General features: G+C 37.9%; 4 protein-coding genes across 11 annotated transcripts; 2 read left to right on the top strand and 2 right to left on the bottom strand.

Annotated features, from left to right (window-relative positions):
- Positions 1-9541: 9541 nt before the first annotated feature.
- TMEM200A (transmembrane protein 200A) lies at positions 9542-69655 on the bottom strand. 3 transcript variants are annotated; one of them, XM_082758087.1, is made up of 3 exons: positions 68966-69655; positions 14601-14758; positions 9542-13202 (listed from the first exon to the last, which is right to left on the bottom strand). In XM_082758087.1, the coding sequence occupies exon 3, from the start codon at positions 13184-13186 to the stop codon at positions 11711-11713; it is 1476 nt and encodes a 491-aa protein (XP_082614213.1). In that variant the 5' UTR covers positions 13187-13202; positions 14601-14758; positions 68966-69655; the 3' UTR covers positions 9542-11710. The 3 variants fall into 3 exon arrangements, with proteins under 3 accessions (XP_082614213.1, XP_082614214.1, XP_082614212.1); XM_082758088.1 differs by having other exon boundaries at positions 14601-14743; XM_082758086.1 differs by lacking the exon at positions 14601-14758.
- A 34777-nt stretch (positions 69656-104432) lies between these two features.
- SAMD3 (sterile alpha motif domain containing 3) lies at positions 104433-140658 on the top strand (the record flags this gene model as incomplete). The annotated part of the gene is made up of 11 exons (XM_082756180.1): positions 104433-104511; positions 105232-105418; positions 109600-109710; positions 116215-116400; positions 116705-116793; positions 123650-123813; positions 136701-136904; positions 137293-137464; positions 138108-138190; positions 138456-138698; positions 140530-140658. 11 exons carry the CDS (start codon positions 104433-104435, stop codon positions 140656-140658), a joined length of 1647 nt encoding a protein of 548 aa, XP_082612306.1.
- A 78-nt stretch (positions 140659-140736) lies between these two features.
- On the bottom strand, positions 140737-228198 carry L3MBTL3 (L3MBTL histone methyl-lysine binding protein 3). 6 transcript variants are annotated; one of them, XM_082756444.1, is made up of 24 exons: positions 219738-220261; positions 219192-219579; positions 219038-219098; positions 217557-217668; positions 204134-204245; positions 202003-202162; positions 200860-200998; positions 198846-198930; positions 196484-196575; positions 192265-192369; positions 190470-190605; positions 185926-186017; positions 185167-185318; positions 176825-176901; positions 174476-174561; positions 172092-172202; positions 170470-170584; positions 165378-165480; positions 157438-157584; positions 155727-155897; positions 151171-151262; positions 145742-145905; positions 144713-144775; positions 140737-142627 (listed from the first exon to the last, which is right to left on the bottom strand). In XM_082756444.1, the coding sequence occupies exons 4-24, from the start codon at positions 217656-217658 to the stop codon at positions 142484-142486; spliced, it is 2448 nt and encodes an 815-aa protein (XP_082612570.1). In that variant the 5' UTR covers positions 217659-217668; positions 219038-219098; positions 219192-219579; positions 219738-220261; the 3' UTR covers positions 140737-142483. The 6 variants fall into 6 exon arrangements, with proteins under 6 accessions (XP_082612570.1, XP_082612571.1, XP_082612569.1 ...); XM_082756445.1 differs by lacking the exon at positions 219192-219579; XM_082756443.1 differs by having other exon boundaries at positions 219038-219579; positions 219738-220260.
- Positions 228199-254001: 25803 nt separating this feature from the next.
- TMEM244 (transmembrane protein 244) lies at positions 254002-265469 on the top strand (the record flags this gene model as incomplete). Its single annotated transcript, XM_082755703.1, has 6 exons — positions 254002-254034; positions 260328-260413; positions 260950-261023; positions 263413-263538; positions 264463-264507; positions 265375-265469. The coding sequence occupies 6 exons, from the start codon at positions 254002-254004 to the stop codon at positions 265467-265469; spliced, it is 459 nt and encodes a 152-aa protein (XP_082611829.1).
- Positions 265470-288358: the final 22889 nt, after the last annotated feature.

Below are 288358 nucleotides of genomic sequence, written 5' to 3'. Positions count from 1 at the left end.
CTCCAAAAAAAAATAATAATTTAAAAAAAAAAAAATAAATAAAAGAAATATATTTCAGGCATTTGATGGAACAAAGCATGGACCAAGACAAATTTCTTCAACAGCTTCTGTTCTACAAATAGGAAAAGAAAGAAAAAATCAAACATGTCTATATAATGTATCTACTCTCTAAAATGGCATACATCTAATTCCATCAGCTGGTGAGATTTACGTCTTTCCACTCTACCCAATATACATGTATTCAGAGATATATTCACTCAGGACTGTGGTTTTGACAAGAGGTGAGAGTCTTCCAAAACCATTTTTGTTCAGTTTCTACAGGTTTTGTGACAGAAGCTTGTCATAGAGCAGCTGGCTTTGAAATTTATTTGTTTTGTATTTCTACAGAACGTCATTTGCTTCTACATCCTTGAAAATATGAGAAAAAAGACTGCACTAGCATAACAAGGAAAGAAAGTGAAAACATTCACCATGTTTGTGCTCCAAGTCTGTATGGTTTCAAACTGGCTTGCAACTTATATTTTGATACTAGCAGATACTGTTTCCCATTTAGGAAGAAATCCATCTATAGACAATAAAAGTGAAGCACTTCACTAAAGTAGGCCCTGGGCTGTTTAGGACATTCAAGTATACATTTTTTCAGGTTATGTCTGAGCTGAGCTTTCTGGAAGCTGAGAAATGATGCATTATCCTTCTCATAGCACTCAACCTGGATGATTTTAAATAGCTGCAGAGAATCTATCAACATTGGCAGATTGAATTTCACCTTTTAAGAAACCCAGTATCCTCTTCACATCTTCCTCAGGTTTTAAATAATACAAATCCTTTTGTCTCCCATTGCAAATGCTTATGCTGAATCTGTACTTTATTAAATACAAAAGCTTTTCTTGGATAGATAACATGAAATTTAAACTGCCTAAAAGGTATATAGTCTTTTCTGCAGATACTTATTCACATTTGAAAATCAGTGTCAGCTGGACTGAGCTCATTATCTGTGTACATGTGTGCCGCATGTAATCATATATTGGCACCTTTGGTGAAAGTACATGTAATTTTAAGTGTCAATATTATCAAAAGCAAATATGAACAATATCTTTGAAAGTAAGGTCAATGCTGATGCATTAATTAATTGTTTGGTTTGGTGAAAAGCACAGTCTGTCTTTCCCTGAATCAATTTTTTAGCCATGGTAGTGACTACTGTATTTTCTGTCACAGAGTTCTGCAAGCCCGCCCCACTTCTTAGTGAAACTCATACATCATCCTTACCTGATGCTATTCAACTTCAGATCACATTTGAAAGCAAGGACTGTGTCAAAAGCAGCTATTCTTACATGAATTCCGATCTTTATGCTACAAATCTTTGTTCTGTCAAAAATAAGAGTGCATTTAAATGCCTTTGAAGCTGCCAAAGACTAAATAAGCTGACAAAGACTAGTATCAGCATACATGTATATGAAAATACACAGGTTTTCTTTATCTTGGTATGCTTACCCAATGTCAGAGAAGAAAGGAAAATAAACTAGGAAGAGTGTTCAATCACACAGAATTTACTGTGTTTGTTACAAGCATTAACTCTGCAAGGAGTTTCAGCCCCTGACCTTCTCAGAAACCTGCCTCAAAGAGGCAGAAAACAAATGTCACAGAGTCCAGTCACCCTGACTGGTTTCAATTCAGCACACAAATTTTAGTTCCAGGAGTTCAAAATGAGAGATGATTTCTACTCCCATGGAAAATATCTGATGGTTTATGCCACGTAATAATATGTTTTGAGGTGTTTTTGCTAGCAGTGTGATAACAGCAGAAGTATGTTTTTAATAGACAATCCCATTTGTTCCCAGCAACAGATCTCTTTCTGATTCAATATACTAACATTTTATTTTTTTCCTGGGTTTCTCCAGCAATGATAAAATCAGAGGCATCACCTTATTTTTCAAAACTTTGATAACATGATAAACTGAAACCTCCAAAACTCAATTTGGTGATATTTTAGACTGCATATTCCAGAACGTTAGCCTAGGATGCTATCCTCCTTTTTATGTCTCTTTAATCTCATTAACAATTTTCACATATTTCTGAGTCTTTCCATATGATGATTTATATTGCAGTTATTTCTATTGAGGCAGGAATGGATTAAGGCAAATCAGCTTTTTGAGCAGAGCCATCATTGACTCCCCACTCACTTTGCATCATGCTGTTTATTTAAAAGCAAAATGCTCTGAAGTACATCAGCTTCCAGATCCAATCAAACATGTTACGAATGTATATAAATAAACACGTGTGTGTGTAAAATTCATATGATCTGGTAAATGATACAAATGAAAGAATTTAATTAAAAAATAATCCTTTCAATCTGATCTGGAAATATGGGAGAGCTCACAGATATGTTTTGTTTTGTTTTGTTTTGTTTTTCCACTTGCCTTAGTTTAGTGGGATTACATGGCAAGGTGTCAGTAGCAGGGCGCCTTCTGTGAGAAGGATCTAGAAGCTGCCCCATGTTTGGTAAGGGCCCTACTGCTGACCAGAGACGAGCCAATAAGTTATGTTGTTTTGTGCCTCTGTGAGAATATATTTAAGACAGGAAAAAAAACACTGCGCAACACAGCAGCTGGGAGAGTGAGAGGAGTGAGGAACAGCCTTGCAGGTGCCAAGATCAGTGAAAAAGGAGGGGGAGAGGTGCTCCAGGCACCGGAGCAGAAGTCCCCTGAGGCTGAGGACAATGGTGAAGCAGGATGTCCCCCTGCAGCCCATGGAGTACCATGGTGGAGCAGGGTTCCACGCTGTAGCCTGTGGAGGAGACCACAGTGGAGCAGGTGGCCCTGCACCGACGGAGGCTGCAGCCTGTAAGAGACCCCTGCTGGAGCAGATTCCAGGCCAGATCTGTAGCCCATGGAGAGAAGACCATGCAGGAGCAGGTGACCTGGCAGGAGCTGCTGCCCGTAGGGGAGCCAGGTTGGAGCATTTTGCTCCTGAGGGATGGACCCCATGGTATGGACCCATATCTGGAGCAGTTCTTGAAGAGTTGCTGCCTGTGGGAAGTCCACACTGGATCAGTTCATCAAGGACTGCATCCCGTGGGAGGGACCCCACAGCACAGGGGACGACAGTGACCGAGAAGGAGCAGCGGAGAAGAAGCGCTATAGACTGACCATAATCCCCATTCCCCCATTCCTCTGCTCGGGGGGAGGAGGTGGAAGAGGGTGAATGGGGGGGAAGGTGCTTCTGGTTTCTTTTCTTCATTTCTCGCTTCTCTAATTTGTTAGTAATAGGCAATAAATCTTACTGTCTCCCTATGCTGAGTCTGTTTTGCCTGTCACAATAATTACGGCGCGATCTCCTTGTCCTTATCTCAACCCTTGAGCCCTTTTCATCATATTTTCTCCCTGTTCCTTGTTGAGGAGGGGGATTGAGAGAGCGGTTGTGGTGAAGCTCAGCCACCCACCCAAATAAAACCACCACACTTAGGTTTGGAAAGATACCTATATCATCAACTAATTAAGCTTTTCAGATCTTGGAGGAGAAAGTAACTGGCTATTGTAGACACAGTCATTAGGAAGTACCCATGCCTACCTTCAGAAGCAGTTCTGAAGCTGAATAAAATGACTTAACAATAATATGTGTCAAGCAAACTTATTTCCTATTTTCAGGAATGCATTTCAATTTCTGCAAATGTTGTGCTCATTCATAGATAATAACCAAGAAAGTGGATGTTTGACAAGAGTAAATAGAGACAGAAAATCAGATTAAAATGTAATTGACCACACAACTGTTTAAGGAGTTGGATCATGTAGAAAGGTGTGGAAAGGAAGAATAGGTCAGAATCTAATCTGTATGTTGGCAGACAGGGTTTAGTTATCTTAAAGCAATTATAAGACCAAAGAGTCTGTAATCACTGTAATGGGGTGTAGGTGTGGACATAAACATCAAAGAGTTCTTAGTGATTTCCAGAAATGCTCTCACCTGTTCTATTTTCAAAAGAAAAATGCAAAATAAAATGAAGTATTAAGAAAAGGCACAAGAACTTTGCAAACCTGCCAGTCCAGATGACAGTGACAAAGATCAGTGTTACAGGAATAAAATTATGCATTCAAAAAGTCAATGGATATGAAACGTGTACTTTCGTCTTTAGAAGAATGACCAGGATTATCTTCTGTGATAGTTAGCAAGAGTTCTCCATTTCAGTGCTAGTTATAAGGCATATAAATTTAGAAAATGTAGTTTAATGAGAATCTAATGTTCACTTTATTATTTCCTAACCCCTCTTAATCTATTGTATAAACCCAATTCCTCTGCAAAAGATTCAAAGAGTAGAGTTATTTAATTTAGTTATAAGTCTAATGCTCTTCCTAGTCTCCGTATAGAGATAATAAAGAACACGTTTGCTACAGATACTACTCAGATACATTGCTCATTGCTACAGACAATGCTCACATCATATATCAGTGCTTCCTGTCTGTAAAAATGATAATGAATTCTCTGCAAGTGCAAGTTGAGTTTAACGTCTGTGTAATACTAGCTGATCTTCCCCATATTCTTCTATTCACATGTTTTTATTTGAGACCATTGAGACCCTTGAAAAACTGGTGGCTACAAGAAGACACTAATAAAAATAAACTGGAGCAATATTCTTTCAGGGTAACATATTTAAATTTAAAATTATTTCTGAAAAAAACACAAACAAATGCACAGTGGAAAGTTTTCTGAAGTGCTTCTATACTATCATAATCTCAAAACAAACTGAACTTACACAGAAAAGTGAGCCACATCTCAGTGAAGGTAGCTCAATGGAAATACATGATGTTCATCAGTACAACTGGGAAAAAAAATACTGAAAACATAATTTTCTGTTATGTAACAAAGTTATACTCTCATCCTGGATACTTTGTTTTAGCTTTCCATTTACAAGAATATAATATTTAAGACCTCCAGAAAGTCCAGAAAAGTAGACAGAAAGCACAGGAATATTTTTCCCTGTGATGACTGAATTAAAAAGCAGACATATATTAATTATTGCTTTGTTATTAACTTGAGGTTTTACCTTTGTCTTGCAGAAAACTTAATTTCCCATTTAAAAAAAAAAAAAAAGAGAGAGAGAGAGAAAGAAAAAAAAAAAAAAAAGACTGAACAAATGCTGGTTGTTACAACTGAGTATAGAGATGCCTACAAGGAAGAGCCAACAGATGTCTACCACAATTATTGTAGCAAAAACTGAGTTAAGCACTAAGTGTGCCATAGACAAGACGCTTCTAAAAACTGAAGTAGTAATGAGCTGATCCAATTAACTTTAAACTACAAAGATAAACTACAGGGAGACTCCAAGTCAGGTGTTGATTTCAGATGAAGAAATTTTGATAATTTCAGAAGAAAGATAGTTGTTAAAATCAGTCAGACAAGAAGGCCTGGGATTTGAGTATTGGGTAAGACTTTTTGTTTGTTTGTTTGTTTGTTTGTTTGTTTTTAAACTAACAGAAACAAACATGCACCTCAACTACAGGAAGCTTCTGAAGAGAATTCCAAACCTAGCTGAATTAATGAGAACCTCACCAAAATTAAACCGAAAGGAACACCTACAAGTAAATATAACGGGAAAACATAACAGAGCAGACAGTAAATGTGGAAATGCACTGTAAGATGTAAAGCATCGCATTCAGATACTCTTTAACCCGGTTTAAAAAAAAAAAAAAAAAAAGTTCTTTACAGATACAACCCATATGCTAAGTGAATACCTCATTTGCCTCATTTTTCACCTGAGGTCACTATTACAGAAGTGGGATGAAATGGGATGACTAGTAGGAAAAAAAGTCTGGAAATGGGAGATGGGGAAGTGTGGCAAATGGAAGAAAGAAAGTGTGAAATGAAAGATATATAAATCCTCACCTGTAAGAAGGCTAAATTCAAGCCCTGAATGCTCTCACTGTGTAACAGCACATAATCTCTGTTACAATAGCCTGAAAAAACTGGCACATGAAAAACATTGTAGCAAGAAATTTCAATAAATCTACTGAGTTGACAGAGAGAGGAAAGCCAATATGCATTAAAAATAGTAATCTTTTTAACTGCATTTTTGAAATGGCAGAAAGAAGGAAAGGATGAGCTATCTGGTCTCTTGTAAGCCTGCTAGTGTGATCCAGGTAGGATGGAAAACTTCCGGAAAAAAAAATTAAAGAACTAAAAATGAGAATTAAGTTGGTGCCCCCGGCACTAGCTGCAGGTCTGCTCCTGTTGGTCCTCAGCACCAACTACAGATCTACTCCTATTGGGCTGCACTGTCTGCTATTGCAGCCTAAGTAGGGACATACTATCCATATGGGAGAGATCAGAAGGAAAACTGAATTGTCTTAATGGGATAATGAAATGAGTGGAAATTTAACAGTAAAAGTGAAAAAATGTGTACTAGAACAAGTATTTCCTACAAAGCAGGAACCTATTCTGAGAACAGAAAGATCTGAGTGTTAAATGTGTTGTGCAGTAAATCATAGGATAACTCTGAGCAACTAATCTCTTTAAAAATAGAAAAGCCACAGAAATATCAATAGATACCAGGTTATTTTGGGTACATTTTTTAATGGCCCAGCAACTGGCTGTTACAATGAAATTAAAGTGCTGATAAAATTTTCAAACTGACAAAGGAAGTATATTTATTGGCATAACTCTTAATTAATCTGCAGTAGTTTGCAAAATAAATATTAGTAAACTGAAAGGCTTGGTGGGATTCAGAAATGGATTGGCTATTCCTAGGAATGCTATCCTGAATAATTACACTGGCTAGAATAAAAACTGATAAAAGACAGCAATGGATTAATCATTCTTCCTATGGATAATTTATAGTGATTCTATACTCTCCTCTGAAGCTGTCTGCCAAGTAGACTTAGAACCAAGACAACAATTAGACACACTGCTTTTCATTTAATATAGTGCGTTCTTATATTTTAAATGCAATAAGCCATTGTAAACTAAAATAACAAAAATAAATAAATAAAAGTAACTTAACTATCAGATTTCCACTGTTTATGAGACTCAGGGTTGTAATTCTGCCAACTGTCATTCAGATAAACTATATTGTCTGGGCTTTACTGAAACTATAAAGTACTCTGGTGAGGTTAATTTGAAATACCAAGTCCTAAAACACAACTCAGCATTGCCATTCACGGAACATTGATGAAAGAGTTAATAAATGTTAACTGAATGTTAAACATGTGATAGCTGTAATAATGATAATTAATTTGATCCTGAGTTTAATTTGAAATGGTTTAAACAAAGGGCATGAACTTGCCCTTGAGTAGCTAAGTCATACTAATTGAAACACTCCTACGTTATAATAGACCACTTATACCATTTGCATTTTCATATATGCATGCACATAGTCTTGCTAAAAGATTTCTGCTTATTCACCACAACATCACACTTTGTAGGAAAATTAACAACAAAAAAAGATAGTGCTAGGAATATGAAGGCAGAACTTCCAGGAAAGGGCCAGAGATACACTCCTAGAAAGAACAACTTATCTGTAAAAGCACTATATTAAACCAATCATAGAATGGCTCAGGTTGGAAGAGACCTGGTTTCAACCTCCCCCTGCCATGAACAGGGATGCCACACTCTAGATCAGGTTGCCTAGGGCCTCATCCAGCCTGGTCTTGAACACCTCCAGGGATGGGGCATCCATAGCCTCTCTGGAAGGTTCCAATTCAGGAACTCCACAAACTAAAAAACCTTTTCAGAGAGAAAAGATGCTGCAGGTCAAAACTATTGACCACATTTCATATAGGAGAAACTAAAAGACTAGTAATGCTATATTTTAAGGATAAGTAAAATCAGTGCTAGATCTGAGAAAGGCTCTCTGAGGTGGTTGCACAAAATTTGTTTAGCTGTCTAATCCATGCTGAGGGACAGATGTGGATGCCTACCTCCAAAACTGGTAGCCTTAAAAATTCTGCTCATTTATAACATTACTTTTCATTTTTAAAACCAGGCTACTTTCCCATCCTTTATGAAGCTCAAGCATTAGGGTAGCCATCAGGATGGGGAGCACCATACTGAAGTCTTTTTGCTTCAGAGAACCCCATGCCAAGATCTTCCTGTCCACAGGTAACAGTATTTGCAGCTGGTGCAATTGCCACTCCCTCCTGCTGAACTCTGCACTGAACTGCATGGAAAAATCAGGTTAATTGGCTCACATGGAGAGTGAACCGGGTTTTCCAAAGGAGCAGCTAAAATATTGAACTGGCCAGACACAGACCCTGTTCTAAGGTTTTTACTCAGTCAGTATTTTATATCAAGTATAGAAACAACCTGGAAAAGACAATGCAGCCCAGACTTTCTCTTCTAACACTGCAGAACTGTGCTCTTTATTTACTGATGAATTTTGCCCAATAAACAAGCAGACTGAAACAGCTTTGCTAGAAAGGACAGACAGCTTCTAACACCAGTCTAAGCCACAGGCTGTGATTAAGATGCTTATCTGAGAGGTAGAACACATGTATTTTTCAATGGTCTTATGGAGAAGAAGCTGAACTCACTGATTGTACAATACAAATGACTTCCTTCTGATTATTACATACAAAGGATGTGGTACCATAATATCTTCCAAGGGCTAGATGTAAGTTTTAGCTTCGTATTGCATGAAAAGTCTTGTGGAGTGTCTATACAATTATTTTCCCATATGATAAAAATAGTTTAAAACTTCCTGTCTTTGGCTTCTTTTTCACCCTGAAGTTGTATTGGAACAATTCATTGTGGGGCTGCACAGAACATCAATAGTGTTGTTCAGAACATCAGAAATGATCTAAATAATAATAATAATAATAATAATAATAATAATAATAATAATAATAATAATAATAAATAATAAAAGTCTGTGAACTGAATCGGCAACAGAGTGAATACAGTAATGCCCTAAAGATAACAGTGAGGTTTCAGAAATGCTCCTTTCTTCACTAGTTCTTTACTTGCTATCTGAACATGTGTTACAAAGGGTTCAGACATCTGCACCCTACTGTAGTTTTCCACCTCATGAAGATTAGTGTTCAGGTCTTTTGAACATTTAAAACTTTTTCTGACTAGATACTGAGTTGGAAGTACTCAAGGAATATGGGAAGATGCAAGGTCCTTAATTTTCAGAGTGATTGTAGTTAGTATATCTGGGCAAAAATAGAGTCCTAGACAACTTTTTTAAAATATTAAACCTTTCATCAGACTTAGCACCTTAGACTTTATGCCTTATAAATCATTTGACACATGTCTTTAAATTTTGGGATATGAAAATCCCAGGAAAAAAGGTTACTATCACTTTTGAGTTATCATGTTACTTAATATGTACTGGATGAGCTTATTATTTCTGGAACTTAGAGTAGATGCTATTATCTAAATTAAATGTTCCATTTTAGGACAATTTGAGAATATTTTTGTAGTCAATCTGTCAATCACATAATTCCTTTGTACGGAGCTATTTTGATTTCTTGCAAATTCAAGTCAGTAACTTTATTTTGGTCTCTCAACCAGGTATATTTTTTTGAAATCAGTACATTTTTCAGTACCAGGTATCTATACTAAAAATTAAAACTTCATGCCTTGCTATACTTATAAATGGACCACTATTCCCATGTATGATGTTAAAACAAAACAAAACAAAACAAAACAAAACAAACAAAACAAAACAAAAAACAGTCTTTTAAGCTAAGATTTAATTTAGTTATTCAGGAAATAAAAGCTTATATCATTCATGTATTTTTAATAATGGTTTCCACTTTTTGAAACATACTGCCAAACTGAAAAGAACAAGGTGTTCTTTTTATACAAAATTTCCTTATATCAAAAGCATTTTGAATACATTTCACATTACATTAAAAAAATATTAGAAACACAGTAAATTCAACCTTTACATGTGCAGGGATGTCATTGAAATTAATTAGTCATAGCCATATATCTAGTGGCAGGCTAATATATTAAGCATAATGTTATGTACAATATTATGATCCTTAATTATACTTTGATATGGAAGATTTGAGATTATAGAGGAAAAACATGTCTTACAGCAGATATATGTAGAGATACATTTTATTTTCATTTCAAAAAATAGCAAATGTCTTAAGAACACAAACCGGAAAGTTATTAAAAGCTTCATAGCAAAATATTTAGCCAACTCTGTTACAATATATAGGCTTGAGGTTCTAACAGTTAACACTATGCCTCAATTCACTGAGCAAGTAATGCTCCTGATACATAAACATTAAGCAGTTGAAATCTGGAGCTGAGTATTTAAAAATAAAAAAGGATATAGAGAGTGTGTGTACATGTATTTTATCTTTGATCTTTCATAACTGAAGTACAACAGTTTAACAGGCTTGATTCTTTTTGGGAAAAGCCATTAAAAACAATTCCTGAGTGAATATATCTAAAATGACCACATACAACCAACTTCTTGTTAGGTGAGCCTTGCAACTAGAAGTGACATTCTTTAGCATGACTGTCATGGCAGGATCACGGCCTAAATACCTTAATGAAATACATGGAAACTTTCTGGTATGCACATTCAAATTCTCATTTTCTTTAACAATAGCCTACAATTGTCAACTGAGGAACTTACCCTGCTGAGAAAAATATTGTTTTAAATGTCACTTCTTTTTGCAAAATCTTCTAATGAAAATTACCCCAGCTAAGCCTCCAGTGAACCACCATCCCAATAATTATGTGAAATATATAAATTGAAATTTAGGCAAGGGGCTTTTGTAATATTTAGTATACATATTGAATTATATGCTTTGTATCAGTATCTTGACCATAGAAACCTAGTTATTTAGCTTCTTGCTATTGCAATGAGAGGCAATATATTCATTTTTCATTATTCTCTTCAGATTCATGTCATGATATCATTTTACTATATACCATGTTTCTAAAACCCTGTTAGCATTCATTATGTCCCTATGATTTTAATCAGTACACTTTGATTTCAAAACTGCTGCCAATCAAAATGCCTTAGAGAACTAACCCCAGAAGAATTTTCAGGTTTCTTACTTTATGTATGCTTTCCCGGAATTTTAGGATTAAATCATAATGGATGTAGAAATTTTATTGTACAAAGCATAGTTAATAATTCACAACACTAGTATTCAACTTGACCAATTACAATGAATTCACAAAAATGTTTTGATACCCACTCTTTTCTATCCACCCACCCCCATATCTAAACAAGATTCTCACAATGACAATGGCAAGATTGTAGTTACTGAGATGTATTATATGTGAAAGCCAACACCAAGGATAAATGCTTGAATTTGACAATTCCAGTATGTATTCTTCCTCACTTCCCATTCTAGACTGCAAAAACAATTTCTAGACTCTTGCAGTCATTAAATAAGTAGAACTTACAGGTAAATGGAGCTTTTAACTCTAATGCAGGGTTTTGGAGTCAAATTCATAGAAAGTAACATGCTCATATAGAACAGAAGGAATAATGACTTGGAAAAAAATGCAATAAGTCATACCAAAACTCTCTGAGCAATGATAATGTACTGTATTGCAGCTGTATGTTACTGTGACAACAAACTCTTGGACTTACAAAGACAAAGATCTCTGTTTACACAAGCCAATTTTAATATGCTGTTAATCATCTGGATAAAAATGGTCTTGTTCTAGTTTCACTGAGAAGGAAACACTTGTCAAAACGTTTTCTTAAAAAATACTGTTGAATATATTGTAAATTGCAATTTAAATATTAAAACCTTGTTTCTGAAGTTCCCCGCTTTAGGTTGTTACTCAAAAACTCATCATGTTCAAAACTCAAATTATTATGAGATCTCGATATCATAAGAAGCTTTTCTTTATTGGTAAAGTCTTTTTTGACTGCTGCTTGTGGCACAAGTAACCTGTCCATTGGGTCCTCTTTGTTTTCTAGTTTCATATATCCTTTACTGTTGCTCCGATCCAGTCTGGGCCAGCTTGGATGTTTCCTTTGTTCAGCTTGGACAGTGAGTGTAGATGGACCCCTGTCCAAATCCAGGGACTTTGAATGTGAAGACAGAAGATGCAAAGATGTGTTGGACCCAAACTGTTTCCTGGCAGCACCAGGGGATAAAAGCTTTCCTGTACTTGGTCCAAGGGTCATAGAAGATTTGAACTGATCATGTGGAGTGTCCACAAATGAATTATGCCGTGGTAGCATGGCCGCAGCTGGTTTGCAGGATTCCTTGGTGTCAGTTAATGGAATGGCCAGAGAGTCCATCGACAGATTTCTGGACCAACTCTTTGTGACCTCTGAGTCCTCAGTTATGTTGTCTATACTGGGCTCATCAATAACACAATTATTTAGTTTAATTACTGGCAGTGTGAAAGCACTAATAGAAGATGATACGATGGACTTTGTTTCACACTTTATAGAACTAGTGTTTTTGTCATCTGAAGCCTTGCTGGAATGAGGGTAAAGTCCAAAGACTGAACCAGATTGGTCAGTCATCAGAGGTGGTAGAAGGCTAGCAGTGGTCCTATCTTCATTTAGGGGAATCTCCTCTTCTTCAGCAGAACTATCCATTCTAAAATTACTCTTGAAGCCAGAGAAAGGTGCAACCGTGTTTGCAGCCAGCCGTGATGCACATGAACTCCCACTGTGCCCGAGTTCTCCTTCCCCCAACAAGCCAGCAAAGGCACCACTCAGCTGCTTTTGTTCCTTGATCCTCAGGGTGTGGATATCTATTACAGTGGAGTATATGTCTCTCATGTGTATGATTTTTGTTTCTTTGTCACGGTTTTCGTGTAGAATGGCATTTGCACAAATAAAAATGAAGATTCCAATGCCCATAGTAAAAGGGCCCAACATTTTCATCTTATCTGAGTGCACATGCTGTTCAAAGAAACGAAGTAAAATGCTTCCTTGGTTTCTTAGGACCTCAGTTTCATTTACTGGTAGTTTATCTTCAGATCCTAAAAGCTGTTCCTTTTGGGGCCAGTATCCAAGGATGGCCATTGCAATTCCCAAGAATGCGATAAGCACTCCCAAAACAAGGAAGAACCCCGATGGAGAATAGAGTCGGATTTTGCCCCTGACAATCACTACATCTGCCCTGGGCCGGCGTCTAACTGGCTTCTTCTCTTCAGAAGCTGGTGCTGTGGCAAGATTTACATGTTGCTGAGATCTGGCAGAGTCTTGCCTTTTCAAGGCAGCCAGTCCTGTTATGACTCCGCCGGTTGCTATCATAGTTCTATATTGTGCCCTGCGGGGGAAAAAAAGCAGAAATATTGATGCAAGTAAAGTTTGTGTGTGCAAATATAAATAGTGCTTTGTTAATATGTATATATTTCTTGATAATTAAAATATTCATCACTTTAAAAAAAGTTACTATATTTATTGCAGTTAGGGCATAATAAAGGTTTTAAGACTCAAATGGCTTTTAAAAAGCATTTCCAAAAGACTTTTACCACTGTAAATATAGGTAATAAATCTTTCAGTAATGATACAGACTAGAAAACTAGTGCTCTGTGGTGACACATCAGGATTAAAAATGAGAATACTGAGAAGTCTTTATAAATGGTTTATGTCAGGACAGTCAGTAACAAGTTACAAGTTAAGAACCTTGTATGTGTTCTTGATCATTTTGCCATTATAGCTAGCTCTTTTAAAAACTTCTGTGACATACAATTAGTATGAATACAGATAATTCTACATACCCTCTTTAAGACATTTTGCCTTTTAGGTTTCAGCATATATTAATATATACTTATTCCATCATTTAAAGAAGCTTAAATGTCAAGCTTATGAATTCAAAGCTTCCTCATTTTGTTTTGTTTTGTTTTGTTTTATTTTATTTTATTTTATTTTATTTTATTTTATTTTATTTTATTTTATTTTATTTTATTTTTTAGGCTTTTCACACCTGGTTGTCTACTACATCAGAAACATGAACCAGCATAGGTTTAAAAAGAGAAACTCACATTTGGTAGGGCACTTTTTTTGAATAAAAGTAACAAATGAAACAACAAAGTTCAGGATTATTAAATATCATTTTATAAGGCATCTTATAACCAGACTCAAAAATAGTTTCTCAGATTAACTAGTGAATATTTGGATGAATACTAGAAAGTATTATGGTATACAATTAAGATACTGTGAAGCCAGGTATGAAAAAACATATATGTTCTTTTTGATGGCCTTGCTAAGTTCAAAGATACAGAAAGGCTGACAGTCTGTTGCAGAAAAAAAAAAAAAAAAACACTGTGTCAATCTGTGTCAATGCTAGGGGTGGTTTAACAAGCAGACAAGGTAAAAGTTGGACTGTGTGTCAGAGGCAGAGAAGCAGAGGCAAAGCAAACCAGTGATTGCTTTCAATTTACAGGCAATAACTTTCATCAGATATCTTTAAATATTTGTTTTTTAAAAATCCCAACATCACCCATGCAAAAATCCCAATCACCCATGCAAAAAGATGAGAGCTCTTATAGTATGAGAATGACCATAAATTGAGGCACTATCATGAATTTCCAACAATGCAAGCAGGTGTCAAGTAAGCTCATTTCCAAGCAGAAATTGCTCCAACCCACCATTATTTCATGATTATGAAATTAATAGGGAGTTTGAGACAGGTAGAAGCACTAATCCAGAAAAAAAAATGTACCAGTGTTCATCATAATCTGTTCAGCAGTAATTCAGGTGACAGACAGAAGGAACAGCAAGCTGAATTCCTTCCATGTACCATTGTTAACAGAGAGAGTGCTTTCTCTCCTCCTGCAAGAAACCTTTTCTTTGTGAAGCGAAGACCTGAAAAAACAAGACCTAAGATGCAACATTTTCTTAATTTCTGAAAGCAAAGTTGATAGAATTCTTTAAAACAAAGAAACAAAACAAAACAAACAAACAAACAAACAAAAAATACAACTCAGAAAGTTCACTTCTAGTGATAGGTTTCATGTTGCTCAGCACTCTGGAAATTCTCACCCTTTGCAATTCACTTTCATTTTTATGCTATCTGGGCAATTTCAGCAGTTCGAGAACAATTAATTTCTTGAATGTTTCATGAAGAGCCAAATTTTTCTTTTAATGTAGCAATTTTAACACTATGCTCCCCTTCCCCCCAAGAAAGTTATTCGAGGTTGATTGTATATTAAAAACAAAACAAAACAAAACAAAATAACAGTGTCTCATATGCCTATATTTAAGGGTTTCTGCCAAAAGCAAAAGATCATTCTCTAAAACATTAAGACTCTCTAGGCAGAAATAAATTAAGAGAATTACAGCACATCTTTACTGAAATTAATAGGTCTTTTAGCTATTATCTAGTTTGCTCCCTTATTCTTTTCCACATCCTAGATCTTTGCAGGTTTAAGGAGTTTCCATATTTATGTGGCATTTTGCAGCACACATAAACCCACTCTCATCCATTATCAGGGCTGCCAAGGAACTGCATGGGTTTGTGCTAAACTGTGCATGTTGGTTGGGTTTGATATTTTGTGTTCTGTACTATGCTTATCACAGCTACCTGGATTGCACCAAAGGGTGAACCAAGTAAGCTCAGATCTGTTTGGTAAATATTTTAAGCATACCTCTAGCTTAAGGAACCTCTAGTTCCTCTATAACTCTGAAAAGCAGATCAAAAAAAAAAAAAAATATATATATATATATATATATATATATATATATATTTCATCCCGAGGTATTTTTCAAAAATTCTCATTTGCAAGTTTTACAAATATTGCAGGAAAACCACATCACAATTTCACTATTAAATGGTCTACAGTAACCTGAAGGACGGAGAAAAACTAAGATCTTCTATAATAAAAGGGAGAAAGAGATCTCCTAAGCCACCTGGCTGGCTTCCTCCCAGTACTTCAGGGGAACATTTTGTTCCTCTGTTCACTTTACCTGCATTAGAACTTGGATATAAGAGAGAGAAAGTCTGGCTGCAACAAGATGAAAAAGTATTTTATGTATAGAAGAAGTCTCTTTCCTATTTGTGAGTTCACATGGATATTACTAAATCTTTATTTAATTGAATAAAATCACAACTAGGTTCATAAATATAATTTGCAATCAGCCACGGTGTTCATAAGGCTTATATGCTACTTAATTTTAAGAGCTGAATCTCTTCTCCATTTAATAAAATTATTGGTATTAGCAGACCATTGGTATGAGATGATTTCATTTCATTCAGAACTTCTTTCAAAATCCTATTACAATGAAGTGTATTTTAAGATGGGAAACCTTTTTTTAAAAAAAAGTATTGTATTTAGAACACAGTCACATTGTAGATACAATGAATTATTTTACAAATCTGTTTACTTTCATTACAGAACAGCCACAATGAGTTCCAATGTCAAATGTTAATTCTTTTAGCTTAGTACAATGATTACATTTAGTTTTACTCAAAAGCTTGAATTCAAACTTCTGAACAAGCAAACTTTACAAGATTTTGACTAAGAAGTAAAGAATGGTTATGTTAGAAGTTTTGACAGAATTTTTCTGGTGGTGCTGTGAATGACACAGGCTTATTTTAAAATGTATCAAATAATGGTAAAATTGATTTAGAGTACAGAGAAAAAAAAAGAAAAAAAAAAAAAAGAAAGGGATAGGCCTGTAAACCATTTCATAAACACAACCATTTTGCTGTTAAAAAAGCACCACAGATATCAAGCTGCTTTTGAAAAACAAACGTTGAGTGTTTTTTCAAGCACCTGCCTTCCTAACCTTGTAGCTGCTCTGTTTGTTTCATCTTCAGCAGGAACATCAGTACCAAAGGCCTAGACAGTTTACAACTTTAGTCTTGAAAGGAACAGTGGCCCAGATTTACCCTTACAGCTAGCATCACTTTGTACTGTGCTGTTGTTACTAAGAGGTCCTCGCACAACCCTGTCAGCCACTCCAAGATCACCCAAATCCGTCTTGGTATAGGTCCTGTAAAGTAGCTCCTCCTAAGGTTTGCAAACGTGATACAAGTTGGGTAATGAGATGAGAAGCATCAGTCTCAGATGTGGAGGATGCCTGCTTCTTATTTACATTACACTTGCTGCCCAGATCAAGGCTCCTAGAGAGGCTGAAAGGGATTCTTCTTTATCACCTTTCCATACGGGGAAAGGTTTCTCAGATGCTCAAGGAAAGGCTGTCATAAAGAAAATTATGAAAGAGGTAAAAACAGCTTTCCCAGAATAGTTGTAGGGAACCACTAGACTTGCAGCTGCTGAGCAAAGATTGAAGTATTCCCCTAACCAAGTCAGGAGGTCAAATAACTCAAATCAACAAAGAAACAGAGGCAGTAGATTCACTCTGTGATACAAAGGTAAGGCAGGGATAAATTATCATGGAGAAACTGTAGCACGGTTGGACAAGCGTCCTTCATTTCTATTCTGATTTGCACCAGTACATTAGGATTTCACTGATGATCAGACAGAAAAATGGTTTATTTATGCTGCTAGCATTACCCATATCTGAATTTGCCAGCCTGGAGAAGGGAGGGGAGGCCAGAGGTGACCTGGGGACTCATTAGAGTAACTTGCATCTCCAGACAACTGCAGAGCAACTTGAACAACCTAGAAATGTCCACAGAGAGGTATGACAGATAAGAGGGAGTCACTCTGAGTCCTTTTGAAGCTAGGAATGGCCTCCACAAGTAATACTTGGTTATCTTTTGGAAGCCAACCAAATGACTAAATTGGTGGGATAGGATTTGGTGGGATTTGAGCCCAGTTGACTCACTGATTATTCCAGATGTAAGACATGTCTACTGCAAGAATGTATAATTTCTGTTTTAATTGCAACTGAGGCAATATTAGCTATTTACACAATGGCTCTGATACTCAGCAGTCTAGGAAAACCTAAAAGGTGTGTGTGGAAGAGCAAAAATACAATGGAAGGAACTGACTTTATTGCACATGCTAGTGGCTCCAACTAACTTTTCCTGGTTCCACAAACCACAAACTCCTTACTTTTCTCTTTAGCCTAAGAGGTCACCACCTTAATACCCTTCTTTACCCTCTGATGACTAGCATCACCATTAGTGTTACTGGTATCAACTAACTTTGTTTTTCAGAGATGGTCACATTATTAAACATGTAGTTAATCTCTCAGCAACCTTATTAACTCTCAGCCTGTAGTTAGCTTTGGAGCTTGGTATTTCTATTTTGGGTGCGTCGAGGTTTATCTATTTTTCAACAATTTTGGTACAATAACAGTTACTAATTCTACCTACAACAGAAGTCTTTTGAATAAATATATAGTCATTTGAATTATGCTGAGATTTTACATTTAATTTGAAAAGTATACCAGCACCAAAGATAAATAGTGCACTAAAGGATATTAGGATTATATTTCTTTCATATTATTTGTTTTATTCCAGATATATTTCAGTGTCCCTTATTATTTATGACCTTTGTAGTTTTCACAATTTTTTTTATTATTATTATAAAACTGGAACATTTACTGTTTGAAAGATTATTGAAACTTAATTTTTTTGAAATTATCAGAACTGTACATGCTATTTCCCTGTAGTTTAGGTTTATGTAAAACTTTCTGAAATGATGAGCTATTGTATTTCAGCAAAGAATTACACTTCATCACATTGAGAAGTGTGACAAAACATGACTTCAAATACTATAGCATTTCCTATCTTGCTATTTCAGCTGATTAGTAACTTTACTTCATGTTAGTACTTGATTTATTACCACTTAAGTGACTCAATCTCAAATTTTAACAAGAGCACAAAATTTAATATCAAGGAAAGTGTCCTTTACCTTTGATAAACCTGAAATCCTAGCAATGAAAGAGGTATATGAGAGACCGTTTACCCAGAAATTCTCATAATCAAGAAAGCAAATGATAAAGTAATAAGAGAACTGATAACACAACTAGGTAAACAAACCAGTATTAAGCTGAAATTAACAGAATACATCTAAACTTTGTTCTTGATGTATAATATATCAATGTGTTATCTATGCGTAGAGGTTGTCAATTGATACAATCAGTTCTATTCCAAAGGTAAAAATATAATGCTCTGTTAAAATAATCTTATAGGCCAAAAGGATTAATATTTCTGGTAGAGATAATACAGCAATGGCCAAAGAAAGATTAGTTCCATGAGAAACAGAAAAATCATCCAAAATTACATTTTTATTTCGTTGCTTAATGAGCAATCCCTTCCAACTGCATAACACACCAGCGGGACTACCCTATGATGCATCTCTCTCCTAATATCCAGTACTTAAAAAGTATTAAAAAAGAAAAGCAAGAAAGCAAAAGACCTCTTTTGTATTGATGATTATGGGGTATTTTAAATGTATTTTAATTGACAATAGGTGAGATGAAAGCATGTGAAATGTGGTATTAAAAATCTTCATAACCTCAGCTGGGATTTTAAAGTCATGCAAGCAAAAGCCAAGGATAGAAAATTGCATGCCTATTTAAAACATTAAAGCTTTGAAATTTCCAGCTGAAACAAACCCTTTGGGTTCAAATTCCCTTTAATGTTGCCTCTTTTAGTCTGTAAACGGATAAGCTTAGGGACTAATCATGTCCTTTTAACCTCCTGGTTGCCAGTCAGATTATGGAAACAGGCCAAATCATGCAAGCAGTTTCACAGCATAAAAAGGAAAAGGCAGGCTGCATGTGGGTCAGGCAATGCAAGAACTCCAGGCTGCCTACGATACAGCAGTAAAGAGAAGGTCCAAAGCAGAGATTAAAAGCTTAGGCTTCCTGGACATTGGTAGCCCTGTATCAAATGGTCTGTATTTGGTTTACAAGAGTACTATTTCAAACAGTAAAATCTTTTCACTTGTAAGTGGAAAACAAAAGCTTGATATTAAGGATATATCAAAATCTGTGGGGAAATTCAAGGTCTGACTGTGATCCATTCATTCAAAATATCTAGATCTGGCAGCAGTTTTCAAATCTGCATTGTACTAACGCAAGCAAGGCTAAAGGTCTCCATCAGTTACCTCTAAAGAATCTATGAAAGACAGGTAGGAATGGCAAATGTGAACATTATTAATACACATTTCTTTATGAAACTATAATATTTACTGCTTTAAGGAAGGAATCCAGGGGGCTCACAAACTGTGAAGGACAGAAAACCACTCATCTAGATGTGGTGATCTAGATCCACTAATGTGGATCTAGAGTATGGACACTTTGGGAAGAAAAGGAGGTCATTGTTCTACTATTAAAAGTTGGATACTCAAACATACGCTAAGAAGGGGAAAATATTTTTTTAAAAAACAAACCCAAGCTCTTAGGAGAGTTATGTAAGTCAACAGATCTCATTTTATATGTATTTCTATAACTATACTCAGTCACACTGAGCCCATGCAAAGTATCTTAACATTGTATAAAGGGGCACAGTTCCCTTTTATCAAAATGATTTTGATGCAGCTTTCAGAAGTGGCAAGTAGCTGTTGAAGCTCCCTTCTCTTACTATCAGTAGAAAAACCCAGATGGCAAAACCAGTATCTTGTGGTTATTTGCATATATTTGCCATATTGCTGAACCACACAGAATCACAGAATGACTGAGGCTGGAGACCTCTAGAGGTCATCCAGTCCTAACCCATGCTCATGCAGGGACACCCAGAGCAGGGTGCGCAGAACCATGTCCAGGCAGCTTTTGGAGATCTCCTAGGAGAAGACTCCACAGCCTCTCTGGGCAGCCTGTGCCAGTGCTCCATCAGGAATTGCTTCCTGATGTTCATACAGAACATCCTGTGTTCCACTTTGTGACCATGGCCTCTTGTCCTGCCACTGGGCACCACTGAAAAGACCTGGCTCTGTCTTCCTTGCACCTCCCTTCAGGTATTTATACACATTGATAAGATACCCCTGAGCCTCCTCTTCTCCAGGTTGAACAATCCCAGCTCTCTCGGCCTTCCTCACAGGAGTGGTGCTCATCACCTGTGTTCATCATCTGAGGTGTTCATCATCCTTGTGACCCTACATTGGACTCTTTCCAGTATGTTCATGTCTCATATCCACATTGAATAATACATCATAACTCCATTTAGACTCACATTTGCCCTATTTCATTAGAAAGCCTGAGCCATGTCATTCTCTATCATGACTTTTATAACTGTTCTTATGTTAAAGCAGGACTCTCACAGCTGGGAAAATTTCAAATACAGCTGTGAGTAGCTCCGCTTACTAACAGTCTGCATAATGATACTGTGGAGAGGTTATGAAATTACCCAATTTACAAAACTATAAGAAAAAATAATAATAATTAAAAAAAAAAAAAATCCTTTACTGTTATTTGTGGAAAAACTAAGGGAAAAAAAAATCAGTCTTATAAAGTTACACCTTGTTACTGTTAAGTGAACCTCTCAACAGGACAAGGAATAGAACTTGGTTACACAGATACAACTGTGAACAACAACCAGACTTTCACAGCTACTCGGTTTGTGTGCACGGTAATGCAAGCCTCTCCTTCCTTTAGAAAGCACATGGAAGGGAGCTTGCAGAATGCTTTTTTGTTTTTCAAAATAAATTTTGGAATATAATTGCCTAAGACTCAGCAGGTCAGAACCATGGTTCATATATATCAGTGTGGCAATAGTTTGATTAAATGATCAGACAATTCAGTCTGAGTGGAGCTCAGGAGGTCTCTCATACAACCTCCTGCCCACAGCAGGGCTACCTGCATGGTCAAACCTGGTTGCTTAGGTCTGTGCCTACTCAGGTGTGGAAAAGCCACAAACACAGGGATAGCACAGCCTCCCTGGGCAGCCTGCACCACTGCCGCTGTGTCACCATGTCAACCCGTCTTCTCCTCTCGATGCAACTTAAATCTACTGTCTCATCTGCTAACACCATGTAGCACTGTGGAAAAGCCTAGCTCTTTCTTCTTGTTTACCCCCCTGTAGGTACTAGAGGGCTCCTGTGAGATCCTCCCAAAGTCATCCCTTCTCCAGGGCTGAACCAGCCCTGATTCCTCAGTCTGTTCTCAGGGCAAGAGCTTCGGTACCTGACCAACTGTGGGCCCACCCAGTGAACTTGCTTCAGTCTGTGAATATCTTTTCAAATGTTATTGGTGTGAAATTCCTTTTTTTTTAAATCACTTGGGATTTTATTTGGCTTTAAACTTGACTTGAAATTGTCAACCAAAAGCTAAATGTGTAATTTGAACTAAAAATTACAAACTCAGAAGTATTGATAAACATAATCATAAGCTAAGTGAGAATGCCTGTTACCCAGATTTGGGGAATGCTGTGACTTTGTTCTGTAAATTACACAAAACAAAAATCCCTTTTGAATGCATCACCACTTACAGTATATGCCATATACACTAATTATTTCACCTAGTATGCCAAGGTCAAAAGCATGGTAAACAGGTAGCAATACTGCACAAAGATGAATGCCCAAACTGCTTGCCTTCTTTGCTCCAGGCTGAACTTTTCAGTAGGTCAGATATTATAATACTGTGCAAAATCAGCAACATCCAATACCAGCAGCATTGCACAGAGCTCGTTAGCCACTCACAAAAGCACAGAGCACACATCAAAGAGAGAAGGAAGCAACCTGAGTTCTATATTTTGCTTTCAAGACACTGCTTTATGATTGGCCTAGATTTGGTCTACAAGCTTTTGCCTGGCCCAGTTGCACTCTTTTAAACTTGCTCCTTCCTCAGTTACATCTATGGTGCAGTAAATCAGGTTGAGTCTACAGAAGTTCAGAAATTTTACCAATGTAGAACACATGACATGAGGTTGGCACCTGGTCTCCTATGTCTAGAACAGCTTCTCAGTCTTCGTACTTGAACCACATGTTCTCTTCATGGCCACAGAACACCTGTCTTATGCATTATCAGCCTGAACCATCATCACATGTGATGTCCAGAATGTCCAGCCATTCTGCTCTGTGTAGCTGTACCAGCTTAGCCCAGGTGATTGACTAGAGAAACACAGGAGCTCTGATCCTGGATGTGTTTGTTTGTGGAATGCCTACTGTAATCTCTGTATTTGCCACATTTAGTTATCAATAACTTGAGAAGAGTAACTTGTTTTCAGAAGGGTGCATTGGTTACTTCTTCACATAAACATGGAATTTTTCATTTCTTATGCACAAATATGTCATGTCCTGTGTGGTGGTTTTACCCTGCTGGGCAGCTGAACTCCACCACAACCATTCTCTCACTTCCCCTTCTCAAAGAAAAGGGGGAGAAAATACAATGGAAAGGGCTCAAGGGTTGAGATAAGGACAGGGAGATCACTCAGCAACCATTACTATGAGCAAAACAAACTCAGCATAGGGAGATTAATATAATTTATTGCCTATAACTAGTGGACTAAAACAGTGAGAAACTAAAAACACCTTACATCCACCTTCTTCTACCTCCTCCCCACTAGTGGCACAAGGGAAAGGGGGAATGGGGGCTGCGGTCAGTCCCTAACGCTTTGTCCCCACCGCCCCTTCATGGTCACTCCCTGCCCCTGCTCCACGTGGGGTCCCTCCCAGGGGATGCCGTTCTTCCCAGCAAAGCCTGAGGGGGCTGCCCACAGGCAGCAGTTCTTCAAGCACTGCTCCCACATGGCTCCATACCACGGGGTCCATCCGTTCCCCAGGAGCAAACTGCTCCAGCAGGGGTCCCCCACGGGTGGGCAGCAGCTCCCCCCAGACCCTCTGCTCCTGCGTGGGCTCCTCTCCCCAGGCTGCAGCTCCGGCCCGGGGCCTGCTCCTGCGGGGGCTCTCCACGGGCTGCAGCCTCCTCCAGGCCACATCCACCTGCTCCGCCGGGGGCTCCTCCACAGGCTGCAGTGTGGAGATCTGCTCCATGTGGGACCCATGGGCTGCAGGGGGACAGCCTGCTCCACCAGGGGCCTCTCCACAGGCCTCAGAGGAACTGCTGCTGCTTGCCTGGAGCACCTCCTAACCTCCTTCTGCACTGGCCTTGGGGTCTACAGGGCTGGTTCTCACTTATCTCTCCCGGCTGCTGCTGCACAAGAAGTTTTTTTGTTTTGTTTTGTTTTTTACCTTTTTAAAATCTACTCTCCCAAAGGCCCAACCAACATCACCCACTGGCTCAGCTCTGGCCAGCTATGGGTCCCTTGTGGAGCGAGCTGGAGCTGGCTCTTATCTACATGGGCAGCTGCTGGGCTCTGCTCAGATGCAGCCCTCCTGCTACCAAAATCTTGCCAAATAAACCCAATACATCCTATTCCAAAATACATCACAGAACTATAGCAAAAAGCAAGACGGAGCTAAAAAAATGTCTGGGGAAACAAAAATGCTTTGCAAGAGTAGTCAGACATTGGAACAGATTGTCCATGGAAGTGGTGGCATCACTGTCCCTGAAGGTGTTCAAGGAAAGGTTGGACCTGATGCTTAGGGACATGGTTTAGTGGGTGATATTGGTAGTAGGGTGGTGGTTGGACCAGAAGATCTTTGAAGGCCTTTTCAAACCTTAGTGATTCTATGATTCTAAGACTTGAGGAAAGGCTGCTTAAAAGGGGATTTAGTAAAAAAGTTCTTCTTTATTGACTAATAAAATTTTCTTCCTAAAAGAAATACATTGAATATGCAGACAGAAAAAGAAATCTGGATATCTTAGACTTTACTTTTGCTTATATTTGCTTGCCTTCTCCAGTTTGTTTACATTTTTCTACTAAAAAAAAGAGCAAGAATGTTTTGGTTGGTTTTAGCCTCAAATGAGTGAGTTAGTAATTGTCTTTTATAACTAAAGTGACAAAATATGTTTCTAAGCTATTTTAGAACTTTGAGTAAACCCATTTCCTAGGGAAAATCAGTACTACAACTGGAAGCAGACATTGGCTATTTAGTCAGATATTCATAATTATTTTTTACACATTTGTCCATTCACATTATTAGCTTTCCTATTCAGGAATCAGAAAAGATCCTACATTAGCTATTCCTATAGGTGAAATAATTACTTTATTAAAAAAAAAAAAAAAATGTTATGCATTTTCTTTCATAAAGAATTTTCTTATTATTAAAAAATAATAATTTTAGGAGCACAATCTAATTTAAAATGTATAAAACAAGCATGTGGGTCTGTATGCATTTATTACAGTTTGCCTTTTTTCATTTTATCTCTCAGATGTTTCAAAGAATATGAAGGAGCATCTTTTAGAAGAAAGTGAAAACTATGAGGTAATACTAGAACAACCCTTGTGCATTCCAAATGCACAGAACTAATGGGAATTTGGAACCAAGATCACACAATGCAGATTAAAGTATTGACCAGATATAAATCATGAGTCATTAAATAAATATTATAAAGGTCTCTAGTTGTTTCTGAGTGTGTAAAAGCAAAATAAAAGCTTTGTTTTCAGTCACCTATTGCAAAGGAAAGGTATGACTAAACACTCTGGGGCTCGGTGTGCCAAAAGATGGATAAACTCAGTTTCCTAATTTAAAAAAAAAAAAAAAAAAAAAAAAAAAAAAAAAAAAAAACAAGATCAAAGATGTTAAATACCTTGATGTACAATCACTAAGCCATTATGGTTCTTCAGTCCTTGAGCACAAAATTTCAAATTACTTATGAATAAAACAGTGGTAGACACTTAGTGTGGAGGTATATAAGCACAAACAATGTTGGAATCCTTTGGCAATCATTTACACTCGTATCATCTAGCTTAACCAGCAATCTGTTACTTGATTTAGTCAGAGGCAAAATCTCCAGCCTAGACACACACTTAATGTAGGCAGTGACCAGCTGTCATGAAACCAAACAAATGTCCTTATCTGCACTACATGCTCAGTTAATCATGTTAATTAGCATGTTCTAACAGCTGTAATTTCCCACTGTATACAAATCCAATGATTGTAGGATCAAATACTAACAGGAACAAGATGATGGAGGTATTTAAAAGAAGGTTTAAATCATATATGTATTAGATATGTGTTAAAATCTATTTGTTCCATAACTATGGTGTCTCAGCAAAACTTTCCCTCTCACCAAGAAAATACGTCTCGGCCTGTAAAACATACAGGCTCAAAACTGCAGGAGTTATCATTCTCTGTTTACCATCAAAGACCTAGAAGCAATTTTTCAAATGCATTTAAATAATGCAAGAGCCTAACTCTGAAAAGTTCTTAAATACCTACACTGTGTAGTCATATTTTGAAAATCTCAGTGCATACAAGAGATACAAAAAAAAAAAAAAAAAAGATGTAGTTCCTGACTTTGCAGAATTTAAGTACCTGGGGCAAAAGGTGACTGTGAAAGCCACAAACTAGCCACCAATAAATAAATAAATAAATAAAAAGCCTGCTACCTGACAATCACCGCGGCAGCATAATTTGAAATTAGTGGCTGAGGCACCAGCATGGGAAATGGGACCTGGGTTCCCAGCCCCTCCACCACCAGGACACTTTTTAGTCATGTCGTTACGTATTAGTCCACATTATTAGAAAAGTACACATAGGGGGTATTCAGAACAAGAACTGGAATTTGTTCTCCCTGAGTGTTGCAGCCACATGACAAGAGCATTTATGTGGCCAACAAGAACAGCTGCTTCAGCACAGCTGTGGCTCTATGCTCATCTTGTCTGTCACTTGCCTTTGGAAATCTCCTTTGACACCTATGTTCTAAGCAACACTGGAAAATAGAATGGGTCTCTGTTAGGATTTATTTTTTTCCAACAAAGACCTTTGTGCAAGGTTTCTTACCCTACCAAGAAGCAAGAGAAATTAGCAACAATACAAATATATAATATAAATAAAGCACTATTTCATTGAGAAAGCGAAGCAAAAATACTTTTGATGTACCATATAATGAAACTTTTTTTTTTTCCTATTAATGGATGCCTCAGAAATAATTACGTAATTCACAGTAAAACTTCACCATGTCTTCTGCTGAACATTCGAACACTGGTGCCCTAGTCAGACATCTGCCTGGAGACTTCATTAGAACCTGTAAGCACTCACACCACTCCACAATTTGCTGACCCATAATCTCAAGTTAGTAAGTACACATAAGAGCAGCAGTTTCAAGATGCGGGCACAAACAAATTAACCTACATGCTCATTTCTATCAAAAAACTTTCCTTCGTGACCCTTAAATGGTCCATCTCCACTTTATTCTGTTTGCCTAAGTTTCAAATATTACACAGCTTTTACATGGCATCAAGGTCACTCAAATACAGAAGAGTTGCCATGACTTCATTTTGCATCCATGAATCAGAATATGCCTATCCTGCTGTTTTGCAGAAAAACAGCTCCATCCAGTTATTCCAGTTAAGTCCATGACATATTGAGTCCAAAATAGAGACTCTGTGGAACAGTAGGCTGCTAGGCCTGAGAAAAATGAGAATATTCCTACTAAATGAGGAATGATAAATGGTGTTGCTAGCTACAACATAGTGCCCCACTTAAAGACTACTTAAAGACTACTTAAAGAATGGATATGTTGCCAATAGCATAATAGTGTGTTGTTCAGCTTTGATACCTTCCATTCTAAATGTATGTCTATACATTTGTGTTTTAACACACTTGAGCTACCCTATGTAATTTAAAACAAGATCTCAGTCGACCCATGCAATCGGGACAGATGTCAAAACCACCTGATGCTTGGTAACATTTTAATTTTATAAGGAGATGTCAACTATTATTAGCATGTATTATAGGCTGCAATTTATTCACAAATGACTTACACAAATTATTTTTTTAGCTCATTGATGTTCTCACGTTGCTATTGTTACATCACTTTATGCTTTTAATATTTTACTTACTTTTCCTTAGCCTGGGTCTGGTCACAGTCAATTACAAAGATAAAGGTGAGTTTGTTTTAATGGAAATCCTCCTGACTTAAACAAAGCCAGCATAAGTTTCAGAATCAAGCACTTTAAATATAAGTAAGGCAAGTTTAAACTAAACTGAATGCATGACTGAAATTGATGTACCTTGTTAAAAACTGTTGGTAGATATGTGATGCAAATACAAGTAGCATAAACAATCAAGAGAAGATTTTAATATGGAGTTCAAAGTCAAGAAAAGAGAAAATACAGAGCCATTTTTTTCCAGTTTCTGTAAAATTTATATTTATGTCTTATTGCTTTAGGGTCTTCTCAGCCCATCACAGATCATTTGTAGCTATCAGTCAGTCTGGCATGTCTAAAGCTTTAGCCTAATTTCTCCATGTATTGCTGAGGAGAAAAGAAAGTAAAGGTCACTAAATCTCTCTCAGCAGACTACCAAATACTAACAGATACAGTGTGGGTAACATTTTTTTTCTTGTAAGAAACTACTGCAAAATTATCAGCTATGCGTGAGAAAAGCAGGACGAAGAAACAGGGAGAGGAAGATAAATTTAAAATGCAATTACAGGTTGAGCAGCAGGAAGCTGCCAGTAGTCCACCATAAAATTTTCAGTTTAGAGTTTAGGGGAAAGAGTGAAATACAATACCATCAGTTAATTATTTTTTCAGCAAAAGGCTAGCAACATGTTACTAAATTACTTGAAATAGATTTTCTTAGATAGCTAAAGCAACAAGCAAAACCAAAAAACAAACAAACAAAAAAAACATTATCTGAGCATGACTGAAGGTATCCACTAAAATGTATAAAAATATATAGAAGAATTGCCTAGAGATACAGTACTATTTAAGAAATATTTATTTATGACTTCACTTGTCTCACAGTTGAGTTTAAAGGTCACTGTTCAATGCATGTCCCACCCAATGGAAAGACAGAACCTACACCAATGTAAGCATACAACAAAAGACAATAGATAAATACAGCAGACTTTACAAAACAGTTGAGACTATCAAGATTAGTGCAGTTAACAACCAGAGCATGCCAGGAGCATAACTATTCTATAGTTTTATGAGATACTGCCCTAACACAGGTCACTTCTGAATACAGAAAGTTAGATTTTACATTTCCTTGTGGAAGCCTTGAGGGGTTTGATTCTGCAGAAAAGATGCTTCATAGAAAACCCCAGGTAAAGTAAATGGGTTAGGTAGCTGGATTAGTATATAAATACATGCATTCAAGTTCATCATGGGACTAAAATGTGAAGATAGTAATTACTGCTTGTTCAAGGCAAAGAAAGTACTGCAGCAGAACCAATCAGCAATGCCACAGTAAGTCAGATATATGAGCAAGTAAAAGGACAAATGTTATTTTTTCTAAAAATGTGCCCAAGAATTAGCAGAGCAAATATTAGAAGGAAAAATTTCTGTGCAACATGAGCTGAGCTTGACATTTGAAATAGCGGCTGATAGAGCTGCAAACATTAAGGACCACCCAGAGTGAATAAAGAGGCAGAGGGGCATGCAAAGAGATGAACCAGATCGTGCAACTATGTGCAAATAGCCTGGAATGACAGAGATAGAATATGATTTAACCAACACAAATGCCAGAAAATGAAGATAACAAATGAGAACGTTCTAGGAGGCAAGGAAAAATCAAATCAACAAAATGACCTACACAAATGATGAAAAAACATGACAGATGAGAATGAGAGAAAAAAGGAGGGTAGAAGAAGCATCTCATGAGAACTGTCTGATTTTAAGAAATGTGTAAGGTCTGTGGGAGTTAACTAGTGAGATACACATGCAGCTGCTGGCAGATTTGGAAGTTGATCACATCCTCCTGTTTCAGCTGGAGGACAAGATTTTACAGAGCACAAAGCTTCTTTCCCTTTCACATCACATTGTTGTTGTTCCTCTACTGAAAGGATCAACCTTCATCTGCCCAGAGGCTGAAATAACCACTTCACAGGCACTTCTTTCAGGCTTCTCATTTATTCTTCAGTTTACATTATCCTAGAGCATCACTAAGACACCAACCAAGAAAAACAATATAGAGCTGGCTAAAGTCCTCACAGAAGTCATGGACTGCTCTGTGCTGATTCAATATCACCAACTAGTCTAGTCACCATAATTGAAAGAAGTCCTCTGAAGGGTTCCTAAGTATCTAACAGTTATGTAAGCTGGCTCCCTTGGGAGCCAGCCTGCCTGCATTACCCTGGTACAAGTGTGTGGATTCTTATGCTATCTTGACATCCTAGAGTGTAGGTATGTGAGGCACATCCAAACCGAGAGTGTTCCAAATTCCAGCCAACACTGATGCTTTTGCCTTTCAAATAGCTGTGAATTTGAGAAAATGTTTAACACAGGTCTTCTGCAATTTTTCACAGCTGAGTTGCTGAGTGGGTGAAATAATGGGTCAGAACAGAGGACACTCGCATCTTTCCTGTTGCCCTCAAAAGCTAAATTTGGAAGAGAAAGATGGAAAAATAAGATGCTTGCCAAATAATCAGAAATTTTATTTTTCTGTACTATCAGGAAAGAGGTTGGGCATTTTTGTTGTTGTTCTTGCTGGCAAATTTCTATTTGTTAGTGCTTTATTGGAACCTTTGAAGGACTTCTGGTCAGCTGCAGACTGCAAACATGAATATCCCTAGCACTGCAGATCAGCTGAAAGCTGTGGTTTAGACTTTTCACATGGACAGTCCCATTCCACACAGTTCCAAGTCACATTTTCTAGACCATAGACAGGTGTTTGTATATCAGACCTCTTGCTTACACATGGCAGTCTTTCTGTGACTCTTACACAGAAGAAGCCTCCCTTATACGTAGCAATAGTCAGTGTCAATACTGAACCTGATGGTTCCTCAAGGGCTGCCGTTAAATGTCTTTGCTGTGACAGGAGCACAAAAGTCTGCTCATCACTGCCAAACATGCTGAAAGCAGGGACACAGAATTAGGATCTTAGTGGTTGGTATTTGACTGCTTTTTTTAAGCTGACTTAAATCATCAAACAGGAACACAGCTGTGCTCTCTTTTCCCAACTTGTCAGATCATAATCCATATGTAGATCCACAAATTCAGCCACTAAATCCCACATCTGACAAGCCAAAAAATGATCAATTTTAGGTAAACTTTGCGCATACACTATATGGAACTAGGTCAGTATCTTAGTGGATTCTGAAATGAGAAAAATCTAGATGAGTCAGCCTGCTTTGGGACCAGTGGGACGGATTCCTAAATAATCCCTAAATTAGCCTGGAAGCAATTATCTCTTCTCCAGCTCATAGGTCATACCAAACAAGACTGCCTTGCATCTAGTCTACATGCAGAACCTTTATTGACCAAATATTCTCACTTATACTAAAATCATTACAAAAATGTCAGTAAAGACTACTAGCGTTAATGACGACATCATCATCCAGGGATACCATAAATACCCTTTGTGATCCTGCCCACAGAGGACCCATGTATGTATGGAGATTCCAATTTTCTTTCCATATGAGATATGACATAGATCATACCTAAACCATGCTGTCACCTCAACTGCTTTCAGAACTGCTGGGACATTCATGCCACTCTAAAAGCATCAAGTCCTGAGAGCTCTGAGAGATGGCCAGAAGGTGAGATATGAATGTGTCGCCTTATTCTAGATTGGAAACTCCCAAAGCCATGCATGCCATAGCACCTTACTCCTCCCCTATTCTATTCTACTATTGCTATACTCATGAATAAACATAATTACACCTGTCCTTGGTGAGTATCACACAAACCTAATTGAATTACACCACAGTGTGGTACTTGCTCTGAAAAAGCATTACTAAGGAATATTGATGAAGTGCAGCATAGCCAGCAGAATATTTCTATGAAACCTTCAATTTTCCAGTACTTCCTGATTATCTTCTGATCTGAGCTGTGTGACCCAGCTGAGCATTAACATTGATTTTTGAATTTAATTACAGACACTCTGGCTTGGAGAGCTGTGACATGCTGAAATTCAATTGAATTGGGCTTTCCCTGGCCTCTTCCTAATAAACAGTGTGCCAATTAATCCAATCCTGTTCTGATTTTCTGCAGTGCAGGCTACATTTATCCTTCCCCATTCCTTCACACTGAATGCTGTCCCCCATTTGCATGCTGTCCCCATGCATTCCTGCAGCTTAACCATATGCCCTACATTAGCTTATTGTGTTTCATTCAATCTGTTATCACATAAATATATTGCTTAAAAAACAAACAAACAAACAAAAAATGGGTAATAAAAGCAAGATGAAGGAAGGGCAGGTAGAACTCAGTATATGTTTTGGAGATGGATTTACAGATTTGCATTTGTATAGGCTGCAACAGGTATATATTATTCAGAACATCTTTATTCATCTACTTTTTTATTCCTGTCCTTTCCATTTGACAGTAATGTCGTTCCATGGTAGCTCAATTTATTTCACTGATAATGTAACTAGGTTACATCCATCCAGTGCCAACTCTTGAGGAGTGACGTTAGCCCTGTGGAATAATGACAAATGATTCATTTACTCCACTGGCTTATGAAAGGGGTAAGTAAGAGATGCTGTTTCAAGCTAAGAAGTCCTGATTCATATTTCTTACCCATAAAATCATAAACAGAGTCCAGCATACCGGAACCTACTCTTGGTCAATACCACAGTAAAGTAATGTTCCAGGATGTCTGGAACATAGCTATAAAAATGTCATCAGATTATCACCAACAGAATTTATTAAAAGTTTAATATGCATTTCCCCTCATGAACATGACCAACTACTGCACCTACTGCACCAAAAAGCTTAGCGCAAACTTTTGAAGAATGATCCAGGACCTCTGTCAGAAGTTAACTGTAAATCTTCATTCAAAATGGAAATTGAGTTCCCAAGTTACTTAGAAGTTTTTGACACTTTTACCCTTGGGGTCTGAACCTACAATTAAGGCAAGTTTTAGGCTTTAAGCAGTTGAGGATTACAGCTTTCCACATTCTACCTTTTAAAATGGGCAATGGCTCTTTTGCTCTGACCCTACAACACCCTTCTCAAATTTCTATTTACTAGTCACCAAGTAATTAAGTTATAACTGTTCCCCTAGACTGATATTGCTTCTACAGCCCTGCCTTGTTCTCCATGTACATCAGCTTTAAAAATAATTGTTTTTTTTTTAAGACTCTAGGCAAGCTTTAAGGTGATAAATTACTATCTTGCTATTTGTAGATCTGAACTCTAGGGCTTTATTCTCAATCTTTGTTAATGGTAAAAGGAGGAAAACCATTTTAAAGAAGAATGTGCAAGCCATATGGTCTGCCTCACTAACGTGTTTATAAGGTGATGCTCTCATTATTTTCAGACAAAATTTTTCACTATTTCAGCAGCTCAGTCTACTTGGGGTGGTGAACTGCAAACTAAAAACAGCTTTAAGATACATTGAATGATGCCTAAATTCAAAAATTCCTCCATTAAATTGCAGTAGGATTTATATATATATTGACAAAATACAGGATGTGTGTTTGTGTGTAAGGAAACTCCATTAATTCAGAAAGGATTAGCAAAGTTACTATCAAAGATTTGTTATTCCTTTCCTAAAAGGCCCTGTATAAGATCTCTCAATTTTGCTCTTCAACAACATTTCCTTGCAGTCCACACCCCAGGTATAAAATTCTAAAGAATTCTCCTGTAGAAAACCACAGGGGAGGAAAAAAAGACTACTAAATCATAAATTAACATAGAAAACATTATTTGTTATAAATTATTACTATGAAGTATGGGCAGAAACAATAGTTTCTTCACAAGATGTCAGTTGGATATTCAATCTGATGAGATGGCATCAATATTATTAACATGCATACTAAGAAGAATGCTGAAATATATGAAAATTCAAAACTGTGTATTTCTATTGTCATCCAAATGATTACACAAGAGGTACAGTAGGACATAACACACATTTAAATTTTATCTGTTTAAACAAAAGGAAAATAAACAAATAATGCTTTGTTTACTTTTCCCTATAGAGACTGCCTTGCTGAAACATTTAAGCTTGCCCTTAGACACAATCTTCTTCATAAGGATCACTTCACATTTTATATTTAATATTCAACTGCTCAGTAAACATTAATTGTGTTCTTTCTCCACAAAAAATTAAAATGAAACCCATTCTTTGTACCATGTCAACTAGAGAACTTTAACATTCAGAATAACTTCTACAAATATAAACTCTTTCATTTTAAGTAAATATATATATATATATTTTAATTCTCTCTCCAACACTGCTCTTAAAGTCAAACTAAAATCTAGAGAGACAATAAGACACTTAGTCCCTTTACCAATGGTAAAGATAGTGCCAGATATTGTTTTAAAATGGTCTAGACCAGAAAAGATCTCCAGTTCATTACTCCACAGTCAAAAGCATTTTATAATATCTTTCAATTAATCTACCGCCCCCATTTTAAAAGCAACACATTTTTTCCCACCTTTCCACTGGGATCACTCTGCCCCAATGTCTAGAAATATTCTTCTCACTTCCAGCTCCACTTTATTCCTGGGTAGATTATCCTCTTTTGTTTTGGTGCCACATTTTCTGAGATAGTTGAACCCAATTACATTTTTGAGACAAGCAGTGTCTGATGTTGAAACAAATCATAGTTGTTTCTCTCTCTAAAGTAATTTGTTATGGTACTTTCTGAATTCCCAGTGGTATTAAGTAGGAGAGATACATCACTTTCTATATTCTCTGAGCACTTGTTTGATCCACCAATATGTTTAGATGCACGCTGAACTTCAAGAATGTGAATATTGAAGTTGACCTTGTAAGCATTACAAGTGTGCTTAACATTTGTTTAGCTAAAGTGTTCCACACATTGTTGGGTGGAAGCAATATCCTCCACAACTTGCAGACTGATGCCAGTGGAGCAGGAAATCAGGATCTGAGGTAACCAATACAAATAACAGGCACAAGAATGAGGACAAACTTGTGCATCAAGAAAGAATAACTTAGGATAAAAAAAAAAAAAGGGGGGGGGGGGGGGCGTAGCTGCTCACTTTTAATGTGCACATTAATTTACATGCACATTAAGACAACTCTAACAATGTATACCACATTCACATATGATGCATTTGATGAATTAGCAATTAAAAAAGAAGTACTATAGCTGATATCAATGACTGTGCATTTTCCTCTTTGCTAAGTAGTTAAAATGTTTCAAACAAAGCTATTTCTAATCTTAAGTTTATCATAAGGAATGAATACAAAAATATTATTTGTGAAGCATCATCGAATATTACAGACTGAAAATGCCCTACTCTCCAGTGCAGACCTTAAGTATTAAACTCTATTTGTAGATTCATACGGTACATGGTAAATATTCAAGTGTCATGCAATCTCTTCCTTCTCCAGCCTTCCCAAATTCTCTCCTTTGGAAATAATCCTAGTAATGGGACCAAGTGGTGAGCTGTAGCCTTTGGTGCCACTAACCGTTGCAAGTAAACATGGAAACTGAGCTGAAGTTCTGACAAAAGAAGGATCAAACACTTATTTGCAAAGTGGTGGATGTTTCTCAGTTACACAAACTGGGATTAGTTCCTATTCCTTTTCCTGAGAAATTCTGAAGTTTTTATATAGAAGATCCACCTAGAAATGCTAAGAACCTCACATTAGCAAGCACTGGTAGATCAATGTGATTCTTTCAAATAGACTGGAGGCATTAGGATTTCTACATGTTCAGCTGTGGAGAGATTGTCTTTTGACATATTAGCTGTTTCTGCAATTTACCTTTTTTTTAGACAGGTGATTTTAATTCCTATGAGGGCATTTGCAGAAATCCATTTTCAATCTGGCAACTAACAGTTGAAACAGAGCTACATTTTTGATAATTTTTTTCATTTTTTTTTCCCTTTGCTTGCTTTTGGGTTGTTCAGGGCTATGATTTTTTTTTTTTTCTCTCCACAGGGTCCTATATTTTCCTCACTATGACCTTAGTTTACTTTCTGAAAGTCTTTAAAACTAATATTTTTAACAACTGTGAATATGTAAAACCAAAAACAAATCCTGAAGACACTGTTACCCAACTAATATAAGTTGGTAGTAGAATATACAGCTATCTTCAGCAAACACTGAAGGGCTTCAAGTCTTTTTCTAACCATAAAGGGATGATTCCTTAATAAAAGTAAATAAGCAACATCTTATCAACATCTTACAAGTTGATAATAACATAACAAAAGTATATTTATCCACTGTATAGAAACTTTGAAAATCCAGCTTCAGAGCAATTATCCACTTGTTAATAATCCACAGTTAACCTGGTGGTATCTACCCAACTTTACTATAATGTGGACAAGAATCTTAATAACTTCCCTAAACTTTATTTGTGAAAACCACCCTAGTGAATCATGGCAGTGGTACACTAAATCAGCTATCTTCCCTCTGTCTGGTAACACTTGCAAGAAGCCCTGCGTTGTCAGCTGCAAGGCACACCAGCTACAGAAAACAAATTCCTCCCAATTTCTCTCCCTTATTACATAAAGTGAATTTGTTTAAATTTTCACTATTATTGTTGGAAATATTCTCAGTAAGTACCTGATCTTTTGAACTTTATGAGGGTTTTGATTTCAAACATGAAACGTGGAGTTTTGTTTCCTTTGACCAGTTTTGTTATTTGTTTATAATGTAGTCTAGTTCTCATGTGGATGAAGAGGAAACACATCCAAAGCCATCTCATTATACTCATTGATTTGTATACCATCTTCTTGTCTTCCTTTACATGTCCATTATATCTGAGGTCCAATCCTTTCAGTTTAGTTTCTTCCAAGAATGTTGTGTTTTATAAGAACAGCTCTTATGAAAATTCCCATTGCCACTCTAAATTATGTTTCTTTATCTTCTTCCACTCCCAACATGCCATACACCAGCATGAATGAAGAGTAATTGAATAAATACATGTTAGACTGTAAACTCTATGGCGCAGATAAGCTGAACACAACACTCTACTGTCTTCCAAGATGTATAGATTTCATACCTATGCACAGCTGGTTATGTACATAAATACCACAGGGCACCCCTTCCCACTTCACATTCTCTCAAGTTGATAACAAAGAGTTAAGTCAATTAAATTTTGAATCACTTTGATTAACAGGTGATTTTTAAATGTTTTCTGTTGCTAGAAAATAATAATTTAAAAAAGAACAAAGTTTGCTTTGACACTAAATAGTGAAATCCTTTGAAAATACACAAAGCAAAACTAATGTTTCAGTTTGATTCACTTGACAAAACTGGCCTCACTAGAATCATCCTGATGGACACTCACAAAACTTTGAGATCAGATTATGTGCTATGCTCCTCAAGGGAACATTACTAAAACTAAGATAAACTTACAGCCAGAAAGGTTTAGATGGACTCTTTGCACTAAGCATAAACACAGATGTTTTCTAGAGTCATTGCCTGAATCCAGACACCCCAGATTAAAAAAAAAAAAAAAAAAAAAAATCTCTTTTAATCATAGACAAAATACAGATAAAGAACTTCCTGTATGCTTTCATAAATCAAATCCATATACTTAAGAGAATATCTGTTGCATAACAGCAATGAATTTAATTATTTTGTTTATCTGTGAGCATTTATGTGAAGATATATATCTTCACATTTGCATCTTGACATGACTAATGAAAGTACAGTGTTTTGTCTGCGACTAATTCATTTTCACTTAATACGGCAATGACTGATTAATTTCATTTTCTGGTGCGGAGGACATCCTGTAATACAGTCAATGTTGTTTCAGAACCTTTGAACTTAATTATCTCCAAGTAGAAGGCAGAGTAATAGATACAATCTTTCTCTCTCTTTTTCTCTTTCTTTTTCTCTGAAATCACCTGCTGTGAATCAGAAGATAAAATTTTCAAAGATTGATCGTTAAGCACATACTACTCTTACTTGGTGTGTGATTCTCAATATGAACTTTGCATTAGTAAGGCAAGTAAAGGTTGATTTTGGAAATGTCTCATAGGGTCCTGCTTACTATAATTTATTTTAACCAAACGTAGTGGGTTTACGTGGCAAGGTTTTGGTAGCAGGGAGCCATAGGGGTGGTTTCTGTGAGAAAGATCTAGAAGCTGCCCCATGTTTGGGAAGGGCCCCATTGTTTTCCAGATCTGAGCCAATAAGCGATGTTGTTTTGCGCCTCTGTGAGAGCATATTTAAGACAGGGAAAAAACGCTGCGCCACACAGCAGCCGGGAGAGTCAAGGGAGTGGGAGAACAGCCTTGCACCAAGGTCAGTGTAGAAGGAGGGGGAGAGGTGCTCCAGGCGCCGGAGCAGAAGTCCCCTGCGGCCTGTGGTGAGGACCATGGTGAAGCAGGATGTCCCCCTGCAGCCCATGGAGTACCACGGTGGAGCAGGGTTCCACGCTGCAGCCCGTGGAGGAGACCACGGTGGAGCAGGTGGCCCTGCACCGACGGAGGCTGCCGCCTGTGGAAGACCCCTGCCGGAGCAGATTCCGGGCCGGACCTGTAGCCCGTGGAGAGGAGACCACACAGGAGCAGGTGACCTGGCAGGAGCTGCTGCCCGTAGGGGAGCCAGGTTGGAGCAGTTTTCTCCTGAGGGATGGACCCCGTGGTACGGACCCATATCTGGAGCAGTTCTGGAAGAGCTGCTGCCTGTGGGAAGCCCACGCCGGATCAGTTCATCAAGGACTGCATCCCGTGGGTGGGACCCCACAGCACAGGGGACGAGAGTGACCGAGAAGGAGCGGCAGAGAAGAAGTGCTGTAGACTGACCATAGCCCCCATTCCCCCGTTCCCCTGTGCTGCTCGGGGGGAGGAGGTGGAAGAGGGTGGATGGGGGGGGAAGGTGCTTTTGGTTTGCTTTTTCCTTTGTTTTCTCACTTCTCTCGCTTGTTAGTAATAGGCAATAAATCTTACTATCTCCTTATGCCGAGTTTGTTTTGCCCGTTACAATACTTACTGCATGATTTTCTCGTCCTTATCTCAATCCTTGAGCCCTTTTCACATATTTTCTCCCCATTCCTCTTTGAGGAGGGGGAGTGAGAGAGCGGCTGTGGTGGAGCTCGGCTAAAAAAGTCATACAAGGAATACAAAATTATATTAAAGGATATCAAGTTGTTCATCTACCATAAAATAGTATTATGAGCACCACATAACTATATTGTGTTCAAAAGACACTGATGATGAGATCTCTCGAATATTGTGAAAATAAATTTACTAATGTGTTCTCTCAATAGAGAACAAAGGTTTCTTATTGTTTTAAATAGCATTCTGAGACATTTCACATTGTTGTCTAAGTGTTTTTCATATTTGTGGAACGGAATCTTGAATTCTGAGGTACTGAAAATAAATAATCACATATGATGGCTTAGTCACAAGAACCACGATGGCTGTGGACACCACTGGGTAAAATCCTACCTATAAACATCAGCTGAAGAATTTGCGTTGACCTTAACAAGGCTAGACCTTCACTTGTGGGTTGAAAGTTTATTCTGTAGATATTTTGAAACATTCCTTTCACACACACACTATCATACTTTGGAAACTACAAAAATGTGGACACCAACACACAAGCCATGAAAAAACATAACATGCAAGAATGCTTTTTCATTAATAGTGCTACTGTTTTTCAGTTTTCTATAATACAGTTATTTTCTACAGGATATTCACCAACATATGCACAAACTCAGCATTCTGAATTTTTAGGTGCCCATATGCTGGGAAATCTTAGGCCCAGTACTCCTGCAGTGATATTAGATTTTAGTACTCCTAAAAATGGAATTATAGGGAAAAATGTTGACTTGTACCTAAATCACTTTTAGCTTTTTCACCAGAATCATACCAACCTAAACTATTTCTGTGTCAAACAAAAGTTTTTTGTTGTTATTTTGTTGTTGTTGTTTGTTTGTTTGTTTTTGGCGTGTATGTGTATTATCACCAGTTTTAAAATAGTTATTTTTAGGGTGAATTTGGACAACAGCATCCTTTTGAAAGGAAAAAAGAGGTTTTATTTTTAAAACATCCCAAAAATATTTTGGCTGTTTCAACTTTTGTTGTTGTTTTTTTTTTTTTTCAGTTGTTATTAACTTAAGCCAAAACCACTTGCTGAATTTAGTATGGACACCCATACAGTTGTGTTGATTAAAAAAAAAAAAATCTAAACTGCATTTTTGGCTAACAAATTAATTAGCAAAAGTTCTGTTCTAATATACATGCAGTGTCCCCTCAATTTTAGTTCTATCCCACAACAAATTTCTGACAATAAAAAGATGATAAAAAGAAACTATACAGCAGCTCTTCTTTCATATTATTGTCAACACTGAGTCTGAGTGAAATGCTTTGTACATAAAAGTGATTTTTTTTAATGAAAATATTGCATGTACAGAATGACTCATGTTATAAATCACAGTTTCTGTCAAAAGAAAGAAAAACTGCACAGGACAGACATTCATCTGGTTAAGAAAAATTAACTGTTTTTTGAAATGTGATTTTGATCTCCCCACATCATGCTCCTCATAAGAATCTTTTATACAATACATAAACCATTTTCAGATGCATATATTACCAGCTGTCACAGACTGCAGCCAAGACTGCCCCCTGAGGTTTTCCAAATTCTTGTCTTTGCTATGGAAGATGCTACAAGCTTGCCAAGAGCTGGAAAATTGCTGCCCAAATACAGTAGATTTATTAGAAGAGTTGAAGATATTTATGGCAATGACCACTTATTTTCCCTTAATGTATCCCATTGTTCTCTAACTGCAAGCTACTCCTGATTGCCAACATTTTTACATATTCCTGTTCACTGTTTTTTATGAAGACTGGAGTTTTAAACAGTAGCTATAGTGCTACTTTAAATCAAGAAGCTCCACCAAATGGATATTCTCTAAGAATGATTGACTTTCTAAACTTTACTTTCACTACAGCTTTATGTCAGAAAACAAACTTATCCTGGATAGAAGTTTGCTCAGTAAAGCTTCCTCACAAGATATTAAAGTCTGTGGCAGTCCCAGTGCATCTTCCTCCCTGACAGAGAGAAGACTGTATGAATCCACCAAAGCTCTGCTTGCTTCATGGGGATTTCAGCAGCATTCATCAAACTTCCATTAAAGTATCCTCTTTGTCCCCTGTTTTGGGCTCCCTGCCTGGGATCATATGTAGGAAGATCATATGTAAGCAGAGAACTAGAAAAGATGGATGCAACAGATGCCATCTCCAGACAAAGGTGAATGTGAATTCCTGATCCCACAACTCCCATCTTTCTACCCCTCCCCATATATTGTCACAAATACCCTTTTGCACTGGCGGTAGTTCTCTGTACCTACTCCAGCTGTTAGCTGCTAACTTTTATGCAGTCCTATTTCCCAACATTGACTTTGGCAACAATATCCATCTTTCTGATAAACTTCCATATTAAAGTGACTTTTATTCAATTTGCATAGAATACCATGTGCATAACTGCATATACTTGACATTGGATAAATGTTAACACATAAAACATCACTTAAAATCAAGGTCAGTATCATTCAGTGGTAAAGACCTCAGATGACCTCCATCTGAAAGCACTAGCAAAATTACTATAATCATTGGCACATGATCAGCCTATAAATTTCCAGGAATCAACACTGAAAGGTGTTGCACATTTTAGCTCTATGTGCTCTGAAATTAATTTTTAGCCTGAAACATATCTCTGGGAGGGAAATTTGGTTACACTGAGTCCTCAAACACACACAAGAATCTTTTAACTCAGTGCAAGGCCAATGTCCTGATGAGGCCTCTTAAGACTTCAACATAGATAATTTAAAAAGAGAAAAGGAAAAAAAAAAAAAAAAAAAAAAAAAGGAAAAAATAGAAAAAAATATATATATAAAAAAAAAGAAAAAAAAAGAAAAAAGGAAAAAAACTTTAAATATTTTCTATTACTTGTTTTATTTGTTACATTAACAACTGACAGCAACTCAAAAAGGGACATATTTTTCTTAATTTTATGGATTTTGTGTATTTGCCAATATTTTTTGTACAGCAAGTTTTTCTGTTTCCTATGTGACCATTTAGACTGTTATCTGTAGTTTTTTACACAGCAATACAAAAAAAAAAAAAAACAACAGAAAATAAAAATTGTAAATGTTTTCAGGAGCACTCAAAAGTACATCATTTGAAACTTACATTAGACACTATTGCTTGTTGTCTCCTTTAATATTCTATAATACACAGACAGTACATATTTGAGCTAGAAGCAGTTTAGAATTATTTGTGCTGGTCTGAACAACCAGACAAAAAAAATAAATAAAAATAAAAATAAAAATAAAAATAAAAATAAAAATAAAAATAAAAATAAAAATAAAAATAAAAATAAAAATAAAAATAAAAATAAAATGTGTACTTCTTTCAGGAAAAGACTTCAGGATAACTGCATGAATTAGTATTAGTCTATTGAACTGCCAGCCAAAAGGCAAATCACAAATTCCAGTTTCAAGAGCTGGAATGGCTAGAAAAGACTAAAGAAAAGACTAAAATTTAGCTTCCAAAATACTCATGTTCTTGATCAGTGATTTTCAAACTTCTAATATTTTTAGATGCCTAAACATTTTCCAGTGCAATTTCCTATAGAATTAATGTAAGAACTTTTTTTCCCTAGTTATCTTCCATAAATGTCTTAGAAGTTGTTCAAAGCCTCTACTTCTTTCCACTCCCCTTGGAATCTGAAAATCACATGCATAAAACCCCAATTAGAAATTGAGGAGCCAAATTGACTGTCTTTTAAAAATAAAAATAATTCATTTTAGAAGACAGGTAACTTCTCAAGGCCAAATCCTGTTGTCCTCAACCCATAGTAAGTTCAGATTTCCAGAATCACAGAATCACAGAATCACAGAATTTCTAGGTTGGAAGAGACCTCAAGATCATCGAGTCCAACCTCTGACCTAACGCTAGCAGTCCCCACTAAACCATGTCCCTAAGCTCTACATCTAAACGTCTTTTGAAGACTTCCAGGGATGGTGACTCCACCACTTCCCTGGGCAGCCTGTTCCAATGCCTCACAACCCTTTCAGTGAAGAAGTTCTTCCTAACATCTAACCTAAAACTCCCCTGGCTCAACTTTAGCCCATTCCCCCTCGTCCTGTCACCAGGCACGTGGGAGAACAGACCAACCCCCACCTCGCTACAGCCTCCCTTGAGGTACCTATAGAGAGCGATAAGGTCGCCCCTGAGCCTCCTCTTCTCCAGGCTGAACAAGCCCAGCTCCCTCAGCCGCTCCTCATAGGACTTGTTCTCCAGGCCCCTCACCAGCTTCGTCGCCCTTCTCTGCACCCGCTCAAGCACCTCAATGTCCTTCTTGTAGCGAGGGGCCCAAAACTGAACACAGTACTCGAGGTGCGGCCTCACCAGAGCTGAGTACAGGGGGACGATCACCTCCCTAGCCCTGCTGGTCACACTGTTCCTGATACAAGCCAGGATGCCGTTGGCCTTCTTGGCCACCTGAGCACACTGCTGGCTAATATTCAGCCGACTATCCACCATCACTCCCAGGTCCTTCTCTGCCTGGCAGCTCTCCAACCACTCATCTCCCAGCCTGTAGCTCTGCTTGGGGTTATTGCGCCCCAGGTGCAGGACCCGGCACTTGGCCTTGTTGAACTTCATGCAGTTGACCTCAGCCCATCGGTGCAGCAGAAGTCTCAGGGCCTTGATGAACTCCTACTGAAAGTCACTGACCAATTCTCACAGATTGACTTTTAGATGGCAGACCAGTAGGCAGTTTTAGTAGGCAGTTGATCAAATCTCTCTCCATGTCTTTTATGTCTCTACCAAGTAACTCTTTAAATCTTCATGGCAAACTGCTACTTCAACAGCCAGATGTCTTAAACAGTCATGCTTGTGCTATGAAGCAGATTGTCCACATAGATGGGTCCAAGTCCTCTATGCTCCCTATGAATTATGTGCTCCCTACATTCACTGCTAGGAAACACTTGGCTGTTTCTGAGACAGCTGATTTCCTCCAGCCAAGACAGTGTTCATATGCATGAAAATGTAAGTAGTATGACAAATTAAGATAAGATCTCTGCAATATCAGAATAAGCATACCTAATCAGAAGAAATGAAAAGAAGAAATTAGAAGAAATCAGAAATAATGAAAAGCCTAGTATGCAACCTTTACTAGCTAGAATAAAGCATCCATACATCAGCCTTAGATTAGCCCTAAAAACAAGGGGGAAAAAAGAGATAAAGTCAATCTCCAAAAAGATTGTTTTTCCTAGTGTTCATGGAATTTTTGAGATATATAAATGCAGTTTCTTTTGCACAAATGTTCACATTGGTTGCTTATTATTCAATTCATCTGTGTTAGCAATTAAACCATCATACCTGATTTATTATTTTCAACATCTTAGAATTCAAGATTCCATTCCACACATGTGGAATGGAAAAACACTTAGGCAACAATGTAAAGTCTCTGAATGCTGTTTATCAAAGTAGTCACATCTGAAGACACATTCAAATACAGAACAGCTGCAGCCCTGTTGTCATAAAAATCCACAGCTGTATTACAGGCCATATACATTCTCTCAGGATATCTGCTGAGATGGGGGATGGATAAATAAATAAATAACCCAACAAAGGAAGAGATTCTAAACAAACTTCCCCTGTAATAACACAATTAATACAGGCATGGCATCAATACAGAGCTGAAAAATCAGCCACATTCCCTAACAAGGGACAGAGATTTTCCACCTATAGTTGCAACCACTCCTCAACATAATCAGTACTTTGCTGGCTGGGGCTAGATTCTGTTGCTGTGACTCACAGGGGATATAACTACACTGCAAGAGAAATCCTGCTGTGATTTACATTCTGTTCAATGTAGGAGTATTACAGTAGCTCACATAAAATCATTCTGGGGCCCTTACAGATGTCAGGTAATACCTTACTATTTCTATTACAAACAGTTCAACTAGAACTGAGTGGGGCCACAGACTTAGTATTTGCTATTAGTTTGGATGAAATAGCTGGACCTTTACATTTCTTAAGAAAAATATATTTTCTAACAGGTAGTATAATAGAGATTATACTCACAGATTATAAAACCCTTGAGGAGGCTCAAAAGCCAAGTCATATAACCAGTAAATTTCAGATATTTCCCTTGAATGCCTTTCGGTGCTTTTGTAGAAGAAGGTGTCTCCTTACCGCACTCCCAGTCCTTAACTTCCCCCATGTGCCATCTTCCCTTTAGGACCTGCCAACATCTCCCTCCTTCCTCATGAAGGATCTGACTGTCTCTCATTTGGTCACCAGCAATCGCTGAAATCACATTGCCAGGTATCTTTGTTCTCCCCTCTGGAGAGACCTGGATCTCTACACACTTTTCCTTTCCCCATAACTCTTTGTACTTGGCTCTGCATGCCTCTAATCCTCTCAGTCTGTAATGAGTCTGGATGGAATGGATTTAGCCTTCCCTCCGGCAGCCCATACAGTGCTGTGCTCTGCACTTGTGGCTAGAATAGCATTGGTATCACACCAGTGTTTTGTCTACTGCTGAGCAGTGCTGACACTGCATCAGGACTCCCTCCAACCTCACCCCCACCCCGGAGCCAGTGGGTGGCCAAGAGGTGGTGAGGGGGTATCACCAGGGCAGCTGACCTAAACCAACCAAGGGGATATCAAAGGGATATTCTATGCCATGTGGTATAACACAGCAATAAAAGAGGGTAAAAGGGTGGGGGGGGCTCTCATTATGAAGACGTCTGTCCTCCCAGACAACCACTACTTGTATTGAGGCTCTGCTTCCTGGGAGGTGACTGAACATCGCTTGTTGATGGGAATTAGAGAATAACTTTTTTTTTCCCTCTCTGTTCTTCTGTGCTTCTGTGTGGCCTTTGCTTTATCCCCTCCTCCCCCCCTCCTTTTCCCTTTAATCAAATTATCCTTATCTCAACCTGTGAGCCCTTTTATTTTCTTTCCTGCATACTTTCTTCTCTCCTCTTCTTCTGAGGAGGGGGAGTGAGACAGGGGTTGTGGTGGAATTTAGCCGCCCAGCAAGGTAAAAAACACTACACCATCCTATCTGCACTACATGCTTTCTCTATTCACTTTAGTCAACCTTGCTCATTTTTTTCCTATTTAGGAGATGAACCAATCTAGATATCAATTTTAGTGGAAGGACTGTAAGATCTGAGATAGAGATCTGCTATGCCAAATATGCTAGGAGTTGGCATCGACCAACATTTTGATCTACTATAATGTTTCTCACACTCTGATCTGTGCTTAACAGTCCAGCAGAGGAGGAGAAATCTCCAGGCTCTGGAGCTACTGGAGGCAATGGCCATTCTTACCTTTCCTTAACAGTTTGTTTAAAGCTGATGTATAGGTGCCTTCAATCCTGCAGTCATATCAACATTGCTTAAATAACACCAAGGTCTTCTTACATGTCCCATACTACACCTCCCATTAAATAAATAAATAAATAAATAATAACAATAATAATAATAACAATAACAATAATAACAACAACAATCCATTCTGAGAGGTCTTAGCTCACTGCTCCTGGCAACACTGCCTAGGATTGTAGAAGAGAATACTATAGCAGCCCATCTTATCCATCCCAGACAAAACACAGAGATAAGTAAAGGTATGCCATAAAGCTGGAGACTTTTCTCAACCAGCTAGTTATTGAACTGTTACATACATTAATCTTTAGTTGGGAAAAAAGTTTAGTGACAAAGAGGTATGGAAGCCAGCAAGTTCTATTGTAAACTTTATTCTCCAAATTTTTTATCTATCCTTCAACTATATTCCCCAAGCTCTGCATAATTTTCATAGTCATCTGCCTTAGCAATTAGATATCTGAATGCCCACATATGTGCTTTGATAGTGTAGAACAAGACAAAAGGTTAAATCTTAAGTTCAAGCAACAGGAGGTTGCCATCAGCTTAAATGGGATCAGAATGTTATATGTGATTCTGGCTTGATTTTTTTTTCTTTTTCATGTCAGTAATGCTTGATGTGTGCCTTGCTGCCTTTTCAAAATAATTGCTACTATGGTTTATTATTTATATGCTTAGGAGTCTTTGGGGGCTGTCCATTTCAAACCTTAAGAGATCCGTTCTTGTTATTCATTCTTAAACATTTATGCTTCAGCATTAAATTGGCTTATTAAACAATATGATGATAATTACTGTGGAACTTAAAAATGCTGATCTTTTCATAACCTTAAAAGTACAAGGCTCATTGTAATGTACCCATGGGAATTATAGAACTTAAATTATTATTTCTATAGTGACAAAAGAATGTTTTATGCTTACAAATTTAGCATAAACTTCTACAGAGAGCCTGATTTGTAAACATCTACTTACCTGTACTTTCTTCATCATTTTCAGGTCATACAGTAAATTCTTCAGAGTTATTGCAACTTGCATGTGAAACAAATTTATAATCTTAAAACCTGAATGCAGAATTTGTTCATTACTAACAGAAAGAGAATGCTTTTAGTGAACCTAAATTCCTGGAATTCCCTCCTTTAAAATCAGTGTGATTTTTCATTGCCACTAAAGGCTGCTAGAACTGGCAAGACTTTGCAAGCTGAGCCCAGAATACTACAGCTTTCCACTCTGCTGTTTGGCATGTGAGGAAAAATTCTGTCATTCCACAAAAACTGGCAGATCTAATCATATGTGTAATTTAATATAGTTTTGCTTATCAAGGAAGCAGATGAGCTGTGTAATGTTTCTAAGCTTGTATTTTATTTTATTTGCAGGACTGATGGTTTGACCAGACAGAATGAATCAATAGGAGACACCTGGTCAAAAAGTTAAAAAAATATGTTTAGAAGTAGTTGTTTGTAAAGTTTCTACCAGTTTTAACTTAAGAAAATGGTTCAGCTAGCAAATTATAGCACATATGAGCTCATTCATCAGTCAGGACCTTTCAGCACTACATGCTATAAAAATAAAACCCAGTAGTCCATGTCACAAAGAATTGTATTTGAGTCTCATACCTTAAATACATTAATTATCCTCACCTCTTTATACTTTTTATTTTCCTACTGAATGGAATTTTTCACTGAATTCTCACTTTCTACTACAGCACAGCGATTAGCCAGAGAAGCTCTTTCTCATATTAAAAATTAGTGAAAAGATGCATTCAGTAGTGTATTTTCATGCTCAGCAAGCTGACTGTAGTTAAGTATGATATGATCACAGAGAAAAATATTTTCTCTGAATATCTTTTTAACCTAGGCTTGTCATATGCTCCTGTAAGCTAAAAGCCTTATTTTGGCTTGCTCCCAGCCTTCTCTTGAAACAAAGCCTGGTTTGTCTTTGGAAGATTATTTATTTCTGTGTTAGCATACATATTCAAATTCTCTAAGTAGGGCTGGTTAGCTCCTCGCTTCCACAAAGCAATCATAAAACTCATGTGCTAGCTTTTAGCAAAGTCACTGTAAAATGCTAACTATTTGAATGGTATTCTGAGGTTTCTTGTGAAAGCCTCATACTGTCTGAAGTCCCCAAAGAAACACTGTCTGTTTAAGATTGACAATAAAGCCTCCATACAAAGCAACCTTAAGGAAAAGCAAACATTAAAGTCCACTACATGTGTGCAGTATAAAGTTTCAAACAGCATAGTGCTAACAGATTGGTTGGCTAAAGATAATTCATAGCCGTTAGTATCTTTAAAAGCTAAAGAAACTATACTGAATTAGTGTGCTATTGGTGAGCAGTGATATACATGTAACTTTTACAGAAGTGGAAATAAGCAAAATGCACTTAATGCAAATATTCAGTGAATGTGGAGATTTCAATTAAAAAAAAAATGACTAAACTATAACATTCAGAAACTAGAAGCTTTACAGATAAAGCTAATATGTATTATAAAATATTTGAGTTTATAACATAATTAGCACATTTTTACAACAGTCATCAGATGGTTTTTGTTGTCAGGCCTTTGGACAGGGAAACAATATCTTTTGAACAGACCATAATGAGTCTTTTCCCCTTTCATTACAAGCCAAAACTGTAGCCACTGGTCACAATTACACCATGCAATTAAGTGTTATAAACCGAACTCAAACCACAAACAAAAAGTGGGTCATACTGCCTTGGATAAATCATCATTTTTCTATTTTGTTTTGCACAGGTACTATTTTCTCCAGATGGCATAATGCTGGTTAAGCAGGTAATAAAATGTCTGACTCTGCAATGTGCAGACACAACATGACATGTTTTGAACAGCCAGCTATTAGCTGAAGGTTTCTCATGAAAACTAACAGCCCTGTATTCCATGCACTGGTATCAAGGTTTGCCATTTGTCTGAGGAAGCTGCATCCTAAAGAAAGTGCTAGATAAATCACTCCTTATGTCTGTAGCTACATTTTGACACTCAGTGCTCCTCCACATTCATCCAATGGGAGTTATCTTTTCATGTGGCTCTACATGACTGACAAAGTCCTTACAAACATGTGATTAAGTTGGAAATGAAACTAACAGTTCTAGGGAAGATCTTAACACTCCACCATTGGTCACTTGCTATTTCCTAATTATTTTACATTAACTTAGATTTTTGGCAAATATATTAAGTCCAAGTATTTCTCACTGCAAAGCCTAGCAATTCACTAACAGACAAATGAAGGGCCAGAATAGACAATTATCAAAATATTTAAATTTCATGAATTAAATGTAATTTTTTAGATTTTCAGGAAAACTACATTAGCCTTGAATATCAATTTTTAAATTACTATAAAAAAATTGTGAGTCTCCACATTCAGGCTGCTTGATGTCCTCTCTGTGAATCATTTTGCTTTCTCTGCTCTCAGCACGTCAATTTAAAATGTAGCCATTGTTAGCGATCATTATAGTTAGATATACTCCAGATGAAGAGCTTTTGCAGTTAAAGTCAAACAGAGCATAATGAAATCTCCCGTAGTTCAATGAAAAAAAAATGCACATAGAGTATGACTTGGTTTTCTTCCCATGAGCATTATAATGAAGAAACAGCTATGAAAATCTGCCATTCTTTGGTGATTCTTGTCTTCTCCCTCCTAATATTTTTCCAGATTATTTACCAAAGATGTTATCCTTCAGTATTCTTCTTGTTCCTTCACCTTGCATAGATGCCTTTGGTTCACAGGAAAGAATAAATTTTAGTTAGGTATATCTAAATTATTTTCCAATATTTTGCTTCAAAAGGCCATTTCAAATACTTCCAGGTACAGTTGCCTGGTTATTTACTTTGCAAATTCTTGTTTGTAATTTTAACCAGAATTGAATAGCTATGGGCTCATATGGAACACGTCGGTCCTGCATCTGATAGCTGTGTGAAAACTTCATTAAAAACTGGTTGGCTGGGAGAAATGCAGAGCAAATATTTCTAACTACTTATTTGGAAATCTGCAAGTCCTTTATATATACAAATTCTATGGAGACTTGCTGGGACATCAGTTCTGCAGTGATAAATTTTGTCCAGACTCTGTGATAACATGAAAGCACAGGATACACACACACAGAGCAGTAATAAGAAGCATCTGTTCTATGCAAAATTGTAAATTATCATTTAAAGTAAAAAATAGATCTGAAAACTTTTCTTTATAAAATATAGATTTTGCAGACTAACATACACCATTATTAACCAACCCACATAAATAAGAATGGGAATAATTCCCAATGTTTCACACAATATTCTAACAACCTTTCTCATACCAATGATTTATCTTCTAAAAAAAAAAAAGTATGTCAGAAAAAGAACTGCTCAATCATATTGAGTTATGAATCTGAACAATAACAATGTCTGCTCATGTTAAATCATGAAAATCACACTTCAGGCTGCCCAGCTCTAGACTCTTTGCAAATGCTGAGGGTTTAGTGAAATCCCTGAGAGTTTGGGGTAGCAAAGGGGATTTATATTGAACAATTCATTTATGCTACTTAAGTATGAAAAAGAAACTCTGAACACTGTAATTAACAGGCAAACTCTCCTTGAGTTTGCCTCTTCCTTGAGACCACCACATAATGTGATGCTTTGTGACATAAACGAATACGAAGTAAGACATCCTGCACTTTGATCTAACCTAGCAAACATACAAGCAACAGAGTAATTCTCCTTCTTAGTACTATCAGCAGGTACCAGCTGCAAACTTTTCCAACTGGTTAACTAACCCATAAACATGCCAAATCAATCTCTTCACAAACACTGACTTGTGCTTCTTATGTTCTTTGTTATAAACAGCCAAAGGATTATTTTGCTTATGGAAGTATATATTTATCCTTAAACTAAATATTTATTTAAGACAGTATTTGCATGAAACAGTAGAGGGAATACATATGTTTAAAAATAATACTTCATTCATAGCTATCCAGAGCATGCTGTCATCTGATTTGGTTATCTTGAGAAAAACTAGCATGTCAAACCTTCCTTCTCCCAGATCTTCCATCTGGAGTAGCCCAGTACCTCACCAAGAAGTAAATACTAATGTCATAGATGCCCTTCTTTCAAAAATATGATCCATTTCACCAGTGCCTAGAATAAAATGTCCAAAATCCTCACCTGAGGCTCACCAGGAGGCAAAGCAAACCACATCTACTCAGCCAACAGAGTCTGTCTGTAAGACACACAGGCAGGGGGAGAGGCACTCTCTTAGTGACACTTCTTCATTTCGGGTGCCCATCTGGGCACAGAGCTATCAAGGGTGCTAGCCAGCTTCCAACTTGTAATGCAGCCAGCTCAGAGGGCGGGGAAGGAAGGAGCCTCCCCGCTGAATGACCTCTTAGTGCCATCCTCCTCTTTAGGGCAAACTGCCCACCTAGCCTCACCACAGACAGGGTGCTGCCCAGTTTAACTCATCCCCGAAATTTCATTAAAGTACAGAACCTTGTCACACACAATCTCTGATATTTGATAGCATGATGATAAGATATGCTTTTAAATATTTCATCACAGATTTATATCATGAAAGGCTATTATGGCAGTTAGTTATGTAATGGCTCCAGTACTAGTAACCAACTGTTCTTCTAATCCATACTATTTTCTAACCAAAGTGAGCGATTAACTGTTGCCTCTTACTGGCAGATGCCTCCTGGCAGTAAGAGATCAAGCCAGGACATGGAATTAATACAAAGACTGTACATGATGCTCCATTAATCAAAAACAGTAAGATATCACTGATGAACTTGCAAGATTAGGTAACGCTAGGCATGAAACACTCATTCTACTTACAGGAGGTTTTAAGACACCAAAGGAGTGCCCACCTTTGGGCTATTATTCCTTCGATTCCAAAGAGAAGCAAGGTTCAGTCTTTTCTGATAAATCATAGAATTATTAAGGTTGGAAAAGACCTCCAAGATCATCTGGTCCAACCATTCCCCTACTACCAATGTCACCCACTAAACCATGTTCCTAAGCACCACATCCACTCTTTCTTTAAACACCCCCAGGGACAGTGACTCCACCACCTCCCTGGGCAACATGTTCCAGTGCCTGACTGCTCTTTCTGAGAAGAAATCTCTCATAATTTCCAACCTGAAAACCTGATGAACTGTTGAGTCAACATATAACTAGGAATGCAAGCAGCAGCTCTATTATTTCATGAGGCAGAAGTCATAACCTTCACAGACAGTGGACCTCATCTCCACAGGCAGTACGGGTGTTCACACACTCCTTCTGGAATGGCTCCAACTATACATAACTATGTGGCTCTGAAGTGCAGACTCATTCCTACATACATACAAGGCAAAACCACTTATTCTTAAATCACTGAATTATAGAATAATTTAGGCTGGACAAGACCTCCAGCAGTCATCTAGTCCAAACTCCTGCTCAGTGCAGGGCTAGCTACAACATTAGATCAGGAATTCATGCTAATTTTCCTACATGCTACAAAGAACGACAAAAGAACAAAGGTGGCTATTTCAACTTAGAAACAGTTCAGAGAGTGCTGAAATGATCCAGTAATGTGCCATACAAGATGCATGATTCAAATCTTTGTTTCAGTCATCAAAAATATTAGCAAATTGCTTGTATGAAGTATTGCACATGAAATGTAAACTTGTAGCGTGACAGCTGCTCCTGACCTCACTGGGTTTGTGTAAACTATCCAGTCTTATATTTGGAACAGCTCATCTGGAGTACACTTGTAACAGCCAACCCATGTCTGGTGCTCGTATTATCTCAGGCATCACTACAGAGAGCTGATCTTTGTCAGGCAGGCTTACCAATATTAACCCGTTTATTTCCATGCATAAATAATACATTAAAGGCACAGTGTGTCTATGGAGCCTTATATCTACTCAGCCACATTTGTTCCATACATTACACCACCCTTGTGCAATCTACATTTGAGCTGTGTTGGAGAGCAGTATTCTCCCTTCAGCCTAAATCTCTTCAACATTTATTTAGCAATACAGCTGGAGATACTTGCCTAAAATAAGTATGTAAGCCAGTGAGTTTGTCTAAATAACAAGCTTACATTATACATTTCAAAGTAATAGCTTTAATGGAATTTAAATCTCTCTAGAGAAAAGTACTATTTAGCTGTAAACATATGACTGTTCCAACCTATATATATATAGTATATATAAAATACAGATTCATGACTAGAAAATATCATTGTTGCCTGCATGCTTCATACATAACCAAAGACCTTCACCACTATTTTCTGCATCAAGTCTATAACTTCTTGAGTTAGATCTTCCAGAAAGACGGTATTGATTTTAAGTAAAAGAGAGGCAACTCAGCTCCTAAAAGGTACTTTAAGTTTTCTTCTCACTACTAAAAATGCATCCAATTTCATTTGTTAATTTATTTTCAGTTTAAATGTTTTGATTTCCAATATATTTTGGTGCATTAAGATGGCTTCTGCCATTAGATTCTGTTCAGGCACCAACATTCACAGAGCTCTTTTCATTCAGCATGAATAATACTGATTTGATTTTGTGTAGCACTTTTCATTCAAAGGTCTCAAAAAACCCTCATGAGTATTTATGAGTGGTAAGCCTCATATAGAAATACCTCCCTTTTGTAGAAAGGCAAACTGAGGGAAAAGATGCTGGAGACCATATTCTCCACAAGGATAAAAATAACACAGGAATGAGGTGCCTATGCACTTTTGGGAAGGCAGAATCAGTCAAGCTCTCCAAAGACACAGAATACCACAGGCAAAGCCAGGAACAAAACCTGCATTACCCTATTCTTAAGCCTGTGCTTCTACAGCAAGACCACTATGATTTGAACGGTTTCTAGATACTGTTGTATAAGGTTTAGGTATACAACTCCATATTTAGAACAGCTCAGAAATGCACTACAAATTTCATACTAGTGTTTCAATTGCATTAATGATATAAACTGTCCTGCACAGGTGTGCAACAGTTTTTATACTACTTAAACAACTGCCTGTTCTTACCGCATTTCATGCACAACCACACTTTAAGCCTAATGAATCCCAACTACTAATATTCATAGTAAACCCAAATTCACCTTGGTAGCTGCAGAAATTCTCACCTATGGCAGAGATGATAAAGACCGCAACCAGGCAGTTCAGTGTCTAGTGACACTGTGGCAATAGACACATGAACACTCAGTCACTTCCTTTCACATCTGAAACCGTGAGGTTGTTTTATTCTGGATCACTGAACATTACTGAGCAGATAAAAGGACTTAACAGGTTTCCTCCAAAATGCAGTTAATAATTATCACAGTGTATTCTAAGAGAAGCCTTGCTATGCATAGACCTCTTACCCTCATGGCCTTATGTCATATGAAGCAGGTCAGGTGACAGAAACAGAAAGAATAAGTGCTTCCCTCCCAGCAGGTGGGATTGCAGAACCAAAGAAGGAAAGAAAACTCTCAGCACATTTCTACAATCTTTCCTACAACTCTAAGTTTATTTCTCAAGCACACTGGGATCTGAAAGTTACTGAGGATTTACTACTATTTTTGAAGTGAGGGATACGGGCTTTCATGAATGGTCAGCTTTTTGCAGAATGAACATTTGACCTTTTGAGATTTAGTGGCCTCAGACAGTCTTTCATATGTGTACTAAGGCACTTCTAAAAGTTCTCCAAAAATTCTTTATCCAGGACTGGAAGAGACATCTCCACTACATTTCCATTAAGAGCTTGAATATCTCATAAGAAAACTGATCATCTATTTCAGATCTTGATTAACTTAATTAACATATCATACACTTTCATAATATTCTATTATAATCAAAGAAGTGAGACGAAAAAACTTCTACTCCCAAAGTTCATTCTAGTCAGGCATGTTAGATACGTCATTTAGAAAGTTAAAAGACATTTTAAAGTTCAGATGATAAAAGCATATACAAACATGGAGAAAGATATGGTACTCAACAGATTCTTTGCCTCAGACTTCACTGGCAGTCAGGCTTCACACACCTCTCAAGTCCCTGAACCTGTAGGCAGGGGCTAGAGGTGCAAAGTCCCTCCCACTGTAAGTGAAAAGCATGTTTGAGACTACCTGATGGAACTGAACATGTACAAGGCTACGGGGCCTGATGCATCCCAGGGTCCTGAAGGAACTGGCAGAGGTACTTACCAAGCCACTCTCCATCACACTTGAAAAGTCAAGGCAGACAGGCATAGTCCTTGGTGACTGGAAAAATGGAATTGGGGGTTCTGCTGGACAAAAAGCTTGACATGAGCCATCAGTGTGCTTGCAGCCCAGCGGACCAACTGCATCCTGGGCTGCATCAATAGATGAGTGGCCAGCAGGTTGAGGGAGGTGATTGTCTCCCTCTGCTCAGCCCTTGTGAGGCCTCACCTGAGATTCTGCATCCAGGTCTGGGGTCCCCAACACAAGAAGGATGTTAAGAGTGGGTCCAAAGGAGGGCCACAAAGATAAGGGCTGGAGCACCTCTCCTATGAAGAAAGGCTGAAAGAACTGGGGTTGTTCAGCCTTGAGGAGAGAAGGCTCAAGGAACCTTAATTGCAGCCTTCCAGTACTTAAAGGTGGTTTATAAAAAGTTGGAGAGCAACTTTTCACATGGGACAAGGGGGAATGGTTTTTAACTAGAAGAGGAGAGATTTACATTAGATCTTAGGAGGAAATTCTTTATTCAGAGAGTGATGAGGCACTGGAACAAATTACCCAGAAAAGCTGTGGATGACCCATCCCTGGAAGTGTTCCAGGCCAGGTTGGATGGGGCTTTGGGCAACCTGATCTGGTGGGCGGTGTCCCTGCCCATGGGAAGGGGTGGGAACTAGATGGTCTTTAAGATCCCTTCCAACCTAAAATGTTCTGTGATACTATGATTCTATGCTTATGGACATGAAAACAACGATGAAAATATGGCTTAGATAAACTAGAAAGTCTCTGCAGAAAATACATTCCCGAAGGCTTTGGGGGTTTCAGGATGGCAGCTTATTAGTGGAAACTGATTGTCATGGCTTTGAACTAAAACCCTTCTAGCTCCTGAGAGCTGTTTTGGCTTGCTTGTGTAATAAAGGCATGATTCACAGAAAACATCTTTGACATTTTTGGGCCATGTAAGAACCAGCACACTGTATTTACTAGGTCCATGAGTAGCTAACATATTGAATGAAATCCTAACCTTGCTGAAATAGATGAGAATTCTTCCTTGATTTCACAGTCAGGATCTCACCATACCACCACAGCAACAGTAAATAAACAAGTATAATTCAATCACTCTGTAGTGTTCTTGAGATCACATCAGGAACAGACAATTTTTGACTTGCATCATCCAATTCTCAATGTGTAATATCTAACCCTCCAACATTTTTGTGACATAAACTGCATTAAAATTGAGGATTTATATTGATCTGGAATGTGAGCAATGATAGCAGACACTCCCAGTTCTTATGTCTTTTCTGACCTGTTTAAGTTATACAGCTTTAGAAATTAACTTTGCAGGAGTCATCCAGCAAAATTAAAGGGGGCCAGTATTTAATTCCCTGAGCACTTCCTTCTCTGATGTAGGGGAAAAAAAAAAAAAAAAAGAAAAAAAAAAAAGAGGAAGAAGAAGTGAAGCAAATGATGAGAGGCTGGATCTCCTATGATATAAAGAAGGAGAGGACAGAGCATTGTAGGGACACAGAAAACCTAAAGAGTTTAAAGGACCATTCCAGAGAGGAAATAAGTCACCTGCTATCAAATGTTTCATGTAACATCATGCTGACAAGATTCTTACATGTTGTAATACATACATGTCTTGTCTGTATGTATAAAATACTGAGGTGGCTTGGATTCACATCATAAAACAGGGCCACAGCATGAAGACCGGCACTGTTTACTATCTTTACCAGTGACATGGACAGACTGAGTGCACCCTCAGTGAGTTTGCCAATGATGCCAACTTGTGTGGTGCAGTCCACATGCTGGAGGGAAGGGATGCCATCTGAGAGATCTGCACAGGCTTGAGAGGTGGGCCTGCATAAACCTCATGGAATTCAACAAGGCCAAGTGCAAGGTTCTGCATCTGGGCTGGGGCAATCCCAAGCACAAATACAGGCTGAGCAGAAAATGGATTGAAAGCAGCTCTGAGGAGAAGCTCAACATGAGCCAGCCAGGTGTGCTTGAAGCCCACAAAGCCAAATGTATCCTGGGCTGCATCAAAAGTAGTATGGCCAGCAGGTCAAGGGAGGTGATTCTCCCCCTCTGCTCTGCTTTCATGAGACCCTGCCTGGAGCACTGCATTCAGCTCTGGGGCCCCCAGCACAAGAAGGACATGGACATATTCGAATGAGTCCAGAGGAGGGGCCATGAGGATGATCAAGGGACTGGTGCACCTCTCCTGTGAAGACAGACTGAAGGAGTTGGGGCTATTCAGCCTGAAGAAGAGAAGGTTCCAGGGAGACCTTATAGCGGCCTTCCAGTGCCTAAAGGGGGCCTACAGGAAAGCTGGGGTGGGACTCTTTTTCAGGTTGTGTAGTGATAGGACAAGGAGTAATGTCTTTAAACTAAAAGAGGGTAGGTTTATATAAGATATTTTGAAGAAATCCTTCACTCAGTGGGTATTGAGGCACTGGCACAGATTGCCCCGAGAAGCTGTGGATGTCCCATCCCTGGAAGTGTTCAAGGCCAGGTTGGATAGGGCTTTGAGCAGCCGGGTCTAGTGAAAGGTTTCACTGCCAATGGTGGGGTTGGAACTAGAGGTTAGCCTTTAAGGTCCCTTCCAACCCAAACCGTTCCATGATTCTATGATTCTATGATTCTATGATTCTATGATTCTGTGAGGGTGCTTCTACTGGTATTTCACAGAATCACAGAATCACAGAATTTCTAGGTTGGAAGAGACCTCAAGATCATTGAGTCCAACCTCTGACCTAACACTAACAGTCCTCCACTAAACCATATCACTAAGCTCTACATCTAAACGTCTTTTAAAGACCTCCAGGGATGGTGACTCCACCACTTCCCTGGGCAGCCCATTCCAATGCCTAACAACCCTCTCAGTAAAGAAGCTCTTCCTAACATCCAACCTAAAACTCCCCTGGCACAACTTAAGCCCATTCCCCCTCGACCTGTCACCAGACCGACCCCCACCTTGCTACAGCCTCCTTTAAGGTACCTGTAGAGAGCAATAAGGTCGCCCCTGAGCCTCCTCTTCTCCAGGCTGAACAAGCCCAGCTCCCTCAGCCGCTCCTCATAGGACTTGTTCTCCAGACCCCTCACCAGCTTTGTTGCCCTTCTCTGGACTCGCTCAAGCACCTTGATGTCCTTCTGGTAGTGAGGGGCCCAAAATTAAACACAGTACTCGAAGTGCAGCCTCACCAGAGCCAAGTACAGGGGGACAATTTGGAGCACACTACGAAGCAGGGCTTGGAAAATCTCCTATATGACACAAATTCACTACCTGATTTTTATTTTTATTTTTTAACAAAAAGAGGAGAAACAGTTTCCTAAACCCCCTACTCTCCTCATAAGACAATATACATATGGTAAAGCCATGTTTGCTTGAGAAAAACAGAAATTACTGTAAGATCCACCAGAAAAGCCATAGTAGATTCATTCAAATTATGCAATACTGGCTTGACTACAGGCATGCTTTTTTTCATGCTCCCTGTTCTTGAACTATTCAGACAGAATAGAGATTTGCTGCACTATAACTACATTGGTGAGTCTTAGTTAAAACAAACAAAACCCACACTGAGAAGGAGCAATAAAAAAAAGTTTGACAATAAAGTACCATGAAAGCTAAAACACACGCCAAATGCAAAATGATTAACACAAGCTATTCATCAGCTCCAATTTTATCATTCTCCCAAAGTCATGACATGAAGTCATATAACCTTTTGGGGTTTGATGAAATCCAGGATAGGTTCTTTGGCTGTTTTTCAGACCTCTGCTATGGCTCATATTTTCTGTTTTTACAGTTTGATCATAAAGACTGATAGTTCTTCTGAAAAATCTGTGTAAAAAAAGTCATACTCAGCAATGTTCATCCTCTAACTTTTGCATACAAAGAGCTTATTTAATTGTGGCCATGTCTTTATATGTGAGGTATGTGAAAGTGATTTTACATGTTTTTTAAACAATTTCTGTTGTTTTGACCAAATCTCTATTTTATTTTTTTTTTCCCCAGGAAAAACTTACTGCATCCAAAACAGTAGGAAATGTATAAAGTAGGATCAGTAGGCATTTTCTGTCTCATTCATCTCATTTGTGTTCCTCTCTGAGAATATAATTTCCTATCACAATGGGATTTTAAGCAAAGGAATCATAGAAACCTGCCCAGCACCTCAATTTCAAGTTCCAGGTGATGACATGCTCAAAAATCTCAACTTTTGGAAACAAATTCCCTCAAGACCTTGAATAAAAATCTAAAAAAACTCAACTTACTGTTCTTGTTAACAATCCCTGCAAATACCCCTTCCTCCTCTATGTTCCACATCACAAAACAACATACACGGGCTGAAGTTTGACTGGAAAATAACCCCAGAACACACTGTCCATTGAGTATCATGAAGAACATCACAGTCTAAAAGGCGGAAGTATGACTGAAAGGAGGACAAGAAGCTGTATACACATGCATATAACCACAGTAAGAGCAGTCTTTCACAATGCAGTGTGCTTGTTGCTAGAGGTTTTAAGTTGAGAGTTTGCAGAGTTCAGAAGCCACAAACAATTGGAGAATAGTAGGCACAAAAGCAGACCAGACACCTTTTCTGGGGCTATATTACTGCTTTATGTCAAAACCTTTGTCACTCAATGTTACCACGTCTGTCTTCTAAATTGCTAACCATGGCAAATACCAACACCTGACCTCATCAGTGGATTTAATGAAAGATGGGAAAGAAGGGTTAAATGATGTTAATGCCAAATGTATTTCTAGTCACACAACATGGGAAGACCCTCTTCTTTTACTTCCAGTTATTCAGGTAAGAGAGGTCTCCCTGCTGTTTATCTAAGAAATTATTGGCAAAAATGTGGGCTTGCCCCCAGAAAATAATTAACATCCATAGTTGCTGCTATAGTACTGAACTATCTCCTTTTCTATCTACATTCTGTCCCCATAACATCATTATATTCACAGTCCTGCAGTAGTCAAAGAATGAACTGTGTTTTAATACATCTTTTTTTTTTTTTTTTTAAAGTAAGGCAAAGGAAGTGTAACAAACTGTGTCAGAGTTTTGTGAGCTTTCTGGCTAGCATACAGCTAACGAATGAGGGCAACTGAATCAAATCCATGCAGTCAGCAACCAAATTATTAATATTAAACAATGGATGAATTTGCACAATAATCATTAACCAGACCTCCAAGCACTATATCTAAACTAAAAAAAAAAAATTATAAAAAAATGCCCATAAGTACCAGAAGGGTTTCAAAAGTCACATGTTCTTGGAACACGGGTATTCCCAAACAAAGTCTCACTGTTGAAGGGCAACAAGGGCAACATCCTCAAATAATTCCAGAGCAAATGACTCATCAGAAAAATCTTCCAAACCAAACTCTCCATAACATCAGCACCCTCTCTCTGAGGGTCATCTCTACTTCAGGCTGTTTTAACTGATCCTTCTCTCTCAATCTCTCTCTGTCCATCTATTTCATAGTTTGCTGTACTGGAGCTCCCTTTTGTTTTCCTTTTCTTCCTTTTCTCCGGAAGATGCTTCTTTAACTGGAAAGGAACAAATACTGGATTAAGAAAGAAAGCTTGGAACTAAACTCCTCTGAAGTCTGCCTCTTCAACCACAAGGTTTAATAAAAATATGCTTAATCTGAGGTTGATATTGATACTGACATCTCATAGAATATCAGGCAATGTGTTAGGCCTACTTCCAAAGCACTTGACATTCAGGGATTAAAATAACCTCCTCAACTCAAACCTGAAAACCATGCAAGACAAGCGTTATTCAAATCTAAGCTTTGTCTAGTAACAATTAGAATATTCTATGCAAGAGTGAAAGAGATTTCTCTGGGACTAGGTCTAAAACCTGTAAGAAAGGACTGCAGAAATCATCTCCAGGTGCTTCCTTTGGACTTTGCCTTCCTGAATACAGGTTAAATACCTTATGTCATGTACACTGATGAAAATGGCCATAAAAGTAAAGGTTAAGTATTCTCAAAATTCTTTGGAGAAGGCAAGAAAAACAATGAACTTCATGTGTCACAGAGTCATGTCACAGTGCACAATAATAAATCATTTGTATGCTATGAAGGCAGCGTAATACACTGGTAAAAATATCTATAAAATGTTAACAGAAAGTTACACTACTCCACCTGGTTGTGGCCTCTCATAGGCTAATTCTGACTGATAATCGTACTTCTTTTACAAGAATTATATAATCTATACAATGGCATCTAATCACAATCTCCACATTTCACAAGAAAAAAAAATCTGAATAAAAAATCATAGTATTAAGAACTAAGATGAAAAAGAACCAGTCTTAAGTATAACTTATTTTCCATTACCATTTCAACTCTACAGCCAAGAGGACAATGAAAAAATACAAACTGGAGTGCTGCAAAACACAGCATTGCCTGATCTTGACCTCTAAATGTTTCTGTGTATTTCATTGGTATGTGTGTTGTTTGTAAACCTGGATTGGAAAACAGTGACTTGCATCTTTCTAATATCACACAGCCTATTGAACTATTTTCTAGCAGCATACATAGGACCTTGCAGATATTCCACCATGGTTGCCAGTTAATGAGGCCATGTCTTAGGAGAATAAAATTGAGTTAGAAAAAGAATTGAAATAAATTCAGCATAGGAGTCTGTGAAGTAATTTGGAAATAAATTCCTTCCTGGCAAAGAGCAAAGCAAACACTTTGTAGCGACCATAACAAGGGTTTGAGGAAAGCATTCTGGCATTGAATTATCATGAATTTACTCTACAGCTCTAAAAGTTTGTGAATTGTATTAACAACCAAGCCATTGGCTTGGCTATTATACCCAAAGAGAGTCTGTTAGGCCTCTGGAAGCTATTATTATTAATACTTTGCCAGTCATTTTTTTTACCAGGCTACTATTACAATGCTGATAATCATGACATTAAGGAACTGTCAGCTGGAGATTTATTTTGTGTGCAAATCTGAACTTGTTCAGTAAACTTCTTGTAATACATTTGGAAGTCTGGTGCCCCAGTATGTCCCACCAATTCCACGTATTTTGTATATCTAAGCATAATGCAAATAACCAGACACTCTGGTTGGTATCGTGGCTAGAGAACAGGCTTTTGCCTCAGTAGTTTACTATTATAGACATAGTGAACACATATTGGAATGGAAAATCTGTGCAAGTATGGCAGCTAAGTACTCACTTGAATAAATGCCATTCAATTATCCAACATTTTGAAGGCAGTCCCCATTGTGCTTATAATGCTCGCTAGTCTTCTATAAGACAGTGACATTACATAGATCTGCATGGTAGCAACTTTTGTGTTCAAGGCATTAGTCTGATTATAAAAACAACAGCTCACCTGTACTTCAAAACTTGCAGGTACTTCAAAATACAGTAAACTGCCCCACTTAGTAGTTTCTACCTTGGTAAACATGCTATACTCCACAGCTCCCTTTCTTTTTATATCTATGTTTGAACAGATTTGCTTATAGTATAGCTTCTCTAAGAACTGTTTAATGTCATTTTTGCAGACTGGTGTATTTTGATACACAATGAAGACAAAATAAATCATCTAAAATGCAACTTAGGGAGACAAGAATTATTCTCTTCATTTTCCAGTTCATTTTACAAAGTCAAAAGATGGGAATGCATCATAAAGGAAGCATCACCATGTTTTAAACATTCTGTTTATAATGTGAGCCTATTTCAGTCTACATTACTGAATGTAGCATCATTCACCTTTAAATATGCAGCTTATTATATTTCATATTTTTTTCTGCCTTCATTTTTTTTTCAATTTATATTTGTCATTCATTTTCTTTTTTTTATTATTATTATTATTATTTTATATTCCCTTCTTTTTTCCCTCCTTCCCACACCACATGCTTTCTTCTTTATTCTTTTCTTCTCTCTTAACATGTCATATAACTTCTCCTTCCTACAGAAATATAGTCAGACCTCAGGTGAAACAAGTCAACTGTTAAATACACAGTCACTTATAGCAAGAAGTACACACCTGCTGAATCTCACACACCACATCAGGTTTATTCAGTTGACTTTGAACAACCCTACTGTGACATCCATGTCTCCAGGACAACATGGTTCCTTGGTGCATCTCTTATTCTGAGGTCAGCAGGTTGCCTGACACATACACTACATATGTCTAGCACAAGATGCTGCAAAAGTGAGAAGCTACAGCAGACAAGTTGTGTACACCTTGACTGCTCCAAGGAACAATTCCTTGGGAAAGTACATTTACTGCAGCAGAATGCTGACTCAACACACGGCACTCATCTCATCCATCTTCATGAAGTAATACATTAAACGTACATCTCACTACAGTGTCAACACATGTCGAATTTCAGATTTGAGTAAGAGAAAAAGATCAATTGTGTTTGTGCATGTATCCACGCAGTTACATGAGGAATGTACTGAAAAATTTCAGTAACAGGATCAAGTCAATGACTAGGCTACTATACAATTCCTTGACAATCCTGCCAACTCATACGAAAAGGAAGAACCAATATGAATTCTTCATCAGGAGTTTTCCAATACACAGAAAAATGATATAACATCCGAATAACTCTCGGAGCTATTCATTTACCTGTAGTTTCTCACACCAAACCACAACAAATTATAAATAGATGCTTTTCAGTAATAGTGTATAAAAATTGGAAAACTGGACCTTTTTTTTTTTTTTACTATATGGCGACATATTTTTGTGTATGTTTTGTATTTTAGTATGTGATATGCCTTTGTTGCTTTGAATTACACAAATTAGAGAAAAAATGCCAGTGCTTTAAGCTGCAACTTACACATACAACTAGATTGATGGGCAAGTTATGGTACAAGTAATGTCATTTTTTTATTCAATGCATAGAAAAATGTAAGTGATAAAATTAATTAGATACAAATTTGTTCTTCAACAATAGGCAGCTGATTACAGATAAGTGGAGCCATTTATTCAGACACACTCAGATGGAAAATGTGGGGGAAAAAAATCAAATTCTATTACTGTTATCACTATCACACCAAATTCAGTAGAACAAGTGAAGTTTTTTTAATTGCCTCCTAATTAACCTGCTTTGATGGTGGTTTAAGTTCACAAAAATCAAAATGGCTTCTGAAATTCCCCCATTTATTGGAAGAAAGTAGTCATTTTAAAACTCTAAAAAGCTTGTTTTGATTTCATATACACTCCCTGAGTTAGTGCTACAGATCCCAGCACGTCACAGGCATCAAAGTGGATACTTCTTTAACTATAAGTTAAAGAATTAATTGCCACCAAAGAATGGCTAGGACTCATAGGATATTAGTGCCCAACAGTATCAACCCTTCATTGAAAATGTTCTTCCCATGTTACAGCTAGAGTGTATTATAGAAATATGCAGTTTCATCACCTCACATTGTAACACTTTTTAGTGATGGCTTTTAAAATAGTAGCACGGGGATGCTCAGTTTTTGTGAAATAGATAAAGAAAAAAAAAAAAAGAAAAAGTCATCAGAAGAGATTTCTCTCTTCTCCTGTATTTCTTTATCTTTAAACTAGTTGCAGTAAGAAGTAACTTACAGTATATTTCACATCACTTGTCGTTTTTAAAATCTGTTTGGTTAGGACATGTATCTGAAAAGGATCAAATCTTAGTTTCTCTGATTCAGTAAGAGATTCATCATTTATTTAAGTGGGATAAACATAATCAATGTAGAAAAAGATATAGTTTGTTTCTACTTAAATTAATTGGAGGAAAATGGTCACACGTCCAACAAAAAGAACAACTGACAACAGTTCCAGTGGGATAGAAATAATAATGACGTGTTGATATAAATGGACACAAGAAAGGAAGTCTTACAGTCCTCATTACAATTCTTGGAGACTGCACAAATAGGTACTTCATGGCTTTATTTTCCACAAGTCCGTTCTGGTACTATCTTTCCTGAAATCTCTGCTGGATGATTACACCTCACTGATGAAGATCCTCAGGCATCCAATGATCCTCAGGTGGCTCTGCACCTCTCTAGCACACTTTAGGTACAATAACCTTTCCCAACATGAGACAGGGAAACACAGAGACAAAGACTTTGAGGAAATACATCCTTCCTTTTCATGTATTCTGCCCATTCAAAAATTTTCAAAAAGCCCTCAATGTTCTTTGTAATATTTCTGTCACCAAAAGATCAAAATAAGAATATTGAGGGATACAAACATTCTGTCACTGCTGCAGATAAAATGTTCCAAATAGCTCTTTGTTACAGTATCACCATCTCATTTATAGCTTGCTGTACAAATAAATAAATAAATAAATAGATGTTCTTTTAACTGCTTGATTTTTAAGGGAAAGCATGAAGTTTAAAAAAAAAAAAAAAAAGAAGTTTAAAATTACTGATCCTGTAATAAAGTTCTGGTAGGAGAATGTAATTGCATTAATACTATAAGAGATCAATATAATCTGAATTTTGCAGCACTACGTTCAGCCATCAGTTCCACCTGATCTACTCCCAACAAGATTCACTTACTTGGGTAGGGGCTACAGATACACTGCAGGTACTGAATTGTGTTACACAAAAATGGTTGGTGGGAGTAACGATCTCTTGCTGTACGGTCAGACTGCATTCCCAGCAGGGAAGTTTACAACAATGCTTATTCTCACAAACTCCACAAAACGCAGGCACTCAGGAGCTAGTAAAACTAGTGTGTAGGATAACAGCTGTGCAAAACATCTGTCCAGCAATTTCATTCACTGACATTGTCAGCATTTCACCTTTCCATGCAATCTACAGTCCACTTAATAAGATCCTAATTACCCCAAGATTGTGTGGATGATGTGTTAGTTAGTAAGGGAGAAAAGCAGAAACTTTTCCTTACTCTATTCTTACTTTAAAATGAAAGCACCACATCAAGTATCATCTGCAAATTCCTTTATTTTCTCTTGGACTTTGAAGGTATAGACACCTCTTTATTTTAAAACGTGTGTGAACCTTCTAAGAAGATTCCCAGTTCTTAAGCTATCGATCACAATCTTTGAGGAACATAAAGGCAGTCATCCAGCTGGCAGCACAGGAAGCAACACAAAGATCCTGCTGGTAAACAGGCACCAAGAAGAACCTCCCTAAATCCTCATAGCAATGTCATAGCTGGGATGTCTTCCCACATCCATCAGATCACAGCTTCAGAAATCTTAACTACGATGTTTTTTCAAGTCCTTCTAAAGGCTTCTTTGTAGAACTGTAATATAAACATTATCTAATGGGGTATTCCACCCAGCCTTCAGCTGTCTTTGTACAAGTGGTAAGGCTTTCTTTTAGATCCTGTTTGCCTGCCTCATTGCAAGCATCTGAAATGTCTTAGACTGGGACAAGATGCCCATGTTTTCACAAATGATTCCTAGTTTAGTTCTCTTTGCACATTGGAAAGTGATTTGCTCTTTTCCCTTTGTTCCAATACCAGGAGACCAAACACCCATAGACTAAAAGTAATTGATCTGTTTACAAAGCTTTATGGCACCAGGTCAAATGGAGACATCATCACTGTCTAGGAAATCAAGCTCTTATTTCCACTACATGCTATAGTCTCTACTACTATCATAGAGTATCAAGACTGCTAGCATTCTTCTGTAAAAAAAAAATAGGAAGTTCTTCATGATGGCAACACTTAGGTTTCATACTTTTTATATCACGCCTTTGTCTGGTTTCAATAATTCTGCTGGGAGTTTTCACTGATTTTCAGCATTTTGAATTTTTGGCTCCTAAAATATACCAAACAAGCTACAAGAAGCAGCAGTCTCCTCCTGTTGTTCCATACATGTATTCTACTTCTTAACTCATTTTCATTTCCCCTTTTCATTCACAGAGAGGTATGAGTCGGTCAGGAACATACAACCCACAAGATGTGGCTGATGTGAATACTTGTGTACGGCACAGGTATTTTGTGTTTTATGCCTAGCGTTCACGGAAATGGAAGGAGAACACAGTGAGAAACACAGCTTGGTCCAGCAAGGGTCCAGTAACACAGCTAAGCCAGCAAAGTGTTTCACTGAAGTTACTGCACCTATTGCTATATGCAATGAACTCACACCACAGATGGAGGTTGGCACTGCTTACCTGCTGGAGGGTCAGCATACATTTCAGTGCTTTGTCAGAGCAGGGCTTGCTTAGTCCATACTTTACAGGATTAAATTCGGACAGCCCACCTTTTATAATCTGATTACACAGCTTCCATAAAAATGAATTCTGGTCCAATTCCAGCAAGGTTGTGTTGGGCAAAAATGTTTCTATACATGGAATAAAATAATTGTAGTGTGCTGAACTCTCACATCATTATTCTTTTTCCAACTTTCATTTGGGTCATTGTTGCAATCCAACAAAGGAGCAACAAATAAAACATGTTTCTATGCCAACAAAATAAGAATTATATATGATTTTATTTTCCAAATTGCTATTTATCTACAATATATCTTTTTCCACAAGGGTGCTCTTTTTTTTTTCTCCTGTGTTCAGAACAAAAATCTAATTGTACCTCATGTCTCAAATTGCTAAAAATTGTCTTATAATTATCTTCTAACAAGTATTTTGCTAGAAGTATGTTTATTGGTATCACGAGAAGCACATTAAAATGTTCCAAACTCAAAAGACCCTTTGATTTCTTTATTAAAATAACTCAAGTTACATTCAACAGAAATCAAATTTTATGTTTAAAGTGCTTTTCTTTTCTACTTTTTACAAAGCAGTACAGAAACAACAAAAGGAAAAAATGCACTCTTCCTTTCTATCTGGGCACTTCTCTGGTTTCCATCACATAGATCGGAAGTATCATCTAGTTAAAGAAAAATAACAGGAGAGTTGCCAGTGTACTGATCCAGAAACGGGGTGAGCCAGAACACACAAAACCTTTGGTGCTGTAATTTCACTGAGCAATAAAGCCCTCCGTCCTAACAGCACCATAAACTGCAGGTCCGCTACGTGACTAGAGGTTATGTTTTGCAGGTCATCTTACACAAAACGATGCTTTAGAGGAATACTTTGGCCAGTTCTCTTTATCATAACCTGCGTAAAACAAGACTGGCGGTGGTTAATGACAATCGGGTACCCCTCCTGCTGTCCCTGCCCCGCCGGACAGGGCACGGACGCTGACCCAGGGACCCAGCAGGGAGGGCAGGGAGGCACCGGAGGGGAGGCTGCGGAGCACCGGGGGAGGCTGCTCTGTGCTTCTGCCCCCGGGGAGCCCGGGGAAGACCCGCTCAAGCAGCGAGCCGGGTCTGCGTGCGAGGGAGGAGGGCATCCCCCTCGCCGTCCCCATCTGGCTCCCATCCTCCCAGACAATCCGCACACCACCACCATCTTTCCTCAGACAAAGCCGACCGAGCCCCGAACTTGGGTGGCGATGAAGGCAACGGGGAAACTTCCCGGGGCACGGGGGGGCGAAACCGGGAGGCAGCTGCGGGGCCGGGGTCGGAGCCGGGCCGGGGGGCGATAGCAGCGCGGAAAGTCCTCGGGAGCCGAGACCAGACAAAAGAGGGTGTAGCAGCTGCACGGAGAGAGGCAGCTCCAACACGCCAACTGGCTCCGCTCGGGAGGCACAAAGTCTATTTCTGGGAGGGGGGAAAATAAAAAGAAAGAAAGAAAAGCCCCCCCTCCGTCCCTCTCCCCACCCTGCCAACCGCCCCAAAGCCGAGCGTGGCTGCCCGCGGCTCGTCCCCAGCCTGCTCCCCGCGGGGGTCCGCGGCTGTGGGGGCGAGAGAGAAAGGGTGTCAAGCTCCGGGGTGCCCGGCAGCCCCCCCAGCCCGGCGCCCCTCCGCTTACCTGCGGGGAGGAGCGGGGTCTCACGGCGGGGAGCGCTGCGGGGCTGCTCCGGGGAGGCGGCGGCGGGCTCAGGGGGCGACCGGGCTCCCCGAGCTCCCCGAGCCCGGCCCCGGCGCCGCCGCCATCCTCGGCGAGACTCGGGCGGGGGCCGGCAGGCGGCGGGGCCGGGGCGGTCACTGCCGGCCGGGGGAGGACGCCCGGCGCCCGGGGGCTGCGCGCCCCCCCGCCGCCGCCACCGCAGGGCCAGCCGGAGGCGGCCGCCCCCTGCCCGCCCCGCGGCGACGGGCGGGTGCCATAGCAGCGGGGCCGCGGCCACCCCGGGGGGTGGGAGGGGGGGGGTGGGCGGGCGGCGGCTCCCGGGCTGCAGAAAAGGGGGGGAAAAAAAAAAGGAAAAAAAATAAAAAAATAATAAAAAAAAACTTTGCCCGCTCCGCCGCGAGGTGCCCGGGCGCCGCCCCCGCCGCAAAGTTTCACTCGGCGAGCTGCCGGCTGCGGGCACGGCTCCCTGGGGACGGCGCCCCCAGCCCCATCGCCCGCTGCTCCCCGCGGGATGCGGCCGGAGGAGGAGGAGAAGGAGGAGGAAGCGGGCGGGCACCAGGGAGCCTGCGGCGGGACGGGGCAGGGAAGTTTCCCCTCTCCCCGGGGAAAAGCGCGGCTCCCCGGTGCCAGGTGCCCGGTGCCGGTGCCCGGTGCCGGTGCCGTCCCCGGAGCCTCCCCGCGCCGCTCTGCCTCCGGCCCCGCCGGGCGGGCGCTTTGTAGGGAGCCCGGTCCCGCCCCGGCGGGCTGCGGGGCTCCGAGGCCGGGAAGGAGGAGCCGGCGGGCGGGGAGCGGCGCCCGGCGGAGCTCCGGGGGCTGTGGAGGCTGTGGGGACACGGGGGGCTCGGCAGTGGGGCAGGACACCCTGCCGACCCCTTGTGAGAGCCAGGCGGGAGCGCGGAGTGATTCACCCGGGTGGGTTTTGCCTCAGAGACAATGACACTTTTATGATTCAGCCTTTTTTACTTTTTTTCTCTTATTCATTTTTTTTTTCGCTTATTTTGGGGTTTTGCGGCTGCCCGCCCACTCCTCGTGTCCAGCCTGGGCTGGCACTGTTTAGGTACCTGCTGCTCGCACCTTCCATTCAAGCCAAGTAAAGCCAGATGGGCTTGGGAGAGAGGGAAACTCCTGCCTGCATGGGAGCTCCCCTCATTTGTAAGTCGGGCTCATCTTTTGGGAAGAAAAAAATGTGCTTCTTTGGAGTTGGTAGCTGCTTTTATTTGATTTTCAAAAATTGACTGGACTTCGAAGTTACCGTCACCTTTTCTTACCATTATTTTACCTAGCACTTCTCCTGAAAAGACAGAAAGCTACTGAGTTTGGCATCGTCATACCTAAATTTACTTCAGGCAGCACTCTCCTGGAGATGGGTAGTGACCTAGGAGCTTCCATCCACCCTGCAATAGGCCCTCAACTCTTATGTGCATGTACTTTATTGTGCTGTACAGTGCAGAGCATTTGTCAGTTCTCAGTGTTCACTTTATGACTACACTCCTGCCTGAGGCTGCAGTGGCTTCCACACTGAATAGCCTCAGTTACCACCTTGCCCTAGCAAGCTCTGGACTAGCAAAGAGAAGAGAAACATAGAAACATGTTTAGAAGTTGGAAACATTGTGTTTCCAGCTTTCAGCATGTGTTGATTCAAGGGGGACGGAATTGCTTTCAAGTGTCAGATTTATACCTGTTCATTGGGGTGCTACCAGATTAGTAATTTGTTTTGTCCATCACATTGAGTGTATCTGATGCCAGCTAGTGAGAAGACAGTCTACAGACATATGTGTGCTCAGGCTCTCTGAGACCCTGCTGTGCATCACTGGGAGGGAAGAAAAGGAAGATGTTTGTGTACACCAAATCCCTTTGATAGTCCATGTCTCTGCATAGAAAATTTCAGAAATTTTTCTCTAAAATTTATGGAAAATATCACTGTGAAAGAGATGTGGAAACGTTACCCTCCTGTGCTGCCAGTAGCTCGTGAATGAAGGGCATGATGTGAACCAGCACTAGTTTCACCACAGTTCATGTACTTATCCTGAAAAGATGGGGGCTGGTGGTACTGCAAGGAAAGTGATCTGCTCGCATCTTGCTAATGATCTCCATTTGTTTCCCCTCCAACACCAGACAAGGTAGAGTATCACCACATCTTTATTTATATTTTCCTGCTGTAAGATACTTCTCAGATACCTCGTGTCCTTTTGGAAGTGCTGGCATTTAAAATAAATCCTCAGATGACTTATGCCCTCAACTGACCTCACCCCCATAAAAAAGAGTTCAGAGATAGTGTGGTTGTGAGGACAAAATGAAGGGGTGAGGGATTCATTTCAGTAGTGCTACTAAGTGGGAAGCATCTCTGGATTAGACAAACTTCCCCTTGCATTTGCGGTATGTGCATAAAAACTACTGTTACACTAAACTGCAGGGTTGTTGTTTTGTTACATGACCCACAAGTCATATGTATGAAAATAGGACAATCGTGATTTTTAAATGTAGGCAGCATGTTTTGTGTGAGCTTCCTGCTGATGTTAGTACAGCAAGAGCTGCCCATCCTCATGACAGACATCAGGGAGATGTGTCTTGCAGGCAAATGACACATGGCTTTGCTTCTTACCTGGGTTGTTTCAATTCTTTTAAAATTGTATTAATGTATTCTTAAAGAAAGCTGGTGCTTGCTCCTTTTTCTGCTTACAACAGTTTAATACTGATCTGACGACCATTGATTCAAGGGATTTACTCCTGATCCACAGTGGAAAAGACAGGAGAGAATAAGATACTGAGGCTCTTAAAATCTCAGTCATCTGCAAATCTCTGGATACTAAGCCACTGTCAAGACCAATATTCCAGGATTTAAAAGTCAACACTGATATTGCTCATGTCCAGTAAAACAAACATTCTAATGCATTAATTATGAAGGTGGTTGCTTCTGAGACTACAGCAAGAATCAGTAATTAGTGTCAATGAGTGAGATCCTCCCTTTCCATTTATTTAAAGGCATGGAAAATTTTTATTTGAAAATTGTATTGTTAGCAGCATTATTCTAGTTTCCCTTCCAACCTACATCTTTCAGTTCATAGTATGAAAAGTCATTCATTTCCTGTAATAAAAAAGTCAGTGGGTGGATTAAATGGTAAGCATGTCTTCTGTAAACTAAAGGCATTTAAAGAGAAGGCAGGCATTTTCAGTTCTTCCCTTTGGACAGGAACTTTTTCAAAGATTCAGACTCACTTCTTTGACTTTGTCTAGAACTTTGTTTGAATTTGGGACACTGAACTGTCCCATGCTGTAGGGCTACAAGCATGAAAATGTGAGTTTGGAACACAAATGTATTTGAAGGCTGAAGGGATCCCCACTAGTGTGAAGAACTGTAGTTGAATCTGGACCACTACAGGAAAAACAACCCTTATCACAAGTTTTTACCATAGTGTAAATAATTCTGTGAATTACATAGCTTGCTTTCCATATTATAGTAAGCTAAAATATTAGTCAAAAACTGTTATCTCTTAATTCTGAGGAAATCTTCAGTCTATCATTTGTGCGTACTCTTTTTTTTTTGTTTTTTTCAGTGTTATCGGTGTGAATTTTGTCTGCATAAGACATCAAGGGTTCCTTGGTGATAATGAATGTTAGTCAATAAATAATAACCATAGGACCACAAAATATGTATAGATCTCTGGCTAACAGCTGTTTTCTGCCCCTAAAAATGCAAAATACAGATTCCTAGTCTGTACGTGAGCAAGTACTTAAGCAATAAAAGGCCTAAATAGTGTCTTAATATTAAATCACATGTAATCAGATAACACAAGCTGGTAACTAAAATTCAGTCATAGAAAATCTGAATCCATCCCAATATTTTCCAACAGGAAAGAGAGTTAACAGTGTAGGTACTTCCATTACATACACACACAAAGTGACCTTGTATCTTTTACAATGTTTTCCTTGAACTGAGACAGTAAAGTTTTTATTAAAGAAGCATGATGCACCCCAGGCTGTTGTTTAAACTTATGACTCTGTCACAGCTTCCCACAACCTATCTCTTCAAACAGGAGTCACCTTTCCTCACCCTCCAAGGTCTAGAAGGTCTTTGCCTCCTTTTCTGATCCCTTGCTATACTGGAAGATCAGGTCCTAGTCCCTGAGGCCAGTATACATGTACATTACCAAGCTGCTAAGATGCTTGCTAAAATAAGCTGCTAAAATAATGAATGTGTATATATTTTTTTTTATTATTATTATTATTTTATTATTTTTTTCTGTGATGCTGTACTCTCTAAAGCTGTGTGGAGCATGAGATACTCCATGAGTATCAGTAAAGCTACTTCAGTGGTCTCCTTAGAGCAACAGTGTAAAACTCCTTTCTCTATCACCTGTAATCTGTACCACCTAAATCTTCTGTAATCTTAGAATCATCTGTTATAAACTGTCTTTATCCTGCTGGAAGCTCTTTGTGGCAGATACCATCTTTTTTTTTTTTTGCATCTGTACAACACTGAATACAACGAGGTCCTGTTTAGCAGAATTATGGTACAAATATTTGGTCATAGCAACATAAAGCACAGAAAAAAAAAGGGGGGGGGGCAAGAAAATGTCAGAATTGCATAAAAGGATTTTGGCATGAGTCACTATTTATGCTAACAATAATTAAATAGCACAGAATACAATGTGATTTAGCACTTATTGGCTTGAGCTTTGTCTTGAACAGTTTCTGAAGCTAGTGAGAATGCAGATAGAAATATCTGGTTCCAAATGATTTGCAATATGTAAAAAGACTGATTTAACTTCATGCTTTCATATGATCCAACTTTTTAAAAAAGAATAGACAGATAAGATTTAACACTCAGCTCTCCAGCTATGACAAAAATGTGTGTATGTTAAAAATAAACCTTTGAAAATCATGTCAGTAGCCTCTGTAAATAGAAAGTAGACTTCTCTCTGTTTAGCATCTAGTATGTATATGGCATTTCATATATAAAGAATTTGCTGGAATATCTACTGTTTACAGTTGTGAGAAACGAGTGTTTAAGTTTAATAGGTTTTATTTGAAATGTTTGTCTGTACAAAAGTGTTATTATGAATACCTGGACATGCTGGAATGTATAATATTGGTAACTAATAAAAAACACTGAAATTCTTTTATAGGAAGAGTATGATTGTTATGCATACATAAATGAAAAGACTCTGAAAAATACACCAAATAAAGAAAATTAAATACAAATGAACTGGAACTCTTGTTTAATGTACAGGATATTGAAGAAAAAAGTCTTCCAAATGGTGTTGTTTTGTATTATTATTATTATTATTATTATTATTATTATTATTATTATTATTGTTGTTGTTGTTGTTGTTGTTGTTGTTATTGTTGTTGTTATTATTATTATTATTATATTTTGTTTTGTTTTTGTTTTAATATTTTAATGTAATTTAATTCAATTTAATTTTCAACTTCTTATTCATCAGTGCAATGTAAGTGCTTTGGTCTGTGTCTGGGACACTCTCTTGTGTTAGCATCTTTAAATTGGAGTACCATCATGAAAGGAAGTTGGAAAGTAGTGTGTAAGCTTTCATGCCCATTACAGCAGAATCATAAATAATATGTTAGCGGAATAACTTTTTTTTAGAAGGAGCAAATACATAGAAAACTTAATATTTTCTCAGATTACAAAATTGTTTGCAGCAAATACTTTTTCCCCTCTGCATTTAAGGTTTCCTGATACTTCATTATGAGTCAAAAACACAGCTTTTCTGTTTGGGCTGTTTCAAGCAAAGTAGGCGGGATGTTGGTACTACAGGTAGCATATTTCCCTGTTTGCATAAGGTCTTGTCTCTGCATTTTAAATGCCAGCAGTAGTGCCAGAAAAAAAAAAAAAAAAAATGAGAAAAGTGCTTACAGAACTGCCATCTTTCCATCATATATTTCCAGGAAGATAACAAAAAGCAACACAGGGTGTGATTTAACTTTTAAGTTCCATAACAAGCTTCCCATGCATGTGCTGGTGCAAGGAGTAGTCACACTATCTCCATACAAAATTCCACTGTGGACCTATAGGAAATCAAGTTCAAGTGAAGCAAAACTATTTTGGGAAAAGTACAGTTGCTATTCTGAATGAAAATCTAAATAATGGAAACCATATAATTTCTTCACAATTTTGAACTTTGCCATTGACTTGTTTTTTATGTGACAGATAGTAATTATCTGTGATCATTTTAGTTGTGGTGACGGTAAGTTCAGCCTTCATGCCATTTTATGCCATCTTAAATTCTTTTTACTACTGTTGTGAGAAAAAGCCATGGTGCATTAAGAAAAGTTAATAGATGCCTCTCATCTGAATACTTGTATCACTATTGAATTGCATTATTAAGGAAATTATCAATTATTCCTTCTATCTCCTACTACACAGAAACAAAAGCCATGTCTACATAATACATTCTTATTATGTAAAATATGTAACTAATTACCTAGAAGTGCTACCAATTTACTTCCTAAATATTATTGTTTCTAGACAAAAAAAGAAACTAGAACTGAACAATAGGTTACTTTATTATGAAGTGTGAATGTGTTAAAAACCTTTTATGACATGTCTAGATATGCATGTTTTTCTAAAACATGAATTTTATAAAATGATAGATACCTCAAAGAAAGTGCACCTCTCCAATAGTCATTAGTACTTTATCCACAGTAATCACATGCCATTACTGCCCATCCTTGATCAAAGAGCTAGATCTTAATGCCAAAATTATAGGAAATACTTTAGAAAAATAATGATGTTCCAAAAAAAAAAAAATTATCTTCAGCATAGAAAACTGGAAGAAAATCACCTTTAGAGACTCCTACTATACTTCCTACTATATAGCGATTCTCAGGATAGGTTTTCAGGATGCCATGTAGTAGTGGAGCACTGGAACATATTCTAGAGATAATGTGTTTTCATTAAGTCTAATTTGGTGTTTGAAGATTCTTTCTGTGTAATGTGATTATGTGAGTCCTCTGAATAACTGAGTTCCACAGAGAGTCTAGAAAGAAGTTAGCTTTTATTCAAATGGTTAAAGAAGGTGCACTAAGTCTTAAACATTAGGTCAAAATGTATTGTAAATCACCAGTCATAATTTCCAAGCTCTATGAAGCCTATATTGTGAGTTATTGTTCTGCTCGTTTTCATGCTTGCTTCTGAAAGGCAAATGATGAATAAATCCATAACAAAGATTACCAAGTGTGATAATTAATGCAGAATAACTGATAAAATCAGAAAATTATCATTTATTATGTGAATAATGATGGAAATAATATTAAAGCCTAATCCAGCATTTTAGATCCAACACAACAAAAATATATAGGCTATAGGATATTTTACCTGATATTACAAGGATTTAACCCTGTATAAAAGAAACCCATAGATTTTATCTCAGCATTGAAATTTTATCTCACTGTCCAGTGTTAGCCACAGTTCTTTCTCTTTTTCCCTTTCCCTTTCCCTTTCCCTTTCCCTTTCCCTTTCCCTTTCCCTTTCCCTTTCCCTTTCCCTTTCCCTTTCCCTTTCCCTTTCCCTTTCCCTTTCCCTTTCCCTTTCCCTTTCCCTTTCTCTTTCCCTTATTTCTGAACCAGTAACCCAGAAAAAAGCAGATTCTCAGGATAGTTTATATTGGGAGATTGTCTTAAAAGAAACCACATGGATAGGGGAAACAGGGAAACATCTATACAAAGATGTCCCTGAAAGCGTTTTTTTTTTTTTTTTTTTTTTAATTATGGTCTCTGTTTTCTCAAGTAATTGTACATACTTGTTAAGGATAATTGAGATATGTAAAATGAATGGCATGAAATGCTTAAAAGACCACTACGGAACAATAAAAGTTGAGCCATCCATTAATGTTTAAAAGTTCAATTATCAATAATTATATAATAATCATATAAGTCTACCATAAACCATAGTTTATTATAGTATTGCCTCAAATCTCATTTATGAATGGTTTATAACTGAGTAGTTACTTATGAATATTAGATTTGCTTAAATGGCAATTAAGATAGAAGCTTGATAAAGAAGATCCTGTTATCCATTATTTTCATACATCTCCCGGGATGAATTTTATCAAAAGCCTAAGTATAGGGGAGTGGTTTTCAGAGAAGTATTGATATCTTCACTGAACTGCTAATGATGGAAAGAGATCATGTGAAAACATGTTAACCTGATGCTAGGGGAAAAATAAAATAAAATAAAATAAAATAAAATAAAATAAAATAAAATAAAATAAAATAAAATAAAATAAAATAAAATAAAATAAAATAAAATAAAATAAAATAAAATAAAATAAAATTATTTTAAGGGTATTTTTAAGCAAATTTCCTAACAGACTTAAGTTAAAGGAAATAATCTGGAACAAAATGCTGTGCAGAATGAGCTTGACTACCTTACCGTATTGTTAATTGCTTCAGCACATCTGCAGAAAAGCACACAGCAGGATAGCTGGAGCCTCTGTTGATGTAGTTTGCCAAAATATCAATTCATTCTTTGTGTTGAAATGAAACATGAGGAACTTCATTAGAATCTGTTTGTTTATTTAACCATCTCTTCTGAAAATATATTTTTTTTCTTCACAGCTTGACCAAAGCTGGATAATATCTTCCTCAGGAGAGCTGTTTTGTTACCGTTATTTATACATAATCAGACAGTTTATTATGTACCCATCTGCATGCAAATTCTCATTGACTTTATTGTGAATTTAGTACACAGGATGGCAGAGGGAAGAAGTGACTAGTGCATGTTTTTACTTTATCTGTCAATGAAAGCCTTCACATAAATAAATGGGGTAATGACATGCACTTTCTGGTATTTTTTCCATCCCAAGAAATCAACTGGTGTTAACATTGGTCTCCCACTTACTTACATTCCAGCTTGAAGGATGACATTTTATTCTACTTAAATTTCCTCTGCAGTTTCCAATTGTCTCAGCACTCCTCTTCTCACCAGTATCTGTCACATAGCATGATTGTACACTGTTGAATGAAACATAAGAGGCCCCATGTTTCATTCAATCATCAGCTGTATTTTAGCTCTACAATTTATTTACTTTGGGATCTGAAAACATCTCACTGTTCTTATAGTGTTTCTTCCATCAATTGAAGCTTAAATCCATATCTTCAGTTTAAAAAAACAAAAACAAAAACAACAACAAAAAACTGATTTATAATACATTTTATAGTCTATTCAGTTGTTAACTTTGCTGGTCAATGGTTAATTAAACTAAAGTCCTCTTAGTTGTGATGTGATGTCTTTAAAACCAATTGACAACTCTAAGATCAATGACAGGCATGCTGACCAGGCACATTTCCTATTGTTTCCTAATCTGTGTCTTTCAGTATAAAGCTAGATTATGATCCTCTGGAGTCAGGGCCGTCATGGATTGGAGGGTATGTTACTATGATCTCATGAGTAGACTGTCATGTTCCTTGCCACAGCCGCAGTCTCCCTCCCCTGTGGACATGTGGTCTCACAACAGAGGAAGGTTTTGAGCATGCTGGCTCAGCCTGAACAGGAAACACAAACACATGTTTTTAATAAAGAACCACTTTATTTTGTGTTACTTTTAGAAGATTGTGTACTAAAGCAAAACAAAGTGAAATATAAAAGCAGGAGAGAGAGTTGGAGAGGACAGCTGTAGAAGTCAGTGAAAGACCATGGGTCTGGAAGAATACACAGGGCTGACCCTCATCCTGAGAGGCTGAGACCAAATACGTAGGCTCTAACAAACAGTTCTTGTACCTTCAATGTCCAGATATATTCATATGATTCCTGTGGAGCCAGTGTCCTGTTTCTTTCCCCAATGAGCTAGGATTCCAGATGTGGATGGCCTCATTCATCCCAGCTTCAGGGGGGGTTCAGTGGGGATTACAGTGACAAAAAGCCCTGAGGTTGACCTGGCTGAAGGCTGAGCTAGCTGAGGGAGGACTCCAAACAGTCACACTACAGACAACACCTTTGGGATGCAAGAACCAATGACAAGGACGACCTTTTTTTCTGTGTTTGTGTAAAACTCAGCAGTAGCAGCACAGAAGATCCTTCTCCATTGGTGTATTGTTGCAGGTAGCAAGCACAAATTTTACCTGCTTGTAAGAGTGATAGGCACCTATGTCTGATGTATTTGCATGGGCTTTAATAGAGCCATTTATTTCCAGTTCAGAGTAAACTCCCATATCAGGATTCCTAAGAACCATGTGGAATACTGTACCCATGTTGTCAGAATATAGGAATTTGTTAGCCCAAGTGTGAATTCTTTGCACACAGTATTAAGTAGGGAGGTTGGGTTGCAAATAAGCATTTTGGTATAAAAGAAAAAAAAATGCAGACACTAAATATAAAAATATTACAAATAGCAATAGTATCAGGAGTAGCAGAATGATCTTTATCCTCAGTTGTCCAGACTAGCCATTTCTTGCATAATAGGGAACAACAAGGGTAGTTGGAGGTTTGCTGGCATGGGAAATATCCCAATTTTATGACATGTTCTGAAAGTACACGTGAGTACAAATTACTATATAAATGTAGGAACTAATTTATATGCAATGAGCCTCCTGTGACATTCTCAGTGCAAATTACAGATAAGAAATGGCTATGTAGTGCAGGGAAGGGATTTACTTAGAGCACAGGGCCCTCAAACAGTTGTTCAGCAGTCTGTACAATGTAACTCCATACACAACAGAGGCTTGACGTTCAATGACCCTCAGCCTTATGAAGTTTCCAACACTTGTGCAAAATAGTGCCTTTTTTATCTGAACCTGCTTTTGCAACCAATGTTTCTGATAAGAAATTTTAGAAAAATATTTAAAATATCCTTCACAGATTTCAACAGGTGTGTGAATGCCACAGATGAGAACGCCTTTTGGTAAAAACATCCTGGAAGACATTTAAAACACTAGACTCCTTTAAACAGCTATGGCTTTCTGACCTTTGGAGAGATCTGAAGTCTTATCTCCATAACATTAAAATAACTTTCCAAGAATACAGTCTCAGGGCACATTTGCACAGAAAAGACATTGTGAAACAAGATATGGCATGAATTTAAACTTCATTTGCTGTTTTACAGAAAGTATCTACAAAGGTAAAATTATTTGGATTTAGGATCTCTATATCATCAGCACTCTTACAAAGGAACAGTGCAAGGATATTCCTACTTCACTGTGGTAGGTCAACACAGCTTCTGCAAACCATGTATTCTGTGCAGTGTTCTTTTTCAGTGGTGCCCAGTGCCAGGACAAGAAGCCGCGGGCACAAACTGTTTAGTCTGAGCACCAGGCAGTGCTTTACTGTGCAGGTGACAGAGCACTGACACAGGGTGCCCAGAAGTCTCCTGTGAAGTCTCCTTCCTTTGAGATCTCCAAAAGCCAGTGTCCAGGGCACTCTGCTCTGGGTGTCCCTGTTTGGCAGTAAGGGGACCAGATGGCCTCCAGAGGGCCCTTCCAGCCCTTCCAGCCCATCTTTCTATGCTTCTATAGCTATGACATTTAGTAAATTTTGTTTTACTCATTGCAGAAGGATTTCTCATACAGGGGGAGGGTAGAACTACATTTTGTCCACATTACAGAACAAAGCTAATGTTTTTCTTAACTCAGCTATTAGCAAGTCAGAATTTATCCTTTACAAAAGCTAAAAAAAAAAAAAAAAAAAAAAAAGGAACGTAAATTAAAGTTAATCTTGATCTTTTTTCCTATAGGCCAGCCTACACACATTTTTATATCAATTTAAGTTAATTGCAAGTACTCAGAATGGACACACCAAGCACCCTAAGCAAACTTTATCAATATATAATGTGTTTATAACAGTAAAACTGCAGCCACTTTACTGATACACCCATTTGGCTTTCCATTGTTTTCTAAACTTTAATATGAATTCCTCTTCCATTTTCTCTATCCTTACAGTTTTCTCAGTTTTCTTCAAAAACTATGCACCACTTTCACTGTGTTAGCAGAGCTTATTGTGTATGTATAAGAATGGTTATGGAACATTATACAGCACTTTCCACCCCACTAGTGATTTTGCAGCAGCTTCATCAGGAAAACTCTACATCCCAGTGAATATACTTTACAAAGGTTTGAGTATAGCTTCCAATCCCAATGGCTTTCTATGTGACTTGACAGAACCTAACACACAGTCACATACCTTTATTTATACAAACTCCCTTGGAAGCAGAAATATTACTTAAACTGGAACATGCTGCCAGGAGCACAACCTTATGTTTGAAATACACATCAAATATTAACATGTGTTTATACTGTTAAATGCTGCATTTATTTCCTACCTTGTTCACTCTTTTCTGAAGAAACATGGTATTTTCCTGATATGAATGATTGAATTGCTCTGTTTTTTCCTATTTTTTTTGTACTTCTAAACATAAGATTAATTCAAATCAAGCTCATATACTTTATCTATAACTACATATCTCATAAAATCACATTTTACTTCAAATACTCTTGTCCAGTGGATTGTTTTTCATCAGAAGCTGAATCATATAACTAATTTAACACAAGGATTTGTTTTTCATTCACTTAGAATGTGACTGCTTTCTACTGAAAATGAGCATCTTTTGTATTTAACAAGGGTCTGTATTTAACAGTATATTGTTAAATAACTGTATTTATTGTTAATACTGTATTTAACAGTAAAGCAGAATAATATTTTTCCTAGTTCTTAAAATATGTTACCAGGTTCTTATTTGTCTTCAGATTGTTTCTATTTTAAAATTTAGCAATTGTATGTAGAATTATTTAAAACCTTCAGTTTGTAGGCTAAGGAGAAAAAGAATGGAATAACTTAATACTGTAATCTATTGATATTTTGCAATGTTAATCAACAGTATATTTCAACTAATAGGAGGATAAATGGGTAAATGGATGGGAAAGTTCATAGCAGAAAAATTAGTTTATCATTTCCAAACAGATGTTTACTGAAAGAAAAATAGCTGCTTTTATTCAGATAGATAACATTTTGCAGAGCTACAGATTCAAAGCTTGAAAGCAGGTGTGAATGTGTTTAATGTTTCTTAATCCAAATTGTTTATACAGTTTTAGAGCTATACCTTTTGGCAAGTCTTTTGCAAGGCGGATGGCATGCAATTTTTCTGCTTTTGCAACAGCTGATAGAGGAGTTATATTTCCTTGCCCTCCCTTTTCCTTGGCAAAAGACTTTCGCACAGTTCCTGTCTAGTTTTCAACATACTCTTGGCTCTGGTGACTTGATACACACTTTATTTTCAAGCCTGGCATTAAAGAGAGTGGGATAAATGCCCTGCTAACCCTGTCCTGAGTCCTATTTTCAGTTCCATGGATAAAATACTGACACCTCTGAATGTTGACCTGTGAGATGCAGAGGGGAAGGTGGTGTCCAAATCCCAGTTACTGAGAGGTGAGTCAAAGATGCTAGAGAAACTTCACTCCAGTGCAGTAGCAGTTGCAAGACTTTCATGCACTTTGTTGAGTGTATCATCGAGGTTTGACATTTTGGCAGTTGATCTTCTAGTCCACACTCAGGCAAAAAGGCTGAATTTCCATCAAGAGAATGAAATTGAACGATTGAATAGAGTTTTATATACCATACATATAGAGTTTGTAAAAATAAATACACATATTTAGGTGTTAAATTTTATATTTGTTCTACTGGATTTAAGAAATTATGATTCTAGTTATTAGTCTGTGTTATGTTTAATCTGTATTAAATTTACTAGTGTTATTTTGAATACAGCATTTCTGTTACTCCCAGCCCTTGATATATATACAAGCTCTATAAAGATACAAAATCTGTTCCATTTCATTATAAACAGCAACATTTACAACATATTACACATCATTTCTGAGCCATGGCTCTTCTGCTTGCCAAAAGCATAAAAGCATGCATCAATCCTGACAGAACACAACTGTAGTTTCATTGGGAGATGATGCTGAAATCATAAACAGCAAGTGCACAGCTCAAGCAGTGTGTGACTGGTTGCCAATTCCTGTGGTTAAATACCAGGACCAGATTTTAGTTCAGGACCATGCTTCTCCCTGTCATCCACCATTCCTCTTACTGTCCTAGGGCAAGGAAATTTATCCTGAACAGGAAGCACCCTGAAGTATACTGCAAAGTTACACCAGAAAAAAAAAATAAATAAATAACAAAAAACGATAAGAAAGAATGCTCATCTGAGCAGGGCAATGATTAGTCCCAAAGTTTGAAATATAAAGTAATGGATCTCACAGTTTCTAATGAGGGGAAATTAGGCAGACAAAGAAAATGTGGCCTGACTAAGTGCTCACGACTGGGTTCCAAGTGGGCTAGCAGCAGCAGTGTTGCAAATATGCTTGAAAAGCATTAAGAATAACTGGCTGAGAGAAACATTGGAGAACAGAGATTATTGGATAATTATGTTGATTTGTACCAGGAAATAGCTTGTTTGCAGAACATTTCAGTAAATCATCCATTATGAATCTACAATTGTTGATAGTAAGGCATATATGGAGATGAGAAGGGCCAATCTGTTCATCTGAAGCTTCAAATTTAAGAAGACTGAATTATTTCAGTCTATTTATTGCTGTTTTTTCATATGCATTTTCCCTGCTGAGAAGGTTTTAAACTAGTTTTTCCACCAAAGAGAAGGAAAAAAGTAAACTGTCATTTACAGTAAAAACATGAAATTAGAGAGAATCTTGCAACTAGGTAAGATCCATTTGCAGTCTCATACCCAACCAGGAAACTTCAGCTACAAGTTCACAGCATCAGTGCAGCTTTGAAAATGGTCGGCCGTGAAGGTAAGCTTCCTTCTCTGCTCCCTTTGTTCTTCCATTTGGCACTATGGTGTTTGCCCTATACCAGGTTCTGGAGAGCACTGGCAGTGATCTTCTGAGGTGCAATCTTGACTAAATTTCTCCCTTGGTTATGATCAACTCATATTACCTTTAGTAACTTATAATGGCTTATTAGTAGTAGTAGTAGTAGTAGTAGTAGTAGTAGTAGTAGTAGTAGTATTAACCATTCTGAAGCTGCAATTCAAATTTCATCCACTATAGACTTAACTAAAAGCTATATTGGGACATCTGTTTAGGAAATTAATTTTCTCTGTTCTGTTGTAGATTTTTACCATGCAGTAACGCATATCATTTATCTCAGATACGGAGCATATCCTTAAATTAATGTGTTCTGAAAGACTGTTATACTTACAATGATTTTATTTTCTTAATATTAGCTTTCTAAGAGACTATTTCTCTGTTTTCACGTTCAGCTTGGCCAAAATGTACCTAAAACATACATGGAGTATGAACTAGACCTTACATAAAATTACTAACTATGCTGCCACCTAGTGAATCTGTACTGTCTCTGGTATTTTTTTTTGCTCATAAACAGATTTAGCTCCTTTTTTTGAGGGTAGAAAAGGCTTTGTCTTACACACTCCTTCATTAAAACAGAAAAAGTATGAAATGCATTAAAATATATTTTTTTAAAATGGTTCAAGATAGACACATACAAGTATTATAGAATGCTAGTGTGTTGAGTTTGGGCACTGACTCAATCATTAAATATTTTTTCCTGGATGATCATCATACAGAATCCAAAAAATCATTATTCTGAGGTCTAAGGTCACTGTAATGTAAGCATCTGTTTACAGTCTTGGTGTTCTCACTAATGGTTAAAACGTCACTATTTTACCCACTGTTCTGTGTTTGCTCCTACACAACTAAAATCAATGCGCTTGCCATTTACTTTAATTGAACAGGGTTTCTTCTGTCACGGCAAGACTTAATCCATATGTTTGCCAAACTGTTTTTAATAGAAATCATCTGTCCAACAAGAATATCAGCCCCTGTTTGCAAACATATTTTTAAGAAAGAAAGGCTGCTTGCATTTCATCTTAGAAAATCACACATTCAGTAAGCATGTTTTTTTTTTTTTTTTTTTGCATGTTTTGCTGAGCAAAATGATTATTACTGAGAAATGACAGCAGCTAATCTACAGTGAAATCAATTCTTAGAAATAGCTATTAGCATTCAATAAGGAAACCCATGGTGTAACCCCTTGTCATCTAACATTTAGCGTCTTTCCCAGTTAAGTGAATAATTACATAGCACCTGTGCAATCTAAATGTCCTGCTGAAATACTATATGTCCTGAAATTCCTCGTCCTATACACTTATTCTCCCTATACCTTATCAAAATAAACCTAAGAAAATTCAGAGAATGGGTGGATCATAAGTTGTATAATGCACATTTGTTTCACAGCCAATTTTCTTGTTTCCAGCCTGCAGTTAGGGTTGCCTCTTTTTTTGTTCTTTGTCTCCATAAAATTGTGTTCTACTTTTGCAATGAGGAGTCAGCTCCAGCAGCTGAAGCTGGAGCTGACGTGTCCTGGAAGAGTCTCACACCAGGCTGCTCCACAATCTGGTAGTCCCACCACCCTCAGACTGCAGAGAGTCTACATCCAGTTGTCTAGATAAGTCATTGCACTCTGTAGATCTGTATCTTTCATTTAATTAAGCATGATCAGAATGAAAAAGTAATAGGCCAAGTAGGCCTAAAACATGTGAGGTTATCTTAGTGGAGAATTGCTCTGCTACCTCAGTAAGTCTAAAGAGCACTTGATTTTCCAGATTTGAAGTAAAAGGGAGATCTTGAGCACTTGTAGTCTTTAAAATACTTTGTGGTTAATTTTTGTAGAGCTGTTACTAATCATTATATCCTAGAATTCATACTATTAAAAGTTTCAGCTCAAAAAGCTATTTTTCATCTCACCTCTGTTAAAAACAATAGCTGCAGTATTAAGAAATGTTGAAGAAAGGCTTTTGTGACAAAGACTGCTCTTTTCTAATCAAGGAAGCTAAAAACAAGCATAGGAGAATGAATAATTCTTATGTAGTTTGTCAAATATTTGGGAACCTTCAGTACATAATGTAAACTCTTCTAGACCCGACACTTTCCAATAGGCAATTATCTGCTTTTATTTCTGTATGGTACGCAATCCTAAGTGTAGGATTGTATGACATCCCATGAAATAAGAAAGAAATAATATAAAGAAATGCTTTATAGTGATTCCATAAAGTATGGCATTCATATCCTACTTCAGAGAGTAGGACCTCAGAGAGTAGGATTTGTACTTCAAATATTGGTTAATTAGCAGCAATAGCCAAGCAGAAAGGCAAAGCTACTCCACATTCACTGATAGCTCACTATGGGTTACTTGAGAATGCATCCACAGTAATGTTATTTTATTAACAGTAATGTCTTATACAGATACCTTTCGTGAGATGCAGCACTGCAGATGCATAATTTCTAAGGACATTTGGCACTTGGCCATGTAATCACTGTTTCCTTGAAATATATCTAATGATAAATAATGGTCATGTTCTAACAGAATCAAGCCTCACAAGATGCATAAAGTTGGTTGTCTCTTTTAATCTTCCAAAAACTTTATCAAAATTGTATTTTAAAAATAAGAAAAGTGGTAGCTGTTCTAGAGGAGCATGATATGCAGGTCCTCCTCCAGAATCAACATTTGGGCAACACTAAATAGCCTAACAGTAGTAGCAGGTGATTACTGGAGGTACTGCAAGTATGAAGTCCTGAGGAAGATGAGCTTTGCCTGCATGAAATATTTGGATTGGCAGTGGTGAAGTTTCAGTGAGGATTTGATGGAGAGTCTAGTATAGAAGAGTGATATGCTTGCCACCTGAAGGTGCCAATCATAATTACCCAATCATGTAATGTAGGTGATATTTGCGCAGATCCAGATGCTCCTCTAAATGAACAAAAAGAGAAAACAGTTGATATGTGAGATTGCTTTCACCATCACACAAACCTTACAGAATAATTTCCACACTAAAAATGCACAGAGTTGGATAAAGTGCAGGAAAACTGAGGCAGAAATAATGCCAAAGCATATTACTGTTTCTGAACAGTCCTGCCAGGATCCTTAAAAGCAATTTTTGCCAGGAGTAGATCCAATGTTACCATTGTGAGATAATGAAAATGGAGGTCTTTTGGCCTTACACACACATCAGGGAGATATCATTGCAAATTTTCTCCCTGGTTGCACTTGAGAAAGAAAAAGCCATGGCAGAAATCATCTTTGGCATAGCAGCTCAGATGTGGTATTATCTAACTGAAATGTCTAGGTGGGAGGATCTGTGGTTAGCAAAACTTATATCTTACATGAGTAAGAGGTGCTCAGTGCCACATCAGATGGAGCCACATAAGGCAGAAGAACTGTTGCAAAGGAAAAAATGGGGGAGCATTACATGTTTTCCAGAAGGTTCTCAGACTATTCACAATTCGCACAAATTACATTTCTCCCATGCCTAATTGTGTACCTTTCTGTCCAATCTCCTTGAACATTGCACATAGCCAGCAACATGGCCATGTTGCCTTTCTGTTCTTCTCTTCCCTGTCCCATCAGCCACTTCTGTGCTATTTGCTCACCAAATATTCCTCTTTTTACATTCTTCTCCTATAATTTTGCTAGATGCTGGATACAAAAGGTCATTTTATCACAATGGATGGGCAGTAAGGTGTGAGAGAGTAGCATTTAGCAGCTATATTTTTATACCTCTGCAGGCAGTCCTTATGTCAGAAGAGACGTCACTGATCGAGAGAATCAGAACAGATGCCTATTTTAAAAGTCCTAAAAGGAGCACAGCAAGGTATGCTCTGACATAATTCACAAGAATGGTCCCACCTAACGTCCTTCAGGAATAAAAGGCCAGAGATACCTATTCTGAAATGAAAAACAGAGAGGCTTTCCTTCTGATGCCAGATCTACAACAGAGTACTTTTATGCAAAAAGTTCCATTTTGTACCCCCTGCAGGCATGCACAAGGTTTGCAGTGAGATGAATGGAGTTAAAACAACTTTTGAAAATCTTAGAGTGTGCAATGACCTGAACCTGTTATCTTACCAATGCCCTATTACTTTTGCTCACCTATGCTATGCATTCAACAAGCAGAACTGCAGAAATGTTTAGTTTTGTATGAGACACCACCACCCTCCACATTAACACAAAGCCATCCAGTTGTCCTTAAAGATAATATTATTACAGTATACTACAAAGACTATACACCATACTATTTCACAGAACTTTACAATGTATTCTGTAACTTTCTATGTAGTCTTAAAATAGCACTGACCGAGTTTTAAGGAAAATACTGTAACTACTATAACTCAAAATTTGGAGTGTACTTACTTGCAGACAGGAAGAAGAGGTCACTATTCTGAAGAGAGGACAACCATACACCAGCTCCCCGTAAGCATGAAAAGTGTAGAACAAGAAATAAATGTTTTCTGAATGGTGACCTGTTTAGGTAGAGAAAATCTTTAAATGCACAGACAACACTGATTCTTCCCCTGACATAAACATTATTTCAGATGCCAGTGAAAAAGACCTCCTGTCTATCATAGAAAATTAAACAAAGTATTTATAACAAAAACAAATCTGACCAGTGAAAAGAAAGATTCCCATACCAAAAAGAAGGAGTTCCATCCAGAAATTTGGCAGACCAAGGATTCCCATCAATAGCTTTCTCTTTCCATAATATGGAGGCTCAGGTTTTCAGCTGACCATTATCGGACTCCATGCTGATCCTGGAATTACCTCTGTTCTGCAGTATCTTATTACTCTTCTCCAAACCACAAGCAGGCAGAAGCATCTGACAAATACTGCCTAGTCCAGCCCCACATAATAACCAAAGAACAACTGATGTTGGAGGGCCACATTTTTCTTTTGATACTTGGAAGATTCTATTGGAATTTCTCTTGTGGTTTGACACTGCAGGACAGACATGACTTGCTTAAGTGAACACCGTAGGTGACAGCTTTGTAAAGGCCTTTGCTATGAAGTTTTTTCAAAAGAATAAATGATAACCTCTTCCCAGAAGACAAGGAGACCGGTGGTGTATTGCTCTATATAAGCTGTGCTACCTGTCCAATTGATATACCCTCAAATTCAGAGTGCTTTCAACTTCAGAAAGAGCTCTCCTGCAGGAGCTGATATCTAACCAGCCCTGACACAGCAGAGGTCACGTGGACAAACCAACCACCAAGTCATGTGAGGACACAAGGCTGGAATATTGCCAAAATGGTAAGCACTGCAAATGAATGTTAAGTGCATATGAACTAAATGTGCTGTGAAGTTGATATTCCTTCAGACAAAGGTCGCAGAATCTGTACTTCCTTGCCAGATGCTGAGAAATGGGTGATATGAGTAGTGAGCAGAATCAGAGCTTGGTGCAACCAAGCACACTGCTCCAAGCCTGTTTTAACTGATCTAATTCCAGATTACCATAGCCCTCCCATCCCAACATCAGCTCTACATCTCATAAAACTACATGTTAAACTCAATCAAAAGCGGCATTTAAAATGATAATAATAATAATAATAATAATCACTTTCTTGCTACATTTGTTTCAGCTGTATCAGGTGTCTGAAAAGATTCATGACATGCTTACAAGAGGATAAGTGCTCTCACAAGGGAGGGAGAAGTAAGACACAGCATGGACAGTGGGAAGAAAAATATCCACGCATTGATCAGTTTAGGCTACCACAGGTCCTGTTGCTTGAATACTTTCATTCTAATGTACCCTAGAAAGAAAGTTGTGTATATTTATCAATTTTATTTTTCTCCATAATATATTAATTTGAAAGCAAACAAACAAACAACAACAACAAAAAAGAATACCTTGCAAGTTGTGCAAGTTGTTTGCAGCTATTGACCAACGATTATACAGTTTACTTAAGAAAGGATTGTGATCACTGGTGTTATTCTTTGTAAATTTGTCAAGTTGAAATGGAAGCAACATCGTTTGACACCATCACCATACTTTAAAAACCATATAAACTTAACAGTGCCACAGAAGTAGAGGGTTTGTATTATCAAAAAGATCTTTAAGGGTATACTTAGCAGAAAGCTTATAAACACTGGCTCTTGTGGCTTGGGCTTTGTTTTTTAATAAAAAAATATTTTCTTCTTGATATGTGTTACAATTTTCTCTGTTCATCCTGCCCTATACAACTGTAAATTTAATTGTACCATATGAGATCAAAGGTCTTCAGTACTAACATCTGCTCTGCCCAGAAGAATAGAACTTCATAGTTTAAAGGGAAACCATGAAAATTGCTTAAAAATATCATAGCTGATATGTTAAAAAGCAGAATTTTCCAAGATGTGGCACCAAAGGATATATTTCAATGGTTAATATTTTGTAACAGTTTTTTAGTTTGGACAAGAGTCTAGTAAGAAATGCAGGCTGTGAAACTTGTTAATAAACTCAGAAGAATGATAAATTTTCTATGAATCCATGTGGTAAATTTAGAAACCTGCTTGTAGTAAAATGTGTATAAAAGTGGCATAGCTATGGTTGTTACCATCAAAATAAAGTTTTTTACAAAGGCAAAGAAAAGAATAAACTTTTGGTTTAATCACCTACCCTTCCAGTATCACCATACTGGTTACGTTTGACTTGAGAGAGTATACTATATGCAAGCTGAAACATCAAGGCTTAACCAGCTTTTTATGTGATGATTTTTGCTTTAAAATTAGTAATAAATTCTTTAATATGTATGTGTTCAGAGGACTACTACCAACATTAGCTACGCTACCAGCAGAAATAGTAAAGGAAAAAACAAACAAATAAAAAACCAAAACCACCACCACCAACATAAAAAACAAAACAAAACAAACAAACAAACAAAAACAAACACAGAGGTTCATAAGCAATTTACAACTTTTCCAACTTAGGCATTTAGTTACTGAAATGGAAAAAAACATCTTAAATACAAAGACTATCATCCTGCCAAATTTCAGATCAACTTTCAATGTCTACTTCTTCAGAAGTCCATTTTTATATGTTATCCCTCAACTGATTTTAACATCAAGACTGAGGATTGACACTGTATACATTCCTTTTTTTTTCCAGGTATAGAACTTTTGGTATAGGTTTGTGAAATGTTAATTAAATATGCTATCCTTGGGTTGAATGTGTGCCACAAATTTTGAGAAACTAGTAACTCAAAGCCATAAAAATCCAGGAGCATTGGGAAATTTGAGCAAGTAACAGCAAATTGTTTTGAGTGAAGTTGATGTCTTAGAATGCATATAAATAAATAAATGAATAATAGCAACCCATTGAGATTATAGCAGAACAGCTAATGCATAATTTTGCATGGAATTAGGAAAATGTCAGTCATAGAAAGGATTACTGGCAAGTATCCTGCATTCAAAGCTTTATCAAGTTGACAGATGGCTTAGTTAACATTTTCTTTTACCAGTCTACTGGACCAGTTCCCATGACCCACCAGTAGTATGTTATGAATAAATGTAACTAAAATTGTTGTTTCAGATATAGCTTTAGCTGTAACTACTGACTGTAGAGCTAATCTCCATTCTTTCAAGCAAAGGGTTATACTCCTTTTATTGTAGGAGTGTAACATAAAAGGAAGTTCTCATCTGTGAATATTTAATAAATCTGTATTTTAAAAGGTAGATCCTCCTACTTACCCGGTAAGATAACTATCAGGGCAATGAACCCCTTGGATACACTTTATTCTACTGAAAGACTAGTTTTGCTCTGATGCAGATTATATTAGTATGGGATGGAATTTTCAAACAAAAATAAGGGTGAAAGTCTATTCACACAGAAATGCCACTATCAATATCCATGCTTTCACACCAAGGTGAATTGCTTCACTATCACTACAATGTGTTACACATTTAACTCCTAGACAAAGTATTGTGGCATAAAATCTTTAGTTGAGATAAATATCCAGGTTTCCTATAGAGTGAATAAACCATGTTGGGTATCAAATAATGGGATCCCCATAGACTGTTATCCACAAGCTTAAAGCTAGCTTCGCAATGCTTGCTCCGGGATAGGTGATGAGAACATCACCTCTGGACCAATCTCTTTTATGGTAGAGCCTTCCCTTCCCTTCCCTTCCCTTCCCTTCCCTTCCCTTCCCTTCCCTTCCCTTCCCTTCCCTTCCCTTCCCTTCCCTTCCCTTCCCTTCCCTTCCCTTCCCTTCCCTTCCCTTCCCTTCCCTTCCCTTCCCTTCCCTTCCCTTCCCTTCCCTTCCCTTCCCTTCCCTTCCCTTCCCTTCCCTTCCCTTCCCTTCCCTTCCCTTCCCTTCCCTTCCCTTCCCTTCCCTTCCCTTCCCCTCCCCATGAGGCATGGCCATAGGGATTTCCTAAACAGAGAGATGTAGACATAGTCTTATCTGTGCCATGGAGACTGCATGGTATTACTTCAGTGTTGCCAAGCTAGAATCCAAATTCTCAGCTGTAATAAAATATACCACATAAATATAATATTGTATTGAGTAAGAAAGGTTTGTCTACACATAGTACATGAGTTAGCATAACACAGTTCTTTGCTTTCGTCTTTAACACAGGTTTGTCTGCAACCTGGAAACCACAACATTCAACAAGAGCTGAACATAAAGTATTTGTGCTAATTGACAATGACATTAACATAGGAAACTTCACTGCAGCAATTACACATTCTATTTTAAACAATATTTGTAAAGTAAAGGGTGATTTTCTGCCAGGAGAAAATCCAGCAGGTAGGTACAGGAAGCTAGTTTATTTTCTTGTGCAGAAATCTGTGGTGCCCAGCAGTTTATTATTGCTGTCACTTTCAAAAGATATAAGGATGGCCTTCAACCATATAATATTAGAACCAGAGAAAACAGCTAACAGGAATACACTATCTATAAAAACTGCAATAAAAAACCTGTTTTGTTACCACCTGCTTATGTTGAATATGGCTGTTAGCTCCAACACTGTTTTATGATACTTTTTATTGTGTTGAAATTCTATAAAATTTGATCATTGCTTGGTCAAAGCTAACAATACATTTAAGACATGCTTGGCACAAATGAACACATTAACATCCTTGGCTATACCACAATTATTTTTAAAAGTTCTGTTCTGCATTGTTTGTGTAGTTTTAAAATATTTGAAGCTGTTCTAGTTCCTATTGTCCCCAGCCAGCAGCATTTTGTTTGTGCTATTTCAGCCCATGTACCAAGCCAAATTTCACATTTCCAGTCATCCAAAACTCTCTTTGAATTCAGTTCTTTTACTCTATCCTTCCAAATAGTGTATGATAGCGAATCATTTCCAAAAACTCTTATTGTAAATATGATTGTGTAACAATATTACATATACAAGCATGGGCAGCTGGATGGGTTTTCAGGGGTCTCTTTTCTGAAATTTGTTGTCTGTACAGAAAAGAATAGTGAGTTTGTTGTGAAACCATTTCTTAAACTAAACCAGTTTATAGCTCAGTATTTTAAAGAATTAGCTGAAGCTAATAACAGTGGCTTGCATTCAGAATTTACCACCCTATCAGGGACATACATTACAGAAAACTGATGAAAAGCTGTTAATCTCTTTGGAGTAGTTTGGTGTAATTCTTTAATGTCAAGAGATCCTGAGAGTCAAAGTCTGGAATGCAGATAATTATTTCCTCTCAGTAAAACTGGATTTGCACAGCTTTGCAAAACATAATTGAAAATATACCTAATATCTGCTAGCATTTATAAAAATTATAGAATAAATGTGATAGAAATATTGCTGTACAGTAGCATTTGAAACTTCATTTAGCAATCAATCACTGTGCTATCCTTTGATTACCTTAATTACACTTCTTAATTACATAAGTAGTAAGTCAGCATTGATTATTTTAAGCACTTTAAGATATAGCTGAGTTTCGGTTATTTCATAAAATTTTAGATTGTAAGGATATGTTCAAACATCTAATCTCAACATATGGTAGTCAGTGGCAAGTAAGAATACACACATCCTTTAGTTGACATAGGAAAAGTCAATGCAAAAGACAAAGCAATCCTAATGTTGCTACATTTTCCATGTACAAACAAGAAGCCACAAATAATTTCTATAAGCTGTCTGGAGACGGCTTGTGGAGCTGTGCTTTCCCCACCACCTCCCTGCTCCATGCAAGCCAGAAGGATGATGGCGTTGCTGAACCATGGCATAAGTGGGCCACACTGAATGAAGAGCAGTCCACAAACATTTCCTGCAGAGAAGGAAATGTTCCCTTTGTACAGCCATAGAGAACCTGTTCCGTGCTGTGCCCTAGATACTGCCTTACACTGGCTGGACAGGCACAGGGCTACGATGGGGCATCTAAGCTCCAGCACCCCATGCTGTGGCAGGAGGACTCAAAATTTAGTGGATGTTGTTAAAAGATCCTAAACTTACAAGTACATTTAGGCAAGAAGACATGAAAAAAGAAACATCTGTCTGCACTTACAAGGAATACAAGATTTGCAAGTGTAATGTGAGAAATTCCAAATACCGGCAGACTTAAAGAGTTCAGGTTGCCTAGTAATGCTGATTTCCACCTCCTCCCCTCACCTATTGTTAAGGACTATCTCATCTACATCAAAATGGTAATGAAACTTCTGTGTACACCTTTAGCATATCAGTAGAGAGTCCAACAGTTTAGAGGATTTAAGCCCTGATTCCTGTTTAAATAGCCAAGGGACATGAACTCATTGTCTTCCATTGACTGTCCTAGACTGGAAAGCAATGAGCTTCCAAGCTGCGGTAAAATACAGCTGAAGCATTGAATCCCACTCATGCTGCAAATATGTAAATGTAGCCCCAACAACTCACTTCAGGCCTAAAGACCGAATTTGTTCTGATGAACACATGAATGGCCTAAAGACTGAATGTGTTCTGATGAATGTGAATCTGATGAACACTCTGTTTTCAGAAGACTAAGCCTGAGCAAACAGCAGCAGCCACCCTCAGAACAGTAGGGACACCCTGATACCAGCCCAGGACTGCTGGAGGAGCCAGACATCAATGTGACGAAACCAAATATCCAGAGGATTCCAGAAGAAGCAGGCTCTAGCCTTAAGGAAGGTCAGCTTTTCCTCATTCCACCCTTACCAATGTGATTTGTAACAATTGATGCAAATACAGAGATTTGGGTGACTGTATATAGGATCAAGATTTACCCACTTGGCATGCAAAGCTTTGGTCAGTCATTATAAAACAGCTGTGGTGATTTAGGGTATCATGCCCACTGTGCCAATGATTACCTACTGCATAACTAAACTGATATATGGGAGTACTGAAACAACTTGGGTTTAACATCTTTCCTGCCAAGAAACAATAAGCAGCTTCACATCACGGCAGCTCCTTCCCAAATGACTGTTTGTCTACACCCTTATTTAAATCCAGCAGTAGTTCAATAGATAGTTTAAGGCAACACTGCTATCAAAATGAAGAAATCCTCCCACGTGACCCCCTGCTAACTCACTGCCATCTTTGTGTCACCACCTCCCTTTGATCAGCACAGGTAATTTATGGGACTACAATGAACCTGACAGGGACCAGTCTTCTTCAGCCTTCCTCTCATTTTTCACATGTGTTTGTCTGCTGATGGGTCTCATAGGACCACAGAACACTTGTGCTGGCAGGAGGGATGGGGACAGTGAAAGGTCTCATGAGGCAGCAGGGGAGACAGTTGTGGCACCTTTCAGTGGCAGTGGCTTGGTTCTCAACAGCTCCCCAATGCTTACATGAGCTGAGCAGCTGAGCATCCAGATGGGAGCCACCTGGCAAAGGGTTAGAAGTGGATTTGTTCTTTAATATAACGAGAAAAAAGGAAGAAGGAATTTTTATTTTTTTTTTTTAATCATTACATGTATTAGCATAAAGTTTTGGACCAAAAAAAGTGCATCTTTGAAAGCTTTTAGATTCTACACATGCTTTCCACATCACAGTGTCTCTCATAAATGCAGTTTTCAGTATTCACCTGGGCTGTATTACACAGATAGTTTAATAACATCTTACACTATATCCCTGAATAGAAACATACCTAGTAGCAAATATGGTAAAACATAGCAGTAACAAATCCTAGGCAGTTTACTTACTTAAATAAAGTTAATACAGTATTTTTAATGAGATCTTCTGTGTTCTAGCAAATGTTTTTTTCTGCTCTTTTATTCAAATAGGAAAAAAGTAGCTTTTCTTAGCTACTTCTTTCGTAGCTTTTCTTGCATTCAGATCACAAATGCTATGTTTTTATGGTATTCTTAAATACGTATTTGAGCCTACATATCTACTTTTATACTACTGTATCTATATAAAGGCTTATTAATACGTCTTTCTGGAAATTTAATACACTGTTTCTGTGTGAGTTGTCTGTAGTCTTTTGGTATGATCTCAAGGATAATGCAAATGGAAAAATGACTGGGAATATCAATGCAACATTATTGGAAAGAAAAAAAGATTTCAAAATAGAATTGTTCTGGTTTCTGAAAGAGAAAGATGAAATACAGATGAACATGACAACATCTACCTTATGACAAAGATACCCTGTACTTTTTGCTGGATAGAAAAGTGCCTGGGAACGGGAGAAGAATGTTATGGTTTTTTTGTTTGTTTTGTTGTTTGTTTGTTTGTTTTTCTGATTCTGTCTTTTTATTTTATTATACATTTTTTTTAATTTCCTGGTTTTGTTAAAGCCAGACAATGTGTAAAAATACTTTGGATAGAAAATAAAAAATAAAACGGGAGATCTTGATATATATCTCTTCTCTCTGTCTGCTGAGTCATTTGAACATGGCTGTTTTAGAGATCAGAGTAAGCAGCCAATCAAATTTAGTACAAATTTAGTAAAAGGTTTTTCTCCATATTAACACCGTGGTTGGAAAAAAAAAAAAAAAAAAGAGAGAGAGAGAGAAGAAATAAGTGAATGTCAATCATTTTTAGAACTGGAAATGTGAAAGCTACTCATCTAAATATTGGTATGCCAGTATATCCGCTAACATTGCATTATTTCATATTTTATATTTTCGAGATCAAAGGTGTTTTTATTTTATTTTATTTTATTTTATTTTGGCCAGTGTTTATAACCAAATTCTTGTAATGTGTGCTGCTGTTTGGAATATTCATTTGCTTAAAATTAATAGCATTTTAACAGTAAAATGATGTTATGACATTAACACTCTACTTAAGACACATTCAGAAGAATTTCACACCTCTTTTGGTGTTTTATTGCTTCAGTCTGACTGTCTGCAATGCAAACAAGACCTACAAGTCCTCTTTTCTGAGTGAAAAGAATTATTTATAAAATGCGTAGGTTTAAGAGGCACAGAATGAGTGAAACAAAGCTAAATCACTGAGCCCTTACTTTTTTCCCACATATATTGTAAATGCCTGAGACTGAATCACAAAGCTGATTTCCTTTAGCTGTTTTGAAAAATGGGTTTAACTTCATTTATGCACCCTACAAGTATAACAAGAACGTTTGGGGCTGTTCTGAAGGCACTGCTTCTACCAAGCCCCAGCCTGGAGTGTGGCATTGACATTCCCACCTCAGGAACTTCTGCTGGAGAAGGCTTGTAAGGTGGGCTCAGGCCTTTCCTGGCACCCTCTCCCCCACCCATTCGTTAAGACCTAACAGCCTGAAGGTGTAAGGTGTATTCCCAAATCCCAGTTCTGCCTAGTCTGAAGCGGGAATTTGAAAATCCGTATTCTATGTGCTACCTAAGGGGCCTCCAGGCAAACCAAAGTGAATCTCTCAAACTCAGGAGCTCCACCTTACATAAATAATTCAGGGATCCTGAACAGTGTGGATTGCAGCTATTAACTGGAGTGTTGGCTAACTAATTGACAGTTAGTCCAACCACACAATTTCAGTATATCCGTAGAGCAGGAAAGTTAAACCACTGACACTGGAAAAAATTATTGTACATGTATAAATTCTTATGTGTGATATTTTGTTTGTTTTGTTTTTGTTTTTGAGGCATCATAAATTATCTGTAGCTGAAAAAGTGACAACAATCAGGATGAAACAGTCCTCTGAAGAAGCCTTGTGAATCCTTTTACTTATATTCTTGTTACACTGCCACAACCAAAGCAGAAATATGAAATTACAGATGTTCTAACTTCCCAGCTCCCTCTTTCCACCTTGCAGACAGAGATGATTGATTATCTTCCCATTGGTGGTTTCAGCTAAAGTTCTCGTAATAGATGCGGAGTGTTTACATGGCTTCATCTGGACGTGATGAAACAGTAACACACAGACAGTGGGCAGTAATGACTAGTTTGGTCAGGTAATACTGTTAACTGTAAGGGCTACTACACAAAGAAATGGGCTGCATATGCCCTAAACATCAATTAAACATGCAAATGTAATACGTTGCTTAGTGCTTTAGAACGCTCTGTACAAAAAGATTTTGTGCCAACGAGTGTCAAATTAGTTAAGCTGCTGTTTCTGCTGTGCAAAAGAGGCCTATGAGACAACCTGTTTTATTTTTACCATCTAGAGCAATCATACCCACCTCAAGTGTCTTAATATGCGAGCACTATTCCTTGACACAGTCTATGACTGAATGAATCAGTCAGAGGAATTAATAGTATAAAACAGCAACAACAAAAAAGTGCATCATGAAATGTGTTGAAACCCAGTTATTCATCATTGTCTCCATGTTCATATGATAGATAAACTGGAGGTGGAGTGCTGTCAGCAGTTAGTAATCATGCAATCCAGCAATCCTCAATTATACTAAAATAGCAAACCAGAGGTACCAGGAGGCGATGTGCATGGCTGAGTGCTGCAGCTCTGCTCTCAGACTCAGTGACTCCTAAAAGAACTCATTAAAACTGGTGTAGAAGGCAGCTTACGGGGGTTCTTAAAACCTTTTTGCCTACTCCTTGACACCCTCCTATGTGTGGTGAGGAGACACAGACAGCTGCCTCCCCTGCATCCAATTAAACCAGAGTGTGGCAATATGCATTTTTTTCATGTATGTAGTGGTCACCTGTAAGGGACCTCTGGACAGATTGTCACTGACCAGCCTATTCTGTGGTGTGTAGTCACCTGTTTTTACTGCTGTTTGTTCAGCTTCAGGGGTCTCTTGCATGTCTTAACCATGACTTTCACTTCTTCTCTACCTTCTGATTCATTCAACTGATCAAATGACAGGAGAACTCAAAAACTTTGTTAGGGTTCATTTTCTTTGCTGCCTGGTAAACATCTCTAGATGTATCTAGCAGTTATTTTTAAATTTAGTTGGCTATCTCAGAAATGTGGCCATTCCAGATGAATAGGAGAGACCCTTTGCAGTGAAACATCAAATCCTGAATTTGGACATGATGGACATACTGTGTGATAAAATCTTGCATTGATGTAAGACTTGTTCAAAAGAGATGTGCAACTGCTTTTTGCTGTGAATTGGGGAGCGCAGTGCAAGTAAGGAGTTTTGAGAGATGAATCCTATATATATATATTTTTTACTTAAAAAGTGCATGTCAGCTGTATTGGTGCATTGCGTCACTGTTTAAACATAGCTAAAAAATCTCACTGACTGGAGGGTGTAACAGAATAAGAACAAGTAAAACATGTGAACAAAGTTCAAGTGATATGCTTTATAACATCTCATCTGTATCAAATGCAAAAGTGTTGCGCAGATTGCTGAGAAACCACGTGTACCTCATCCCCATGGGAGTCCCAGCTCATGTCATGGTTCAACTACTCAGACTCCATAAGGATATACATCATTTTCTGGACGTGATTGTGACTGACCAAACCCCTGGGGGCAGAACATGCCTCTGAATAACCTCCTGGCCTTGGTTTTAGATAACAGCTAGCAAGAGTGGAATGGGTCAGCTAGCACTGGAGGTGTTTCTCTCTCAGTTTGTTACAGGAAAGTAAATTTGTCAGTGAGCTGGACCAGCACAGGTCATTGTGCGAGTGAATGGGCCATTTAACCCAACCCAGAGTATAACAGAAGAACGACTAGCAAGAGGATTTTCAGGAGAGTAAACAGCTTGAGCTGGCTTCAGCCCATGTCTTCCTTCCCAATGACTGGGAACAGAGACCAGCAGTGAGAATCACATTTGTACTCTGATCCTACTCTATGTGGCAATTGTTATATTGTGCTTGCAAAGTGATTTCAGTACACTGCTATATCACTTTTCTAAATCACAATCCTGCATAACATCAAATATATCCCAATAAATAAATCTGACCTTAAACATGATGCCCTCCTCTCCTGGAATATAGTATGGAGCCTGGTCAGAGAGCATTGCCCTTGGACAGCTACTACACTGCCTAAAGGGATTTCTCTATCTACCCTTTAGGAACAAAAGAGAACAGCTTTGTCAAATATTAGCACCTTTGAGGATTTGCCAGATGAAATACTGATAGCACTGCCAACCATTTTTCATCAGAATAGTCCTGGTAAACATTACTTTCAGCTAACTTTAACCATTTTGTGGTAAGGCCACTGCGACTGACTGCCAGTTCAATTCTCTCAACTGGTTTATGATTCTAAAACAAGAGAAAATAATGGGTCGGCCTCCTTATGAGTATTTTATGTCTACTATTCACAGTTTGGGATGCAGGCCTAATTTTACAGATCAGTGTTCCATTAAGATAGAAACCTTCATTGTTGTAATGCACTGTTTGCCTATTCAACTTCTAGATGAATTCAGGGATATGTTTCCAAGCATTTATTTTCACCCAGCTGCCTGAAGCAGTTTCCATGTCATACTTAAGACATTCAGCCTGATATTTTTTTTCTGTTATATATGAGATTTCATCTTTGTGGTTCATGAATTTTTAACCTTTACTTGATTTTACCCTGTTCTCCATATCTGGTAACCTTGTATTTCTAATTTGGTGCAGTTTTTTAAAAAGTTGAATAAAAGGGTTTTGATGTTGCAGTGGCTTAACTTCCAAAAGTTGTGCTCATAACAACAATAAAATATTTTTCTTTTATAACTAACAGGCTTATGCAGTGTTTCCAACAACATCAAGGACAGGGTCTCATCTGTAAGAATGTTAAATCACCTTAAAACAAGCCAAATTAACTTCCTTTTATTGCTTTCAATTTGCCAAATAACTTGTACATCTCTAAGAGAGAGAAGAACTTGGTAATTGGGTTGAATCTTGTTGCTGAAGTGTTACAACTCATTTTTCCAGTAGCACTGTAGATAGTACAGATTAAATTAAAGTTTATATAGTAAAAACTTGAATACTAGAAACTTAATATTTTATCGGAAGCAAATAGATGCTTTTTTTGATGGTATTCTTCAGAGCTAATTCCTGCAGGAAAGGGATTTGTCAGCTCAACGGGCAGACAAGGCCAATGGTCTTCATATTCCTCTTAACTCTGATCAAGGTTTCAAAGGGCTACGTGGCTTTTTCCCCTTTATCTAAATCTGAGTTATGGTTGTGCAAGTTTTCTACCTAGATTTCTCAAATAACTGCACTGTTAGTTGAAAAAAGTTTTCTCTTGTGTCTGCTCTACGTGTGTTTGTCTCCTGATCTTGCAGCTGCCTGTGCCTTACTCTACAGTAGCAATGAGACGAGAACTGAAACATGCAGTTCAAGATTTACCCCTCCCTCCCTTCACATTGCTTCATTCAGCCTTTTCTGTGAACATTCAATGTGATACTTTTGCTACCATCTACCAGATAAATGTCAGCAGGAAGTTGTTGCCATTTTCTTTTTTGAGAAGAGTGACAGAGGTGTTCTGCTAGAATATTTCTCTTCATATTATTGAAAGGGTTGGTGGATAACTGATGTTCTGCTGACAGTTTTTTTTATGATGACACAGCACTGTATCCAGGATGACACATGCTGTCTTCTACAAAGTAGCTTGGATATTTTTAATTATTTAGAAAATAGTTTGGGAGCAAGCTGAAGGAAATTATTCAGTCCCTGTAATGCATACAAAGATAAAAGTGAATTATGATACAATTCAAAAATGTACACAGGGAACGCCTTAGTTGTATCTGTGGTATGCATCAATTCCTAATCTTCACACCTGCAAGATTCACACATCGAGACCTGGGCCTGTACAAAATGTGCCACATAGCTATGATATAGATGTGTACTTACCACATTCCTCACCGTTGTACTAAAATGTACTAAAATCTGAATTCTGACCTCACTGACAGCCATGTAGAGGTCTGTTAAAGGCAGTCTGTGATGCCACAGACTCTTTCTTACAAGTGAATGTGTAAAGTAGATATAACTCTTCTAGCCTAAAATGTTTTGACATAAGTTCATTTGTTTAGAAGTGCCACTTCACAGTGTTGATAGCTCATTATACCTGCTATTGAAACAAGCTGCATGGTAAATGAGTGCACACACATTAAGGAACTGCTGCCAGCAGTGTGCTGGTCAGGAACCTCCTTTCTCTTTACCATTTAGACAATAAAATCCAAAACAGCAGACACCTATACCTGAAGTCTTCAGCTTTACTTTTAATTAACCAGGTCTGGTTAAGTGCTAATAGTAGACATTTGCTCTAGGTATTTTAAGTGGCTCACAGGAACTGGCTGTGTTTATTAACACGCAAGGATCGCTCACACATATTACTGTTCTGAATTTGACTTCAAGTCATGCTCATGCTGTAAATTGCTAAAATGTCTTTAAAATGTTTATGTTATTGTTTCTTGTTTTGTTCTGACTTGGACGAGTTGACTGAAGATAAACGTTCTTGTGTTTTACAGGGAGCCCTTCACCAGATTGCCTTTTGATGTTACTGTAATAAGTAGAATTATTAATTAACCACAAATATCAGCTTTCATGCTCAGTTTTTTTGGTTCCTTCCATAATGCTTCTAAAAGACTGGTGTGTTCTTTTCCTTGCTCCTTTATGTATTTGCAATTAAGTGAAAGCACTTTTAAAAAGCATTTCAAAATATTTGTGTAGTAACAGTTAATATATATCCTGTTTTATAAAAGAGCCCATGAACTGCCATCGTTTTCCTCCCCTAAAGTGCACTACCTCCATTTCCATGTGTAAATAGACATTTTACTGTAGAGTTAGCTTCACAGTGATATATAAATGCATATTGTTTTGCATGGCTGTAGTTTGTTTGACACTTTCTGAAATGTTACTTATATGCATGTCTGCTTTAGTATTACTGTTCCAGGATCCAAGTCTTCTACTAGGATGAAGCAGTGACCTTCCCAACATTTTAATGTATCTTCTTTGACACTGCTTGGTTGAAAAGGCAAGTATCTTTCTGCTTTGCATTGGGTTTTATCTTTCAAGTTTTTTTTTTTTTTTTTTTTTTTTTTTTCTTTCCCCTCTACTCTTTGCAAGGAAGTAAAAAGTGCGACAGGAAGGTGTGATTTTTAATTTACACCCGAGTTCTCAACAAATAATGACTTTTCACACCCTGTTATTGCTGCTTAGCCTGGAGGAGGAGTTGTATGGCTACTGTTGTCATATCAAATTAAATCTACTCATGTAATTCAGAAAGACATTCCTCTTAAACTTAACCCTTTTAAGTTGCTGAAGTGTACCAGCACAAACACATAATCTGAGTGCATCTATTTTGGGGGATCTCTGCTGTCGAATGATGAAAATGGAAAAGATGTTTCTCTTTTTTTTTTTTTTTTTTTTGGTAGTGCAGTGGAACAGGTCCTGATGAGGTTTGCGTGGGCAAACCCTCATGTTGTCTTAGGAGCTGACAGAAGGCTCAGGGTATGCGTGTGGACGTTATTTTAAACAAGGAAGTGCTCGGCCAACAATGCCAGACACTCATGTTCTCATCTAAAAAACTTGCTTGAATAATTTTCTTTAATGCTGCAGAATGCAAGACACAGAGCATCAAGTGCTCCTTTATGTAGCAGAGCTAAATTATGTCCATGAGAAAAGCAGTCTCAGAGAGTTTTCTGCTGCCAAGCAGCTGGCAGAATAGGATGAGCATAGTCCCCAGCAGTTGCCTGGGGAAGGAGCACTGGTAGGCGTTGGGTGCACACACTGAGCAACACCCCAGCCAAGTGGGGTCAATCACCCCCTTCTCCTGTGCCGCCCTGTGGTGTCCCAGGGAGGCTGGGGCCTGAGGGGTGCCACCAGCAAATGCCAGGGGAGTAGCCTCCTCCGTTCCCCTCCCCTTCCCTGTGTTCCCAGCTTCCCAGGAGTGTTGCCCCTAATTACCGGTAACCGGGGTTAAGTATTCGCTTTGCTAGCTATCGGTGGTGTTGAGGGGGTTAACGTGCCTGATGTGCTACCAACATATATGTGACAGACTCTTACCCGATGTATTTATTTTTTTCTCTCTGTAAAATGTCAACCATTTCCCGATGAGGGTGGTGGTGGTGGTGGTGAATTTCACACCGTTTTTCCTCTCTGTGTGGAAAGCTGGGTGTTAATGGTGCTGGAGCAGGTCGTGTTTTATAAGGGATGAGGCTGCCTCTGAGAGCAGAGGGAAGGCAGGAAGAGGAGAGGAGGTGAAGAAAGAGGGATCCGAGGAAGCTGCCACTTGCAACAGGCATTAGTTGGATTATTCTCACACTTTATTAAGAACATGTAAATATAACAGTATTTGCAGAGTGGATTTTTTTTTTCTACTTGCAGTTGGAGTTTAGCTCAGAGTTCAGCGTAAAAATAATCATCTTTTTGCTTCACAGTGAAATTTAGCACTGTGACACCCGAAGATGGAAAGTTGGTCGGTTGATCAAGTCTGCAACTGGCTCAGACAGAGGAATTTGGAAGAACTAGTTCCTAAATTTCGTGGTAAGCATTCTTGTTTGTCTTTTATGTTTTTAATTGGTATTGCCTACCTTGTTTTGGGAATGTGTATATGTATCTATCTACATTTACGCTAAGTTAAGACTTCAATAGGAATCTATTAGGGAGAGGACTGACATGCAACAGATAGATCAAAATAAGAGTGCAGGTTTATCATGAAGTCTCCAAGGAATGCTGGGGGTGAGATTAAGCCTGCATATAAATAGGTACACCTTCCAGAAGCAAATCTGGTGGTGTAACAGGCTTAACAGGGCCTATTTTATATTGTGTAAATCTTCTGAAATAATGCATCTGTAGCATCCAAATGTGTTATGTCTGAGTATATAAACACTCTGCAAGAGAGTATGAGGAATTGTTGTATGAAGATGTTGTTTGCTGTGTACCTTAAAAAGCTTACTTTCCTTAATTAACAATAAGTCTGCTGTAGTCAAAGCAAGGCCTGATTTATGCATTGAAATAGTTCACTGATCGTGTGTATTTCTGATGTAGCATTTTTGTACAGAAAGGTACCTGGCCAGTGACCGAAATTCTGGCACTGGAAAGCACAGTAGCTGAAACTTCTTTTTATCAGTTGAAGAAACACAACAACAACAGAAAGCCTTTGACCTATCTTCCATCATCATGTTTTCAGGCATAAATTATGTTACTGCGACTCTAAATTGCATCCCCCATAACTGCTATCCTCCTATCCCCTTCACTCTGCAGAAGAAGAAGTAAGTGGAGCAGCTCTTCTGGCTCTTAATGATCGCATGGTACAGCAGCTGGTGAAGAAGATTGGACACCAGGCAGTGCTAATGGACCTGATTAATAAATACCAGCAACAAAAGAATGGGCCAGAACCCTTTACATATTACTGTGAATCAGCTTCTCCAATACTTCCAGCAATCAGTGGGTGAGTCTGTACATAACATCACATAAAATATATCAGACTAAAGCTGTATTCTTCTCATAATCTTTTAAAACTGACATTTACTATCTTTACAGCTGTAAGTTGCACCTATTTCTTATACTCTGAATGATCTCTAACAACATGTTAAATATAAAATATGGTTATAACTTGGATTTTTTAAAGGGAGCATCGACATTCCTGAATACCACCATTATTTTAAACTGCCGTTCACTTCCAGTTCTAGGACCAAGTTTTAACTTGCATGAAGCATAATCAAATTTCCATTACTTTAGGTGAAATCTTCTGTATTTATGGTATTAAGCTTTTGAGGTATTTACTTTTAAATGTTTGTAAGCTGTACAGTAAAGTCACTATTTAGCTAGAGATAATGTTTGTGTCATAGATGTATTTAAGTCTGAGCTCTCAAAGGACATTCCGAATCTGATCAGGTGTAAGCATTTAATAATACCAGTGTGTGCTACTCAAAAAAGAGCTTATTTTACCCAAGAGAGGTAAAATAAGAGAGCTTATTTTTCCACAGAGATTATTTTACCCAAGCATTTTCCAGATCTTGGCTGAATAGCTTTTTTTGTTTTGTTTGGCTGTTTTTTTTGTTTTGTTTTGTTTTGTTTTTTTGTTTTGTTTTTTTTTTTTTTTCCCTTTGGTGGGGGGGGGAAGGAGAGGGGGAGGGCAGGGAGGGAAGGAAGGAAGGAGTTGGGTTTACTCTGTTTTTTTTTTTTTTTTTTTTTTTTTTTTTTTTTTTTTCCCTTTTCTTCTTCATGTCTTGGCTGAAGAGGGACATCCTGAGTCTTATCATCTCTTCCAATCTCAAGAGTCCTGAAAACAGGGAAAGATTTGCAATGGCACAAAATGCTCTTCTTATGAGGGCACATTCCCTTCCCATATTTTCAAGGAAAGGGCTTAAGCACTAAGTCTGCACTGGCACATAGTAGTAGCCCAGTAGAAGTAGAGCATTCTCTGCAGCATTTGCTTTTTTTAAAGGGCGCCTAGGTTGACTCCACATAGACTCCACAGTACAAAGCAAAGCATAGTAAATGGTGATGACTGGGTTACTTCTTACCAAACTGCATTCATAAGAAGAACTAAAATGCTCATATAGAAAAATCCTTTTGTCCTCCTGGAAGCGTTTATGAAACGCTCTGTTTAAATGGTCCTGTACTCTTGGAGGGAGTTGAACTAAGAAGCTGATGTCTCTGAATATATGATTTGTCATAGACTTGGTTCTTTGCACAAGGTTCCTGCTTCACTCGATTCATCGGAAGCTCCTTCTCTGGAGGTAAAGCAGGCATCTTTCTTCATGTAGGCCCTGTACCTCATCTGAAGTACAGGAGGTACTTAGGCTGTACAGCAAGGGATTATGGAAGACATATTCTTATACTTAAGGTAGTTTGAAAACAGTTTTTAATATTAAGATCCTTTTAATATTAAGATCCTTGAGTTCACCAGGTGTGTTTGGCTAGACTGCTTCTCAGGTGTCACTGTTCCCTTTGTGCTTGCAGTCCTACAGATCAGGCCTTGATGTCTCACAAAGAGCATTCTGTTGCAATATTGTGAGGGGTTCTTTTCTGTGGGGTTCTGCAGACTTTGAAAAGAAAAAAAAATACTAGAAACTTCAAATATTAGAGAATATAATTTACTTCAAAATCTTTCCCTACTTAGTCTTATTGTTGTCTGAAGAACAAGATACTGGTACTCTTCTATTTACAGGGAAGTTGGGTAAATAAGCTACTGCTTCTGAAACACTTCCTATGTCACAGCCAAGAATCTCATCATACAACTCCTAAGCACATTTCAGAAGTGCCTGTACTCCCATATTTTTGGATGAGTTAATTTTTTTAAAGATAATTAAAAGCTGTTTTGTATGTAGAGTGATGCTCCTGCAGTAAAAATAGCTTTTAGTTTTGTATTACTGTGTCTTAATACACAGGCAGCTATAAATGTCATTTGCTAACTCCGGAATGCTTATCTTAATGTTGTAGCTCTGTGGTGAACAGATGTGTCTGTCTGAACAAAGTCCTGTAAGAACTTCTTTTGACCTCATTCAGGGATTAATCACTGTAATAGTATGCATATATTACACACAACATTGTGCTGGGGACAACTGCAAAAACTGAGCCTGAAATTCCACAGTTGCATGTTCCTAACCCTTCCCCTGTGGTGCCAGAGTCCAGGTGAAAACAAACTACCTTGTCTGTCCTGCAGTGGTGTTTCTCAGTCAAGCCAGTTCCCATAATTAACTCCCCCTGTGAGTGCTAGGACAGGGGAGGCAGTGCTCAGCATCAGGGGCAAGGGAGAAAGCAGCATCTTAGCTATGTTGTGGGTCAGTAAAACTGCTGTGGAGCTTCCAAAAGCTGTAAGCTTTATTTCCCTTTCATATTTCCCCTGTGAATGCTACCCCAGTGCTTGATGGTACACTCCTGCCTGCCCAGTTCTTCTTCCTGTTGTCCACATTTTAGCTAACTCAGTAAGTTTAGTTCACCTCTCTCTGCTAGGAACAAAATCCTTATTTATTGACTGGACTTAGAGTTTCAATTATGATGGGTCAACACTTCCTGTTCAGAAGTAATGGATTTCTGAAGGAATACTGAGCATGACTTGTGTCTCCAGCAGTTTAGATTAGGACATAGGAACAGCATTTTGTTTTGTTACTTGTTATGTGCATATGAGGACCTCGTGCAAAGACATTACCAAGTAATTGTTAAGGTGCTTTCCACTTCCAAGTTTGATTGTAGCTAGGAGCCGCATATGGAAAGTACTGGATTTTTCTGGTTTTAACTAGATAGCTGAAAAAACATGTACTGTAGAGCTGTGTTAATTCATGAAAAGGGAAAACTCCCTGTGTAAACCTACCAAACAGTAATGCCACTTGTAGCAATAGCATTTCATGTGTGAGTGTAGCTGAGGCTGGAACAGTTTATAGGGCATCTTTGGAGTTCACAGCTTCTGAAGAAATAAGGTACAAAAAGAACCTATGTCATCCCCGAAGAGTTCCACGTGTCATAACTTGTGGAAGATCTAGTTCTTTAATGCATGTTTACTTTTTCCCTAAGCCAGGTTCTAGCAAGTCTCAGAAAGGCTCCAGCGGTAGTGCTTGAAGTAGTGTAATCTGTGATGATATCACCTTGGTGGCTTCACTAAGAAAATTTTTATGCTGCTTTCTGAGAAGTGGTTTAGTTAGTGGCCGGAGAATAGCCCGTGAGTCTCTTGGTGGACTGAATCTGTGATGTTGATTGACCATGTTGTTGTACAGAATGTGCTGACGTTAAAGAATGCTTGTAATTGTGTTCCCTGGTCCCCTGTAGCTTTAGCTATGATTGGGTAAAGCCTAATCGATTATAGTAGGTAAATAAATAAATAAAAGTCCAGGGAAGTATGGAGCCTCTAGCATCTGGCTAGGGAAGTCACCAAGTTCATCTGTGTCTCTCATCTGTAAGTCAAAAACCAGTTGATGATTGTTATGTATTCTTGACAGCATAATAGTAGCTCCTGTCTGACACGGCAAAACTACTGATGTTGACTTCTGAAAGCAAAAGAAGAAAGAACAGGAAGGGGAGAAGAGGGAGGGAGGTGGATGCAAAGGTGAAATAGAAAGCAGTGGTTTTGTGTAGGGATTTCTGGCATGTAGCAAAGTGGATTATCTGGAGTTTTTGGTGCAAGTGACTGACTGGAGTTTGAGCAAATAATCAGGAGACCAGGTAGTGTTTGGGGATCTGGTAGAATGGTCAGAGTAATGTAAAATTGTCTCAAAGGTTATAGATAGGTTTAGCCCTGGGGAAGGGAGAAGGGAGTGGGGGATGTTCAAAGTTCTAGCTGAATAGAAACTACTGTGCAATATTCTGTAATTCACTCCCCATGCACACCAGCATGTTGTAGTGGTTAGTTATTCCCAGTTTTTTTTATTGTGTAGGAATTGGAATACTGCTGGATGATATTTTTTATAGTTTTCCTTTCAGCTTGTAAGAGTTGTTGGGTAATTGAACTGTGTTTGATTAAGAGACAGTATCAGCACCATGTAAACTCCTGCTTATTCTGTGTTATTTTTTTCTTTTTCTATTTCTGCCACTAGTATTTTAACACCTTGAGGTTTTATTTATTTTTTTTTTTTTCCATAAGCTGCACAAATCTCGACTGACTTATTTTTATTTATTTACTTTTTATTTCAGGGACACTGAAAGGCAGATACTAAGTACTTTTAGTCCTGTGGAGCAGAAACTGTATTTGTCTTCAACTGAAAATGAAGAAGGACTAACTGATCAAAGAGTGCTAAAGCAAAAGTAAGTTCATAATGCATTTACTAAATTTTACTTGTTTTTTGTAAATGACATAGTATTTGTCCTAAGTATTGGAGGTCAGGTTTGGGTTTAATCAGGTGTATTTAGAAAACAGCAGGATTTGAAGTGTACTAGGAATCAACTAAACAAAATGGTCAGATGAGAGGGTTTTTTTGTTGTTGTTCTCTGTATGACAGCACAATACAGGCTTGTCCTTATTTCTTTAGTTCTTAAAAGTCCTTTTTCACAGATCTTTGAATAGCATTCTAGCAAACTAATCATTACTGAGTGGAATATCGGTACATACAAAATCATGTGCTTCATGCACCTTAAATACAGTGCTTAAGAAAGTAGGCATGCAGATTCCCTTTGTGCACATATATTCCTTGCGTGTCAAAATGAGCCTCCTTAAAATCTGGAGGCAAGATGGTTGCTTTTCCTCTCAGAGCTAGGCAGCTAATGTTGGAAGAGTCATGTTTCTCTTCCATGGTAGTTGTTTTCTTATCTTTATTACTCCCCTTATTATTCCCCACCTTGCTATCATTTCTCCCCCAAGCATGTGACTGATGGCCTCAGTGTTCTGCAGTAAGTGGAGATCTTCCTGTAGAATTGTCTATTTTGTCACTTAAAAAAAAAAAAAAAAGTTAGTCATAAGACTTCTAGGAATAGCAAAGGTGGCATAGTGAACCACGTAGGACTTTATTTAATAGCTTATTCCAAGGGGTTGTTTCACTGAAATCTTTCTGCCATGATGGTTTTTAGCCCTTACTTCCATAGGATACTTATTTTTAATTAATGGTGAGTAATTTGCCTTGTGCTGTATTCAGAGTTTTAAATGTGTGAATCAGCCTAGCTCAGAATAGACCAGCTTTAGAAAATGTTCTCAGTACAAAGCTTTCAAAGGCCCATAATGGCCTGTTAAGGGAAAAGGACTGCAAAAGAGCAATGCAAATTCACCTTGGGACAAAGAAGTAGGAAAGGAGGAAAACAAAGTCAGCTGTAAATGGAAATGCCCCTTGTGAAGCAGTAGGTGCCCTGAAAATCAGTGGAGCTGTGATGATTTATAGTCTTGAAGACCCAAGCAAATTTTATGAGGGCTTCTCTTTAAAGGTCAGATGAGAAGCTGGCAAATGTCTTTTTCCAAAATTGCTGTTTTAACTAACTGATTTAGTCTTAAGATGGAATTGAGCATCCCTGGCATCCATTAACTGCTGCAGTAGCTTTATCCCTAGTGAAATATTATTTTTGGAGGTGAATGCTCTTGTTTAAATATGTCTATGACTCGACCCACTGATTAATATGGAATTACAGAATTATCCCCCCCCTACCTCCCCAGTGCTCCTTTATTGCATTTTTAGCTACTGATAGAAATTTTAATGCTAGCTGTAAACAGGTTGTGAAGAGTTGAATACGATATTTCTTTTAAAAATATGATTATGGGAATAGAAAATTGGTTTGACTATAAGGACATGTTCTTAGCCTAGGGTATGAAAGTAACCCCTGGTCTACTCTGCTAATATACATACTCAGCTGATTTTCTGCACAATTTCTCTCTTCCCCCCACTGCATACACTCTGGTTTTAGTCTAAGAATACATTAAATGTCATGGAAAAAAGTGTTTCTTCCGCATCAGATTAATGATGGTTTTTTTTGTGTGTGTTTTGGCATGTTAATCTGGCATTTGTTTTATCAGCTGCAGAGGTGTCTTTTTTGTTGTTGTTCATTGTTTTAAATTTATAATGTTTTAAAGTCTGTGCAGTTCTGTTTTTTTTCCTTCCATTTTCTTCTCTATTCCTAATTAGTGGGGAAAAGGAAAATACAGCAATACAGGGGGGCAGCTCTACAAATTAATTACTCTGGATTGTCTTCTTCAGAATGGGAAGGAGGGCACATAACCCTCTCAACAGCCAGGCTAGATTTGGAAGAGAAGCTAAGAGTAAGAACAACTTCTACTGCCCTTTAATGGGTATTCCCACCTCACTTATTTTGTGGCAAAACAGTTCATACAAGGACTTTTTGAGCCAGTTCTTGCAAGGGTTATTTTAGTTCAGTGACTTTGATTTAAATATTCAGTTCAAGGGACTGACCTTTGGCCAAGGTAACATTTATGGCATCTGGTTCTTAGTTTCTCCAATCTCTCCAATCTTTCTTTTTTTTTTTTTTTTTTTTTTTTTTTTTAAGCTTAATTTTTTCTTCTTTTGTTTTCCCATACATCTACAGCTTTAGTAATGCATGTAGCTTCGTTTGAAATGAAATCATGTGTTCTTTGTTCTTTTACAAATTATTGCTGCTGATGAATTGGCTCAAAGTTTCTTGTGTAGGCAGTTCTAACAACTATTATATATTCTTCTGCATTACTAAGTATTACAAAGAGAGCAGAGCAAGCTGTTTAAACACAAAAATAAAGAGTAACTGGCTGCAGCAATTATTGTATAACTTTATTTTTCTCGCAGAACAACATTTTGCTAGCTAGCAGCTATAGAAGTGAAACAGGCAGTCTTTTTGCTGAGCCCCCAAGAAGATTAAACTTGAAGTGCATTTTTGTGAAGACAACAGTATAGCATACAGAGGGCAACTCAACAAATACGTTTCCTCAATAACTGCTTTTTGCTATCGAAGTGCTAGCAGTCTCCCAGCAGCCCTGTGTTTGTCTTGTTGCTAAGACAGAGGCTGTCGTTGCTTGTAAATACCTGACACTACTGTGAAAACCATCCTTTTATTGGTTGCTTTGTCCTCTCTGCCTTTCCTCAAGGTGCTTGTTTATCAAAGGACAAACCTAATGTATCACCTAACCGCCCCCCCCCCCCCCCCCGTTTCCAGTGGGGCAGTCCAGATGTTTGCTTTTGCGTGATGCTCCAGTACATGTTTATTTGTACATTTGTTCTTCCTATAAAGTTGTGCTCTGTAGCTGTAGTATAACAGACTTACTGTCTGAGACTTCAAGTCATTTGTTCAGAGCAGGTTTGTGTGCACAAGTAGTATAACAACCTCTGTCCAGCCTTGACAGCCTTGCACTTCTCATTTGCTACAAGTTAAGGACATGTTTTTGGTGTTCAATTAAATCTGGGCCTGCAAGGTACCAATATACTAATAAGGCCATTCCCATTATATTGGTGCTGGTGCCCACGTAATTTTGGGCTTATTCTATTTTGCCACTCTTGGTGTATTTATTTTTAATTAAATTTGGCTCCCATCTCCAAGATGACTGTCACCACTGGCCTGCTGGGTTGCAAGCCACCATTCATTCACTTGCTCAGTGGAACTTGCTGCAAACCCTCTCCAGGTTGGGTGACCATCAGCATGTATCAGTGCAGTGTTTGAACTCATCCTCTTCATGCCCTACTGACACGGACTGCGGGCAAGCAGAATGCTTCCCCATTACCCATGCACCAATATTGTTGGTCTGTATTTCATGTGTTTTAAACATACAGATATACAGCAATTGTCTTTGAAGAAAATCTTTTGAATTCTGCCCCTTTTTATGTTCCTTAAGAGTTTTTTTTCTTCAGTGCAGCAGCCTTATTTTTGAGGTCATCAGAATGATTTCTAGTAGATATAACGATCTCTCTTCAGCTGGGTTATATGAGTAATTGTGTTATTAACTTTCATGTCTCAGTGAACATCCTTGCATGAGCTGTGTAAGCCTGTAATGGAGCCAGAGAAAGGTGTAACTGTGTGAAACTGTGTTGTCATTTAGTGCAGGAAGGAAAGTGGTCATCTACAAAATCTGAATGATCAAAAGCTCATTAACTATTTGTGCCCTTACTGAGAAGGTGCTTCTTTCGATGCAGCTCCATACTATAGCTAACCATAAAGAGTCTGTCTTGCTTTCTCTGTGCAGGAATTTTCCTCACCTTACCAGTTAAGTAATCTAAACATTGAGAAAATTAAACCTAGAGGGAAAATGAATAACGTCATCACTGTAGTTTCCTGAAATAACTTGAATCAATGTTAGAAGATTCCCAGTACCAGTAAGGAAAAAGTAGAGACCTGTGACAGCAAGGGAAAAGTGGGACTGCAACAGTCATTGGGTTATTTGAGCTTCAGTCTCACAAACCAGGAGAAAAGGTGTAGTAATTTGCCTTTGGGGATCTTAATTCTCTCATTGTGTCTCAAATAATCTAGAAGACTGGAGGGGTATGGTCGGAAGCAGGTTACATCTTTTTGTACCTAAATCTAACTGTAATGCTGTTATTCAAAACCAGGGAAAGTCTCAACTATTTGAATAAATCACAGTGCATGTATAGTTTAACTGAACTCTTCGTTTAGTTGAACAAATTTGCAAGCGATCATTTCTGGGAATAATTTTTAGAATGGAGTTGTCTTTTCAAATAAACTTTTATTTAATTTTAAAATATTACAGCACATATTTAATGTGACAGCCTAACAGGAATGATTTCAACAAAAGCTAATAAAATATTAAATGTCTTGCACTGTGAGGATTAAAGTAATCTTCGGTGCTTGTTTGGACATACTCTGGATTGGGTAAGGCTAAAGAGAAACTTGGAGCATGAAATGAAACTTGGAGTACTTTTTTTTTCTCCTCCTACTGACAAATGTAGAGGGGAGAATTACATGTAACCATGACTATTAGCCCAACAAAACCCAGCTACAACCCAATAAAAAATTCATTTCATGAAGTAAATGACTACACTTATTTGGAAAACTAACGTGTGGCTGAGGGAAGCTGTGGAGAGCCCTTGTAGTCTTAGGTTTGCTTGAAAATCTGCTCAACTTTTTCATTTTTCAAAATGGTAATTCCGTCACAGTTATTAAGAACAGTAGAAATTAGTGCTGCTCAGCTACATATTACCGTATATCTTAAATTACTGTACTTTGTGCTAGTTTAAATGACAGCTTGTTGAAAATAGTATGTAGTAACTGAGAGCACCCTGTCTGCTATATTGGCTTCATCAGTAAAGTTGATGAAAGTAGAGGATTCTACTTTAATAAAGACTGTAGGCTCTGCCTATAGGCCACTGAAGAGAGCTTTTGTAGTGAAAACTTAGGTATGTTGACTGTATCCAGCAGTATTTTCTTCCACATCATAGTTGTGTCTGGTTTTGAGTTAATTTTCTTTGTAGAGGCTCATGTGATGCTGTTTTGGATTTTTGATGAAAGTGTTTTCAGCAATGATTCGTGTGATAACACACTGTTTTAGTCATTGCAGAGCAATGCTCACACAGAGCCAAGACCTTTCGTGCTCCTGGTGCTACCCTGCCAGTGTCCTCAGAGGCTGGGGGTGCCCCATTAGCTGGGAGGGGACACAGCCAGGACAGCTGGCCCAGGCTGCCCAAAGGGGTGTCCAACACCACGTGGCACCATGCTTAGTAATAACAGCTGTGAGAAAGGAGAAGAAAGGGGGGGATGTTGGGATGATGGCATTGGTCTTCCCAAGATGCTGTCACATGTGACAAGCCCTGCTGTCCTGGTGGTATAGATATCTGTATATATGTACTTTGCAAGCATCTACACTTAGCAGATAGCATCTTTAAAAGATTTTTATTGTAATCACAGACTGGTTGAGGCTGAAAGGGAGCTCAGAAGGTTATCTGGTCCAACATTCCTGCTCAGGCAAGGTCACCTAGAACGGGTTACACAGGGTGGTGTCCAGGTGGCAAAAGTCTGATGTTTTTGTAAGTCTCTTAGTTGCCTTCAAATTATTCTCTGCAATTTAAATTCAAGCAAACATGAATTGCAGTGATATTATACATGTAACAGGACTTTTAAGCTCTCTTTGTTACCTCCCATGTGAGATTACTAATTGGTTCCAGGTTACTGCAGTCGGGAAGCTGTCAGAGGATGCCACAACCACCCTGTAGGTGGCTCTTGGTTGACTTACAGTTCTGTTATCCTCTATTTTACCTTGCATTCCTCCAGCATTAGGGGTTGGCAGATTCTTTGGAGGAGAGAATCATTTCAGATAGCTAGTGCTGATTTCCTGTCTCAGGCTCACACTGCCTGGGGTGTGCCATTTGTAAATACTGCTGATGGCTCTACTTGGGGCTGTAGGTGTGAGTACTTACAGGCTGTTTGTGCTTTGTTTTCACTCATTGAGTTGATTAACTGTCCTCATCCATTCACTGCTTTCCCCTTAGGGAGGACAATTTTAGCAAATATCTTGTATAAGAATTTTTTCTATTAATCTGTTTGGATAACTTTCATTAGTAAATTAGCAGGACTGCAGGAAAAACTGCAAAAGGAAGATACAGTTATATTGCAATGGTAGCAAGTCCCTCGTGACTTCTTCTGCTTGTAGTTATTGACCATTTTCTAGCACTTCATACACTGTTTACTGACTAACATTTTGTGTTTGACATAAGTTTTTAATTCCATATGTTTTGATCGCAGTTTTTGTAAGTAATTTTAATGTAGAAACTAAGAGAACAAGATTTGAATATGTATAGCAGTAACTTTACTTTTTATTGAATTATTGTTTGTATTTGTCTTTCCTTCTTATTTGCATTGCCATAGAGGAAGTGTTCACAATAATATAATCTTTTTCAGAAGAAATCTGAGATCATGTTCTGCAGTATGTAAGATGTTGCACTGGACAAATTCTTATACGTTGCCAGCTTTTCCTTATGATGTCAAGATTTTATTAGCAGAAAAAAAATGCCCTGATCACAGTATGAGAATAAGGATAATTGAATGTTTGCAAGCAGACATGACAAAATACCTAGCAGGATCGCTGTAAGTAAATATTGATAGGTTTATTGGGGGGTATTACCAATTGGCTGCAGAAGTAAATTTTCAATTGAATGTAAAGCTTTTCTTCATATGCTTACTGAAATAGAGCAGGCTGAAGACTTCAAACCTGTTGATGCCAACAGTAAGATTGCACGAAGTCTTGAAGTTCTTGTTTGGATCGAATTGATAGTCTTAAAAATAATTTGGGAACATACAGTTTAATATGTATCAGTATGGCCTGCATACACTCTTGAACACAATCAGTAACACCAACTATTTATTTTACATCCCCGTCTTGTTTGCACAGGTATCCGAACAGCCAGCAATACAACTTTGTTGTCAGTGCTTTGCTGCAGGCATACCCGTTTCTGGATGATGATGGGAATGGCTTTGTAAGTACTGTAAATAGTACTCCATCTTGAAAAATAATGAAATTACCGCCCCCCTCCCCCCCCGGTCAATTACAAGAAAATAACACTTCAGAGCAAATCGATACATCGATATCAATTTCTTGTATGCTGTTTTTATTCAGAGCTGTAAGCTTCACTTTGACGTGCCTGCCAAATCACATTCTTATTTCATGGTATTAATTAAAGGTTCATTCAGCTGTATCCACTCCTCAAAGCCACACTGAGATTATTGAGGACCATATTTGAAGTCCCTGGTTGCTCGCTGGGTACAGCTTCTTTCTGGCTTAATTTTGCCCAAAGGATTAATTAGAGTAAATGTGATTTTGTTTTTCTTTCTAAAAGAAAAGAGAAGCCAAACCTCTTAAAAATAAACAAACAAAAACCTCTGTTTCTATGTGGACTAATTTAAGACTTATCTTCTTGCAATTCTTTATAATCATTTATGCTTTAGATATACAACTAAATCATATAGTGTTTCTGCCATTCTAGGTATGTCAGCAATCTACTCATTGTTTATAAATTATTATTATTATTGAAACTTTAAAAAACATTGATTGGGATCTTGGCAGGGACATATGTGAAAGCAGTGGAAGGAGATGACTAGTAAAATTGAACCACATTGTTTTTCCTCTACTCCTGTGACTTAGAATACATATCTTCGTCTCAAAGGACAACATTCACCTTCTGACTTCACATCATTGCTTTGCCATGTGACACTTTTATAGCTTTTTGTAAAAGATTGTGAGACTCGAAGGGGACTGTTAGCTTTAAATGTACATAAATACGTATCTGTACAGTTACTGCAGAAAGCAAAACGATTTTGAGAATTAAAAAGTGTGAGGATTAAGTGGAGGTTATTCAGATGAGACTGAGGTCAGGCATTGTAAGAGGCAAAAGAGTAAAGAAAACAAACACTTCTTCAAAAAGAGAGGGGGAAGAGGAGTGGAGAAACAAGAGCTGCAGCCCCTCCTTGCTTCATTCAGAAGACCTCTCTGAATGCCCCAGTGGGAGTCCCCTGCCTGGGTCTTGGGCAATGTTAGGACTTCATTTGGCATCCTTTGTGAAGGCCGGCTGGAACGTGCTTCTGGGTGTTTCCAAAGCCCTTTTCACAGCCTTTAACTTTTTAAAAACTGTTTTTAAACAGAGGTTCTTAAACTGGGCTTTCAAAGGGCTTTCACTGCAGCAAAAGCATAGGCTTACTGAAGGTAGTTATAAACCCATACTTCAGGAAATAGCTCATTGCTTTCCAGGTATCAATCCCAAAAGTGGTGCTGGCAGAAATTGCCTGCACGGTGTGGCAGAGATTTCAGAGCAGTCTTTCTATGTCTTTTGATATTTCTTTCACACGTACTAGAAAGTGAACCTGGAAGACACCACCACTGGTAAGCCAGGCAGCTGAAATTGTTCTCAATATCGCTAGCCTAATGCTTCTGGGCAAGCTTCTCTCCATTGCCTTGCTTGAGGTAGGAAAAACATACACTAAAGGTCTGTATAGCTAAGTTTGGAGGAGAGGGGAAGACAAATTACTTTTTTTTTTTTTTTTTTTGGACATACTGTTAGACACTTTTTCCACCTCTGCAGTCATGGAGACTATAAATACTTTTTTATTTATTGGAAATAGTTGTGTATTATAGCAGCAAGGGCTTAAAACAAACCTTATCATCATATGCATAACTACTTAGTGTGAGACTTGGCACAAAACTGAATTGGCAATCCTGCATTCGTAATACTTTTAAAGAAACAAATGAACAACAAAAATCTACTAGCTAACCACCACTTTAACCACAGAAGAGATGTCTTCAGCAGCTCAAAAAAGTGAAGTGTCTGTAGGTACTTCACTTAAAATTGCCTCAGGCTAATATAGGAATAGAATTGTTGTTCCTGATAACAGTAATGAATCACAGGTCTTGTTATGCAAGTAAAATATTACTTTTTGATCATTTTGAACCCATTTAACTCATATATTATCCTTAGATAGCTGTTACTACAATTTTTTGAACAGTACAATGAAAGCATCTGAGAAAACCATCAATAAAATAATTCAGGGGTGAAGCATAAAGCATGTTATTTGAGGACTGATAGCTAGAAATAGAAAAAGAAAACTGTAAAATGAGAATAGAATTCTAGGCTAGAAACCTAGTTATGTATATGTTAGCTATAGTATTAAACCTCAGGAGATGAAACTTATGTAATGTTTTAAGGTCCTACATTAGGAAGAGAGGAAGAACACTGTGCAAGCTCTTGTTCTGAGGACTACAAAGGAACTGTGCATTGATGCCTGGGCTTGATAGGGCGAACTCCACCTTTTGGTGTGCCGTAAGGCTGGATAAAGGAACACCAACCATAGCAATTCAGCAAGGCAGGCCTCTGGGGAAATACCTGTTTCCAGGGCCAGTAGATTAATGAAGTTATTTGAGTTAATTCAGAATACTGAAAAGCATGTTGTCAAGTATTCTGATGCCTAATTTCTTAGGAAATGGGAGATGGGGGGGGGGGAGGAGTTGCATGCGCTTTTCTTTTTTTAAAGAAACTGAAAATACTCTGGGGTAATTACATTGTAGTGTTCCCTCACTGTATTGTTAATGAGATTAATTTAGTGTCCTTTATTTATTGCTGTGGTATGCCCCAGCTCATAGATTCAGTTAAACTCTAAATTCATGCTTAAGAGGAACCGAAGTGCTTACCTTTTGGGCTGGAGGAAGTACTTTGGAAAGCAGGCTCTTTAAGTGTGGCCGCAGAATCTGCTCAGATGTGCAAGAGGCTGTTAGTTCTTAATGCCATACACTGGGAAACTGCTGGGGCAGGTAGTTATTTTTTAACTCTTAAACGGAACAGTTTGGAGCCCTTCACCAAAAATGGATGTGTCTTGGTTGCTGGAATGATGCAGTAGAAACTGATCTGGGTTCTTCTTTGCAATTATGTGCATATCTTCATGTCATGGGTGGGCACCAGCAGGCAGCTGTGCTTTGACTGAGAAAATGGAAATTTCTCCCCTTGAGATATCTTGATATTCTGAAACTAGCTTTTTCTTCAGACAAAAAACATAGAATCCAAGGATACACAACTTGATGTAATGAAGAACTTCAAATTGGAAATGTCAGCAATTTTGTTGCAACACTTTCATGGAAATGAAATAGATTAGGAATTCGGAAAGGGGTAAGATTGGCTGTAAAACGTAGAGCAATGTACATAGAAGAGCCTAAATTCGTACCAATAAAGCTGTGTTTTCATGACAGGAACAAATTTATTTGCAAAACTCTTTGAGTATTCAGTTTTTTTCATAATACTGGATATGTTTTGTTTGCAACTCCAAATTATTTAAAGCAAGTAATCAAAAAAAAAAAGTCTTCATAACGCAGAAACTGAGTCTAATATTATGAATCTCATCCTGTTGCAATGAGACAGGTTCTAGTTAAAGGTTTAATGTTTAAAGATTTATTAGTAGGTTATCCATAATTCTGTTTTATTGGTTATGATTTCCCACTTAACTTTGCTGTAGGGGAAAAGTATCCTTCTGTTCTGTTGGCCATTTTGAAAAAGATATTAAATGTAATATAGTCTGGAAGACTCCTAAAAGAGTAATCTTAAAAATAAGATTAACAATAAACTACCTATGTGCTATAAATTTAAAAAGAAGGCTATTTACTACGTCATTTAAGAAGCAGGAATTATTTAGGATTTCTCATAATTTTTTCGTAGCACCAAAAAATAATAATAAGTAACAAAGACAAAGCACACTGAAGAGGTCTATCAAACGCTTGGAATGAAATTAATTTCTCTATCCCTTCCAAGATTAGCTTTTGGAAAGAAGTGCTTTAAAGTGGTTCCTGAAGGAATTTTTCTCATGTTTCCTTTTATTCAAAGAACAATGTTACCCTAAAGTAACACACTAACAATTAAAAAATTAAATACAGATAGTTTCTATGTAGTCATGAGATTAGAATATTGGATTTATGGTCTATAATATAACCAAATAAATATTTTCAAGTAGTTACAGGAAAAATAGGCTTTAATATACAAAACCAGGTTCATAGTTGCAGCAGTCAGAAGAAAATTGGTGTGATACTTTCTTGACCTCCTGCAAGATATTATTTTATGTTATTCATTTTACAAGGATTACAAACAACAGTTTGGAAGGAGTCACTGACCTTATTTCATGTTGAAATTGTACAGTTTCTAGAACTGCTTTTATAATAAAAGGCAGAAAGAGGCTAGTAAATCCTTGCTCCTGTATAAGACGTTCCTTGGAGTTCAGCAGTGCTGTGATCCTGGTGAAAGCCAGGATCACATTGCTGACACGCTCGATTATGCAACTGCTGCATGCAAAATGATTATTCTCTAGTAAATTACTGTTTTTAATCTGCGTGTAATCCATTCCCTCCCATGTCAGATACACACAAACTAATCCTTGTACTCCCTTATAAGCATGGTAAACCTTCCTGTTACTCTTTTTTTTTCCCCTCTGGTATTCATAGAAAATAAAGTTTTTGGCTCACAAATGCAACAAAAACATCCTTTTCAGAAGGTGTTACCTGTTAGGGAAACCAAATAAATATGTCTCAGCAGTCCTGCTCATGAAGAAGGTATGTGAGAAGGGCCCTGGATAAGCTTATGAGAATCCTTTTACAGAAATATATTTAGTTAAAACTCTTAACTTATCTGAGGACAGGAGGGTGAAACACCTGAATGTTTTAAACTCTGTGAGACATTTAAAGCACTTATATAGAAGAACAAACTAACTTCTCCCAGTTTAATAGAGACTTTCAAAAGACAAAACAGCACAAAGAGCACATAATAGAATATTTAATTTTTCAGCTGTTAATACAGTCTGAGATAATCATATTTTAAAATATCATGTTGAATATTTCAGAGAAGCATTACACTAAGTTTTTTTTTGTTTGCTTATAATCAGCCTTAAAATAAATACGTTCCAAATAAATTTAGCTAGGCATATGATTTTGGTGTATTTGCATCAAACTGTAAATGCACGAGGTTAGAATTAGAAGAGCATTCAAGAGCCTTAATGAATGGTTCAGGTCCACACCAAGTGAGGTTTCCAAGGCGTGTAGACACCTTACTGGTTTTGAGAATAGTGATGGGTCATAATACTCAACTTGAAGCTGTAAATACATGTGGTGAGAAGACTTCTGTTTTGTTACATTTCTAGTCATTAAGTTTAAGTTGGTGAGGACATGACTTCTGTTCTGCCAGATTCCCAAGTCAGAAGTTTCATAATTCAAATACCAGTGGGTTTATTTGCTTTCCAGTTCTCAGATTGTGGCTGATGGTGAGAGGATACTTTCTGTGAAAGTCCATATGTGGGTGGCAGAAAGTGTCCTGTCAGAAATGGCACTTCTGCATTGGTCTGCCAAAGAAAAGCTGAGGTAAAAAACACAGGGCTCAGATTCCATAGATGTGCTGCTGTGATTTTTTTTTCACCAGTCCACGGGTGAGAAAGACTGGCATGTCAGACTCCTGCTGCAAAGAAAGATACTATAGTACTTGGTGTAAAATAGAATTTAGTAGCAGTAGACTTAACCTTGCTTAATAAAAAAACACCTATTTGGTAAGGAGCTTGGAGTACTTATTTATTCTGTTTTTAGTGTGTCATTAAGTATAGTTTCAACTTGGTGCCAATTTCAGAGAATGAAATGACTATCTGAATTTCTCTTGCCACATCCTATCACTTTTTTTTGTTGTTTCATTCCCTGTCTTGAAGAGAAAAACAAACAAAAAACAAACACAAAACAACAACAAAAAACAACAACTCAATAACCAAAATAATCAGTTGTTTTGCCAGATCCTTGAAACATTTTCATTACTCGTAATAGCAGGCTTTGCTTGCAGAAATGTCTAACAGCGTTTGCTTTGCAACTTCTTCCCTGTGTATTGATAGTTAACACTGTTGTGTCCTGGTGTAGGACACCCAGCTGGGACCACAGCTGGGCAGATGTTTGTCCATAAGGAAGTCATGGAAGTTGCCAACCATCCAGCTCTCATAAGCAGCAAGCAGCCTTGTTTTTCTGTTTCCAAGTGAAAAAGGCACAAGTACAACATAAGCAGGGAGCACATAAACTCCTTCTTCAGCTGTTGGCTCTGATGAGTGGTTCCATTAGGCAGGGACTACATCTGATTGTAGAACTGCCTTTATGCTGGAATTTACACCCTTTAAGGCATCTCACAGATACTAGGACCTACTTAGCTGACCCTCTTACTTCAATAGCTCTAAGTTCAGTTTAATAATAATATGTTTGATCCAGTGTTTTACTGCAGTCTCCCTTCAAAAGGAAAATTCTCACTGTCTTTCCCTATAGACTGTCTGTACCTAACCCTTGTGTTAGGTATAATCATCACACAGCTGCACAACCAGTCAGGTGCTGAGGCAGGGGAAAATAAACTAGTCAAAAAACATTAGTTTTCTGTGGTGTCTGTGGGCTAATCTGTTCCACCACGTAATTTTTTGACCTGATGTCGTGCAGGGAGTATCCAAAAGTAAGAGGCAGAAAAGGAAAGTGAACTGTGGTTTTACTGACAGCCCTGGTGATATTGGATAAATCTAACCCTTAAATTGAATTACTGTGGTCCTTGAGGAACTGCGCAGGTGCCAGTAGCCTTGCTGTTTAGTAGCCATGGAGGCATATAATCACACGTGCTTGTTTCCTTCAGTCCTAAAGCCACCAGTATGCTGATGCCACTGTATGAACTTTTTAAAATTTATTTATATTTAGTGACAAACTATTTTTTAAATATAAAATAAAGTGAGGTGAAACAAAGTAACCTGCTTTAGGAATTGTCAAATTGGAATGACAGAATTTTATTAATTTCTTTAATTATGCAGTCAGTATGGAAACGGGCCCTTAAAGATCGTTTCAAGTATGTGCGGAGAACTATTGAAGATGATGAACAAGTTCTAAGGAACAAATGCAAGTTTGGCCACAGGCGAGGACAGAGGAGGAAATCTTCACCTGCTGAAAATAAACCTTATGACATCAAAGTGCTGACAGAGGTAAGATTGGTGGTGCTTATCTTCAGAGTCCTGGGCCATTTGGCTCCTGTGCTGCCAGTAAGGCTCCACCCAGCAAGGGAGAGGACACTGTGATCTCATCCTATTTAAATTCTTATCAGATGATTTGTTCTGTAGCCAGACCCCAGACTTTTTTCCTTTCTGTAGAGCTGAGTATCAACAATAGAGCTAAACCCAATACCTGATGCTTTGGTGTTAGTTGTCATTTATAGTTGTCACTAACTGGATATAAAACTGTTTTGTTTGTTAATGCAATGTTCCTATTCTGCTTTAGGTTATACACCTCCAATTAGAGTGAAAAATGATAGAGGTTTACATGTAAGAGCTGAAACCTCTGTACAAATAAGAACACAAAATGACATTTGAGATTGCAGAAAATTGCCGTATCCTACTGCCACATTGCACTTTGTTATATAAGAGCTATTTGTGTTGATGCACAACATACGCGGGGTTGCTTATGAATGTATTCATGCAGATGCTGTGTTTCCCTTTAGTCAGAGAAATCAGAAAGAGCTATCATTGCCCAGTCAGTGTTTGAAGCACACTAATTAGTTTATATGCTTTCATAAATACCTTAAGGTTCCAGTTATGCTTTGCCAACACACCTCATGCTTCTCTTAGAGCTGCAATTAAAATATGGTAAAACTTCACATATATTCACACTGCTCTTTACCAGGTAAGTGCCTGTCTTTAGGGGAACGAGAGTGGTTTACTTCATGCATTTCTGCATAAGTCATACCCTTGTGTTCTAATGCAGCTGTAGTTTTCTCCCAAAAAAGCATGCATATATTTAATAGAAGCTTCAGTAATTTCTGTTTACCCCTTCTTAAGTAATGTGTGCAGGAATAAATGGTTCGCTCTTTTTGCCTGTTTCAGTTGAAAGGTTTGCAGAATATGTGATAGATATAAGAAACCTTTATTTTGGGTGCAACACAATAAACAGCCATGGATGGGGTAAAAGAGAAGCAATAGGCTCCTGTCACATACGCATTGTCAGCCTTCATTAGTCTGCTAATGCTTGGAAAGGGAAAATGCAGGTTGTGGGTGGGTTTTGTTTGTTTGTTCTTTTTTTTTTTCTATAGAGAAGGTATAACTAACTGCAGTGCGCTGTGTCTGCACTGTAAACTGGGAACCCTGTTCGCTTTAAATGCTTTGCCCAAGGCCATTCCTGGCCGCTACTGGTTTGCTCTAGAAGTTGAAGAAGGAAGCACATTCCATCTCGCCTCCTCTTAGGCATTTCCTGCTGGCTGTAATGTCATAAGTGGATAAGGGTGAAACTGGAAGAAGGTGAGAGGATGCTGAGCTCTCATCCTTAACTTTCTTTCTCTTTTTTCCCTGTATCCCAAACAGGGAGGAATAAATGTAAGGATTAATGCTTTTGGAGTTCATCAAGGTTTAGGAATGAATCCCACATAACTGGGAATTGTAGCTTAGTTTTGAATGCATTTCTACATTGAAACCAAGTACACCTGGTTCTGAGAGACCAAGTTCTGTTACTGCAAACTGCAAATGTGCACACCTGAACAAGGTGGTTGCTTAGCATTCTTTTAAACAAATGCAGTGTGGAGTTTTTCATTTTGTATATTTAGGAACACACATACATGTAAATGTACCTTACTGCTAATCTTTGGCACTAACTACTTTGTGATAAATTCAAAATGCTAAACAGAAAGTCTTAACCTCAAAAAATAAATACTTGGCCTAGAAGTCAGTACCACAGGCAAAAACAAATTACTTTCAGATTATCAGTCAGATCCCCTTGCCTTTGTCCCTTTTACAAGCCTGGAGAAACAGACCAGCCATATGCTGACAGGAAGCCAGCCCATCAGGACTATTTAAGGTGAAAGGGTGGGAAATGAATTCCAGGCTAAGGAGACCTTTGGAGAACAATTAGTCAAGGATTTCTGGCCACTTTGTATGTCCACACTCTCCCTTAGATAGGCAGAGTAGGACACTTAGGGCATTATAAGTCAAACCCAACTGGCAAGCAGTGCAGATGAAAGAGCACACTTGTTTCCAATGGATGACCTACTTATCAGCCACGCAGCTTTAGTTTCTGAATAGTCAGAAGGTGCAACTCAATGCAGTGTGCTTTGTGTCAGTATCATCTTGAATTGTTAATGGTATGAAGGTGATAAAAAGATTCTTTACCAGTGAGGCATTTCTTATTAGTATAGCTGGCATTTTTTTTTTTACATAAAAAGAGTAATAATGCTACAAATAAATTTATTGACTGATCTTCCTATCTCATCATGGAAAAAAAAAAAAAGCATACTCAATATATTCCTAGCTAGCATCACAAGAAATGTCTTGAGTAAGGGCAGTGCCCAGGTCATAAAATGGTGGTAAGTACAAACACAAGCCAGTGCTGAAGTTATCTGTCACTGTAGCCCTGAAGGAGGTTTTGGTTAGACTGATACTCCCCACAACTGTTCATCAGGCTGAGCCACCATTAGAAAGAAACTTCAATTGTGCCTGATAAAGACATTAATATGAGTTTGCATGTTGGAAGGGAAAATTCTCCTGAAATGGAAAATCCTCATGAATAAATTCTATGAAGGCTATGGAGTGATAATCATCCCTTGTCATTTTGCATAGTTGTGTGAATATCCTGGAGCTACAGTAAGCTAGGGGAGAGTACATTGTAATGCTAACAATCTTGATCTGCTGCAAAAGGAAGGCACTTTTTATGAGGGGGTGATCACACTAAGAAAGGCAAAACAGTCTCCTCTGCAGCCAGGGTGTGGACACAACTGAGACAGCCAGGGTGTGGAGGCAACCAAGACAGCCATATTGTGATTGACTTCCTTGTTCTCTTTTGACTGATCTCCTTTTTTTTTTTTTTTTTTTTTTTTTTTAGTATCAAATTGGCACTATGAACCCCTTCCCCTGCTCTAAGAAAACAAATTGGTGCACGGTTCTTCAGTCTATGAGAGAAACCACATCCTGCCAAATGTAACTGCAGGAGCCCTAGACTGGGGGGAGTCAGAAGGGTGAAGACAGAAGGAATAGGATAATAGGACACATGTGGTGTGCATGGATAACTGGTGTGACTATTTGGCCAGAAGATTTTTAAAAAGTAAAGGGTGATGGAGAGTGCAGTCAGAGCTGATGATTGGCCTCCACATGTTGAAAGCATGTGATTTGAACACTAACTTATTCATCACAAGGATGGTGGGCAAAGTGTCCCTTCCAAAACTTCTAAGTTTTGAAAACTTGTTAATGTTGAACAGTGTTGTTCCTGGGAAGTGCGCTTTCACAAACAATCAAGTTAGCTAAGGTAGACATAGACACCCACAGATATCCCACATAGCAGTAAGCAGAAGGTGGGTCTCCCATAAGTCCAGTATTGTATCTGCTGCTTTCAGGGATCTGTGGGATACCCTTACAACACGTCACTAAATAGCTATAACTATGCACCTGAATCAAGCTCCTTCAATCCATCCTGGATGCAGTATGATAAGGCCTGTTAGCAAAGGGATTATACAACAATATACAACGATATTTTACCTGAATTTTAATGGGTTAACAGGCTAGAAAAAACATGATCTTAAGCAGAAGTGTAGAAAGAGAGTACAGTCTGTATTCTAAGGCCTCCAACTTATAACAGCCTCCAGCAGCCTCTTTGTGGGGTCAGCAGGGGTCTGTGAAGCACATGTGTAAATGCAGTGTGTAAATTTACTCCTGTAAATCTGGATTTAGGTGTGAAAAGGAGAACTAACTACCGACAAGAGGGATAAAATAGCAGATGTTTGCAGGTACTCAGCATGTCTGCCACACCCAGCAGAGCTGGGACATCATGAAAATAAAGGGGGTGCCATTAGGCCACCTCCTTTCTGTGTCTGTAGGATAGTACAAGAACTATTTCGTACTTAGTCCATCCAGTACTTAGTCTGGGAGAAGTGGAAGGATTCAGCAGAAACTTAAGCTCATACAGCTGGACATCTGCTAATATTATTCATGTACAGAGAAGATGAGCATTAACATTGAAAGTGGTGAATATGTAAACTCTATGCCAAGAGAAGCAGATGAAAAGCCAGGCATCCAGGTGGAAGCTGAGGCATGAGGCACCATAAGTGTTTTGGTGCTATCTTGTGGCACAGGAGTGATGAAGGTGGTAAGAACACTTTTGCCATAAGACTGAGGTTTTCCCTTAAGCAAACTTTCTCTGGAATGTCATTAGTTCAGAGAGAATGGATGGGCATCTTGGCTTTAAATAGGAGGAGGTTTGTAGAAAAGCTTAATGATGGGCATCCTGAGTTTTGTCCAAGTCCCTGGGTGACCAGAGACAGATTAAATGATGAGGTCTGGAAGTCTTAATTTGCATGAAGTAACTGATTCAGGGCAGATATAAGAAATGGTCCCTGAACCAGCCAGCATAGGGGAGCAGATTATTTGAAGGAAGCCAACCATTTACAAGGTGAAGGTCTTTTACCTTTACCTTTCCTTAGTGTGTGTAACCTGTTGCCACTTGTAATACTGATATTGAAGCTGGGGGTCTCCTTGAGCTTCTGGGAGTGGTAGGGCTGATTGCAGGGAGACAAATGGTAATGGAAAAGTTTAAGATTTTTGAGTGCCTCACAGAAATTTACTCCATTGGCTATACATTCATTGCAAGCTAGAAATTGCTTTTTCTGATGAAAGAAGTAATCAGGAATGAGTGTTGCCAACTCTGAGCTGGAGTTTCTTTTATCTCAGCACAGATTTATATTTGAAGCCCTTTTAGACATTTCGTAGGGGTAAGCTTTTCTTTGAGGTGATTAAGACAAATAACATCATGTTTGTCAATGAGATTATGCCCTTGCAGGAGGCAGTGAACTGGAAGCAACTTTTCAAGGAATGGATAGAGAGTGGGCATTGGTAGGAGATCCCTGGGGAAAAGGGAGAAGGCGTGTGTGTGTGTGTAGCATCAGCAGGTGAAAAAGGAAACCAAACAAATCAGATGTCTGTTAGTATCACAAAGTATAAACTTCCTGTGCATGAGCTGCAGAAAACTCTTTGCTCAGCCATATGGCTGAGAGGTTCTATTGTCAGCGACAGAATTAGGTGTTATCTATGCAGTGAATGCTGTACACAGGCAAAGCAAGTGATAGCCCCTTTTTTCTAACAATAAAAACCTCCAAATCATGTGTTTGGATGCATGCACGGCCCAAATGTGAAACTGCATATACAAATGATCATTTAAAGGTTGTATTGGCATAACGTGGTTTTACCATAGTAACTTTTATGTACGTACATAGTGTGTGTCATTGCTTAGTCAATAGTTTAAAATGCTTTAAGGTCAAATGAGAAGCTTTGGACACAGATTCCTGGTGTACGTTATGCTTCATGCTCTTCTTAACATCATTCAATATTCCCATTGTTCTGTGAGTTAATGTGAAGGGTGAAGTATGGTTTGTCCATTGACAGATGAAAATAAATTTCATCCCATGTTGCTTATGCTGTTTGTTTAGCAGTTTGCAAATCAGAAAGCAGTTGTGGTCAGAAATAGGCTGACTTATATGGCTTTCAAAGTTTGCAATTAATATTGGCATGTAAGTCTAGCTCTGAAAGTATCTGCCTGGCTCAAAAGGGTAATTATGTGTAATTAGAACAGAACTTGCTTTAATTAAACATTTCATTTGAGTAAGAGTCAGTGTGGATCCTGGAGTAGGTTACATGCTCATTTCTCATGAAAGCAGCCTGCCTGTGCTGCTTCACTAGTCTTATGCTCAGCTTTTGGGCAAGAAGGGTGGTGCAGTTGTGATGCCTTCTCAGTTCTCTTTCACTCAGTGGGGCAAGGAGCTCTGCCCTGTTTATTGCTTGCCTTTCAGAATCAGACATATTAAAGTTTACTTAGTTTTTCTTTTTTACTTGGTAATTCCTCCCCATATAAAAGCCTCAGTATTCAGAAGATATATCTTACATTAAACATCATTATGATGAACGTGAAAGTCACCACAGGGGGAAAAAAAAAAGACTGTTTTTTACAACGGTGGTATTAAAAACACAGAATACAGAAGAGTTTTTATGATGTCTTGTGTCAGTACGTATTCCAGACAAAACAGCAAGACCCGCTTTCCAATATTTGAAGACCAAAGCACAGGATTCAGGTTACACGCATGTAATTACCTATGAAAGTCATTTCTCATTCCGAAGAGGTTACAAAACCTACTTAGTGTAAAAGATTACTCCAGGCAATGGTCCCTCACAAGTGTAAGTACACAAGCATCATATTCTTTGTTTAGGTAGAAAGAAGACGCTGAAACTGCTACTGTCAGGCTTGCTTGCATAAGTACTTTGAGCATTGATGCCAACTCTGATGCACATAGACTCAGCAGTCCAGAAGTGTTAAGCAGCAGCAATGCACTGAGCAATAACATGTCTTGTAGTATGCATTGGCATCTAGTGAGGAAAATTAAAAATGTATTTTCAAAGGAAATATTAGCTGCTGTTGCTGCTGGGACCTTACATGATATTGAAAGCAGCATAAGGAAAGGCAATACAATAGCTATACCAACACTGCTACTTGTCAGCAAGCTGGTCCTAGCATAAAAGAATGGTGTGAAAGTGGAGCTCCCATTCTGTGCTGGCACCATGGAACCTTCCTGTGCAGTTCTCATTGCTATTTCATGGTTTCTACCTTTTCCTGCAAGCAGATCAGTGGAGTACCTCAAATGAATATTCCCAAAGCATCCCAGGTGAGGAGAGGAGAAAAAAAATATTTTGATCATCATCATGAACAACAGCTAGGCTACATTTACCATTCAAGAACTGGTATAAATGCTTGTAAGGAGCAAGAGGTGCCTGCTGTCCTCACCAGAGGAGTTTTCATCACTCTGATTAGGTAGTCATGTTACTTTGGAGTTTACATTAATAAGTTTTAGAATTTATGATACATGTTTTCTACAGTAACAGAAAACTTAGACATTGTGTTGTACTTCATGCATTAGAATTGTTCCCTCCCCCCCAGCCCCAAAGAGAAATAGGAGCTTCACTTCATTGTATGGGGGACAGTAATAAAGTGCTGCAGAGTAGTAGCTGGGGCTTTTTACAAGAATCTGGCTGCTCTTTTTAGAATTTCTAGCTGTATCTTGGGGGTGGGGGGGGGGGTGGAATCCATCAAAAACATCTAGGGGACCTGATGAGATACATCTGCCAGATCCTGAGGGAACTGGTGGATGTTGTTGCTAAGCCTCTATCAATCGTATTTGAGAAATTGCGGCGGTCTGGAAAGGTTCCCACTGACTCAAAGATGGGTAACTTTGGGAAACTTGAGGAGCGATGGCAGGACCATTCCTCAGGCAAGGTCTAGGCAACACTGATGGGCAAGTGCTAGGTATTGTCTTCTACCTCATTAACTTCCTTTCTGCATACTTCTAACATCTTTCTATATTCCACAGTATTTCTCATGTGCTTGTGATGAAAAGGCAACTAATTTTTTAAAGGTATTGACATAATTTCTCGTTTGTTCCAGAAAGATTTTTTTCTTTTTAAATTTAACCTTTAGTATTTAAAAAAGAAAGGAAAATCTTCACATTATTCCGTATGCACACTGCCATTAAGACAAAATTTTGTGTAGAAAAAATAAAAATAAATTAAAGACCAACTAACATTTTTTTTATCAGTGCAAGGGGAATGGATGTTACTGGTGACATGGTTGAAAATCTGGTCAGAGAAAGGATTCTTTATTCAGTGGGAGAAGCTGGTTTTTTTTTTTTTTTTTTTTTTAGTTCCCTACTGTACACATACTAAACTGTAGCCTTTTTTTTTTTTTTTTTTTTTTTCTTTTTCAGACATTGAAATAATATATCTTTAATGCAGATCTGGCTTCAGTCTAGATCTGAAAGGTTTTCCACAGTGTATTGAAATAACTAAGGATTAAAGTCATTGTTACACTTTTACTGTAATATAGCCATACTGCAATGAGCTTTTTTGCTTTAATAGTTAAAATGGAGAAGATCTAGAGTCTTCCCAAAGTTTGTAAGTGATAGGCTGAAATACCAGTTCAATAGCCAGTTTTCTAAACCCAGTTTGTTCCTGCTCATACCACCAATGTCACAGTTAACTATAAAAGATTTTATATTGCATTTGAAGTAATTCTCCAATAAAATTTAGGTTGCAAAATAGTGTCCTACTGAGATAATTTCCTTCCCCCCAAAGAAAGCCATCTTTCAGTTATCTTTCTGCTTCTCTTAAAAATCGTTATCCACAAATTAAAAACTAAAAGGAAAAAATGAAACATTCTGAGAGAATCCCACATTCAAGTTTCTCAGTTAATGTTCATTTATTGCACTTTTCTAGAAAAAAAAAAAAGTTAAATAGGAACATGGTTCAAAGATGATGGAGTTCAGTTATAAAGCAATGTATGCGTAGAGCACATTTTGCTGCAAACATGGTGTTTAATATATATTTTTTTAATAAAGCCAAAACTTATTTTCATGTTTGAATCTAATAAATCCTAAAGTCAAAAATTATTTGTGTTTAATTCAAGTGAAGTCAAACTTTCCTGCTTAATCAAAAACCCTCAGAGTTTATTTGAATGAAACCATGCTTAGAAATAATGAGCAACGTAAAAGAGAATACTTTCTCCCTTTAGATTCTCAGGTAGGCTGACTGTAAAAACAGCTACTCATCCACAAACATCTAAGTTTGCCATTCTCTAATTCCTGGTTCCCTAACGCTGGTTCCACTAAAGACAGTCACTGCCATAGGCTTAATGTACCCGTGAGGTCCATTGCTCTGTTCTGTTCTTGACTGATAAACATGCACTACTTGCACTAAATCAATTAGAATTAGAAGCATGCAGTGATGCAGTAAATCTATCCTCCCAATTACCAACTAATTATAATTACGTAGCATTGTATACTACATTATATTGTTTGTATAATTCCATACTTGCAATGAAGCTGTCCAGAGACAAAAATGAAATTAAGTGCTTAGATATAAAATAAAAGACACAGACCTGTCACTGTATATAGAGGTCCCAAAGTCATAGCAACTTCGGTCACTAATGCTGGCCCCCAACTGAGTATTCACTTGCTCTTTCATTGAAAGAAGCATTCTGCACCCAACATGTGTTTTACTTCATACTTACTGTTGCACATCCTTTAGATACATAAAGTTTACTTGTTTTACTTCTACTGTACTTACACAAGAAGTAATCTCTGAAAAAGTGATAGCACTAAAGCTAGTAGAAAACATTAATTTGTATCCAAATGGTGTTAGCACAGACTAAGTAGATTTCTGAAGCTCTGTTATTTGTCTGAGGTGTGCTTTGTTTCTGGGTATGCATATCTATTATACAGATTACTAGTTTAAGCAAGGTACGTTAATGAGATAAAAGTTAGAACCACCAATAATTTCCTTCAGCCTAGGAGTGCAGCCTAAAAAGATGAAAAGATTACAGATGACGATTGCTCTAAGCAGACAGAACACTGGAAGAAAACCACTCACCTCTGCTCGTGTTACTTGTAATGGAAGATTTACACAACAGAGTTTGGCTTTCCAACATGCTTTTTCCTAGTAGGTAGTGATAGCCTTCCTTAGATCACAGCCATATTTCTATGGGTTGCTTACCACTGATGTCATACGGAAACAGTTAGCTGATTAATAACGTCATTGACTAAATTAAATCTCATGGAAAGTCCATCAGCTCTGTTTGCCTTGACAAGGGGGGTGGAGATAAGCTGGAGTAAAGGTCACAACTTGTTCTCCTTAGTGTTTGTTCCTGAGCAAGAGTCCACTTGCCTATGGTTTTAGCACATGGGGTTGAGTTTGTGCTGCTCTCCTCCTGCTGTAATCTAGTATGTGAAGGTGATCGCTGCTCCAGAAATGAGCTCTTGTGCTCATTTCCGCTTCAGGCTTGGAAGTAGTGGTATCGGAATTATCAGGAGAAGTCAGTAGTATCAGAGCTGTTTGGAGTCAGAAACTTCAAAACAGATCTTGTCCAGAATAAAAACCATAAACATAATTCTGCGGTTTCCAGGTACAGGAGTACTCACAATGTAAAGACTTACCAGAAAAAAATAAATAAATAAAAATAATAATAATAAAAAAAAAAACAGGCTTTGCAAGGATTGTTAGAAGTGGAGTTCAGGAGATCACACTACTGGGAGCACTCTTTTTAGGCAACTTCAAGGGATGTGTCTTAGATTGATATGTCAGTAAAGAGGTTACACAATAAGGCACTAAAACGAGCTGTAACAAATTCCCAGGACCAAAGGTTATTTGTTAAAAAACTTAGATTCAAACAAGGATAGAATAGCTAAACTTCCGACTGGGATGTGCAACTTCTCATGAAAAATTACACTGGAAAATTGGAGGTAGCTGTTTTGATGCCAGTTTCCACAGTTTCAGGGGAGATCGAGGGAACATATTGACCAATAAACTTGCTATCTTTACAGGTCAGATTGGCAAGAACTGTAATGCAGAGGCAAGAGATGAATAAATTGGAAAAGAATCAATGAAGTTTCTGTAAACAGAAGTCATACTTCATAAATGTACTAGTTCTCTGAAGTATTCAACCACCCTGAGGTCATCAGAAATTCAGCAGATAAAGTTTATATTAACTTCAGAAGAAATTTCACCACATTTTTTTTTCAAATGCTCTTAAAAGATATAATCTGAGGGAATAAGCAGGAGGTAGGCAGAAATAGTTTTTACAGTGGAAGAGAATGTTAACACTTAGTTTATGCAGTTCAACATATTTCTAAATGATATGGAAAAGGACAATATTTGGCATTTGGCATTTGACAACATTTGCTAATGCAACTAAGGATAGTAAAGACAAAGGCTGACTGAAGAGCATCAGAAAGACCCCATGTTACTGAGTTAACAGGGCAGAAAAACAGGAGAGAAAACTCAGTGTAGATAGATCTACAACAAAGCACAAGGAGAAAACTCAATTCTAACAACATTTACAGTGATGGGCTCTGAACTTATTATTACCATTCACATGATATTTCTATATCATGCTAAAGAAAATTTGGCACAATGCTAAGCAGCTATCTAAAGAAGTATATTGATTGCTCAGAGTTATTTAAGGAAGAAACAAGAGAGAACATTATTCCATTGTATGCACCTGTGGTATCCCAGCAACTCAACTAGTATTTTAAGTTCTACTGTGCCCATCTTATAAATACAGTAGTGAAATTAGAAAATATGCAAAGATGCTAACAGGGATAGTTGAAAGTATGGAACAGCTTTTGTATGTAGAATGATTAGATAACTTAGGGCAGTCTTGGCTTGAAAAGGGGTTATTGAGGATGGAATATGATGTATCTACAAAATTACAGGTAAACAGATTCAGTATGATAAGCAAGGAGTCGTCAGAGAAAACAATAGGCGTTTCTTCTGACTGCAATAGTTAAACTGCTGAGCATAATGCAGAATGCTGTGAAAGGTACAATTTTATCTGGATTGGAAAAGTGACTGGAATAAATGATGGAAGAAAAAATTTACTGGAGGCTATGAAATACGACAACATATCCACTGGAAGTCCATGGGCCCCAATTCAGTGGAGTCTTGATAGGGCTCAGGGGAAGTCCCACTACACTACTATCCCCTCAGCCACTTAGAGGAGGGTACAGGACCAAATCATCTGACCTGCTACCTCTGTTCCTGGGCAGTGAGGAAGAGGAGAGGAATGCCCAGTCAGGCTGCTCACAAACCAAGGTTACTATTCAATTAAGTCTAAAATACAGTATTAAAAAGAGAGCAGGCTGTGCTGATACAACACCATCCTATCAAGGGCCAGGGGAGTAGCTGTAGGGGTTATGGTAGTTAACTGTCTCGCATTCAGGGCTGTTTTCTTCCCTGATAACAATGGCTATTGAAATCCATGGATATATAGTTAGAGGAAGACAATTTTTTACTTGCATATCTTATGCATCCTATTTTTTGAATTCCACATATCCAATTTAAAAAAGGATATTAACCAGAAAATTAAATTGCACATAGAAAGCAGTTTTGAATGCTGTATGTTTTGCAGTTTTGTCTTAAATGTTCTGGGAAGCAAAATCAGGTGTCTCAACTTGCATTGGCTCCAGCCCACAGGCCACCACTGGCGTAGATGACAGCTGCATCAGTGACACTACTTTTGGGAAAAGCCAGTGTAAATGCAGCTTGAGGGTGGTAATCATACTAACAATGCAACTGTATGTTTTCTCAGCTTGTTTCAATGGACAAATTCACTGTTTCCTCTGATAGAAACAACACAGCCCCAGGCTACAGCCACAGAGGCACTGCTTTGGATAGCCATCCCTCTTCTGAGCAATTACTGTTTGTGGAATTACAGCAGAGGCAATATTGATAATTTTGAGGAATCATTAATTGTATCTTCAAGTATGAAGACATTAACTGTCAAACTAATCAAATAATGCTTTCCATTAAAGATTTTCTTTCTCTTAGTTCTTCTGGTCTCAGGTCTCCTTGGGTAAATACTGCAGTTGTGTGAATGTGGAAGTTTGTTGTCCTGCCTGTTTGAGTAAGACGAAAATACTTTTTCTCTTGGCAATATAGAGCTGATATTGCTAAAGGAGTAACACTGAGACATCATTAGAAATGCTTTCTAATTTCCAATAAATCACAATTAGGCAAACCAAGCACAGGCACAGGAATCTCATGAATCTCCTCTAATATGTAATTTGAGCTTGCGAGACCTGGCTGGTAGCTCTATTACTATATGAAAACAGATCTTAATACAGCTAATAGAGCATGAGGGTAAATCTACAGAGCCAGTACTTAAGTCACATTACAGGCCCTTTCTGCTGAGTTTTACAACATTTTCATGTAGTCTCCAGTGTGGACTGACATCAAATCACACAGGTCCCACGTCAGATAAAAAGGATAGCAGATTTGTTACAATTCTCTCCTTCATTTGTTGATAGGATGATCCTGCTTATCTTGAAGGTGATGCAATGTATGCGAACATTAACTGGCTGAAGCAAGAATATATGAAAACTCAGAGAAACTGGAAAGAAGTGAACGACAGAATGAATGCAACAATACAAATACGAAGGAAGATGATCAGTGATAAGGCACCTTTACAAGACATTCTTAGAGTATTTCCTTTCTTAAGATGCCCTTACCAGGTAACAGATCTATACTTAATAATGGCATTGAGTTTAATATTATAGATGTGATACAACTGTGAGCATTTATCTTACTGGATGTTTCTAGTGAAGTATTCATCAACATTCTTCTATTTAATCTATTGTATTTTTACTGCTAACACCACTTTAAAAGACTCACTAGTTAAACATGCCACACACAACAGCAGTGAGTTATTGGAAGTACTTTGTTGATACTTGATGTACATCTTGCCTGTTTTGGAAAGAAAGTAAACTATCACCTCATCCAGTTTATAGATCTTATTTTACTGAGCTAGTCTTACCTTGTCTTCACAGCATGCATCTCAATTTGTTTTTAGTTTTGATTTTGAGGATTGCAATAATCCCTTATTTTTTTTTTCTTTTTTAGCTCTTTCGGGAGTTCCAGATTCTTACACACATGAACATTTATCAGAAAACAGTTGAGATTTTGGAGATTTATTCAGAAAACATATTATCTTTGTATCTGGTGAAGAATAATCCTATTACCATTATGCTGCAAGAAAATCTGAAACAGCACACAGAGGAAGACATTCTAAAATGTCAGTACAAATCTTCTATGCTCTGAATATCTGTTCTGGTCTGGATGGGAGGGAGTTAATTTTCTTCATAGCAGCTGGTATGGTCCTGCGTTTTAGATCAGTGACCAAAACAATGCTGGTACCACACAGTAATGTTTTAGCTGTTGCTGAGCAGTGTTGCACAGCATCAAGGCCACCTTTGCTTCTTGCTCTTCTCCACAGTGAACAGGTTTGGGGGCTTATGCACAAGAGGCTGGGAAGGGGCAGATGACACAAATTAACCTCCTGAGTTGGAAGGCACCCACAAGGATCATTGAGCACAACAAACTGATAACTGGGTAGAGAGGAGTCTGGGGGTGAGCAGTGGTGGCAGGAGGATTATCCAGCTCACAAACTCCACTAGAAGCAAGGCCTATCATAAGAGAAATTTAATCATAATACTGAGTTTATGAGTGTCATGAATGATTTAAATACTACTGCACGTTGCCAGCTGAGGCACCTAAACCTTTACTGTGGGACAAATTACTCTTCAAAAGGGACTGAGCAGCAATTCCACTGCTGAGCTGTTAGCTATTTCATAAGCCACAATTTGTCTTTCCAGGATGATATCAGAGTGCCAGAATGTTTTCATTTGTAATTTAGTAGAAATCCTTGCCTTTGACAGACATGAAGATGACTGCTGCGTGTTTACTTCTGCCAGATGTCTTTGGAGATGACTCTAGTCTGTTTGCTGCAGTAAACGAAGAGGTAGGAGACAGCACCACTGGCTGTGGTCTCTTGCTCATATGAGCTGCCTGGGCACATCCCTTGGCCTTTTGGTGGTTCAGCTTAGTTCCTGGAAAAGGATGATATAGCCTGCCTTTTGGATAAAGAGCAAATACTAACAGAAATGCTAGCTAAATTCCAAATGTTATTAGGCTTACTGAATTCTCTGAGATATTACAAGTTACAGTGCAGTTCACCCAATGTGATACTGTGACATCATTTGAAATATCCTTTTTTTTTTTTTTAGGTGAAGGCGGTGACACCAGTGTTGGAAGTTAAAAATCCCTTCAATGTGAATTCATGTGAGTTTGCTCTGTATGTAGAGAAACAAGAGGTAGCCCAGCTTGAGGACTGCACCACAGCCCTGGCAGCACTGGTGGCTGCATTTTACGTGTTTGATATCCCATGCCCAAACAGAATCTATAGGACACTGAACTTCCTGGAGTCTCTGGTATTTGAGATGAGGTGTCCAGCATTCCTCCCAGCTCAGGTAAAGAGAGGGCTGGAAATCCCAGTATTTGCTAGTGCAAATCCCAGTATTTTCTAGTATGCACAGTACTTGTCTCAGGAACATTTTGTCAAAATAAATCTCTTTGTTGTGAAGATGAATCAGTGCCGTTCTTTCTAGTGAAAGTGTATGTATATTTGTAACAGTTATGTTTAATACTGTTTTGTTTTTGTTTTTTTAAATTGTACTGGCTACTTTTATAAAAATCTGAAATCTGAGCATTTTCTTTATTTTAAATGAACAGTCTGGAAGTATTAGAGAAAATAAAATTTTCTAGATTACTACGTGTTGTGTATTTTTTTTCTCAGAAGATTTTACAAATTCTGATTTTTGACCATCAGAACTTAAAAAAAATACTTGTGAGTTAGTGAGCACATTGCTGCTTTAGGTGCTAATATATTTAATGTCCTGAAGCAAAAGAAATTAGATTTATTGGTTACCACTCTCAGTATATTATGAGCATATGATCACTAAAAGTACTTAAATAGTTGGTTTTTGTTTGTTTTGTTTTGTTTTGTTTTTGTTTTAAAATGCTGGGCCTGATTTACAGTTTTGCAGGATGATGATTTTTCTTTCTTTTATCCATGCATGAAATCTTCTTTTCTTCTTTCAATATTAATCCTAAATTTGCTAAATAAGGATTCTGAGATGAGCTCTCAAAGTAGCAAGAACGACTTATCTGGGATGCTGCCATGTGCATTTGTAACCACGGCTTTGGCAATGGGGAATGAATGCTTCATTTTCTTTCTGAGTTTGCTTTTTAGAACAGAGCAGCCTTTTCCACATGTACATATCCCATCTGCCCACGCAGAACAGAGACCCTCTCCTCTCCTTTTCCACAACCTCCTCTTCTCCCTAACACCTCTTAACTTCTTAAGCACCATGCATATCTGGAAATCCCAGGGGATTAGAGCCTGATAGTGGATGGCTTCAGACAGCCTTCTAGTGATGGAAAGAGCAGCTGCCAGCAAACTTAACCAGTGCATTAATTAATCTATATAGAATGGCAAATACCATTTTATTAAAAGACTACATTCTGCTAAAGAGCTCCATCTCTCACAAGTGCCCATACAGGCAAAGCAACATTTGTGGTCACCACTGTTCCTCACACCCAAACAGAAAGCCCTTGGCTGTGCATCCCATTCAGAGATTACAGTGGGAGACTGAGTATGAGAGGAGAATACTGACTGCATTTAATGGCCAGACTCTCTTGCTAAAGTCTTTGGAATCACTTGCCTCCCATGGAAATTGTGGGATATCCTTAGCCCATGTAACTGCTGGGTCACCTCCAATACAACACTGAAAACCATTGCAAGTGCCATTTTAAAGATTCATTAGGTGTCCTTGAGTATATTTAGTTTCTTAGTGCATTTGTTAGGTGTAATCTTTGTAATAGAAGTTGCTATACCCTATTACCTCATCACATTTTCTTCTACATCTTGTAAACAGTATTAATTCTAAATCATTTATTTAAACCACAGTACGCTGTATACCACAGTACTTTGTATATATACAGTAGTACTGTAGTATAGTAATAGTATAGTAATAGTACTGTATATATACAGTTCAAAATACTCTGTACTGTGGTATACTAAAATTTAGGAAGTTTTACTATGTACTTAGGTATACAAAAACTCAGGAAGCTGATAAGTGATCTCTGCTGAGTGGGAAATCATTGGGTCTCACCGAAGGTTACAGAACTGGCACATGAGAGAAGGATAAACACAGAAGGTGAGGGTTCAAGGAAATGAGCTACACGAAAGGACAGAAGGAAAGAGAACGCAACAGTTTGGCATTTTGTTGTTCTGCATAGGCAACCTCAGCTGTTGGCAGTGACAAAACCCAGGTCCATGAATCTCAGGTGAGACCGGGTTTGGGGCAAGGTCGGACAGCAGCAACAAAGTTGCGTTTTCAAACTCATGGCCACACTGAAATACAGTGAAGCACTCCACACCACCCTCTGGAACACTTGGGTTCATCTTAGAATCATGGGCACACACAAATGTAACAGACAGCTCCAATTCAGGTTTTATTTATTGTAGTACAATAAGAGTGCAATTTGACTGTACAAATATTGAACAAAATGTAAAAATATTATTTATGCAATGCTATGGAAGGAAATTAACAGAGCAATGCAACTTACTTCATACTGACCCTGTTTTACCTCACATTATGGCAGGTACCAGTCCCCAAGTGTGATCTGGAAGGGACAAAGAGTTCTTGAAATCTTGAGGAACTTCAGCCAAAAAACAGCCTAGCTAAATCTGTGTGAAGATTTAAAATTCTCCAAGTTCTGTGCAACAGAAACACTGTTTGTTCATAACTCTACAGACTGAGCAACTGCCCACCTCAGCGCTAAGGAGAGGGCTGCCAAAAGCTTGATCCAATTCTTCTCTCTCCTTGCAAAAGCAAAATTCTGATACAGTCCTCAATAGCTGGGCTTTCTTCAATTTAAAGTGCATCCGGCTTACATCTTATATATATATACCATGTGCAACAACTTGCCCTGACAAATTGTTATAATAATCCTCCGAGAAAGACGGTTGCCTCACTTAAGTACCTGCTAGTGGAATCTGCAGTCTTGCTAATGACCTGCTGAAATCCATGCCCTTTACCTAGTTCATGCCTATGCACCATATGTGTTTAAGTAGCCTTTTCCGCCATGCTTTGGCTTTCTTCCTATGCCTCACTCACTTTTAAATCAGACTTTTGAACTAGGAATTGATGGGTTAAGTAATTTTCCCACCATCTGGAAAACAATTTTATGTTGAATATGAAGCCAGAGTAGCAGTCCTAGCTTAGCACACTGTTTTTCTCCACTGTTGTAAGTATACTGGAGACTAGCATGTGCAGACACGAATAAATATGTTTTTGTTTTTGTTTTTTTTTTGATAATAGCATTACCTCAAAATACATTTATTTTCCTTCATGTGCTGAAGGACTGTAGCACGCTCCCATGTAAAAGGCTGGGGCTCTATTGTGCAGCATAAATGAAAGTCTTCTATGAAGTCAAACTTTATTTTTCAGTTGCAGCCTTCTCTATATTGATCTTTTGGTAAAATACATTAAAGATGCTGGTGGAAAAACTCACATAACATTTTTGTAATCGTGCAAAAGTAAAAACATTCAGTTATCAAAAAAGCATTATAATTTCAACCCCAACAAGGTTTGTTTTGTTTTGTTACAAGCAAACAGACAGTTTTATAATCTGCAAAGTCATATGCTGTAGCATAAAGTGCCACATATGTAACATTGTTTCATTTTTAAACTATGGCACAAATTCATATTAGCCATAACAGTCTAATCTGGCTACCTGTAGCCTAATTTTTGGCTAATCATTTTTTATTTTGATAGTATGAAGTAAATGCTACTGAAAAGTAAAATGGGTACATGAAGTAGAATTCAAGAATTCTTAGAAAATATTAACGTTCCCTTATATAATACAGCATAAATAATTAATGAAGGTTTTCTTGATGTCCAGAGAGAGTTAGGGATCCTAACCATCCATGGAGAATTAGCGCCATTAGTTTGGTAAATAAGACTAGCTGATTCGGTTGTTACACAGTACCTTCTTAAAAGCTTGAGCACTTCCCAGAAGGATTCAGATGTGTACTGGCTCTAGGAGAATATAAATAGTCCACCAGTGCCGAACATACTTTGCTTCCTTTCTGAGAGTCCTTACTCAACAATTCTAGTGAGTTTTTGTGCTTTGAATAAAACATGAGCTCCAGTGGAGAAAGCTGGCTTGTACACATTTTCCATTATCTTCAAAGTTCATTGTGTGAGTTTTTCTCTGCAGCTTTGAACATCAGAATGGAATTAAAGATTTTTAGGGCTGGTCCCAGTTTAATGCTCATTATTTTGACAATGTCTGATTGGGTCATTAGCAGAAATGCTTCTCCATCAATTTGCTTTAAAAGAAAAACATAAAAAGCTATTAATAGGTCTGACAGGGCAGCAATGTAGATGTTCCAGAAAACATGAAAAGAAAATTCCCAGACATCGTACAGGAATGGCTGAATACAAATGCTTTCAAACTTCAGGATAGCTTTGCTATAAACTTTTTAGACAGATTAGCTAGTCAAAAGGAACAGGATGATGACCCTCCTTCTGCTTGAAAATAACTGGCTGCTAATTTTTTAGCCAACCTGTTTTTATTTTCATACTGACAGTATAAAGTAAAAGCTACTGAAAAGTAAAATAGGTAAACGAAGTGAAATTCAGCACAGTAACTGTTTTTGCCATCTTAGCTGCTCGTTGTATGCAAGCCTTCATAGGAAAGCTTCTAGATTTTACTCCCAGCTAAAGAACTGGAACCCTCTTCAGGGCGCTCTTCTCTGTTCATTCAATAGCATATTAAAATGAATTTGCTCTCAGATGTAAATGTGGGCTAGAGTAGGTAAATCTGCTTCTGGTACAAACACAACACTTATTTTTTCCTCCTAGTTTAGTAGTATTGCTATTTTAATATACACTACAAATGAATGTTCTCTGTAAGCAAATCATTCCGTTGCCAGGGGTGCTAAATCTGAACATGAGGCAAGGCCCTCACTCCCCAGGACTTCACTGGTGCAAAAACTTCCTTTTGTAAACTTTGGGTCATTTTGGTATCTGTAGCAACTTTTCAGTGTAACACAAGCAGGACAGCTAGACCTAAAAGCCAGCTGTGGTTAAATTAGGAGCACTGCTTAGACTTCGAGATACTAATTTGAGATAGGACTAGTGTAATTAATTTCCTGAAAAAACAGAACATGAGCTTTCCAAGTCACACATGCTGCTAAGGCAGAGTGCAAGGTACATTGCAGCATACACCGCAGCACTGCAAGCTAAGAAACACTGCAGTGAGACCAGCACCATGTAGTTACAACAATTGCTGGTGACTCATTTTGTGCACAGAGCCAAACTGGGTGGGCTCAGAACCAGAATTGTGGTGATGTGGGGGTGACCAGCTTTTTGTAGCATCTTCACATAATCAGGATGAGGGTTCATTTCCAAAGCAGAAGTTTGAACCAACACCTTCCACCTACCGAAAGACCTTCAGCTGTAAACTTGAAAGGGTATTCCATAATGAACTTCGTTCAGACCCTTCTGTGAGAGCTAGAGCTGGTAGGTGCATGCAGTATAACTGCCCTGTAAATCATATGGATGCCAGCCAGTCCATGCTGGTTGGTCTCACTGGCAGAGAATGCTCCAGAAAAGATTTAATTCATTACTCACAGACAAATCTTTAGTGTCTAAAACTTAAAGAAGGCATTTATTTTCTTACATCTCTGAGAATGAAAGTGTTTAGCATTCATCCATTTCTGTGGCACTTCTCATCTGCTGGCTCAATCAGCAGCGTGCCAGCTATTATTGATCTTTAAATTAATTGGAGAGACATCCTAAGTGACACAGAGGATGAGCTAGGCCTGCATACCTGCTACAACTGTAAAATGCCTAAAGTGCAAAATGGCTAGAGATGCCACGCATCACTCCTTTGTTATGTAACTGTAACAGTAAAATCTACAGCCTAAAAACTTCCGACAAAGGAGAGGATTAGCAGGGCCATCTGTATACATTTTACTCAGCAGGTGCATTTATGTTCTCAAGTTTAAGAAGTGCCACAATTATTCTTCACTGGACTGTATAGCTGACTTGGGATATTACAGTATTATACTCTGCCCATTCAGGTGGTCTGGCTGAGATAAGCACCGGAACTATTCACTCCAGCACTTTGTGATCAAATAACCTTCTTGGAACTGAGCAGTAATAAAAGGTAACAAACCTCTGACATGAAACGCAAGAGTCAATACAGATTATAAACATCTACTGTGCCAAGAAGCCCTTTACTTCCCACTCCATGAGCTGCAAAATGACCTAATCTCCCACATACATGCCTCTAACTTCAAATATACACTTCATCCAAATAGTTTACATGTGTTTTTAGCGACAAAATAAAATTAATTTTTTCATTAAGCTTTGCACTCTGTGATTTGTTTTAAATATAATTTACCCACCTCATCTTTAAACACCTTGCCATGTTCCTCACAACCTGGTAAACTCCGTATAAATTCAGAGACCTGCCACCAAAGAATACAATTACAGATTTAGTAAGACTGGGGTCTTCTCAAAGGTTGACATACATTAAAACAAAGGTTTCTAGTTGTTTTTGCATCCTCTAATTAGGTACTTCACATTCTGTCAGTGTACAGTCATGCAGCTGGGTGTGTAAGGACAAGATTAATGGCTACTCCCTCACAGTCAGTCAGGTTACTCTACATATGCACATCCAAAATAATGAATCCTCTCTTGGTGAATCCCTTTGCACAAACAAAAATGTCTGCTGCCTTCCTCTCCTTTTATTCTTTGCAGCAGAAGGACTAGCAAATCTTTTCTCAAATTTCATTTTTTTCTTCTGATTAGAGGAGATCCAACAGTTCCATCCACAGAAAAGTGCCTTAGTCATAGGCACTTCTAAAAGTGAAGCAGGGACTAGATCCTCTCTGTCCAAGCATTAATATACACCTGAACAGTGATGGGCGTTTGATTTTGAAATTAAATGTCATGGTTTGACCATAATTATACTATTCGTATACAGACTACAGTTTCACCCTCCATAACAGTGTGCTACATCCAAACTAAGTATAGGGAATAGTTCTTGGTCCATGACCCCTGGACTGTTTCCACAAAATGTTTGTGCAGGTGCTAGATGTCATTAGTGTGGACCTCGTGCACATGCTGGGCCATACACTTAGTATTGCTCTTTTCCTCTTTAACCCCAGTGAATCTATATACATATACATTTATTTGTGCATTTATATCTATGCTTATACCTGTATCTATATATGTATGAATGAATACTTACTGCTTTTAGGGCTTGATGGTAGCTGAATGAGCACTTTGAGGACCTGTTACATTAGGTCTGGCTGTCTAATCTTCTGAGTACTAATGCATTATCAGTAATTTATGGGGTTAATCTATAGCTCTAAATAAACCAAGAAGTTGAGGGTGTTGGCGGTGAAACAAAAGATACAAGGAAAACCTACCTCATCTGTACTCCACTTAGAAACTTTACTGGCTGGGATCCCAGCTACACTTGGAAGGAGCTTGCTGTGCTGTTCCCAGCGCAAGGGTAGGCCAGGAATTTGCAGTTTTGAAGACACAACAACTGGTTGAGAAAGAAGCCTCTGGGTATTGGGTTCTTCAGTATCTTCAACAGAAAGTAATAAATAAGCATTAAATCTCTCAGTTGGTGATGAGATCAGTCACAGTAAATCACATTCATTTCTATTAATATACGTGGGTCTCCCTACAAAAGGTGTACAATTTTGCTTACACCAGAATTACAGGAGTACGATGAGTATTCTTCCACTAGTATGACTGTGATTATATTGGCTCTGTACAAATGTAACTACTTTTACAGGGAAAAAAGCTCCTTTAACACAACACAATGCTATGCTAACACAACTGTTGGCATATCACACCATAGGTCACATAATTTTAAGTATTTTGATACAATAATTAACACCCACTTTTAACAGTTACACCGTATGACAAGAACTAGCTTAATGCCAGGGTTGAGCTGTAAAATTTCATCAAAACCAGCACTGCACTGCTATAAAATTCCAAGTGAATCAGTTGAACGGTTCCAGCCCACACAACATTTATGCCTCATCCACAACAAAATGTTTTTCTGTTCTTCTGAGAAAAAAACATAAATGTCTGCAAATTCTCTGCTCCCACTTTAACTGAATGTTTTATTTGGAAAATAACATTTAACTCCTCCATGATGTCTTTTTTTTCCTTTTTATTTTTTGCAAGGTCGTTTCCCATTTTTATCTCACTTGTCCATTATGGAAGGAAGGAGGCTCCCACTCCACCTGCCTCAGAGCTAATGTACAGGTGGGAGGGTGGCTTCAGCCACATGCTGCTGTTGCTGCTGGTGTTTGGAGAGCAGCAGCAGTTGCAGATGTGTGTAGGAGGAGAGTGAAGAGTCATGCCTTGGATGATGTCAAACTGTATATGACATCTACATTCATTTAGACCCATTGCAAATCCAAAAGCAACAAGCCTGCTATGAACTGAGGCCTGAATGCCCCCAAGTTGCAGAATAAAACTGTGTAAAACCTCTGGAATGCATTTCTGAATGAAACAGTCAAAGAATCTATATCTAATATCCTTACTATCATTACTTCATACAGTCACTCACAAATCTCTATGCTATTCTTGTTTGGATTCTTCACTTCTATTATAGCTCCATTCTATTTCAATTTTTGGGAAGTTGCTATTATTCATAGATCTCTCTATTTTTACCGTTCTAGTTTTCATATCTAGTTTTCATACATTTGTTCCCAACAACTGGGGCACAAATTCCTATTATAGATTTCTGCCATCACAATGGGACCAGTTTGAAATATATAATGTGGCCAACATAGGAAGTGATTACGTTAGTGTTTTAGTTCAGGTTAGGAGCATGTATTTGACATGAAACTCATCTTCTCCACTTACCTCACCTTGTTTCACAGCATGAAGCAGACTCAATTTATTTTGGATGAAACTGAACTAGAAGTTTAAGTTCTAGGAGCACACCTAGTGTGCTAGTCACTAATGGGCAGGCAGTGCATGAGAGGAGTAAAGCCCAAGAAATAATCCACCAGAAACGGGGCTACAGTACATACTGTATCTTCACTACCACATGATTCACTTTACAAACCTGCTTCTACTGGGTCATATTACTTGCTAATTAATGTAGAAGCAGCAATAGCTGTACTGACCTAAGAAACAGTTATGGTAGACTCAGGTACAGCAGTAAAACTGTTTTGAGAACAGTTTCTTTTGGGTTGGGAGAGGGCAGAGGAAGAGAAAGAGGTGCTATATTAGTAAAAACATCAGCTCTGCAGACATTGCAGGTACTAACTTGGAAAGTACCCTGCTACTACACTCTGGAGGGTATTATTTGCTGGAAAAACAAATTGAAACTAGCTCCAACCTTCTAATTCCAGCATCTGCACACCTGCTGCCATTGCTACTACTTGTAAAGATAAGAAATGTGTCTGCAGAAATGCTGCAACAAATCCAACTTTTTTCACTATGAATTTGGTCTCTTCCACATCAGTTGTCATCTTCTTATCTTAACTAATCTATGTTTTAAGCTCACATCAGCAGACTGCAGCATATTTTTTTCACTTCTTAAAATTCCCTTCTCCTCTTCTCTCTAGACAATCTTGCAGATTCTTCCTAGAGAAAAAAAAAAGGGGGGGGGGGGGGGAGGGGGAAGAGAGAGAGAAGCAATTCTCCCTCAGCTGGACCTGCCCTTTCCTATCACTACATTAACCTAATCTTTCTCCTCTGCTCTCCCTGATGCATGCAATTTTTGTGCTCACCTTTTCCCTCAACCTTGCTTCAATGATCCCATTCCACCAAACTCTTTATAACTGCTTTTAATTCTCACTCCCTCTTCCTCCTTCCCTCCAATATTTCCCACCACTATCATGTTGGCTACCCCAACCTGTAACCTCAGTGTCATCTCAATTCAGGCCTTACTGAAGGTGATTTCCAAGCTCTTCCCAGTCTCTTCCAGCAGTCTCTCCAAAACTCTCTGGGTTCTTATCAAACCCAGCAACTCTGAACTCCATTTCTTTTGTGTTCTTCTGCTCCTCCAACTTAATTCTGGTTACTTTCAAGACATACCCTCACTTTATATCCTATATCCATTATTCCAAAGATTAATTTTAAAGTATTTAGTCAGCATTGTCAGTCCACTCATTATATTTTTTCAGTCTTCATTTGTTTTTCTATCATATACTTACTCGTGGAAGTGATATCCTTAAATGTCTATCTACACAACACTATTGTTCTTTAAATTTTCCTTAGAGTTTATTTCTAAAAATCTCAGTGACAAAAAAATAGTCTTGCAAGACAGCAAACCTATTCAATGTGAAGCTTGTTTTATCGAACAATATATTTCTAATTGCTCCTCGAATCATTTCCCTATCCCTAGCTCAGTTTTTTTTTCTTTCTAAAAAATATCTTAAGAGTTGAGAATAAAATTATATTAGGATTTTTTTTTTTTCCATTTGCAAAGCACGTAATGCATTGCTGTGGTAAAACAAACAGATAACAATACTGTGCCAAGAATATTCCAATTAAAGTGCATGTATTTATGCATTTATAAGAGCATATAGATTCAGATGTAGTGAGTAACAGTAATGTCAGTTAAAGGTACCTATCTATCCCATATGTACCTTATTTTCTGTAGTTTACAGCAGCGTAATAATAATTCCTAATAATTCCAGATGAAAATTCTATGCTGGACATCTGTTGTATTGTTGTTGTTTGGTTTTGTTTGTTCGTTTTTTGTTTGTTTGTTTGTTTCCTTTCATTTTTTTTTTTTTAAGAAACTACAGCAAATAGTTCAACGATTTATGAATGACATTAGCAGAAAATAAGTTCACTACTGTGACACTGCATAATGGAATTGATGGAGTACAAGGTTTACTCATTCAAGAGCTCTAGCTAATGACAAGAAAAAGAATTCAGTGCCTACTGCCTTTCAGGATGTGGGCAAAAATGCCTCTGCTTATCAGCCTGTGTCTTATCTCCCTCACACATAAGTTGCACTGCAAAAGAGGAGCATGAAAAGTGCCAATCTATCAACTAGATGTAGGTGAAAAAAAAGAAAGAAAAAAAAAGTCCTTCAGCCCTGCAGTGTGTATAGTCACATCCCTGGCAAAAAAAAAAAAAAAAGAAAAAGTTGAGGCTTAGTCGGGGTAACTTCTTATACAAGATGGCGCAGAGGACAGTATTTTGGCTACAATCCACGTGTATAATACCAGACTTCTGAGTTTCTTCATCTAAAAGTTCTACCCACTTCATGCTCTGGTCTTCCTTATTCTGCAAGCTCTGCTTTCCAGGAAGAGGAAAATCGTGTTTGTGGGCCAGATAAAACACATGATGTACTCAAAAAAAAGTCCTGGTGTGAAGTCCCAGTTTGGACTTTTAGAACAGGACCCTGAAAAGCACCATGTGTTAACCAGTTTCACCACAGATGCAGAGGATTCCTTGCACCAGATAAGTGAAGAAATAAAATCTGATTGACATTCTGCTTCAGCATCAAGTCTTACTTAAGATTTCTGGACAAAGGCCTTACAAATTTTGTGTTGCACAACAAACTGCTGAAAAAAAATATCTAAAAAGTTATGGAATTAAAATATCAAATGAAGAGCATCTAGCTTCTCATTGGACTTGTATGAGTTGACATATTATCGCAGCAAAAGCTGCTCTGAAACAATATGCCATTTCAGTTCAGGAACTAAATAGCCTGACATACTAAGTCTCACTCACAGCAAATAATTATCAGGGGTAAGACTGTAATGTTCTGGTTTTGTACTCTGTTCTTTCTGATGAGGATAAAAATGAATAATGTACAGCCACCTCAATCTGTCCAGCTGGATCTGTACAGCCAAGAGTTTTGACACAGTGGTAAATGAAACCTTACAGAATCAAAAAATATGTCCCGTCTGTGGACATTTCCACATTCCATCATTGGGTCCTCTGGAGACCCTATGATGGAACGTTCTGTTGCTAACAAAGCATTAGACTAGGTTATCCAGGATATTGTCAAGCCAAGTCCTAAATATTTCCAGCAAAAGAGATTCCACCTCTTTTCTGGGCATCCTATTCCCGTTGTTCTCATGGTGGAAAGTTTCTTCCTTATATCCAGACAGAATTTCCCCTGAAGCAACTCATGCCCATTGCCTCACCTCATCATGTGAGCTCATCTGCTCACAGGATACACCACTGTGTATCCTGAAGCAGAGGGTACATTTATCTTCCTTGTAATTATCTTTTAGTAACTGGAAGACTCTGAACAAGCCAATTCCTTCAAGAAGTCTTTATATGTCAAGTCCTTCAACCACCTAATCATCTTGGTGGCCCTCCACTAGACTATTTCCAGTTTTTCAATGAAGTAAAAATCTTAGTCTTCCCTCTCTAATTCATATGAATAATGCTCATTCTGCATATGGGGGGCTCAAAACAATCAGACTGCACAAAAGACTGAGCTAGAGCTGAATCAGTCACTTTAACATTGCATTGGAGCTAACATTGTAAATACAGAACTTTGCATCTTCAACTTCCTTCCAATACATTTTTGAAGCAATAAATGAACATAACAACTTTAAAATTCAGACTGGTTTAATTATCTATTTGTAAAAGTCAGTGAAAGGAAACATTTTATACCAGCATTCTGTTTGTACTCAACTTTACAACTTCAGTAATGTTCTCAGCAAACCCTCTGTTGATTATAAGATAAACATACCATTGAAAGTGTTGCTGTCAAAAAACTTTTGGACGCAAATAGCAAATATGTAAAGTAAGTTGTAATGCAGTTTCACGAAGACTTACAAGGAGTGCCACACTTTAGTTCTTCAGATTTTAATATTGAGTGTAAATATCAAAAGTACTGCCAGGTTACCTTTAATTTCATTTGAAATGAGCAGCTTATTTTCTATCTCCTCTTCCTCACACTCTTTGTTCTTTATGGAGTCCTTTGTCTGTAGTACCCCACTGAGGAAAATAGACATTCGTTTTTATTAATACATAATAAAAATCACTAAGCATGATGAAATTACTTGCTAACAATGCTAGATCATTAACACACCAGGATACCCACACAAGGGACATTGTATCATCATAAAATATAAAAGAGGAGGATCAAATTTCTGACTTACACAGATGGCGATACTAATGCCTACTGACATGAGTTTTGCAATTAAGGCTTAAGAGTAGCGTAAACTAAAATTCTATAAATCAGATAAACGTATTTGACTTCATAACTGAAACTAGAAAATACACAAATGAAGGCAGTGGACTTGTTCATGGCAGAAGATGAGAAGAGTAAAAAAGACATATATACAGCTGCATATCCCACAAAGCCTTAGTGGTTATCCAGGCTATTCTCAGGAGCTGTCTTAAACATCTACTTCTTTTTCTCTACCCAACTTTCATCTCCAACCCAACACCTGTACTGTATTGACACACTGTTGTGCAGGTGTTAATGATCCCACTGGAAATATTTTTACCCTTCTGTTATTTCTTACAGAAATGAAGTTTAGATGAGCTTGCTGACATTGTGTGTGTATTTGTTTCCTTCCTTTTTCAGTAACATGAGAACACTGGCCAATTCTTTCTAAATCATCACAGAAATAGTGCTCTCAGAGATACTAAGTACATAATGAATATTTTGTTAAAATAGCTGACAGACAGAAGGACCTTAAAGTCAAGACTGTAAGAAAGCCCATTACTTGAACTCAGGTTTTACTGAGTACAAGAGAAGTAATCAACAATAAAACAAGAACAACTTTACCAACATTCCACAGATTAAAAACAACAACAAAACAATAACACACAACTGGAGCTAAGAGCCTGTTAGGCATCAAGATTACGGAATCACAGAATCATAGAATTGTCTAGGTTGGAAGAGACCTCAAGATCATTGAGTCCAACCTCTGACTTAACACTAACAAGTCCTTCACTAAACCATATCACTAAGTTCAACATCTGAACGTCTTTTAAAGACCTGCAGGGATGGTGACTCCACCACTTCCCTGGGCAGCCCATTCCAATCCCTCACAACCCTCTCAGTAAAGAAGTTCTTCCTAATATCCAACCTAAAATACCCCTGGCACAACTTTAGCCTGTTCCCCCTCATCCTGTCATTAGGCACATGGGAGAATAGACCAACCCCCACCGCACTACAGCCTCTTTTAATGTACTTATAAAGAGCGATAAGGTCACCCCAGAGCCTCCTTTTCTCCAGGCTGAACAAGCCCAGCTCCCTCAGCTGCTCCTCGTAGGACTTGTTCTCCAGACCCCTCACCAGCTTCGTCGCCCTCCTCTGGACTTGCTTGACCACCTCGATGTCCTTCTTGTAGTGAGGGGCCCAAAACTGAACACAGTACTCGAGGTGCGGCCTCACCAGAGCTGAGTACAGAGGGACAATCACTTCCCTAGACCTGCTGGCCATACTGCTTCTTATACAAGCCATGATGCTGTTGGCTTTCTTGGCCACCTGAGCACACTGCTGGCTCATATTCAGCCGACTATCAACCAATACACCCAGGTCCTTCTCTGCCAGGCAGCTTTCCAACCACTCATCTCCCAGCCTGTAGCTCTGCTTGGGGTATTGCGCCTCAGGTGCAGGATCCGGCACTTGGCCACGTTGAACTTCATATAGTTGACCTCAGCCCATCGGTCCAGCCTATCCAGATCCTCCTGCAGAGCCTTCTTACCCTAGGAAGCTAACTTAGCTAATTAGCTAACTTCCAAATACAAACCCATAGAAAAAACAGACCTGTTTAATTCCATTTCCTACATTTATACCTACTTAATGCAAGTAAGCTTTTGGGAATAAATCAGGTAGGACCTGCAAGTTCACTGATATAGAAGGAAATGTATTTAACACAGTACAAATGGTGCAAAATTAACACAACAGATCAGAAAATCTAGCCTTTGTAACTACAAAAGACACAAATAATAATGGTTTGATAGGCAATGCCAGTAGTATAGACATAGCAGTTAGGCCTTCTTATGCCACAATGGACTTCTCCACAACATCTTTCTCAGAAATATCACCTTTATTATTTACTGATTTTTTTTCCCTAACTTTCATAAACATAGAAAACTTCTAAAGAATGATGCTACAAAGTAGCACAATTAATTCAGAAGCCAAAGTAAATGACTAGTGTAACTCAACATAAGGAACAGAGATCTCCAAAACCTGTGAGGAAATACGTATCTTCCTATTTTCTCAAGGACAATTTTCATGGAGACATACATCCAGATATTTTATCACATTAGCTAAATACAAGTTAATATAATTAATTGAAGGTGTTGAGGAAGGGGTTGGAAGATAAATTAAATATTTTTATGAGGTAGTAGCATTTGATTCCCCAGCCTTAGTGCTCATCTTCCTTAACTATAAATACTTCCAGAGTAGAATTTCTGTTACAATGAAATTAAATTTCAACTTAAAATTGAATATGCTGTAGGCATACCATTTCTATCTTGAATTTTCAGGAACATTCCAGAGGACATACTCTGGTTTTTACACACTTAATTTTGAAAACAAAATTTTTCTGGTATAAATAATCATCTGCACACATTAATACCTCTTATTAGTGGGAAAAAATGCAAAGAAAAAAAAAAGGAAAGCAAAGGAGGAAAACAAAAGGAAAGCAAACGAGGAGGTAGAACAGGAAATTAGCTGAGTACCACTTAGGTTTACCACAAAATAAATCTCATGGTTGGTTGCGTATGTGGTTGGTTTCTCAACCAAGTGCTTCTACGAAACAAAATATTGCCTAAAACATGAAGACAAACACAACTGTACTGAAGTCAAGCAAAATTAAATCAACACAAAAAGCTCAGCAGCTGAGGAGCACAAAAGTATGCATAGCTACGTCTTCAATTATACATGTGTACTTTGAATACACATCTAAAAAGATCCTCTGGGCATTGCAATAACCAGATACTCAATATTTAATAACTCTAGTAGTTCATACATACCTAATTTTCTGAAGATCATTTTTCATACCTTTTTAAAAGGAAGTTTATTCAATTGAAAGTCTGCTCTGACTATGCTGACTACATAAAGAATGTGGAAAGGTAGATGATAAAATGCAGATAGTCATCAGTGTATTCAAACAGTTAACTTGCAGAGCCTCTGGGCAGTTCAAAGTTCACAGAAGGCTGTTATTTTCTGAATGAAAATGACTCAATGCAGTGAACAGATAGCACACATATCTGCTATTTTAGGGCTTCATAAAAATAACACCCTCTAAAAAAATGAAAGACTAAATAAAGTGCTCTTCAATTAATTTTAAGAGATATTCTGTGAAGCCAATATTTACTTACAGAAAAAAAAAAAGTGAATTAACTACAAATATAATTGAATTGATGAACAAGAACTGTTATTTAACACAGGTCATTTCAGAACTACATATGGGAATGTCATTCTGTCTTTTTTGCTGTTTAAATTCACTGGAGTATGACTAATGAATTATATTTATTTGTGATATGGATATATCAAAACTGCTTGTTGATCCTAATAGGTATTTTTCAATATAGCTTTAATAATAATAGTGTCATGGTTGAAATAATGTGACAGAACGTTCTAAAGAAAAGTTGACAGAATTTAAAACATATAAAAAGCCACATGTTTAAAAAAAAAAAAAAAAAGTTTAATTTTATACTTACTACAGGACTTTTTGGCATAAAGGTGAGTGCATAGTAGTTCAAGAAAGGAAACAAAAAAAACCAAAAACAAAAACAAAACAAAACAAAACAAAACTTATACCAGAGTTTCAGGTCATTTAATTGTGTCTTAATAAGACAGTGAAGTTTCGATCACCAGCTTTACCATGAGGTATTCATCATAGTCTCTGAAGACACTATTATTATAAACATTTACAGTTCATATATGATGAACACAAGATAGTGTCGTTAATGTAAATATATAACAAATGACAATTTTGTACCAGGGTGTCTTACGGTTAGGGTTTCTTTAAGAAAATAGCCGATAAATAATGCACCAATACTGTTACTAATGAAAAATGTAGGGAATCCTACACATCTCCATGAAAACACAGAAGTGCATGATCTCTTTAGTTTCAAAGATAGCCTTCATATACCATAAATATTATTTTCTAATGTACTATCCCATGTCATTCTTTGTCAAAAACACATTCCAAAACCTGAGACCTAAAGAATTGCTTCCAGTAATTCTTCTGTCTTGTAGTATTTTTCCTATCCTTTCTGATACGCATTACTTACTTCTTAAATACATTGTGACACTCCATTCTTCCCTGTTTCTAATAGAAAGACTTTCTTCTAATAAGAAAAACTTTCTTCTTCCTCCTGCTCCTTCCAAGAGCTCCATGGGTAAAATGCACTGCACTGCATTTGTAAGCTTGCATTTGAAATTGACAGGCTCCAAACAAAGTCTCCACTTTGGAAGGAACTTATAGTTACCTAGGTGGCTTCTTTTCTTTCACGTCACATAACAGGGGTGGTTTCTTGCAAGGAGATGTACTTTCTCTATCTTCCTGCTTAGTTGTTTCTGATACAGTTTTCGCAGACGATCGATTATGAACTGAAGATTTTACACCTATGTGACCAGGGCTGGGACATTTCCTGTCACTGCTGAGAACAAAATATCAAAATGTTTAAAACTGAGAGAGTTACTCATTTTATTTTCTTTATGGATAAAGAATCATTATCATTGAAGAAATCTAAGTGGTTTTTTTTTTTTTTTTTTTTTTTTGTTAGTTGGTTTGTTTTTGTTTTTTTAAGAAATACACTAATATCTCAGTTGATAAAAAATTAAAATTGCATATGTGGGACTTTCAAAAAATCACAATATTCTTTTTCTCATGAAGTCAGAGATAAAGCTTACAGACAATTCAACAGGAACAGAACTTGCCTAATGTTATTTTTGTTAATAAACTACTCACTTCAAATTCTTGTAACACAAAAAAACTTTCAAATATATTTCCCTGCAACCCCAGCTCTCACAATACACAGCTATGCATTTAAGCCCATATAAAATATTTTTAAATCTGTCAATTGGGACAGTTAAAAAAGTAGCACTTAATACTGTCTCTATCACAGAGAACACTGGTGAAACTTTTACTGCTTCACTGAGGCCTTATTTAGGCTAGCTGTCAGAGGGCAATTAGGTCACTTCAGATTTCTACAATCCTACACTTTCAAGAACAATTGAGCAAGACAGTGCTCTGTGACAGATGAGTATTTTGTTTTTAAAGCATGAAGCTGAAACTGTTTCCGAGAATCTCATTTGAAACATCATCTATTGAAAATATGAGGTAATTACAGAGAAAACTTGGAAGAAATCTTCACTATACCCATTGACATTTTCATTAATGTGCCCCTTGTAAAAGGAATGAAAAGCTTCTCTTTTCCTTCTCTGTATATCTCTCTAACACAAAACAAGCACAGGAATCAGTGTCCACAATTTCTGATAGAAAATTTGAATCATTTGAAGAGGCTCTTGGTATCACATCCATTTGTCTTTTCACAGTATTCCCGCAAGAAGCTTCAGCTACAGAGTTATCGTTCTTGCAGAACTCACTCCCAGTAATTCAATTCTCCACTCCCACAATAATGACAGAATTTATAGTGGCTATTCAAAGAGCAACATTAATTTACAGTCATATCCATAAGGCCACCCCAGCAAACAACAGAAACACAAATAAGAAGCTGTGGATGCCCCATTCCTGGAGGTTTTCAAGGCCAGGCTGGATGGGGCTTTGAGCAACCTGGTCTGGTGGGGGGTGGAAATGGATGGTCTTTAAGGTCCCTTCCAGTCCAAACCATTTTATGGTTCTATGATTCTATGAAATAAATCATTTTCTTCAGTGAAACCAACAGGCAAACAATCCATTTATTTCCAATTAATCACCTAGTAGCCTACATAGCTAGATTGAATGTGAAACTGAACTCTTGTTAAATCACACACAGTAAAATCAGTATCATTCTTTGACAGTTCAGTGACCTTTTCAATAAGCATTGATGAAATCATTCCTTCCCTGTAAATGAAAATGCAGAAAAATAGACAGGTCTTCCTGGAACTATTCAGCCATTGCACAACTACAGAATATGCTACAGAACATTTAAATAAAGCATTGCAGTTAGTCAGAGGCATGATTCTGATCATAATTACTTGATTACAGGAGAGGGGGATCTTTCTCTTGCTTCCACTCTTCTGTTTCTCGGGACAGGATTTGTTGCAGGCATCTCCCCACTCAGCCGATCAGGTAAGAGGCTTTCTTTGTTCAAGTTCATCTCAGAGTATGGGCAGCTGACTGCACTAGAAGTAGAAGAAATGTCCCCTTATTTTCAGTCACTTTATAGACTTCACTCAGTTCAAATGAAATGACCTCAGAGACCAATTTTCTAGAAGTAGGTGGAATCAATTCACATAGAAAAGATTAGAAAAAATGCAACAAGTAGTCAGGCTTTAAAATGTTAATAAATACACTGATTGAAAACTTCAACCTAAATGCTTTTCATATTTCACTTCCACAGCAAGTTATGTAACACAAATTTATATTACAGTGTACATTCTTGCAAACTGTTTGATGAATGTTTAGTTTGCTCTCTCATTCCTCTAATGGTATTTTATATATAATATACAGGATGCCTTTGACTACCTCCATCTCACTCCTAATAACACAATTGTATTCCTATGGTTATTTTTCCTGCAAAGGAGGAGATTTTTATTTTGCAGTGTCTACAAAGAGACTGCATTGCAAGGGCACAATATGAGGTATGGCACACCCTCACTGCAGCAAATGCCCCATCTTTGCAATGGAGACTTTTACTCCACTAGATGTATATTTCTCACACACCTTCCTGTCGTACAGCGTTCCCCATTTCACTGCATTCCTGTTAGTGACATAATTTGACTCAGTGTTTTGTTAATGACTTGTAAATATTACTCTAACAAGTGTGAAAGTCATACCTCCTAACACCAGAAAACACGTGTTTTCACAAGGTGTAGGAAAGGGAACAACAGCAACACAGAACACACTGGACTGAACTCGGATTTTGTCTTTTGAAGTATATATAAATGTATATTATGCATTTGGGATATTATACTTGTATGTTCACTGAGTAACCAGCTGAACGTTGCATGGTGTTCTTCCAAAGATAATATAGCAAATTCCGAAAGATATATATGCCACGACAGTGAACAACAACTCAGTTTGCAAATCTCTATTTAAGTTAAACATGCTTTATTTGGGGTTAATGAGCTACTACACTAACTATTATCTAAAATTTCCTACTCATCTGTATTATTACAAGGAATTCTATAATGTTAAAATGTTAAAAAAAAAAAAAAATAAAATCTGAGGATTTAACTTGTTTTCTTTCAAGAATACAACTACCTGTCTTTCCATAAACCACTGCAATGTTTTGTTTCACTGATTTCCCAACAGAACTGATATAAACAAGTCTATCTTGCCAGCAATATGCCTTGCCACCTCCAAATTACAAAAAATAAACAGAAAAACAACAGCTTTAATTATCATGTTCATTCTACAAAGCACAGCATAAAACAAAAGGCCTTTTATTCAAAATATGCTGTACATCCTCCTTCTCCTTTACCCATGAAGCCTTGGATTCACGGTGAGCATGAATCAACTCTAACCATGAGGTTGGTCCAATATTAGCAATCTAATTTTGGTCTTACCAACATAAACAAAAAGTTGGTGGGAATTTACATTTCCCTCAGCACTAGCATAAAAGGAAAAAATTTCTTAACATTACACAGGCTAAGTCAGTCAGTCCTTTCTGGGGTTATCAAAACAAGAGTCAAACAGAAAGTCTGATTTTTTTTTCTTTTCAGACGGTTCACTTGAGCAAGACAATATCAACATTTTAAAAATCCTTGTATAGCTGTTCTGAACTTGAATTGTGGAGGAAAAACATGTCAGCAGAATGTGATTTCTGCTTTTCTAATCAAGATCAGATTCCCCTGTAATGCCATTCTAAGCAGATGGTGGTCTAACAACAGCTTGCACCATGTTTATAAGGGACACCCATCCATCCCTATGTGATATAATGAAACACACCCAAGTTCCTTCTTCAAAGGAACTTGTTGATAGTCCCAGCACTTCCTATGAGATAAAGGCACTGAAGTGTTTTGGCATGAAAACTTTCACACCAGAAGTTTATACAGCAGAATGAGCTATAGCCAAATGGGTGGTTGGACTCTAAAGCACTCCCCTTGAAAGAGGGCATTTTTTGTTTATGAATTTGTTTTAAAGACTTTGAGCAGCGTATATAAAGAAAAAAATAACTGAGAGCATTTGACTTCTATTTCTAATTTCTCTTAAACAGAATTCAGCATTTCACTTTAGATTTGTTTATATACTTCTACTTACTTTTATTTTTGTACCTTCTATTTTTTTAAAAATCTGTTTCAGGACTAGCATCTGCCAGATGTCTTAAAAGAACTAAAAGCCAGGAACTGAAGCATGGGGAAGAAAAAGACAAAGACTAGGGAAGTGGGGAATTTGTTTTATATTCTTAATCCTTTATATTGCTGCCTATATCACAATGACATCCTTTTTCCCTTTCAAATGAAGTACAAGCTGAAATATACAGGCTCCTATGCAGAAAACAGTTTAAGGAGCCAATGCCAACGGGATTTAAGTACTGGCTGTGACAAACTCATACCATTGTGATAAAATATAGTTATGTGAAACTCAGCAATATAATGGTCCATCTCAGTTCTGCTACTGCAGCAAGGTAAAGCGTGTGATCTTCTTTTGACTTCCTGTGCTCACAGGGATGTTTTAAGGCTTAGCATTTTTAAGCAGTTAGAGGGTGTTCCAAGGAAACACTAAACACAAATTGGTATTTAACTTCAGGTATGTATTATTAAACAAGCCTTACGTCACAATGAAATCTGACACTACAACTTCATCTCCAGCAGATCTTCTGTTTGCCAACATTGTTAATATGTTTTAAAATAAAAAGTAAGCACAACCCTCAAAATTTAGTTCTCCATAGGAATTTGCTTTTTTTCTTTTTTTTCTTTTTGTGCTTTTCCATTTAGTAGTTTCCAGAAAAGCAGGTGCTGAATGACAATTTCAGTCAACAGAATTTATAATATTAATGAAGTTTTGGAGCACTAAATTCAGATGAGTTTTTCTTTGTAATTAATCCTTCCAGTTGATGTAACATGTTAAAAAAAAACTCCATAACATTCTTTTGATGTTTCTGTTACTTGAGGCAACAAAAAGAACCCTCATGATTTCCACTGTCAGTTTTGTTTCAACAAAACACAGCATGAATGAACCTGTGTAATGAATTAGGTGGCTTTAGATCAATCAGTACATCCTCGTGAATCTCAATGCCTCCAGCTTTCAGTTCAACATAACTTGTATCTACAAAGACTAAAAAATTAATCTTGTTACTCATGCATAATAGAAGTATTTGATTTATACATGACTAAGTTTTAGAGGCAACTCAACTCAAGAGCTCAAAAGTCTTGATCACAAGGTTATTAAAAAAATAAATTAGGGTTTTTAAGTCTTCTCTCAACTTAAACATTGATTTCCGCTCCAACTTTTGCTTTGCACAGTATTTGTCCCTAACACACTATTTGTCTCTTTCCAGAACTGTCCAGTGGATCAAATGTGTAGAGGCAGCATATCCCATTTGTGGTTATTCTGCAACTGTTCTTCAATCACTCATAGGATATATCTCTATGTATAGCTTAACACATATCTTGCTTTTCAAAAGTTCAAGGGTAGTAGAATAAAACTGGGCCACCAATGGGGTCCTTGAAACATATTTTTTTCCAGGTATCTGGAGATGCTCCAGTCTTCAAGACAGCAGTATGCAAAGTTTCTGAAACACAGAACACAGTCTCAGCTACATATAATATTGCAAGGGAACTTAGGCCACCATTCTCCCTTATCCTAAAGAAGAAGAGTAAGGTGTTACTCTGGCAAAGGAAAGTTAATATTGAATTATTTTTTAATTATATATATTGTTAGCCCTTATGACTTTGGCAAACCTAGGTGAAACCAGAGACAGCTGTCCTGGTTTATCTGTACTGGTTGCAAATGTCACCAACTGCAGTCCATGATGCAACTTCTAGGTGCAGGTTATTGCCAAGCACTGTGAAGGGATGAGGTTATATGGCAGCTCCAGGAAAATTCACCCAAATTTGACTGAACTATCTTCCTTGATGGGTCAAACAAGTAGATTGGACTAACTGATGGGTTAGACTTTTTCTACAGGCTACACTCCGATGATTGCATCTGCTGGTGGCGATATGCGATCAGTAAGACATCTTCAGTAATAAAGTGATGACAAATATCTGGGGGATGTATTCTGTAGCCTCAATGCAAACTCAGTACTCCACTTGGTACTCCAGGACAGATCTGTACAATGCATGCTTTGCAAAGCAGAACAATCTTGAGAAGTATCATGTACTGTTTGACTTGTTGACTGCCCAAAAAGCACAGAAAGTAGCAGAGCAAACTGTGTTCTTACTTTTCACCTGTAGAAATTCTATCTGAGTTAAATACCACTAGCATTTCTATGAAATAGCTGTAAAATTATCCCTGAATATTGTATCTTTTAATTAAACAACATTTTTATTTTGTGAGAATTAATTTTTGTGTATGTGTGTGTGGTTTTTTCTTTCTTTTCTGGATTTTAACTAAATCTGGATTTTAACTTTACTTCAGTTGACTTTATGAAAACATTTTTAACTATTTTGCAGAAAATTATACAAGTGTTCTCTATCACAATTTACAATATATGTTTATCATTGACGCATTCTTTTTTAAATAAAGTTCCTCCAACAGTATAAATCTGAGTCAACAAGAGTTTATAATCTATTTGGCTTGAGACAATAACCTTAACATAAAAGAAAATGAAACTGGAGACTGGCATCAATATCAGATGAGATTTATTTCAGCAGATGCTGAGCAAGTAGATGGAACATCCTGCTGAGCTGAGGCTTCCAGTGCTTCTGCACCATGGTTCTCTGAGAACATAGCCTCTATCACAGCACATTCAGTTCATTTCCACATAATGGATATGAAGTTTCTGATAAAATGCTCTCCAAGCTTACATTTTGGTCCCTAAACATTTCAGCATATTTTTTATTTCTTATCATGTTTATTTGATGGTTGGAACAGGCTTCTAGTTAATACAAGTACAGAGTCACTAGTATGAAAGTGGTACCATGCAAATTTTAGCTTGTGTTCTTTAACAATGTTTATGCCATTAGTTATGAATTACAAATCTATATTTTTCCCCATTCTAACTGCTTGAAAACCATGACAATTAAGAACTGCTGGCTAAAGTAGATTTGATCTTTAGTTGAGAGTTGACCCAAAACACTAATGACCTGTTTACAACTGAGTGTTCTTCTTTGCAGCTTGGACTTGAAAATTATTGCATGCATTAAACGTCAGAAAGCACACAATTCACAATCTATCATAAATATGCAGGTAATCTGCATGATGCTACCAACTTACACACCAGTCTCAGTTTCAAGCGCCCAGCACAAAATCCTAGATCAAATGGTGATAGATAGCAAGTCCTTATTAACATCAACTTTTCCAAAAAGTAAATGCTTTAGCCCCACTACATAATTAATTACCAAGCCTTTCATCTGGTTCCTTAGAAACAAGCTCTCAAAATGCTTTCAGAACTATTTAGCATTTTAAATTATCATCTTTTCTGCACACAGGCATTTATGCTGTAGATAGATATTGCACCTCATAATGAAAAAAAAAAAAAAAGAAAAAAAAAGAAAAAAAAAAAAGAAAAAAAAAAAGAGATAAGCATGATTAAATACATTTCAAGGCTGCCACAATAGAAGAGCCAAGGGATTGCAACCTGATGTGGATAATTATACCAATTTCAAAATGTCTTTGTTAATTCAGGAAAAAAGTAATGGTACCATTGTAGATTCTGGGGGGGTGACCTGGACCCTCAAATCTAGACTCCAGATAAACAACAAATTAATGTTTCTCCTCAGAAATGTTCAAGGAAAAAAACAAAAACCAAAACCCAAAAACAAAACCAACAAACAAACAACAAAACAAAACAAACAAAACCACCCCACCACTAATAAAGTTACAGAAAAAGATATTTATAGTGGTAATTTATTTTCTATTTAACAGCAAATTTCTCTGTCTTATGGTCAAAAAAATACCTTAGATTATATTTTCATCCTTTAGAACTAACAGTTAACATGTAAATAACAGGATTGCTAAGACTATAGTAAAAATAAAACACAATACATTGCCATGAGTTTATTACTTTTCTCAGTATTCAGTATGAGTAAGTATAATAACTTTAAATAGCTTGGAAAAACCTAGTTATAAAAGCAAAGAATACATGAACTAACTAGACATACCTCTTACTCATCCTTTCCCTGTGAAACGTTAGAAGTTTTAATGCCAAAGTTTATTTAGAGAGAAGCTCACAAATGAAAAACTTTTCTGACACATTCACATACAGTTTCTTTTCTTTTAAGTTTCAGCCTTGGGCTGACTGGTTATGTTCACGTGATTTTAAGTAATTGAGATAGCACATGTTAAGGAAGATAATACCCTGAATTTGAAATTATTGCTTTACACATCAGATTTATTAATAAATCATACAAGACTCAGTCTACTGGAATATGAAATAAAACAAGTTTCAGTTAAGCAACCAGGAACCTTTTTCAACTCAAAAAAAAAGAACAAGTACCTCTTAAGCATCAACTATATTATTTATGCCTACTGATTAAGATCAACAAAGCTTCTCAAAAGGGAAGGCAGAAAAAATGAAATAGTAATAGTAATAAAAAAGAACACGGACAGAAAAAGACAGAAGGAAAAAGGTGAGAATAATCTGCAAGACAGACATGGTCTGTACCATGATTGAAAGATCAACAACACAGTTCATACTGCAGCCAGTTTTTTTTTTTTTTCCCAGAGCTATCCTAGCCACATCCTTTCCTGTAGGTAAAGGCTGTTCTGCCTCCTAATACACAAGCACAATGCCTCTGCTGTATATAGGAAAGAGCTTCTTACAAGAAAAGATGCCTTTTGCAAATTAAACTTGCAAACATGCAGGGGATTTTGCTGGCAGTTATCTTTGTTAGGGGTGAGTAATGCCTTGAACCAGTGGTGATATGCTATCAAAACCTTGTAACCTAATTCTGGCCAGCAGGACATAATTCTGCCACCAAAAATGCAAAAAAGATTGCAGTGTTTTCTCTTGAATCATGGTAATTTGATAATATTCTTGAAAACCATAAACAAATAGATTAGCAAGGAACAATCCTCTAGCCATATGACAGCAGAAAGCACAAAATGGCATGGCATTAGAGGATCCTATGACTGTTTAATGGTAAAAAAAAATCCAAGGAAATGTTTGGAAACTGATTTGCTAAAAGGTTACAGGATGCTATTTATGATATTTAATTTCCAACATATTGTCTTAATTGTATTTCACATACTGAAACATTCAGGATTCATATCATATTGTAAATATTTTAAAAATAGTACCATTTTGACTTAGTAAATATTCCCATTTATTTTGTCCCTCTCTGTCTATGCCCCAATCTATTCTCCCATGCAACTGTGCTCTTTGTGTCAACTCTCCTTCAGGAGAGCCTGGGATGTTCACATTTCTGTATTGTATTTCAGAAGGTGCTCAACAAAAGGATCTTCAGAAAAACTAGGTATAAAAAGCAAGTTGTTCAGGCTGTAATTTGGGAATATTACTTGGAATTTTTATTTTCAGCATTTTTCCAATCCGACAAGCAAATCCTCACCCCTACCAACCGAGCAGAACAAAAACATCCGAGCTGTAAAAAAAAAAAGCTGAATCTATCAATTGTGACAAAAACAATGTTTGACAAATCTTATCTTGGCACACCCTGGTGAAATGAAGTTACAGATTGCTAATGTTTATTTCAGCAGGCTCACCATGGCAACTGAAATCATCGCATATTTAGGTTTACAAAATTTAGTATTTTTTTCCAGCTTGGATCTGTTTTCTTGTGATCAGCAATTAGAAAAAAATGTGTGCACACATTACTAAATTGAATAAAATCAGTTTCATAGCACATACCTATGATGGCCGATATGTCTTGCTCTTTTAATGTGCCCAACTCCTTTACATCCTGCTGTGGGACACCCTCCATGCTCTAAAGCTTCCACTAACTCCAAGGGACCTGTATGTCAGGGGAAATTACATGTGAAATTACAAAAGTTATCTAGTTTTTAGAAGTTACATTAAATATGCAGGGATACTAGAATATCGTATTAAACATGAAGAAGAAATAAGTAAACAAAACTTTAAGTAATTAAAAATGCAGTTTGCAAAAGCAGGATGGAGATTCAAACAATCTATTTCACTGGAGAAATAAAATTACTCCGAGTAAGTTTCTACAGGAGAGCCGTATCTGTATAAAGAATGTAATTCTTAAAGGAACTGTAAGACTCAAATTTATCTTCTATTAATTACATGAAGCTGGAACCAGGTTGTTTTGCAAGAGCACAGACACTCCATTGTTCTTGAAGACAGGGAACTGTTCATAATGAGTACTGACCTCCATTTTTAGCTTGAATTTTCCAGTAAGCAAGAGGCTGAAAATACTAAAAATACCATCACTTGTCACTTGGGAAAAGAGACCAACACCCTCCTCACTTTCAGGTAGTTATAGAAAGCAATGAGGTCTCCCCTCAGACTCATCTCTTCCATGCCAAACAACCCCAATTTCCTCAGCCATTCCTCTTGTTTTCTAGTCCCTTCACCAGCTTCATTAGTCTCTGCGCACACTTGAGCAACTCAAAATCCTTCTTGTAGAGAGGGGCCCAAAACTGAGCACAGTACTCATGAAATCACAGAATGGTCTGAATTGGAAGGGACCTTAAAGACCATTTAATTCCAATCTCCCTGCTGTCAGCACGGACACCTCCCTGTAGATAAGGTTGGGATGCAGTCTCACCACTACTGAGTACAGAGGGACCATCACTTCCCTAGTACTGAGGGCCAGCCTATTTCTGATGCAGGCCAGTATGGGATTGACCTTCTCAGCCATCCAGGCACACTGTTGGCTTGTGTTTAGCTGTCTGTCGACCAGCATCCCCAGGTCCTTTTCTTCTGGGCAACTTCCCAGCTACTCTTCCCCAGGCCTATATCACTGCATGGAACTGTTATGACCCACAGTCAGGATCCAGCACTTAAGCTTGTTGAATGTCGTGTAACTGGATTCAGCCCATTGATCCAGCATATCCAGATCCCTCTGCAGAGCACCTACTCTCAACCAGATCCACAGTCCCACCTAACTTGGTGTTGTTTACAAACTTACTGAGGGTGGACTCAATCCCCTCATCCAAATCACCAATAAAAATGTTAAATAAAATTGGCCCCAATACTGAGCCCTGGGGAACATCACTGGTGTCCAGCCTCCAAGTGACTTGAACTCCATTCACTATGACTCTTTGAGCTTGGCTATTCTGCCACTTCTTCATCCAGTGACCTGAACACCTGTCCGAATGTTGAGCAGACAGTTTCTGCAGGAGAATACTGTGAGAGATGGTGTCAAATGCTTTACTAAAGTACAGGTAAACAGCATCTACTAAACCCTTCCCTCACCTACTAAGCAGGTCATCTTGTCACAGCAGACCAGGTTAGTAAGACAGAACCTGCCCTTCATGAATCCATGCTGGCTGCTTCTGATCGCTTGATTGTTCCATATGTGCCATGTGATGGCACTCAGGATGATCTGCTTTATAACTTTCCTTGTGTCCAAGGTCAAGCTGACAGGCCTGTAATTGCCTGAATCTTCCTTCCTGTCCTTCTTGTATACTGTGTATTCACTAACCTCTAGACAACTGGAACCTCCAGTTAGCCAGAACTACCAGTAAATTATCGAAAATGGCTTGTTAAGCACTTTGCCAGCTCCTTCAATATCCTTGGATGAATTCTGTCTGGTCCCATAGACTTATGAACATTCAAAACATGTCCAGAAGTATTTTTAACAAATGCCACCTATGCTAATGTTACAACACTGTAACTACACCCAAGACCCAAGACTTCTATAGGCTTTAAAAGGGTGTAATAGAATTTTATCTTTTTTACATTTATTCAAAATTGATGCTTATAACATACCAAGTTAGTGGACTCAGAGGAAGAGTTAACCTGCTATAGTGGCTGTTGTGAAGGACAGTCTTGCCTCACAGTCCCATTACAGTTCTTTGAAGGGGTCAATAAGTACATGGTAATTCAAGACCCTTGGGTTGTGACATACAGTTCCTTGAAAGCATTGACTCAGTGACTAGTAACGGTTAAGGAGGCAAATAAAATGAAAGGATTTACATTGTGACTGACTACAGAACAATACAGGATGTTACTATTCTACTTTATCTATTGCTTTCTTAAATATTTCCTGCACATCTATCTGGTATTTCAGTATAGCAAAACTGACAATCTTTTTGTCTATGTTGACCTTCTCTCAACCCAGATATGAAGTAGCCTCCTTACAAGGAATGACTAAGTAAGGTAAGACAGTTCCAGCCAGAAACAAAGTAGATAAACAGGAAAATTCTGGAAGAACGGGTAGGTTCAGACAACCAAGCTACCACATGTAGCTTGAAGATATGCAGTCTTGTCAATAATGAGACATAATTTGGTATCACATTTATGTGTTGCTTGTTTACTGGCAGACAGACTGATAACTGGATCAGTTGGGATCCTGTAGAAATAAGTGAAATTGGACAAAAAAATAAAAAAGAAAAAAGCAGTACCCGTATTTGAAAATTCATCTTATCACTTATTGTAGAACTGGAAAGTGCATCTGCTGAGTGTTCAAAAAATATTACAGTAACTTCTACATTCCTGTTTGCACATACTGATGCAAAGAATCTGAGCTTCTACAAGGAACTTCTTTAGGACTTGGCTTTTCAAGCCATATTGTCTCCAGATCTTCAAGAAAACTGATCCAGTAACTTGACCACCAAAATATTCCTTCATACAATTTTCATAGCAAGACAAAAAAGTTCTTCATATAATTCAGAAGTACTCAAAATCAGGCAAGATAAAATTTAGGTTAAAGCAGGGAAAAAAAGCTTTTTTTTTTTTTCCTTTTTCTTAAGGAATCAGGATTATATTAATTTTCCCATTTGCTTGTATCCAGTGATAATGCTATGCACTTATTCTATGCACAACATAGAAAAAACATGTCCCAAAATACAGAAAAGCTTACTGGAACAAAATCAAAACGTCTAAATATAAAGTACTTTCCTCTGTTCTGTTGAATATCTACACTTGTGTGAACCCTTAAATAATAAGATCAGCTTCTCTTCAATTTTGAAAAAAAAAGAAAAAGAAACAGCTGATTTTTTTGTTAAAGAGTCATTGAAGCATAAAAATAATGTAATTAGAAGGCATGTGCTAGAAACAAAATTTCCTTGGAAACAATATTAATATTCTTATGCTATTCTACATTCTATACTATATCGTACAGTAGTAACACAAAGTCATACTGTTGAAAGAATACAGTAATCATCCAAGCCTAATTTGGAAGAATGTATTATTCAGTAATCACCCAATTTTAATAGTGTTCCTGCAGTGAACTACTCTTTTTCTATTTAAAGAATGGTTACTTCCTCTTCTGTCATATTGTCCATCTTCCTTTCTCTTCCTAACCTAATATCAAAATATCACTTCCTATAATTTCATACTAGATGAACAGTGGCTCCTATGTGACCACCTAGAGGAAACAACATATTCTATGTGAAGAACATCTGCAGTTTTGTTTCTTTTAACACCTCCAACAATATGAAGTTATGTGTTTTACACTCCCACCCAGGTTAAAACAATTTTTCTCCAATCACAGGTAATAGAAATGTCACAATCTTATTCATTTTTTTTGTGGTATGATAGAACTTTTATTTATGAGGCCACATACTATTTTTTCCCTCTGGACTCTTCCTTCATTGAGTATACAGGATGCACATCCCAATTTAAGAAGCAGAGATGCAGCATCCTATTTTCTCCTCATTATTCACTTTGTGTTTTGGCACTTACGGCACTCTATTCAGACTCTGCTTTGAAGGCAGAATGATTAACTTCCTAACAGGCAGTCATCACTGCACCACTGGAGTGCTCAGAAAACTAATGAATATACTCTGATCTCACTCTTGATAGGAAACATTTCTTCTTGACATTTTAGAAATGCTGAACTGAGGTACAGAGATTTTCAGGTAATACATTCACACTTTTTGTGTGTGCCTTATCCCTGTTATTTTGCATTCAACTTTTCAAAGTACTTAGTGTTGTTCAGCATTTCTTGTTTTCCAAGCACAGCTCTTTCCAATCTCAGTTACAGCTGTTAACACTTATGCAAACCATACCTCAGAGTCACAAGTCAAGTACCTATAATGTAAGCCCAGAAAAGAGCATTTGGTTAAAAATCATCTGTTCAAAAGTTTGTCTAAAGTGTTTTCACTAACTCTATCTAGAAACACAGTGGCATAGGCTGGATTATCTTTACCACCAAAGTGTCTTCTCCCTGTAACCTCTAATCTCATTTATGACATTAATCCCATTTCTTCAACAAACAAAACAAAATCCACAGAGAGGGCAAGCTGATGAAGACAGTATTATTATTGGTACTATGCTTCTGTTTGATTCATCTTCAACATGGACAGCATTTTGTCTCTTTGCTTTGCTGAAGACGAAAAGGAGCAGGAGCTGGTTTTGAGGATTTGACACAGCACTTGAAAGGAGCACCTTCTCAGAGCAGTCCGGATTCCTCTGTGCTAAAAAGCACGCCAAGTTTCAAGAGGACGTAGACAGAAGATTTTAAGAGTAATCCCCTAGCCCTACTGAAGTGCCACAGCATTCTCATCACTGGTTTCAAGGGGGTCTGGATTTCACAGAACAGATCTCTATTAATGCTTCAGGTTTTGACTCTAGTTCTTATACACACAAGCAAACATTGTATTTCAATTATAGTAAGGGCCAGTAAAACTATCTATGAAACATTGATTAATTAGTGACATTTCAAATTATGTTGATTTTGCACTAAATGTCACATTTACATTACTTTGCATATCCTAGTTGTTACTCTTCCTTGGACAACACTGGCAGAAAAAACATTAGCATGGTACACAGGCCTTTTAACATCTCTACATTATAATAGGATTTCTCTTACTAAGTGGGGGCTGAAGAGGGTGTCCTGTTTTTGTACACCAGCCTGCAGGATGGATATCAGGGCTATCTACATCAGTCCAATAATCATAAATACTATCCCAGCCATCAAAATGGACCTAAAATTAAAAAAGAGAACAATGCAGTTTAGATGAGAAAGATTCTCTATACAATCAGTTCCCCTGAGTAATCTCTAGAAATGCTAACTCTGTTAGACAAGTTATTTTAAGAAAATTATGGGTGTTACAGAGAAGATACATAGATATTAAATTATGGACTCAGATACACTTTCAGTGAAGTAAGGAGAGAGGTGTCATTTGGTTATTTACCATGTCTTACATCATCAGGCTCAAATCCTTAGAGTAAAGCAAGACAAGTTTAGTTCTTACATTAATAATTAAATTAAGCATGAAATGCTGCCTTTTTTCCTCTCAATGGCATTTAACCATCTTAAAAATAAGTAAGTAAATAAACAGCACACAAATAACAATCTTATTAAAATCAGACCATACAAGTTAAGGAGTTGAAGCTGAACAGAAAACAAAGTGTGTGACATCCTAGAAAATCACCAGTACGTGGTATATATCTTTTTCAGACAAAAGCTAAATGTATTCAGCTCTTAACCTCTGTACTCATAAAAAAACTGGCATGCATGTACACACACTCATTCTCAAATAGAACTCCTTCAACGTATGCTCTAGGGACAATTAAAAAAAAAACAAAAACAAAACACAACACTCAAGAAGCTACAAATCCTATCATATTAATAAACTAGACTTGAGAGGGTTCCCCCCCCCCCATTTTTTTTTTTTAAATGACCATCTTAATGCTTAGATAGAAAGTGACTTCTGATGACTCCCTACCACTGACTAATTTAGGTTCAAAATGGAATGTCAGCTGCATTTCCCGCTTGAAATACAGATATGCCTAATAAACCTCTAGCAACTGCAAACACAAATATCCTTCATCTCCATCTAACTGGATATCTGGCATATGCCAGTCCTAACAGTCAAAGGCTTCACTGAGTAAACTACTTTTGTACAATAAAATAAAAAATAATTCAAGCATACAACTTCTGGAAAATTGTAGTTTCTTAAAAATACATTATCTGCAATTAATCCAATCTAAAGTCCATAATTACAATAAACTTCAGTATTGCAGAAGTTACTGACAAGGCACAAGAGATCAGGGTTCATTTTTTATATCTCACTGGAATTATATCTCTCTCTGGAATTTTACAGAGACAGATTCAGTTAAACCAGGCCAAATATTTTACCAGTCCTAATACAAATATCATAGCAGCCCTTCAACATTTGATTATTAAATCATCATTTCTCTCAATAAAGTAGACAACTATTTTATATCAACTATTCCCAAAACAACTTCCCAACATATTCATTTCTTCTCTCTTATTACCTATGTCAGCACATGCAACTTAGAGGATAACAGAACAATCTCTTCCAAAGGATTTATATGTATATTAATCAGTGAAAACAATGAGTAAAAGCTTAGAAGGACGCAACTAAATCACTCTTTTGCTTAATTTTACAACTATAGGATTTTGTTTTTTTCTAAGTACTCATCAGAAACTCAAGCGAGATGATATAGTAAGACAGAGAAACTTACTTTTATTCTATAGTCATCAGTATCTACAATAGTTGCTACTCTGATAAATACCGGATTTCTCTTGTCAACCACTTCAAGTTTCATATTTTTCTGAAAGCCATGAGAAGGTTTCTAGAAAAAAAAAAAAAAAAAAAAGAGTTATGTGAAACAGAAGAAAAAACTTAACACCCTCATACAATGGTACAGTATGTAAAATTCATAGAAAACTTCCTGCCTTCACTTCTTCAAATCTGTCCTTCTCCTCCAACAAATACAAATATGAAATGATAATACAAATGAATTTTATTGAACTAGAGAAGCAAATAACTACTTCAGGATTCCAGGTTCTCCATTCACACCTTCCATGCAAGCAAGTAGGGCCCTTTAATTTAAACTTTTTTTTTTTTTTTCCCTAAACTCTCCAGAAAAATTATTCTGGAGATTTTGGTCTTTTGCAATCAGTTTCAGTACAGTATTGCATGAAACATTACCTAACAGCAGACTGAAATTTCTATGTAATTGTCTACAGCAAACATATTTGTCTTTTTAGCATGTGTTTTCTTGTCATGGATCATATGCCCTTTTTCAGTCACCTAGTGAAAACATAAGTAACCCATAGTATGACAGTAAACATTCACTCAGAACAAACAGGACCAAATACCCATTTCATAGTACTATTTTGGCAAAATAGTTGGCTATGCTAGGAGCATCACATTTTATCTTTCTTATATACAGCTATGAAATCTAAAGCAAACTTTTAAAGGAACATATGCACAAGACATGTTAAGCTTTTTGTTTTAGATTCCCAGGAAAATAACATCTCTGACCCTCTAAGACTTTCTATCATGAATTCCAGAACATTGAAGCTTTTTTCTCAGCTGCAGCACAGGAACTGTTTTCACCCATAATACAGTACACAATACGGTGACTGTCTCAGGAAGACTTCACCCAAATTCCAATGGCAATTACCATTATATTCCCATTAAATCTGCTTTCTTACGGTTATCACAATTAGAATTTATTTTAGTACAGAAAGCAGGGAATAGATTTCCTCTGACTCTGAAACCAAAAGGCAGAGTACAACTGATGCCCATGCGGTCAAGATCTCCTTCCTCTCCATCCTCAAATGGAGATGGATAGCCTCATCTGAACTATTTTGTGTGGCTGGTCCTGGAACCATGCTAATCTAAACCATACCCAGTCACTGTCTGTTAGTACCGTTTCCAGATCAGTTTTGAGCCACACTCTCCCAATTAAATGCTACCAATCCCTGCACGCCTGTGTCATGTTCCTGCTTAGATTCCCAGTGCAGACACAACCGGCTGGATCCTGCTGCATGGAGGAATCTTTGGGCCAGTTAGTGAGGCATTCCCAACCCTGAGCCCTGTGGGGTGGCAATTCCTTGCATGGCAAAGGGAGAAGTTACAATATGGGTGCTTGGAGAGAAAATTAACAGATTTGCTTTTAGCTTGACATACAGGAGGTCACAGCCCTCCATTTTTTTGCCAAGGACTATTCCTCTCAGATATAACCAAATTTTCTCCTTAATTCTTGCTGAGAATGTAGTATTGAGACATATTAATAAGAAGAAAGGATGTGCAGGGACAAACTGCACATAAGCACCACTTTTACTGCTGTTGCTACTTCAGTCCTTAGCGAAGTGTTATTCAGAATTTGTGTCTAATCTGAAAAAACCTCAGGGAAATGAACTTCAGAGTGCTCTGAAGCAAGGGGCTAGGGGCTACCAACTATCTGATGCTGGCTCCTATCAGTGATTCCTTCTGCATCCTCACTGAAAATCCTAAGAGCTCACTACTGACAGGGAAGATAGGTGTCACTAAAAGAAGCTAGCAAATACTAACCTAAAGTAAAAGAACAGACTTCACAAAAAAAAAACAACACATAGTTAAGCTTGGGAGATGTATCTGGATGCTGACCACATGCCCCATTCACAAGCTCACAGAAGTCTAATAAACATAATAAACTGCCCTGTGGCAACTGTGGTAGAGAATGGACTAGATGGCCAACCAGCCTGACCTCCTACAGTCAGTGTTATGTTCTCACTGTATTACACCACTTAAAATGTAGGGATAGAAATACGCATGTTCAAGATACAATATGATGACTCAGTAGATAACTCATTATTTCTAATAGCTAGACAGTAATTTCCCATTGCAAATTACAGTTGAATTAGTAGTATTTTGTAGCATTTAATTCCATTTATAACAATTAAAATAATAAACTAATAGTAATTATTAATAATAATTATCTGATGTCAGTGAGCTTGCATAGAAATAAACCTCCTATAATGCAACTAATTAACATAAAAACATCATATATGTATTCTCTTCTTTAATTAACCATATGCACTTAAAAGCATGAGAAAAATTTAAATATTTTCTCACCACTTTAAAAGCCCTTGCAGGTGCAGGTAATGAACTGGTTTCTTCCAAATACTTCTCCCAAGAAAAATGCTTTGCATGTGGATAGTCTGGCACAAAAGAAATATTAGCAAAATAAAACATTGCCTTGTAAAAAATAATGCATAATGTACAGAATGCCTAACACTAACCTTTAAAATACTGTTTTGACTTATGCTTCAGAGTCATAAAATAAGAAAGAATATTCTAAACTGTCTCTGACGCATACACCATGTACATTAAAAAAAAAAAACAAAAAACCAAACACCATCTTCTCCTATACAATACTGAGTAGCTAGCAGAAAGAACAATCACAGTTGCTTTGGATTTGAGAATATAAGTAACGCGGACTGATAAAATCTGGCCACGTTATTCAAGAAACTTATTCAAGTATAATAATCCTAATCCTGTATTTTACAAATAATAATTTACTGGCAAACACAATCTAGTCAGTGATGGCTTTGTACACACATTAGAGCACATCTGACTGGTTGCTATGCTTTTAGCAATTTTGTTTTAACCAAATTTCTAAAATAGCTGGGACATTTACTATAATAACAAATTTACAGGCATCAAAGAAAATGTTGCCCTTCTCAGAAAATGTCGTGTTTACAAACACTTTATGCAAGTGACACACAGACAGCTTTCCTTTCACAGAACAGGCAGTGCCTGTCCTTCACTTTTAATCTGCACTAGAGGTTTAATGTGAAGTTTAAACATTCAGATTTATCATCTGGAACAGAACAAAACCAATTCTCATTTGTTTTAAAAGGGATTTTGCTGAATAATAGGCTGTAATTAACTTTCTGACAGACAGACTACTTATGACTTTCTAAGATTGCTGAGAATTAGAATTTCTCTCAAAACTTATTTTAACCAATTAAAATTTTCCATGTTGTCAGACCATGGATGGCAGTTTCTGCTACAGATCCAGAATGTACAGCTTTCTTCCAAGTCTTCCACTTCATCAGCAAGCTATTGAACTACTTGGCCCAACTGTACAGTTGACCAGCTTCCATTTTGCGGAATAAAAAGGCTTCTTACAGAGTTGAAAGATGAATTGTTCTCTGAAATTCTTTGTTGATATCAGAAGCATGAAAATACTGAAGACTTTGAATATGAACTTCAGCTTGCCCATCTTTCATAAAGTCAATGCTTTTTTTTATTTCAACAAAACTATTTTTTTCTAACTAACCTACTACAATTAGATAAGAAAAATATCAAGACAATAAATAAAACAGCTATTTATAATTTCAGAAGTATCTAAGCTATCGTAAGTCACCATTTCTAAGAGAAACGGTTCTATTTCCCAACCAGTCCTTCCAGCTCACTGTGATAGAAGTTGTATTTGATTGATCAGAGTGATTCAGCTGGGAAACAGATCTAGCTAAAAATTAATTTAGAAAAAAAACACAAAGCAAACAAAATTTTTGGTATGAGTGTTGGCCTACATCTTCTTAAACCTTAATTAAATCTTATCAAGCTGTTTGGGGACAAAATGGTGTAAGCTTCAGCATACAAATGCTCTGATTTGACAGACACACAATTGCTACAGCAGTGCTATGACAGCTAGCCTAACCACTGTCAGGTGGGACAGACGCTGTATCACATTGCCAGGTTCCAGGTACTAGGCTATCAGCTGGTAATATTGCTTTTTTAAAGTCCTTTAAAGATGTACAGGCACCAAAGGCCAAAGAGATATAAATTGGATAGCAGATACTTTTATAATGCTGTGGTCTATACTATTTCCCAAATAACCATTTTCATTTTCCCATGGCAGGGAGAGCATTTAGTTAAATCAGCTACATGCAACAGCCCTGAAAAACAGGAGTTTTATTGCATTTAGTAGCAATTAGTATACTTTCATTTCTCAGAACTCTCTCACTCTTTTCATCTCTTCCAAATAGCCCTTAAAAGTTTGACTCCTTGATCAGACAAGGCAATCTTCTCATCCATGCATTATCATACATATTTAGTTCACAGTAAGTTGTTTTTCATACACAACAATCTCACACACCTAGAATTCTCACAATGTAAGCCTTACAATAAGTGAATACATTCAGCCAAACATACAAAGTTGTTCAGATTTCAATTAGTATCTTTTTTTGGATAGATTTCTCTATTAAAGCAACACACGTACATACTTAATAACAAAAGTCTATTGTACCTCTGTTCTGAGTAAATTATGTCCTGTAAAAACTAAATTAGCAATGCCAATTCTTAATTACAGAAAGAAAAATTCAGGAGAGGTAGCAATAAGCTTATTGCAAGACATATTTCTCCTAGGTGGCTATAACTTCCTTAAATCCTTCAGATGTGTAGTATGATACAAACCTGGTGGGGTGATGAGAGTTCTTTTATGCTCTTTACACCATCCAACAGGATGAATATGGGGGCTAGCTGCCTCACACCTGGGGGAGAAAAAATAACACAGTTCTTCAGATATCCTATTATGCTTATAAAAGAATATATACTAAAAAGGATTAAAAAATTCTAAATAACTTATGATATATTCTACTTAAACTTAAACTGCAAACAGTGAAGACATGAACACATTTAACACTGACTTTGTTACCACCTAAACAAGCATAAGGCTTTATTTAAAATTTCACTGAAAGATCAATAAAACAAGTCTAAGTCAGCGGTAGACCTCTATTGGGAAGCTATGATGCTAGATGTGAAAAATTCAGACTCTTGGTAGAAACATGTTGCTTCATTAGAAGAACACACTAAACTATCAGATAGGTGGGGTTTTGCAATGCCAAGACCCAAACTTTGAAACAGAAGTTTAAAGACCTTGATTAATGATGTGACTGCACTTGGAAGCAGATTCGAAAATCATGCACAATTGCAATAGACAGTCAATAACAAGCAAAAATTCAATATGAGATTCTAAGTGGTTTAAATGAAGCTATGAACATGTTACTATAACCCAGCAGTACACAAGAAAAGTAGAAGTCTGAGAGAAACTGTCAGCAAAAGAGAATAAAATACCAATTTAGACCTCAAACTGCCTGAAAGAATCCAGGACTAATCAGTGAACCAAGACTGTAAATTGCCCTAAGAAGGCTGATCAAATTCTTTCACTCAAGAGACTAACAAATCCCTGTATTTTCTATTATGTACATCAAATTTTGCATAAGTGCCATTGCCTATGGTGTGACACAAGAACCACAGAAGACAGGCAGGGCTAACTACAGCTGACATGTGCTGGTGATACCGAGTCAGAAGGACATATGGCTCTCTCCCTGATAGAATAATAGAACCAAATTTGCAATATTTTACATTGTTTAGTTAGATAGAAGGAAGACTAGAAACATAATAAGTCTGATGCTATGTTACTCACTAATTAGTCAGCCTTATCTGTAAGACCATTCAAGATTGTAACCCAGGATGGGGGAGAGGGGCAAGAAAATGTAGGCCTGGAGGATGTGCTGTAAGGAATAGATGAGGAACTCATGGTATGCACGTGTCTTTGGATGTGTAAAAGACTTAGCTGAGTATGCATGGTTAAATTGGAATAATAAGATAAAAAATGAGATGCTCTAAGTATGCTCAAGAAATGGGTTCAAGCAGCAAACATAGTGAGGAAGACTACCATAATATCCAATATTACAGAACACTGTAGCCACTATGTAAGTGTAACTTCCACTATTGGCTAACCCTAAAGGTCAGCTTCTGTATCTGACGCTATATACTACTAGAAACGTGCCTATCCTCTTTTAGGGAATCCTGGAAGCATTTCCGTCTCACAGTGACTGCAAGTCCTGAGTCTCAACTCACTCTAGGGCCAACAAACCTTGTTCTGAGCAGTGATGCTGTGACCTGCCCAGGAGATCAAGGTGCCATACAACATATCATGATGGCCACAACACACCCAAATGGGGAGGTAGCTACAACACCCTGCATGCTTGTCTATGGAAGTTAAAGTAGTTAAGGATTTCATTCCTCATTCCCCAAAGGTGGGCTCAAGAAACAGGTTTTAGACTGGGCTTAAGCAGTCTAAAGCAGTCTATTTTCTAAATAGAAACACTGTCTCTCCCTCCTACTGAAGGAATGCTGAGTACCAAGTACTTTGCAAAGCAAATGTTTACTGAGACAAGAAGCCATGCAGAGAGCATTAAGGCATCTACTTAGTATATACGATGATCTTTGCATAAAATATTGCAACAGTCATTGTGATTCAGTTTCTATTTAATCTCTCTCTGAAGTCACTGTTTCAATCACTAGGCTGGAGATTAACAGATATTCTTGCCTTTTCCCTCCAGCCCAGGAGTTACTAATGCAAAATACACAAACAATGGTTCTGTTCTCACTAACTGTTGTAACTGCATCACTATCTGTATCTATCTTGAAAGTATTGGTTGGAAGTTCATATGCCGTTCTCTCCCTGCTTTAGCAGGGAGCTAATTAGCTAATAGCTAATTAATATTTTTAAAAACACTGCATATTAATAATCGCTAACATCTAAGAGAGTACAAAGAACTGTGTATAAAACAAAATGATGATGAATGTAAATTAGCAAGAACCCTAATGTCTTTACGCATAGGTCAAAATGGTAGTTTTGCAGACCTTGAACACAATTATGTTGTAAGAACTGCAGAAGGAAGCAGCACAGAAAAGACTGCAGAATGAACCCTGGCCAATTATCACGCTGTAATTTTGAGCCTGTGCTGCATGAAAGAAAAATGAAGGAGCATGCCATATTTAGAATACACAAAATGTTAAACTTTTAAATAAAAATCTGAAAAGCAATTTTACACAACAATGTCTAAAATTCAGTACAGATGTATTTCAACAACAGAAATGGAATCTGGGTGTCTCAAAACCGGTCTCACAGCAAGCACTCCTCTAGCCTTGTACCTAAAAGGAGTATACTAATGCTGAAAAATATTAGCCAACCTACTCCAGCTATCTTGTGGCTTTATGTTTGAAACTGTTGTGCTCATATTTCTTTGTAATAACACCAAACGAATCACCTTCCAGCAGATAAAACCTTCCTTTGATAGACTCTGTGATGGCTCTGACAATAACCAAGGATTCAACTCACATCAAGATACCAGTCTTTTGTCCTACTACAATATACAAAGCTACACTGTATGTATATAGTATTTATAGTGTTGCACCAAATACTTTCTAAATAACAGAAAGTACCATTAATAAAAGGAATGAAAAGGACTTTTATGATTATTTGGCATTGTTGAAACTCAGCACTCACTCTGACTTCTAGAAATGCCTTGCCCTGAACAAACCAGAAAAAAAGTGAATGCTTCATGTTCCCTCTTTCTTCTTCCCTTCTCTTTACAGTAACTGTGAAGAGAGGCCAAGGAGCAAGGGGGACAGCATTTCTCTATTCTATCTTTCTCAAAATGAGAGTATTTCATGGAAGCATTTACCCAGACAGAGCATCCTTCCACACTGGAAGAGTGTACCTATATTACTTTATGCAATGTTTTGGAGTAAAGTCCACAAATTACTTTCAAAGTCTCCAGAGTTAAATTTGGGATCAAGACCCAAGTTCACAAGCCACTATGGTATTACCAGCATTTGCTTACAGCAATGGATTAAATGTGTAAAAACACTTGTCAGGACTTCCTGAATGCATTTCTTCTGTTTTGCTTCTTCAAGCATACAGTTTGAACACACGTTTACAGAATTCTGCATAGCAAACACCACTTCACACACTTCTTGCCTTTAAGACAGAAAAAGAAGGTCTGTCACAATGGAAGATGCACTACGGGAAGATGCTCTGACAGTGCAGCAATAAGAGTGAACACAGAACTTGTAGCAATGAATGCCAGACAGCAAAATAGCATTATAAAATATCTGTAACATTTTGATTTGCTTTACCAGAAAACATGGTCATTACAGATGAGCCTATAAGAAGCTTCTGTAACCATGGTGGCCTCACAAAAAAAAAAACAACAAACCAAACCAAAACAAAAAAACAGTGGCACTGTTCCAGCAAAAACAGTTCATATAGCCCATCTTTGCATACTGATTTCACACAGCTTCTAACAGTCCATTTAACAATACAAACTAGAGATCAGTAAAAATCACACACAATTTAAGGCAAAGCTATCATGCTTTAATGTGTGTTATTTCATGGACATATGTATCTAGTTTGGAAGAGCAGCTACAGTCTGTCAGCCTAAGCCCATGACTTGTCAGCTGGAACGCCCAAGGCTATTCTGACTTTTCACAATCAATTTTCAGCGTCCCACAGATTTTTAGCTCCTTTACTACAAAACAGATCACAGAACACCCAGCTCACACGCTTCATAAAACATGATGATCCCTGAATTCTGACTGTGCCCGCTAGGCCCAGAAGGCTGCCACCACTGGCAGGAGCTGCAGAACTTTGCACCTTCGCAGCCACCTATGCCTGGACTGCAGCAGTGGAGCTGTGACATGGGCACATTCAATTCACAGAGCAAGATTATAAAGTTCACACAATTTATACCACGAACAACCAATTCCTTCTGTCTTGTGGGAGCATGCAGATGGAAGACATCTATTATCTATACTGGAAATGAAACTAATCTAGGCAACTGAAGAGGAGCCAAAAGCAGCAGAGAGCCAGGTGAACCACAGAGGGTTCACACAGAACAGACAGCAACTCGGCTAGGTTATGGACGGCCTAACTGCATCCTACAAAAGAGGTCAACACAGAAAAGAGCTACACGATGTAAAAAGGCAGGAAGAAGCTCCGCTGTTCACAGCTTCCCACAATAAAACAGCTGAGGGCAGTTTGACTGTGAGCTCCTGGCATGTTCAGCCCTCTACACAAAAGGAATGTGTCTGCAGTGTTACAATCCCTAACTCACAGCAGGAGAGTACCTCTGAATGATAGACTCAGCTGTGGAAGAACTAGTATTTCTCTATTACGTACTTTCAGCTGTCCTGTTACTTTTCCCCAGAAATCTGTTTCATATATACAGCTCATTAAATACAGATCAAGAGAGACAGATGATAATACTGACTGTTAAAAAGAAGAATGTTGAATACTTTTAGGAAAGTGTTTTCCCACATGGGTCTCCACCTGAAGATTTGAACAGGATTCTTATTTAGTACTCAGCATTTTCTTTAAAACAAACTGTATGTGTTATACCCATTTTCTGTTTTGAAATAATTTCTGATTTTCCCTTTTGGTGAAAGAAATCTTTTGGTATTTTGATTTTGACTTTATTAAATCTAGATAGAATCTGTAATGAAAATGTTATCTACCAAATAACATTCATACACACATGCATTACACCCATAAATAATATTATGCCCTCAGGAACATTACTTATACAACTTCTTGACTGTGAGATTTCAGTCTATCTAACTATGTAGAAAAAAAAAAAAAAAAAAAAAAGGAAAAAAGAAAAATTCAGAAATCATCCTGCAGCCCCATCTAGTGCATAAGTGAGAATACTTCATCAATAACAAGTATAAAGCAAGTATCATTTTAGGTCAGGACTTCCCAAAATGTGAACCATGAGGTTGTTGCATACATACAGAGGTGGTCTAGCAAACCACCTCTAAAAAAATAAAAAAATATTATCATGTTATCCATTGAAAATCTGATGATAAAACAGCTGCATGGTGATTGCAAGAAATTTTACGTTTTTACATTACATACTCTAGAATCACACATTATCCATTTAAATAGTTAAAAGCATGTAGTATAACTCACAACTCTTTAAGGTTGTTTTATCTTCTTTTTGGTTTATTATAACCCCATCAAAAAGACCAATCCTTTCAAAGGAAGAGTGCGGCAAAGTTAACTATCTCAAAAAAGAAACAAGCAGAGCACAACTTTTAAGGACTTTATTATTAGCAAAGCAGCAGATGGTGGTGGAGAGCTGAACTGGCCTCGTATTTAGTCTTATACCAAAAATCCAGCCTGTTCCAAAACTCACCCAGATAAGACAATGATTCAGATAAATGTGATACAAAACTTCCTGAGAGGAAGACTGTTGGAAGAGAACAGTGAGTGAAGCACGGGATGCCATATTTTCCCACACGCCTGGTAAACTGATCCCAAAAGCTGACCCAAAGTGCCTCTTCTTCAGGGGATGCTCAGACCAGGCACTGTATTAGGGCAGCCAAAGCCCTTTGATCCTGCAAGTGTGGGCTGCAGCATGTTCAGCATGGCCACTGCTCAATCCCTCCTGAGGGCCAGCCCCAACAAGCTAGCACAGCTTCTCCTCCTGCTAAAGCTGTGACTGCTTCAGGTTTTGTCACCAACGTATTAGGAAACTTAGGCTTAATATCTGCATGTAAATGGAGGAGATGTAAGAGAATGGAGGACTGAAAGCCAGCAGAGACCTACAGTTAGTTCATAGAGATATGCAAGGTAGTCCAAAGACATCCAAGTGCTACTTCCAGATTTAGTCCAACCTTAAGAGCATTTGGAAACTCCACTTGGAGTAAATGTATCTGGCTGTCAAAGAAGCATTATTTGTTTCGTCAAAAAAAGAGCACGGATGGAAAGAACCAGAAGACCTGTGGAATACAGACAGACACAAGTTCTCCTTCCTGAATGTAAGGCTTAAATCTGTCCATTTTGTTCACTTTTCTTCCCTCTAAAATCCACTGTCAAAGGATAATTTAATGGAATTTATAACACACTGGAAGTATCACCACAATACATTAAAGAGCTGTAGCAATAGCTAGTTCTAGCTAGCATGCTTATTTTCAAACATTAACATGTTTTCTAATGTTCAGCAAAAATTCAGGCAAACTATCTTCAGGCTGAAAACCTCAAGTCTAAAAAATTTAGGCCATGGTAATATATTTCTGTTTCCTGAAATCCAGTAAACTTAAGCAACTAAGTTTTTTCACTTATTCGAGAAAAGGGAAGAATTCATATAGTTAATGAAAAAGTTCAGTTTACCCAAACTAACCCACAGAAAGAATATAGGAAAGAAAGGAGCTTTTTTGAAAATAATTCAGAAAAGAAAGGTACTAGTTTGAAAATCCTCAACTACATGACATATATAATTTTTCATTACTGAAGTCGTTATAATTCTGAGATAGAAATTACATGCAGGTGCAGGAAGATTGTGAGGCCCTCCACTCTGGGTAATCCCAACATGACCTTCCATTTTTAGTTAGAGACACTAATTGGTAGATGTGAAGTTTACGCACCCAAGATATTTTAAGGCCTCTATAAACCTGGTATCTAAGATTCAAAATATAACAGGGATGCATTCAGGATACATTTACAGGTTCTCATTCGGTCAGATGTTCTACTGCTATTTTCATTCACTATTCTTTAATAATATTTTCTTTCCTTCCTCTTCTATTAATTTCTGTTCTCAATTACAACAACACAAAGAGGGAGGGCTGCTGACTTGAGAATATTGCTGTGCCTGAAACTCAGTGTATGTCTGCAATGCTTTATAGATACCTATGCTACCTCTGAACAAACTGTGTTATATTTCATTGAGCTCATTTGCCTTAAAAGCCTTGCCTAAATGCTGTTTTCATTATTGATTAATGGCATAACTGTTATTCATGAGCACTGACATATCTGCAAATTCAGAACACCTATTACCACTCCCCAGTCTCCTGCTACTTTGTAAAGGAAATTTATGCACTGTGTTACGTTGGTATGAAGATAATCACTAATCTTTCCAGTCTTTGAGTGGTATGGCCTATCATCTTGTTACTCAGTTCTTGACTTCCCTGAAATACCTGCTCACTGCTGTTTTAATAACTTAATTCTCCTACAGCTTGTCATGTAGCCCATACAATTATTATTTCAAGAGACACACTCACAAAGTTTTGAAGTTAGAGAACAGTTTCACATCATTCTCACTGACACAGTACCCAAGTTGTCATCAAGTACAGATGAAAAAAAGCTTTCTTCATTTATTTTTACAAGCTGTACTGCTAAATTGGCACTGCAGAAGCCAACATGCAGCCTTACAATGATCTATCTGTTCTGTAGTAACTTACTCTTAAAAGAATGTAAGATACACTACTTTGCTCTAGATGACCTACCACAAGACCATGCAAGTGTAAATAAAAACCTGTGCTGTGACAGCCAAATCTGAATTTCTTTCAGGATCTCTATAGTTATAACATGTCCTGCTGCTTCCACTGACTATGAAAAATCCCTCCACCATACAACATGCAGAAATGTCATTTCCAATACATGGCAGGATACCAGGGTCCCAGTTTTCAGAGGAACACAGAACTCAAAAGACAAAAAACAGATTTTGCTACCATCCTGATACATTACAGTAATGTCTAAGGTTCAGGCTGAACCACATAATGGAACAAGACCCTCATAAGGTTCAGCCTTCCTTTCATTTTACAATTATGCATAAATTTAATTCTAAGTACAGTCACATTATCATGGTGCGTATTCTTTACTAAAGACATTAACCTTAGCTATACTGTGTAATTGAAATAAGAAATTAATCCACAACTCCAGATGTAGCACACGTACAAACAGTCACTCAGTACAATCTCTAAAAATTTTTCATGTGCAACCTGACAAGGGAAATTTGATTCATCTGATCTACCACTGAGACACACTCTGGTGGCCATGATTACAAATCTAGCAAAAGTTGGTATGGTAACTGTATGCACAGTCTGGAAACTATCACAGAAAATACTGCTTAACGCTAACACATTTCTGATACATCTCACTAGGATACAAAACAAAAACATCATACCAGTAGTCGTAACTCTCATCCCAGTTGTCAAAATGAACCAGAAAACGATTGTCCACCATGTCTGTTACCGTAGCAACACAAATGAATGTAGGGTTCTTTTTGTCTACAGCTTCCAGCTTCATCCCTACTCGAAATCCCGATGGAATCACTGTCTACATAGAGAAAGACATTTAATTAAAGATAAATACTGTAAATCCAGAAATCTCCCCAGTGTCCACAATCAATATATTCATGTCATTTCTAAGTTTCCCAATTAGTTTCTCCAACAGAGTGGCAGCAGCTTAATTGGTTGACATGAGAGTTGCTCAAACACAGAGACACTCAGGGTTTATGAAATAAAAAAGTACTGAACATGCTGCTAAAATTAAACATGTTGCTTTTGACTCTGTCTCAGACACTCTCTCTGAAATATTGCTTGTTCCACAACAGCATGATGTGAGACACAGTAGTAACAACAATTACTAAGATTCATTTAAAATACCATTTCTGAATATCAGATATTTAAACAGATTCATAAAAGAAAATAATGGATGATAATTGCAGTGGTGAACTGAGATGAAGATTACTACTGCATTTGTTTAAATTTTACATTTAAATTTTTAAATTTTTAAATTTTTTAAATTTTTACATTTTTAAAATTTGTTTGTTTAAATTATTTGCAGGTCTCAAGTCAGCCATCACTGAAATGTGCTGTAAGTCTACCACACACATGAGCCCACTAATAACTTTCTATACCACCAGTAACAAATGAGTACTTACTGTGTTCTGGTTTTCAAACAGAGATTTAGGAGCTGCTTGAGCCTTGCACGCCTTTAGATATGAGGGCCAGCTGAATTCTTCTTCCTTATATCCTAAATAACGACCATAAAGGAATGTCATGAAATAAGACAGGCATGATATGAAAGGTGTAGACATTATTTTTACATCCAGTTCTGGGCTGTTTCTTACAATTTTAAAACTGAAAAGCTTATTCACTGTTAATTGTTTATTTTATTTTTATATAAACTACATAAAGAAAACTTATTTTAAAACTAATTATTAATTTTACCCCAATATGAACTCAATGAGTCTCTAAAGGTTTGCTATTTTGGACTACTAGAAGCTGAAGAAGCTGAACACACTGTAGAGTAGCTTACAGAGTTCAAAAGAAAGTTGATGAAGTTCCTCCATTTGTATTTGTGCATCTTGTATTACAAAGAGGAATCATGTTCTTTATTTAGTGCTAGTTGAGCTTCCTTACAAAAATGTTAAGTTTTCTTTGCACTAACTGAACAAAATACTGCTTCACATTATTCGTTTCTTATAGTTGGCTAGGACTGACATTTAAACTGTTCCGAATCTTCATCTACAAGGAAGAGTAGACATACAAACGAAGCACTAGACCACAACGCAGGAGACTTCAGCTCAGTTTCAATTTAACCTTCATAATAATGCAGGGAGCATTTCTTAAAAAATTACCGCTCTGCCCCCGGTCTCTAACCTCAGAGTCCTGACTGCCAAAGGACATGGAGGTCCTTGAGGTACAGAACAATATTTAAGGGAAGCCTAGAAACTCAAATGTGCAATTCTACCAGGTATCAAAAATCACAAACTCAGTAAGACAACAGTTTCATACTGTAATCCCCTTCCCATCCAACAAAACTCTCCAAGCAGCCCAGGCTACTAGCCACCTCTCTTTCCCCATGAAAACCACACCTCACCACCTCTCTTCGTACTGCCCTGCAGCTACCTGCTAACTTTCCTCTGATGTTCTGGTTAACATACACACAACCAACAAGCTCAGAGCAAGTGCTCTCTCCTGTGGCTTTTCAGTCTGTCTTGGATTTCAGAACCAACAAAGGCCCCAGAGCTTTTCCAGCTATGCCAGTCAGTCTAACGGACCTTCCACTTCCAACGGACTTTACTCTACTAAACCCTCAGGTTACCACTGAAACAGCATGACCATGAATAGCTTTAAAATAAACTCCCTAGGTTATATCGAAACAGCTGCTTAAACCATTGATGCCACAGGCAGTTACAGTGTCCTATACTGTACAGTCCCCTACACGCATTTTCCATATTTTTTATTCTATGAACACAGTACTGGGAAAGAAATCTAAACTTCTGTTGATAGTTTGCCTCTTCTAATATTTTCTTATGGAAAAAGTAAAATAATTAATAACATATAGAACTGTATAAATAATTCACATTAAACTGCATGTACATCTGATCACTAAAGCAACAATAAAGAGTTGTAAGCACACAGAGCCTTCTTCCTTTATTCTGTTCAATATGCTTTAGGCACATCTATTTTAGTTCATATGTTACAATCCAGTAAAACAAGACCCAAAACACCACCAATTTCAGTGAGTGATTGCTTTAACAATTGAAATGTGTCACCTTTTGACTATCTAAAGTGTTATTCAGATATGCCACAGACTACAATAGCTCCGTGTAACCTTCTGAGAATCTCATATTTTCCAAGACACCACAAGTAATGAATCCTTTACTTCAGTCTCTCCACATCTGCCTGTTTTAATTTTAAATATTAGCTAACAGAAATTAATCTCCAAGTACAAATAATGATACTTTTCTTTATGTTCTCCATCTCTTGTATTAATGCACTATAGCTGTAGACCGGCCAAAACCATTCTTAAAGCAATGTGGTTGGTATAAAAGCTTTAATTCTTCCTTGGCAATTCTAGAGAAAATTCAGACCTAACTCAAAGCTCACAGCAGACAACTCCCAACACACAGGAGACAAAACTCCCACCTACTGCATCTACAATAGGATCAGGTACTGGTATTGGGACAAAGCTCAAAGAAAATTAATTTGTGTTGGTAGACAGTTTCTGGACAGCATGGATCTTCTAGTCAGTACGTACGAAAGGAATATCTCTACCTCCTACATTATCTATCACTCAAGAAAGGACTGAAGGTCAATTTGATCAAGCCACTGCAGATATAGAACAGTATTCACTAATTAAAACCACAGGTTTCATTAATTTCCAGTCAATTCAAAAGCACAAAATGTGAATGCTAACTGACATTACATAATTTGTTAACTAGGTAACGGTCTTGGTTTTTTGTAATACAGCGATACATTTTCATCTTCTGTGAAACTGAAAATTCTTCTCACTTTGAACACTCTTCTTGATCATTTGTCAGTAAAATTTTATTTTCAAGAATTTATGAAATTACACTTTTAATTAGGACTAGATATGTTTCTGGAAATGTTTGAGTTCTGTAAAGTAGTATTTTATATACGATGCAGTGCCCCAAGCTGCTGTAACTGGTATTAGCTTTAGTGTCAGTACAATCTGCAATGGGCACCAAATAGAGAGCACTGTTAAAATGTGATACCACAGCAAAATATAAGCAATCTGTCTACCTATCTGTTGATCCACGAGACATAAGAAGTTTCAGAGGAAACAAAAAGTGTACTATAAATGAAAAAAATCTGCTTTTCCTCAAAACCTAATAAAAATGCACAAAAAACTCCAACAACCTCAAATTGAACTCCCTTCGCTTGGAATAACAGAACTCCACAAATCTCAGTAAAACATAAGCAATGAAAGACCTCCTGCTGAAAAACTAGAAAAATATCTTTAACTGATGAATGGCCAATTCCTCCCACCTCCTTCCGATGTACAGTACCGCTTGTTCCCATTCCTTTTCCATCCCATATGCAAGCTGAGCTTGCACTGGGACAATGGAAGAAGTCCCACAAGTAAGGAACAGGTTTCAGGAGCCACTCCTCAATAATCAAAGAGTTTATTGCTCAGGTGAAGCAAAGGAGCCAAGCTACACAAAGGGCAACATACTTTGCTGGTCTTGGATAAAAATACCAGAGAATGATTTTGTTATTTAAAAGCAAGAATATGTTCTTGGGGGTAGTAGGAATTACATAGCTGTGCAGGACGACAACCAGATTCCTCACAAGTACTTCCATATTTCCTTATCTCTCTCAATACCTCTGATAGGCTCCATGACTTTCCCAAGTAAAAAGAGCTATCCACTGGTTCAGTGTGGTGAAAAACTGTACTAAACTTAAACTTACAAAGCTTGCTGTAATAACATAAATCACTCTGTAACTCATTTGCTACATATCACTACAGTGAAGGCCAACCTTCTGATAAAATCTGATTTATGTTCAAGAAATTGCTATTTCTACATAGCTAGTTATGCAGAACTATGATCCAAAGAAAGGTCATATACTCAAGTGGCAGCATGGAACACTCTTGCCCTGGAGCCTGTGAGAGGCTTGTGGAGTTTTCAAATGAGCTGCAGTCCATGCTCCTTCCTACAAGCCTCAGGTGCAGAAATGCCATGTTCTCCCACACTGGTAAGCCCTCGGCCCATATATTTTCAGTGGCTTCACTATCACTTTTCACACCTGAGCACTTGCATCCACAGTTTTATAATTCTCTAGAATGCATCTTCTGACTGCAATCATCATTCTGCAGACTTTCTAAACCATGTAATTCTACCCTCTGTATGTCAAAACACCCCATTAATTTCTTATTCTCCTGTGTTCGGGACATGCTCCCTTTAACCCCATTTACTCCATTTCCCCCAAAAAAGGGACTCTATTTGTCCATTTTGTCATGGTGCTGTCCAGTGCAGATGCCCTCTATCCACCAAAATAAAATAGTTATATAACCTTAAATGGAATATTTAAAGAAGAGAGTTCCAAATATTTCAACAGACATCTGCCATTTAAAAAACCTATGTACAAATTATGTTTTCAGGTTGTAATCTTCACACTGTTTTCTCCATCCTGATCTGTTCATTACTCTGTCTCCCTAAGCTTAATCTTCAAGGCAGAAGCACACAATCGTCATTAGTCTATGCCAAAGTATGTATGTTGTTAGTTTGTAATAATGAAAATGTTCTGAGACCCTCCGCTAAAGGATTCTCAGTTGCCTGTGAGATCTCTCTTTAAGCATACATGTCACCAAGATGCTCCTAGTTTACTTTCAATAAGCATTCATTTGGGAAATATTTTTGTTGCTTAACTTTCTTTCCTAATGCCTTATGAATGGCTTTTATGGTTTGTTTTATTTCTTGTGTTCTCTGAATTTTCACTGCATAAAAAAAGGCAGGATTTCAACCTCACGGCTTAAGGCAGAATTTAGTTTGCCCTGTTCCAACATTCTGACTAAAAGAATAAAAACAAAACAAATCAAAACAACAACAAATCAAACAAACAAAAACAAACAAACAAAAACAAACAAACAAAACCAGCACAACACTACAGCATTACATAGATAGTCTCAATCAGAGAGCTATGGAAAATGCACACATTTCAAACTAAACAATACCTTTAGGTGGGTGAAGCTTGTGACCTGTTTTTTCACACCATCCAACAGGATGAATGTCTGAAGAATCAGCATTCACCCAGAAATCATAACAATCTGGGTATCCATCAAAATGGAGTCGTATTCTGTAGCCACAAACCTAAAAGCAAGAATGTACAACATACAAAACATAAGATTTAAGATATCTGCCCTACACATAACAGCTTCTGTTCAGTATGAAGTATATGAATATATTCTTAGCAGCCTTTTCTGCTCAGGCAAACACTGGATGAATAAACTCACTCGATAAGAAAGAAAGCTTGACAAAAAGCAAAGTATCTGAGTGCCTCCTCTTCTGGTAAAAAGCATTAAACAAGAGCTGAATTGTTCAAAAATTGTTCAAGAGCTATTATTGTTCAAAAAAATTGAAAACTGTTCCAGCCCAACATCAGAATAAAATAGAAATCCTAGAGAAGACCATGGATACAGCTGATATGATCATGGAGAAAGTGCAGATAATGTTAATTTGAAAGTACCCTGGTTAATCAATATGCAAGAGAGCATTGCTAGAATGCCAACAATGATTGTGTTAAACATGGTCTCCAGAACTGTTATGACAGATATGCCCCAGAAATTCATTATTCCTTAAAGTATTAAGTTAATCACCAAGTTAAAGGGAAAATCAGGAGATACAATCCTTCTTTTCTGCACTGAAGTTCTCTATATCTTCCCGAGTGCCAAATGCCAAAACTTTTCTGCAGTCATCAGAGGAATTCTCTTAACATCACAGCCACCCTATTTTATATTTAATTTACACTCTGACATAACTTTCAGTTTGTCACCTTGGAACTTATGACAGGTCACCCTGCCATAAAATATGACCCATCAATAACTGCTAAGCACCAGGTGCATAGGAAATACTCATCTACTGATGTACCATTCGAAAGAAATTAGAAGAGATACACAGAAATGGGATATGGCCATGGGCCATGAAGAGATTCAGAAACAGGAAAGAAAAAACCCATGTTATTAAAATATAAATAATGAAATTAAAGCTGCCTAGAATACCAGTGCATTTGGATACCAGTGTATCATCCAATACAGAGCAGAATACCTACCTATTCCTTTTTCCCTGTTTCAATACATAGAAAAAACAAACAAACAACAAAAGGAACCTTAATGTGCAAAAACTCATGTAAGGTATGTTTAAAAAACATACAAATTGTTACTGAGAAGCTGGATCTCATCTATATTATTAAAAGCAAAGAAACTTCTCATGAAAAAAGAAACAACACTTCATAAGCCAGCAAAAAGGCAAACTGAGTTTGCATTGTATACTAACTTATAGAGGCTGCCAATACAGGCAATTTCTAAGGCAATAAGCCTGAAAAAAATTTAGCACAATTGCAACACAAAAAAGAAAAGTTAGTTATTTGTATCAGTGAATGCACCAACAGCAGTACTATCAAACCTCTATAAAATTTCTAAAAATCAGTTGTCATTATTATTATTATAATAATAATGTAAGTTGTAATAAGTTGTCATTATTATTATAATAATAATAATGTAACACTCTTTTCTCTAGCTGCATATGTTAAAGGTATGCAGATAACCACTGCTGCATGGTACTGGACATAATCATCACATGTTTTTCAGGCAGATTTAGCTTATTAGTTTAAAAGCTGTCTTCTTACATACAATTTCTGCCTGTCTGTTAGAGAAGACAGAGCACTTCCAGCTGCTGCTGTTTCAGCTGAATTTCTTCTGTGATCTTGCATCAAGGCTGCTCTCAGTCCCCTTTCACTGTCTGGGAGCTTACCTCAGCCACTGTGAGAACACAGTAGATTGACTGGTGCTCAGGATCCACACCCTCCAGCTTCATCCCTACTTTGAATCCATTTTTGTTGTATGGGAAAGACTGATACTGGAATGGAAAAGGACAGTTTCAATATTTTTGAAAGTATACCAAAGACAGAATATCTTCATAAGGAAAAGAACAGTGATTATTTATTACTCATGTTTCTGAAGGAACTAATAAATCACTTTAAAGTAAGTTTTGCATTTTTAAAAATGCAACCAAGGAAAAGAGAAATTGATGGCTGTTTGAAAAATGCATTGATATTAGAATGACTTAAGGTTTTGGAGTACTTCAGAAAATTACAAGGAATCAGCAAAAAAGTTACATAAGAGAAAAAAAGAAAAGATGATTTGCCCTCAACTTTCCATTAATTGTCAATAAAACATTTTAACAATGTAATTATTTTTTTTTTTCAACTTGTACAGTGACACTTCAACACCTTTTTGTTGGACATCTTTCCTACAATAAACAGAACAGTGAAATTCTATTTTGCCTTTTCTATATCTCAGGTCACCAACGATGAATGGCAAAACAGAAATACAAAACATTATTTCTACATATTCTTTAATGTTATTTCTCATTTATAAGCTCATTTTCCAGGAATATTTTTGCATCAGTAGAACATGATTATCCTTACATCACACTACAATGAATCCAGGAAAACATTTTTTTTTTTCCAAAAAGAAAGTGAAACAAGGCTAAAAAGAATGGATACTTTCAAGTGGAAGGCATCAGCTTCCCTGTTTCATGATCTCTGTCTTCTATTATAGAAGGAAACTCCAGCTTTAAAGTTAAATTAAAGGGAGGGAAGGGGAAAAGAAGAACATCAGAAAAACAGCTGCCTAAAAACAAAGACAATTTTCCAGGGGTTACCAACTTTACTGCCAGTTTCTATGTCCCAAACAGTTACTGATAAAACAGAGGTGAAGCTCCCCCTCCCTTTTGTTTCTGCCTTTGATTAGTGAGATACAGGATATTCGTCTTACCCTAAGGGGCAACTCTTGTTTATTTATACAGAGAGTTAAATATTGAAACCATTTTTGTATGCTTCTGATATCACTGCACACCATGATTTAGTCAAAAATTCTCCTTGAATTTAGACAGAACACTAACAATGCTTTATACAAAAAGAATATATGCATTACCAAGTAAAAAACAAACATATTTATAGTTAAAACAATATACAATCCTCAAAATGTTTAGAAGAGAAAGAAGAAATACATAGGAATAAGGAAGGAAATAAAAATACAGAATATACTTGTGTCAAAATATCAAAAACTCTGCTAGGAAATAAATACAGAAAAACATAAAGAGGGGATTCATTTTACTTAACTTCATATTACACATGCTATCCAGCCATCTACAGTACCTCTGCAGACAATGGAAAGGAAGGGAACTTGAAAGGAAGGGAATCCTCTTTTTGATGGCTTTGGCTGTAACTCATCTGAATAATAAATCCACGAGAAAAGGAAGTAGTGCATGGCACAAGGGCAGGAATATGCAGTCAAGGGGAAAGGAAATGGAGAGCTAGACCAGTTGAAATCATTCTACCACGGCCAGCTAAGACGTGTAACCACAGCTCTAAGACTACCTAAAAATAGGTTAGATCATTCTGTAGAGCTCAGTTTAAGAGATCAGAGTGACTGACTGCAGTACATGGATTTGAAAAGTTATTTCATCTTAACAGTGCCATGTTTAATGTATTTCTTATCAAAGAAATTTTAAAGAAATTACACTATGCATAATTCTGTATATTTCCTCACGATGAAAGTAAAAGAAATGCAGTTTTTAAAATCAATAAACTGGATTTTTCAAGCTTATCTTGTTGCACACTGTTGCAGTTAATGCTATCTACATCATATCTTTACAGATAAATTATTGGTGTAAAATTGAAATGTTGGAACTACCGACACACTGAGGACCAGTGGCCAAAAAGGTAACTGAGGTTTTTCAAAAGCAAGTACAAAGAAATGTACAAAGAAAAGATACAATTAAAAAGTCATGGATCTGTTTATTCTTTCATCATTATAATAAGCAATGAAAACTTCAAATTCTACAAACAATACACCAAAAATTATGCAATTATCACACAGGTATTTCTTGAAATATGAGACATGAATTATTCACTATTATTTCCATTGTCAAATTTAAAACTTGTAAGGCAACACAATATTTCTGTTACAACAAAATAACACAACCTTTAGAAGACTAGTAACTTTAATGCCAGTTAAGATTTCAATTTTGTGCATTATTCTCATATCATACATCACCCAAGGTAAAGTCTGTAACAAATGTAGTTATCACACATTCTGATAACAAACATTTAAAGTTACATTGTTAAGGAGAGGTACAAGAAAAAAAAAAAAAACAAAAACAAAAACAAAAGACAAGAGTAAAGGTAAAAGGAGTCAGCAAATAAGCAGATGACAGACTGAGGATTAGAAATGTTTTTGTATGGTGCAGGAACATAGACCAAAAACAGAACACTGTGTCAGTTGGACACTGAAGAAAAACAAAACTCAAGGGTCAATAATTTCCGTTTCCCAGAACAATAACATCTTGTCAGTCACAGCCTAGAAATGAGTCTAAGATTTAAGTAAGAGGGAGTGCCAAGCTCTCTATTATCCTAATCATTCCTGACAAAGTGTACAAAAACAACAACAACAACAAAACAACTGTTGAAAAGTACTGCTTCTGAACTGGGAAAAATAAATAAATAAATAAATAAACTAGTTCTCATAATCCAAATAGAAATCGAGGATTCAGAATTGTTATTGCCGTTTTTTGATTTGGTTGGTTGGTTGGTTGGTTTGGTTTGGTTTTAACATTACTGTTTTTCTGGTTTGCTTGGAGTAATATTAGCTGGCCACTTCTGAGTGCTATTAAAAATGCTCTCTCTACTACAGGGTTTAAATACCAAACAAAAAGCTATCCAGGGGATAAAGACCTTAAAAGTAAATATAAATAAGATGCATCAAAAGAGGAACGTACTCTGTGAGGAAAATGAAAGAGAACAGAACGTCATCACATCACTCAAGGCTTTATCACTATGCACAGTGCCCAGAAAGGCTGGTACATGCCTGGGTGCTGCGACAGCAGTATTTCATGGAACTTTAGCCAGGCAGAGCAACACTTTTAAATCTACATTTCAGATAGAGACACTACTTACCAGGATTTTTTTCTTGTCAATTTTTCAACCAGTGTATAGCACAGGGGGATACAATAAATGATGGTCAGGTAACTGTTGTTCTTGCACTTAGATATTTTTGGATTCTGTACATTGCAATCTTAGTTCTTTAATTACTTTTGTATCTCAGTAATGTCTAGAAGAACTAATTAAAGGTCAGCACCACACACACATGTAAGCTGAAAAGCTGATCTCTGCATGAAAGACTCAATAGTTGAAGTATAAGGCAAACAAAAACAAATGGATGCAAGAAACAGACTCCAAGACAGAATTATCAAAAAGTAGTATCGTAACTGTTAGAATTATACATTGAAGAAGTATAGCAGCTGAGACTTGTTCACATGTTTTGCCATCTTTTGCAAAAGAAGAGAACAGCATGGAAGCTTTGGTGATTTGCATACAGAGCTCTCATCCAAGCAAGAGAGGAAGCACAAGGGGAAGCACTGAAATGACACATGACAAAGACTACGATAGCAGACAAAGGACAAGCAAGAGATAATGATGTGAGATCCAATCAGATGACAGGCAAAATTGGAACACGGCAAACTAGTATCAGGTGTAATAACAGAAATGTAACATCAGCAAGAGCTGCAAAAAGACAGTTAATATAATCCAAGCAACAAGCTCTGACGACCTTTGTATCACCTTTCTAAACGTATTTAAAGAGAACGAGACAGCATGGAAAAATGAGGATACATATCAGATTTTTAGCCTCAGAAATTAGAAGCAAAGGCTAAAACTAGCAGATTTTGGAAAAGCATCTGCTTTCTATAGTCTCAGCTGACAGCATTCATCTAAAACCACAGATTTCTTTGAAAAGGCAGAAAAAGATAACAAATTTTACACATATTCTGAATATTATATCTGACGGACGGCATTACCTTAATCACATAGGTCTACCACTACAGAAGTGCAAAATCTTCAACTTTCTTAAAGTTGATTTCCCTAGAAATGTCATGGTGGTTGATTAATTTCAACTCCAGAAGGTCATACCTCTTTAAAAAGCTTAGTAGGTACTGCAACAGCCTTTTCTTCCTCCAGATAGGATGCCCAACACCACGCTTGCTTTCCTTTAGAGTGTACAGCTGCGAAGGATAGAACAGCAAGAGAATTCTCTAAACTAATTTCTCAAGAAAACAAAAGTGCATAATATACCTATCTCAAATCTACGTTTTATTAAATGCATTCATGGTGTTTCTCTGGATTAATTTCAGGAAGAGTGGCTCTGTAGGTTCAATGGCACTAGGAACATGAAGATTTGTACAGAATCATTTCCATCATTTCAAATCTTGACTAGTACCAAGAAAAAGCTGTTTTACATGATGAGAACAGCTTGTGTAATCTTGCCCTCTGTACCTTTTTGTTATTCCTCCTAAGAAAGCATTAAGATGTACAATTTGCAAACAATTTGCAAAAATCTTAAATGAAGACCAGTGCAAATCACATAAAGTAGGTCTGTATTTTTAAAAAACTCATCAGAAAAAAAAAAAAAAAGTCCAATTCAGGAAAGTATTTTCAATTGGATAGCAGTCATGACATGTTTTTTTTAATCTTAGTTGAAATATGTTATTCTGTGACAGTATTCATCACTTTGTACTTTGATGGTTTTGGGTAGAAAGGCAGTGATTTAACAATAATTTTTCTAAACCTTCAAAACTGTCACCACAGCTTCCTCCCTCCCCCCCCTCCCCGCCCCCCCCATCCTTTCCTTAGCATAAGATGGAAAGCTCCAGTTTCAGGTTTGTTCATATAGTATGAACACTTGCATATACTCACATATGCAATATTGGCTATAGTTCATCTTAAGGAAACAGTAGTGAGTAGCAGTTTTTAGGCCTTGAAAATAAGGCACTAACTGCACTAGCAAAAGCCAGGAACTTCAAAAACAGATGGTTTGTGAGGCTGGCCATGCATGTATCTATTTTCATACACTTCCACTCTTTTCTACTGATCTTTGCCTAAATGCCTCCTTCTGTACATGTAGCTTAGCATTTCAGACTATAAACTCATGCCATCAGGAGGATTCCTCACAGTCCACAGTATGATTCCAGCCTGATCCTTCATGCAGGCTACTCACAATACAAATAAGCCTCTTAAGTAGCTGTCTGGCTAAGTGTTTTTATAATTAAAATGTTCACCATAGCAATAGTGATGCCAAACTCTCCTGAAGAAAGCCAGTAATTTAACCAAAAGACAACACATTTCAGAACCACAGCAATTGCTCAGCACTACTAAAGCACACTCATTTTGTTTGTGATTTACCCAGCTGATTTGCTGATTCAAGAAATGTGTTACTTGCCACAATAATACACTGTTATGTGTTTGGTTCTGAATATACAGTGTTCCATTACACCACAGCTCATGTGCTGAGCTGACACTCTGCCTAATAAACAAAAGAAATCCATACAAATCATTCTGTCACTGGACAGCAGTGATTTCAAGATTTTCAAGCTTTGCGCTTGTATCTCTCATACTTCATACAGCTTTGGAAACAACTGTAGTAATGATATTTATATTTCAGGAGTAATTTTATCTCAGGAGGGGGATCTTCTGTGACTTTTACATGTTGCATCTTCAATCACTGTATCATCTATCTAGAGCTCAGCAGAGCTACTTGGAGCTCCGTGCTGAAGGCAACTTCTGGTAATGGCTCCCAGTTTATCAAAAGAAATACCCTGGAGGGCAAGATGTTCTGGTTGGTGTGTCAGTGAGGTATAAGAGTTGATGATTCTCTGAATCTTCCTGAAAGTATCCATCACGTGAACAGCTTGAAAAAAAACAGCACTCATTTAAAATATGTTTTATTATGCTGCTTCATGCAGCATATTTCCCTTTGGACTGATTATAGCAATTATTTCTAAACAGTTCCATAAATGTGTCTATTTCCAGGCATACCATAGATACAAAATTGATCCCCAAGGAAACAAAAGTAAACTTTCACTTCTGCTTAATACATGTCTTTCAACATCTGGGAAATCAATGGGCCTGATTCCCTTTAATACCAGAACTCTTTAAAGGGATGAAAGAAAAAAGCCTCAAATGTGCATCAGTTACACTTACACTTACTTCCTGCTTCTCCACACTGCCAGGCGTATAAAAACTGGCTCTTCGTAAAAGGCAATCAATCTCCAAGTGATGTTTTTTCCCCCTGAAGTTTCCATTTGGTTCCCTCAGTTCTTCAATCCTTAAAACTTAATTACTATAAATAACACTGGGTCTGTATTTTTACAGACTGACAAAAAACGTATTCAAGAACCAATAAAAATTCAGTGATACAATGCCGGCAATTCACAGTATGAGATGGATATCACATAAATAAGTGATACGTGAGATTTTGTTTCATAATCTAACTTACTTTGTTTCAAAACTGTTATTTCCCCTTTTCTTTTTCTCCTGGCTCTCTGTGAGACTCTCAAGATCCTTCCTTCAGGCTTGTCCTCCTATATTAAAAGAGTACAATAATCATATTAGTTCAGAAGTCTAATGGCAAAAATGGAGACAACCAAGGTTTAACTCTGACTTTATTGAAAAGGCTCTCCACTATCTCAAACAAACCTGTAGATATCTAAATACAAAGCAAGCAACCAGTGACAAACTTTAGCAAGTACAGTGGAAATGACAGACAGAAGGACTCCAGCACCTGGCATTTAGCCAATGAGTCCTGTCTAAGGCTGAGAATGATCACCAACCCTTTAGCAGGGCTGCCTGAGCTGGAGATAAATACCAATATCTTTGATATGTTTTCACTTCCAAAACAACTTAAAGGAAAACCTCTCACAACTTTAATCTTTTTGTTGTTGTTGTTTTCCTTTCAAATGCATAATTGGTTGACTAAACATAAAATGGCACTGATCCTTTTTTTTTTTTTTTTTTTTTTTCCTTAGTAATAGTTGTCTTGGCACCTGAACAGATGAACAGAGTAACTATTCATTTGGAAGGGCAGACTAACAATGGTAAAGAAGCTATCCCCTAACTTTTCCCTAAGACACTGTCAGACACAGAGACTCGAATTGCCTTCTGACACCTCTGGTGTTTCCTGCTTTTTCACAATTTTACAAATGCAGTGTCCTCCCCTTCTCCCTCCAAACCGTGCTCCTCCCAGTAACACCATAGCTATTGAGAGGAAAACAAACATTATGGGAAAGTACTGCGACAGGTTTATTTGTTGGTCTCAAATGGAGACTAATTCCAAAAGGAAAAAAACAAATAGTGCCCCAAAGTTCATTACACTGTAACATAAAACAAAACCAAATCCCAATCCATTTTTGTTTTTTTAATTTTTCACTTTCACTCCTTCAGGAAATACTCCACAGACGCCTGGCACAATGAGAGATTTTGCATGTATGTCCTCCAACAGCACAAGACAACACACATGTAAACTGGGAGCCACGTTGAGGTTTATAGTGGGCAAAAACACCTAGAGTATTCTGTAAAAAAAACAAAGCTGTTAACTCTGTGCATGCTTCTTCTGGATCTCTCTCTCTATATATACATACGTATATGTATATACATTTAATTGTGCAGGGCTCCAGCAAAGATATCTCAAGTACAGATGAAATGTTTCTCCTAAATTCCATCAAATAGTTTTAAGTAGTAACTGTCACCACAAACCAGAATCCACCAAAAGTCTATTACAGAACAAGCAGGGCAATGACAGCAAGAGCCACATGGGTTTGCTCATGGTGAGAAAGCCTTGAAAGTTAGATTACTCATCTTGGTAAACACATTCAACACTGGACCTGGATACTTTGTTTGCTTCATGTGTTTTTTATATCTTTATAATTACCCACACAGAATGTGGTAATCACTGCTAACTGTGTGTTGGAAGAAATCAGACAATTTGCATACAGTCCCTCCTGAATCAAAAAATAAAAAGTCCTGTTAGCTGAAAGGATGAACATCAATGCTCATCTTTGGCTATGATTTTCTAAGGCAAATTACATTACAAAAATCAAAAGTACACTCCACTTAACCGTAACAGAGTTTTCTTTACAAATAAATTATTTGTCTATAATCATTTACTCATGTGCAGAGTGACAAAGTAACAGATGTTGGGAAACATTTAGTCCTGTTTTTCTATACTAAAGTCATAGCAAGTCTTAGCATCATTTTTCCTTTAACTTCTTTTTATTCTGTTCTAAAAAAAAGAAAGGAAGAGCAAAAAGACAAATGCTATCAGTTCATTGTCAACAACTGGAATTCACTAATGAGGCATAATTAAATTGGAAGGGGAACCAACTACTTATTGTGATTTTAACAGAGCCGTACAGTCACTTCTCTTTCTAGAGTGATGAAGTTACTGACACTGCAATATAAGGCAAAAATCCCACTAAAATGTTTGCAGAAATGAGTTTATGATGCATACTAACAGTTTCACTGGGATTCTCTTTCTTCTCCCCATTATCCCTGGACTCTTCTTTGAGAGGTAATTTTGCTTTTCTTTTCCGAATGCCTTTGGAATCATCTTCCCCATTGCATTCCACATTGGGCTTTTCCTCCTTTGTTTCTCTATTACAAGAGCAACACAATAACACAAAGCCAGTATTATTTTACTTCTCATACTCATGACACAAGTAAAATGTGAGTAAATCTAACAGTCAAGTGTTTCTAGATCCTGGGGTATTATGCATAATACATTCTTAGAAAAACTACTGAAAATTACATCTGTCAAAAAGTAAGCTGAAAGACCACAATAGCAACTGCAAAAGGAAAGCTGTCAGCCTACACCAAACAGGTTCTGCATGTTTTAAGCAGTTTGTCTTTTCTCATGTACCATCAAATCTCACAGATTAGCAAACTGAAATGTTTAGGACTACAAGGCAGTTCATGGAAAGAGAAGAAAAGGTGATTATTAAGACTGACAAATCCAACTGGAGAAAGCTGGTATGTGACTGTACAAATTACAAAACAAGCAATCAGAACTGAAAATGTTGAAGCAATTACCTAAAAATAAGGAAAATGCACGAAATCATAGATGTTAACAATTGCCATAAAGTAGAATACAACACAGAATGGACCTACTAACACAGGTCTTCCTTTATGATGAGATGAACTGCACCAGCTGAAAGAAAAGGAACTGAGAAACCACACTATGTTCATGTTTTCACTCACTGTCATCTATAATACAACACTTGAATTTAATTACAATTAACTTACCACACCAACCATCTCATTACTGATTATCTTAATTCCAATGATTATGAAACAGGGTAGGAGTCTGACAGTGATTCACACATCCCATAGACTGTATCACTGTTTGCATCTGACAGCAGAACACAGAATTCTCTGAGCAAAAAAGATTGCCTTCAACATCAGTGTTAGACAAAAAGCAAGTTTCATAATGCACTGAGTCCAAAACCAGTGAAAGAACATTACAAACCGCGGGAAATTGACCAAAATATGGCTGCTTAATATATCTATTTGGCCCACCAGTAATGTTTTATCCCACCATTTTTATCTCATACTGCATTTATGCCAAATTCTTTGTATCTATGCTTTATAATAGCACCTACTTGTTTTTCACTTGCTGGGCACATTTCTGGCTGCAAAATTTCCCTTCAGGAACAAATTCTTCTATGGTACCATAGCGATAACAGTTTTCACAGAAAACAAGTCCATCCATTTTTGCAGTTTCCTTCAACTTTGTGGGGATCCCTGTCTTTTCTGAAAAGGCTGCACAATGAAAAAAGTAACTTCACTTAGGTAGAGGTGATACATTTTCAACCATACTTTCAGCTCTTGCCAAACAAATAGGATACCAAAGTCATGCTGCTCTTGTTAAAATGAAGAAATGAGAATTAGTGTCTGTATGGGGTCACATCCATACTATTAAAACTATTAAAACTAAACTAAAACTATTAAAACTATTAATTTCATGCTTCTATTATCACTGGCACATTGACACTGCTGGTGTTGCTACTCATGGAAGGAGTGAATTTTGTGATACACACACACACGCTGCTGACTATCCAGTCATCACTGAATGGAGTTCATGGAGTTCATCACCTCATGTCCTGCTGACATGCCTAATTTCTGACCTGAAGGGTCACCTGAGGAGTTATCTTCTAATAGGTCATTAATAACTTATTCCTGGAAGTAAATTAGTCACTAAATGTTACAGTCTTTTACTACAGAAGCTATTGCTCAACTCTTCTGGGTTGAACAGAAGTTAAAAAAGTAAAGTAAAAACAAACAAGCAAATAAACAAACAAAAATCTAATTTATAATGAATAGATTTTCAAATATTGAGTTACTCATGATTCTAAGCTATGATTTTCACACAAGAGGTATGCAGCCTAGGAGAGGATGCTGTTTCTTTTACTCACAGGCAAGCATGCAGCATTCTAAACTTCTCCAGTTCCTAAAGCAGGCTGTTGACTTTGCACCCGCAAAAGGCACATTTCAAGTCACCATTTCTTTTGCTTGAGCACCGAACTGTTTTTAAAGATGGATTCAAATGAACTCTTGTGTGCAGACTATCTCCACCAGAGTAATACATTATTTATGGGATAATGACACTCCAGTGTCATTAGAGGTTCAAAACAACCATTTCCTCTCATAATTGAAAATATTAGCAATATTACATCTTTGGGGAGCAATAAATTAATCAAGGACTATGCAAGATATTTGTGATGATTACTTAATATGTTTACATGCCCTTAAACACACTTTAATTCAGTAGTGAGATTTATTTTTTTTAGGTTTACCAGACTGTAGGGGATGAAATTGCATGCTTTGTTATAGGTAACTGTTATCTCTCAGCCTAAAGATACAATCTGCTGTGCTACTATATTATCGCATTGCTGTCACTCTCATCACAGATTTGAATCTTGAATATTTGAGAAATTATCGCTGACTTGGAAACCTATCGAACAAAATTATCTGTGGTCTGAAGCTTTAGACTTCATGGCTGAGGTCCAAAGTACTTTCCCACTGGTATAAGTGTTTCAATTATTTGCAAAAGTGGAGCTGTAAGTAATCACAAAACAGCTGTGATATTCCCTTTCATGATATTCCATCACTGCCTCAAAATTTTCGGAATTCTGACCATGTAAACTAACTTTATTTGCACAATAAAGGTATTTACTTACATCAGTACTTTAAATCAAGGAAACATAGTATCTCATTTAGCACCTTATTTTGTAGACAGATACTACGTACATTGAGACTGGTGGTAGGAGTTGAGTAGCAACCAATATTACATGAAGGCAGTTTACAGACCTCAGTCACAAACAAACTGTAGGAGGTTAGTAAAATCTGTGGGCAAGCTGGAAAACCAGCTTAATAAAAATAATATCTAAAAAGTTATGAATAATTTAGAGTAAGATGTTGACTTCTTTTCAAATTAAATAAAATGTAATAGAAAAATACCAGTTCTAAACTCAGAAAAAATTAGTTAGAAAAAAAATATGGCTGTAGTTCAACTTCAGATGTTTAACAGTGGAATTATTTCCTTTTAATTTAAAATACATTTATTTTCATAAGTATTAACACCCCAAGAAACAGGTAAGATCATCAGAGATACTCTGTGCATTAAGTGAATAAGTTTATTTTATTTTGGGGGGCAAAATAAAACAGTTTTTGAAAAACTGTTATATTAAACAAAATACAATCACAGAAAGTTGCAGTGACCTCTTAGCTGACCTTCTTGAGCAGTTGGAACCATCCATGTTGTGGTAGCAGTGGCCTTTTTAACATTTTCCATCTCAGTTTCATCCGTAATCACCTCCAGGGCTCCAAATTCATTCACTCTAAACTGGTAAAACAAAACAAATGGCATAAAGTACAGCAAAAATTTACTAATGCTTTCTTGCAGCATCTTCTTCTATTCACCTAGAGTTTTTACACAGTATCCTCACCATATTCTGTGTTCCAATTTCTAAGTGTTTTTGCTTATCCCCAAGTAATCATAAACAAGCATTATTTCTGTAAAGCAAAACACAAACTCATTTTGTTATTTAAAATTTTAATTTAATGTAAATATCAATACAGATGCATGTACACGTATCTATATCAATTATTTTGATATGTAGCTGAAACAAAAGAATCAAAAAATCAGTAATAGAAATTCATGGGAAAATCACCAAGCCATATGTACTTCATTGCCAGCAAAATAATGTGCTCTGGTCACTGAGTATTTTCATCAAAGAAAAGGGAACTGAATATCAAATACAAATGCTTCACTGAACACAGAAATTTCAGCATCCTGCAAAACACCATACTTCTCTGCTGTAAAGTGCCTGTAAACAAACATCTCAAGGCAGTTTATGAACTGTTTAATTACACGCTGAATGTGATATTACTGTCAGCCAGAAGCAAGGCTCAACAATATCCCACATGCTGGGCTTACACAGGACCACTGTGAGTTATACCATCCTGCCGCCAGCAGAAAAGCTTCTTCCAAATGCTGTAATAATTACAGTGCTACCAGACGAAAATAAACCTCCAGCTTCCTAGACACTACTTGGTTTGCAGGCCCAGCTGGTTGTATAGGTTGAACTAAAGGCAGTATTTTGTCTATGACAGTCTACTTAAAATAGCAATGGGGTGTAACTCTTAGAGCTTTACCACAGGTCTCCATTAGTGAGATGCTGTGACCAAAAGAGATCAACAGGAAAAATTAGGTCCAAGAGAGACTTTCAAAGCTCCCCTGCACCCACCTGCTGGAATACTTCTTCAGGGCAGTAGCATAAAGCATATTTGTTTCTCTAATTAGACAATTTAACATTGAGAAAATGAGAAGGGGAACAATTGCCTGGCATTATATCCACCTCCTCCATGCCTCAGGAGGGTCCAGGATGAACCATGTCCACTTGAGCTATCACACTACCCTGCTGTGGTCTGATACTGAAAGAAAGCCATTCTGACTAGAAGCAAGGGTGAGATTCATGACTTAAATACCCTGGCAGCATTTTCACTAACATAGGCTCTCCAGTCTCAGCATTTGCAAAGAGTCCTACAAAAACTACCAGCTAAGAAATAATTAGCCGAGCAGAGGAAAAGGAAGAAGAGGAGGACCACACACACGACTTCTGGAGCCAAGTTATTTACTTATAATCAGCTACTTTCACAACAGAAATGCAATTGTGGACAAGCTGTCAATAAATCCTTCTAGACTGAATGAGTTCAGCTTTGAAAGGCCACCAAATGCAGTAAGTAACACCACACACCCATACTCAAGTTTGTAGACAGACATTTATGCTACTCCAACGAAAGAGAAGAAATGGAGTTACCGTTTGGAAGAGGATCCCTGTGTCTCACAGCTGACTTCAGTACCCCATCTTGTTCCTACTTTTGCTAAGCTACTTTTAGCTATTTCTACTTTGTCTGCTGCCTCAGAAATAGGTGAATGCTACGGCAAAACCTGGAATGTTTCTACAGGCTGCAGTACTGCTACACTAGCCACCTCAGCAGGCAGGCATAAATACAGACACAAACGCCATGCTGCACCACAGCAACCAATAGGCTGCACCCAGGTTACTGACCAACTGCTGCAAACCCCTGTGCCTTTACACAACGTCAGCTACAACACATGCACACCACAGGTATTTTTGAAGAGTCCAGTTAATACCTGGAGCATTTCTGCATGGCCTGATCAGCATTAAGCCCTGACAGCACACGCACATTGCTTTTCCACTAGGGCTTTCTGCAGTACACCAATGCATAACTCTTGTCATTCTGCCATCACATGGCCTTTCAGGACTTCAGTGGGCTGACTGACACATTTGAAATGCCTAAAATCAGGCAACTTGAGAGAAGGCTCCTGGCTACCCTATGACTTGTTCAAAGCAGAGATAGCCTAACAGTTGGGCCGTTACACCAAGCTGGGCTTAGCGAGGGAGTGTGGCTAGTACTGTCTTCTGTCTCAGTGGGCAGGACAGCACAACACCGCCTGTAGGCCAGCGGCCCAGTCTGGTTCCTGCAAAACTTCTTTGTGCACTTTGTGCACAGCCTTGTGCAAAAAATTGGGTGTCAGGGACCTCTCGCTCAACCCCTGTAAGTGTTCAGACACTAACTTGTTGCAGACAATGACTGCTTTTGCTTGCTGTTTCCCAAACTACAACTTCAACACGAGTTTTCAATAGCTGACCAGAAAAGTGCCTTGGATCTGGGGAGTCGTGCTCTGATTTTGATTTTAGTTGGGGAAGAGCAGCAATGGAAAACTTGTGATGAAGCTTAACTGCTTAAAATCAGGGCAAATATATGTACAGAGCAATACGCTGCATGAAGCCCTTACAGCATAAGAGCTGCCAGAACAATGTGCCAACTAACATCTACTATTGGAAGCATGACAGAAAAAAAAAAAAAAAAAAAAAAAAAAAAAAAAAAAAAAAAGCTCTCTTAGAACATTTCCTGTATTTTGTTGATCCAAGTTCCAAGATAAAATATAACATGGTATAACATGGGCATTCCTTCCTATATAATCTTCACTTCATGTATTTCTTCAGGTGCCTTGACAGTCTGCAGGCCCAAGCTGGTGATACAGAGAAGGAAATGGTGGCATTGGGCAAATCTCTGTGGAACTACCAAAAGCTTTGTGAGAAGTAAAAATGTTTTTCTTAGCCACAAAACTCCTTAAGTAAATATATAAATTCGCATTAGGTGACAGGAATTTCCTGAGACCTCTCTTCTTTAAAGCACAGTAAAATGGATGGAAACAGTCAGGCCATTATCAGGTACTTTTAAAATAATCTCACAAAGAAGCCTAATTTTTGTCACTTCACTGTTTAAAAGAAAATAAATTATAAAGGTTGTTGGGTGTGAATTTAATCCTGTTAAATCCAGTCTTTTGTTAAATATGTTTGCAAATGTTAAGTAACCTTTTAAGACAATCCTCTATCCCATCCAATGGAAAGAAAGGTCTTAAGAAGACAAGAAGAAATCTCAACAGGTTTCATGTAAAAATAAAACACAAGTAAAATAAAAACAGTAAAATAAACAGAAATAAAAGTAACAATTGATAGGAAATTTCACTTTCCTCCTACAGGTGAGCTGCAAGGGCAAGAATACACATTTTAAAGTTATTGCAATTCTTTTCATTTAACACAAATGTGTCATAAGCTGGGTTGGCAGAATGAGTCCAATTGTTAGCGGTTAAGTATGCAACACAGAACTTACTTAACTACCATGTTCTGTGGTTTCCACTGCTAAAGGATCAAAAAGAAATTAAACAGCAACTTCTAAACATACATACTTCCACTGAGATACATTTTCACATCCTCGGGAAATGATGCCCTGATACACCAGCACTTCAGCTTATGTGTGTCAATTTAACACAGGAACATTTTAATATTCATACAGCAAATAAAGAACACATTGAGAGAAATCAAGGTTTAAATAAATATTGTTCAAGCACTAAAAATAGTTTCCAAAACATTTCTGACTGTCCACACATTAACTTCTTCTACAGGGTTCAAAAATTACTATCTATAAATATTTTTTTAATTAAAATTTCATTAAAATTTACACAGGACTGGAACAGGTATCATAAGTCACTGAGATGAAACCTTTGTTTTCTGCAGGCAATTGTAGCAGCCAAAGTATTTCATAAACAGTTCAGCTGCAAAGGCAGAATTGCCCAATTTTTTGTAAACTCTACTGAAAGTCTTCAATGTTCTTTCATGCAACATTTCTTTAATGTTCTTTCTCAAAACAACAACAAAAAAGAACAGCTTTCCAAAAGCTCTTTCTCAAAAAACCTTCTTCTAACTTTCCATTTACTTTATTCACAGTCAGTGTATGCCTACTTATTCTTAACACATTACTCCATGGATTAAACACCCCTTCCTTCTCCACAGTGCTTACTCTCTGGATATACATCTGAAGTTAGGAATTATGCACCCCCAAGCTTCATTTTGCCAGGCTAAACACAAGCTGCTTCTGTTCCTCATGTGAAAGTGGTACTCCAGCCTTTTGATTAGCCTTGCCTACCATGTGCTGCACTCAGCTGAGAAATTCACTTTTTCTCAGTGAAAGGGGTCCAGAACCTGATAATGCATAATTCTACAGATGGATTTCCTCTGTCCCTTTCCAGTGACTTTAGGACCTTTTTATTTCTAATAGAAGTTATCTGTGTTATCATGCAGGCTAGGATGCATTCTGTAGATTTATTTAGGGGAATTATATGTTGAAAGGGCCTTCAGTTATCTTGTTCCAGATTTCATAAAAATATTCAGTATTTGTCATTCAATGTGAGATGAAAATAACTTTGCACACAATTACAACAGTCTACCATATTGCAGATTAGTTCTTAGAAACTCAAACCTATTGGGAAAAAATATATACAACCCATTCTAAATTAATTCCCTGCTACTGTATGTGTCTACTTCAGAGCAACAAAGATCAGATTAACTCAACATACTGTTACTTCTGCCCTTTTAGGAATATGTGAGATCTCATCAGTACACAGAGATATCAAACCAGAATAAAGACTACTATTGTTTTCTATGAGGTAAAAATATTATCTGGGAGGGGAGGCAGAAATAAATAAAAAAAAATAAAAAATAAAAAGAAATAATTAAAAAAGGCAAATCAAATGCAGAAGACAAAAAAGGAAAAAAATGAATTTTAATACACTCTAAAATAAATTACAAAACATGGCCAACACTACCATCTACTGGGCGAGATTAGGACAAAGAATTCATTGCAATAAATACAATTGTTACTGCACTCTGAGAGTAACTTCAAGAATAAAACTTATATTGACCACAAAGCAGTGTGATTGTGGACTAGCTCAGATGCAACCTGAAAATTTTGTGTTCTCCAAAACAAATAGATTGGGTAAATGCTCATCATGTCTATGAAATAACTAGACTTAAGTAATGGAATTATACAACACTCTGTAAAGAGGACCCTGGGACACCAGGAATACAAAAAACTATACTCTGATCTCTACCTAGCAAACATTCCTGATTTCAATCTTGAACATCCCCAGTGATTTCAGTGAGACTGCTCATACAAATTAAGGCCTTTCTGGCATTCTACAGCTCTTCCTCTCTTCAGAGCAAAGGAATCGCCTATAGACATTGTATGTCCAACCATTTGCTATTACATGCCAAACTTTTTTAAAATATTATTTAATCTGAATAAGTTAGTAAATGTCAGATTCAACTTGTTTTTTCAACTTGTCTATTCAACCTGTCTATTCAACCATACCCCTTTTGCTGTGTGTATGTCTGTGATAAAGTCTTCACATGAATGATTGCATACTATTTTTTCCACAGAACCCCTGCCTCAGGCACAGGCTGGATAGTATTCAGAAAATGAGGCAGCTGTCGGGTATTTTTATACTCTCTCTTCAACTAGTGATGTCAGTCTTATTTACTCTCCATTGTTTGGAAGCAGAATGACTGCTTATTTTCTTCAAACAAACAACAAACCTGATATAACAAGGAGTATGTATTTAAAAAGCTTGAGGCACTCTATCAATTACTGTTACAATGCATTGCAAAACGACTCCTAAAACAGTATGTCTGTTCTCAGCCACTCACAAAAAGAACAGGAATACCTCTTCCTAGCTCTTCATCAGTCTGAGAACCCTGCTCCCGGCTTGTTTCAAAGTCCTTGTCAAGCACCTGACTTCTGGAGTTTGCCTGGTCACAAAATTTTGATTCTTTCACATATATAGAAGGTTAGGGAAATGAGTCCCAGCACCTGGCTATTCCCCTCTTTTAGAGAAGAGGACAGATCCAGCCTGCATGCTCCAACATGGCAAAAGACGAACAAGCTAAGTAAGATCCTGGGCTATTTAGAGCTCCCTAAATCGTCATCAGCATAGATTAAATTCCACACCACGATCAACAGGCAGTGATTTTGATCCATGACCCCCAGACTGGAATCACTCATTTCTGTCATGATGCTCTCAGCAAGGAAGTCAGGTACTTCAAGCAATCCTCAATTGATTTTAAGATGCTTCAGTACCACTGCAATAAGCAGATCCTGCAGTAATAAAGAAGAGCTAACAATTTGTATCCTAAAGCAACCTTTCTCTCCTATCCTGGCAGGCACAAACAGGAAACAGTTGAAAGGATTACTATCAAATTACAACTTTCGCCCCCCAAATAATAAAAGGGACATTTTCTTTATCACTCTCAGCTGAAAACCTAGGTACCATCAGCAATTATGCACTTTTAGAAAGAGAGACTGACATACATATACCTCTAGTGAGAGACTGACATTTCCCCAAACCTCAGTCTTGTCTGGAGGAAACTTAGCTATTAGCTACTCTAGTCTTAGCCATTTTCAGTCTCTTCAAACTTTTCCCTCCAGATTGCTCAAGAATTATCTTAGCACCAGAAGGCTTCTCTGTGATGTCTCCCCACTGCAAACTCAGTCTGTCTTATCTCCACTTGACTAGGAAATTGCAACCAAAGAGGTTTTCTTAAGGTAACACATAAATCCATGCCAGAGCCAGAAGTCAAGGCTCTGTTGGATATGTCAGGACATATTTATGCTCCTGACTGCCAAGATGCTTATTGATCCAGAACTTGACCTATAGAGCACCCCTGGCTCCAAATTATTGCAGCCAGAACATTTCTAAATACCAGATGTTAATATCTCCCAGGGAAACCAAACAAATGACAAATACAAAACAAATGGCTACCTGCCAAATTTTTGGTTTCAGTGAGTCGTTCAGCACCACATAGGAAGGCTGTGATATGAGCAAATGCAGCACCAGGCCTTCCCGTGTGGTGTTGACCTGCACCAATCACAAAACTATTCCTTTTTCTTCCTGATATCCTCTGCCTGAATATTTACAAGTCTAAGAGTATATACAGCAGACAATGCAGTAGAAAATCACTATTTAGTAAATAACCATGTTTCATTCCCATTTCTTCAGTGTAGTAGAATTTGTGGTAAAATAGCATGTGATCCAATAAGTAAAGACTACGATCATGACCACTCATGGGGAAGCCCAATTAAAGATCCAAAGGCAAACTTAATTCTGGCATTTCTTGACTTTGGAGTTTTAGTAGTTTTAATAGTGGAATTTCCTGGCTGGTCTTTCTTTTTTACAAGGTCGAAGGTAACATGACATTTTATCACAATGCACAGAGTTAACCAAAAATCCATGGCAATGAAGCACAGAACAGGCTGAGCTTAATTCTAATTACATTAGAATGCAAGAGAAGAAAGGCATTTCCAGGTGGTGAAAGACCACTAGGTACATCTGCTGGGGCTCACATGTGATCTGAGAAAAGTCTATCCTGCCTTGCTTTCTCCTCCCTATACTACTCCTTCCCAGCTTCCCTGAAAAGAATCCAGCACCTCTCTTAATTATGCCTTCCTGGTAGGACAGTGATTTAGCTGCTGCCCATTAGTTGATGTTTCTTGCAGAAACCCTCAGCCCGATGGAGAACTGACTCTTTGAATTTGAAGTGTAGCCCATGCTACTGCAGGAGAAGAGAACTGGCCTTACACAAAGAAAGCACTGCAGTTAGTCACTGCCTGAAACACAGCCGGTATTTCTGCCTTATAATCACATGAGAAAAAAGTAACTTGTTTTCAAAACGTTAATTATCTCACTACAGAGTGAATAGATTTCAGAACAGGCAGGTGGAGGGATGCATGCTACTGTCTTGAGCTGTTGCACCTGTTAAGTCCAAAACACAGTGCTCTGAATCTCAACTACCTTCCTTACTTTCTTGGCTGAAAACACCCAGCACTGCTCCTTAGCTGACCATTATTCTACCATTCTTGATCCACTATTATAGCTGTTTTTCTGCAATATTAGCTGCCTAACTCTATCTACATGTTAATTTCTTTATTTCTCTTAATTTCTTAATTTTTGTCTCTTTTTTTCAGTGCAATCACAATTTGCAAGTTGGAAATGGTGACCAAAACTCTGTCCATGCGGTATGTAACAGTTTACTCTCAAAGTACAAGCACTGGAAATCAAACTCATTATGAAGTACTTCATAAACTTATGTCACCATGATAGGAAGTAATTATAAATTATTACAGCTTTTCCAATTTAATGAGTACATTTAAATCTTGAAGTGATTGTGTTACTGCCTGCACTCAGTACATGGACTTCAAGGAAAAAAAAAAAGTATTTCACATTCACATTCACACCATGCAGAGTGACTGTTGAGCACTGACATTTTTCAGAAGAGCATATATTACTTAGTCTGCCACATGAAGGCATTCTGTGATTTGTAAACTATTTTAAACTGGAATTCACGTTTTCTGTTTTATTTACACATCTTGAAAGAACTCCCAATATACAATGCTAAAATTTTTCTTCCTGGTCTACAGTGCATCATGCTGTATAATTTTTAATTCTCCTTTTCCTCTGTATAATTTGAAATTCTAGCATTTTCCACAAATATTCACTATTCATCTGTCATAGAGAATGCTCAAAACAGCATTCAAGAAATATTAACAATTTTAAGACTATTTTTACTAACAAGTTTTAAGTAAATCTGTTACAAGAATGTGTTTCTACAGCCTCCTCCAATTATGGATGACAAAAATCTAACAATTAACATGGCACAAAATCACGGGAAGAGAACATATTCAGCATTTTACTGATTTTGGTACAGATGTATACATAAGAGACCACAGGATGGCTGAGAACAGAGGCTTGACATGGCTCCCTCATTTTCATTAAGCTAGGAAATGACTGCCCCCTGGTGCGGTGTATCTCTCTGAAGTCTAGTAGGCATGAAACTGGCCATAGGATTTTATAACAAAAAGGAAAAAAAAAGAATAATTACCTATATCTGGTTGTTCTTCTGCATCATAAGAAAACTTAAATATGAACAAAGTCTAGAGAACATTGAGAAAAGTTATTTGTAAATATTTCAAGTGTTTGACATTACTTAAAATGGTTTTCACCAGTTTCATTTATGGAGGAACTTGTATTCACAAAAATGAAGTGTTTCTTTAAAAAAGTGGTTCCTTTTGCTAGCTACATACAGCTATATCAGCTATGCTTGCCTGATAACCTCTGTTGATGGGGCTGGGTATGTGAGCAATACATTACTACAGAGTTCAGCTATTGCATATTATTTATTGCATAAAAATCAGGAACTCCAATCTATTACCAATCAAGAAAAATACAATCTTTGGTTTTGTGCACACGGCTACTACAGGGTTTTCACTGCATTTTTCAATTGTATTTCAATGTAAATACATGGCAATGGGTCTTTAGTGGAACAAGGATATTAAAATTTTTTTAAAGACACATACAAGTTTACAAGAAGTAACTGCTACATAAGGCCATTTTCTTGAAGTCTATAACACAGTATTAAAATAGGCTTCAAACAAGAAAATTCAGGTAGACCATTCAAATCAACCCTATTCTCAGAATTCCACAAAGAGCATGATGTATTTTCTGTGAGCACGTTTACAGCTTCAAGAGATTAGTCACCCTTTTCATTGTCATTATTTAGAAGCAACCCTGAAAAATAAGTTGTTACAATTCTTTTGAAAGCTTAAAATCCTTACTAGTCTAACACGCTTAATTGTTTTCTTATTTACATGAATGTCTAGTCTTTACTGAGTCTTGATATTCTCTGGTCCACTGAGCTCCTCAGGGTAATTTTGCATTGTTGGAAAATATTCTTCCTTCAGTCAGTTTTAGAATGGCTTCATTTCAGTTTCCTAGAGTATCTCCTTGCTCTTGCATTACTAAAAACAAACAGACAAACCAAAATGCTACCTGGCCTGTCATCTCTGAAGAATAACCTTTCATTATTCTATGTACATCACCATCTCACCTATCATTGTTTCCCTAATGCTTGGCCTAAAGAATGAACCTCTGTCCAAAAATCTGGTATCCTGTTTGTGCCCTAATAATCAGCTGGCCATAAGAACAACCTTAAAATGAAGTCCAGGCTTTCTTCCAGGATGTGAAGAATCTTACATGATTTCTTGAAATTACACTCAGCTACACCTCCCTAGTTCTTTTACTTTCTTTGTGCTTAGTAGAGCTTTCCCATTCCTTTACTAATTAATGACCCAACCTTTCCCTCTGTTTTGTTTCTTTTGACACAGGGCAACCAGAATTGAAAAAAGGAAGTACTAGTCATTTATATGATATTATACTTTCTTGCTTTGTACCTTCTTGTTCCTTCTTCCAACTTTTTGGTATTATGCTTGCCTTTAACACAATTTCTATTATTAAAATATAAAGATATTTTAAAATTCTGAAATTATTAAAAAATACAGAACTGGTTAGGGACATGAAGGCTGCTGTCAACCTTCACAGTTGTGACCATATGATGGTGGAGTCTGCAATTGTAAGAGAAAAGAGCAAAATGAACAATGAAATAACAGCACTGAATTTCAGGAGAGCAGATTTTGGAAGGGTAAACGGGCCCAGAAAAGCTAGGTATCTCCAGGGTCAACCTTTTCACACCACAAGACATATACCAATGTGCAAGAAGTTAAGGGAATGTGGATGAGGGCCAGCATGAATGAACTGGGAACTCCTGACTTAGTTTAAATGGAAAAGGAAGTATGTAGAAGGTAACACTGGGGAAACATTATACGGAGAAGGTGTACAGAGACATTGCTCAAGAGTACAACAATGGAATTAGGAAACCCAAAGTTCAGCAGGAGAAGAAAATAGCAAAGTCAAAAAGAAAGGCTTCTATATAGGCAGCAAAAGCAAATTACCAAATTGGAAGTGTCGTTGGTACACTGGAGGGCTGGACTGCTGCAGTTCAGAAAAAAAGAATTCTATACAGTGAAGAAATAGGCTAACGAGATCTCGTAATGTTCTGCAGAAGCAAATGCAAGGCCTTGCACCTGGGATGGAATAAAAACATGCAGCAGTACAGCCTGAGACTGGCTGTGTGAAAGCAGCTTTGCAGAAACAGACCCGTGGCAGCAATGAATCACAGAATATCCTGAGTTGGAAGGCACCCACAAGGACCATTGAGTCCAACTTCTGTCTCCTCACGGGACCACCCAAAAATCAGACCATGTGTCTGAGAGCGTTGTCCAAAGGCTTTTTGAACTCTGGCAGGCTCAGGGCCATGACCAGTTCCCTGGAGAGCCTGTTCCAGTGCCCGACCACCCTCTGAGTGAAGAACCTTTTCCTAACACCCAGCCTGACCCTCCTCTGTTGCAGCGTCATGACATTCCCTCAGGCAATGAAGGCCAAAAGCATCTGGGGCTGTTTTAGCAAGAGGGTAGCCATCTGGTCAAGGCATCTGACTATTCACCTCAGCTCAGTTCTGGGGAGACCAGATACAGACTGCTGTGTCCAGTACAAAAAAGACGTTGACGTATGGGAGCAAGTCCCACAGATGCCCACCAGAACAAACAGAGGCTGCATCAGATGACAGGTTAGGAGATGCTGAGGAAATTACTTGTGCCATCTTAAGAACAAAAGGAGAGATTTAACTGCTGTCTTCAAGTACTCAATGTGAGGATATAAAGAGGATGGGTCTAGGCAACAGGCACAAGCTCCTAAAGGGGAAAGTTTTTCTGGAGGATAATCTCATCCCTTTATACCAAGACAGTATCAGCATAAGGAATCAGTACTTTGGGGTGTTTGCCTAATGTACTGTTAAAAATAATTTTGTTTTACTAAATCTTGCCTTCAGTGCATAGCATGTCATGTGCATTGGCACAATATGCCAATTGGGACCCAAGGGAATGGCATTTTGCTCTGACAGAGGAGGTTCAGGCCGGGTATTAGGGAAAGGTTCTTCATTCAGAGGGTGGCTGGGCACGGGAACAGGCTCCACAGGGAAGTGGTAATGACACTGAACCTGCTGGAGTTCAAGAAGCATTTGGAAAATGCTCCCAGACACATGGTCTAATTTTTGGATACTCCTGTGCAGACCCAGGAGTTGATGATTCTTGTAGGTCCCTTTCAACTCAGGATATTCTATTATGCATCCTATCAGTGAGTGGAAAAAACACCATAAGAGTAGTCAAATACTGGAACAGTTTGCCCAGAGGTGGTGGAATTTCCAGCCCTAGAGGCAGTCTGACCTGTCCTGGGGAAGGCGCGGAGCAACCTGGTTTAGATTGGCCCTGTTTTGAATGAGGTGTCAGACTAGAAAGTCTTGAGCTTCTTTCCAAAGAAAATTAATCTGTGATTTTACTCTGTGATTCTGTTTTCTAAAACGAAACCAAACCAAACAAACAAATGAAAAAAAAAAACATGCACAACACATGTACCCCAAATTTCACGTTTTTAACTTTTTAACACAAGAAATTGTTTTAGGCACTAAGGAATGTAAAGTTCCTTTAAAAACTCACATTTTCTAACAAATTTGTGAGATTCCAATTAAAAATCGGACTATGAGAAAACCTCATCAATGTTAGTCTAAATGGGATTATAGGAAAATATCAACTACAATCAACAGGAAAAATAGTGCAAGAAATCTCTAATACCAAAGCTGTATTTTTAGCTAATGTAGATGAGGCCATGGTAAAAAGTATTATATAAAAAAAAAAAAGATTAATACATAAAATATTTTGAAAATAGAACTGTTATAATTTACTTGGGTAAATGCATGTGGTGTGAAAAAAATAATTAAAAGTACTATTCCAATGCTATTCTAATTTCTAAACTATACGAACCTTAGAAGCACTCACTTTATTCATTTTGCTAGGCATCCACATGACAAAAGCACAGAAAAAAAAACAAAACAAAACAAAACAAAACAAAACAAAACAAAAACAAAAACAAAAACAAACAAACAAACAAACAAACAAAACTATTTTTAGAAATAAAAAGAACTAAGAATATGAGACCGTGAAAGTCAGTGACAGTACAGGGATTCTTAGTGAGACAGCAATGTAAGTGGACTGAATCTTCATACTTAAATTTTGAGATTTCTTGTGCACTTGATTACTTCTGTCTGTATAGTGAGGCAGTGCTAATTTATGCCTTCCTACGGGGATGACTGTTGTCTTTGCCAGCACCAGAAACTGAATCAAGAAACTCCAGAGCTAAAAGCTAACAGGATACAGTCTCTTAACTCTGAGCTGCAGTTTCATGTTTTATTCATAAAAGGAGATACCTACACACCAGCTTGTGAAATATACTCCTCTGGCATTTAAAATTTGTATCTTTCTTATTAAAAATTACAAATCTTACCTTTAAGTCACTTCCCGGCAAAGTACCTATGCCATCTTTCCAGTCCATAGCACTAAATACATCAAACTCTTGACCATTTCCACTAGCGGCAGATTCATTCATGATGCATGCACTAAAAAAAAAAAAACAAGAAGAAAAAAAAAAAAAAAGAAGAAAAAATCTGAAAATGCTAAAAATGGTTGAATAATCATTTCACTGGACATTTCTTCAAAGCATTCCATGGATTAGTATTAAACACTTCTCAGTACGCTGACAATGTGGACAAGTGATGACAGTAATAAACAAGGGAAAATCTTTGGAAAATCATAAAATGTAATCCCTGCTTTATACACTAGGAGGCTAGCAACAAGAACTGGAGAGAACTGAGAAATTTCCAATTGCAAATAAATTGACATGGGGAAAACACATGTTAAGTACACCAAAAAAAAACATTTGTTCTGGGGAACATGAGACAGAAATATATTAAGAACTGATTTAAAGAACTTATTAAATATAGAAGATATTAAGGTTTTACTGAATATCTCATAACATGCTGATGGGAAAGATTTACCCAAGTTCAAATTAAAATTGCAAAATGAATTTGAAACTGTCTGTCATTTTCATTGTGTGACTCAGGAGACCCAGATATTCCTTGCCTGTCTCTATACAGTTTCACCAAATATTTGATTTGTATTTGTAAAATTCATTTAGACGTAGACAAGTACATACGCAGGAGAGAAAATTTCGGCTTTGCAAGTCCTTATTTTACCAGATCCCTCTGCTTTGGTACAGTAGAAACAGAAGAGAAAATATTTATCTTCAGAAAGAGTGGACTTGGACACCCCATCCTGTGGTAAGAGTTTACCTCCAATAATCTGCACAAGCAACACTTGCATTACACATACCACTGGCCCTTGCCTTTGGCCCAGCACTTCTCACTATCACAAAGATGATATCAATTGCACTGAATTGCAAATGGTTTTAGCAGCCATTTGGGACTAGCACCAAATTCTTCCTTTCTGCTTCTTAGAAACCCACTGATCTCAAAATTTGTGTCCTGACACCTAATTTAATATTTTCTTGATGTGAAATCTGACTCATTCATTTTCTTTCTGAGGGACTTCTGTGCTGTGCCTAGCAGCTGAAGCAATCTGTTGCAAAATGAGTTCTGCCTTCAGTTTGTGAACTGTCAGCAAAAGCTTCTCTCTTTTCAAACTTATACTCTCTAAACTCTTTAACAAACACTTCCTAAACCTCATACTCTGTCTGCAGGCTGCCTGCAAGCTTTTCCTGCAAGGATTGGTATTTGAAATTCAAATAGGTAGACAAGTTTCCTCAGTTGCTTGACCTTGTTTTTTGATGTTTTAATTTTTAACTTAGGTCCCACTCCCAAAATCAAGTTTCCACAAATGTCTATTAACACTCTCTAAGATTCTGAAATTTCCACAAAAAAAAAACAAAACAAAACAAAACAAAACTGAGCATAACATTTGTTCACTCACAGATAACAGAAGAAGATGCAAACCAAGCAGAAGTAAACTCAGGTCTTCCAGAAGTTTTCGACTGAAAGTTTCAGGAGAAGAATGCTTAGCTAATTAATTCCAGTGTGTGAAAAAATATTCAAATTTACATTTTTCTTCATTAGAAAAAATTCACCAGTCAATGGAACACCACCACTACAGAGAGGTACTACTCCAGCATTGTGTCTGCGGTATGATCTCCCTTGTGTTTCTCCTCAGTTTCCTACTCATGTGCAGCAGGACTGTGTAGTCCTTACCACCCCGAGCAACACCTCACACCATCAGCACTTTTGCTACGCTACGGCCAGCACACAACTGCTCCGAAGCAGGACCTCAGTCAGGAAACACCACCCATGGTGAAAATGTCTGTGCTCCCCTTCGGTCCACATGTCAGGCAGGGCTCAGAGATGGGGTCAACAGCTCTCTGTGCCTACAGAAGGCTCTCTGACAAAAGGACACGTGCCACATTTGAAATAAGAAGTACATCATTTAAAGTGCCTTTTCAATCCCTCATTTTAGTACTCCTGTATGAGAAAATACCAAAAAACATATTGTCAGTGCGCAAAAGTTCATTTCAAAATAGATCAATAAACACACACAAATTCAATGCAAACGGAGATATTCCCTAAATCCCTAGACCTTGTCTTTAAAAACCTCTCCCAAGTAAAACCCACCACTCTACCTTAGGGCAGCTCCTGCAACACAACCTGGGCAGCCTCTATCTGAGCCCAGGCACGGGGTGTTGTAGAGCTCAAGCCCACCAGGAATCCAGTCTTCAGCACTGCAGCAGAGGAACTCGAGCGGGCTGACACCAAACTCAATGGCAGCATGGTGGCAGGGACACAGGCATTCTCACAAAAACACAAGACCTAATCTGCTAAGAAATAGCTGAAAATTCAGTCTACCCAGAAATACATGAAGGGAGACATAAAGCACACTGTTCCAGGCACACTGGTGTGATGAGCTACCCGCAGCTAGGTGGGCTAAGCACAGACAAAGCTGCTTTCTGTATTAACTGAAGTTTCTAAGTAATCCTAAATTACCATCTTATTTAGTGGATGCTGCACTCAACCCCTCTGTGGTTTGTTATGGCAAATATGTTCCAAAGGTTTCTGCAGAAGGAATAATGAAAAATGGGAAGAGGCTTGGGAGTTGGTGGGGAAGTGTTTCCTTGCAGCAGTGGCTGTCCTGAAGAGAGGAGCAACAGTGAGCTGCTGCATCATGTCCTGGCATCTCTGATGGTGCCACTCACGTTACAGACACACTTTGTAATTGAATCAATTGGAAAAAAAAAAAAAAAAAAGGACCCAGGGAAAAAGCCTTTCAGCCTAGCCTGCTGATGCAGGATGTAAACTGCTTGAAAAAGTCAAAGTAAACTCTTGGTAATAGAAAGGTACAGGGCATATTTATCTTAAGAGAACACACAGGTTTTAAATTAATTGCACCTAACAGAGTTTCCTTAGGTAACAATCAGCAATAAGGATGTATTCTATTGTTTGATAAGGTATTCATTATTGTTTTCCTCTTAAAATTAAAATCAAAGGTACAACTTGTACTTTCACATAATGGTCCTTTTCTGCAGCTTTCAGAAATGTTCTTGTTGGGGATGAAAAGGTCACAGGGCAATGCAGATAGAAATGAATTTACCAAAAGGAATTACATTTAACAAAATATCTGTTTCCAGCTTTCCTGAGTTTGAACAGATGAAAGATCAGTCTACATCCTTCTACTAATGATAATAAGAAGGGAGAAAAAGACCTATTACATTATTACAGCAATGTGAGACTAAAAAAAGGACAAAATCATTGCAATATATACATCTAAATCACAGGAGAAAGAAAACTGCTGAATGTCTTATCTACTCATTTTCATTTTTAAAGCTCTGATGTAGCTCTTTGAACCAGTATAACTCCTTCCATAATAATTTCACTTGCTATCATTCCTGTCACTACAACACTTCCAGAAAGTAGTAAAAATGCTGGATGAATACGGGCCAAGCAACTACAGTGCTGTGCCGATGCCTGTCACTGAGTGCCATCTGACGTGAAGGTAAGGCCATCATAGTAAGAACTTGAAACAGTCACCTTCCAAAAACATCTCCAAAATCCACTATTAGGAATGCAACTGTGTTTCAGTCTTCACAGCTGTAAGCTGCAACATCTATAGAGGAGCGTGCTGCATTTTAGTATTTCAACACTAATGTTGTTTTAGACATACACAGTAAATTCATTAAACTAAGCATGCATATGAAATAAGATTAGACACATCCTTTAGAAAAAACTTTGTTTTTACCAATTGGTTCAGCAATAAATGAGTACTTCACAGAGCTGATACTTAATGAGATTAAGAGCACTAAAAATGAGATGGATTCACCTGGTGAAAGATTCTCTATTTAAAGATTTAAACCAAAGAAATAGGCGAGGATATGCCAGTTAAACTTGTAAGTAGTTTCTGAAGTAATTATAGAGTTTTGTACTGAGTACGTCAAAAAGTAATAATAGAAGGATTTTTTCTTTCAGTTAGTTCTTAAAAAATTAACTGACACCTACCCGCATTTTGAAAGTCTCAGATGCCACCTTTGAGAAGCACAAGGTAGCACCATACATGATTTCTGACCCCTGGGCCCAATTCAACACAGGTCACCAGGCAGCAGAGAGAGGAGGTTTCAACAGTAAAGTCAGCACCACCAGATGGGTATAACCTGTCCTTTTTTGGTATGCCTATTTGTTTTATGCATTCCTGTGTGTTTTTATTTTTGCTTTTGAGGACTTCTACAAGTACTATGCCAGGAAAGCTGCACAGCCTTGCTCCAGGAGAGGAGGCTGGTGTCTGCTCCCATCCCATACTATCAGCTCTTGCTCGGAGAGGTAAAACCTGAGACAAGGAGGCAGAGGAGGTGGAAGCAATCAGTGGGAAGGGTGAGGTCCAAGGGACAAAGAGGGAAAAGGTGATGTCCTGATAACCACAGCAATCTCCCCTCTGCCTTCGAGGTTCCCATAGAGCTGGACACCAGTCCTGATGCATGTTTGTGGAAACAGAGGCACCGTGTTTTTGTCCTAACACAACATTTGATTATTTTGGTCATCTCCAAGGAGAAAGCTGCTTAGCATAGCATCCACAGGCTGAAGGGACACAGGAGGGATGTGGTTTTCCTGCACACAGGGGCAATCAGGAGGATCAGCAGGAGATAATGCTGTGTACCAGAGCTGTGAACACACCAACCAGCCTTTGGCAGTAGGGTACAGGTGGATACATCGTTTTCTGCTTTAGCATGTAAGAGTGGGAAAGTGACCAGGGCTGAATCATCACCCTGCCCAAGGCAAACACAGAACTACCCCACACAGCACAGGCTCCCCTTTTGTTTTAGACAGGCTTGGTTTTAAGCTAGCTTCACAACAACAGTGACAGCAAAGGAAAGCCAACAATCACGCGTAGCTACAGTGCAGAGCAGAGAGCAGTACTTCCTACTCAGTGTAAGGGGGTGAGCCCAGCTTTCCTTCTCACGATCATCTGCTCCAGCAGGGTACACCACACACTCATCTCTTTCTCACCCTTCATCTTTTTGCACCTGATTCTTTACTTAAAGAAAAACAACCACAACAGGAACAGAGCAGGAAATGGTAAAATGCTTTGAGGCTATCCACCATGTTTTTATATCTGCTTTTTAAATATCTATTTAAGGTTTTAATTCCTGTAATGTTTCATTAAAAGAAGTATCTGCAGATTACACATTTTCTTCAAAATCTCATTTTTCAAGTAGCTTTCAAAAACTAGTTTTCACCAGTTCTGCCATTCTTCTGTTCTGTGTGTTGAAGAGCTGTTGAAGTCAATTTCACTATTTTGCCTGTTGCTCATGAAGTTTATTACAAACAAATTATCTTAAAGATGAGCTATATAGGTGGGAATGGCATTCACAGAGGGACCTAATCTTAGAATTCTTTGTCCTTCTTAGCACTTGTAACAGAAATCAGATCAGATTTCCTGTTGATGATGCCCCCTTAGTATTATTTCCTCTTATTTTACCTATTGCTACTTTTCTGCCTGCCAGGTTCTCCGGGGATACTGTGTGTGTTTGGTCTTGCTTCCCAGGAGGTAGGCTTAATGTCTGTTTCCTCACAGAAGAAACTTGGCCACACTCAATACAAACTGCAAACTGTGCTCTCTGATAAAAGCGAGCCTGCCCCAGTGCTAAGTAAGGTTTTTGATGCCTCCACCTGAACCTGGTCTCTGCCAACATAGGTACCGGAGCTAGAAACTCCATAACATTTACTGTTACATAGAGGCTTTGGCTACTGCATCACTTTCAAATACCCACAGAGCACTGTAGTACTAGTATTTACCCAATGCTGAAACTATCCCAGCAGCTAATGAAATTTACCACCCACAGCATTCAACTCATTCAGAGAACCCACACCTTGCTCTGAAGAAGTGTCTCCTCTGCTTGTTACAGTCTGCGCCATCCTGAATGGAGATGTAAGCTACTTGGACCCTAAGGCTTGAAGCACAACAGCTCTGAAATCCCATTTGTGAATTTCTCTTAATTCCCTGAACCAGGCACAGAAAGTGAGAGAACACTTTTGCCTTTGCCTGCGTATGCCTCCTTCCTTCCCCTGTGCAGACATCTCAAAAACTGTGACGCACCAAACCCTGACACTGAATATCACCTGACCTATTTCAAATTGTCACCAAGAGAAGTTAGCTGCCCAGTTAACTCACTCTGCCTCTGCACACTTCTTTTCTCTGACTCGTGCCCTCCTCCTATGCTTCTGCCTTCTCTTTCCAGCTTCCACAAGGTCTGCAGTCCCTAAACGATTAATGCACCTTCTTCTAGCTCCTAAATACTGGTTACTGCATCTCCTTATCTCCTTCCTTTATCTACAATTCATAAAGCTTGTATTTCCCACTGTGCTGAGCAGTTCTACTACCGATGCAACAATAAGCTATACCTACATACACGCTATCACTTTCCTTGATAAATCTTGTGTCACGTAATCACTGGTTCCTCACACCCATCACTTACATTTGATAATCCTAGCAGTATGAAAAAAGATGAAGAGTAAATGGAATAACCCACAAACGTCAGCCCAAGTGATGCACAACAGAACTGAACAAGTCAAAGGAAAAGAATTCATTGTGCTATCATTTTCTTGAAAGCTGTAACTTTTAAAAGCAACAATCTAGAAAAAAAATCATGAAACTGAATTAATATGAAACATCCTTAACAACAAATAAAAACAAAGTTCGCTACAATTGCCCAGTTGACAACAAAAACCCATCCAATAAGACGGCTGCTTCAGCCACCGTCATTAGCACGCCACGTTCATTAGAAGACCAACCAGACCAAAGCCAAAAGCCGCTGAAGTCACGCTGGGAAAAGACGACTACCCGGCACCACCAGGACCTAAACAGAGTGCTTTACTGCCTTCCACCGCTAGTTTCCCCGAGTTTCTCCCTTACAGATGTTAATCATCTGAACTGCTGGGAATGAGATAACTTCCTTGGTAAAAAGAACCGCTCGCCTGAGGAGGCTTTAAATTTGCAGCACGAAAATTCTGTGATGAGTCCCAACGCAGACAATTTCCTAAAACAACGTAAAGTGGAGTTTGCATCTCTCGAGTTTCATTTACGCTTTCCACCTGACTTTTGGGACTCCCTACAAAGCCTCGCTTCACAAGTAGAAACAAAAAGCAAAACTGCTTCGCCTGATGCCACTCCACCGCACCGGGGAAAGAAGGAACCAAACAGGAGGCAAACTGAAAATGCAACTCTTGTCACATTTCACCCTGCAGCCCGCCTAATTCGGCTCGGGTAATTACAAAATAACACACATTATAACCCTCACTGCCCGATCAGGGGCCTGCTGGCTGGGGAGCGTTTCCAATGCGGGCTCAGCCCCGCGCCCGAGAGGGGCAAGCGGCAAAACGGCGCCGAGAGCCGCCGGCCGGATCCGGATCCGGATCTGGAGCCGCTCCGGAGCCGCTCACCCGGAGCCGGCGGCAGCGGAGCGCACCCGGAACGGCGCGGCCCGGCCCGGCTGCCCGGGGCCTACCGCCAGAGGTCCCTCCTTGGCCAGTTTTTGCGGCGTGTTTTTGCTGCACTTGAAACTTTCTGGAGGAAAAAAAAAAAAAAAAAAAAAAAAAAATCTCAGGGCCGCGTCTCGCCCCGGAGCGCGGAGACAAAAGCGGCCGCTCCGCTCCGCACCGCTCCGCACCCCGCAGGCGGGCAGCGCCGGGGGCGGCGGGCACGGGGAGCGCTTCTCGCGTCGCTCCGCTCCTCTCCCAAATTTCTCTCCTCCTTCCTCCCCCCCCCCCCCGCAATGAAACCGAGCGGGGGCAGCCTGACCCCCCCCCGCCGCACCGCAACGCAGCGCAGGGCCGGGGGCGGCGGCGGGGGTGGGAGAGGAACCGGGTGCCGGGCGTTCCTGAGGAAGTTGCACAACTGGAGAGGGACTCCGCTTGTTTACCGGGTCCTTTTCTCCCCCCCTACCCCACCCCGAGACGGGGATCCGGGAAAGGGAGGCTGTCTCCGAGTGGAAGGGAAAAAAGACTTCACCTTCTCCTCCCTCCTCTCCTCCCCTCCCCCAGCGAGGAGGAGGAGGAGGAGGAAGAGGAGGAAGAGAAGGAGGAGGAGGAGGGGGGCGAGCTCTCTTTTTCTAAGGGGTTGCGGGGATTTGCTCCTCGGCCGCTGGCAGCCAATCTCCGGGCATCCCTCGGCGGAGAAGTCACCCCTTCCCGCGGGAGGGAGGGAAGGGAAGGCAAAGAGGGGAAGAGAAGGGAAGGAGGGGAAGGGAAAGGAAGGGAAGGAGGGGAAGGGGAGCTTCGCCCCCTCGGGGGGCTGCCCCCCGCCCGCCCCGCTCGGCCCCGCGTACCCGCAGCCCCAGCCTCCGCCGCAACTTTTTCTCTCACGCTCCGCCGCTCGCACGCTCCGGCCCGGAGCCGGGGGGGGCGGGAGAAATGGGGGTGGGAGCGGGGTCGCCACAGCCTCGCCCCCCTCCCCGGCCGCTGCCGCCCCGCCGGCCTCGCCCTGGCCCCGCGCCCCGGGCGGCCGCTCCGCGGGAGCGCCTCCCCCCCACCCCCCGCCCCAAAATCTTTTTCCCCCTCCCCCCGCCGCGAAAACAGCGCCTCGCACACACACGTTAGCGAGAAACAAGTGTGCCGATATCCTGTTGTTACGTGCACCGGCTGCACAAACCAGGAGGGGAGACGAGAGGCGGCCGGTTGCGGCGCCCCCCCCCTCCCTTCCCCAGCCGGACCCCGGCACGCAACTTGGCCAGCAGCCCCCGCCGCCGCCCCCCGGCCCTTCGGGCCCCCCCCGGGTGCGGGCAGCGCCGCACACCCCCGGCAGCTCGGGGCCAACCGGCGGGGACCCCCCCGAGCAGCCAGCGGCGGTGACAGGCGGGGACCCCCCCGCAGCCCCCAGCCCGCAGCGGGCAGGGGTCGTCGCCGTCCCCCGGCCGCCCGCCGTGCCTGCCGCAGCCAGCGAGGCGCACACACCGCACGGAGGCAGGAACTGAGCACTCAAGCAAAAGACTTTTTTTTTTTTTTTTTTTTAAATCGCTACGAGCTTTTCTTTTTTTTTTTTTTTTTTTTTTTTCGCTATGTGCATGTGTGTGCAAACTTTCCCCAAAATGGCGGAAATTGGGAGATGATTATATTTTAAATACCTCTCGCGCACGACCAGACAAAGTGCGGAGGAGCGACGGAAAATACAAACTCTCTCCGCTGCGCGCTGAGCAGGCCTTCGCGCAGGGGGGGGGGACGGACCCACGGCACATTCAACCGGTATCTCCCGGCAGCCGCCGCCGCCTGCCGCCTCCGACCGAAAAAAACGGGGCTTTCTCATACCCCTCCCGGCCGCGCGTTGCCCCCCCCCCCCCCCGGCGCCCGCGCTTCGCCCCGTCCTCCCGTGCGTGTGAACAAAGAGCCGGGCCCGGGGGGGCGCGGAGCGCAGGGCCCCCCCCTTCCTCCTCCCGCCCTCCCCGAGCACCCCCGCAAGCCGCAGCTCCCCCCCCCCTTTTTTCCCGACCCCCCCGCCCCCCTTTTCCCGAGCCCGGCGGCTGCACCCGCATCACATTGTTCCCCGCGGCACGGCGGTGCCCCGTAAGTGGCATTAAATGGAGCCAACTGACAAGCTCATTGGTGGGGCAAGTCTGCAAAATGTCTCTCCCCTTCCCTTCCCCCTCCCTTCGGAGCCCCCTCCCCCCAAAAAAAGCCTCCCCCCCCCGTCCCCGACGCATTTCAGCGGCTCCCTCCCCCATATACATAGATATGCACATCCACATACGTGCGTGCGTGCCTGTGTGTGCATATAAACGCGAGCATATATATCCCCGTGTACTCCCTTCGTGTGTTTGGGAAGGGAAAAAGAAATGCGAGGCACCTCTCTCTTTCTTTTGTTCCTCTTTCACACTCACACACTTATTATTTCGGGAGACACCCGGCGCCCCGGCCGCTCCCCAGCCACTTGGGAGCCACTTGCCCACTTTCCCCGGCATTAACTTCCATCCCTGCCGCTCGAGGTGCTGGGGGAGAAGCCCCCTCCCCTTCCCCGGCTCCGTTTCGTAAGGGAGGGAGAGGAGGTGCGCCTCTCCCTTTATCTCTCGCGCTCTCTCCAACTTTCATCCTCACCTAGGGCCGAAACCAAAACCCATCACCGGCCTCCGCCAGCGCCGCTCCCTGCGCGGCTGGCGGACCGGCTCGGAACCCGCCGCTCCTTACCCCCCCAAATTCTCTCTCTCTCTTTCTCCGGCTCTCGAGCAGTCCTGACAAATATGGTCCAGGGCTGCGGGCACAAGTGAGCATGCGCCCGCCGAGCCAGGGCTGGGGAAAGGGGAAACTGCCGCCGCCGCCGCTCGCTCTTCCTCCCGCGGCCGCGGCTCCGGCGCGGCGGCAGCGCGGGGCACCCGGCGAGGCGGGCGGCGGCGGCCCCCGGCCCCAAAGCCGGCCCCAAAGCCCGGCCCCGAGAAGGGGCTCCGCCGGAGGTGCGGCATCTCCCCCGAGCGCCGACGCCGGGGGAATAATAAGGAGGCTTCGCGCGGCCGCCTGGCGCTATTTCGGGCCCTTTCGGCGGGGATGCGCTGCGCTTTTTTTTTTTTTTTTCCTTCTTTTTCTTATTAATTATCCTTATTATTTTGTTGGCGGCTCCCCCCCCCCTCCCCAAGCCTTCCGATGCCAGCCGCGCCGCCCCGGTGCGGGGCGTGCCGTGCCGTGCCGTGCCGTGCCGTGCCGGGTGGGCGGCGGGGAGCCCGGCGCTGGCCGGGGGCGAGCGGAGCTCCGCAACTTTCCCCGCGGTCCCCCGGCGGGCAGGGACCCCCTCACCCTGGGCCTCGTCCCATTCCCAGCCTCGCCGCTTTACCAAAGAAAAGTGCTGCCAAGCGTGCCACCTGCCTACGTCCTCGCCACCGGTGCGTTCCCCTGTGGTCCCAGAGCAAAGCGGTCTCCGGCGGCTATTTTCTGTCACTTGGCATTGTTCGGAAAACACCGAAAGCTGGAGGCCCGTCTTATTGTATGGCACCGGCTAGGGCGGACTTCCTTCACCTAGAAGGAGGTCTGTTATGCAAAAGAGCATTGAACAAAATAGACCTACACGAGGCCTAACTAGGCTGGGGAAGAGGGAGGAAGAAGGATTGCAATCTGTTGTATGCATGATACTTGAAATATATATATACATATATATACATACATACACACTTTCAGGCAAAGACTAAACCAACACGGAATACAATCCTAATTATACCAATCATATATATATATATATATATATCACACCACAGAATACCTCTGTGAGATGGCTCTATCCTGAAGGCAAGAAGTGCAAAGTGAATTTTACATTTTTAATAGTTTGGTGAGTTATTATATCTTTTTTAAAACGGCTCTTGTGTCTCAATATAACTTCTGTTAATCCCAGTAATTATCAACGTCCAGACTTTCCCTTGATTTTACACACGCTTCCTTCTACAATTACAGGGACAGCTGTGGCTCAAATTACTAGATCGGGAGTAGTAACAATAAATTACCAGGAATAAGTGTTAGGATTCAGGATCATCAGAAATAAATACATGACGAAAATGCTCACCTACGAAGTCAGAGTAACAAAAAGTGGTTTACACCCAATTAAATGAAACCTTTTTGCCATTTTGGGTACAGGCTGTGTTACAGTAGCACGCCGATGACTGGGGCAGCCTCACACTGGGGGCAGGACAGAGGTGCTCCTTCTCTGACACGAGGACTTCCTAATCCCAGCTTCCATTCACCAAAGTATTTACTTAAGAACTTGTGCTAAAATATTTAAGAATCAAATCTGACCACTCTCATTCCTTAAGCTATGTCCATGCTCAAATAATTTAAACATGACATTACTTAGACTTGCAGCATACTATCCTGAGAGTTCCTATTTATCTAAGTTTATTTTTTTCACAGCAGTAAAATGGAGCTCGTGACTAAGTGCTTGCAGGATTGGTGCCTAAGTGCAATAAATAATAGTTATTTTATGATTAACATTTCTCTTGCCCATTCAGCTCAAATGGCATCGCATATAGGCTGCGGATTTCATCAATGAACATATGTTCATTAGAAACTAATTACAGAAAACAGTATTAACCTAATTGTAATAATTAGTGATAACATACATTTAAACTCTTCTAAAACATGGACCCAGGAAAAAAAAAAAAAAAAAAAAAAAAAAAAAAGATGAGAAAATTTCTATTTCCCTACAGTGAACTCACAGTTGAGGAAATTTATGGGTTAGAAACAAAGAATAAACTGTAAATGAAGTCATTCAATGCTTTTCTGAAAATCATTTCCTAATGTTATTGAAATGTTTCTATGCAGATAGTTGCCAAACAACTAGATTATTCTATTGTAGCCTTAAATTAGCTGGGTTCTGCAGAAGACATTTAAAGAATGATAGAATTTGGTACTATTTAAAACACTCTTCAGGACGCACGACCTGTACTGATTATTTCTCCAGATGACAGCGAGATTTCGGTGGATAGTGTACCATACCCTGTTAGCAAGATGCATTTCTGACTAATCTATGCAAAGAACACTCATTTTGAGTTATCCACAGCTATTTTTTTATGCTTGAAAAATTTTGTCCCTTTTTCTTTCAAAATCTTACAGGGAGATGCAGCATTTGTAAAACCCTGTTGCATTCTAATCCATCTGATCAATTTGCAGAAGTCGTAGTCCCTTCCAGAAAATGACTACACAGATGAAAAAGCTCCTTGAAGGATACATTTTGGAGGTCAGAAGCGAAACCAGGTATTTGAACCAGAGCAAAGCTGTTTTATTGGGTAAGTAGTTTAAAATGGATAGCTCTTTGATTAAAATAAAAAGACCTGGGAAATTAATACAGATTCCTTCCATTAGCTGTCTCTTCTTTGATTCTTGCCCTAATCATTTTCTGGCAGCTCGTGATGTGTACTAAACCCATTATTTTGTCAATAACAATTTATTGAGTAAAAATAGATTGAACATTATTTAAATATGCTCTTTAAGCATTATTTCTGTTGCCATTTTATTGAACACTAGACTTCCATCTGTATTCCAAAGACTGAGGATTTTGAACACTTGTTTTCTATATGTAAATATGGCGTTTAATATGATTTTGGCAGTATGTTTAATGACATGTTTTGGAGTAGCTAAATTTGGTCTCTCTGTGAGTATTCTTGCAACTAGTTGAATAGGTGTTTGTGCTGTAGCCAACTACTGATTATTTTTCTTATAGCATGTGTATGAGCATCCATATACATAGCTTCCAAATCCCAAATTGTGAATACCATTTAAGGTGGTGAAAGGAAAAAAATGTACATTATCGATTCAGTTTGCATATTGGGTTGATACCATCATGCAATCTAATGGCTCTTCTTCAAATACCAGAAATTAAACTGAGGAATAGAGAGCCAGGATTTACATTATACCAAATTACTTAACACTTCTGGTGTCTTGATTTTTGGAATACAGACTAAGACGCCTCAAAGATGGCTGTATTTTTTAAAAGTAGCCTGCATGTGATGTTTTATCATCTTTCTTCTAGCAACCTGTGCAGCTCATTTTGTGACCTTCCTGACCTGTGACAATTACCTGTCAGCCACACGATCCTTCCCCAAGCGAAACCAGGAGGACAGGAGAGAAAGCTTGAGGGAAATCACTAGCAAAAAAGATGTTGTATATGATACTAAGTTAAGGAAAGGTAGAAGTGTAGAGATTTGAGAAACTGAGGGTGAGGAGAGATGGTGTATATGCCAGTCTAGAAAGAAAGACAAGTGAGTTGCAATCCATGGTGATTCCAGTTCCACATTAGAGTGCTGTCTTCTTCTCCAGGGACTTGGTGTCCCCACAAATGTGAAGAAATGAGGACTGACCCATTATCAATAGTATCTTCCTTGTAGAAGATTGAAAGGCAGCTGTTTTGTTTGTTTGTTTGTTTGTTTGTTTGTTTTCCTACTAGTCCCAAAATAATTATCAACGTTTATTCAGATGCCACACTAAACTGGAGAACCAGGAGTACTTCCTATCTGTCAAATCCAGTTGTGTGCCCTGGCCACATCCTAACCCTGTACCACAGTGAGATTTAGGCATGCAACACTCTTTTTTTCTTGGGAAGGAAATTTGAGTATGAGCTCTTGAAAGAAACTGCAGTGTCCTCTGTACAGGTTTCAGCCCAGTACACACCTGATGCAGCCTTGGAGAGCTTCTTTCTAGAGAATAGCAATTTCAAGGCACTGCAAAGTAGGTGTTCCAGAGATGTCACTGAAGCTGCAAGACTGCAGGGATTTCTAGAAGCAGTATTCACCTTGCAGGAAATACGAAGGCAGATATGGAAGCTATGGGATTCGGAGTGCAGAAGTGAATCCAGGGGAATATTGCCAATGAAAACTTTGGGAAGCATGGGACCAGGTTAACAAGATATGAAAGCAGAAAAAGTCGTTTGTAAGACTGGCTCAAATGGAAATTTGGACCTATAATGGGAATATTTATGTGGAATCTTGAGCCAGGAGAAGGCTGAAGACGGAAGCCTGGGCATGTGAGTTGCACATTAGGGCTTGAAGAACTGACAAAAGCTTGAATCAGTTGAAGAAAGCAGTAAAGGGCAGAAGAGTCCAGAGTGGTAAGGAGGAGGGGTACAAAGGTAGAGCTGAGACTGGGCCATCTGGAATGGATGATGGGCCAAAAATAAAAACAGTAAAAATAAAAGTCCTGTGGAAAGGGAAAGGCACGGAGTACTAGAGAGAAAACATAGTGTACGACAATGTGGAAAGGGGCAGAATGTGAGGGGGAAAGGAAGGAAAAAGGGAAAGAAGGGAAGGAACCTGTGTTAGACAGCTGGAACAGCACAAGAATTACAGTCTTTAAAAATGGGGGTTTCATGGTGAGATTTTCAAGGAGCAGTAATGAGCAATGTTTTGCTTAGGGGTCGAGAAGAACGCAACCACCACAGGGCTCTTTTTGACATGGAGTTCTGTTCCTGCATCCTCTTTTCTAAGGAGAGCGGGCACATGATGCACATAAGGGCCACTATCATTTCCCTTAGCAAAAGGCTTTGGCTTCAACTGCGCCTATGATTACAACAGCCTCTCAGCAAAGCACTGTTCTGGAAAGGTCCTGGTTACTCAGGACCTGCCATCCCAAAGCTGGTAGTCACTCCAAGAGCTAAGACTGCGTTTTTAAATATGCACAAAGAAGGAAAGTTGATGAGGCAGCACAGGAACAAACCTCATTCTTAGGAACAGAAGCTGAATGAGAAAGGATTGCTGCCTTACAGAGAGAACAATTGGGTTGAAATAGGCAACAAATGAAGGGTTTATTTGGTTGGTAAATTTTCTAGATCTGTAATTGCTTCTGAAAAATAACTGGAAGTAAATCAATAGCTCGTGCTGTAGGTCTGATTGGACAGCAAAGGCTGCCAGCATAGGGAAAGAAGGAGGACATCCTATCCAAGGTCCTTAAGACACAATGGCAGGGTGAAAGCTAGCTCTAACTTGCTCTCCCTGGAGAGCAATAAAACATTCTTTAGAGTAACATGTGTTAGACTTAGTGACTCACAACCACATGTGGATGTTCCTAGCAAAGCAGAAATAGATCCAGCAGGAGATGAAGAGGAAAGAATCCTGAATTTTGCATCTACTAGCCCTAAGATCAGATGTCCCTAAGAATACATGTAGACTTATCTTCCTTTATTTTTCAGTCCTTTTTATCAAAAAGGTTGTTCTAACAGTTAAATAAAATACTTTGTTCTAAAAAGTTATTGATGATGTAAGACAGATGGCACTTAACAGGCAAAAATCCATACTTGATGTATGTAAGGTAATGCACAGGGTTTACTCCAAACAAACAGATTTCACCTTGAAGTGGCTAATGCAAGAGCCTGGCCTCAAATGGTTAATGGCAGCAGAAGGAAAACAGAAATGCAGCTAGGCTCTAGCAAACATTGAATTAAGCCTTTCTGGTCATTAATAAGAGGTCTTCCTTACTGGAGTGTTCAGAGTTAGGATTGTAACAAAACAGGTATTCAGTAGGCCTACCAAATGTGACTGCAAGCAAAGTAACAGGCAGAGCATCTCCTGTTAGCTTCTAGACCCAACCTCCCATGCAGAACAATAAGTTCAGCCTTTATAACATTTTTCCAGTGATGTCATGTCACATGGATATGGAGCAGTAGCATTCCACTCTTTGACAAGCAATAGCAAATATTAATAGGGCCTGTTTCTGAGCCTGACAACAAATGGTTTGTTCAGAATCTGAGAAATTCATATTCCATTGTCACCAATCCTGAGTCATCAGGCTCTGAAGAGCTGACTCTTACAGTTGCTTTGCTGGAGTAGTGGGCATTGTTGCTATATACTTGCTATCATGGATTGAGGTATGTAAATGGAAATAGTGGCCTCATTTAAATAAAATAGCGTTTTGATTCTGGACTCTTATGTTATGCTCTAACTGTGCATGCTAGGAAAATAATCTGCCAAAATCTCATTTATTATCTAGAAAATAATGAGGAGTATGGATGAGTATTCTTAGAAAAATAATGACGCACAATAGTAAGAGAAGGGAGTACCTGCCTACTGTAGATTTCAAGGTTCAACAAACATGTTTTAATGGAGAACGTAGTCTCCTGGCTACCACAACAAAGCAGACAGGATATTCTTTTTGCTTTGAGTACAGAACTGCATACGTTAGTAGTCTGTACAGGCTGATTCCTGTTCATGGACAAATCTGCTCATGTCGGTTTATATTTACAGTTTACCACAAAATGATTTGATTTCACTATCCAATGACAACAGAACTGATGTATATATGTGTATACCAATCATTCAAGAACACAACTTCCAAAAAGATGCTTTTATTTAAACTAGTTCATGTGCACGTGTTCAAAGGCAAGCTTCACAGAATACTTAAGTCCTCCTGACTTCCTATCCCCAAGGAAATCTTTGCAAACTGAAAATCCTCTATGGCTTAAATTTTAGAAAGAGGATGTTGTGGCATATGAACATGAACCATATAATCATTATAACAATTATAGTACTCTACTGCAAAGCATATCTACCCTATTTTACCTAACTTCCAAGTACTGAAACTAGTAAAATTTAGTTAAAAATGAAAGACTTCTAGGCTTGCAGTGCATAAATACTGCATTTAGGGGTGTCGGCAAATTTCCAGGAAACACTTAAAACTTGCAAGCATCCAAGAAAGCACAGAAGAATTTTGAGATTGTTGCCTAAAAACCTACAATGGACTTTTCTGGCTCCAAGGAGAAAATGTCTTTCCCTCTCATCACTCGTCTGGGCAAGCAGGGCTGTAACTAGTAATTTCATAAACATTCGATCATCCTGAAAGCTCCATGCATATTCTTTGCTTTACTCACAGAAGTAATCATAGCGAAGATAACAGGCAAGGATACTGTTAGTGCACAAACCTCACCTAGGAGCTATGTGCAATGGCTAATGCGTAATGCATAACCTTCTGGCACTTCTGTTACCTGCTGGGCTTGGAGCTAAAGCTTTCTAGACAGTCAATGGAGTGAAGGATGTTCCTTAGAGTGGGATTTAAACATATATATATTAGGAGTTCATTGCTTATAATTAACCAATAAGTGAGTTGAGTTAAGATACATGTATATGCATAACATGACTATGTAAATATTGGAATTACAATTCTCAGTCCAGAAATGATTGGCAAAAGCTGTCTCCTACAACATGATGATGATCCCTTTACATTCATAATATTTCTGACTTCACCTGCCAGGATGTGGTAGCTCTGACCATCCATCCAATGTAAAAGAGTTATTACCTAATTATATCCAAATGAGCAAGAAGAGTTTAAAATTACAGTGCTATAATTGCATATTATATATCTATATACGTATACATATACATATACATATACATATATTTACTTATAATAAAACACTTAATCTTTTTGCAAGTAACAGGGTTGCTCTCCTCTGTGGAATGTAAGCCAAATTTCAGCTGGGAACAAATAATTGAGTTATGTAAGCACACATAAAAATAGACTGACCCACATCTATAACAACAAGATCACATTAGAATAAAATGGTATTTGTTTTATAATTTCCTGAAAGCAGAAAGCACCTATGTAAGTGGATCATATATGGTCTACAATGGGCATCCAAGGAGCTCTGCAATATGATGGTTTACATGCATGTGAGTGAAAACATGACCAGCTTTGTCTTTCTGGTGCAGTGTCCTTCTGCAGGGAAGATGGATATCCAGTTCCGCGTAACAAGCTCTGCATTTGTATCAGAAGATTGATATAGGATGACATGGCCTAAGAAAAAGTAGCTGCATACAAAAATTGTTTAAGCAAAATTATGATTTTTTCATTTCTCAAATAGGCCACAGTACTGTACAGTTTTGTCTACATTACTACAACCTATCAGAGCAGAGCTTTAGTGAGCACAGTTCTGCACACATCAGGGAATCTGCAGCTGCAGAGTTGAATAGGCTAGGAACATTATATAAACTTATTGCACATGCTGCTACTCCTGCTGTAATAGCCAATATGTTGAGACATGCTTATAGCAATAGGTGCATGCATATGCGCGTTGTAGACAAGGTAGATGCTCAGCTGGAATTCAAACCAATGTGTATTTACAACTGCTGTCCCCACCTCTCTTTTGCACAGCTTGCAAATTCACAAGCTGCCACGGTATATTCCAAATAATGTAACTTGTAGTTCTCTTTAAAGATAAAAGCCAGCAGTATAACATGGTAACTGTGAATATTTAATATTCCACAACACAAATGGACTAGTTTTAACAAGAAAATCTGTTCCCAAACCAATAGTATATGTGCAACAAGAACACCTTTCTTTAACTAGACCTACCATTACAGGTGCTCAAAGTCAACTTATGAATCCTTAAAGCTTAGTTAAATCAGAATTAATTTCCCTCATGATAAGAGCATGATGTACTCTGAAGTAATGAATATTTCCATGCCAATTTCTATTTTAAATTCCTAGCTATATTGTTGATAAAATTATTTATTTAATTATTTTTAATGTGGCAAGAATTCTTTCCGAACAGGGTCTTTTTCTCCCTAATATTCTAACAGGTGAAAAAAATAAATTATGGCTGATGCTAAGCATGCAAACTTTAAGCCTAAAATATTTCTGTAAGTAATGAATGACTGAAAATAGGACATTAAAATGAAAATCATTTCATCTAAAGTTTACATTTGCCACCTTTTAACTCTAAGTAGTTTATAGTATACGGGGGGTGTTTCTGAAGCAGAGGCATACATAGATTTGGTTGCTTAACCAACAAGGTAGAAATATAACAGATCAAATACAGCATAGAACAGGATTTTTTTTTTTTTTTTTTTTCCCACTGGTTAGCCACTCTGCCTTAACACAGATGCAAAGTAGCTACTTGAGGCAAATTTAGGCTGCAGTTGCCACTTGAGGTTGGCTCCAATTCAGTACACAATGACTCAAAACTATCTCAACTGAGTCTGTCAATGACAGCTAAAACTAAGCATTCTTCATGATGTAGAGCCCTGTTCTCTGAAAACTAATCAAGGCGACAAGGTCATATTGCACTGGTTATTGAAGAACCATCAAAATAATTTTTCTTGCTTCTATTCCAGCATGGACTGAATTCAAAACCAAATCTACAGTAGAAATTTACAGTAGATGAAGAAGGTAAGTAGAATGTGCAGTACATCAAATCTGCACATTAACTGGTGATATCTCCAGCTAGCACACTTAATCAGATAGTCCATATATCCCAGTAAATCACACCTGTATTTCAAGTGCTTAGTATGTCAGATAACACCTGGATGTTTTGAAATAATGGCCACACTACAGACAAGAGGGTACCAATCTCTCAGTGTAATTGTTTTATTCTCTATATATTCTTGTGAGATTGCAACAATGTGGTCATTATATATTAGTCTGAAATAAAGTAAAATCAAAAATCAGAGGATAAAATGTACTTCTAAACCAGCTTAGTGAATAGTCAACCAAAAGCCTATAGAAATCAATGAAATTAATTCCCAGTGGGAACCGGGCTAAAAGATATTTTAGACCATTTTGAAGCTTTTGCCCACATCTAAAAATAATCTGTTTCTGGAGCCAAAACCTCTTGGGTTTAGTGTATTTTGTGTTCATACACTGTGAGCTGAGGCTGTGCAAGCACCTCTAATATTATCAATGTTAAGGAAAAGTAAAAATGTTCATTGTGTTTTAATACATACTTGGCAACTTTTCATTAGGATAGACTGATACATATGACCATAAGTAAGCCACATAACTTAAAGCAACTGAACAAAGCTACAGTAATATTATATCAAACTGCTGAGTGTATCCCTCTCTGTTAAAAGGCTTGCAATGACCAGTACATATTCGCCAAACTCATGTACTTCTTTCTTGTTGGGCTCAAAGGCTTTGTGAATTCTGAATTTACAACTTTCTAAAAGGAAACATTTCAAAACTGAAATATAAAGAAAGCAAGAATTATATTGACAGTTTCAGTTTAACAGGGTATACCATTCACTATACTAATTGAAAATTTGCCTGCAATTAATCCCATACTTGGCAACTGGAAAACATTGGAAATTTTGTTTCAAAGTGCAGTTTTCAAATTGCATAAGAGAGTTGCTCAAACCTTAATCAAGTACTCAAATAGGTGTTTGCAATTATTATTATTATTATTATTTTTTAAGGATGGCCATTTAATGGGAGAGACATTAGGCTGCAGATCGCATAACAAAAATTTAATTTCCTCAACCCTATATTTTCTCAGCTTCCAGGGCTCTGTGTCAGCTCAAATGTTCATTTGCTTGTCATCCCTAAAAGCACACCCAGTGCAATATAGCAATATACCAGCCCAGGGAAGTGAACTTGCCGTGACTTTGCACAACTGCGCAGCATGTATGAGCAGCTGAGGCTCATCCGTGTCTGGAATGCACAGCTGGGAGATTTCCTGAGCTCCAGCAACAGCTCCTGTCCCTGGTTACCCACCCCATTCACTCCAGTCCCAGCATAACTGAAGAGAACCTCTAGACTTGGATGGCAAATTGAAGAGGTCTCTGTCATCCATATATAAAAGCCTCTGTGGGCCACAAATAGCTCCTTGGAGATGGGGAAATAAGGAACTCATTCAAATATTTCCCTTTTTGACTTCTGAACATAGCTTTTGCACTGCAGTTCATCTGCTAAGTAATTATGCCCAGCAAGCAGAGTCACCAACATGAAAATAGTTTTTGATAAACCAGTTGGCAAAAATCATTGCTTCCTGACAGAACAGGGCATCTCCCCTGCCCCTCTGGCAAGCCAAACCCATGCTGTGTTGGCTGTGAGGATATGAATCACCTGGTCTTTTATCAACAAGAAAAAAACAAAACAAAACAAACAAACAAATAAACAAAAAGACAAATCAAAACAAAAAACAACAACACCCCCTCACCCCCAAGTATTAATGTCTGTAGACCCCCAGCTACAGGAATTCTTGGTGCTCCTGAGCTCAAGAGACCTTGATGAGTGAGCCCTTCCTGAGGAGCATCCAGACAGCTCTACCAGTGGCACCATAAAAAAGGTGTCAAAGGAGTCATATGGGATGCTTTACAATAATAACCACTGCATGTGGGAGTCATTAGCTACTTTAAAAATTTTAATTATATTGTTCAGGTATATTGAGTTAAATAAAAGTCATACTGAGTCTTGCTTATAAATCACCAATTTCAGTCTTCAAGGTGAGGAAACATACCATTTTTTATATATGATAACTTCTCATTCCTATGTATAGAAGATGACTGGATACACACACATACACACAAATTCGACCTACTGGAACTAAGTCAGTACTAAGGGGCCTGGAGCTGGGTCAGTGAGGAATATTCTAAATTAAAATAGATAGGAGCATTACCTTGTAATTATTATGCATGATCTAATATAACTATTATGCATTATGTACTATCTATATGAGAATATATAATACAATTTTCCTATATACTCTACACGCTTTGTAATTTTAAAAAACGCTGGAAAAGTGGTCCTTAGACTTTAGTAATTCTGTCAGGATGATAACATGTATTTGAAAGGACATTTTAATGCATACATTTTTGTTTGAATATTCTTCATCATTATAAACACAAAGCTTGAATTTGCTTCAATATTTGGCACCTTGGAAGCTATTCCATTGGAGACAGTACACAGTGTTTGTTACTGTATGTATTATGATTGGATCTGATATTGCCATCTGCATGAAGCTGTCCCCAACATTTCTCACTCCACGACCCTTCTTCTAATTACTTATAACTTTGCCAAATGTGTTTTGGACTGAAAATTTTCTTCCCACATGTGTTTCCTTAGTTTGATTATATAATTGTTTGTTTTTCAATTTACAGATAAAAGCCTGTATGAGAACAAGGCCAGACAAAAAGTGTGTGGTTTTGACCATATTAAAAATGCTGCATTTTTCACTTTTCTTTTCTTTTCTTTTCTTTTCTTTTCTTTTCTTTTCTTTTCTTTTCTTTTCTTTTCTTTTCTTTTCTTTTCTTTTCTTCTCTTCTCTTCTCTTCTCTTCTCTTCTCTTCTCTTCTCTTCTCTTCTCTTCTCTTCTCTTCTCTTCTCTTCTCTTCTCTTCTCTTCTCTTCTCTTCTCTTCTCTTTTTTCTTTTCTTTTTTCTTTTCTTCTCTTTTCTTCTCTTTTCTTCTCTTTCCTTCTCTTTCCTTCTCTTTTCTTCTCTTTTCTTTTTCTTTTCTCTTTTCTTTTCTTTTTCTTCTCTTTTCTTCTCTTTTCTTCTCTTTTCTTTTCCTTTTCTTTTCCCTTTCCTTTCCTTTCCTTTTCTTTCCTTTCCTTTCCTTTCCTTTCCTTTCCTTTCCTTTCCTTTCCTTTCCTTTCCTTTCCTTTCCTTTCCTTTCCTTTCCTTTCCTTTCCTTTCCTTTCCTTTCCTTTCCTTTCCTTTCCTTTCCTTTCCTTTCCTTTCCTTTCCTTTCCTTTCCTTTCCTTTCCTTTCCTTTCCTTTCCTTTCCTTTCCTTTCCTTTCCTTTCTTTTCTTTTCTTTTCTTTTCTTTTCTTTTCTTTTCTTTTCTTTTCTTCTCTTTTCTTTTCTTCTCTTTTCTTCTCTTCTCTTCTCTTCTCTTCTCTTCTCTTCTCTTCTCTTCTCTTCTCTTCTCTTCTCTTCTCTTCTCTTCTCTTCTCTTCTCTTCTCTTCTCTTCTCTTCTCTTCTCTTCTCTTCTCTTCTCTTCTCTTTTCTTCTCTTCTCTTTTCTTCTCTTTCCTTCTCTTTCCTTCTCTTTTCTTCTCTTTTCTTTTTCTTTTCCTTTTCTTTTCTCTTTTCTTTTCTTTTTCTTCTCTTTTCCTTTCCTTTCTCCTTTCCTTTCCTTTCCTTTCCTTTCCTTTCCTTTCCTTTCCTTTCCTTTCCTTTCCTTTCCTTTCCTTTCCTTTCCTTTCCTTTCCTTTCCTTTCCTTTCCTTTCCTTTCCTTTCCTTTCCTTTCCTTTCCTTTCCTTTCCTTTCCTTTCCTTTCCTTCCTTTCTTTTCTTTTCTTTTTCTTCTTCCCTTCCCTTCCCTTCCCTTCCCTTCCCTTCCCTTCCCTTCCCTTCCCTTCCCTTCCCTTCCCTTCCCTTCCCTTCCCTTCCCTTCCCTTCCCTTCCCTTCCCTTCCCTTCCCTTCCCTTCCCTTCCCTTCCCTTCCCTTCCCTTCCCTTTTCCTTCTTTCTTTTTTCTTCTCTGTCTTTTCTGGTCTTTCCTGGACTTTTTTTTTTTTTTTTTTTTTTTGCTTTTTGCTTTCTTTCATTTTCTTTCTTTTTCTCTCTCTCTCTTTTTTTTTTTTTCCTCCCCCCCCTTTTCATATTTTTTTTTCTTTTTTTTCTTCCCCCATCCCTTATTTTTCTTTTCTTTTATACAGTAAGAACACTAAATTTGACAGGAGTGGAGGAGCTTTGGCTAGAGAAATATTCCTGCTGCTCAATCTATCCGCATTTGAAAATTTCCATTTTGCAAATGTTCAGAAAAGAGTTGCTAGAGATTTATCTGAAAACTGAAGAGTCTGTCTGCTATGGACATACTCAGGGCTGCACAAATGTAATTCTTCCTATGATTAGAGCCAAGCACCACAAAATGTGTTTCCAACGTCCCTCAGGGAACTTTCTGTTGACAAAGTGCAAAGGAGATTAATTTGAATGTAGTGTGGACTAAACCAGAATTTAGTAGTTGGTGAGCATATACAGGGAGAAAGAAATGGAAGAAGTATGATGAGAAGAGAGTGGAACCATGACTTGCCATGTGTGGCAGGAGATGGGGACTGGGAATTTGTGTGGAAGAGGCTTAGAGGACGACAAACAACCAAGGTAGGCAAAGGAAGAGAACTGAGATTAGCTGAGCAAAAAGACCAGGTGTGGAGAGAAAGAGGAAGTATAGACAAGGATTTCAGGGAACGGGGTTGAAAAGCAACACTAACTAAAACAGGGATTAGATAGTGCAGGAGGGCTAATTAGAAGTCTGGGAGCTGGTCAGTGGAAGCTGAACTATTCAGTTAGGTAAGAAGACATAAATGTATAAAGCATAAAGAAGACTGGGAATAAGAGTCAGACAGAACATTAAGCCATGATTTTAAAGGTGCAATGCAAGGAGGTAGCACATGGAAAATACCAACGCTGATAATGCTTTTGAACCCTTAATTTGAATCCTTGGGCACAAGCACGATGATATACTATTGTGGCATGATGATACACTACTTCTTCTGCAGAAATCCAGCCTTACTCAGTGAACCCCATTATAAGAAATCTCCTCTGGGTTTCCACAAGGTTATAAATTGAAAGAAATTACCAAACGTCTGCTTCATCAACTCTAGCAGTCAGAAGGTGTGAAAGGTATTAAGCAGTGGATTGCTAGAAGGAAACCTACCTGAATGGAGATGCTGAAAATTATGATGCTGTGCAGAGGCGAAGATAGAACCTCTGACAGAGGTCTCATATTACACTAAAATAATTTTAAACTAAATTTTCCAGATGGTCACTAATTGCATATTTCCAGAGATTCACCCAGAGATCTGAGATCTAGTTTGAAATAGTGTTGGCTAGTCAGAGCTGCACTTGAATTCCACTGGAACAATGCTTCAGACATAATGAATTCAAAAGTCAGGTCCTTGGCACCTTGAATTGGACACTGAATATTACAACCCAGTTTTGACTTTAAGCTCTCACTTTCCCATTCTACAACAGACAGTGCTTCTCACCTTGAACTGTTCCTTTGGTCCAGATGTGTCTCCAAATAGAGAAATGTAATTTAAATTGGTTATTCCACAATTCATTTCAAGCCGAATACCTCAACAAACAACTCTCTTAGTTATGCAAAACTGCACTGATTTGTTTGTTTCAACTTGAACATTTAGTTCAATCCTACAGGGCTTTTGGCACTTTTTTGGTTAGACTGTGATTCATCTCACACAAGGGGTCAACTAGGTTCTTGAATCAAATACATAAGGAGAAAAAAAAAACACAATAGTTCTGGAACGAGAAAACCACTGTAGCTTGCATTTACTGAAGAAAAACCTACGTAGTTAAGCTTTGTAACTAAAATAGAACCTCCACTTTTGGATAGAAACCAGAGAACAGTTTGGAGTTACAGTAAAATATCGTGTAGACAAATTAATTCCAGCGGAACAATAGCTTGAAGTGTTGCATTCATTTCATCTTAAAACTCAGGAAATCCAGACTGTGATTCTTTCATACCCAAGCAGAGTTTATTAAATGACAGCTAATGTAGGAACATATAGAGCCAGAAACCTGAGGTAGAAAAGAAAGATTTTGTAGTAGTGTGGGAGGATGAAGCTCAGAAGAGTTCTTTATCTTTTAGTGACTCAGGTATTACATACTCATCTGAGTAGCTAACAGCAGAACACCTTGGTTGCAACTTCTCAGGCCACAAGACTGAAAACAAAGTGTTACACAAGGGAAAACATAAAAATACTTGGTTCAGCTGAAGTCAAACTCAGAGGATGTTCCTCATCCTGGAGTGATGTTTGTAATTCATTATGTTTGTAATTAAAAAACAAACAAACAAACAAAACAACAAAACAAATTCAGTAACATCAGAATTGGAGATAGCAAAGTTTAAATGTAGCTGTGCAATTTGGCATCTTGCATTAGCAGGTCTAATTTCACCTCTGCATGAACCAAACATCCAAATAAATTTATAGTAGAGGAAATATTATTCTTTTGTGTAACTGAAGACTACTGACATGCACAGGAAGTTTGATGCCTCCTGAATTTCACAAATAAAGTCTATGGGAAGAACAAGCAAACTCATGATAACCTTTTTTTCTTTTTCTTTTCTTTTTCTCTCTTTTTTTTTTTTTTTTTCCAATACAACTTTTAAAACAAGAGATGATTTTTGTCTCCTGTAAGAAAGTCACTCAAAAATAAGGAGTGATTTTTGCTATTTTAATCATAGATGAGGAATTATGCACACTGTCTCAAAACAAAAACAAAAACAAAAACAAAAACATTCCTTTGTCATAGGAAGAGTTAACAATCCGTTACAGAAAAATGACTTCAGCCTTCTAGGCTATGAGAGTGTTGTGGAATTTGAATTACATATCTAAAATATTGCAGGTGTTTTCTCTAAGCAATTTTCCTTTGAGAAGACAATGTCTTGCATTGAAAAAAAGTTCATGAAATATTACAACCTAAGATACTGAATGCTTTTTAATCATTCATTTCATTATATTTAAAAGAGCCCCTTGAAACCACTGAAAGAGTTATTTCATGTAACTGGATCCCCTTACCTTCTACATGTGAGAAAAGTTATAGAAAGTCTAAGGTTTCAAGGAAAAAATCATAACAGTGTATACAGATCAACGGTCCAGCATTTTGGCTAAAAATCTGAAAATATTGTTTTTGACATTCTAATGAGGTAAACTTGCAAGTTTCAGCAGGTATGATATCTGTTTTCACAGTCTACAGCCAGAAGGAACCGTTATCTGCTGTAGTCTTACCTCCTGTATAATACAAACTATTAGGTTTAAGCCAGATCTGTTACTGTATTACATTCAAAATTAAGATTTTAAGTTAGATGAATGAAGTTCAATGCCCAGAAGAGTAAGAGATTCTTTAGTCGCAGGCACAAAACAGGACACATAAGGTTGTGACACCTGTTCCCCAGGTCACAGTGAGAGCAGAAGGCTCCGTAGGAGATATGATCTCAGAAGGCGAACCACACTTCACACTACAGAAGAAGGAAAAGTCCTCTAAAAGACCCTCTGCACATCGATAAAGCATGAAGTCATTCTGTGTGAGGTGCCCTGTTCAGATGTGGTTGAATTCTGGTACTTCAGATGAAAAGTGCATGTTGCTAATTGTTCCTGAGGCAGAAAAATGCCTTACTGATTCTTACTGGTGAATAACTAATGGCCCCATGCATGAGATCTATAATATCTTTAGGTCCATGAAAGGTGGAGATAAACATCACAGTTTGCTAGAAGCAAACTTAGTAAAACCAAAGGGAGATGCACACCTATTCAGTCTACATTTTTAGAATGAATCTTGATTGAGATTCTGACATGTGTCCTAAACTCCCTAAGCATTGTTAAATACTGTCAGTTTGCAACAACAATAGAAATTATATCAGTGTCAGAACCCCAATTTTATTTGTGATAGCATAGCACCAGTAACTCAAAACTAGTATGAAAAATAAATGTTGAGTCAGAATTGCCAGCCTATTTCCTTAAGACAGCACAACCGCTGATCCTTTGCCTTTAAGAATGGCTTAATCTCAAACATGCTAATTCAGATAATAACTCCTGTGAAAACTCTAATTCCAGATAGAAACTAATAAAAGATGGATACTAGCATCAGTTAATGGCAAAGTAGAGATGTGATATTTATATAAGTCTGCTAATGTAAGAAAGTAAAATATGGTAAGCAAGATTGATTTTGTCTAACTCCTGCTTTTGAAAGAGATCTCTGATTGTTTCTGGCTGGTGCTGTCAGACCAACACACAATAGAAAAGTATACTACCAGACATAAAGCCTCTGCCAATTAGATTTAATATGGGATCATAAAATATTTTCTTGCATATTGATAGCAACAGTAAAGTAGCATTGGTGTGAAACTGATAAAAACAAGATCTTGAGTAGGTTATTGTGTTTTCATAAGTGACTGCAAATAGCACTCATGAATGGAAATGTGCAGCTGCTGTGTAGAAAAGCCATTAATTATTGCAATATTTTGAGGAAAAAGGAAAGGATAACATAATAAAAGGTCCTGACTCTAGCTGAGGCTGTGCATGAACTGATGGATGTAAAAGTCTCTACATCAGAGATTTGTGGCAGTCAAAGGATTGGGCCTTGTAAAATGTGAGCATTTACATGTGTCATGTACGCCTGAGTACATGTAAGAGAGGATTTTGATCGTCAGGTCTCTTTTGTCGCTGTCAGGATGTGCCATTCACTACCTCTTAAGTATCATAGAACATTGCTGGTACCTAAAACAGAATGATGGGCCTGAACTCTTGCATTTTGGCTGTGTGATGTAAAGTTAAAAGATGTAGTATAACAGACTTGATTTAGACGAGCAAACCGAAGCAAATATGATATTTACTTACTGTAGGCGCTTTCAGTACCTGAGGTTAAAGAGCCGTCTCTTTCTCTGGTATAATTCCACTGGTTCAAGGGAATCGTGGAAGGATAAATTTGATGCAATACGTTCACCTGGTCACCTAGCAAACAGCAGATACGTTCCCTTTGTGTGGAAGTCTGCATACAATCAGTTTGCCATCTAGTGGCAAATATTTTGAACACAGTACTTTATATGCTATTTTAAATACCAGGGTGTGTTAAATCATCTGAGGTGTATGAAAACATGTATTATTAGGTGCAAATTATTTTAAAGCCTTAAAGAGTAACTGCATGTGTTTACCCAGCACTGTACACTCAGATAGGAAAAATTTCTGACTCAAGCTGGCTATCTAATGAAAAAACACTTAAAATTGCAGTAACACTTTCTGTGCAGTGTGGCTAGATATGTATCACCTATGCATAGAAGAAGATGAAACAAAATACTGACAATCAGACACCTCTTAATTCACACATCTCCCCCTCCTTTCCATCCCTCTGGGAATACCAGAAATGTACTATTGTTGAAAATTTTTACATAGCAGAACTCAAGCCCTACCTGAATAGTCTCAGTAACTGGAACAGCAGCTGTCAATGTGGGAAAAGCAAAGACATAGCCAAGTCAGATTGTTTGTATTAAGGTTATGAGTTACTAATAGAAAGAATAGTTACCACTAGCAGCCGCATTCCATACCTCCTAACCCAAAGCAGCTACTAGAATCTGATCAGGAAATGCAAAAAAGATGTATTTTTAGTGGTGGATGGCCTGGTAGCACTTACGCACTTATGTAAGTGGCTTTATTTTCCCTACTTCTAGTGCTAACTGGGCTATTCATAAGCATAACTGGACATTTATCTGCTTGTAGTACTTAAATGGCCTTTGTTACTATACTATTCATTGCTTTACTATTATTACCATATGCATCATGTCAGCAAATGTACCTGTCTTGGAAAAATGCTGTTACCTTATTCTACAGATAAATGTCTCACTGATTCAACTACCAAGTGGAAAGGCTTCTGCCCTTCCTCCTGCTCAAGTGATTCCATAGATTTCATAGTAAGTGTAAAAACCATTCAAACCAGTGTCAGAATATAATGTCCCCAAAACCTAATTTAAAAAGAATAAAAAGGTATGAGTCCTGCATATCTAAATTCTACTGGGAGCCAATTCCATAGCCATGGAGATGAAATACCTGAGGGCCAACTGACATCTGCCAGTCTAGAACATATGCCAAAGAGCAGCTAACCACAGTGAGTGACAGGAAACTAGGGGTGCCAAAAGGTCAGAGAACAGCACAGGTCCTCCAATTTTAGCATATCCAGAATTGGCAGGGCAAACCCTGGAACACTAAAAACTTGAGCAATCTGATGCGAAAAATTGGATTTAAAGAAGATTTAGGCTGCTGAAATTCATATTAGGATGTCATTAGCTATTATCCGGCAGAAAACCATTTAATAATGAATTCTATTAAACTGGAGCTGTGCTCAAGAGCTGTTGAAATATATTTTGGAGATGTCATAAATACAATTCCTTGTTGTTTTCTGACAAATATCAGCTGGATCTAATGTCAGAGGAGCAGTAAAATTGAGTAAAAATTGTTTAGATGAGAGAATTTATCAGGTTTCTGAGCTTAATGGTATGTCTGCTTACACTGCAGTAGTCAAAAATATAAATATATATAGATGTTTCATTGAGTTACTAAATACATCTGTATTCAACCTCCTATTCAGTGATCACAGACAAATGCTTGATGCATCAAAAATGTACTTTTAGTCCCAGTTGTCAACCTAGCTAGGGTAAAGTGACTTGCATTCTGTTATGGGCCATGAATCATGGTTACAAGAGTTAATTAAAGTTTTAATGGCAGGGTCAGCAAGGTCAAGTGAATGAGTTTGTATATATGTAATTAGGGCAGAACAGAAGATAATGGAGTTCATCAGGTGTAACTAAGAGCAGAAACCATCTGTTGTATTAGAGTGCTTGACTTTAAGATTCCAAATTGCTTTTGGAGTAAGAAGTTGGAAAAATACCTTTTTACTTGTCAATGATGGAAAGTTTTCTGTAGAAATGACAGGTCTGAAAATCAGCAATGCCCCGGCACCATCTTCACAATAAATTCAAAGCCTGCTGAACTCAAGAATGTGAATAAACAGGATTGTTTCAACAACATGCATTTTTATTTTCTGGGTAAAAGCAGTGCACCCATAAATGCAGAAAAATAAATATGAATGAGAAACTTTTGTAGATGGATATCTGTATGTGGTTTATTATTCATCAATTCAGTTTTAGAATTTTCCCACACTAAAGCAATGAGTTCAAACTAAAGTTTTCAAATACCAATAATCATTAATTTGTGGCACTTTTCAATCTAATAAGAAAAGATGCACTTTTTCCAGACTCCTGTACAGAGACGTCTCTGGCTCACAGGCTTTTTTTTTTTTTTTTTTTTTTTTAAACAATTACTTTCTTCATATACTGATAATCAAATCAGAAAAAGTGTACTACATGAACAGGACAAAATACATGCACAATGATTTACTACGTAAACTTAAGAACAATGTGAAATAACAGAGTTAGGTTAATTTAAATTCCCTCTTAGGAGAGCAAAGGGAAACTGGTGAGCATTGAACTGTCTCAGTGCTCTTAACCAGTAGTCCTTCCCCAGCTGTATATTAGCACGTTTAGGGTGGCTATTGTCACTGTATTTATTTCTATTATCTTGCCAGTACTTGAACCAGCCCTTCAGTCAGAAGATAAACTTCTGTAAATGACAAATCCCAGTCAGTTCTGGTATCTCTCCTCAGAGCACCAGAAAGAGATGGTTAATTAGTGCAATGCATTACTCTGCTGGGAACACCGCCTTACAGTGAACAAAAATGAGACCATTAGGTCATTTCTCATAGACTTCATAGTTACATCTACCCCAGTAAATCAAAGCAGGACCAGGAACTTTCTTGGGCACAGAAATGGGATTGCACGTAGAATCAAATGGTGGCTGGAAAGGTTCCTGCCCATGCCAGCTAGCACACCCAAGTACAAAATGGAGTCCCATAAAATGTTCAACCATTCCAAAATCACCCACTGAGTCCTGTCAGATAGGTTTTGGCTTTTCCAAATGGTGGAGAAACAGGTTTGTTTGCTGTAAGGCTATGTGATAATGGCTCATCTGCATACTCATAGAGGAGCACAGTGAGACAGTATCAGAAGTGGAGCCCACATAACCATGCTGGGCTACTACCAGGCCCATCTCATGCCCAGAGGAGCACAAGGACACAACGGCAGGCAGGAAGCCAAGCTGACACCACAGGAGCAAACATCTTGTCTAGATGCCTCCCAGGGCTGTCCCAGGAGACCCTCAGCCCCATTGTCTAGGTGTGAGGCCCATCACAACCCATCTGGAGCAGCTCTCCAGATCTCCTTTTAGAAGGTTGCTGCCTAGGGTGTAGGACACATTATGGGGAAGAGCATTTGGGCGTTGTGCAGGATTTAGTACAGGATGATCAGGGGAGGAACTAAAAGCTTGAAAAGGAGGGATTTAGGTGATCTGGGGAGGAACAAATGTTAGGAAGTAGAGGGGTAAGGGGATAAAAAAGGGCAGTCAAATGGATGTTTTTCCAGTCAGCATGCAGACAAGTCATGGCCTGCTCCTCATCAGCATGGTCTGACCCATTTTCTTCTTAAATTCCTTTAGAACTCTCTTGGGTGAGGTACTGTCTACACAATGTCATGTGCACGTCTGTGGTGCCAGCAGCTGGAGGCAGACCATGGGTCAGAAGGTCCTCGTGTCCATGCTGCCAACAATGAGAGGGAGTGCAGGTGTGCAAGGAAGCCTCAACTCTCTCAGGCCATTTGATCCAGCATGATAAATGTTCCTCTAACAGCAACAACAAGTTTACAATCCTCTCCTCCATTTTCCATGGGCCGAAGTCCTAAAGAGATTTTTCAGAGCTTCACTATACTCATCAGAAATTCCCACTAACACTAGTGGAGATGCCAGAATATCTTCCAAAGTTGGGCTTGTGGCAATAAACACATTAAGCTTCTCTGCAAAAAGAGATATAGAAAATATAGATTTTTTTTTAATTATTATTATTATTGTATTTAATACAGACAATTACACTTGGTTCTTAGGCATATAGTAGGACCAGGGTAGAAAGTTTACTTTGCTACAATCATATGATAACGTCTCTCTAGATAAATAAAAGACTTCATTTTCAGTTCTATTACTCCCACACCACTTACAAACAATAAAATTAATTTCTAGTTTGAATAAATAAAGCCTATTAAATTGGTTCCTTTGCCAACACTTTAAAGTTCTATATTGAACTTGTTTTCAAAACCATCAGTGTCAGTTGACAAAACAAAAAATGTCATTCACTGTTTTTGAAATTAAGACAGCTCCATAGATACAAGTAGCTCATTAGGGTTAAGTACCTCAAAAGGAATTTAATTCATTTACTGTTTGCAAATCAGAAAGAATTATACCAATTTTTGAGTTAAACAATTTGATTTAGTACAATGAACATTTTAGAGTTTGTGACCTTTTATGCTGAAATGCAAGAAGACAACTTTTCAGGAGCTAAAAGTTCATTTATATGCTGTTATCAGGAAGGAGGGCATTGTTAAAGGCAATCTGACAAACTTTGAAACTAGTAATAGACTGGTCCATCTGAAGTACCTTCCTACATCCACTGAATTCTCAGATCTCTCAAAATTTATCCCTCAAAGATCCCTCAAAATTTATCCATCTGCAGCCAAGGTGAAAGAAGGAAAGAACCTAATTGTTTGGATCCTCAAAGAGGTAGAGCCTAGAACTCACAGAATTCTCTCTGCCTCCAAGCTTGGAAACCAAGCTGTCATATTAAGGCTGTATAGTACATATATGATCAACATTGACCTATGCATGGGTTGTGTCTTTCTCAAGATACAATAAAGTTATATTTACAACAATTGTAATACAATGTAAGTCAATAAATGTACGTGCTTTTTTGTTTTTAAAATATGTATTTTCATCAAATTGTCTTCACTTCATAGTCTTTATAGTCTTGCAGTCACTATAGTAAAAGAATAAAGATAGTGGCCACATTATTTCCAAAGCTCTTCCTCCTACACAATTTAAGAAAAGTTCCTCCCATCAGCAGATGGAGACAGAGTACACATGTTTTGATGTCATCTCACCACAGAATGTAGAGAGCATCCATTTGGTTGATCTCTGTATTTTCTTTAGGATTGCTGGTTAATCAACATACTTTGGATTTCAGTAATTTCCCCAATTCTAATTTTTTTCATTGTTTCAAATTACCTAAGAATTGCGTTTCTGGATCTGGCTATGTATCTTAAGGCGCAGTGTGTTTTAGAGCCCACAATCGGTGTAATAGCAACATAAATCACCTGCTAACTTCCATGAGAGATATTTGTGCAATATTTCTGTATGATATATTTATTCAAATTTTTGTTAATTATTTTTTTTGCAATTATATTTGCATTATAAATTGTGGATTTCCATGGGAACTTTTTTTTTTTTTTAAATGTAAATAACGAGCTTAGACAGCAAACTAAGCACTAAGCGTTTATAAATTTTCTCACAGTTCATTATTACAAAATATATTTTATTTTGCCCCAGGTAACAAATAGAAAGTAGGTAGTGCCTGGGTAATATGAAGTGCCATTATCAGTTACTTGAAAGAGATACTGCCTTATAGAAATATACTTCATTTCACTTTCAAAAGCTCTCTCAAAAGCCCTGTTCTGCAATTGTCTGCAGTTATGCTTTGATCACTATTCATTAAGCCAAGTCCATATTCATATGAAGGAAGTACATGGGTACAACCAAATACCAAATAACAGTGTTTATTAACAATTCTCAAACATGTGAGGATAAGCTACTGAAGTAACTGTTTCCTGGGTGTTTCCATAACACGAAACAGCACAAACTCCAGGGGTTAAAAATTAATGTCGTACTATTTTTCCTCATATCATGAATAACAATCTGCAATGCAATGCTTCAGAAAACAGTCTGTAATTAAAAATAATAATAATAAAAAAATAGGGCTAGTTGAAACCAAAATAGATCATTTAGTTTAACCTGTGTTAAAACTTGTCTTCTGTCTCCCCATGCTGAATAGGAATTGTCATATTTCCTATAGCTGACCTAGTAAAAAAGAAGATAAGAAAAAAAAATACCAAAATGATTATTCCATTATCTCAACATTTTGCTAACAGCAACACAATATCTCCTCCATTGCCATTCATTATTGACTTTCCAGTCAGTATTTTGGATCACACAGTTTCTGCCATTCCCAGTTATGATTTGCTGCTGTTTGTTGTTACCACAATTCAGTTGTTTCCATGCTTGGAAGCAAGGTTGCAACAGAAATCCTATCCTCTCAGAGTATTTAAAATGTTCAGCTTCACAATAGGAACAGGAAGAAGCACTCAATCTCCTCAGTAAATCCATGTCTATAGCTTCCATTACATTTCAGTCAAACTCAGTGACTTTAGTTCTATCCTCAAACTTTGTCTGATTAAATTGACTCTTTGTGAACATGTCAGAGAAATATTATATTTAATAACAGTATTAGATTAATGCAATCCATTATTTTTTCAATTAGATTGCTACTCATGGTTACTGCAAATCTTTATGCAAATTTTATGTCACAAATGTTTTCATTTGATCTTTTAGGATAGACATGATACTCTTTGAATGGAACCTTTTGTTCATTTTCAAACATTTTTTAATTAATAAAAATTGCTAACATATCTCTTCATTAATTTGCTACTTGTGACTATTGCAACAACTTAAGCAAATTAATTTTGTTGTTATTGTTGTTTCATTCTATTCCTTTGACATCACTTCAGCTATCAAAATACTATTTAACTGATGCACAGACTTTTGTGCTAGCATTTTGCACAGGAAGAAATTTCACAGGATACTACCTGTAATTTCCCTGACAGTGTTCACAATCTGGAACTATCCAATTCATGAGCAGAAGCTCTTGTTTGCTGACTACAGATGACATCCTAAAGCAGATAGTATTAATTTTGTACAATTAAAAAGACATAAAAAAATGAAACTTGCTCAGATTATGTTGGTGATAACAAAGTAAATAAATAAATAAATCATTCTTCATTCAGTTTCAGAAATACTCCCTTATATTAGCTCTTTTTCTATGTAATGCAGCATAGTGAATCATAACATGTCTGTAAAAAGTCAAATCCAAATCCATTAAGGAACTGCTCAGTAGAAGGTGGATCTGATTTAGAGCATGCTAAATTTCATTCTACTGAAGGAAAAAATAATGATTCAGGAAAAGGAGAAGAGTCATAACATAAGTCTGTCGTTTCTTAATCTAATTATACCTAATTTAATGTGAATTATACATGATGTAATAAATATAGAATAAAAATGCTAACAGGAACAATGTGAAGAATGTACTGTTCTACATGTACAGTCAACAGAATTAATGTTAGAAATTGTAAAACTAATTACATGTAGGAAGGTGTAATCAACCCAAGGAGTGGTGATTAAATGAATGCTGAAAAAAACCAACAACAAACAGAAAGTAGAAAATAGAATACAGAATTTTGTCTCTAAATGGCCAACTTGTATTATAGATATGCTTTAGTTGACCATAGGTACAAAAGTATGATCATTAAATGAGTGAATAGGATTTTCTGTTTGGTCTTCAGCCGCTTACAATTAGCTCACAGATGGCTTCTGTCTCAATTCTGTTTAATCCAATCAACCTACCTCACTCTGTCCTATGCTCACCTATAAGAATGTTTTTTTGGGTGAAAAACAGCTGCTTCTTCTGACTGATATTGACATAAGGAATATAGCAACATCACTTCCTCTCACTCATCATGTGTCCATGGCTCTCAAGGTCAAAACTGCTGAAACCAAGGTAAAGGGAATTGAGTTTGTATAGTGCTGTATGTCACTGGGTAGTATTTAGAGTATTAGGTAGCTACTGCAGGTCTTTAAAAAGCAATTGCTTTCATTCTTACAGAGTATTATTCAATGTTCACTTCTTAAAAAGCAAAAAGAATGGGAGAGCTTATTATTGGTCTGGTAGTAAGTACTGCAAAGTACACCTTACAAGAAGGATTTAAGAATATGTGCTGTAGCTGCATTTATGAGATCTAATTCTTGGAATTGCCTAATAAAATCAAAAAATTAATGATACCAAGGTATTCCTAGCATTCTTTCTTCAAATTGTTTTAGCATATAATAAATGACCCTGTAGTTTTTAACTCATGTTTTCCACTTTGAAATATTTGAGGGGTTGCAAAGGGAAAAAATAGTTTGAAAATAAAATATATTTTGAGTTTTAAATATATATATATAAATTTCAGTGGAAATGAAAAGAAGTTGAATGTTATAGAAATGGAAAATTTCCAAAAAGTTTCTATTTTTGTGTTATTAATTTGAGTATATTCTTAGCACTGCACTGCATGCCTTGCTTTAGCTGTACTCAAGTGAGCAAAGCAAGCTAATACCTCACTACATTAGATAGGAACTAAGAATATTCTGGGTATAAAGAGAAAAATCTTGGGCCTTTGAAGCCAATGCAAGTTTAGCCCTGACTTCAAGAGAGGCCAGGAATTCACCTACTGTAATTAGAGGTCAACAGGCCATCAGCTCACAGCCTTCCTTCAGCTCTGTTATTCAGTCCTGTCTCACCACTTTTATTACAGTACAAATCTGCATCTGGAGCAGATAAGGCTTAAAGGAGGCAGATAAAGGAGAATTCCAGGAAATGTGCATCTGCTCAGAGAAATGGGATAAAAATGATTCCCAACAAAAAAAGTGCCCAAGATTTAGGGATACTTTCAGGGGGTGAGGTACAGCATGGCTACTAAACTTGCATGTAACATTGCAGTCAATGAACTGTACCCCACTGGCCATGGGGTACACCATGATCCAAAAGAATGAATGAAACAGTTTATTTGGCCAATTGTCATTTACGATAAAGGTATTGAAAAAAGGAGAGCTGTATTTTCCTCTCAGATAAAACTGGTTGACAACAGATTAAATGTTCTCAGTTTTTGTTTTGCTTTCTTTTGATGTAGAGAAAAAACATAGAATAAGATTGTCAAATATCAGTTTGTACAGGCACAATGGGTTTCTCTTCTGTTGCATTAGAAATAGAATATTGCCTCCTTGCAACTGTGAGTGATAAATGCAGTGACGTAGTTTCACTTTTCAATATCTAGCAAAATAAAAGTAATATAAATGGTTAGTAAATTTGCAGTATCCATACATCTGTAAGTGTCAGATGGTTCTGTAAATATATCTACCACACAGCCATTCAAAGACCTATGGTCAGAATTGAACAATAGAGATATCTGAATGAAGCTTCATCCAGAGAGGCACCTGGTTTCGAAGAATCCATTATTTCCAAAGACAGTTTGTTCCATTTGCTAATTGCCTTTACAGTTGAAAATGTCTTGAATGCATCTTTTGAATTTGTCCAGCTATAACTTGAAGTTGTTTACTTCATGTGGCTTTTCTGATGGATTAAAGAGCCCCTAATACCTGGTATTTTCTGCCTGCAAAGGAACTTATCCATCATAAGCAAATCATCCCTCAGAGCTAAACAGATTGACCTCTTTAGAGCTGTAGTCCTAATGAAAAACAAAAAACAAAACAAAACACAAAACAACAACAACAACAACAAAAAAACATTTCTAGCCATCAGCTCTCTTTTGTGGTTCTTCTCTGCACCTTCATTTTTTAACATATTTTTTTAAAATGCTGACTCCAAACTGGTTGTCACTTTATCTTCCCAAGTGCTGTGTTTAAGGGTAATGCCTCTTCCTTATTTTGCTTTATATTCTCCCAGCTTAAATCCCAAAGCCTTGAGGGCTTGTTTTCTGTCACAGTATGGCAAGAGAAACTCATAAAACTGAGTTAGTATGAGCTAACGTTCATCTATAGCTTTTACCAACATATAACAAGTTAAATCAAAATGAAAATTGCATTTCCAAGTTGTCTATGTTTTATATTTTTCTCTGAAATCTTGGCTTAAAACTGACTTTTATTTAAAAATGAGGATTTCAAAAAAATATCCTTTTTTTTTTTTTTTTTTTTTTTCTTGCCTTTGTTGTTTGTGAATCACTTGTCAAGAACATTTTCCAACTTTATCCTCAAATATCCATAGTAAGGATGAGGGCACAGAACTATTCAATAACCAATTTTGATGAAAATTCTTGAATAAAAGCAAATAAATAAAAAGAGCAAGTGTCTTTCAAACACTGCAAAATGGAAATGATTTCTGAAACTTTGCAGCATCTTATAATTTCTTTATGTTTGGTTTGCTTTGAATTTCTTTCATCTTACGTCTCCAAATACTTCATTTTCTTTTTTAGTTATAAATATGCAACTATTTTCCCTACCTCAGTCCCTGTAGTCAAACTGCACACATGACTTCTTTTACCTTTCTTCAAAAAAGGACTTCTATTACCCTATTAGTTCTTACCTATTCTTTCTTAAATTCAGTTCCATTGTGTCACATATCAAAGACAGAAACACTGGCTTCTTTTGCTTTGATACAGTGCTTTACTATACTCAATTCATAATCTCTGCTTGCCATTTTGATGAAAAATTATGTACAGTTCACTACGGTCTGTTTAATTTATACAGGGTTACTTTTCAAGAATTTACTTTTGAATGAATATCTGTATTTGTAATTTTTCATCATAGTCTTCATTTTTCTATTTTAAATTTATTTTTGACTAGCATGGACAAGAATTTCTGTAAAACCTAAGAACTTTCAGACTTCATATCAGCTCAATTTCATCTCTGGAACTGAGCTAAATTTGATCTCTGGGGAAATTCAGCAGGAAATCTTGCATGGCACATACATAAATTTTCAGGCTTAGGACCCATATTTACGTGTCCAAATTTACTTAATAATGGAATCACTATAGTAATTACATTCTTGTTAGATCATTATTGCAGTATGACATTGCTCTCAGGCAATGAAAACTGTCACTGCTACTTTCAAACTAAATCATTTGCTGTACCTTGACAAAATTTAAAACCTGTTAATAGAAGAGGAAGTTGAAAGTTGATCTAGTTACATCTTTTTACAAAGAGAATATAGCACTAGAAAAAGTGCAAAGACAACAATAGCAATCACTGATATAGTATAGATTTTGTATCTGGAGGGACTTAGTAGTAGATGAGAACTTTTCTCCTTAGGTATCTGACACATAGGACAGTATAGAGACAGAAACGATTAGGGATAACAGAAAATATAAGTAGGGAATGAAAAACTCACTATTTCTGATAACATAAGGACTAGAGGGCATTTCACAAGCCAGTCATTAAAACTATCATTCAATAGGTTTAAAGCCCCACCCCACCCCAAGGTATTTTCTCACAACACCCAGAATTAAGTTGTGGTACTTTTTTTCAGAAAGTATTCTGGAAAATGAAAGCAAATTGAAAAAGTAGTGGAAGAAAGACCCATCAAGGTCTTCAAAACGCTGTGATGTGGATGCAATCTATGGTTTTAAAAGGTTTTAAGATTTTAAAACATCCATCCCTGGAAACAAACATTACTTGTACTTCCCATGTCCTTGTACTACTTCCCCCAGTTTACACATTTGGCTATTGTAAAGTAGCCTAAACGGAATTTTGGACCAGAATGGTACATTTTTTTGATGTGCCTAGAAGTATTTTATGTAACACTGTCTTTCTGTGGCAGTGTCCTCTTTTTAAATATCGAGACCATGATTAAAATGTCCATTGCAGAACTAAGACTGTAAAGGCTGTAATTTCTATTGAAGGGGAAAAATTACTTTGTCTAGTTAGTCATTGTGAAATCTACTAGTATATATCCAATCAAAAGTGTGATACAGCTTTTTTCTTGAAAGTGGAAGCTGTAAGTTTGAATTCTTTTAGGTAGGACAGGCCATCAAACACAGGGTACAGACATCTTGAGTAAATGCTATCCAAATCAAGCTAATGCATTCTTAAGAATGCATTTTCTGCCACTCAGCTTTTACTTTGAAGTAAAGTGGAAAATGATGGAGGGACACTTAAAAGCTGAAATGAAATACAGATTTAGCTTCTGCAAAATAATTACTGGCAACTGAGGCACCAGAATGACTGGTAAGAGATCTGAATGACCACGATGATCTTATTATGGGTCATCAGTACAGTTTTGTTGTGGGGAGTGTTGCTGTTAATAGTGTCCATGTTCAGTTTTTCTCTAAAGAAGAACAGGATTACCAGAAAGAGAAATGATACTACTATTGTCTGTATGTCTCAAACAAACAAACAAACAAACAAAAAACACAAACAAACAAAAAACACAAAACAATAACAACAACAACAACAACAAAACAACAAAGTACAATGAAAGAGGGTTTATCACTACATGTTAAGTTTAGCTCAACCTCAAGAGTATGAAAAGGTGAAAGAATAGCTAATAAGAGAGTACTGCTGTGGGACAAGGCACCAGGATTTCATCACGTCTTCAAATTTTATAATAAGGGAAAGTTCAGTTAAAGTGAGAATATACAGGATCATAAAAGATATAGTATGAAATAGGACATACTAGCAGCATCAAATAAGGAAACATGAAGTGAATAGGTGAACAAAATATAAGCTTAAGAATACAGTTAAAGAATGGAAGGTTAAAAAAATATAATAGAGGAAAAATGGAACAAATATGGAAGATGAGGCAAAACCACAAATACCGATGAAAAGGATAAGCTGCAGCAGATACAGAACCTTACATAGGAAGAAGCATTTTGCAGTGGTTTCCTCACCCTTAAGAGTACAGGAAGCAATTCAAAGATAAATTTCCTATAGTATTCATACTCAAGTGGAATAGGTAAAACAACACAAAAGGCCTGATGGCTAAGGCTAGATGGTCAAAATCTAGCCTTTATATATATTCTATAGAATATATATATATAATATAGAATATATATATTCTATAGAATATATAGAATATATATATGTATATTAAATATATAATAATATAGAATACATATAGAATATATATTCCTATATATAGGAATAACAGTCAACATTGCATTTTCAATAAAACTTAAAATGCTTCATATGTCGGAGATCTATGGAGATCTTAACCAGATGAGTCAGGTAAACACCATTGCTAGTTTCAACAATTTGGTAGCCAAACTGGAGAATGGGCAAGAAAAATTTTAAATCATTTTATGTGTTCATTATATGTGTTATTTCCCTACAGAGAAAAACAAAACAAAAGAAAACAAAACAAACAAACTACAAAAAACAACCAGCCAACCAAACCAAACAAAAAAAAACAACAACCCATCAGCAACAGAAGCACAAATAATCATCTGGAATGTCATTTGATCATCAGAGAAAACAAAAATGCCAGTGTTATGCATTAGCAAGACTCCATTGTTATTACCAAAGTATATTAAACTTCAAAACATAATTTTACATTATAACTGTAGGAATTAATATAACTCCTAGGGCCTGCATAATTCAGGAAGCCAGCTTAGATGAGCACAGATGTGAATTATGCTTCACATGAAAAGAAAGGATCTGAAGGCATTTTAGGAACATTATCAGGCGAAGGCTCACATTTTTTCCTCTGGATGCATTACTTCTGAAGTGTCAGGTCAGAAGTGAAGACACTTCAACGGAATGAAAGAAATAATGATGCCACGATACCTTAGGAAGCACAAATTCTTTGTGTAATTCTTTTTATAATGTTTCTTATTTTAAAGACCCAATGTTTGATAATAAGATAGTGGTACTTTCTGAAACTCATATTTTTATGCACATTTTTAAAATTTGGAGTTGGAGTTTATTTAAAAGAAATTCACAAGTAATTGAGTTTTGAAAGGTGTTTAACAGCTATCCCTCGTTATCTTCATTTAAGTTATTCTCATTTAAGTTGCCTATATCCCTACCTTTGAATGTAAACACTGGAATGACATACTTTCTAGAGGCTAGAAAACAACAATCATACCTTTACAATTTTCTACATTTTATTTTTATATAGTTTCAACATAATTACAAGGATGGCATTTCTTTTAAGACAAAAATTAGGCTAGTTACACATCTGAATGATCTGAAACTCTCAAATGTGCTTCTCATTCCCTGAATTCTTACAAATTACATCTGGAATTATTTTTGACAATGCAAACACACAACATTAGGTTTTATTCTCTTTTTCTCTTTTTGCAGGTTGTTCTGTTGAACCTGTTGATATGCATGGCAGTTTTCTACACCGTGTATTATGTAGTCCTTTCCATTGGCTTTGCAGTATTTAAGTAAGATTTCCATGTCTTTACTATGACTGCATGTTACAGATGGATATAGTGAGTAGAACAATGACTCTGGAGAAGAGACATCCAGACTGGAGGCATCCAGCCCATTATTCTGTGAACAGATTTTTCAAATTCAGTTATATTGTTACACCCGAACCTTCATTTAAATGCATGAAATAAATAATACTCAAAAGTAAATATAAAATGCTGACTCTAATATACTTCCTTGCACTTGTAAATAAATAAACTTAAAAGAAAATATGACATGAAAAATTTAAAAGGAAAGATTTTATAGTCAATAAGAAATATAAATTATTTTCCCTTAGGAAGCTATTGACTGGCATGTATAGTGTCAGACATTTTAAGTAAAAATATGGAGAGGAGATCACAGAAACCGTGTGCAAGGGCAAGACCATAACATGAATGAAATGTAGAATATTCCATCTGGAATCTTATTTAAAAGCACCTATAATATGTTATGCAATCACTAAGGCATTATTGAAAATTTATGGTTAAATTTATTTATTCTATTTCCCCAGGATTCAAATGTTGGATGGTTTGGCACCTTTTGATTTTAAGACAAATCCATCATGGTTTAACCCACATTATTTAGGTAATCTAATTTTTTTTTTTTTTTCCCCAGCCAAGAAAATAGATTAAATCTGGATGTAAACTCATTTTCCTTATTGACAATATTTTAGAGCCCTTTTAGTAATATAGTGGGCATTAAAATTTCAGAGTTTGATTGTAATTCAGTTCCTAAACATATCTTTATATATCCTAATACAAATTCCTGCAGTATCATCTGAAACCTTCAAAATAATTTCACGTTCCTAAACTGTCATTCTTAAATTACATGCACAGATGAAATTTTTCTCAGACTTGTAATCTATTTTACAAAGGCAAACCACATTACCTGTAATTAGAACTGCTCAAAAGTAAATTGTTCAGTTGATCATGTTAAAAAGAGTGATAAAAAATTATGTATATTTGTACATTGACAATACGGTTTTCAGATGAAAAAAATATCCCATTTGTAGCAATGGAAAAATAAAATTTAAATCATATTCGATTAAAATTACTTTTCAAGGCTCTAATGTAATTACCGTATCTCAATATGATTTTTCTGTTCCAGAATTGTATAAGGTAATTTGATGCAGCATGCTTATAAGGTGCCAAAGACAGTTGATACATCATGCAAGTTGGTAATATTCAATCCCGCTTTTTGTACACCTGATGAAGTAACATGGAGTAGCAAAACTTAGAAGGATCTGTTTAAATCTATGGGCACAGAGACACACCTGAGCTCTCTGAATGGTGTTGCAAATGTGAATTAGTTTGTTTAGGGGTCTCACTTGTGCCTGTTAAAAACAGAATGATGTCTTTAAAAGATAATGTCAAAATAAAAATGGGAGTCTCAGCTCAGAACTGAGCTATTGTTACTGGCCCAGTTTTGTGGAAAAGTATACAGAGCATCTGTATACTATCTGTATTTTATCTGTGTACGCTGCCTTTTATTATATCTGTATACATGGATTTTACTTTTGAAATTACAGAATTATTGGCAAAATTTAAATGAATACTATTAACATTAAATCTAATAAATTAAAGAAAGCATTTATGCATTACAAACATTACATTTTTGAAGTGCATTTTCTGTTTTCCTAACCACATGTGGTTTTATCTTTTTCTTGGTGTTTTTACATTTTTTTAAACCAAAAAGATGAAAGATCCATATTACATTAAGAACTAATTGACTGTGTAAAGAAAATAATAAAATTGAGAGGCACAAAATGCTGCCAAATGTATAAATTAAATACAGAAAAAAATAATAACATTCTCTCTACTCTGAGTTACAGTAATGTTAGCTATTACATTACTACAATGAAAAAAATAATTCAGTTAAAAATGGGAGTTCAATATGCCTAGGGACATTAAAAAGAAAAATGAAAAGTCTTTAGATTGAAAATCCTTTGAATCAGTAGTGTGCTGTTATTGCCTGTTCGTTACACAACCACTGAGGGCTGTAGCTGGAGGAGACATCAGGCATTTTCCATTCAGCCCCACTAGCTCAGGTAGCAGGACATGAGGGCTCACCCACAAGGGTTTCTCTTGGTCCTACCTCCCATGCTGGCAAGAAAGTGTCCTGTGAGCCAAGCTGAGCGAGGCTTTGGGGAAGCCTGCACCTCCCAGAAGAGCAGAAGCACCTCCACACCCTAGCTCCTCTGCTCCATGATGGCTTAGGTGGTTTCTGCAGGCTGCACAGCTTGCCTGTGAGGCGGACTTCCTCGGTCAGCTTGCTTTATTAGTGTCTCAGCAACAGAACTCAGCTATTGTCCATATTGTATATTGTATATTGTAGCTGGCATATTGTATATGGTAGCTGTGTCAGCCTTGCTATCAGAACCGAGAAGCCAGACCTCCTGGTTTTATACACCATGAGATCCACATGGATGGCCTGTGCTTGCTTTGTAGGCTCTCTACTCTCTTTCCCCTTGCATGTCTCATCTTTAAGTTGCACTGATACATGTGCATGATGCAAACAAGTGGACAGGGAGAAAACTGTCAAGGTTCATACTGGATGTAACCCCTTGGCCACACAGTTCTGTTTTGGAAGAAAAAAAGTTGCTCTATGTCAGTATCAATGAAGTCTATTTAGTGCCATACACAAAGACCCTGGATGGATGGTCTCTGAGAAGGATTTCCACACTATTTCTCTTTTAGGCAACACATAGAGGACTGTTCATCCTCATGTTTTTTACACAAAATATGAAACATTTGAAAGTTTATAGGGAAATTGGGATACAACCCATGCAGGTGTCTGTGGTAAAATTAGAAATGAACTTTATAATGAAACCATCAGTGTAATATTTGATCTAATCAGAAATAATTTGCATAACATTGTATCAGAGATTTTAACTTCCTAGTGCTATTACCTTTGAATATGAGAAAAAAGCCTTTCAAAACTATGCTTGGTGTAAATATCCTGCTTTCATTTACAGTTCTTGTAGTCTCATTGGAAATAACCTTCTTCATTTGTGGCCTGCTATTTGCCCTGGTTGTGGAAGAATGGGTTTGGGATTACGCTGTAACAGTTACTGTTATTCATATCATCATAACCTCAGTTGGTAAGTAGGTTTGCTGCTAAATATATGTGTAGTCCATTCTTCCGTGGAGCTAAAAACACATTAATCTGTACTTTCCATCCATTTAATTTATCCATGTTTTTAAATACTGACATTTAAAACTTAATTCTGTATTTGTTGGAGTATTAAAAAAAATAGTAATAACAAAACAAAACAAATTTCTTATAAAATTTCAGAATTTTAAACTCTGAAGTAAACTATCTTATATCATTATATCATATGGTGCACACTGATCTCCAAACAACACCAGAACTGTTATTATTGCTTTCAAATGGCCAGCCAAAGTTCACCTGCACTACCAGAGCACGCAGCATGCCTCCTAGCTCCATTCAGTGCTTCAACAGCCCTGCTGGGTCTTCTGGAGGCTGATACAGGCTCATATTGATCATACAGTGGGGATATTGGTCATCTTACAGGACAAAAGGGTAGCTGCATGACACATAGCAGAGCTAGGTATCTGTGATGACTCGTAGTGCACAGTCCTAGCCTGTCTTTCTTGTGCTGTTATCACCCATTAAACTTAAAACATTAGACAGGTTAAAATATTTGCATTGCAGCAACATGGAAGCACTCTACTAGATGATCAGTGTCTCCATTATGCTAAACTTTGTACAGTTAAGTAGTAACAAACCATTTCTTTTTCAGAGATTATACAATCTAAAACTTCAATTTAGCACACGTTTTTAATGTTTAAAGATGACTTCCAGTGGGATTGCTCACCCAGTTTCGTGCAACAGTATAACCAAATATCTGAATGATTAGGACCTCAATAAGAGTTTGCAATTTCAATAAATCTAAAGCATGTAATCTCTGAAAGATAACTAAGCAGATACTGTAATGCAATATTTGCATATCCTCATACTTACTGTTTAAAAACTTACATTCCTCCTTTTCTTTTCCTTGCAGTTATGTCTGAATTCCCTTTGATGTTACACTGGTGGCTGGCATTAGGTAAAATTAAAGTTCAAATCACTAGAATCTAGAAAATTTGCATTTACAGTATGATTTCTTTTTCTATTAAATGTCTGTTGTCACAATGCTTTGGGAGTTGTCAGTATTTGAGGAAGAAATATATTCTTTACATCTACACTTTTAAGGACACAGGCAAGTATCGCTAAACTAACATTTGACTTGCCTTAAAAAATCACCTATTTTAAGACCAGAATGTATGCAAATTATGTTATTCTTCCTACCAAACAGCAGATATGTTCACATTGCTGAAATGAGCCATGTTAATTCCTGAATAATCAAGCTATCTATTTCATCAAATGCAGGTGTCAAAAAGACAGTTAGCCAAACTAGTCTTCCTTGGTACTCTTTACAATCAATAGAAAGAAATAGACACTTTCTGAAACAATTTTTATAAACACTATATACAGGTACTATGATAGACAAGATAAATCTCAGTCATCACATTTTCTTACAGTGAATAGCAAATCTAAATTTTAGAATGTTTAATTTTCTGTAAAATTAGAAATATAGTCATGTGCTAGTATATATTATCTTGGAAAACAGTTAAGGGAGAAAGTGCTGGCTTCTGCTCTTCTTTCTTTTATGATGTATAACATGGATCGACAGCTGTAGTAAATTCCTAAAAGACAGAGACAAGCAAATAAATCTCTTGTCCTGCAACTGGTTTTGTATCAGCAACTACCGGGACTGATCTCTATGTGGGTGGCTAAAGTCTTGGGCAAAATGTTTAAGTAAACAGACCATTCAAAAAAATAAGAAAAGTTGACTAAAGTTTTATTATAATGTTTGTATTCCACTGCAAATAAATAATAAAAAAATACAAAACTGTCATGCTTTTCCTTTCAGGATCTGGAGTAATTTCCATGATCTGTGGAGGACAGATTTTGGCATACTGCTTGTTCAAAGACAACTTCATTTATCCAGTTCTAGATGATTTTTGAAAAGGCAATTTAGAACTTGTGTTTATATTTATATAATTTCAAAGATTTCTTTAACAACATAATTAAAATGAAGCTAGAAACTGTCTAATCATAAGGCTAATATTTAGCTTACCAGAACTCTTGTATCTTACATTTGTTTGCAAAGTCAATGTAATGACTTTTAGCTATTGTATATAACCACTTTTAGCTTTTGTATGTACATTTTCCATTAAGCAATTAGGCACACTGCTTCTGTTTTAAAACAAATAAACCACAAGGAAGATAGGAGCAATAATGCAGCACTCTCGCAAAATCCTAAAAGAAAAAATGGATTTGTATTTAATGTATTCAGACCACTTGTTATCTGTTGCAGTTTATAAAGTATTGACTGTAACTCAGGCTGGAGTCTGGCCTCTCACAATTGCAGAACTTTAAAGTCACCCTAGCTGGCATACATCATTTTAAGTATAAAGCAGTCTTTACTGGCAAAGCCCTAGCAAAGAAGACTCCTTGAAGAGCGCATATCTCTGCATATCTCTTTCCATCTTAAAGCTCTCACCTAGAAGGTGCTCAAGACAGAAACAGGCAGACTTACAATCATCAATATTTAGTTGATTCCCCGAATTCCAGGAATGCTACAGCCAAATGTTTTCCGTGACAGCCTCAGGCCATTCTTTCTTTCACTAATGATCCAGTTATGGTGTGACTGTGCTGGAATGATGAAAGGCAAATGCTGCCTACAGTCACTTTTTTATGTATCCCCCAGCTGCACATGGCCCATGCTGAAGTGCTAGTCTATGGATAGTAGTAATCAAAAAAACAACAAACCAACCACAGTAGTGGGTTTATCTATTTAACCATAATAAAGTCTTAATAGCAAAATTGCTAGGAGGCAAATTCATCTTAAGTATAATATTAGTAATTGGATTTCAACTGCAGTTTACTTGGAAGATCAGGACTGGATTGGTGTTTGCACAGGAGCTCAGTGTTGCATTTGCCTTAATTTTACACAGCAGATGATGCCTCTGAAGAATATGTCCCCTCAAGATCTAATCAAACATTTTAAAACACATTTCAAGTTTTATAGTTTGTATGCACATTTTAATATTGAATGTACACATATAATGAGAAGCACATTTCAGACTCCCAAAAGTATGGGATTGTCTTTTGTGAATGATAGATACATAAATAATTTTAGAGACAAACTAGACATGTAAATACACAGTACTGAAAAGACTTAGACTTTAGAAGTGGATCATTAAGACCATATGAAGTATAATGCACTGTGTACTGAAGTTAGCAGAGATAATTCCAAAGAGTTGATTAACCAACCTGCATTGATGGCATGGACGACTTTGAGTTCAATGGATTTCTATCTCCATAAATATTAGTGTTCCCAAAGCTGACTGGTGTTATCTGTTTGAAAGACACACACATTTCTTCTGGATTTTTTTTTTTTTTTCAGTTTAGAACTATAAAAATGGATGGGAATTAGTCCAATGTCAATCCATGCCTCCGTCTAGTCCATATGCCATTCGTGCATGTAGGTAGGGTACCATGTGCAAACATTAGTGGATTAAAGATAATCCACAGATGGAACAAGTTTCTATTTTTAAATTGGAAGGATTTTCTTCTTTGGGTGTCCGCCCTGCTACAGATTGCAATAGTTCTGTTGCCCAGTCTAGACATTTTTAACTTTTGTTTTCTCTTTAAAATCTTAAACCACAAGCAAGAAAATACCTTCAGACTATATAAAGAGAGCTTTGTCCCCAGAATTTCTCCAAAGCGTTTACAACTAGACCAGAGGTAGAGAAACAATCAGAGTAAAAACTCTACTGAAGATTAAAAACCTTAGTCAAGCTATTAAAAACATCATGAGATTTTTCTATTACTTTCAAATATCTAACAAGACAGTTTCAGAATTATGTATTATTTTGTCTTTTCTGTTATTGTTATCTTGAGCATCAATTACAAATATTACAAATAATGTTTAAAGTGTAGTCCAAGTTCATATTGAACAAATAAGTTTCCATTCTGTAAGAAATATCAGTTATATCTGTTTGGGAATTACTTGGTTAGAAGGTTTTAGAGGTCTTATTTATACTGTGTGATTTCTATTTGATACACCAAAACGACACTTTTGAATATAAAAAACCCTGTCTATTTCTCCAACAATAAAGAAGTGACCCACATGAGCAATTTGTATGTGATTAATTGATAACAGTCAAGACAGGTGGGAAAGAAGAGCCTCTGGAGGAAAAGAAGGGCTTTCTATGTGCTTCACAACAGAATTGCCAACGACTACAAGAAAAGCAACCTGGACATCAACATATGTTGCTGATACATACTTTTCCAAGTATGGAAAAGCAACAATGAAAGCAGGAAAGGAGCACACAGAAATGGGCAAGATCAGTGAAATAAAAAAAGACTTGCAGGCTGAACTTGTAACACTGGAACTTCACAATACAACCGCCACATGTACGTCACAGTCTGTTTTTTGCTTGTGTCTACATTATTTTAGGAAAAGTAGTCTCCACATCCAAAGATATCCTTATAATCACTGATTTAATCTGTGGTTCCTGCCCCAGGATTTTTAGTATTCTCTGTTCTCTGGCTCAACCAGGCCCAGGAATATTGACTAATTGAGTTGACATATCTTTAGTCTTTGGTTATTTAACTCCTTCTGATATTTCTAGAAAATATTGCATGCAGAGGGAGAATTTATCCACTTCCACTCTGAGATTCTGGGCAGAGTTTGCAGGGAAGATAGTTGGAACATGTAAACATGAGCTATAGAATCCAATGGAACAGTACAGAAATGCCATACCTTAAAAGCACAATACTTAAAGTCATTTTAAGATTTCTTTTCAGAGACAAACTCTTTTCCGTCATTCCCAACCACCAACTGAGATAGATTATAGTTCTTCTCAATTCAGTCCTCTCCCTAAATGGCTCTGTATTCACTCTTTTCCCAAATGGTGTCTTGCTCATAACAAAGAATGTAAGTGGAATACATTTTTTTTTTTGAGACTCTCAGTTTATTCCTATTCTAACAGCACTGCCTTTGATGTAATATCAAAGTGCAAACCACTTCATGAAGTTGTTCTGGGACCAACAAACTGACTCAACCTTGTAAACACAGCCAAACATAAAACCATACAGTACAGACAATGCAATGATTTCAGTTGGCATTTTCCTAAAAATATAGATTTAAATGCTTACAATTTCACATTGAAGTAATGAGCTAGTTCTTCAGACTAAGCCCATGGTTTTTCTATCTCTCTACAACACTTTATCTATCTCTTTAAAACACTTTATCAACCACCTTCTTTGTATCCAAACTTAAAAATGCAAGCAAAGCAAAAACCTACTGTACTCATTATTTGTGTACTAAAAGTCCCAACAACTGCAACACTGATAAATACAGGAAACAGTCTGAGTAATACTAGATAAAGAACAATAGGTACATGAGTCACCTGACTGCAGTCTCCTAAAATAGATATTCATGCACAGGATTCCTATGGCCCATAGACTCCTGAGTAGAAGTAGTCATTGTGACTGAGAGATCTTGATTAACCAGAGAAACGATGTGAATGCCTTATACATTCTTCAATCCGTCTTCTGGTATGTGTGTTGTCACACCAAAAAGTTGGATCCTCGTTAATCTCCACAGGTATTTAACATTTTATTTAAATATTTTGTATCTTCTAAATGTGACTTACTTAGAATATTTATTTCTTGGCTTAAGATCCTATGTAATGATCCATCTGCTCAGTAATGGCTAATACTCTAATCTCTCCTTTTTGTGAGCTAATCACAGCCCCAGACAGCAGGCACTCTCTCATTAGATGTCAGAGAGGATAAAGGTCTTAGGAATGGCTATAAAATTTGATGATGTAATTAATACCTTTATTATTGGCTTTAAACCTTTTAGTGTGAGACTGTGATTTTAAGACACAGACTCATGCCCCAACTCTCTTCTGTTCAGGATGAATAATATGGATCCCTTAGGAGATGTGCCTTCCTGTTCAGATGCACCTAGGTAATTATACCTATGTCATAGGGCAAGCATGCTTTGAGATGGACTTGCACCCTACTCCGTCCATTTTCCAATTCAGGGGACCAAATAAACATCTTACAGTTGTCTTCCAGTTCATATACTTGGGTGTACTCTGCAAACAAGGACAAACAATGCCTGGATGTCATCCTGACATATAGGATGCTGGACTGGGGATCAGGAAGCAATACTAGGACACAAACTATGGGCAACCAAAACCTGAGTAAAAGCCCAGACCCTAATCTTTTAAGGCTATCTACCCCTAGAAAACAGTTGCGATCAAATACAAGGATGGTAACTGAAGCTGGAGCTTTTAAGAACTATACAAAGGTACACTCAGATTCTTGCTGACATGGTCTTAAATCAAAGATAGTCACAGCCTAGCCTTTCCTGTTCATTATGTTCCTGATATGAGATTATTTGCTGTGGATTTGCAAAGTGATTGTAGCCCACTGCCACTTCCAATAGCAAAGATCCCATTATCTCCACTGGGACAATACTCTAGCAAAGGACCTCTTAAATGTGACTTCCCACGGAAGTGGGAAGTATTTCTTAATACACTCCCCAAGACAGAGAAGAGCAGCCAGCAAGGGGCAATGGCACATGGTGTTTCAAGATTGTAGTGTCTTCAGTACCCAGGGAGAGCAAAAAAGATTTTGGAGGATATGAACCAAATTGCATACCTGGGAGAAATTTTCTCTCTAAGGGGAGATGTGTTGGTAACTAGGTCTGGGCAAAATTTTTCAGAAAATCATTTCTACACAAAAATTAGTTTTAAGACAGCCAAAACCAATTGAGAACACAGTTAAATGAGTTTTGCTTGAAAAAGAGAGGAGGTCAAGAGTGTCAATGACTGTTCATTTCAGTCACATTAGATTTCAGTTATGCCAGTGAGGCTCACATGGGTACCAGTAAGAAGAGAATGAGAGGTCTGGAAAGGCAGTGGATGCATTCAGATTTAAAATGGTAAACTCTCTATATCTAATTCATTAGTCGACTTTTCAGTGTGTCATATTTTCTGGAGCTTTTTAAGCTTGCAACACTTGACATAGGAATAATTTTTATTTTCTAAACATTTACCAATGATACATTTAAAGAAAAAAAAATCGAGTTGTAATTGAAAACCAGCTATTGTTTTCCTTTGTCATGAAATGAAGCAACAACAGGTCTTCAGGTTTCAAGCACATAAAATCAGTTTAGTTGAAAAACAAAGTTGCCTTAAACTGAAATATTCTCACAAAAATCTGCTTAGACTAGAAGGTATTTTTATTGAAAAAATAATTCTTCCCAAATGATAATGTTTCATACTTTATTTGTTACATATATTTTTAGAATGTGTTATGTATCACTAGATAACATTTGCAAAATGTTCCAGTTGCCGAGGTAACTATGTTATTTTAATGATCAGCAAAGAGGATCATTATGTAAAACATTATGTTAATTTCTAACACAGAAAATTGATGTCTTGCTGTTACCTTGAAACTGCACTTTTTTTTTTTTTTTTCTACAAAGTGCCTTTTTCTATGAAGACTGTTAGAGTATCCTTTTCACACTGCTTCTGGTTGATTTTGGAAGTAAATAAGGCAGAAAATGATATCTGACAAACAACAAATAACCACATAGTTCAGAAATAGTATAGGAAAAAAAATGTTCCACATATTCTTAACTAAAACATATAGATACTTGGTGAGAATTTTAGGAAGGCATATACCTTCCTATAATTTCACTTTAAAAATTGAAATACACAATTGCTTGCTTAAAGAAAGCAAATTATAAAACTCATGTTAAGTATTGCCTATGATCAAGTATGCATAAGTATTGTCCATGATACAGACCGAGTAATGAGCGGATTGAGAAACTGACATTTAACTGCTGATACGTTTAGTAGATTGTGTATCTCATACAGCAGTACAAATGCCGTATAATTTTATTGCAATCTTATCTGTTCTTTTTGAAGCTGCAGTGAGAACTGTGCTAATGTTATTAGTTTGTGCTGTGTTTTTTCTCAAGCCTGCTTTCTCCGTTGGGAGGAAAAAAGAAAAGTGTATTTCAAAATTATCAAAACTAAATCTCACACAAATCCTAGGGTTTATAATGTTGCTAAAGGACACAAGCCCCACAAATGCAGATAATTTCAAGCTACCAAATACAAGTTTTGTCACCAGAAACTTCTTTTGCCTCTTCTCTGGAGTTTTGCCTATAGATTGTGTTAAATTATGAACGCTTAATTCTCTAGATGGAACTGGATTCTTTTATGTATTAGAACATGATATGCTCAAGACATCTGATAGCTCCTATATTCTCCTGACACTTAATCTTAATCACATGATCCATTTTAGAGTCAGCGAACTCTTCTGACAATACTCAAAGTGCATTTTGATGGAGAATATATTTATACAGACTGTACCTCTTCGCTCCATGAAGCTTATTTGAATCCTTTCTCAAGGATTTCCTCTGCAGGCAAAGCTGTGACTTCAAAAGACAGCAGCTCTTTCTCAAATTCTTTACCCTTAATTATGCTTGTTACACTGGTCTTCTATTTCGAGTCACTACCCCTGACTCTAGCAATATGCCGAGGTTTGCTGATTTGTGCACATCACAAAGAGGTCTACAAGCCAAAAATGTAAGAATGTGAAAACAAAGAATTATATTACATCAGTTAAATACTGTAAAAAGAACATATGATGATACAGCTCAGAGAAAGCCATCCATTAACTAATAGGATTAGGTATTAATTTTCCCTTTCCGGTAGCTTATGCCTCAGCTGTCCACTATGTGTGACCAAATATCTTATTCTAAAAAGGTTTGCTTTCATCCTTAGCATAGTGAAAATAGAGGGCTAAATTTCTGATTTTCAGAATTATTTACAACTTTCTGATGAGCAACATTCTGCCAGAAGATAATGATTACACAAAATCTAAAAGTTTCAAGGTAAGTTTTTTTAACTGAGATTTGGTGGCAGAAATTTATCGAAACATATATGTTATCCTGTTGACTACTGAATTACAACAGAATGTAATGTAAAAAAAATAAAGAAAGAAAGAAATTCAAACAATGGAGTAAAAGAAAACAACAACAACAAATCTAAAATCCACTTAGAGATTACAAACCAGACTTTTCAGAATTTTTGTTCCATGGAAACTTTAAATGTTTTCAGGAAAGAAAGAAAAAGTATTGAATTTTTAGTCTAGTGAGATAATTCATATGATTTGGGGAAAAAAACACTTTGAAGGACTTGTTAGTGTTAGGGCAGAGGTTGGACTAGGTGATCTTGGAGGACTCTTCCAACCTAGATGATTCTGTGATTCTGTAATTCTGTGGATTATGCTAATGGATTTGCTATACTACATCTACTTCATCTTTTTTTTTTTTTTTTTTTTTTTTTTTTTTTTTTTCCACACAGATTTATTATGAGAATAACTACAAGAGTAGACTTAGCAGCTAAAGATTAATTTAGGAATGCTGGTGAGAAATAACAAATGCTAAGAACAAATATGAGGATGAAAAGGGGGATCATTAAGTACAAAAGGAAGCCAGCCATGTTACATCTACTAGATGTGAAACTACCTCTCCCCCACAGATGGAGCAGAGGTGTAAATGGTGTAAAGCAGCATGAAGGACATGAGGACAACTTAGCAAGTGAAGTGCATGTATTTTTGAGCTGTAATTGACATGAGCTGAGAAATACAGGAAGTACAGAAAAAATGTATAGTGAGGAAAATAGTCAGTAATGAAAACAACAAGCCCAAGGATCTGGTATATAAAGCTTTATGTAGAAGGGGCTATAAATATTCTAAATAGCAGTATTTATACAGTGCGGCTACAAAAAGGATCTATTTTTAACTAGTTCCTTCTATCTTTACAGAATCTCTGTATTTTGACTCATCAACAAAAATTACACACGCTTTTCTTTTGAGTCTGATATTGTCAAGAATGTGCAGATGGAAAGGATTAGAGACTACAGCAAACCAGAAACTGAGTTAAAATTCTTACTGGCTATGGGGATTTCCAGTCAGTTCTTCCTAGAAAACACTGAAATATGATTTACAGTACCCAATTTATTGCAGAAGGGTACAGTGACCAAACTGTTACTTATAGGAAAAACCTTCTAATTTTTCATCAAACTTATGAGTTTTGTCTTTGTGGCCCTACTTATTTCTAAACTATCCATGGTCCCAAAATACATACTGGTGAACTAGGAACATTTTATGTACTGTGACTTCTCTTTAATTCTAGAGTTTCAGTGAATTCTAGAATTGTGTTGAATATTATCAACACAATGAAGTGCTTCATTAGAATAAGTCATTATTATAAATCAAGCATTCTGAGATTGAAATTATGAAGTATATATTTGTTTGCAACCTTCCCTTTTAAAAGTTAATGCGTGCTTTATGACCATGTTTGAATTGAATTCACATACATATTTTTTGAGATTTTTGCCTGGTTAAATGCCCAGGATGGATGCACGAGAAAGGCAGAATTAGGCTGAAGGGATATTCTCAATTTGGAGTGCAGCAGAAAGGATGTAATTAGTATTCATAACTTGAAAACCTGGAGTTACCACTGTGATCATCTGCTCTGTGACCACCTGATCTCCAGAACAGAGACCACAGAATTCTCTCAATAATCCCAATCAAACAGTTACAGAGATTATATGTGTGTTTTATATGGAGATTTATATAGAGATTATTTATATGTGATATTTCCAGTACTTTTAGGGGCCTACAGGAAAGCTGGGGAGGGCTCTTTGTCAGAGAATGTGGTGATAGGAGAAGGGGTAATGGCTTTAAACTAAAAGAAGGGAGATTTGATTTAAGGAGGAAATTCTTTACACTGAGGGTGGTGAGGCCCTGGCACAGGCTGTCCAGGAGCTGTGGATGCCCCATCCCTGGAGGTGTTCAAAGACAGAGATTTGAGCAACCTGGTCTGGTGGAGGTGTCCCTGCCCATGGCAGGGGGCTGGAGCAGGGTGATCCTCACGGCCCCGTGCCAGGCCGCGGGGCGGGAGATGGCGGCGGCGGCGGCTCCGCCTCCGGGCCGGGCCGACCTCCCGGAGCGGGGCAGGGCGGGGGGCAGCGGGCAGGCGGGCGGCAGCCCCGGGGAGCATCCCAGGGCGGCGGCGGCGGCGGCGGAGAAGGCGTCCCGGCGGCGGGATGGTGACGGTGGTGACGAAGCTGGTGCATTACCTGCACCTGAGGTACGGGCCGGGGGCGGGACGGGACGGGCAGGGACACACTGGCGAGCCTGCGCCTCCCGGGTGGCGGGCGGGAGCCGGAGTTTTCCTCGCCCGCACAGGTGCCCGAGGGTTTCGCAAGAGGTCCGAAGGCGAAAAGTGTCGCAGGAGGGAGCTCGGGCTGAGACAGAAGCGCAGGTGGTGCGGGCAGGGATGTCCCCGCCTGGCGCTTGGGCAAACGCAGAAGGCATTTGGGCAGGAAAAACCTTTGCCGGCTCCTTCCCCTGCCTCCCTTCTCCCGCTGGGCAGTGGTTGCTTGTTTAGCAGCATGATGCTGCTGCTTTTGAACCAGAGCGTCATGGTTTTGGTTGCTATATATCCATCAGATAATAACCAAGAAAAAAAAAATCATCTGAATTAGGAAGCAGCAAATAATGCAGGCAGAAGAGGGGATGCAGCGAAACAATGCAGTTAATTTCTTGAACCATCAGCAGCCCCATCACTGTTGGGTGTTTTGTAGGTATCATGAGAAAGGATGCAGAAGTTTACCAAAGTTTTCCAAACTTACAGGTTTACCAAACTTACAGAAAGCTCTTCTCATGCTGAATGAGCATCAGCTGCGAGTGTCTGAAAATGTGCATGTCTGGAAATGTAACAAATGGGTGGCCAGTGGCCCCTCTGAAGGCACAATTTGGTTGTTTTAGTACTGACCGAACAAAGTGCATAGAATTAGGGTTAGGTGTTTAAATGTCCAGCCTACTTGCTTTCATGGGGGAGGCAGAGCTGTTGGAGATGTTGCTGCAAAGGGTTCTCAGTAAATGCACCATGCTAAGAAACTGAATATTATAGTGCTGAATAAATGTGAATTAGGACAAGTTTTCATTTGTCACAGCTAAAAAGGGGACAAATATTTCACTGAGTATCGCTGGAGTAGCAAATAGTGAAGGTAGCTGGAAGGACATGAACGAGGACAAGGTGTTCCCTGGTACCAGTACTCTTCAGCGAGAGAGATCATAATTTCGCTCTGGGCAGAGAGGGGAAGGGTACTCTCTCATCTGCAGGCTTACAGTGCAGCTTGCTTCTAGCACAATTGCGTCTAGCACAATTTTTGTCCATCCACCACATGAAATTATGACTGATAGGTCCTGTGTATTTCGGGCGATGCCATTCAGGCACAAACAGCAACTATTCAGCGTTATAGTGGGCTTATTCTGTGCTTCCATTGGCAAGTGGCCAGCAGGATAACTACGACCCCAGAAAACAGTGGAATACGAAAGAGAGTGCGTAAACATGAGATTGTATAGCATATTCATTAAATAGTATACTTTACGAGCTCTGATTAAACCATCTTAGTAGGCTTCTGGTTAGCCATGAAATAATATTTTTTTAATTTACATGAGAATGGAAATAGTAAATTAAAAAAAAAGTAACAGCAAGGAAATAGAAAAAATAGCTATTTTACTGAGTGAAGAATTGATAGGCAGCTGGAGTGCTGGGAAAAATGCTTATTGTCAGCATTGTCTCCCCATGAGTGCAGCATACAGTTAAATGGTAAGGTGCTTGGGTCAGCTGTCATCTTTTTATTCTGTGTAAATACTTAACCAACGAGGCCTGGTTCATGAATTGGATTTCAAGGTTCTACCACAGTTAAGTGAATAACTGTTGTGCTAATAATGTCATAAGAAAAAAATATTTGAATGTGAAGGACTGTACCTACTAAGTTGAGAAAAATACAGCTTGTGACAAGATTAAACTATGCCAATAAAATAGTACATTGAGCAGCCTAAACAATGGTTATAATCAGATCCTCTGGGAATCATAATTATGCCCTTAATTTAATACTTACTGAAAAACGGATAATTAATTCAAATTGCTACAGGACTTGCACAGTTAGCAGAAATATAGGAATCATATGAATCTTTTTTAGCTTTTAATTTGACATCATTGCCAAAAAAAAGGATCCCAAAGCTACAGGAAAAATATTGCACCCTTGGGTACTATATAGCAATTCTGAAAAACGCCCTTTCTGAAAATCAGAAGTAAATACACCGAAATACAGCAGTCATAGTTGCTAGAAGAAACCATGTAGCAGTACTTGGTCTCTTACCTTGACTAATTAGCCCTTACAGAGGATGACTGTACCCGTTTAAGTCAACAGCAACAGTTCCCATTCAGTTCGGCCATAAACTTCTAATTGGCTTCAGTCAGACAAAAGCAGGCTCACTGAATGGGAATGGATCAGCCAAGAAAATAATTGTAAAAAACACTGAGTTATGATCAAGGGTGGGATGTTTTCATATAAATATGCTTTACATAATTATCTCCACATAAATAAAGATCACACACCATGTGAAAGCAGAGCACTATACAAAAATGAGATGAGCAGTGATTCCTGAGAACAACAGACAAAAGAGACAGCGGCAGATAGAACAGCTCCAGAGCACACCAAGCAACACAAGCTGAAGACAAAGACATAGACCCGTGAATGTAAGACATTTATCAGGGGAGTGAACATTTGAAGCTACCAAGGATATTTCCACAGTAAATTGTACTGCAGAAATTTGAATTGAAGCATATTTATGTTAGGTACAGTTTCTATTTTAGAAAAAATGAAATAATTAAGCTACATGGGTAGAAAAGAACAGCCCCAGACTTGAAGTGCTTTTTTGGAAATGCAATATTTGTTACAAATTACCTGTTTTTATAACCCGCCTCAGAAAGTGGCCGCATGAAATGCAGCAAGATTGTTAATTTAAACATCAACAAATAAACCATTATTTTTCTCAGAGTGGTCGTGAGACCCCTGATATGTGCAATTTTTATATTTTTAAAAAGTTGGTCAGCAAATAATACTTCTGGTAGGGCTGTCAGTCCCATTTTCTTCCAGCCCTCTGATTACAACATCTTTATGCTCACCGAGAGGTCTCACCAGGTTGTACAGGGTTTTGGTATGAGTACAGACTTAATTTGCTTCATAAAAGTCCATGATCTGGGGTCTGTATGGTTCAAGATGTGGCTGATGGACTGAACACTGCCTGAGGAATATTTCTGGCAGGTCTGGCAAATTTTTCTCAAAGGACCCTGGGACTAGGTTTAGATGGGGCACTACTGCTGCTCCAGCACCTTGTCGTGTGGCTGTTAGTTAGCTTGAGGAAGGAGCAGAGAGGCTGAGGAAGCAGTATGAGTCTTCCTCCTGTTTAGAGGTTGAAGCCGTTGTTGCTACGAAAGCACGTAGTCTGGCCCTCTTGGTTTGCTATTAATGTTGACCATACTTGGATGACTTGTTTCCGTATGGAACTTCTTTTTAAGAAGTTTCATGCCCCTTTTAGGGCAACCCAGGAAACTGTTGGGATTCCTGAGTCCAGCTGGGTGTCCCTGCCTCCACTCTTCTGGGGACTTGGTACCAGCTTGGCCATCCCTGGTGGACAATGAAGACTACATAGGGTTCTTCTGGGTGCCTCAGGTGAGGTTACACAGCATAGGTATCATTGTATAGCTCCTTCTGCCCTTGCGCTAGTATGCAAATGGTCTGCATGGACCACTGCCTGGCCTTTGATTTCTACAAAGAAATAAAATCAAAGGTATGATTTTATTGTACATAATTTTATTCCATCTGTGAAATTGTAAATGAACACAACCTAACAGAACGCATATTCCTGAAGTGACTTTATTGACTTCTGAAGTTTTTGAGTTCATTTTGTTTACAAACAATAAGTATCTGTAACATAAGATTTTGTTTCTTTGTTTGCTTTTTATTTGATGTACTTACTTGCTGTTGCTTCTTCCACCCTAGTGTAGGAACATAGCACAAGAGGATGCAAAGTTGGGAAGAACTTCCTAGAGCTCCCTAAATCCTACCTTGTGGTTTTTTAAAAGAAAAAAAAAAAAAAAAAAAAAAAAAGGAAAAAAAAAAAGAAAAAAAAGGCTGCAACCTCTAGTTGACTTGATTTGATAAGCATACTGAGCTTTTTTAAAGATTAAGAAGATTAAGTTCTTAGCCTTTCTGGATGGCTGTTCTGAAACTTTGCTCTTCTAGATATTTAGGAATGGATTTCTAACTTTCAAGCTACAGTTATCAATAGAAGGTTTCTGTGCGTTTCTTTTGTATTGATGTTCTCTAAATTAATCTCATCCAAGGTTTCTGTATTTATGAGTACTCACAGGCAGCAATATCAGCTATATTATCCTTGCTTCTTAGTTGCTCATACAGAGTAATTCTTTACTTTCCCACGTGATCGTTCCATGTTTGAATACATCTTTCTTGATTAAGAGTGATCAGAGGTGACACTATAATTTTAAGCAATACCTCATCAGTGTTTGATGATATTAACACTTTGCTATCTAGCCTGACACATAGTAGGACTACATATGTAGTTTTTTCTTTATTTCTTTTGTATTGTTGTACGGTGCTGTTGTATATGTTGTATATGCATTGTATGGTCTCATGGCTGTCTTATGAACAATTAATATCTCTCATTTCAAACTGAGGAGTCCCCTGGTTTATAGCACAAAATCTAGTTATTTAGTCTTATATACATACATTTGTGTCTCATGTTTATTTTTTGCAGTCCTTTTATTCATCTATTTTTCCTGTACAATAGCCTGGACTTTCTCGAAATTGATATTCCTAATTTCATGCTATCAGCAAATTTCACATTTTTCTTTTTGTGCCAAAGTTATTAACAAAAACGTTAAATAACAAGATGATTAGTAAGAAGCAACATTGAGAAATTTCAATAGGAAGCCTTCTCTTCCCCCAACGTATCAATTCATTTTTCCATATAATATAATGCTATCTCTTTTCAGCCAATTCTTTCCCCAGTTTATAAACTTGCATCGCTCCCAATCTCTTATTTATGCAACTGTGTATGTAACTGTGATCCTTATGTGGTTTAATAACAAATGCGATACTGAGGTCCATAAAAGTTACATTGGTTGTATCCCACCTTTTTAATAAAACTATTTTACTACCAAACTCTCTATTTACCTTGGTAAAGCTATGCTGTATTTATCACACTTTTCCATTTCCCTCTTCATCTCAGAATATTATTTCATTCAAAGTTCTTTAAGAGACTTGCACTCTGTAGAGCTCTGAGTAATAACTCTAAAGTTGCCAAGACCACAGTTTTTCTCTACCCAAGAGTGTTAGCATAATATATATAATTCAGAAAATAAAATTGTAGAATCATCCCATTTGGAAAAGACCTCTAAGTCATACAGAATCATCTAGGTTGGAAGAGACCTCCAAGATCACCGAGTCCAACCTCTGACCTAGCACTAACCAGTCCTCCACTAAACCATATCACTAAGCTCTACATCTAAACGTCTTTTAAAGACCTCCAGGGATGGTGACTCAACCACTTCCCTGGGCAGCCTGTTCCAATGCCTAGCAACCCTTTCAGTAAATAAGTTCTTCCTAATATCCAACCTAAACCTCCCCTTGTGCAACTTTAACCCATTCCCCTGTCACTAGGCATGTGGGAGAATTGACCAACCCCACCTCGCTACAGCCTCCTTTAAGGTACCTGTAGAGAGCAATAAGGTCACCCCTGAGCCTCCTCTTCTCCAGGCTGAACAAGCCCAGCTCCCTCAGCTGTTCCTCGTAAGACTTGTTCTTCAGACCCTTCACCAGCCTTGTTGCTCTTGCCTTGCCTAGTCATCCAGTCCAACCTTTAACCTAGTACTGAAGTCCACCACTAAACAATGCTGATAAGTTCTAAATCTACACATTTCTTGAAGCCCTTCAGGGATGGTGACTCAACCACGTCCCTGGGCAGCCTATTACAATGCCTCACAACTCTTTCAGTACAAAAATTTCTTCTAATATCCAGCCTAAACCTCCCTTGGTGCAACTTGAGGCCAGATCCCCTCATCTTAATGTGACAAGATCACTTGAGGTGATATATATATTTTTTTAATGACTTACTACTGAATTCCCCATTTTATAGGTGAACTGTTTCATTATTAATGGTGAGAGATTATCTATTCGGTCTGAATTAATTTTACCAAATGTTGTGGTTTATCCTGGCCAGCAGCTAAGCACCACACAGCCATTGGTTCACCCTTCCCCTTCCCTCTCTGGGATGAGGGAGACAAATGGGAAAGTGAAGCCTGTGGGTTGAGATAAAGACAGGAAAATAATAATAATAATGATACTACTAATAATAATGTGTACGAAACAAGTGATGCACAATGCAATTGCTTACCACCCGCTGACCGATGCCCAGCCTATCCCTGAGCAGATGCCCCTCCCCCCCCCCAATTCTGGCTAGCCACCCCTATATATTGTTTAGCATGACATGAGATGATATGGAACAGCTTTCCTGGGTCTGTCCCCTCCCAGCTCCTGCTGCACCTGCTGGCAGGACAGAGCGAGAAGCTGAAAGGTCCTTGGCTTACTGTAAGCACTGCTCTGCAACAATTAAAACATCAGCATGTTATTTACACTCTTCTCATCCTAATCCAAAACATAGCACCCTACCAGTTACTTGGAGGAAAACTAACTCTATCCTAGCCGAAACCAGGACTTAAAACTTTGCTTCTGTCTTAAATGTGATTTCGTGTTACACACACATTTTCATCAGTTGTCTGGCTTTTGCTGTCATTCCCTTTATAGAAAACTGAGTCAGAAAGTTTGCTTTTTTTGAGGTGGACATGCTAACACTATTTTTTATTGCAATTCCATTCTTACTGTGTAACAACTTCACTGCAATGTCAGTTCCCTTTTTCTCTGTACTGTCATAGAGTAGTATACATTTGTTTTAATTTAAACTCCTAAGTTTCAGGACCTGTCAGCTGTCAAGACTCAACTTTTGGCAGTTCTCATTTTACTCCTATGCTTTTTGACCTCCAGGACACAGCTTTCTTGTTCTTTTTCCCCTTTTCTTGTAGGTATTTTGCTCATATCAAGTATAGTGTTTAGATAAATCTATTTATTTTTTTCAACTGAAGATACTGCACACTTGTCAGTTGTCTTTATGGAACTGCCACCTTGTTTTCCTTGGAGGATACTGAACATATGAGAAGCCCATGGTGAGGCTGTAAAACAGAGAACTCAAGGTCTTGATATCATCAATATGTAAGCCTGAAACCTTGTTTCTTTTTTAAAGTGACATAGGATGAAAAAATGTGTTCACTCAGCAAAATTCTGTGTTAGAAAAGACACAGTATTCAAGCAGTTAATTCAGGTTATAATGACTAAAAATGATTACTGAAATCTATCAGCTCTACAAAGATGTCAGCCTCTTTCATCAGCACAATTGGCTCTAAAAGATGGTATGTGATTATAGCTACTTTGAAGTAGCTTAAACCACTTTCTAACCAATTTATGTCAGATGACAAAAAAATTTGAAACTAAATTGAGTGCCCATCCAGCTGTCTCAATTAAACATGGCTGATATGGTGGTGACTCTCATCTGTTTATAGGACAGCTCTTTGATTAAAGAAGGCTATCACCAGTTTGTTTTCAGCGTTTCATTTCTGCCATTTCATCTCTGTGCGATACCTCCCAAAACTACACAAAGGTGGGAGGATTCACAGAGCTCAGGAAACACCATTGCAGTTTTTCACCAGGCTTGCCAGGTGCAGTAGGGAGGGAGAGGGACGCTATTACTGTCTGGAGGTGGAGGCTCTGCCCTTTAGCAGGACCCTGCCAGTGAGGGGAACATCTGCAATAGCTGAGTAATCATTTCCATCATTCTGTTAGGAAATAAAACAATAATAACTCTACTAGATGCACATACACCATTATTCCCTTGCTCTTCCTGATCAAATACTTATTTTCTTCTGTCTTCGCTGACTTAACCTCTCAGCTGCAGCCGCTCATCAGCAAAACTGACTGCAACGAGTAATTGAACAGCCAAATAATCCCATTTCTTATTTGCTGCAACACTGGTCAGTAGAATCGTTGGATACTTGATTCCTATCATGTATTAAATACAAGTTTTTATCAGCTTTATTCCTCTTTTAGACTTTCAAAACCACCTTCCTAATCTCCAAACAAAAAACTAAGCCCATGTAGCCATTGGAATCCATTAGCTTGAAGGGAATCACTTGCATCACTTGACCAATTTTTTCTCTCTGTAGCAAAATGAGATCAGAGATTTAAGTGAGAAGCTGGAAGTACAGCAAAAATTTTTAGAAAATCCACCAAAGAAATTATGTAGGCAAGTACATTTTACGTACTGAAAGTCAGCAAACCATAACAGCTCTTAGCTATGTTTCCCACTGAGCTGTGGGAACTTGAATAATTATCAGATGGAGTAATTAGAGACTGAGTCATTTTCTGGAATTACTGATACACAAGTCAAGCAGTGTTATGGCAAGAAGTTGGTGACTTTGTAAAAACAAACAAACAAACAAAAAACAGTATGTAGTAGCTGCTGTAAAAAATACTCTTCCCACTGAGAGTAGCAGCAACAAGCAATGAGGGAACAGAAATGCATGCTAATTAAAAATGCCCACCCAGGCCTAAACATAGAATACAAGTAAGAACAAGCGGCTAAAATGACATTTGGAGGCAAACTCAACTCAAAGATGTCCAGCAAAAAGGAAGTAGTCATAGGCATTCAGTAAATGTTGCAGGTTTAAGAATTGAGGCCCTCCTCATGAAGGCTTCATGTCCTCACAAAAATTAGCTTAAAATCCAGGCAAATGTTATTCACAGAATTAAAAATCCTCTTTGTTTCTTACTTACAGCCAGTCTAAGCAGGAGAGAGATATCTATTTATCTGATGGCCAGGGTGATGGATCACTTGAAAGTGAATTGCTTCAGCTGAGAATCAGGACCCTTGCTGGAAGTTTACGCTTATTCAAGTGATCACAAGAAGAGGTGACACCCAGCGTCATAATACTTCCATTTGGACACAGAAGGGAACAAAGAGTGTATACTGCACCAGTAATGTTCAGTGGAAAGAAGACTCGGCACCTTCTAAATAGGAATTTTAAACCAAATTGCCACTGCAATTTGAAGGAATGTGCATTATTTTGTGCTTCACAGTCCTTACCATTTCCTCTGTGAGGAAGGCAGTCTCTTTAAGCCAGTCCCTGATAGAAAGGCCATTGACTCTTGCAAGCAGGCATGCGTTATAATCCTAATTGATCAGATGTGCAGATGCATGTGCAGAAAGACGATTACAGTTGTGGTAACATTCTGACAGCTAGGGGAGAAATGTGTTTTAGAACCAGTTTCAATCTGTCTTGGATGATTAAATTGAGTCTTTGCCACGTAAGTGAACTGTGGGACCGACCTTCTCCCCTGTGTCCTACTGGTGTGGGATTAGAGCAAAAGGTGGGTGCTAGAGGAGAATTGGTCTCCCATGCGTTTGCCCTATAGGAAATTCTAATTCTGCTTAAACAGTTTTGGTCCTCTGCTCTTCATAGTAGGAAAGCATATGGTCCCACATTTCGTAGCCAACACTAGCAGTAGATTAACCTCTTAGATAAATGCTACATTTTGCTAGTATGACAGTAAATGCAATTAGACCTGGGCGTAATGACAGAAGATTCCATAGCCAGAGAAAAGCGCATGCTGTCTACAAATTAGAGACCCGATACTGATTTGTAATTATATATATGAGATAGAAAGGTTTATATCTCCAATAATCTTTAAAGACTGCCATCTGCTTCTAGACAAACTTAAGAAGTAAACGTAATTTGGATAAAAACCTGCTGTGGATAGTTAATTCAGTTAGGGGATCAATTTCTAATAAAATTTAAGGATTGGGCTGTGTGATAATCCTTTGAATTACTTGCAGCAGCAAATTTGTCCTTAGCTTTTGTTCCCTGCAGGGTCATAGTGGCACTCTGCTATCTGCTATGTGATATGCCTAATACGGTCAATAACAACTGATGAAACAAAACTGAAAGAATGTAAAGATGACCTCTGTCATAACAGTAATAATAACATTGCCGCTTCTCAAAATGTAGATTATAATAGTGCATTAAAATATATATTTTTAAAATATAATTGTGATGGTGTAAGAAGTTGTTTTTAAGACTAATCCTTTAAAATAGGAATGTGTGCACAGGTACATACACTTGCTACAGATGGGATCAGCAAAGTCCTTCATTGTTACAGGAGGAAGAAGACATGAAATGAGGAAAGAGCAGGACAGGAGTGTTTGAGTAGATGACAGTTTAGAGCATCTTTCTTTTCACAGTCTTTCAGGACTGCTCCTATTTCTGCTCCTAAGCAAGAGCCGTTTGCATGCAGTGAGCTCCCTCATATAGGCTGAACTCCCCCTGCAGTCTATGTCCTTGACAATTTATGTGGAACTCTTTCACTCGGCAGGGTAGAAGGTCAATTTCAATTTGATAAAGAGGAAATCTTGTTGACCTGTATATAATAGATTTAAGTGCAGTATGGGGTGTTTTTTTTTTTTTTTTTTTTTTTAAAAGATGTCTTTAGACCCAATGCAGAGATACCATTTAAATGTTTTTGGCTTTGTGTTGCTACTCATCTTGAGATTTATATCAGATTTATAAATCCTGCAAGATATTTTTGCTAATGGAAACATTACTTCATCTATTGCACTACTGGCAACAGAACACAGCTTTCTTAGGTAAGTCAGAAGTTCAGGCTAGTGTCAGAGGTTAGCTGCATTACTCATTTGTGATGAAAGAAAAGCCTCTATTAATGCTTCTGCACTAGGATTAGGATGACTTGAATTTTGTAATCACTCATTTTTGACTGCTGGCATCATGCTGCCATCTGACAACAACTGTTTCCTGTTTGCGTTAATGGAAAAATTCTGGTAGATTGTTTCTTGTGCCATTGCAATCTCAGTGTTATGTGTTCCGGTTGTACTTTATGTTTCCTTAAATATGCATATTTATTGCAATGTATTCTTAATGTATACCCATATTACATATACTATTGTTTATTTTTGTCATCTGCAGAATAAGAATCCAAAGAACCAATGTTGTTCTACACCATTTAAAAAAAAAATATCTATAGATAGGAGGGCATCAAGTAGGACAGCAGAACCCAAAACATGTTACGAGAAATAAAACAGACATTTGGTGCACATAAGAAGAAAAAAGAAGAGTAAGCGTTGCGTGTCATGACACTGTAATTTCCGCTCTTGGCGGGAGGCCAAGGGGGAAGCTGGCAGGGTCTTCTGAAGCTCCTGGAGCTGGAAGATCCTCTGTTGCAGGCTGCTTTCTCCACATTTCCTGCTAGCTGCTGCCTTCCTGACGTTAGGCTGCATTTGCCTAAAGTGTTCCCTGAGCTTCAAATTGCTGTAATACGTTGGTGAAGCTTGAAGGTCTTTAACTCACTTGTTTGGTGTTGACACCGTTGGACCGTGGGACAGATTGAAACTGATTTGACTGACAGCTGTTGCTATGCTCACATATATCAAATAAATTTGGTATTGGAGATTAAAAAAAAAGTTACCTAAATAACAAATTATTTCTTGAAATCAGAAGATGAAACATTTTTAATGTTATAATGTAATGTATAAATGAACTCTTAGTAGATAATATTTAAAAAAAAAATCTCTTATTGAGCAGGGGATATACAGAAGAATGACCAGTGTTGGTGTTGGTTGTGAGGTGAGAGAACTTTGCATTAAGATCCTGTTCTTCTCTATGGATGTTTTCTGAATCTAGCTTGGGAACACAATGAAGTGCAGGCGTGGACAGAGGAGAGGGGAAAAAAATCCACATTTCAAGTCAGGCAAATAATTTTATATGTCTTAAGAGCAGAAACTCAGAACTGAAGGATCCTATGAAATACTTTATTGTAATTTCATGTGAATTTGAAGTAGGGATGGATATATCGACAGAGAATCACTGGCAATGAAGAGCACCTGTTTTGCATCCACTGCTACCCAGCGCTGTGTATTTGTGCTGTAGATTGTCCTGAGGATACAGCTCTCTTTAATACACTGAAATGGGGAGAAGGATTATGTCACTGTCAGTTTGGGAACTCTTATGCTCTGCTCTGGACAATTATTTTAAAAATCCTATTGCTGGCAGCAGAAATGCTCAAAGCCATTTCTTAATGTCCAGCAGCAGGACTCCCTGTGCTGGGGGAGCTGGGCTCATGGGCAAGCTCTCCCCGGATCCACTTGCTACCAGCCCAGTGACTGTTATGAGAAGTGAAAGCAAAACTGCTCCCTGGGACACGAGATATTCCTAATGGTAGGACTGAGAGTACAGATGGTCTTACTCCACTTTCTGCTCTTCCTAGCACATACACAGAGTGAAAAGCAGAATTATTTGTGTTTGAACCCCGTGATCTCCATGGCTGGAACATGCTGTGGACTGAATGGTAGGGACTGAACTTCTAGTTCACTTCTAGAATCATGCTCTGGAGTTTGTGCAACAAGTTTGTAAATAAGAGGATTCTTTGGACACACTCTGGTAACATTCATGCAAGGATTGTTAGCCTAGCAAAGCGCTTGATTCTGCAGTGCTCTTTGGTACTAGCTGCTTCTAATAACGAGGCTGTGCAAATATGAATAGTAGGGGCAAAATAAAAATATTACAAGCACTAGTGTATACAATTAAATATTACAGGCATTTTTATGACACTGCAGAATGTATAAAAAGTGATCAAATGTTTAGGGATAAAATGGAGGGAAACAAAATACATAATACTCTGCTTATGTTGAAGGCCTGTTGTGTAAACTGTATTTAGTGTCATCTTTAAACAGCTGAGTTCTTGTGAGTATTCTCAGGAGGGTTTCTTTTATTTGTACCATCTATCTCAGTTTAGTCTGAAGGAAATACAGTTTATTTAAAGTGCGTTCTTAGGTTGTGTCCCTACTGTCTCAAACATAACACCGGAAACAAACAGTCAGCAGGACAGTCTGTGCACATCAGTGTGGGCAGCGTTATGAGCTCTGGGGATGTGTGAGAATGTAATTTTTTGAAGGACATGGGAGCTGTAAATATATACTGACATTTTATAGTGAGAATAGAATTATTTAAGAAAGTCTTCAATTCAGAGGTATTCTTAATATTTGTACATTTCGCCCTAGCAAAATGTATTTGGGAGTTGTAATTGTTTAACTCAAAATATCACTCAGAAATTTGGAGTGCAGAGGACATCTTTTTATTTGTCCATTGACATTTTTGATATTTACATTTCCAATCAGGGTGTAAATACAACAGTTTCGCCTGACTAAAATGCTCCATTAAAATTTAAATACAGGTTTACTTAGCTAATACATAATTCACTGAATAAAGATAACACCGAACATCCCTTGTGAGCTAAAAACCTGGCTTGCAATTGAGAAAGGGGCCTGTGTTCTGCAGATAAGTGCACTGTCAGTGTTATTCTGTGCTTAAAATGCTTCAGCTACAGGGCTAGAATTGAAGAATTGCTTCATCTCTGCGATGCGGGAGCAGGGCGAGCTATGCATCACAGGGCCCAGGTTGAGCGCTGAGTTCCTGAGAGTTGATTGTGTCCACAGCAGATTAAATGTGATCCAGATTTTCTTCAGTGGTGGTGCTTTTAAATCTAATGAGAAAGTTTTATCCTCAGGAAGTTTAAGGAACTCACTCACCAAGTTAACAATGTATGTTACTTAAAAAAAAAAAAAAAAAGTTAATTTTTAAAATGCAGTATAATAAAGGTTTGGGCTTTTTTTGTTTTGTTGTCTTTTTGCTACTGTACCATATACTGTATCATAACTTTTTGTCATTCATACAATACACATTTACACTATTT

Source organism: Aythya marila (assembly GCF_965140915.1).
Source record: "Aythya marila genome assembly, chromosome: 3".
Taxonomy (NCBI): Eukaryota; Metazoa; Chordata; class Aves; order Anseriformes; family Anatidae; genus Aythya; species Aythya marila.
This window is presented reverse-complemented; position numbering and strand designations above follow the sequence as displayed.

Excerpts from the sequence above, each read along its gene's own strand:
- TMEM200A (XM_082758087.1), bottom strand. The coding sequence starts at position 13,186 with ATGATAGCAACCGGCGGAGTCATAACAGGACTGGCTGCCTTGAAAAGG.
- L3MBTL3 (XM_082756441.1), bottom strand. The coding sequence starts at position 228,044 with ATGCCGCACCTCCGGCGGAGCCCCTTCTCGGGGCCGGGCTTTGGGGCC. Across the intron at positions 170,585-172,091 it reads CTGATGACTATAGAATAAAA|GTCCATTTTGATGGCTGGGA; the intron begins GTAAGTTTCTCT and ends TTTTAATTTTAG. Across the intron at positions 144,776-145,741 it reads CTAAGTGGAGTACAGATGAG|GTCTCTGAATTTATACGGAG; the intron begins GTAGGTTTTCCT and ends CTTTGGTGGCAG.